Source organism: Heptranchias perlo, chromosome 10 (assembly GCF_035084215.1).
Source record: "Heptranchias perlo isolate sHepPer1 chromosome 10, sHepPer1.hap1, whole genome shotgun sequence".
In the NCBI taxonomy this organism is placed as follows: Eukaryota; Metazoa; Chordata; class Chondrichthyes; order Hexanchiformes; family Hexanchidae; genus Heptranchias; species Heptranchias perlo.
The window spans coordinates 1,911,854-2,200,211 of record NC_090334.1 but is presented as its reverse complement, the minus strand read 5'-3'; the positions used below and the strand labels follow the sequence as shown (position 1 = coordinate 2,200,211).

Below are 288,358 nucleotides of genomic sequence, written 5' to 3'. Positions count from 1 at the left end.
AGGTGAGGTGAGAGTGACAGCCCTTGACATCAAGGCAGCATTTGACCGGGTGTGGCACCAAGGAGCCCTAGTAAAATTGAAATCAATGGGAATCAGGGGGAAAACTCTCCAGTGGCTGGAGTCATACCGAAGCACAAAGGAAGATGGTAGTGGTTGTTGGAGGTCAATCATCTCAGCCCCAGGACATTGTTGCTGGAGTTCCTCAGGGCAGTGTCCTAGGCCCAACCATCTTCAGCAGCTTCATCAATGACTTTCCCTCCATCATAAGGTCAGAAATGGGGATGTTCGCTGATGATTGCACAGTGTTCAGTTCCATTCGCAACCCCTCAAATAATGAAGCAGTCCGAGCCTGCATGCAGCAAGACCTGGACAACATCCAGGCTTGGGCTGATAAGTGGCAAGTAACATTCGCGCCAGACAAGTGCCAGGCAATGACCATCTCCAACAAGAGAGAGTCTAACCACCTCCCCATGACATTCAAAGGCATTACCATCGCCGAATCCCCCACCATCAACTTCCTGGGGGTCACCATTGACCAGAAACTTAACTGGACCAGCCATATAAATACTGTGGCTACAAGAGCAGGTCAGAGGCTGGGTATTCTGTGGTGAGTGACTCACCTCCTGACTCCCCAAAGCCTTTCCACCATCTACAAGGTATAAGTCAGGAGTGTGATGGAATACTCTCCACTTGCCTGGGCAGCTCCAACAACACTCAAGAAACTCGACACCATCCAGGACAAAGCAGCCCACTTGATTGGCACCCCATCCACCACCCTAAACATTCACTCCCTTCACCACCGGCGCACTGTGGCTGCAGTGTGTACCATCCACAGGATGCACTGCAGCAACTCGCCAAGGCTTCTTCGACAGCACCTCCCAAACCCCCGACCTCTACCACCTAGAAGGACAAGCGCAGCAGGCACATGGGAACAACACCACCTGCACGTTCCCCTCCAAGTCACACACCATCCCGACTTGGAAATACATCACCGTTCCTTCATCATCCCTGGGTCAAAATCCTGGAACTCCCTGCCTAACAGCACTGTGGGAGAACCTTCAACACACGGACTGCAGCGGTTCAAGAAGGCGGCTCACCACCACCTTTTCAAGGGCAATTAGGGATGGGCAATAAATGCCGACCTTGTCCCATGAACGAATAAAAAAAAAATTATCCACTTCAGAAACCTCCCCCAAATTCCAATCCTTCCTACTTTGTAATGTAATTTCCTACGTGATGCTTTACTAAAGTCTAGGTATATTCAGTAATAGGTAAATTTAATAACAACTTAAAAAAGTGAATTGGATATATACTTGAAAAGGAAAAATTTGCAGGGCTACGAGGAAAGAGCAGGGGAGTGAGACTAATAGGATAGATCTGTCAAAGAGATAGCACGATGGGCTGAATGGCCTCCTCCTGTCTGTAAGATTCTATGATAACGGTCCATAATGAGGTCCAAAAAAAAAATTCACATTTCTTACATCCACTATAATCTTCCTAGTGAATTTCCAGCAAATTGAAATCTCCCTGTACTTCCCCCTGAAATTAGTATAAAGTGCCCTCTCTCTTTCCTCTGTCTGACTTTCTGGTCTATAACACGATTCTCTATCTGTATTCTTTTCCCTTTTTGTTAGTCAGTCTGACTCACAGGTATAAATTCGGCTTGGGGCCGGAGCACAGAACGGGCATTGGTTCCAGTTGGGTTTAGATGAAACCATTCACTGCCTGTACCACTTCTGCCTCCCTCAGAAATCGCCCCAATATTCCAGCAAATTCAAGAGAACATTGGCTAAGTATCTGGTGAAAGGTTTGATAGAAGGATTTGAGAGACGGGTGTTTTTGTGACTGGAAGTTTCCAGTGGGGTGCCGCAGGGCTCAGTACTTGATCCTTTGCTTTTCGTGGTATATATTAATGATTTGGACTTAAAAGTAGGGGGAATGATTAAGAAATTTGCGGATGACACAAAGATAGGCCGTGTGGTTGATAGGAGGAAAGCTGCAGACTGCAGGAAGATAACAATGGACTGGTCAGATGGGCAGAAAAGTGGCAAATGGAGTTCAATCCAGAGAAGTGTGAGCATTTGGGAGAGCAAACAAGGCAAGGGAATATATAGTAAATGGGAGGATACTGAGAGGTGTAGAGGAAGTGAGGGACCTTGGAGTGCATGTCCACAGATCCCTGAAGGTAGCAGGACAGGTAGATAAGGTGGTTTAGAAGGCATACGGAATGCTTTCCTTTATTAGCTGAGGCATAGAATATAAAAGCAGGGATGTTATGCTAGAACTGTATAAAACACGAGTTAGGCCACAGCTTGAGTACTGCGTACAGTTCTGGTCACCACATTACAAGAAGGGTGTAATTGCACTAGAGAGGGTGCAGAGGAGATTTACGAGCATGTTGCCAGGACTGGAGAATTTTAGCTATGATGACAGATTGGATAGGCTGGTGTTGTTTTCTTTGGAACAGAGGAGGCTGAGGGGTGATTTGATTGAGGTGTATAAAATTATGAGGGACCTAGATAGAGTGGATAGGAAGGACCTATTTCCCTTAGCAGAGGGGTCAGTGACCAGGGGGCAAAGATTTAAAGTGATTCGTAGAAGGATTAGAGCGGAAATGAGGAAAATCTTTTTCACCCAGAGGGTGGTGGGGGTCTGGAACTCACTGCCTGAGAGGGTGGTAGAGGCAGAAACCCTCAACTCATTTAAAAAATACCTGGATGTGCACCTGAAGAGCCGTGACCTTCAGGGCTACCGTCCAAATGCAGGAAAGTGGGATTAAGCTGGATGGCACGTTTCTCAGCCGGCGCGGACACGATGGGCCGAATGGCCTCCATCTGTGCCATAAATTTTCTATGATTCTATGATTGAAAGACATTGTGGGATATGACCTTTCCTAGACACTGGAGCCAGCAAGATAGACCGGCCATGTACATCGGCCAGTTTGTTGGAACTGCAGAGCAGTTACTGTGCTGTGACATCAACAACAACAACTTGCATTTATATCGTGCCTTTAATGTAGTAGCACTTCACAGGAGCGATTATCAAACAACATTTGACTCCGAGTCACATAAAGAGATATTAGGACAGGTAACCAAAAGCTTGGTCAAAGAGGTAGGTTTTAAGGAGCGTCTTAAAGGAAGAGAGAGTTAGAAAGGCGGAGAGGTTTAGGGAGGGAATTCCAGAGGGAATTCCAGAACGTAGGGCCTAGGCAGCTGAAGGCACGGCCAATGATGAAAATCGTGGATGTGCAAGAGGCCAGAATTGGAGGAGCGCAGAGATCTCGGAGGGTTGTAGGGCTGGAGGAGGTTACAGAGATAGGGAGGGGTGAGGCTATAGTGGGATTTGAAAATAAGGATGAGAATTTTAAAATCGAGGTGAACCCGGACTGGGAGCCAATGTAGGTCAGCGAGCACAGCGGTGATGGGTGAACAGGACTTGGTGTGAGTTAGGATATGGAGAGCAGAGTTTTGGATGAGCTCAAGTTTATGGAGCTTGCACATTTTAAAAAGAAACATTTCAAACAGTGAATTTCACTTCTGCACGGTTGTTTCTTGGTTGTTGGTAGGACTCTAGGTAGGATAAGATACCTAACCTGGAAATTCAATAATGACTTGTCCAGTTATGAGACTTTCAGCTAAAACTCAGATGATCTTCCCTTTCTGCTCCTGTAAGAATATCCCCATCCTTTGTCAGGATATATTGGCCTTGGAGGGGGTGCAGCACAGATTCACCGAGTTGGTTTTTGTTCAATTCACCATGCAAGGTATATCAACATTCTGTGAGGTCCATATTACAAACCTCACATCCAGTCAGATATTATATCTGTTGACACTGAAAAAAGAAATCAACATTCACTAATCTCCATATATAGATATAGATATAACTGAATTACCGTGTATCATTGGATTAGAGGCAGCAGCAAAATCTCAGGGTTCAGCTGATGAATAAAGCAATTAACCTTCACTTCCATTGTTTAAGATGCCAACTGAACCTCTTCATTGGGTTATTGTAGTGTGTAATGTACTGGCAGACATCCAAACACCTCTATTCAATTACTCTAAGTTAGCATCCACATAATCCCTCTGAGCGTCTCGATTGCACCATTGTAGTCTAACTAACATTGCGTCCCCTATAATGATCACACCTGCCATTATCAATTCAAGATACGACAAATTGGAGTGGGTTACAGACTCTGCATTCGGAGGATGTCCGCACATTATTCAAGCCTTACTTGTGTTCTATAACGGCAAAAGAAGCACTATTTTTATTAGTCGAGCTACACACTCCAAACTCTTCATTATAGACCTCAGGACGTCCCAAAACGTTTTACAGCCAATTAAGTACATTTTTTGAAGTGTAGTCACTGTTGTAATGTAGGAAACGCGGCAGCCAATTTGCACAGCAAGGTCCCACAAACAGAAATGTGATAAATGATCAGATAATTTGTTTTTAGTGGTGTTGGTTGAGGGATAAATATATGCCATGATATTGGGGAGAACAGCCCTGCTCGAAACAGTGCTATAGGATCTTTTAAGTCCACCTGGGCGGGCAGACGGGACCTCGTTTTAACGTCTCATCCAAAAGACGGATTTATCAATGAGAACAAATTAATCATGCACACTCAGAAAGAGTATAGCTTCGACATCCATTTCAGTACATGTGTATATGTTAACTGCAGGTATTAAGCAATGATCATGAGTCCTTATAATCTCATCCAACATCCCTTCTGTGTTATAGTCATCTTCAGACTGGTTTTCGAAGCAGTTGTTATAAAAGACTATCGTCACTGCTGTAAAAAGGTTGGGTAGCTTCCCTGTCTTTATATATAAAGATAGAACAGTAGGTTCAGATTTGTCAGGTCATCAGGACATGAGGGACTTCCGTTATGTGGATAGACTGGAGAAGCCGAGGTTGTTCTCCTTACAGCAGAGAAGGTTAAGAGGAGATTTGATAGAGGTGTTCAAAATCATGAACGGTTTTGATAGAGTAAATAAGGAGAAAATGTTTTCAGTGACAGGAGGGTCGGTAACCAGAGGACACAGATTGGCAATTGGCAATTGGCAAAAGAACCAAAGTTATTTACGCAGGGAGTTGTTATGATCTGGAATGCACTGCCTGAAAGGGTGATGGAGGCAGATTCAATAGTAACTTTCAAAAGGGAATTGGATAAATACTTGAAATCGAAAAATTTACAGGGCTCTGGGGAGTGGGACTAATTGGATAGCTCTTTCAAAGAGCCGGCACAGGCACGATGGGCCGATTGGCCTCCTTCTGTGATGTATGATTCTATGACACAGGTTCAATGTTGTGAAGGGCAAGCTTAGTACAGACACCAAAGAGGTACTTTTAAGTTGAGAATGAGCAACACTGGAATGGGCTGCCAGGACTGATGGTTGAGGCTAGAACACATTTAATAAATAGATAGATGCCATAATAGGAAGATGGTAAAATTGTTAATTTGGAACAGTAAAATCAAATTGGTCAAACGGTTTTCTTCATCTAAACTTATCGTGTGATCTGATGACATCAAACACATCACAAACACTTCACCTGACTCCTGAATCATTGTGTCATTTGCCCAACACACATCACAATAAAAATGGAGTTTTAGGTCTTCCAAAAACTGAACAAATTAAATTAAATTTCCCTCACTGTCATTTAGGCCATTTTCAGAGATGTTTTGGCCCAAAAATTGCAGTGGCAGGCCAACAAACAGCACCCACCGTTAGTTAGACTTGCCCTTTGCCTGTTATTTTGCCCATATTTTGCACCAGAAGTTGCTGGAAGTGGGAGCTGGAATCAGCACAGGGCATCTGGGATCTGGATGAACAGGGCAAGCAACTGGGTATCTCCTTAAACAGATTGAAGAATTGTGAAATTAACAGTGCAGTCAGAATCAGGAAGTGTAAGTTAGAATATTGAATTCAAATCATGTACAGAAAGAGAAATAGAGAGAAAGAAAGATTGGATTAAGAGAGAGAAAAAAGAGACAGAAAGAAGTAAAAAATTTTTTTTAACTTAAACATTTTTTAAAAATTTCCAATAATTAAAAGCTGAAGGAATGAGACTTGACACTTGTAATAGTTAATTTTCAGTGCCAGAGAGGTTGACTGGCAGTAATTAACACTTGTCACACCGTTAAAAGGGTACTTAGACTTGAAATGACAAACCCTAACTTTCAGTGGCGAGTTTGGTTCATATGTATCGCACAAATACAGGAACTTCACACCAATCAATGCATTTCACTGGTGAGGCAGACAGCGAGATGCCGTTTTCGTGAAGCTAATGGCGGAGCGGAGTAACTCGGACAGCAACTTTTCGATTTCCGTCTTTAATCGCCCATCTGCCTTTGTCTGAAGTTACTGTGCGATTTGCACAAAAATATCGACGAGCGCTATAAGCCTCACCATTATTTTGACAGCAAATTGTGGGCCACTGAATCACTCATGTCAGAGCTAAAAATTATGACAGTCTTGGAGATGAATTTTCAACTTGACAAAGCGAGCGCTCTCTGGTGAGAACATTTGTGACATCAACTTTAGCCCTATCTGGGGAACAAGAGGGTTGATTTACAAAATGTATGTACTGTACAAAGGTACAGAAAGCATTTCCAGTATACACAGTACTATTTAGCATTAAATATAATACTACTATGTGCGAACCATCAGTGTTACATTATTTAAGGCAGAAAAGAACTGGTAAATTTATTTGATGTCAAAGGTATTAAAACACTACGGTTGCATGAAAGAAAAACAATAACTAATTAAGTAAATCTAAAATCACTGCACATAGAATGTATCAAATAAAATGATTACAGAGGAGAAAGCTGCTGTTTGTTTGCAGAATAAAGATTGACAGGTCTGAGACATGTGCCAATGTATTTTAGATTTGGTAGAAGCCTCAAGCAACTCGACATGACAGTGCTCCCCGTCACCTACTAACTGCTTCCACCCTCTCACTGGGGAGCCCGTTCCATAGGGAACAACCATTTACAATTGTTTCCGCTGAGTGTGATCTATTGGATCTTGTAACATTTGTCCCATTGTTGAGTTGATCAGGAAATAGAATGATGTTACAGGAGCCGCTCGAGTGTTTTTATATATAAAAAGTTAATACAAGACCAAGGTTGGAATGCTTGTAACTGTACTGTAAAAAGTAAGGCAAGCTTTAGGAAGTGAACTCATTACAGTCAAGGTCCATCTTTTTTTATTCATTCATGGGATGTGGGCGTCACTGGCAAGGCTGGCATTTATTGCCCATCCCTAATTGCCCTCGAGAAGGTGGTGGTGAGCCGCCTTCTTGAACTGCTGCAGTCCGTGTGGTGAAGGTTCTCCCACAGTGCTGTTAGGAAGGGAATTCCAGGATTTTGACCCAGGGACGATGAAGGAACGGCGATATATTTCCAAGTCGGGATGGTGTGTGACTTGGAGGGGAACGTGCAGGTGGTGTTGTTCCCATGTACCTGCTCCTCTTGTCCTTATAGGTGGTAGAGGTCGCGGGTTTGGGAGGTGCTGTCGAAGAAGCCTTGGCAAGTTGCTGCAGTGCATCCTGTGGATGGTACACACTGCAGCCACTGTGCGCCGATGGTGAAGGGAGTGAATGTTTAGGGTGGTGGATGGGGTGCCAATCAAGGGGGCTGCTTTGTCCTGGATGGTGTTGAGCTTCTTGAGTGTTGTTGGAGCTGCACTCATCCAGACAAGTGGAGAGTATTCCATCACACTCCTGACTTGTGCCTTGTAGATGGTGGAAAGGCTTTGGGGAGTCAGGAGGTGAGTCACTCGCCGCAGAATACCCAGCCTCTGACCTGCTCTTGTAGCCACAGTAATTATGTGGCTGGTCCAGTTAAGTTTCTGGTCAATGGTGACCCCCATGATATTGATAGTGTGCCTGTCTGTGTGTGTGTGTGCCAGTCTCTCTCTTTGTGTGTGAGTGTGTGTGTGTGTGTGTGTGTGTGTGTCTGTCTGTGTGCCAGTCTGTGTGTATGTGTGTGTGTTTGTGTGTTTGTGGTTTTGTGTGTGTGTGTGTGTGCGTGTGTGTGTCTGTTTGTCTGTCTATGTGCCAGTCTCTGTGTGTGTGTGCGTGCGTGCACTTTTGGGTGTGTGTGCTTCTGTGTGCGTGTTTTTGTGTGTGTTTTTGTGTGCATGTTCCTGAGTGTGTGTTTTTATGTGCGTGTGCGTGTGTATGTGTGCATGTGTTTTTGTGCGTGTGCATGTGTTTTTGTGCATGTGCATGTGCTTTTGTGGGCATGTGTTTTTGTGTGCGTGTGCATGTATTGTGTGTGTGTGTGTGTGTATTTCTATGTGATTTTGAGTGCGTGTGTTATTGTGTTTGTGCCTGTTTCTCTGTGTGTGTGCTAGTCTTTCTCTTTGTGTATGTGTGTTTTTGCGAGTGTGTGTCTGTGTGCGTGTTTTTGTGTGCACATGTGTTTGTGTGCTTCTGTGTGCATGAGCTTTTGTGTGCTTGTGTTTTTGTGTGTGTGTTTTTGTGTGCGTATGTTTTTGTGTGTGTGATTTTGTGTACGTGTGTCTGTCTGTCTGCGTGTGCCAGTCTCTCTCTCTCTCTGTGTATTTGTTTTTGTGTGTGTGTATTTTTGTGTGTATGTGTGCGTTTTTGTGTTCCTGTGTGTGTGTTTTTGTGTTTTTGTATGCATGTGTGCTTTTGGGTGAGTGTGCTTTTGTTTACATATGTTTTGTGTGTGTGTTGCTTGTGTTTTTGAGTGTGTGCACTTCCGTGTGTGTGCGAGTTTTTGTGTGCGTGTGTTTTTGTGTGTATGTTTTTGTGTGCGTTTTGCCTGTGTTTTTGAATGCGTGTGTGTGTGCGTGTGTGCTTCTGTGTGTTTTTGTGTGCGAGTGTTTTTGTGTGTGTTGCTTGTGTTTTTGCATGCGTGTTCATGTGTTTTTGTGTGTGTGCGTGCTTCGGTGTGTTTTTGTATGTTTTTTTGTTGTGTTTTTGTGTGCATGTGGATGTATTTTGTGTGCATGTGTGTGTGCTTCTGTGTGTTTTTGTGTGCGTGTCTGTGTGTCTGTTTGTGTGTGTGCCAGTCTCTCTGTGTGTGGTATGTGCATTTTTGCATGTGTGTGTCTGTGCATGTGTTTGTGTGGATGTATGCGTGTGTGTTTTTGTGTGTGTGTTTATGTGTGTGTGTTTATGTGTGTGTGTTTATGTGTGTGTGTTTATGTGTGTGTGCTTTTGTGTGCATGTGTTTTATGTGCATGTGTTTTTGTGTCCATGTGTTTTTGTGTGTGTATGCATGTTTTTGTATATATGTATGTATTTGTGTTTTTATGTGTGCGTGTTTTTGTGTACGTGTGTATTTGTGTGTGTGTCTGTTTGTGCGCCAGTCTCTCTCCTTATGTGTGTGTGATTTTGCGTGTGTGTGTGTCTGTTTGCTTCTTTTTGTGCGCGTGTGTTTTTGTGTGTATGTTTTTGTGTGTATGTTTTTGTGTGTGTATTTGTGTGTGTTTTTGTGTGTGTGTGTTTTTGTGTGTATGTGCATGTGTGTGTGTTTTTGTGTGAGTGTATTTTTGTGTGTGTGTGTTTTTGTGTGTATGTGCATGTGTGTGTGCGCATGTGTGAGTGTGTTTTTGTGTGTGTGTGTTTTTGTGTGTGTGTTTTTGTGTGTGTGTGTTTTTGTGTGTATGTGCATGTGTGTGTGTTTTTGTGTGTATGTGCATGCGTGTGTTTTTGTGTGTATGTGCATGTGTGTGTGTTTTTGTGTGTATGTGCATGTGTGTGTGTTTTTGTGGGTGTGTGTGTGCATGTGTGTGTGTTTTTGTGTGAGTGTATTTGTGTGTGTGTGTTTTTGTGTGTGTGTGTTTTTGTGTGAGTGTATTTGTGTGTGTTTTTGTGTGAGTGTATTTGTGTGTGTGTTTTTGTGTGTGTGTGTTTTTGTGTGTATGTGCATGTGTGTGTGTTTTTGTGTGAGTGTATTTTTGTGTGCGTGTGCTTTTGCGTGTATGTGTTTTGTGTAAGTGTATTTGTGTGTGTGTTTTTGTGTGTATGTGCATGTGTGTGTTTTTTGTGTGTATGTGCATGTGTGTATGTTTTTGTGTGTATGTGCATGTGTGTGTGTTTTTGTGTGTATGTGCATGTGTGTGTGTTTTTGTGTGAGTGTATTTTTGTGTGTGTGTGTTTTTGTGTGTATGTGCATGTGTGTTTTTGTGTGTATGTGCATGTATGTGTGTGTTTTTGTGTGTTTGTGGTTTTGTGTGTGTGTCTGTCTGTGTGCCAGTGTGTGTGTGTGTGTGTGTGTGTGTGTGTGCTCATGCATGCGCGCGCGTGCTTTTGGGTGTGCGTGCTTCTGTGTGCGTGTTTATGTGTACGTGTGTGTGTTTTTGTGTGTATGTGTGCTTTTGTGTTCATATTTTTGTGTGCATGTTCCTTGTTTTTGTATGTGTGCATGTGCTTTTGTGTGCATGTATTTTGTGTGTGTGTGTGTGTGTACTTCTGTGTGATTTAGAATGCGTGTGTTTTTGTGTGTGTGCCAGTCTCTCTCTTTGTGTGTATATGTGTTTTTGCGTGGGTGTCTGTGTGCACGTTTTTGTGTACACGTGTGTTTGTGTGCGTGTGTTTATCTGTGGGTGTGTTTTTGTGTGCGTGTGCATGTATTGTGTGTGTGTACTTCTGTGTGTGTACCTGTCTGTGTGTGTGTGTGTGTGTGTGTGCTAGTCTCTCTCTTCGAGTGTGTGTTTGTGTGTGTGTGTTTTTGTGTGCATGTGTGCTTTTTTGTGCCTGTTTTTGTTTGCGTGTGCATGTGTTTTTGTGCGCATGTGTGCTTCTGTGTGCATGAGTTTTTGTGTACATGTGTCTGTCTGACTGTGTGTGCCAGTCTCTCTCTTTGGCCCCGATATTACCACGGAGGCAAGATGGCAGCGGGGAGGGGGTGGGGTCGGGGGGGGGGGGGCGGCGACAGGGCGCCCAGTAAAATCGGTCCGTTCCCCACGTGATCACGGATAAATTGAAGGTACTTACCGTGGCTTCCGGGTTTCCCGTCGTCAACCTGCGCAGCGGGCGGACTGCACACCCGCATCACAGGCTGTCAGCTGGAGGAGCCCGGTTTAAAGGGGCAGTCCTCCAATGCTGCTCCTGCATCAACCAACCAAAATTACACCCATGGAGCAGCCCAAGTTTACTGATGCCTCACTCCAGGTCTCACTGGATGGGGTGAGGAGGAGGAGGGATATTTTCTACCCAGCGGGCAGGAGGACGTTGCCTGCCTCTGCCACCAAGAAGGCCTGGCTCGAGGTGGCAGAGGAGGTCACCAGCAGCAGCAACGTCTCCCACACCTGGATCCAGTGCAGGCAGCGCTTCAGTGACCTAACTGGGTCAGCCAAAGTGAGTACACTTACTCATTCCCCTACACTCCATCTTCCACATCACCGCCCCCACCCCACAACTCCTTCTGCACTGACAACACTACTCTATCACATCACTCCTCACACCCACTCAAACCTCATCCTCAACTTACCTGCACTTCCTCACCTCCCCAGTACTCATCCCACCACTGCCACTCAACCCAATCCTCATACAATGTCATGACTCTGTCTCATACTCACCCTCTGATGCATCTCTTTCACGGTCACCCTCACCCAAACCAATGCATTCATCGGTTGGCCACGTCACCATCCCACACTCACGCCTCTCTACTTTCTCCCCTCATAGGAGAAGAGAGCCCAGAATTCACGGGAGAGGGCGACGACTGGAGGGGGGCCGCAACATCTGGTCGTCCTCACAGACACGGAGCAGGAGGCTCTTGAAGTGAGCCGCACCCTCGAGTGCCTGTCCATTGCGGATGCCGAGACTGCCACCCGACAAACGGCTGGTGACAGAACTTTAACATTCAGCACTCACAATAGCAAATGATGTTAACATGCCTTGTCATCTTCAGCACCTCAACATCTGTCATCATGCTTAATATTGCCTTCTGTTCTCTTACTGGGCCTTCAGCGACCGCCGTGGCGGCAGAGGGCGATTCCTCAGAAGACCTGCCGGCCTCTGAGGAGGCACCGTCACATCTGAGCGAGGCATCCACCAGCGCAGATACACACACCTCGGTGGGTCCCCGTCCTCACTTAGTTGGGGTCGCACACGGTGAGTCACCACACACGTGAGCACGAGCAGACACTGGTGGCAGGGGCAGCTGTGGAGAGTCCGCGTCGGTGGGAGCACTGCTCTCCAGGCTCTGCTCAGCTGGACACAGATGCTGAACCCTGGGGGCCATCCTTTAAAAGGAGAATGATCGAGGGGCAGCAGCACATTTGCGAGGTGCTGGAACAGGTGCCACGCGCACTCTCCACAATATGGAGGAGTCCAACTCCTGCATGAGTGGAATGGTGGCACAGGTACAGGAGGGAAACTCTGAGATAGTGTCACGGATAAGTGTGGGAATGTCTGCGATGGAGGGAAGGCTAGACTCCATCGAGCTTCAAGCACGGCTCACCAATGAGTCCATTGAGGCCCTGACAGCGGCCGTTCGGACTCAGGGTGAGCAACATTCTGCCGCCTTAAACAGGCAGGCAGATACACTACACTGGCCTTATAAGGCTTCACACGTGTCCTCCAAACTGTCGTCCTGCAGGATGGTAGGAGTGATGTGGGCCTGGCCCAGGAGAGGGATGATGGCGAAAGGGGACATGGAAGTGGGGACGCCACTCAAAGCGCCTCCAGATCTCACCCATTGCCCCCTCTCAACCAGTACCCGCAATGCTGCCTCCTCTCCAGGTGGCCGAGTCTGCCCCGGCACAGGTGCAGGTGGAGCAGTCTTTGGAGGGGCCCTCACGGGCACCAAAACCCAGAGGGCATAGGCCCAAAGCATCTAATCGGTCAGGGCATGAACAAGAGCAACCTGCCACTACCTCTGCTGTAGCCACAGGGGATGCACCACGTAGGAGTAGATGGAAGAGAAAGGGGAAGGTTTTGTGAGCACAAAGGGGATGCACAAGGGTGTTTATTTATATTTGATTTTTGTTAATGGCACATTAAATATTATTATTGTCACCACTACTGCCACGTCTTGGCCATTCTTGACTGGCTTCTGTAATAAGGCCCTTTCATGAGGTTCACCATGAACGGCAACACTTGATGCCACCCATTGGGTCACTCTACAGTGGGTGTATGTGTAGTTACAGGACTGTTTTGTGCAGGGAGGGGTGAGGTGGGGGTGGGGGGGCTGGTGTGGGTGCTGCTCTGTCCAGGTGGTGAGGACTGGACTCTTCACACTGTCTGATGTTAGGAGAACCGTTCACATATCAGTGACTCCCTGGCCTCACGAGCAGCCAGGTGAGCCGCTGCTCTGCCCATGGGTTTCTCCTCCTCCTGCTCCTCCTCCTGCTCCTCCTCCTCCTCCTCAGTGTGGGTGGCAGATGTGGATGGGGCCTCCTCCAGCGTCACCTCTCTGTTGTGCTGTGTTGTACAACACACGACTATAATGTGTCCCACTCTGTCTGGTGCGTATTGAAGCTCCCCCAGAACGATCAAGGCACCTGAATTGCATCTTGAGCAGCCCTATAACATGCTCAACTGTAGACCTGGTGGCGATGTGGCTGTCGTTATATCGACACTGTTGCTCGGTGATGGGGTTCCTCAGAGGTGTCATGAGCCACGTGTGCAGGGGGTATCCCTTGTCCCCGAGGAGCCAGCCCTTGTGGGTGTTCGGTGCGTGGAAGAGGGGCGGGATGTTGGATTCCCGGAGGATGAAGGAATCGTGGCAGCTGCCAGAGAATCTGGTGCACAAGTGAAGGAATCTCTTGCGGTGGTCACAGGTGAGCTGAGTGCTGATGGAGTGATAGCCCTTCCTGTTGATGAACAGTCCTGCCTCGTGTGGAGGTGCTCGAATTGCTATATGGGTGCAATCGATTACACCCTGCACCCGTGGGAAGCCAGACACAGAGTGGAATCCCACTGCCCTCTCCGTCTGGCTGAGGTCGTCCATGTGGAAATTGACGTAGTGCGAGGCCCTGCGAAACAAGCCATCAGTGACCTGCCTTATGCACTTGTGTGCAGACGACTGAGAGACCCTGGCGATGTCCCCGGTGGCACCCTGGAATGATCCAGAGGGGAAGAAGTTGAGGGCAGTGGTGACTTTCACAGCGACGGGTAATGAGATGCTGCTCAGCCCAGCCAGGAGCAGCTCGGCATGAAGGAGGCTGCAGATGTCCGCGACTACCTGGCGACTCGCTCTCAGTCTCCGTATGCACTGCTCCTCAGAGAGGTCCAGGAAGCTGAGCCTCGGTCTGTAGACCCGGTGGCGAGGGTAGTGCCTCCTGCAATGTCGCTCTCTCTGTTGTTGCCCTCCCTGCTCTTGTGCAGGTGCCTGTGGCGCAGCACTGTGTTGTGGAGCTCCACGTGGCGGAGGTGGACGTCGTGCCTGGCCAGGATGGTGATGTTGTTCGTCCTCGGATGTAGTGGTGAATGCAGCCATGGCGCCCCCCCCATACTGATGGTGAGAGTTTGAGGGGGTCCGAAAAGTAGGTAAATATATTTGCACAGCAGAGTTTAGTGTATAAAGTAAGAATTTTGAATGGAAATACAAAGGTGTTGCAGCCAAAACTTTGTCTGCAGTGACAGAGTGCCCTGCTGCAATAAATGAGGTTTTCCCCCATCTGTCAAATAATCCTGTGCATCTCCCACTGGCTGCTGGCTGAAACACGTCTGCTCCAACAGGGAGTGTTTCCCACAGCACGGGAAACACGCTGAGGATCCTTCAAAATTACACCCCTGCCAAAAGCTCCACTCAATGAGGTCTGTCAAGTACCTCAACTATCTAAATAACTATGTAAATTATCATCCCGCCGGCTTTAATTGCCGGTGGGAGTCCCACATGCGGGGGCTGTGCACACACCCGAACGTGTCACTGGGGAACCCGGAAGTCAGTGAGTTGGAGCCGGGCTCCCAACCTGCTCTGGGATTCTGCCATTTTAGGAGCCCCCCCGTCCCCAGTGCACCCGCTCGGCCATCCGAAAATCGGCCCCTTTGTGTGTGTGTGTTTTTGTGTTCGTGTGTTTTTGTGAGTATGTTCCTGTGTGTGCATTTTTGTGTTTGCATGTGTGCTTTTGGGTGCATGTGTTTTTGTCTACATGTGTTTTTGTGTGTGTGTTGCTTGTGTTTTTGAGTGTGTGTGTGTGTGTGTGTGTTTTTGTGTGCGCTTGTGTGTGTGTATTTTGGCATGTTTTTGTGTGTATATATGCGTGTGTGTTTTTGTGTGCGTGTGTTTGTGTGTGTGTATTTGTGTTCATGTTTTTGTTTGCGTGTGCATTTTTGTGTGTGTGTTTGTATGTGCATGTGTTCTTGTGTGTGTGTGTCTTTGTGTGCATGTTTTTGTGTGCGTGTTGCTTGCGTGTGTGTTTTTGTGCGTGCGTGTGTGTGTGTGTGTCTGTCTGTGTGCCAGTCTCTCTCCTTGTGTGTGTGTGATTTTGCGTGTGTGTGTCTGTTTGCTTATTTTTGTGTGCGTGCGTTTTTGTGTGTATGTGTGCATGCGTGTGTTTTTGTGTGTGTTTTTGTGTGCATGTGCTTTCGTGTGCGTGTTTTTGCGTGCGTGTTGCTTGTATTTTTCAATGCGTGTATTTTTGTGTGTGCTTCTGTGTGTTTTTGTGTTCATGTGTTTTTGTGTGCACGCTTCAGTGTGCTTTTGTGTGCATGTGTTTTGTGTGCGTGTGTGCGCTTCTGTGTGCGTTTGTCTGTGTGTCTGTTTGTGTGTGCCAGTCTCTCTCTTTGTGTGTAGTGTGTGAGTTTTTGCATGTGTATCTGTGTGTGTGTTTTTGTGTGTGTGTGTTTGTGTGCATGTGCTGTGTTTTTGTGTGTGTGTATTTTTGCGTGTGCTTGTGTGTCCGTACGTGCGTTTTTGTGTGTATGTATGTGTGTGTGTTTTTGTGTGCGTGTGTATTTGTGTGTGTGTGTCTGTCTGTGTACCAGTCTCTCTCCTTGTTTGTGTGTATGTTTGCTTGTTTTTGTGCGCGTGTGTTTTTGTGTGTATGTGCGCATGTGTGTGCTTTGTGTGTTGTGGTTTTGTGTGTGTCTGTCTGTGTGCCAGTCTCTCCCTATTTGTGCATGTTTATGTGTACGTGTGTTTTTGTGGGTGCATTTTTGTGTGTGTGTTTTCGTTAGCATGTTCCTGAGTGTGTGTTTTTATGTGCGTATGCGTGTGTATGTGTGCATGTATTTTTGTGTGCTTTTGTGTCTGTGTTTTTGTGTGTGTGTTCCTTGTTTTTGTGTGTGTGTATGTGCTTTTGTGTGCATGTAGTGTGTGTGTGTGTGTGTGTGTGTGTGTATATACTCCTGTGTGATTTAGAGTGTGTGTGTTTTTGTATATGTGATTGTTTCTCTGTGTGTTTGCCAGTCTCTCTATTTGTGCATGTGTGTTTTTGTGTGTGTGTGTCTGTGTGCGTGTTTTTGTGTGCACGTGTGTTTGTGTGCGTGTGTGTGCTTCTGTGTGTTTTTCTGTGGGTGTGTTTTTGTGTGCGTGTGCATGTATTGTGTGTGTGTACTTCTGTGTGATTTTGTGTGCGTGTGTTTTTGTGTGTGTGCCTGTCTGTGTGTGTTTATGTGTGTGTTTTTGTGCGCATGTGTGCTTCTGTGTGTGTTTTTGTGTGCGTGTGTCTTTTTTTATTCGTTCATGGGATGTGGGCGTTGCTGGCGAGGCCGGCATTTATTGCCCATCCCTAATTACCCTCGAGAAGGTAGTGGTGAGCCGCCTTCTTGAACCGCTGCAGTCCGTGTGGTGAAGGTTCTCCCACAGTGCTGTTAGGAAGGGAGTTCCAGGATTTTGACCCAGCAATGATGAAGGAACGGCGATATATTTCCAAGTCGGGATGGTGTGTGACTTGGAGGGGAACGTGCAGGTGGTGTTGTTCCCATGCGCCTGCTGCCCTTGTCCTTCTAGGTGGTAGAGGTCGCGGGTTTGGGAGGTGCTGTCGAAGAAGCCTTGGCAAGTTGCTGCAGTGCATCCTGTGGATGGTACACACTGCAGCCACTGTGTGCCGGTGGTGAAGGGAGTGAATGTTTAGGGTGGTGGATGGGGTGCCAATCAAGCGGGCTGCTTTGTCCTGGATGGTGTCGAGCTTCTTGAGTGTTGTTGGAGCTGCACTCATCCAGGCAAGTGGAGAGTATTCCATCACACTCCTGACTTGTGCCTTGTAGATGGTGGAAAGGCTTTGGGGAGTCAGGAGGTGAGTCACTCGCCGCAGAATACCCAGCCTCTGACCTGCTCTTGTAGCCACAGTATTTATATGGCTGGTCCAGTTAAGTTTCTGGTCAATGGTGACCCCCAGGATGTTGATGGTGGGGGATTCGGCGTTGGTAATGCTGTTGAATGTCAAGGGGAGGTGGTTAGACTCTCTCTTGTTGGAGATGGTCATTGCCTGGCACTTGTCTGGCGCGAATGTTACTTGCCACTTATCAGCCCAAGCCTGGATGTTGTCCAGGTCTTGCTGCATGCGGGCTCGGACTGCTTCATTATCTGAGGGGTTGCGAATGGAACTGAACACTGTGCAATCATCAGCAAACATCCCCATTTCTGACCTTATGATGGAGGGAAGGTCATTGATGAAGCAGCTGAAGATGGTTGGGCCTAGGACACTGCCCTGAGGAACTCCTGCAGCAATGTCCTGGGGCTGAGATGATTGGACTCCAACAACCACTACCATCTTCCTTTGTGCTAGGTATGACTCCAGCCACTGGAGAGTTTTCCCCCTGATTCCCATTGATTTCAATTTTACTAGGGCTCCTTGGTGCCACACTCGGTCAAATGCTGCCTTGATGTCAAGGGCAATCACTCTCACCTCACCTCTGGAATTCAGCTCTTTTGTCCATGTTTGGACCAAGGCTGTAATGAGGTCTGGAGCCGAGTGGTCCTGGCGGAACCCAAACTGAGCATCGGTGAGCAGGTTATTGGTGAGTAAGTGCCGCTTGATAGCACTGTCAACGACACCTTCCATCACTTTGCTGATGATTGAGATTAGACTGATGGGGCGGTAATTGGCCGGATTGGATTTGTCCTGCTTTTTGTGGACAGGACATACCTGGGCAATTTTCCATATTGTCGGGTAGATGCCAGTGTTGTAGCTGTACTGGAACAGCTTGGCTAGAGGTGCAGCTAGTTCTGGAGCACCAGTCTTCAGCATTACAGCCGGGATGTTGTCGGGGCCCATAGCCTTTGCTGTATCCAGTGCACTCAGCCATTTCATGATATCACTTGGAGTGAATCAAATTGGCTGAAGACTGGCTTCTGTGATGGTGGGGATATCGGGAGGAGGCTGAGATGGATCATCCACTCGGCACTTCTGGCTGAAGATGGTTGCAAACGCTTCAGCCTTGTCTTTTGCACTCACGTGCTGGACTCCGCCATCGTTGAGGATGGGGATGTTTACAGAGCCTCCTCTTCCCGTTAGTTGTTTAATTGTCCACCACCATTCACGACTGGATGTGGCAGGACTGCAGAGCTTTGATCTGATCCGTTGGTTGTGGAATCGCTTAGTTCTGTCTATAGCATGTTGCTTCCGCTGTTTAGCATGCATGTAGTCCTGAGTTGTAGCTTCACTAGGTTGGCACCACATTTTTAGGTATGCCTGGTTCTGCTCCTGGCATGCTCTTCTACACTCCTCATTGAACCTGGGTTGATCCCCTGGCTTGTTGGTAATGGTAGAGTGAGGAATATGCCGGGCCATGAGGTTACAGATTGTGCTGGAATACAATTCTGCTGCTGCTGATGGCCCACAGTGCCTCATGGATACCTAGTTTTGAGCTGCTAGATCTGTTCTGAATCTATCCCATTTAGCACGGTGGTAGTGCCACACAATACGTTGGATGGTGTCCTCAGTGCGAAGACGGGATTTCATCTCCACGAGGACTGTGTGGTGGTCACTCCTAGCAATACTGTCAGGGACAGATGCATTTGCGACAGGTACATTGGTGAGGACGAGGTCAAGTAAGTTTTTCCCTCGTGTTGGTTCGCTCACCACCTGCCGCAGGCCCAGTCTGGCAGTTATGTCTTTCAGGACTCGGCCAGCTCGGTCAGTAGTGGTGCTACCGAGCCACTCTTGGTGATGGACATTGAAGTCCCCCACCCAGAGTACATTCTGTGCCCTTGCTACCCTCAGTGCTTCCTCCAAGTGGTGTTCAACATAGAGGAGGACTGATTCATCAGCTGAGGGAGGACGGTAGGTGGTAATCAGCAGGAGGTTTCCTTGCTCATGTTTAACCAGATGCCATGAGATTTCATGGGGTCAGGAGTCAATGTTGAGGACTCCCAGGGCCACTCCCTCCTGACTGTATATCACTGTACCGCCACCTCTGGTGGGTCTGTCCTGCCGATGGGACAGGACATACCCAGGGATGGTGATGGAAGAATCTGGGACGTTGGCTGAAAGGTATGATTCTGAGAGTATGGCTATGTCAGGATGTTGCTTGACTAGTCTGTGGGACAACTCTCCCAATTTTGGCACAAGTCCCCAGATGTTAGTGAGGAGGACTTAGCAGGGTCGACTGGGCTTGGTTTGCCTGTGTGTCTGTGTGTCTGTCTGTGTGTGTGCCAGTCTTTCTCTTTGAGTGTGCGTGTTTTTGTGTGTGTCTGTGTGCGGGTTTTGCCCCCTCGAACCTGCTCTGTCATTCAATCAGATCATGGCTGATTTTCGACCTCAAGTCCACTTTCCCGCCCGATCCCCATATCCCTTGATTCCCCTGGAGTCCAAAAATCTATCGATCTCAGTCTTGAACATACTCAACGACTCAGCATCCACAGCCCTCTGGGGTAGAGAATTCCAAACATTCACAATGAGTGAAGAAATTCCTCCTCATCTCAGTCTTAAATGGCCGACCCCTTATCCTGAGACTATACCTCCTAATTCTAGACTCTCCAGCAAGGGGAAACAACCTCTCAGCATCTACCCTGTCAAACCCCCTCAGAATTTTATATGTTTCAATAAGATCATCTCTCATTCTTCTAAACTCCAGAGAGTATAGGTCCATGTGAGAGTAGCAAAAGTAAGCGTGGGTCCCATAGAGGCTGAGTCAGGAGAAATTTTAATGGGGAATCAGGAACTGCCAGATGCGTTAAACAAATATTTTGTATCTGTCTTCACAGTAGAAGACACAAAAAGCATACCAAAAATAGTGGGGAACCGAGGGGCTAATGAGAGCAAGAATCTTAAAACAATTAATATTAGTAGAGAAAAAGAACTGGACAAACTAATGGGACTAAAAGCCAAAAAATCCCTTAGACCTGATGGCCTAAATCCTAGGGTTCTAAAAGAGGTGGCTGCAGAGATAGTGGATGCATTGGTTGTGATCTTCCAAAATTCCCTAGATTCTAGAACGCTCCCAGCAGATTGGAAGGTAACAAATGTAACCCTGTTATTCAAGAAAGGAGGGAGAGAGAAAACAGGGAACTACAGGCCAGGTTAGCCTGACATCAGCCATTGGGAAAATGCTGGAATCCATTATTAAGGACGTAGTAACAGGGCACTTAGAACATCATAATATGATTAGGCAGTTTATGGTTTTATGAAAGGGAAATCGCGTTTGATAAATGTATTAGAGTTTTTTGAGGATGTAACTAGCAGGGTAGATAAAGGTGAACCAGTGGATGTAGTATATTTGGATTTTCAAAAGGCATTTGATAAGGTGCCACATAAAAGGTTGTTACACAAGGTAAGAGCTCATGGGATTGGGGGTAATATATTAGCATGGATAAAGGATTGGTTAAAGGGCAGAAAACAGAGATTAGGGATAAACGGGTCATTCTCAGGTTGTCAGGCTGTAACCAGTGGGGTGCTGCAGGGATCGGTGCTTGGGCCTCAGCTATTTACAATCTGTATTAATGACTTAGATGAAGGGACCGCGTGCAATGTATCCAAGTTTGTTGATGATACAAAGCTAGGTGGGAAAGTAAGCTGTGAGGAGGACACAAAGAGTCTGCAAAGGGATATGGAGAGGTTAAGTGAGTGGGCAAGAAGGTGGCAGATGGAGTATAATGTGGGGAAATGTGAGGTTATTCACTTTGGTAGGAAGAATAGAAAAACAAAATATTTATTGAATGGTGAGAAACTGTTAAATGTTGGTGTTCAGAGAGACTTGGGTGTCCTCAAAAAGTTAGCATGCAGGTACAGCAGGCAATTAGGAAAGCAAATGGCATGTTGGCATTTAACATAAGAACATAAGAAATAGGAGCAGGAGTAGGCCAATCGGCCCCTCGAGCCTGCTCCGCCATTCAATAAGATCATGGCTGATCTGATCCTAACCTCAAATCTAAATTCATGTCCAATTTCCTGCCCGCTCCCCGTAACCCCTAATTCCCTTTACTTCTAGGAAACTGTCTATTTCTGTTTTAAATTCATTTAATGATGTAGCTTCCACAGCTTCCTGGGGCAGCAAATTCCACAGACCTACTACCCTCTGAGTGAAGAAGTTTCTCCTCATCTCAGTTTTGAAAGAGCAGCCCCTTATTCTAAGATTATGCCCCCTAGTTCTAGTTTCACCCATCCTTGGGAACATCCTTACCGCATCCACCCGATCAAGCCCCTTCACAATCTTATATGTTTCAATAAGATCGCCTCTCATTTATTGCAAGGGGGTTGGAGTACAAGAGTAAGGAAGTCTTACTACAATTATACAGGACTTTGGTGAGACCTCACCTGGAGTACTGTGTAAAGTTTTGGTCTCCTTATCTAAGGAAGGATATACTTGCCTTAGAGGCGGTGAAACAAAGGTTCACAAGATTTTTTCCTGGGATGAGAGGGCTGTCCTATGAGGAGAGGTTGAGTAGAATGGGCCTGTACTCTCTGGAGTTTAGAAGAATGAGAGGTGATCCCATTGAAACATATAAGATTCTGAGAGGGCTTGACAGGGTAGACATTGAGAGATTGTTTTCCCTGGCTAGAGAGTCTAGAACTAGAGGGCATAGTCTCAGGATAAGGGGTCGGCCATTTAGGACTGAGATGAGGAGGAATTTCTTCACCCAGAGGGTTGTGAATCTTTGGAATTCTGTGCCCCAGAGGGCTGTGGATGCTGAGTCATTGAATATATTCAAGGCTGAGATGGATAGATTTTTGAACTCTAGGGGAATCAAGGGATATGGGGATCGGGCAGGAAAGTGGATTTGAGATTGAAGATCAGCCATGATCTGATTGAATGGCGAAGCAGGTTCCAGGGTCCATATGGCCTACTCCTGCTCCTATTTCTTATGTTCTTATTTGTGCGTGTTTGCGTTTCTGTGTGTGTGTGTGTGTGTGTGTGTGTGTTTTAGTGTGCATGTGTACTTTTGGGTTTGTGCTTTTGGGTGCATGTGCTTTTGTGTGCATGTTGCTTGTGTTTTTGTGTACATGTGTTTCTATGTACTTGTGTGTGCTTCTGTGTGTTTTTGTGTGCTTGTGTTTTTGTGTGTGTGCTTGTGTGCGTTTTTTGTGTGTGCTTGTGTGCGTTTTTTTGTGCGCGTGTGTTTTTGCGTGCGCTTGAATGCGTGTGTTTTTGTATGTGCTTTTGTGTGTGTGTTTTTGTGTGTGCTTGTGTGCGTGTGTTTTTGTGTGCGTGTATTTTTGTGTGCTTGTGTGCGTGTTTTTGTGTGTGCTTCTGTGCGTGTTTTTGTGTGCATGTGTTTTTGTGTGTGCTTGTGTGCTTTTGTGTGTGTGTGTTTTTGTGTGCGTGTGTTTTTGTGTGTGTGTTTGTGTGCGTGTTTGTGTGTGTGCTTGTGTGCGTGAGTTTTTGTGTGTGCTTGTGTGCGTGTTTTTGTGTGCGTGTGTTTTTGTGAGTGACAGAGATTGTTGTTAATCTCTTTTTAAAGCTCAAGTATTTCAGTTAAGTTGAATGCCATCTGCCGACACAATGAAGTCAGTTTACATGGATTCTATGGGAATTAATATTTGAAAGATTAGTGAAAAGCCTCTGATTTTCTTTCATCTAACAGATGAACATGTGCCACCTAAAATGTCCTCTTAAATACTCATATCTCACAATCATCACTTTTCCTTTTAACCACTGTCCCAATAGATGTTCAAAAAAAAAATTCTAAGGCATCAGGAAAGGTTTGGATCACATTTGGTTAAGTGTTTATTTCTGATGGATTACAAGCACGGCAGAAGGTATCCCAGCTAAATCCGTTAGTGATGATTAGCAGTGGGCAGAGCAGACTGCTGGCAGATTCTCCCCCCTCACACAGGGCACGATCTCAATCGTTACCATGGGTCAATTTCAGCACCGACAATTCAATTACACAGGTCCGGGAGCAACCTCAATTCACCAGAATTCCGACTGAATTGAAGAGGTTTGTTTATAATATTGTTACGTGGATGTTTTTGCACACTTTAAAAATAAATAAAATTTATAGTCAAAAGATGAAGGGTTTTGACAGAGTAAATAAGGAGAAACTGTTTCCAGTGGCGGGAGGGTCGGTAACCAGAGGACACAGATTTAAAGTAATTGGCAAAAGAACCAGAGGGGAGATGAGGAGGAATTTTTTTACGCAGCAAGTTATAATGATCTGGAATGCACTGCCTGAAAGGGTGATGGAAGGGGATTCAATAATAATTTTCAAAAAGGAATTGGATAGATACTTAAAAAGGAAAAATTTATAGGGCTATGGGGAAAGAGCAGGGGAATGGGACTAATTGGATAGCTCTTTCAAAGAGACGGCACAGGCACGGTGGGTCGAATGGCCTCTTTTCACGATTAGGGTTAACAGAAGCAATGTTGTTTCAAATGTATTTTGTAGCAATCGATCATATTCCTCAATTACTATTTTTTAAAGTTACAATATTAATTTTCCAAAGTTATAGTTTGGTCAGATTCAACCAAACCAGGAACTGGACAGCAGGTGTTGGTAATGGAGAACGGCTTCACCAGAGCCACTGGGGGTGGGAGAGGAGTGCGCTGGTGTTTGGGGGAGTGGGGGAGGTGTGGCCTGGTGTTTGGGGGGGGGGTGGGGGAGGTGCGGGCTGGTGTTTAGGGGGGTGGGGGAGGTGTGGGCTGGTGTTTGGGGGGTGGGGGAGGTGTGGGCTGGTGTTTGGGGGAGTGGGGAGGTGTGGGCTGGTGTTTGGGGGGTGGGGGAGGTGTGGGCTGGTGTTTGGGGGGTAGGGGAGGTGTGGGCTGGTGTTTGGAGGGGTAGGGGAGGTGTGGGCTGGTGTTTGGAGGGGTAGGGGAGATGTGGGCTGGTGTTTGGGGGGTGGGGGAGGTGTGGGCTGGTGTTTGGGGGGTGGGGGAGGTGTGGAGTGGTGTTTGGGGAGGTGGGGAAGGTGTGGGCTGGTGTTTGGGAGAGTGGGGAGATGTGGGCTGGTGTTTGGGGGGTAGGGGAGGTGTGGGCTGGTGTTTGGGGGGTAGGGGAGGTGTGGGCTGGTGTTTGGGAGAGTGGGGAGGTGTGGGCTGGTGTTTGGGGGGTAGGGGAGGTGTGGGCTGGTGTTTGGGGGTGGGGGAGGTGTAGGCTGGTGTTTGGGGGGGTGGGGAAGGAGTGGGCTGGTGTTTGGGGGGTGGGGGAGGTGTGGGCTGGTGTTTGGGGGGTGGGGGAGGTGTAGGCTGGTGTTTGGGGAGTGGGGGAGGTGTGGGCTGGTGTTTGGGGGGTGGGGGAGGTGTGGGCTGGTGTTTGGGGGGGTGGGGGAGGAGTGGGCTGGTGTTTGGGGGGTGGGGGAGGTGTGGGCTGGTGTTTGGGGGGGTGGGGGAGGTGTGGGCTGGTGTTTGGGGGGTGGGGGAGGTGTAGGCTGGTGTTTGGGGAGTGGGCGAGGTGTGGGCTGGTGTTTGGGGGGGTGGGGGGAGGTGTGGGCTGGTGTTTGGGGGAGTGGGGAGGTGTAGGCTGGTGTTTGGGGAGTGGGGGAGGTGTGGGCTGGTGTTTGGGGGAGTGGGGGAGGTGTGGGCTGGTGTTTGGGGGGTGGGGGAGGTGTAGGCTGGTGTTTGGGGAGTGGGGGAGGTGTGGGCTGGTGTTTGGGGGAGTGGGGGAGGTGTGGGCTGGTGTTTGGGGGGTAGGGGAGGTGTGGGCTGGTGTTTGGAGGGGTAGGGGAGGTGTGGGCTGGTGTTTGGGGGGTGGGGGAGGTGTGGGCTGGTGTTTGGGGGGTGGGGGAGGTGTGGAGTGGTGTTTGGGGAGGTGGGGGAGGTGTGGGCTGGTGTTTGGGGGGGTGGGGGAGGTGTGGGCTGGTGTTTGGGAGAGTGGGGAGGTGTGGGCTGGTGTTTGGGGGGTGGGGAGGTGTGGGCTGGTGTTTGGGGGGTGGGGGAGGTGTGGGCTGGTGTTTGGGGGGTGGGGGAGGTGTGGAGTGGTGTTTGTGGAGGTGGGGGAGGTGTGGGCTGGTGTTTGGGAGAGTGGGGAGGTGTGGGCTGGTGTTTGGGGGGGTGGGGGAGGTGTGGGCTGGTGTTTGGGGGGGTGGGGGAGATGTGGGCTGGTGTTTGGGGGGTGGGGGAGGTGTGGGCTGGTGTTTGGGGGGTGGGGGAGGTGTGGAGTGGTGTTTGTGGAGGTGGGGGAGGTGTGGGCTGGTGTTTGGGAGAGTGGGGAGGTGTAGGCTGGTGTTTGGGGGGGTGGGGGAGGTGTGCGCTGGTGTTTGGCGGTGGGGGAGGTGTAGGCTGGTGTTTGGGGGGGGTGGGGGAGGAGTGGGCTGGTGTTTGGGGAGTGGGGGAGGTGTGGGCTGGTGTTTGTGGGGGGTGGGGGAGGTGTGGGCTGGTGTTTGGAGGGGTGGGGGAGGTGTGGGCTGGTGTTTGGGGGGGTGGGGGAGGTGTGGGCTGGTGTTTGGGGGGGTGGGGGAGGTGTGGGCTGGTGTTTGGGGGGTGGGGGAGGTGTGGGCTGGTGTTTGGGGGGTGGGGGAGGTGTGGAGTGGTGTTTGTGGAGGTGGGGGAGGTGTGGGCTGGTGTTTGGGGGGGGTGGGGGAGGTGTGGGCTGGTGTTTGGGAGAGTGGGGAGGTGTGGGCTGGTGTTTGGGGGGGGTGGGGGAGGTGTAGGCTGGTGTTTGGGGAGTGGGGGAGGTGTGGGCTGGTGTTTGGGGGGGGTGGGGGAGGTGTGGGCTGGTGTTTGTGGGGGGTGGGGGAGGTGTGGGCTGGTGTTTGGAGGGGTGGGGGAGGTGTGGGCTGGTGTTTGGGGGGGGTGGGGGAGGTGTGGGCTGGTGTTTGGGGGGGTGGGGGAGGTGTGGGCTGGTGTTTGGGGGGGTGGGGGAGGTGTGGGCTGGTGTTTGGGGGAGTGGGGGGGTGTGGGCTGTTGTTTGGGGGGGTGGGGGCGGTGTGGGCTGGTGTTTGGGGGGTGGGGGAGGTGTGGGCTGGTGTTTGGAGGGGTGGGGGAGGTGTGGGCTGGTGTTTGGGGGGGTGGGGGAGGTGTGGGCTGGTGTTTGGGGGGGTGGGGGAGGTGTGGGCTGGTGTTTGGGGGTGGGGGAGGTGTAGGCTGGTGTTTGGGGGGGTGGGGGAGGAGTGGGCTGGTGTTTGGGGGTGTGGGGGAGGTGTGGGCTGGTGTTTGGGGAGTGGGGGAGGTGTGGGCTGGTGTTTGGGGGGGTTGGGGGAGGTGTGGGCTGGTGTTTGGGTTGGGGGGAGGTTGGGCTGGTGTTTGGGGGGTGGGGGAGGTGTGGGCTGGTGTTTGGCGGGGTGGGGGAGGTGTGGGCTGGTGTTTGGGGGGGTGGGGGAGGTGTGGGCTGGTGTTTGGGGGGGTGGGGGAGGTGTGGGCTGGTGTTTGGGGGGTGGGGGAGGTTGGGCTGGTGTTTGGGGGGTGGGGGAGGTGTGGGCTGGTGTTTGGGGAGTGGGGGAGGTGTGGGCTGGTGTTTGGGGGGTGGGGGAGGTTGGGCTGGTGTTTGGGGGGTGGGGGAGGTGTGGGCTGGTGTTTGGCGGGGTGGGGGAGGTGTGGGCTGGTGTTTGGCGGGGTGGGGGAGGTGTGGGCTGGTGTTTGGGGGGGTGGGGGAGGTTGGGCTGGTGTTTGGGTGGGTGGGAGAGGTGTGGGCTGGTGTTTGGGTTGGGGGGATAGTCTATCGGTACACGGGGGGGGGGTGGTCTAAACCCCTGGGTCTACCCAACTTTCTCCGCCACACTCCCGGCCACGGGAGACAGATTGTCCATACTTCCCTTCCCCTCTGCTATTCTGCTGTAACCATTGACAGCTCCTCTGGACCCACCTTTTGTTTCTTTACTTGTCCCATTCCCACCCTCCTTGCCTTGCACCATCGTCCCTTTTGTCATTTAATCACTTCTGCCCTTCACCCTATCACGGACCTTCCCTTTTGTTCTTTCCCCCCCACCCCATTTTTCCCTGGCTCTGTACTTGCTTAAAAACTGTTAAGTCACTAGCTTCTTAATGTTTTGATGAAAGGTCATCGACCTGAAGTGTTAACTCTGCCTCTCTCTCCCCACATTTTCTGATTTTATTTTACTATAAAGAATGTGTGTGCTTTTTTATCAAAAATTATTAATCTAAAATTTAAAGAGCATCTAAAAATGTTGAGAATACTAATTTATATATGTCTGTGCGCAGAAGCAAAAGAAAGTATTGAAAATATTCTGAGTAATGAATTTGTCTTTTACAGGGAAAGAATCTAGTCGCTCGTGATCTCATCTCTCTCTGACAGAGTCCCTGATCTCTTTACGCTTGGCTCGAGTCGATCAGTCCTCATGCTGATTCAGCCATGGCGGTTTTAAGAGTGAAATTCACCAAGGGCAAAAGAGACAAATTGGCCCAAGTGCTATGGATCTTAAACTGGGTTTCGGTGGTGATGGGGCTGATTTTGATCAGTTTGGGGGTTTTTCTGAAAATGGAGATTAGGAAAGGCAGTGAGGTGATGGCGAGTCGGGAGACTGATTCTGTCCCAAACATGCTGATAGCCGTGGGAACCATCGCCTGTGGCATCAACTTCCTCGGGGGCAAGATCTGCCACCATTGTTCCAACGCCAACAAGTTCTCCCGCTGGAAGCTGGTCATGCTTCCCTACATCATCTGCACTTTTTTCTTCACTTTCTGCATCCTCGTGGGGGCCTTGATGTGCTATACCATGCGGAGCACGCTGGAGGAATCTCTCTATCTGGGCCTCAAGCAAGCCATGCAGTTTTACAAGGACACCGACACTCCAGGCAGGTGCTTCTTGAAGGAGAACATGGATGAGTTGCAGATCGAGTTCCGCTGCTGTGGGAACAACGGATTCAGAGACTGGTTTGAGATCCAGTGGATCAGCACACGCTATTTGGACATGAACTCTAAAGAGGTTCAGGAGTAAGTAGAAAGGAATATGGGGGACAAACAGTGGGAGATTTAAACTACACATTTAAATTCAGAAAAACTTGAGATTCTAGTTCTCCAACTTCTTTCAACCGCTCTCTCTTTCCTAATATTTATTGTCTTTCTGCATTATATTTTATCTGTACTATTGACCCTCTCAATTTTCTTTTCTTCCTCCTGCTCTACACATTCTTCCCTGCAGCTTTGTTGGGTTAAAGTCAAGACTCCTATTTCCCATGCTGACTCATTCCCAAAATGGTGGAACTCCTGAACTAATATAGTCTTCCCTTTGTTCCCACCTCACCTCTCCTAACCATTACTTATTGGTTCCCCCGCTCCCACCTCTCAAAGCACAATTCCTATCTGTTGCCCTCTTCTCTTCCCCCTAGCTCTGCCTCCGCCCAAATCCTACTACTGCTGTAAGAGATTCTGGTCACTGTGGTTAGGAATTCCTGAGCTCCCGAGGATTTCCACTTACTGAATGCTGTATCTGGAATTACTTACAGCAGCATTCCAACAGGAGCAGAGTTGTGGGGGGGGGGAAAGAGGGTGGGGTGGGGGAGAGGGGCAAGAAGAGGACCAGGTCTGCACAAATTCTCATCCGTAAATGTGGACTCACTGACTGAGTCTCCCAAACGCTGACTGTCCACGGGAAATGCAGATAGTTGGTATGCTGACTCAATGGGACCATTGGTAAATCAATCAATGAAGTGAAACTACCGACTCTGTTTGTGATAGTTATGATCAATGCTATGCTTGGGCTTTATTCACTGGAGCAGAGAGAGTTAAGGGGGAAATCTAACAAGTGTTCAACATTTTGAAAGGGTTTGAGGGAGCAAATAATAGATAATTTCCACTAATTGGTGAATCAGTAACAGGAGGTATAAATTTAAGATTAATACTAGAAGCATAAGGGGAGCTCAGAAGAAATTTTTCATGCAACTGGAGATTAAAATATGAAATACATCACTACAAGTGACTATTGAAACCTAGTCCACCACAATATTTACGAGGCATTAAGATGAAGACTTGAAGCAAAATATTGAAGGATATAGAAAAATAACAGGGATTAGAGTGGATAGCTCCAATGTGGAGGTAGTGCTAGCACAGGCACAGTAGGCCAAATGGCCTCTTGTGCTAGATTTCTATAATTATATACTGCATACCACACCTGACCCAATGTGTACTTTAACATAGCTGTAGAAAGGATCAGTGAAGCAGAAAAATTGAATTAGACTCAGCTACAGTGAAATTCAAAATTTATATGATGAAAACAATTCCCTATTTAAAGTAGAACTAGAAATTAGAACAACTAGATTTTTTTAAAACTCATGGTTTAGCCCATAAGAAGTGCCTTGTAGATCTATTGAAACCAATGCCCCCAGTCATAAATTACCCAATCCTGTGTTGACAGATTTTCCTTATTCCACCTCTAGCAAGTATTCATTTTAACAAAGAATCATTTTCGGGATCAAACTCCCTTTTGCAAAATGTGCAGTCCCTTTCAGATCATGCTTAGAATCCGTAAGATTTCATTAGGATTAAAAAGTCCTTGAACGAAACATTAACCTTACATTCTGTTCCCTTTAGAAAGGAGAAATAAATGGGATTAAAAACGTTAATCAGTCATGAAGTTCTTGCAGTTGAGGTCAACCTCAGCAAGGTGAATAGAGCCCTTGTAGTACTGTTCTTGGAGAGATTACAGCCCCTCTTCCACTATTTAAAGGGGCTGCACCTCAACTTCTGGCTGCACTTCAGTGCCGCGCTCCTGATCTTTGGCCACCTGGTGCGGAGGGGGGCGGGCAAGTAAGAGGACCTCCTCATGGGTCTGCTCCTGGGCCTGGCCAAGGTGGCCGTCTACAGGTCCAGGTTGGACGCGGGCTGTAGGGGGGGTGGTCACTCTGGCTGCCTGCCTCTTCTGCGGCCTTGTCCGTGGCCAGGTGGCCCTGGAGAAGGAGCACACGGTGTCCGCTTGAGGCCTTCGGTGACCGGTGGGCAACTCAGGGTTTGGAGTGTGTAATGCACAGTCGACATTGGTAACAATATTATGATATGATTTAATAAGTTTCCTTTCTTTGGTATGATTTGGGCGTTCATTGTTTTGTCTCTCTAAAAGGAGGCACTTTTGTTAGATTATTTTGGTTGATGACACTGGGACAACCCAGTGTCTCCTTATTGTTCAATTAAAAAGAGAACTGATCTCTGCTCTTTGAAATTGGTCTCTGGGTCTCAAAGATGGAACCTGGAAGTTGGAGAGGGCAGAAGACAGAAAAACATCAGCAGAAAGCAAACAAAGTTCAACTTCCCGAAATTAATACCTGCACCAAAATCTGCTGTGATTCCAGGGGTTGTGGGTCAGAGAATCTGTTTCCATAGTAACTCAATGTTCACATGCCTGACTTGGGGGAATCAATAACAATTATCAATAGGAGAAATTATAATGGGGAATAAGGAAATGGCAGAGATGTTAAACAAATATTTTGTATCTGTCTTCATAGTAGAAGACACAAAAAACATACCAGAAATATTTGGGAACCAAGGGTCTAATGAGAGTGAGGAACTTAAAGTAATTAAGATTAGTAACGAAAAAGTACTGGGGAAATTAATGGGACTAAAAGCTGATAAATCCCCTGGACCTGATGACCTACATCCTAGGGTTTTAAAGAGGGGGCTGCGGAGATAGTGGATGCATTGGTTTTGATCTTCAGAATTCCTTAGATTCTAGAACAGTCCCAGCGGATTGGAAGGTAGCAAATGTAACCCTGCTGTTCAAGAAAGGAGGGAGAGAGAAAACAGGAAACTATAGGTCAGTTAGCCTGACATCAGTCGTCGGGAAAATGTCAGAATCTATTAATAAAGATGTAGTAACAGGGCACTTAGAAAATCATAATATGATTAGGCAGAGTCAGCATGGTTTTATGAAAGGGAAATTGTGTTTGACAAATTTATTAGAGTTTTTTGAGGATGTAACTAGCAGGGTAGATAAAGGTGAACCAGTGGATGTAGTACATTTGGATTTTCAAAAGGCATTCGATAAGGTGTCACATAAAAGGTTGTTACACAAGATAAGGGCTCATGGGATTGGGAGCAATATATTAGTGTGGATTGAGGATTGGTTAACGGTCAGAAAACAGAGAGTAGGAATAAACGGGTCATTCTCAGGTTGGCAGGCTGTAACTAGTGGAGTGCCATAAGGATCGATGCTTGGGCCTCAGCTATTTACAATCTATATTAATGACTTAGATGAAGGGACCAAGTGTAGTGTATTCAAGTTTGCTGATGATACAAAGCTAGGTAGGAAAGTAAGTAACAAAGAGGCTGCAAGGGGATATAGACAGGTTAAGTGAGTGGGCAAGAAGGTGGCAGATGGAGTATAATGTGGGGAAATGTGAGATTATTCACTTTGGTAGGAAGAATAGAAAAGCAGAATATTTTTTAAAAGGTGAGAGACTAAGAAAGGTTGGTATTCAGAGGGATTTGGATGCTGATGTACATGAATCACAGAAAGTTAACATGCAGATACAACAAAGAATTAGGAAGGTAAATGGTATGTTAGAATCAGCACAGAAAGAGGCCATTCGGCCCGTTGAGTCCGTGCCGGCTCTCTGCAAGTGCAATCCAGCTAGTCCCACTCCCCCATTCTTTCCCTGTAGCCCTGCAAATTTTTTCCCTTCATGTACTTATCCAATTATCTTTCAAAAGCCACGATTGAATCCGCCTCCACCACCCCCTCAGGCAGTGCATTCTAGATTAGAACCACTCGCTGTGTAAAAAAATCTTTTCTCATGTCACCTTTGGTTCTTTTGCCAATCACCTTAAATCTATGTCCTCTGGTTCTTGACCCTTCCACCAATGGGAACAGTTTCTCTCTATCCACTGTCTAGACCCTTCATGATTTTGAATACCTCTATCAAATCTCCTCGCAACCTTCTCTGTTCCAAGAAGAACAATCCCAGCTTCTCCAGTCTCTCCACGTAACTAAAGCCCCTCATCCCTGGAATCATTCTAGTAAATCTCTTCTGCACCCTCTCTAACGCCTGCACATCCTTCCTGAAGTGCGGTGCCCAGAACTGGACACAATACTCCAGTTGTGGCCAAACCAGTGTTTTATAAAGGTTCATCATAACCTCCTTGCTTTTGTACTCTATGTCTCTATTTATAAAGCCCAGGATCCTGTAAGCTTTCTTAACCGCTTTCTCAACCTGCCCTGCCACCTTCAACGATTTGTGCATATATACCCCCAGATCTCTCTGCTCCTGTACCCCTTTTAGAATTGTACCATTTAGTTTATATTGCCTCTCCTCGTTCTTTATACTGAAATGTATCACTTCACACTTTTTTGCATTAAATTTCATCTGTCACGTGTTCCCCCATTCCACCAGCCTGTCTATATCCTGTTGAAATCTATCACTATCCTCCTCACTGTTTACTATATTTCCAAGTTTTGTGTCATCTGCAAATTTTGAAATTGTGCCCTGTTCACCCAAGACCAAATCATTAATATATATCAAAAAAAGCAATGGCCCTAGTACCAACCCCTGGGGAACACCACTGTACACCTCCCTCCAGTCCAAAAAGCAACCGTTCACCACTACTCTCTGTTTCCTGTCACTTAGCCAATTTCGTATCCATGCTGCCTCTGCCCCTTTTATTCCACGGGCTTCAACTTTGATGACAAGCCTATTATTTGGCACTTTATCAAACGCCTTTTGAAAATCTATATGCACTACATCAACCGCATTGCCTCATCGACCCTCTCTGTTACCTTTATTGGAGTATAAGAGTAAGGAGGTCTTGTTGCAATTATATAAGGCTCTGGTGAGCCCACACCTGGTACTGTGTACAGTTTTGGTCTCCTCACCTAAGGAAGGATATATTTGCCTTAGAGGGGGTGCAACGAAGGTTCACTAGATTGATTCCTGGGATGAGAGGGTTGTCCTATGAGGAGAGGTTGAGTAGAACGGGCCTATACTCTCTGGAGTTTAGAAGAATGAGAGGTGATCTCATTGAAACGTATAACATTCTTAGAGGGCCTGACAAGTTAGATGCTGAGAGGTTGTTTCCCCTGGCTAGAGAGTCTAGAACCAGGGGTCACAGTCTCAAGATAAGAGGTTGGCCATTTAGGACTGAGATGAAGAAAAATTTCTTCACTTAGAGGATTGTGAATCTTTGGAATTCTCAACGCCAGAGGGCTGTGGATGCTCAGTCGTTGAGTATATTCAAGATTGAGATCGATAGATTTTTGGACTCCAGGGGAATCAAGGGATATGGGGATCAGGCAGGAAAGTGGAGTTGAGATCGAAGATCAGCCATGATCTTATTGAATGGCGGAGCAGGCTCGAGGGGCCGTATGGCCTACTCCTGCTCCTATTTCTTATGTTCTTATAATCAGTCACTGCCCATGAGCCTGGTTCACTAGCCCCCATCTAGCTTCAGTTGGAGTTGGAGTAGGACTGGAGAAGAACCTGAAATAGTAGGATCTGGAGATAGAATCAGGCAACAGTATTGTAGCTCGATCTCCATCCTGCACTTCCTGCCTTCTCCGCTGGGACCGCAGGATTGTGGAAATGCCCCTTAAGAATAAGCTTAACAATTAACAAGTTGGCTTCTAATTATACTATGGGAAAAATAATTTCATGGGAACAGAACACGATTGCTGCTGCAAATAAAGTCAACATAGACTAGCACAATATAACTAGGTTCGTTTGGAGCATAAACATCGGCATGACCCCTTTGGGCCAAATGGCCTGTTTCTGTGCTGTACATTCTATGCAATAGTTAAATGGAAGGTAAGGGTAAGTACCATCATTCACTAACACCTACCCTTAGAGTTCCTCACTGTACTTACCCAGAGTCGCTCTGAACTGCTTTAGTAGGCACTTGCACATAGTGTTTATTTGTTTGGTATGTTTTTGATATATATTTTACATGTCACAGAAAATTGTTAAAGAAACAACCAAATGTATTTTGGTGTGAATTTATCATTTAATCCTCCAACTATTAATCTTAATTTTTGGTGTCCAGAATTATGAGTGGTTTTGATAAGAATAGATGGGGAGAAACTGTTTCCAGTGGCAGGAGGGTTGGTAACCAGGGGACACAGATTTAAGATAATTGGCAAAAGAGCCAGTGGCGAGATGAGAGATTTGTTTATGCAGTGAGTTGTTATGATCTGGAATGCACTGCCTGAAAGGGTGGCGGAAGCAGATTCAATAATAACTTTCAAAAGGGAATTGGATAAATACTGAAGGAATAAATTTACAGGGCTATGGGGAAAGAGTAGGGGAGTGGGACTAATAGCTTTTTCAAAGTGACGGCACAGGCACGATGGGCCGAATGGCCTCCTTCTATGCTGTAAGATTCTATAACTTCTGTCCCTTAGGTGAATGGAATCTAATTCAATTGTGAATTAACGTGTAGGAGGCAGGTCACAATATTCACATGCCAGCTGTTTTCTGATCGCAGCCGTTTCAAGAGTAATGTGGATGGAAAGTACTTGTTGGATGGTGTTCCCTTCAGCTGCTGCAACCCCAACTCGCCCCGTCCTTGTATCCAGTATCAACTCACCAACAACTCGGCCCATTTCAACTACGACTACCTGACAGAAGAGCTCAACCATTGGACAATGGGCTGCAGACAGGCACTGTTGGATTATTACACCCAGATTGTGCAGTCCATCGGACTCTCGGTGCTCATCATCTGGCTCTTTGAGGTAAACTTCTGGAGTAAAATGTACAACAACCTCTTTACCCCCCCCCCCCCCACCACCACCATGATCTGCTGGCTGCATCAGTTGGAACTTATTAAATTCTATGGTTTTCTCATATTTCAAAGTAAGTGAGTTTCAGGTGTCAGCCCTGGCTCAGTTGGTATCACTCTCACCTGAGTCAGAAGGTTGTGGGTTCAAGCCCCACTCCAGAGACCTGAGCACATAATTCAGGCTGACACTCCCAGTGCCAGTACTGAGGGAGTGCTGTCTTTCGGATGAGACGTTTAACAGAGGCCCGGTCTGCCCTCTCAGGTGGATGTAAAAGATCCCATGGCACTAATCATACAAGGGCAGGGGAGTTCTCCCCAGTGTCCTGGCCAATATTTATCCCTCATCCAACATCACTAAAAAACAGATTATCTGATCATTATCACATTGCTGTTTGTGGGATCTTGCTGTGCGCAAATTGCCTGCTGCATTTCCTACATTAAAACAGTGACTCAAAAGTACTTAATTGGCTGTAAAGCGGTTTGGGGCATCCTGAGCTCGTGAAATGTGCTGTATAAATATGTCTTCCTATCTTTCTTTTCTGCTTGGCCGTAGATTTTAGTTCTCACCGGTGTCCGATACCTCCAGACCGCAATGGAAAATGTCCTCCTTCAAGGCGACCCGGAGTGTGAGTCAGAGGGCTGGCTACTGCAGAACGACTTTGTAGAAAAAGCCAAAACAAACTTTATCTTCAAAAGCCTGCACAAGGTCGATCAGATATCCACCCTCTCGGGGACAGAAGATCCCAATATGGACGTCAACACAGCTAAGTATGGACCAGACAATGTTCCACCCAAAGCCATCCCCACTGCCAGCTAAGGCCAACAGACTCTCAGCTTCCTCATTGGGTCTTCTTCAGTTTAGAATTTCATGAAAGTCTGTCTTGATGAGTTTGTCTTGAATGGGATCACTACACCATTGTGAAGGGGTAAATGTTCCAACAAAGCAGTGGTCACATGTTACATTTTGCGCTGTACGTTACTGAAGGATATCCACACATCTGTGTGATACACTTCAGCGGATATTGAATCCATCCCAGATGTTTTGGGAGTTTCTGTTATTTTTAATAGAAATTTACAGCACTTCCTGGTTGGGAAATAGTTAAACAAGCTCTCTATTTTCCCCACTCCAAAACTTCCAGTATACTTGGTACATGATTCAAAATTCTGCTCACTGCAATCCTTCCCAGGAGTTTCCATTATTTTACTTGGGAATCTATTGCTGTTTCGTTTTTTGTTTGTCCAATAACTGGAGCAACCAGGAAATGGTCAAACAAATGTTTTTAAACCTTCTTATTACATCCTTAAAGAGCCTGAGGAAGGAGAAACATTTGCCTGAGGAAGGAGAAAATCTCCGAAAGCTTGTGAATTTAAAATAAAATTGCTGGACTATAACTTGGTGTTGTAAAATTGTTTACAATTGTCAACCCCAGTCCATCACCGGCATCTCCACATCATCCTTAAAGAGAGAAGACTTACATTTATATAGCGTCTTTCATGGCTTCAGGACATCCCAAAGCGCTTTACAGACAATTAAATACTTTTGAGGTGTAGTCACTGTTGTAATCTAGGGAAACATGGCAGAAAACTTACACATAGCAAGGTCCCACAAACAGCAATGTGATAATGACCAGATAATCTGTTTTTAGTGATGTTGGTTGGGGGATAAATATTGGCCAGAACACCAGGAGAACTCCTCTGCTGTTCTTCAAATAATGCCATGGGATCTTTTATGTCCACCTGAGAGAGCAGACGGGGCCTCGGTTTAATGCCTCATTCAAAAGATGGCACCTCTGATAGTGCAGCACTCCCTCAGTACTGCAGTGGGGTGTCAGCCTGGATTTTGAGCTCAAGTCTCTGTAGTGGGACTTGAACCCACGACCGGCTGAGCCACGGCTGACACCCTTCGGTTCTATCTGAAGATCAGCTGGAACCCAGTCCCATGGGAATCAAATTGGTGCAATGTGAGTACAAACCAGTTAGATTATAATAGTGCTAACAAGGGTTGGCCAGTGGCTTCTGACTACTATCATGTAGCAACATTTAGTCAAAGTTTGCCCCTTGTATAAAAGTGAATATCCGCATAGGCCAGGAAGCTCTCAGGTTGTCCTTTAGCCTATGCTGAGTTAGATGATCTGAGCTAAGGCGGTGGGAAAGGGACCATATTTGGCCTCAGCGTCACTGAGCTAAGAATGGAGAAAAAGATGAGCCAGGTCCCTGCTCCTGTTCATTATCCCCGTCAATCCTGCTGGAAAGTCTGGATGTGGGATGTCAGGAGAAGATGGGATGAGGCGTGGCTGTGATGCTCTGGCCAGTGAATCAGTAGCTTACCAACAACACTACAAGGGAAGAGTGAGCACTTAGGTGAGTTATCAGGGAATACCTAGTGCCTGTGAGACTGTACCCCTTCACGAGTCTGCAGGTTTTAATAACTTGGTTTAACGTATTAGCTGAAAGACAGCACCTACGGTAGTGCAGCACTCCCCCAGTATTGCACTGAAGTGTCAGCCTAGATTCTCTGGTGTGAACCCTTTAGCTTCTGGCTTAGGCGAGAGTGCTACCCACTGAGCCACGGATAAGAGAGTGCAGGGAGAGAAGGTGGGGTGGGAGGGGGGAAATCAAACCTGCATCCCCTCCACTTCACAGTGTTTGCCCAAAACGCTGTGTCAGCAAATTTCCCCACTGTGTGGAATATTCAAAACCATGCAGAACAATTGAAGCATCTGAATATACTTAGAATCATACAGCACAGAAGGAGGCCATTCGGCCCATTGTGCATGGGCCGAATGGGCCGCAAGAGCAATCCAGGTAGTCCCACTCCCCCGCCCTTTCCCCGTAGCCCTGTAAATTATTTCCCTTCAAGTACTTATCCAATTCCCCTTTTAAAGCCACGATTGAATCTGTCTCCACCACCCCCTTGGGCAGTGCATTCCAGATCCTAACCACTTGCTGTGTAAAAAAGTTTTTCCTCATGTCACTTTTGGTTCTTTTGCCAATCACCTTATATCATTCACTGCATAAAATTATTTTTCCTTATCTCCCCCTGGCTTTTTTGCCAATTATCTTAAATCAGTGTCCTTTGGTTACTTACCCTCCTGCCAGTGGGAACAGTTTCTCACTATCTACTCTATCAAAACCCCTCATGATATTGCACACCTCTATTAAATCTCCCCCTAACCTTCTCTCTCTAAGGAGAACAACCCCAGCTTCTCCAGTCTCTCCACATAACTGAAGTCCCTCGTCCCTGGCACCATTCTAGTAAATCTCCTCTGCACCCTCTCTAAGGTCTTGACATCCTTCCTAGAATCATAGAAATTTTATGGCACAGAAGGAGGCCATTCAGCCCATCGTGTCCGTGCTGGCCGAAAATGAGCCACCCAGCCTAATCCCACTTTCCAGCACTTGGTCCGTAGCCCTGTAGGTTACGGCACTTCAGGTGCACATCCAGATACTTTTTAAATGAGTTGAGGGTTTCTGCCTCTACCACCCTTTCAGGCAGTGAGTTCCAGACCCTCACCACCCTTTGGGTGAAAAGAAATTTCCTCAGTTCCTCTCTAGTCCTTAAGTGAGGTGCCCAGAATTGAACACACTACTCCAACTGAGGCTTAACCAGTTATTTCTAAAGGTTTAGCATAACTTCCTTGCTTTTGTACTCTATGCCTCTGTTTATAAAGCCAAAGATCCTGTATGCTTTTTTAACAGCTTTATCAACTTATCCTGCTACCTTCAAAGTGTAAAATGTTACAAAACAATTGTGTGTTTAGAATCTTTACTTGCCTCGTCCGGTGGAAGAGTTCACCTTGGTACTAATAAGGGATAAAAAGATTACTGAGAATGAGAGATACTGTCAATTGGAATCTCATGGGTTCCAATTGAAAACTTTGAGACAGGAGCTCCTATTTTCCCCATCACGTGGCGTGTGGCATATAACGTAATGGATAGCAGTTACCAATGGTAATAAACACTTGGCACATTTAATGGTAGAATGGAGTCTCGATCCTATCAAAGCCCACTGTATGATATTTAGCTGCATGACCTACTTGAATTGGTCATCAATCTCCCATCCAGGTAAATGCAAGAATACGGCTCATTTCTATACTATTATAATGCAGCATCACCTTTCCAATTCTGAATATTTCTCATCTTAAATTTATTTTATGCACAATTTTTTTTGAAAACATTTAGGAGGATGGGGAGGAATTCCTGAAATGTGTACAAGAGAACTTTCTGGAACAGTGTGTTTCCAGCCCAACGAGGAAGGAAGCAGTGCTGGATCTAATTCTGGGGAATGAAGTGGGGGAAGTGGAGCGTGTTTCAGTGGGGGAGCATTTGGGGAACAGTGATCATAATATCATCAGGTTTAGAATAGTTATGGAAAAGAACAAGGAAAAATCAAATGTGAAAATACTTAACTGGAGGAGGGCTAATTCCAGTGAGTTAAAAAGGGATCTTGCCCTGGTGGATTGGAATCAAAAATTGGCAGGCAAAACATTAATTAAACAATGGAAGGCCTTCAAGGAGGAGTTGGTTTGGAGAGTAGACACATTCCTACGGGGAAAAGGAAGGGCATCCAAAGCTCGAGATCCCTGGATGACTAAAGATATAGAGATTAAAATGAAACAGATAAAGGAGACTTATGATAAATGTCAGGTTATTAATACAGTAGAGAACCAGGCTAAATAGAGAAAGTACAGAGGAGATCTAAAAAAAGGATAAGAGGGGCAAAAAGAGAGTATGAGGATCGATTAGCTGCTAACATAAAAGGGAACCCAAAAGTCTTTTATAAACATATAAATAGTAAAAGGGTAGTCAAAGGAAGGGTGGGACTGACTAGGGACAAAAAAGATCATCTTGTGGAGGCAGAGGGCATGGCTGAGGTACTAAATGAGTACTTAGCATCGGTCTTCACTAGAGAAGAGGATGCTGCCATTGTAGCAGTGAAGGAGGAGGTAGTAGCGATAGGGAATAAAAATAGATGAAAAGGAGGTACTGAAAAAATTGGCAGTACTCAAAGTACAAAAGTCACCTGGACCGGATTGGATGCATCCTCAGTTACTGAGGGAAGTAAGGGTGGAAATTGCGGAGGCTCTGGCCACAATCTTCCAATCCTCCTTAGATATGGAGATGGTGCCAGAGGACTGGAGGATTGCAAATGTCACACCCCTGTTCAAAAAAAGGGAGAGGGATAAACCCAGCAATTACAGGCCAGTCAGCCTAATCGGTGGTGGGGAAACTTTTAGAGACAATAATCCGGGACAAAATTAATTGGCACTTGGAAAAGTCTGGACTAATAAATGAAAGTCAGCACGGATTTGTTCAAGTTTGACTAACTTGATTGAGTTCTTTGATGAAGTAACAGAGAGGGTTCTGTTGAGACATGGATGAGGGGAAGTAGACAAGGACACAGTGTTCTGTGTAAGAAAAGGTAACAGCATTCCAAAGCCAGGTGTTTTTAAATAGTGTTTGAGTGGTGAACAGAGACACTCAGTCTCTGCATATTAAATAGGTTTCGGTAGGTGTGTCCAAGTATAGGAAAGATCATATAAAAAGACCACGCTTTGTTGTCAGTTTTTAGTAGAATACTGAAGGTAATGTCTCTACTGTACTCAGAGACAGACTGGAATTAATGTTTATATTTACGTTTGATTGTATTCTGTTTGTTCAACTGCTCTCCACGCCGAACTTGATAAAGGAGTGTAAACCAAAAGACGAACTCACTCTTTCCTTGACAAACGATTATTTTCAGCATTTAAGAAGACTCTGGTACACGTTTTCTTTAATATTGGATAGACTTTCCTTTTAATTGGAAGAAGACTACTGTATTCTTTAACATTGGCGAGTCAGCCCTGGTCTTTTCTTGTGTGCTTTTCAAAAACACCTCAGGCGGTTGACACCGGACGGATAGTGAAGACCTACATCACCATGGACTCGAGCTAGACGAGCTCTGGGGGTTAAATGGCCCACTATACCTACTGTTAACAAACGTGCAATGGCTTTGTGAAACCACAGGACTTAGGAAAAAGAAGAGATTTTATGTATGAGTAGTACTTAAATAAGAGCACAACAAACATAAAGTTGTATAGCGTTATAACATGATAGTGGCCAGGATACCACTATACTAGTTATACAGTCCTCAACCTCTATAGATATCACGGAAGGGGAAGTGGTTGTATGTAAAACTTTGAAAGGAGACTGATCACCTCCAAATAAGCCAAATCCAAGAAGGAACAGACTATTCTTCCAGGATGGCAGAAAAAGAAATAGGAAATAACGATGGCTGGTTGCCATGGCCGATGGAATGGGCTCAGAAGCATTGTGACATGATTGGCTTGTCTGGCCTTGGCTTTTTTTTCTGTTTTGTTTCTTTCTTGGCACTTTGCTGTAGATTCGTAATGAGGGTTGTTTGTTTTGTTGTTAATATTAAAACAGCCGATAAAGAGTTGTGGGGGCTCCACCCCGATAACAAGGACAGGAAAGTAATGTGCAATTTAAGGGAGGAAAGGAGAGCGAGGAAAAGTGAGCAGGAATCGAACAGACGCAGCAGGTCAACGCTTTGTCCCTCGAACACGGGGAAGGAGCAGATTCCAGTTCAGATTCCAGTGGGGAGAACCCCACCCCTCGAACACGGGGAAGGAGCAGAGTCCAGTTCAGATCCCAGTGGGGAGAACCCCACCCCTCGAACACGGGGAAGGAGCAGAGTCCAGTTCAGATTTCAGTGGGGAGAACCCCACCCCTCGAACACGGGGAAGGAGCAGAGTCCAGTTCAGATCCCAGTGGGGAGAACCTCATCCCTCAAACACGGGGAAGGAGCAGAGTCCAGTTCAGATCCCAGTGGGGAGAACCTCATCCCTCAAACACGGGGAAGGAGCAGAGTCCAGTTCAGATCCCAGTGGAGAGAACCCCATCTAGTGATGGGAGGAAGGGGATCAAAGGGAGAACGGGACAGGAATGGGAGGAGGAGAGTGGTAGCAGTCAAGGGGCAAGCTCTCCATCTAGTTGTAGCACTAGCGCAAGTAATGTAAACCATGAGTCTGGCTGCACCCGGTCTCAAGCAGCGGGGAATGTGGGGATGGCTCCTATTGTAACTAAGCGAGTCCGAGTTAGAGGGGACACGGATATGCCCACAGGACGAACGATATACCAGGAGGTCAATAAGGACTTGACCCTTACTGAGCGATGTGCACTTGGGGAGCAAGTACCCAAGTACGAGGGTATAGGAGATCCGACCCAGATACTTAATAAGGTACGGGCACTGCAACGGTCCCATGCTTTGACTAATAAGGGTGCATGCCAGTTGATTCAGGCAGCCTTACCTTCGAGTGTCTCCTTACCGGATTGATTAACAGTTGGTCTGCATTGGCCGGATCATGACGTATGACTGCGATCAATCTGTGAAGCAATGAGCTATCATGCGGTGGCCGACATGGGGAAGATCATAAGCCAAATGATGAGCACCCTACTCGTTACCTCAGGACCTTCTCGGAGGTATATAATCGTAATAGTGGAGACAACCCACAGGCTGCCCTTAATGAAAATGATTCCACGTTCTGGGGTCTGGTTATTAGTAAATATAAGCAGAAGGTTAGTGACGCCTGTGGCCATTCACGATTTGCAATATGACAATATGCAATAGACTTGACCACCATCCAACCTCGGCCCGACATACACCAGGACATTCAAGCCTCCCTTGTGGCCTGGTATGAGGCCAAGCAGGATTACCCACCACCAAAAGGAGGTGCCACAAAAAAGGCGGTCCCAATTGTTACCAACGAAGGAGCAAACCAAAGGAATTGCTACAATTGTGGTAAATCCGGGCATTTCTCCAAGAATTGCCAGCAGCAAAAGATGGGTGATAATTGTTGAAAACTGGCCACTCAAAAGTACAGTGTTGGGCTAAGGGAGGTGGGGCCTACGGGCAGGGACCCAGGAAACTTAAGTTCGCCACCTCCTCAGCCCCACTGTGGAGGACAGCGAGCCCAACCAGAAGATGTGGGAAGACGTGGGAAGTCTTCCAGGGGATGATGGCTCTGACAAAGGAGAGGAAGGACAATCCCCTTAACCCCTTACCCAGTGACGGAGTGTGGCCTTGGTAGCCACAGTGAGTGCGCTCAGTTTTGATGACGAGGGCAGACCCTGTGTCCCTGTCTTGGTCCGAGGCCGCCAGGACACTTTTTAGTAGATGTGGGTGCTGGTTGCTCTATCACACAACACAAAGATCATCCACCTTACAGGGGTCGGAGGAAGCAGCATCCTTGGCTGAGATGACTGTACCTCTCCAGTTAACAATCGGAGAGGCAGCATTTGAGTTACCATTATGTATGGTCTCTACTCATGAGGAGTCAATACTGGGAGCTGACGGAATTAAGGAGGGGAGATTGATTATAGATGTAGCCAACCATATGATTTGGCAGGGACCCGATCCACCCCATGATACCCATGTACCCACTTTAATCTCTGACGTATATTCCATATATACGGTTATGGGATGATGTGCACCAGTTATTACAAACATTCAATGATCACCTTGCAGACGTCTTCTGGAGGCAACAGACTGTCTGGGCGCAACATAAACATGACTGTGGCAGAGTTGCTAATATGGAGGTAGCAGTAAATGGGGATGATTCCCCACCTCAGAAACAATACTCCTATCCCAAGGACGCAGAGCAAAGGACAAGGGAAGTCATAGGATCATTGCTGAATCCGGGGATTTTACGGACCAGTGTGTCCCGGAACAATATTCCTATTTGGCCAGTACAAAAGCCGGATGGCTCATGGTGACTGACAATCGATTACCGTCAGCTGATTAAGTATACCCCGCCAGTGGCCCCGAATATGATGTCCAAACTAAGGGGAACTGCCACGGTATATTCCACATTAGATATCTCTAATGGTTTCTGGAGTATTCCAATATTTTGGAGGTATTCACTGAGGGTAGCAAAGGCACAGAATGTACTCTGGGTGGAGGACATCAATGTCCATCACCAAGAGTGGCTCGGTAGCACCACTACTGACCGAGCTGGCCGAGTCCTGAAGGACATAACTGCCAGACTGGGCCTGCGGCAGGTGGTGAGCGAACCAACATGAGGGAAAAACTTACTTGACCTCGTCCTCACCAATCTACCTGTCGCAAATGCATCTGTCCTTGACAGTATTGGTAGGAATGACCACCGCACAGTCCTGGTGGAGACGAAGTCCTGTCTTCGCACTGAGGACACCATCCAACGTGTTGTGTGGCACTATCACCGTGCTAAATGGGATAGATTCAGAACTGATCTAGCAGCTCAAAACTGGGCATCCATGAGGTGCTGTGGGCCTTCAGCAGCAGCAGAATTGTATTCCAGCACAATCTGTAACCTCATGGCCCAGCATATTCCTCACTCTACCATTACAACAACCCAGGGGATCAACCCTGGTTCAATGAGGAGTGTAGAAGAGCATACCAGGAGCAGTACCAGGCATACCAAAAAATGAGGTCCCAACCTGGTGAAGCTACAACTCAGGACTACATGCATGCTAAACAGCGGAAGCAACATGCTATAGACAGAGCTAAGCGATTCCACAACCAACGGATCAGATCAAAGCTCTGCAGTCCTGTGACATCCAGTCGTGAATGGTGGTGGACAATAAACAACTAACGGGAGGAGGAGGCTCTGTAAACATCCCCATCCTCAATGATGGTGGAGTCCAGCACATGAGTGCAAAAGACAAGGCTGAAGCGTTTGCAACCATCTTCAGCCAGAAGTGCCGAGTGGATGATCCATCTCAGCCTCCTCCCGATATCCCCACCATCGCAGAAGCCAGTCTTCAGCCAATTCAAGAAACAGCTGAGTGCACTGGATACAGCAAACGCTATGGGCCCCGACAACATCCCGGCTGTAGTGCTGAAGACTTGTGCTCCAGAACTAGCTGCACCTCTAGCCAAGCTGTTCCAGTACAGCTACAACACTGACATCTACCCGACAATGTGGAAAATTGCCCAAGTATGTCCTGTCCACAAAAAGCAGGACAAATCCAATCCAGCCAATTACCGCCCCATCAGTCTACTCTCAATCATCAGCAAAGTGATGGAAGGTGTCGTCGACAGTGCTATCAAGCGGCACTTACTCACCAATAACCTGCTCACCGATGTTCAGTTTGGGTTCCGCCACTACCACTCGGCTCCAGACCTCATTACAGCTTTGTTCCAAACATGGACAAAAGAGCTGAATTCCAGAGGTGAGGTGAGAGTGACTGCCCTTGACATCAAGGCAGCATTTGACCAAGTGTGGCACCAAGGAGCCCTAGTAAAATTGAAGTCAATGGAAATCAGGGGGAAAACTCTCCAGTGGCTGGAGTCATACCTGGCACAAAGGATGATGGTAATGGTTGTTGGAGGGCCAATCATCTCAACCCCAGGACATTGCTGCAGGAGTTCCTCAGGGCAGTGTCCTCGGCCCAACTATCTTCAGCTGCTTCATCAATGACCTTCCCTCCATCATAAGTTCAGAAATGGGGATGTTTGCTGATGTTTGCACAGTGTTCAGTTCCATTCGCAACCCCTCAGATAATGAAGCAGTCCGAGCCCGTATGTTGTCCAGACCTGGACAACATCCAGGCTTGGACAGATAAGTGGCAAGTAACATTCGCGCCAGACAAGTGCCTGGCAATGACCATCTCCAACAAGAGAGAGTCTAACCACCTCCCCTTGACATTCAACGGCATTAGCATCGCCAAATCCCCCACCATCAACATCCTGGGGGTCACCATTGACCAGAAACTTAACTGGACGAGCCACATAAATACTGTGGCTACAGGAGCAGGTCAGAGGCTGGGTATTCTGCGGCGAGTGACTCACCTCCTGACTCCCCAAAGCCTTTCCACCATCTACAAGGCACAAGTCAGGAGAGTGATGGAATACTCTCCACTTGCCTGGATGAGTGCAGCTCCAACAACACTCAAGAAGCTCGACACCATCCAGGACAAAGCAGCCCGCTTGATTGGCACCCCATCCACCACCCTAAACATTCACTCCCTTCACCACCAGAGCACCGTGGCTGCAGTGTGTACCATCCACAGGATGCACTGCAGCAACTCGCCAAGACTTCTTCGACAGCACCTCCCAAACCCGCGACCTCTACCACCTGGAAGGACAACAGCAGCAGGCACATGGGAACAACACCACCTGCACGTTCCCCTCCAAGTCACACACCATCCCGACTTGGAAATATATCGCCGTTCCTTCATCGTCGCTGGGTCAAAATCCTGGAACTCCCTTCCTAACAGCACTGTGGGAGAACCTTCACACACGGACTGCAGCGGTTCAAGAAGGTGGCTCACCACCACCTTCTCAAGGGCAATTAGAGATGGGCAATAAATGTTGGCCAGCGACACCCACATCCCATGAACGAATAAAAAAAAATTCCGGTGCACCCAGGTAGCCAGTATAAATTTGCAATCACTTTCGGAGAGCAGCAGTACACCTGGGTGAGATTGCCTCAGGGATTCCACAATTCACCTACACGGTTTCATCAGTGTATGGTGGATGCATTGCCATCCTCTTCACAACTGAATGATGTGATTCTGTATGTCAATGATCTATTACTTCAGTCGGAATCCATGGAGGAACATGATCTCCTCCTGGAAGAGGTTTTGAGTCTTCTACAAGGAGCTGGGTTTAAAATCAACCCTTGAAAGGCGGCATTAACACATAAGACTGTTACATTTCTCGGGGTAAAAATCGAGGAGGGCGGTAAGATGCCTGACCCCACTAAGGTTAAGCTGATAGCCGACCTGCCACGGTCCCACATGGTAATGGCATTGCGGTCCTTTTTGGGAATTGTCGGATTCTGCAAGGAATTTATAGAAGGGTTTAGCGAAATAGCAGCCCCACTGTATCCGGATAATCCCAGTAAGGACAGTGCATTGACGGAATGAGATTCCGAGTCACAACAGTCCTTTGAGAACCTTAAAAAGACCCTTACACAGGCCCCTGCTGTGGGTAGTCCAGACCCATCAAAGCCCTTTATCATGGAGGTAGTGGTGTCAGAACAATGTATCTCTGTAGGATGTGCACGCTTAATGTATTGCAGTGGGATACTTTTCCCACACCCTTACGCTGGTGGAACGATCTTTCGACCAGTGCACAAAACACATTTTGGGAGTGTGTTGGATCATTAATCACACTGACTATTTAGTTGGATCTAATCAGGTCATTCCCCATACACCGCATACCCCCATGGCATTACTAGCGAAGGGTCAGGTGATAGGTATCTCACCAACCCGATGGGGACGGTGCGTCTCTGAGTTAGGGAATAAGAACATTGAGGTCCGACACGCACAGAACTATCGGTCGGCCTATATGTTGTAATATGAAGGGGAACCACGTACGTGTGAGAAAAAAGAGATTACTTTAACCGGTCCCACAGGGACTGTACCTATACTGGGATCAACCAGTCCCTTAGGGACTGTATCTATACTGGGATCAACCAGTCCCACAGGAACTGTATCTATACTGGGGTCGACCAGTCCCACAGGGACTGTATCTATACTGGGATCAACCAGTCCCACAGGAACTGTATCTATACTGGAATTGACCAGTCCCACAGGAACTGTACCTATACTGGGATCAACCAGTCCCATAGGAACTGTATCTATACTGTGATCAACCAGTCCCATAGGAACTGTACCTATACTGTGATCAACCAGTCCCATAGGAACTGTATCTATGCTGGAATTGACCAGTCCCACAGGAACTGTACCTATACTGGGATCAACCAGTCCCACAGGAACTGTATCTATACTGGAATTGACCAGTCCCACAGGAACTGTACCTATACTGTGATCAACCAGTCCCACAGGAACTGTACCTATACTGGGATCAACCAGTCCCATAGGAACTGTACCTGTACTGGGGTTGACCAGTCACACAGGGACTGTATCAATACTGGGATCGACCAGTCCCAGAGGAACTGTATCTATACTGGGGTCGACCAGTCCCATAGGAACTGTACTTATACTGGGGTCGACCAGTCCCTTAGGGACTGTATCAATACTGGGATCGACCAGTCCCACAGGGACTGTACGTATTCTGGGGTTGACCAGTCCCACAGGGACTGTACCTATACTGGGATCGACCAGTCCCAGAGGAACTGTATCGATACTGGGATCGACCAGTCCCATAGGAACTGTACCTATACTGGGATCGACCAGTCCTATGGGAACTGTACCTATACTGGAATCGACCAGTCCCACAGGAACTGAACCTATACTGGGATCGACCAGTCCCACAGGAACTGTACCTACACTGGGATCGACCAGTCCCATAGGGACTGTCCCTATACTGGGGTTGACCAGTCCCACAGGAACTGTATCTATACTGGGATCGACCAGTCCCACAGGAACTGTATCTATACTGGGATCGACCAGTCCCATAGGAACTGTACCTATACGGGGGTCGACCAGTCCCATAGGGACTGTACCTATACTGGGATCGACCAGTCCCATAGTAACTGTATCTATACTGGAGTCGACCAGTCTCACTGTCACTGTATCTATATTGGGATCGACCAGTGCCATAGGAACTGTACCTATACTGGGGTCGACCAGTCCCATAAGAACTGTATCTAAACTGGGGTCGACCAGTCCCATAGGAACTGTTTCTATACTGGGATTGACCAGTCCCACAGGAACTGTATCTAAACTGGGGTCGACCAGTCCCATAGGAACTGTTTCTATACTGGGATCGACCAGTCCCACAGGGACTGTACCTATACTGGGATCGACCAGTCCCACAGGGACTGTATCTATACTGGGGTCGACCAGTCCCACAGTGACTGTATCTATACTGGGGTCGACCAGTCCCACAGGGACTGTACCTATACTGGGGTCGACCAGTCCCACAGGGACTGTATCTATACTGGGGTCGACCAGTCCCACAGTGACTGTATCTATACTGGGATTGACCAGTCCCACATGGACTGTATCTGTACTGGGATCGACCAGTCCCACAGGGACTGTACCTATACTGGGGTCGACCAGTCCCACAGGGACTGTATCTATACTGGGATCGACCAGTCCCACAGGGACTGTATCGATACTGGGGTCGACCAGTCCCACAGGGACTGTATCTATACTGGGGTCGACCAGTCCCACAGTGACTGTATCTATACTGGGATTGACCAGTCCCACCTGGACTGTATCTGTACTGGGATCGACCAGTCCCACAGGGACTGTACCTATACTGGGGTCGACCAGTCCCACAGTGACTGTATCTATACTGGGGTCGACCAGTCCCACAGGAACTGTATCTATACTGGGGTCGACCAGTCCCACAGTGACTGTACCTATACTGGGGTCGACCAGTCCCACAGTGACTGTATCTATACTGGGATTGACCAGTCCCACATGGACTGTATCTGTACTGGGGTCGACCAGTCCCACAGGGACTGTACCTATACTGGGGTCGACCAGTCCCACAGGGACTGTATCTATACTGGGGTCGACCAGTCCCACAGGGACTGTACCTATACTGGGGTCGACCAGTCCCACAGGGACTGTATCTATACTGGGGTCGACCAGTCCCACAGGAACTGTATCTATACTGGGATCAAGCAGTCTTTACGTTGATGGTCATAAAACCATGAACCTAGGCCAGTGTCACATTGGAGCAGCCTGCTGGATCCCTCAACAAGATCTGCAGTCACCCTCTGCCGATTATAGAATCATAGAAAGTTACAGAACAGGAGGAGGCCATTCGGCCCATCGTGTTCGTGCCAGCCGAAAAAGAGCTATCCAGCTTAATCCTACTTTCCTGCACTTGGTCCGTAGCCATGTAGGTTTTGGCACTACAAGTGCACATCCAGGTACTTTTTAAATGAGTTGAGGGTTTCTGCCTCTACCACCCTCTCAGGCAGTGAGTTCCAGACCTCCCACCACCCTCTGGATGAAAAAAGTTCTCCTCATCTCCCCTCTAATCCTTCTACAAATTACTTTAAATCTATGCCTCCTGGTCACTGACCCCTCTGCTAAGGAAAATAGGTCCTCCCTATCCACTTTATCTAGTCCCATCATAATTTTATATCAGGAGATACTAATTAAATGTCCCCCTCAGTATTCAGCCCAAAAGCCTGAGGTCATTGCAGTAGTTACTGCATTACAGACCCTCACTGGAAAGCGACTATTTATTCTGACAGTCCATTTGCATGCAATTCTCTAACTGAGTATCTGTCAATCTGACAGAAAAGGGTTTTTTGTACAGTTGAAGGCAAGTCACTCGTGCAGCAGGCAGAGTTGGATGCCATATGCAAATATGCTGAGGAGTGGCCTGGGCAAATAGCCATCTGCAAGGTCAAAGCACACCAAAAATATGACGCCCGTTTGCAAGGTGATCACAATAACCTGGCCGATCAGCCAGCCAGGAAAGCAGCCATATCTGGTACCCCTTGGGTGCCCCTGGTGGAGCTGCGGCCGCTGCTGTCAGGACCAAGCCTGACCTCATGGACCTCAAGGCCTGCCAGGCCTCCGATCCTGACATACAACTTACTAGAGACGCTCTCCACAATGGGACAGATCTGCCATTATTATTCCAGCCACATAGAGACTCACTAATTGTTAAGGATGATGTATTGTATTATCAGCATGACCAACACCTCACATGGGTTACACCGTTATCCATATGCAAGGAGCTAATAGTGTTTTTACACCAAGTCGGAGGTCATGCATCTACCCAGCGGGTTCTAGACATGATCCACAGCTGTTGCTGGTGGCCAAAAATGCAGGTCAACATACAGCATCACCTCAGTCTATGTTTGACCTGTGCCCAGATGAATTCAGCACCTGCAACCAAGAAAGTGCCCATGGGTAGTTCCCACCTTAACAATGGCCCTTGGGAGTCATTACAAATTGATTACACAGCCCTCTGCCCACTGCTGAGGGTGGATCTTGGTATATTTTAGTTGTAATCGATTTGTTTACCCGATGAATAGAAGCGTTCCCAGGACGAAAGAACGATGAGGTTACAACTGCCAGGATCTTATGGGAACAGATTTTCGCCCGATGGGGTTTCCCTACCTGCATAGAGAGTGACAATCGATCACATTTCATGGCGGACGTCGTTAAGCAATTGTATCGTCTGGTGCGATTGCAGCAGTATTTTCACATCCCCCATCACCCTGAATCTGGTGGGATGGTAGAACGATTTAACCGCTCCCTTAAAGTGGCACTCAAAAGAGCCGTGATTAAAGGGACGATGACATGATCCGACACCACACTGACTGCGTTGTTGCAAAACCCGGGGTTCTCATGGCTATCAGGGCATCGCCCATGAGTTCCACAGGGCACAGTCCGTTCCAACTCATGACGAGACACCAAATGCCGATCTCTCACCCCCCAGGTGTATCACTTCCTATCACCACCAGCCACCACCACCAGCAATTCCTCCAGGATTTGCAGCAATCCTTGGAGTTCTATCGGCTGCAAATAAAATGGGGGCAGCTCATTTGCATACAAACAGAATCATCAACCTGTTCGAAGGGTCTGCTACTCCGTTGGAGATCAGGTTATGCTGAAAAATTTTTTAAAAGGCCATGGCTGGAAAGCCAATTAGGAAGGTCCATATAAGGTTACGGATAAATTGAGAGAAACCAATTTGAAATTGGCCCGGCAAAAACGGGGAAGAAAAATACTGTACGGCTGGTATCACGGAGATCAGTGCAAGCCCTACAAAAAGGGCAGGGTTGCTGCTTAAGGACAGATATAACATTCGGTCTTTCTTTGTTACATGTACACCGGGGAGGCGGATCATCCTCACCTTGGCAATGCAACGTGGACCGTGATGAGGAAGGAATCGGCTGTCTGACAACAGGAGAAGTGCAGCATCGGTGCAACATCTCAGAACTCCGATTGAGGAAAAAGATGAGACTGAACAGTTTGTGACTGTGATATGGAGACGACCTGACCGGGAGTAGAGAATAATCTGAGTAAAAATGGACTGGAAGTCATTGAGTCAGGCACTGTACTGTATAATGATGTGTTGTATTCTTGATCTTTACATTTACCCAATGGTTTTGTTTTGCCAATGCTGTCCGTAATGGAAAGGAACAGCTGTTCTCAATGGCGTATGAAGGTTTTTTGTTCACTTAAATCTGATTCAAAAAGGGGTTAAATGGTATTAGTAAACAATTGGATCCCAAATTTTATTAAAATAAATCTGGAAATGAGATGGGAATATGGTTTGGTGTAAGGTGCGAGGAGGATATACATAAGGAGTTTTTGAACTATCTAAAGAATTGGTTAGTGGGAATGAGGGAGTCTGGGAAGCCACAGATACCTTTTGCTGTTCCAGGAATGGCTATTCGGCTGTGATGTGCTGTAGAGCTCATCGCTAGCAGGTGGCTTCACCCTGGATGAAGAATCCCCTAACTGCTCTCTACAGGTCGATTGATGGAACTTGGAGAACTGACATGGTATATTCGAAGAGAGGAAGATATTGCATTACATCATATATCCGGTTTGTCAATCAACATGACATTTTGCCTCACACCAACTGGGGATGACCAAAATTGGGGATAGATTATTGGTGCCTGTTGGGCTCCACGATGTTACCAAGCAGTTGTGGATTTTGCCCATCCAATTCCACACATTTTCTCGAGTTTTAAATAATTGAATTAATTGTTTCAATTATTTTGTTTGTTACCTTATGTTGTGTTAAGTATTTGAGAGAAGAGAGACAGCAATAAAATAAAAAAAAGTGAGGTATGTTGAGACATGGATGAAAGGAAGTAAACAAGGACACAGTGTTCTGTATAAGAAAAGGTAGCATCGTTCCAACGCCAGGTGTTTTTAAATAGTGTTTGAGTGGTGAACAGAGACACTCAGTCTCTGCATATTAAATAGGTTTCGGTAGGTGTGTCCAAGTATAAGGGAAGGTAACATAAAAAGACCACGCTTTGCTGTTAGTTTTTAGCACAATACTGAAGGTGATGTCTCTACTGTACCCAGAGACAGACTGAAATTAAAGATTACATATATACATTTGATTGTATTCTGTTTGTTCAATTGCTCTCCACGTCAAACTTAATAAAAGGAGTGTAAGCCAAAAGACGAACTCACTCTTTCCTTGGCATTTAAGAAGACTCTCGTACACATATTCTTTAACATTGGATAGACTTTCTTTTAATTGGAAGAAGACTATCGTATTCTTTAACAGGGTAGTGCGGTTGATGTTGTGTATATGGACTTTCAAAAGTTATTTGATAAAGTACCACATAATAGACTTGTTAGCAAAATTAAACCTATGGGATTAAAGGGACAATGGCAGCATGGATACAAAATTGGCTAAGGGACAGCTAGCAGAGAGTAGTGGTGAACGGTTGTTTTTCACACGGAGGGAAGTATACAGTGGTGTGCCCCAGGAGTCAATATTAGGACCACTGCTCTTTTTGATATATATTAATGACCTGGACTTGGGTATAGAGGGTATAATTTCAAGTTTGCAGATGATACGAAACTTGGAAATGTAGTAAACAACGTGGAGGATAGTAACAGACTTCAAGAGGACACAGACAGGCTGGTGAAATGGGCAGACACACAGCAGATGAAATTTAACGCAGGGAAGTGTGAAGTAATATATTTTGGTAGAAAGAATGAGGAGAGGCAATATAAACTAAATGGTACAATTTTAAAGGGGGTGCAGGAACAGAGAGACCTGGGGGTGCACAAACACAAATCTTTGAAGATGGCAGGACAAGTTGAGCATGCTGTTGAAAAAGCACATGAGATCCTGGGCTTTATTAATAGAGGCAGAGAGTACAAAAGCAAAGAAGTTATGTTAAACCTTTATAAAACATTAGTTAGGCCCCAGCTGGAGTATTGTGTTCAGTTCTGAGCACCACACTTTAGGAAGAATGTCAATGCCTTAGAGAGGGTGGAGAAGAGATTTACTAGAATGGTGCCAGGGATGAGGGACTTCCATTATGTGGAGAGACTGGAGATGCTGAGATTGTTCTCCCAGCTTCAAAATAGAGGTGTTCAAAATCATGAAGGGTTTTGATAGAGTAAATAAGGAGAAACTGTTTCCAGTGGCAGAAGGGTGGGTAACCAGAGGACACAGATTTAAGGTGATTGACAAAAGAGCCTGAAGTGACACGAGGAAATATTTTTTTACGCAGCGAGTTGTTCTGATCTGGAATGCACTGCCTGAAAGGGCGGTAGAAACAGATTCAAAAGTAACTTTCAAAAGGGAATTGGATAAATACTTGAAGGGAAAAAATTTACAGGGCTATGGGGCAAGAGCAGGGGAGTGGGGCTAATTGGATAGCTCTTTCAAAGAGCCGGCACAGGCACGATGGGCCGAATGGCCTCCTGTGCTATACCTACTATGATACAATGAAATAAATTTGCTGCTTTTTTCCTGACCTGTATTCTATTGAAAATGTGAGACATCTGTAATTACATGTATATTTATAACTGAATATCTGCATTTTTACATAAAACAGCTTATTCACTTTGTATAGTCATAATTTTTAGTCTCAACACAATAAAGTGACCTTTTATAAGAAAAAGGAGATCTAATTCTTGACTGAGAGAGGAGGTGTGCACTTGGCACTATTCTTTAGGTGACTGGGCTCTGTTGGAACTATAAGGAACTATCAACAGGGCCCCAGTCTCACTTTTCCAATATTTTAGCAAAGACATATTCTCCTTGCTCTGGATGCTCCAGATTCTTTTAATATATATTAACCTCAACCTCACCTTTGCTGCTGCAGTTCTGTCCCTGAAGTGAACAACTTGCTCCTGGGCACAAACTAGACTCCTTCTATCTCTAGATGTGGAGGGCATTCGTCAAGGCATGTTGCTCAGTAGTTTCCATGGAGATTCTAGGTCAAAAGTCATTTAATTAACATGTGCATCCTAAAAGGGGAATATGGAATGAGTAAGACTCAAACAAGATCATCAATTGCAGATTGCAAAGTCTTTACTAATGGAATGAAAAGGGGAGGAAAAATGAAAGGTTAACGAATGGCCGTCAAGTACAGTGTTGCCAACTCTTGTTTCGTCACATGACCTCCCCTCTCCAACCGCCTCACCCAGTCGATCAACCTTGTTCCTGGGAGTCGGCCACGGCTGACAATATAGGCCTATGTACCTGCCTGCCTCGAGTCCTAGACATTAAATTTGTTTGTAAAGTTTACTATTTTAAAATATTTCCTATGCTTAAAAGAATGTTCTCAGCAGTTTCAATGCAGGCTTACTCTGACAGTGTCAGTCGTGTCTCAGCGGTAGCACTCTCGCTTCAGAGTCAGAAGGTTGTGTGTTCAAGTCCCACTACAGAGTCTTGAGCAAAAAATCTAGGCTGACACTCTAGTGCAGTACCGTAGGAGCGCTGCACTGTTGGAGATGCTGTCTTTCAGATCAGATGTACGAGCTGCACTGAAAAGTTGCTTGAATTGGTGGGACCATAGGCTTCCAATCCGCATGTGATTGTGCCACAGTAGTAAGATGTCAATTGTCTCCATCGAGACTGAACATACCATTTAAGATAAATCTAATCAGATTACTTAATTGGACTATCAAGTTTCGGCCATTAAATAGATTGCATCTTGAGCAGGATAGAAGATTTTTCTTGTTTGGTCACCCTCTTTGTCCTTTTGTACCATTCTCACTGTCCAATCGTTATTAACTGAATTTCGGAATTCTTTGTTTCGTGCTCCGATTTGTTATTTTACTAGAAAACTAATGAGAAGTCGAAAAAAAGTTCAGTCAGTTGAAGAACAACCCAACACTCTTGCTGGTAGAAACAGCCTATAAGGATCCTCTTTATGTCAAAGAAAGAAATAACTTGCATTTCTAAAGCGCCTTTCATTACCTCAGGTCGTCCCAAAGTGCTTTACAGCCAATGAAGTACTTTTGAAGTGTTGTCACTGTTGTCATGTAGGAAATGTGGCAGTCAATTTGGACACAGCAAGGTTCCACACACAGTGATAATGGCCAGATATTGTTTTTTATTGATGTTGGTTGAGGGATAAATATTGGCCAGGACACCGTGGCAAACTCCCCTGCTCTTCTTCAAATAGTGGCCGTGGGATCTTTTACCGAGAGGGCAGCTGAGGCCTCGGTTTAACATCTCATCCGAAAGGTGGCACCTCTGACAGTGAGCACTCCCTCAGTATTGCACTGGTGTGTCCACCTTGTTTTTGAGCTCAAGTCTCTGGAGTGGGACTTGAATCCAAGACCTTCTGAATCAGAGGCAAGAGTGATACTCACTGAGTCACGCTGACACTGTCAGAGTGAACCTGCGTTCATACTGCTGAGGACATTCTTTTAAGCATGGGACATATTTTAAACAGTAAGCTTTATAAACAAATTTAATGTCTAGGACTCAAGGCAAGCAGGTAGATAGCCCTATATTGGTGCTCTTAAAAATGGTGTATTTTCCTCCGACTCCAAAAAATATTTCCATTTACCCAAAAAATTGCCCAACTCCTATTGGAAAAAGCAACTATTAAATGTTGTATCATGGCTCAACATTAGTCAGGATCCAGGCTGTTCTCCACCCGCAGAGGCCCTAATGAAAGACCAAGAGGTTTAAAAAAAAAGCCACCCCGCTTTCCACATCCTTCCCTCACCCCAACCCGCCCCAGAGTCCCTGCCACCCCGCCCAGCACCCACACCCGCCCACCCCGAGTTCCAGCTCCCGCCCCCCCCATCCCCCGAGTCCCGTCCCGGCCCCCAAGTCCCAGTCCCACCCCTCCAAGGCCCACTCCCCGACTCCCAGCCAAGTACCACCCCCCCCGTAGCCCAAGTCCCAGCCCCGCCACTCCATCCCACCCCTAGAGTCCTAGCCACATCCCTTCGAGTCCTGCTCCCCGACCCCCAGCCCTGTCTCGATTGCCAGCCCCGCCTCTCCAAGTTCTGCTCCCCGACTCCCAGCGGCCCCTCCTCCCGTCCCAGCCCCCCCTCCCCACCCCCCGAGTCCCACCCCTCCTAGTCCTGCTCCCTGCTCCCGAATTCCCGTCCCTCCTAAATTCCAAGCCCCCCCTACCAGAGTCCCAGCTCCGCCCCTCCCAGAGTCCCAGCTCCGCCCCTCCCAGAGCCCCAGCTCCCCTTCCCCCCCACTCCTATATTACAACAGTGACTACACTTCAAAAAGTATTTAATTGGCTGTAAAACACTTTGGGATGTCCTGAGGCCTTGAAGGGCGCTGTATAAATGCAAATTCTTTCTTAATTAGTATTCCATAGCAATCTTTTTAAGAAGCTATAAAGACACTGGCTCCATTATTACGCATGATGCAGAGAATTGCTGACAACAGCGTGTGGTATTTGAAATGTGATGTCTGGAGTAATGACACGCTTTTAAAAAATATATATAGCAACAAATTCTGTGGCACTGTTGATGGAAAAGTCAGAGGATGTGCTGTTTATAAGGAACATTACACCACGTGAAATGGAATGCAAGTGTATGACCCTTTAAGGACGGTCAGTATAGGTGGTTTGCATTCTGTAGATGAACAGTGGGCTGGCAGATGAGAACCCTGGGCTTGATTGATCGACAGTACAGGTTAAGGGCAGTATGGAACTTGGTTCTTGGGAGAGGAGCTAAGAACAGGAGGTAGCAAATGCAAGTTATCCTAATTGAAAGAATCATTGTTTGAGAAGTTTAAACTTTCCTACTTTCACACCCAGCTTGAAGTTGTCCAATTATTCTTGTTTGTTTTAACTTACTTGTTCATGGCCTTAAAGAGCAGTGTCAGACCTGACGCCCCTCCCCCTCTCCCTCTCCCACTGGTCTCAGCAAACATCCATCTGAAGAGATGTGAAGGGACCTTGCTTCGAGAAAGGGGAAACAAAGGGACAAGATCCTCACTTGCCTGGGTTGTACGTTACTTACCCTGTGGAACAATTTTCTCTGTTTATTGAGGAATGTTGACTACACATTAAGGATGCAATCCTCTTTTGATTTATAATTCCATGTACAAAAAAAAATGCAGGTTCATATTTGTCCACAAACCAATCTTCAGAAGCTATGGACAGAAAACCCACAACACTAATTGTTTTAAAATTACATTTATTAAAAAAAGACAATAGTAAAAGACAAGTTATTTCAGTATTGATGGGTAACTTGTGTTCTATCCTCTCTATGATTTCGGTACTAGTATAATGAAGGATGTGGTATCTCTTAAAATGAAGTTATATTTAAGTCTGCTGAAAGCAGGTTATGAAATACTTATTCACTAGCATTTTATAACATAAATTACAAGATCTCTAAAGGTTCTCTAAAGAGCAATGGCGTGAAGCGATAGCTACAGTGAATAGGGTGTTGGGGTGCATTTATAGGACAATTGACTAAGACTAAGCATACTCTGTCCTTGTACAAGGCCCTGATGAGGCCTCAGTTCAAATTCTGTGTCCAGTTTTAGTCTCCTCCTATGGTGAGTGATATTGAAGCTTGGGAAAGGGTGCAGGGGAGGGTCACGAGATTAATTCACAGCATAAAGCATCTTAGTTATCAAGACTGGCTAAAAGAGCTGGGACTCTATACTTTAGGGAAGCGTAGACTTCGGAGTGATCTGATCGAGGTTTATAAGATGATGAAGGTAATAGATTGTGTTCCAGTTGACTGTTTGTTCCAATTAAATAGGTTCGGGAGGACCAAGGGTCACAATTTTAAGTTGTATAAGGCCAGATCGGGGTTAGATATCAAGAGGGATTCGCTGAATTCCTTCAAGCGAGAGCTGGACCTGTTTCTTGCTGGGGCGGAGATCACCTCTTACAAAAGGTAGGTAATACATAGAAATATCAGGGTCCGAGTGATCTCTTGGACCAGTTTCGATTGCCTCAGGGGTCAGAGAGGAATTTCCCAGAATTTTTTGTAATCCAAATTGGCCTGGGTTTTTCTCTGTTTTTTCACCTCTCCCAGGAGATCACATGGCTTTGTGTAGGGTGGGGAGTGAATATATTGTGATACACAAAGGCATCACAATTGTGTGGGACAGGCTGGATGGACCAGAGGGTCTTTTCCTGTCCATCACTGTTCGTATGTTTCTAAGATCGCTATCATCACTGTTACAAAACCAAAGAAATACCTAACCTTAAAACCAAAGCAAGTGCCTTCCAGGAGCAAGTAAACTGGCTTCAAATTTGGATACTTCAGTGGGGTTAGAAAGGGCTCAACTCTGGCTTAAGGATTCAGAGCTGATGCAGTTGGATTCCTGCTTAATTTTTGCCTCAGAGCCTGGGAAAACCCTCTTTCTCTGCCCAAATCTTTCACTACATTGCTGAAGGTAGCCTCACTCAAATCAAATCAGAGATGCAGTTATGCGTAAAATATTTAACAAATAAAAGAGGGTCATATAATTTTCCCTGTGCACATCCAACAGATCCCAGGATGGCACAGATCCTGGTTTCATGAGAACATAAGAAATAGGAGCAGGAGTAGGCCATACGGCCCCTCGAGCCTGCTCTGCCGTTCAATAGGATCATAGCTGATCGTCAACCTCAACTCCAATTTCCCGCCCTATAACCATATCCCTTGATTCCCCTAGAGTCCAAAAATCAATCGATCTCAGCCTTGGATATACTCAGCGACTGAGTAACCACAGCCCTCTGGGGCAGAGAATTCCAAAGATTCACAACCCTCTGAGTGAAGAAATTTCTCCTCATCTCAGACCGAAATGGCCGACCCCTTATCCTGAGACTATGCCCTCTAGTTCTAGACTCTCCAACCAGGGGAAACAGCCTCTCAGGTTTCGTAACCACCAAAGTCAATTTTCTGGTTACAATGGGCCATTAACCATGATCAGTGGATGTGGTCCAAATGTTGTGACCCAAATGGTTGTGACATTTAATTTGAACAAAACAAAGTGCAAAAGATCCAAATATACTTTTGTTTTTTGGAAAGTGGTTAGGAAATACAAGTAAAAATCCACAATTTCTTCAGGGGAGGAAAAAAAAAGAGGCTGAACAAGCTACAGTTAGCAACCTCGAAGAACAGCCACAGAGAACATTCAGAAAGAAGTCATGAATTTCACCTTCCCTGCTGCAGTCGTTGACTCTGCACGCTGTCCTACTACAACAACAACTACTTGCATTTATATAGCACCTTTAACGTAGTAAAATGTCCCAAGGTGCTTCACAGGAGTGATTATCACACAAAATTTCACACCGAGCCACATAAGGAGGTATTAGGACAGGTAACTAAAAGCTTGGTCAAAGAAGTAGGTTTTAAAGAGCGTCTTAAAGGAGGAGAGAGAGAGAGAGGGGTAGAGAGGCGGAGGGGTTTAGGGAGGGAATTGCAGAGCTTAGGGCCTAGGCAGCTGAAGGCACGGCCACCAATGGTGGAGCAATTAAAATTGGGGATGCGCAAGTGGCAAGAATTGGAGGAGCGCAGAGATCTCGGAGGGTTGTAGGGCTGGAGAAGGTTACAGAGATAGAGAGGGGCGAGGCCATGGAGAGATTTGAAAACAAGGATGAGAATTTTAAAATCAAGGCATTCCCGGACTGGGATCCAATGTAGGTCAGTGAGCACAGGGGTGATGGGAGAATCGGTTTTGGTGTGAGTTAGGATACGGGCAGCAGAGTTTTGGATGAGCTCAAGTTTATGGAGAGTGGACGATCGGAGGCCAGGAGGCCATTGGAATAGTCCAGTCTGGAGGCAACAAAGGCATGGATGAGGGTTTCAGCAGCAGATGAGCTGAGGCAGGGGCGGAGACAGGCGGTGTTATGGGGGTGGAAGTAGGCGGTCTTGGTGATGGAGTGGGTGTGTGGTTGGAAGCGCATCTCAGGGTCAAACAGGTCGCCAAGATTGCGAACGGTCTGGTTCGGCCTCAGACAGTGGCCAGTCAGAGGGACGGAGTCGGTGGGTAGGGAACGGAGTTTGTGGTGGGGACCAAAGGCAATGGCTTCGGTCTTCCAAAATTTCCTCTAACTAAATATTGGGACGTCAGACAAGCAGTGTGATAAATCAGAGGCAGTGGAGGGATCGAGGGAGGTGGTGGTGAGGTGGAGCTGGGTGTCGTCAGTGTACATGTGGAACCTGACGTCGTGTTTTCGGGTGATGTCGCCGACGGGCAGTAGGTGAGAAATGGGAGGGGGCCAAGGATAGGTCCTTGGGGGACTCCAGCAGTAACGGTTTGGGAGCGGGAAGAGAAGCCATTGCAGGAGATTCTCTGACTACGATTGGAGAGATAAGAATAGAACCAGTCCCACCCAGCTAGATGACGGAGGAGAGGCATTGGAGGTGGGTGGCCTGGTCAACACTGTTCCCTCTAAGCTGTGTGCGTGCGCGGCCGCGCAGCAGTCCGTTGTGGGTCACGCACTTAAATATTACGTCCGCACACCAAACCAGTTCTCTCGGCCCCTCTCTCACGATGAACAGTCCCTAGGCCCCTATCCCACACTGACTAGTGCCCAGACTCCAGGCCCTTCTCCAGCCCCAGGCGGGCTGCTCTGCCTCTGGTGCTGGGGAGTGTCCGAGTGTCCGATCCCGCGGCTCCGGCCGGGGGGAGGCGGCGGATTCAAGGTCTCATTTTTTTCTTCCTGAGACCCTCAACTTCATCTGGCAGCGTAATGTTGGCAAGTGTTGAATGATTGCCCTGGGAACGAACAGGAAGAGAGCGCAGGCTGGAGGGCCAAGGGAGCAGGGGTGGAACGCGAGTCGGTGAGTTCATGTGAACCTCTGTTAAACAATTTATCTTTTAAAAGCTAAATCGAGATTTCTTTTGTCAAGAAAACAGTTTAACATTTGTTGGTATTTTGTTTTCCTGTAGTTCCTATTATGAGTTTCAGACCTTTAGTGCCAAGCGGACCAGGTGTTTAAAGGTCACTCATTTCCCTCTTTCCATGTGCTGTTAGTTAAAGGTTCAGAGATTGATTTCCCCCTCTTTATGCATCGATTTGTGATATTTAGAGGGACAATGTCTCACCTTTTCTGTGCCTTTAGTAGTTAAAGTAACATCCTTCCTGTTATTCTTCAGTCACATTCTGTACTGGCGGAAACGGCTGTCTATTTTGGTGGCTTCTGCCTTTAAAATTCTCACCCTCTCATCAAATCCCTCCAAACCCTGTCTACGGCTGTAACCTCCTCCAGTCCTACAAACTTCTTTTTATAAAGAGAAACTGTTTCCAGTGACAGAAGGGTCGGTAACCAGAGGACACAGAATTTAGATGATTGGCAAAAGAAACAGAGTTGTTATGATCTGGAATGCGCTTCCTGAAAGGGGGTGGAAGTAGATTCAATAATAACTTTCAAAAGGGAATTTGATAAATACTTGAATTGGAAACATTTACAGGGCTATGGGGAAAGAGCAGGGGAGTGGGACTAATTGGATAGCTCTTTCAAAGAGCCGGCATAGGCACGGTGGGCCAAATGGCCTCCTCCTGTGCTGTAAGATTCGATGACTATCCCGTGGCTCCGGCCCCAGCATTGTATACCACGGTGCTAGGAAATGCAGTCAGCGAGTAGCCGATTGGCTGCGTGGAAACCAGACCAGGAAGTAAAATCGAAATCGATGCATTTGTCAGTGGCCAAGCACAGACCGGACCTATCCGACCGGAGACCGGGCGCCTCCGTCCGACCGGAGACCGGGCGCCTCCGTCCGACCGGAGACCGGGGGCCTCCCCCCGACCGGAGACCGGGCGCCTCCGTCCGACCGGAGACCGGGCACCTCCCCGACCGGGCACCTCCGTCCGACCAGAGACCGGGCGCGCCTCCCCGACCGGAGACCGGGCGCCTCCCCCCGACCGGAGACCGGGCGCCTCCCCCCGACCGGAGACCGGGCGCCTCCCCCCGACCGGAGACCGGGCGCCTCCGTCCGACCGGAGACCGGGCGCCTCCGTCCGACCGGAGACCGGGCGCCTCCGTCCGACCGGAGACCGGGCGCCTCCGTCCGACCGGAGACCGGGCGCCTCCGTCCGACCGGAGACCGGGCGCCTCCGTCCGACCGGAGACCGGGCGCGCCTCCCCGACCGGAGACCGGGCGCCTCCCCCCGACCGGAGACCGGGCGCCTCCCCCCGACCGGAGACCGGGCGCCTCCGTCCGACCGGAGACCGGGCGCCTCCGTCCGACCGGAGACCGGGCGCCTCCGTCCGACCGGAGACCGGGCGCCTCCGCCCGACCGGAGACCGGGCGCCTCCGCCCGACCGGAGACCGGGCGCCTCCGCCCGACCGGAGACCGGGCGCCTCCCCCCGACCGGAGACCGGGCGCCTCCCCCCGACCGGAGACCGGGCGCCTCCCCCCGACCGGAGACCGGGCGCCTCCCCCCGACCGGAGACCGGGCGCCTCCCCCCGACCGGAGACCGGGCGCCTCCCCCCGACCGGAGACCGGGCGCCTCCCCCCGACCGGAGACCGGGCGCCTCCCCCCGACCGGAGACCGGGCGCCTCCCCCCGACCGGAGACCGGGCGCCTCCCCCCGACCGGAGACCGGGCGCCTCCCCCCGACCGGAGACCGGGCGCCTCCGTCCGACCGGAGACCGGGCGCCTCCGTCCGACCGGAGACCGGGCGCCTCCGTCCGACCGGAGACCGGGCGCCTCCGTCCGACCGGAGACCGGGCGCGCCTCCCCGACCGGAGACCGGGCGCCTCCCCCCGACCGGAGACCGGGCGCCTCCGTCCGACCGGAGACCGGGCGCCTCCGTCCGACCGGAGACCGGGCGCCTCCGTCCGACCTGAGACCGGGCGCCTCCGCCCGACCGGAGACCGGGCGCCTCCGCCCGACCGGAGACCGGGCGCCTCCGCCCGACCGGAGACCGGGCGCCTCCCCCCGACCGGAGACCGGGCGCCTCCCCCCGACCGGAGACCGGGCGCCTCCCCCCGACCGGAGACCGGGCACCTCCGTCCGACCGGAGACCGGGCGCCTCCCCCCGACCGGAGACCGGGCGCCTCCCCCCGACCGGAGACCGGGCACCTCCGTCCGACCGGAGACCGGGCACCTCCCCCCGACCGGAGACCGGGCACCTCCGTCCGACCGGAGACCGGGCACCTCCCCCCGACCGGAGACCGGGCACCTCCCCCCGACCGGAGACCGGGCACCTCCGTCCGACCGGAGACCGGGCACCTCCCCCCGACCGGAGACCGGGCGCCTCCCCCCGACCGGAGACCGGGCGCCTCCCCCCGACCGGAGACCGGGCACCTCCGTCCGACCGGAGACCGGGCACCTCCGTCCGACCGGAGACCGGGCACCTCCGTCCGACCGGAGACCGGGCACCTCCGTCCGACCGGAGACCGGGCACCTCCCCCCGACCGGAGACCGGGCACCTCCCCCCGACCGGAGACCGGGCACCTCCCCCCGACCGGAGACCGGGCACCTCCCCCCGACCGGAGACCGGGCACCTCCGTCCGACCGGAGACCGGGCACCTCCGTCCGACCGGAGACCGGGCACCTCCGTCCGACCGGAGATGAGGGGCCCATACGTAGAGACAGCCAAAACTAATGAGACCTGCAAGATGTACAATTGTAATGCAATAATTTGTTAAACCCTGCTGAGGATTCAATGGTGGGGGGGGTGGGGAAGAGAGCTTTAATTATACTGTCCCCTATCCCCAAATTCACTGACTGATTTGACAGCTGTTTTGTATTTGACTCAATTTAAATATTCTGATTCAAACAGAAATAAATCATGTGCAATCAGAGTCATTAAGCTGATTCAATGAAAAGCTGATTGGAATCGTTCCCATCAGATAATTTTTAATAAAATATAACAAAACTGGTCTGCTCAATCCTAGTGCAATTTAAGAAACCCATTTCATAAATTATATAAATTTATCAGCCAATATAACATTAAATTGTTACAATTATCCATTATTTTGTACATTTGTTCTCTTTGTTATTTACCCTGAATAATGTTTTATAAAAAGATCTTCTATTCAAAGTTGTGATTTTTTTACGGTGGTGCACACAGCCTTTATATCGGGGCACAAACCCAAATTCATTCCACTCATGGCCAAAAAAAATTAGAGGGAACCTTGGTGGTCAACCGTGTCAAAGGCTGCAGGCAGGTCGAGGAGGATGAGGAGGGATAGTTCACCACGGTCACAGTCACATAGGATGTCATTTGTGACTTTGATAAGGGCCGTTTCAGTACTGTGGCCGGGGCAGAAACCTGATTGGAAGGATTCAAACATGGAGTTGCGGGAAAGATGGACACAGATTTGGGAGGTGACAAAACGTTCGAGGACTTTGGAGAAGAAAGGGAGGTTGGAGATGGGGCGGTAGTTTACAAGGACAGAGGGGTCAAGGGTGGGTTTTTTGAGGAGGAGAGTGATGACGGCAGATTTAGAGGGGAGGGGAACAGTACCCGAGGAGAGGGAACCGTTAACAATATCAGCTAATATGGGGGCCAGGGAGGGAAGTTGGGTGGTTAGCAGTTAAGTTGCAATAGGGTCAAGGGAGCAGGAGGTGGGTCTCATGGTCAAGATGAGCTCGGAGAGGGCACGAGGGGAGACAGGAGAAAACTAGAGAAAGATGTGAGTTCAGGGCTAGGGCAGGGGGAACTGTTGGGGAAGTTGGGCTTGGTGGGCTAGGGGAAGGGAGGGAAGTGGCAGAGGCAGCTGAATGGATGGTCTCAATCTTAGTGACAAAAGTCCATGAGCTCCTCGCACTTTTCGTTGGAGGTGAGGGTGGAGGAGGCAGGGGAAGAGGGGTTTAAGAAGACGGTTTGTAGTGGAGAAAAGAAGCCGGGAGTTATATTTGCATTCCAGGATGATCCTGGAATAGTGAGCAGTTTTGGCAGAGGAGAGCAGCATTGGGGGGGCGGGGGGGGAGGGTGGGGGGTGCTCAGGGAAAATGTATGGGTTCATATTGGGATTCAGGCACCGTTGAAGATCAGTGGTAAATGGAAGATAAATATGGTGAGTAGGGGGTGGGTGAGGGAGATGAACAATTCCACCCTCTACCCCACTGAGATCCACCTTTTCTTTTGAGAAACATCCCACCTCACAAAAAGCTGGGATGAAAAATTACACTTAAAAATACAACACAGGAGCGGCTTCCACCCATTATCTAAATACAGCATTGGGAAATGCACAGTTCAACTCCGACTCGGTTTTTCTAAGCACAACTGAAAGAAGCCTTTTCTCTCGGTGCACACTGGCTGCAGCATGCACTGCAGCAACTCGCCAAGGCTTGTATGACCGCACCTCCCAAACCCGCGACCTCTACCACCTAGGACAAGGGCAGCAGATACATGGGAATAACACCACCTGCACGTTCCCCTCCAAGTCACACACCATCCCGACTTGGAAATATATCGCCGTTCCTTCATCGTTGCTGGGTCAAAATCCTGGAACTCCCTTCCTAACAGCACTGTGGGAGAACCTTCACCACACGGACTGCAGCGGTTCAAGGCGGCGGCTCACCACCACCTTCTCAAGGGCAATTAGGGATGGGCAATAAATGCCGGCCTCACCAGCGACGCCCACATCCCATGAACGAATGAAAAAAAGGTGCATGGTTATCATTGTTTTTCGGTTTATCTCTTGTTGTAAACTTTGAAGTTTTTAAACACACTGGTTTGAGGCAGTTTGTTAGTAGACATTGAGGTGGGGGGGGAAAGAAAATTCATAACGCCTTGGGCATGGGTTGCGTGATCTGCTATTAACCCGCACCCGATGGCCCCTACACAGGTAGCATGTGAATTTTGAGCTGCCTGCTACTTACCACAATAGCACTGTGCAGCCAGCGCTACCTGTGCTGCTGAGAGGCTGTACGGAGAATGAGGAAGCCCGAAAAGGGGCGTGCACAGTGCACATCATCGGCAGCCTGCACCTCTTAAAGGTGCAGGTGCACATTTTAAATGGAGGAGGGAAAGATGGCCGGAAGGATGGCAGGACTGGTGCGAGAGAGGAGGGCCAACATGTACCCGCAGGGTGGCAGGAGACCCTCCAGACTGCAGCTCTGCAGGCATTGGGAGGCTGTGACGCAGGAAGTAAACGCCAGGAGCATTGCACCACACATGTCGGTGCAGTGCCAAAAGAAATTCAATGATTTGACACGAGTGGTCAAGGTGAGTGAATGCAAGTGTCAAATGGCACATCCTATCAACTGCACCACTGCTCCTCGCATCACACTCCCCATCACCCACCCACCAACAAACACTGCCCATCCATATGCAACGCTGCACGCATGCTGCATCTCATCTGCACATAGTACCACACATGCAGGCCACACAACCACCACTAGCAGGTCACACACACTGGCAGCTATTCGACCATATCATCCACACACCTTGCAGGATACTCACTGACACACTTTCCTCTGACTTGCAGAAGGTGGCACATAGCAACCGGCAGGCCGAAAGACCAGAGGGAGGACAGGCACACCTACACATCCTCACCCCCTTGGAGGAGACTGTGCTTTGGATCATTGGGCGGGCCGTTGCTGCACCGTGATAACATGCCGCACTGGAGGTCCCGGAGAAGGAGTTCTCTGCATACCTAATCCTCCTTCTCGTTTCCCACATCTCCCTCCTCCCATAATCTTTTCTGACTCATGTACTGCAGATGGTGTCAACACGCACGTCTTACTCACTCCTATCCCCGCTCCACAACTCAAGCCGTCTCCCTTTGTCATTGCAGGTACCAAGAACACGTGGTGGCACCGTCCAAGGAGGAGGAGGAGGAGGATGGCACTGAATGTACACCATCACTTGATCTGACACTCGCATCCACCAGCTCAGAGACTGACACTGCATGTCCTTTAGAGGCTAGGTTAGAGGAGGGATCTTCACAGAATGAGACACCGGGCACAAATGCGCAGGAGCCGGGGCAGGGGAGCAGATACCACGGGTGCCAGCTTGCCAGAGAGAGGTCACACAATGGTTCTGCTGCAGAGGAGTCAGATGAGAATTTCGATGGGCCAGGCCACAGAAGGTGGCTGTTGGGCATACACCACCAAACGCTCGGGGCAAGAAAGCCTGCACACAATGTCTATAGTGGAGAAGTCCACCTCGAACTTGGCACAGGGCTTGGAGCCCATCCTTATCCACATGGAACGGGTGGTCACCTCCATCTGCATATCTGTGGAACCCACCACGATACAGCGCCTGATGGCCGACATCACGGCTTCCATTGCAGCACAAACTGATGTCATCAAAGGTCTGCAAGCTTCAGTTGCAGCTCACCGTTGCATTGCAAGCTCACATGGCTGCTATCGTGGCTCTGGGGACAACTATGGAACGGGGCTTCCAGGGCGTCACAGCACTCCATCAATCCGTTCTCCAGCTGATCACCAGTGTTGCTGAGGTGCCGCCCTGGGAGAGTGGCAGTGATGCCATGGCAGTCAGGCCTGCTGTCCTCACTCCGGACGACAGCATTCCTGCTCCCACCCCTGCCACTCCACCAGTGTCCTTGCTGTTGCCCGTCAGCCAGCCAGGCCAGACTGCTGCAGCCCTTGCTGAGATGGTGCAGTCTGAATCCGGGCCGTCCCGGCCCAGAGCTGCTCGAGGTCGTCCTCCAAGGCCATCCAGACGCTTCTCAATTGAAGGTCAGCAGCCTGCCACCACTTATACTCCAGCCACTGGGGATGCACCTTGTAGGAGCATTAGGGAAGGTAAAGGCACACAAACGACAAGCACTAAAGGTGAATAGTTCTGTTCCCATAATTTGATTTGTTAATTGAGCTGAGGGGAGAAATCAACACGTAATCAGATGGAAGGCAATTTGATGGTCATGTGGGAGCGGACAAGTGGGGAGTGTAGGACTGTTGGCGAGATGGGAGATGCAGTTGTCATTATTGATAGTGGGCACTGCTCAGGCGAGCACGCAGAGACCTTGCAGACATGGTCTGTGTTCCTTGTTGCACCCTTGTGTCTTCCTGCACTTCTTCCTCCTGCTCCTCCCCTCCTCCTCAGGGTCTTCTCCGATCATCGGTGGCAAGGGCTGCTCCCTCATGATGGCGAAGTTGTGCAGCATAGCAACACGAATCTTCCTGCCTGCTCAGCGGAGTACTGCAGGGCTCCTCCAGACCGCCAGTCTAGGCAGCGGAAGCGTTATTTCAGGAGGCCTACGGTGTGTCCCACCACATTGCGAGTGGCAGCATGGCTCTCATTATAGGCCTGCTGTGCATGTATGGGTGGGTTTCTGACCGGAGTCATGAGCTACGGCATGATGGAATAGCTCTTGTCGCCCAGTAGCCAGCCTTTGACTTCCCGAGCCGGGTGAAAGATAGCTGGTACGTTGGACTACCGCATAACTAAGGCGCGTGACTGCTCCCAGGGTAGCGGGCATCGACCTCCACGACTCGCAGGGCAATGTGCATGCAGTCAATGGCACTCTGCACCATGGGGAAGCCAGCAATGCAAGCAAACCCCCGTGCTCACTCATTCTGCTTCTCTTTGTCAAGAGGGAAGGTGATGAATCTGTTCGTCATCTTGTACAGTGAGCCTGCGACCTCCCTTATGCACCAGTGGACTGCATACTGCGAGATATTGCACATATCACCAGCAGAGGCCTGAAATGACCCTGAGTCATAGAAGTTCAGTGCCACGGTTACCTTCACAGGCACAGGCAAGGCCATCCTTGTCCTGCTCCGAGGATGTAGTTGCGGCCGCACCAGTTGACAGATCTCTGTTATGAACCTCAGCCGTTGGATGCAATGCTCCTCACTCCTGTTGAGGTAAGAGTATTGTTCCCTGAAGGCCCTCATTGAATACGGTCTCCCGCTCAGTGCCCTGCGCCTCCTCCTCCTCCCTCTCCTCGAAACTTGACCTGCTGTGCGTGGAAGAACATCCATGGTTACCAGGAATGTTGTTCAACCACGGATGTAACTTTGCGAATCATAAGGCAGTAACTGCTAACCCACTACCAAATGTACTCTAGCAACTCCATGTATAGGGAGCTTCAAAAAAACACTTTCCACTCCACCGGCAGCCAGAAGCAATAATCCACCAACTAACCTGCAACACCTGCATGGTCCCTTTAAATAGCGCTGGTGGGGAGCTCCTCCAGGCCGTCTAAGACATGTTGAGGTGTGCGTGGTTAACACAGTGCGTTGAGTTGAGAGATATGTCCCAAAATGTTGTCTATCACTTTAAATCAGCGTTGCACACTGTACGCATTTTTTCCTTATTTTATGTGTTACCTGCGTTCGCTCTCTGCACACGTGCTAATACCTATATCAAGATGACATCCGGCGCACGTCATGCGGGAAACCTGCGTCTGCAGCCAAGGTGACATTTTGGCACTCTGGGAGGCCACGTAGCACCGAAACAACGGGCGTGAGACGGCCCAATTTCTAGCCGAGTGTCGAGTGCCCTCCATTTAATCTCGCAATATAATCTGATTCTGCTCCACTGGAGCTGATATCATGAGAGGTGGAGTTCCCCACAAAACACCCATTTCCAGACTGCACCTATGAAGCAGTTTTAAAATGTTAAAACAAGGGATGGCTGAGACAATAGTGATCTGTTACCTCAGCTAAATGTTGCAAAAGGTAACTCAAGGGAAATCAACATTCACTTCAAACTTCCTCGACAGTACGCTCGTTTGGGCTAAAATAAACAGTGTGATGAGATAGGGGGGGCAGAAATTACTCACCTGAGAACAGCGTTCCTCAATAGCATCCTCTGTCTCCTCCGGCGAATCAAAGGAGCAAGTTCACACATTTGCACATGCGCACTAAAACCCGGAAGTCATGAACTTGCTCCTATTGGTTCGCCGGTGATTTAACAGCTGCGAATTAAAGGGGCATCGCTCGCTGCAATCATTGAAATCACAGAAAAAATGCAAACTTGCCCATCTGTCCAGGTGGAAAGTAACTACTTACACCACCAAAAAGTACGCTGAAAAATATCAGGTCTACACTACTTTTTAAAAGTGTGATGACTCTTAACGACTGACAAACAACTAAAATTTAAATTTTAAAAACGTGGACTCATATTACTCTTTATTGTAATATTTTTCGGTCATTAAAAAAATTAAAAAGTTAAAAACATTTTTTTCTTTTCACTTGTGTCTCTAATTTAATTAAACTACTTCTTTGGCTTTTTATATATAAAAAAATTGAAATATTTTCTTTACACTGACTTGCAGTACTTTAAATGACTGAACTTTGCTTGTCTGCTTGTGGGCGTGACTTCTCTTCCTGACAGATTCTGTGGGCGTCTCTTCCATTCCCATAGACGTTTCCCATGCGAATCAACTCACGCTGTTTCAGAGGCCGGGTTGATGTCACGCATTTTTTGAAAACTTCTAAATCACGCAAGTCTACACCACGGATCCGCAGTGAGTAAATTCATACATTTAGTTCGCATGAGCTGCGGTGAACATTGCCATGCCGCTCTGAGCGAGTTCCAGCTCATGGTCCCCATTTCCTCAAATTCAACAAAACCACCAACATGTTCAACATGGTGTTGTGATTGTATAATGGACCACCAGGCAATGCCAGGAAGCAGAGGGGCAGTGTTCCTGAGTTGAACTACACTACATAAAAACAGGAGTGGATTACCAGACCATTGTGTGTATACAACAGCAATCCAAGAGTAACAGTGGGTACAGCAGTGGAGTGCTTATGTTACTGCATTAGTAATCCAGAGGCTTGGACGAATAATCCAGAAAACACAAGTTCAAATCTCACTGTGGCAGTTTGAGAATTGGAAATCAGTTTAGAAAATCTGGAAATAAGAAGCTGGCATCAATAAAAATGATCAATACTAAGTGTCGGATTGTTGTAAAAACCCAACTGGTGCACTAATGTCCTTGAGGGAAGGAAACCTACCGTCTTTACCCAGTCTGGCCTATATGTGACTCCAGTCCCACAGCAATGTGCTTGACTCTTAACTGCCCTCTGAACTGTGTCCAAGTAAGCCTCTCAGTTGTATCAAACCTGCAATTCAAGAAAAAGACCCACCACCTTCTCCGTGCAAACAGGGATGGGCAATACATGCTGGCCTTGTTAGTGACGTCCACATCCCAAGAATGAATTAAAAAAATGTATGGGCCAGAGGAGAATCTGTGTTAGGAGTACCGGGGGAGGGTAGGTAAAGAAGTGGATATATACCCTTCACTGGAGGGTAGTTTATCAACATAGGAACAGGAGGAGGCCATTCAGCCCCTCGAGCCTGTTCCGCCATTCAATTAGATTGTGGCTGAACTGTATCTTAACGCCATCTACTCGCCTTGGTTCCGTTACCCTTAGATACCCTTGCCTAACAAAAATGTACCTAAAAAAGTATAAATACTTCATTAAGATGCAAATCACATCTTTTTCCTTGAGCAACTAGAATAACCACATCATTACATGAAAAACTGAAGACAAAAATAAGACACAACAGGTAAACTACATTTCTTTTTAATCCACAGAACAGATATTGCTGCTATTAATCTCACCAGCACAGTGCTTAAATTATTGCAATAATACATTCCCATTATCAACTAAAGTGGTATTGTATACATGGAGAAGTGGTCAATAAGTGACTTAATAATATAAACCACACTGAATCAGGTCACAAAAATGCCGTGCTATTTGCATGTGACATCAGAACAAAAGCCTTGCACACATTCCCTCCTTTTCTGAAGATACCTCCTTCAAATCTTAAAGCCTTTCTATTAAATGAACAGAAACTATATTGGCCGTAAACGGCCATTTAATAGGATGCAAATAAATAATATTTTTTGCACTTGTGCCTATGTGAAGCCCTCCCCATGAACACACAATACAAACTTGTGGTCATATCACAATATTGATTTTCTACACTGCCAGGAATCCTCTTGCTTTTCCTCAAATGAAAACAGCAGTAGAAGCAACTTGATTTTCTTGAATTAGCATGGACAAACACAAGCAAAATATTTTACCTACTGTTCACATTGTCCTGAGGATTACTCTTAACGGATAGAAAAAGTAATTGAATGCTCATTAACATGTACACACAGAGGACAAATTTAAATCATGCCAGGGTTTCAAAACGTATCATTCAAGTCTACACTTCCCATTATAAAACATCCATTTGCAGGGACTCTTCTGAAATGCTCTGTGTTTGGTGACCCAACAGCGCTCAAATAACACACAAAATAATACATTGTTCCTGCACAAGCACCTGCAAGTGCAGGTAAAAGAGCTTTTTGCGCAAAACACTGTAGGCTAAATTCGTTAGCATCAGTAATGACCTACAGTTTTAATGGGTGGACTGTCTTGACCTAGACTTTTAATGGGTGGATTGTCTTGATCTAGACTTTTAATGGGTGGACTGTCTTGATCTAGACTTTTAATGGGTGGATTGTCTTGACCTGGACTTTTAATGGGTGGACTGTCTTGATCTAGACTTTTAATGGGTGGACTGTCTTGACCTGGACTTTTAATGGGTGGACTGTCTTGACCTGGACTTTTAATGGGTGGACTGGCTTGATCTAGACTTTTAATGGGTGGACTGTCTTGACCTAGACTTTTAATGGGTGGACTGGCTTGAACGTCATCCATTTCATTTTTTTTTTTGCAATTGTTGTTCATTTTGATAAGCTACCTAGGAAATGGGCAATGACTGTGAATAAATTGAAAAATAGCCCAAAAATTCTGAAATCTAAGGCACCAGAGGTGCATTTTTCTTCTCTCTTTTTCTGAAGGCATTGACTCTTTACCAGAATACAGTTCCACAGATGTCCTCTGACACCTCGTCATATTCATACATGAGCCTAAATGAGTGGGTGCAGGCTATTTAACTGCACAGGGCATCATAGCCAAGGCCGATCTCATCTTCACTTGACACCCACTTGCAGCAGGGGTTCCTGGACTAGCAATCAGGATGGGAACCTCAGCCCATCTTCCCCTCCCTAGCCCCAGCTGAGACCTGCCAACTCAACACAGACTGGGAATTGAAACTGGGGCTTTCCTGGTTTTCACTGCTCAGCTCTCAGTTGATTGAAGCAATGGAGTCAACCAAGAGAGCAGATACATCTTGAATTTCTAATCTGTAGTATGGCAGATGATTCTGCACCTAACTTGACACAGTAGAGTTAACGGAAGCCAGAACCTGAGAGGGAGGAGAGGGGAATTCATATTCAAAATTCAGGTTGGACTACTTATTCCTTTGGTGTTGACAAGACAAATTTCAAGAATATCACTGAACTCAACACCTGAAGGATAAGTGAGCTCTGTGGTTTAAGCACTTATTACAAAACACACATATATAGACAGATTTACTTAGTATGGCTTTTGGGAGAAATTCTAAAAATAAAACATGGGAAAAGGGACCTATTTGACATCGGACCAAAGATAGTCTTCATTAACGATCAGCATTAATGTAGGAGAGGAATTTCTGTCTTGCATTGATATGGTGGTTTTTGTGAAGTGCATTGGCTGTATTCATTGATATTTCCTAACTGCAAACACAATGTTTATTCTATTTTCACTGTGGGTGAAGAGATTACTTTATCGAACACAGCATCACTGTGGCCCCAGCCCGAGCTGTTAGCAAGTGGAATCAGATTGGGCATCAACATATCCCTTCTCAACTCTTCTGCATTTGCACATCTTTCTTTTGTTTTAAACAGTTCCTTAAACAGTGTTTCGCTGCAGGATATTTCTTTGTTCCCAAGCCTCGTGAAACAATCAAATTGAGAACAAGATTTAAATTTCCTACCAGTGGGCAACGATCAGCGACTGAAAACCTGAACACTTGCAAACTACAGCTTGCTATATACTCTTACCACCGAAAACAATGTCCTCAGATATTTCCCAATTTTTGCCAGGGTTGCGATGGACAGGCAAGCAGGAAGGGGAGAGGAATACTCATCCCTTGAAGAGGATTTGACCTGGGTGTCTCCTGTGCAACTCCACGCGTCCATTTATTAAGCAGACGCCTGGGAATAGACCATCTGACTGACTGACCTTGCGACTGTAGCATAGTGCTTAGGGGAACTGCAGGACAGTAGAAACAGAAGAAAACATCGACGCTGAATAAAAGATGAAACATTTTTGCTAGAAGTTAACATGCTCTTATTGAGTCAGTCTATTGTTCATTAACTTGTTTATGGTATTCCGCAGCACCGTAAATTTTAAGTGCAACAGGTCAGTCTAACTCAGGGCAGCATTAGAACAGCTGGAAAACATCGAATGTTAGCGTCAGTGATGAATGATCAGCAATGACGCACATAATTTAAAAACAAATGCATACACAAAAGAGCAAGCGTAGAGCTACTATCTAGTAATGATGTTATTTAATATACAGTCCCACCCCCAAAAAAACAGAAAACACACAGCATTTGGTATATTCCTCATTTATATTTAACTTTATAAAATATCTGTTGAAACTTGATAGAACTATCACCAGAAGTGGTATCACGCAGCTCCCTCAAGACAGTAACGAAATAAATGCAGAATCAGTTGACTAAACCTCTCGAAATATGACGGAGTGGATAAGTGTTCCCGTTGATCCAACAATGCTGCTTTCACTATGCGAATGGGCACCATCACAATCAAATGCAATTCACAGTACAGCATTATATGAAACAGGGCAGGCATGTACGTTATAATACAATTTCTGTTGTAACGGGTCACCAAATACATTTTTACACTACAAAACTTTTGGCAAGTGCTTAAAATTCTGCCCAGTTGCCAAATCAATATGCCAGCGTCTTCTCGGAAGTGTTTTGGTTTTGCTGCATTTAACACTGGATAATAAGTTCCGTGTGTTTCATCAGCCCTCCCCTCAATTGTTCCATCATTGTCAGCACCAATTTTAACATTTAAATGACTAAAACAAGGTCGCATAGATAGAACTTGCACAACATTCTGCAGCAAGACAGAGAGAGGAAAATAATTTCTTCTGCATTATAAAAAAAATTCCAATTTGCAGAAAGAATTTCAACAAAACCAAATGTAGTAGTAACTGCTCAGTGCAGTTGATGCCTGACTGACATCAATTAAATTGACTAAAGTGGTACAATTGGAGCAGAATTTTATAGAATATAAATTTGAATGTCAATTCCCTGCCTGATCCAAAACACTTTACCCAGGTCCCAGGTACATCCTAAACACAGCTGTGCATTGTAATTTTTTTACTCTTTTTAAATTTAGACAAGATGGAGCGTTATACAGAAGAAAGGTACTCCCAGCTGCACTGAAAACTGGAGCTTCCTGCCTCTCACTACTTCAACCGTGCCTCACACTGGCACAACCACGACTGTTTAAAAAAAAAATCAGTGGCCTGGACTGATTTGCCTTCCCCAGTGGTGGTTTATGCAAGGCAGAAAATGTCTTGCACAAAGTGGTGGGGGGGGGGGTGGAAGGAAAGAAACACATCCATGAATTAAGTTAACATTTTAAAATTCTAACTTTCTCCCTCAAGTTAGCTCTCCCTTCCCCCCCCTCCAGGTCTTCACATAAGACCGCAATAGGGTAGTAGTTTTTTCAATTTTCAAATGGGGCGTACAAAAGGCCAGAAACTACAACAGATGTTGCGGGTATGCACTGGGCACACTGTAACTAGATTATAGTCACAGCAGATTAAAAACAGTTCACGTCAACTTAATCAGCTCTGAGAGATGAGCCCTTGACGTGATTCTAACAGCTGCTCTCAAACGCAGTGTGGGTCAGGGATTCAGAATTGCTGCCACTCAAAGCCAAAGACGATTTGATTCGCATCCTGGTTTCTCGTGATCTCCTCTAGGATACGGTGCTGCTGCCACAGTTGCTGGAGTTTCTTGTATCGCTCAGCGCACAGCTGCAATGGGTTACCTCTCCTTTAAGAAAAAAAATATCAATTCCAAATGCAATTGAAAATGTTGACCATTCAAAATGCACACGGTTTCAATTTCTCAACTCGCTCAAAATGTTTCAAGGTGAATGCTGCAATCGATGCTTAGCTGATGGAGATAGTGTGAGTGAATGCAAAGGTCTTGGGAGAGACCCAAAGATAAGTGATTATGGAGACAGAAAGAAAAAGGACTGAAAGAAATACAAATGACAAAAGTGTAGTAATCTAATAGGTTCATAAATTAATTCAAAACTATAGTCTTTCCTTTCCCCTACTCTACCACATATTGTTTATTTATGTTGGGCGCTTACCTTACACCCAATCTGCCACAGAGTATACAATTGTGCATTTTGTAGATCATTTTGAGCATTATATTCCATGGAAATCACACCTTCTCCTGGTCAACTCTATAGTACCTTTAATGCAGTAAAACGTCCTGTAGCGCTTCTCAGAGGTAAGCAGTAGCCCAAAGAGGTAGGTTTTCAAGAGGCTTTTGAAGGTGGGGAAAGAGTAAGCCAGGTGGAGCGATTTAGGGAAAGAATTCCAGAATTTTGGACTAACACAGCTGAAAGTTTTGCCTTTGAAAGTGGAGCAGAGGGATTGGGAGGATGTAAAGGAGGCCAGAGTTGGAACAGTGGAGGATATAGGTTGGCACATAGGCCTGAAGAAGGGAGGGCTGTGACTGGAGAGATTTGTCAATGCAGATAAGGATTTGATATACCATGAATGGACAATATTTATCCACTCCAAATGTTAGATGATCACTCTGAAAAACAAGGGGTCATGGCACGCTGTCAGCAAAAACAACTCAAATGACAATCGAGCCTTGCCTTTTCTGGTAGGGTGCTCTTCCCCCTTCTCAACCTGGTCAGAGATAGACTTCTCAAGTGCCAAGGTCAATGAATTGCTCCTGCTTTTCCTTGACACTCAGAACTAACGAAACCCACTTGACAGGCAGCTCCAGGATTTGAGTCTGCAAATACAATCCTCACCGCTTATGGCGGGCTCATTGGCGCTAACGTGATTTACCTGCTATACGCGTTGGTGTTAATTGCATCCATGTGATTTATATCAATTAGTGTTAATTGTATTCAGGTAATGCGTATCAATTCAGATCTCTCGTATCCATTTATAAGAGAGCTGATCTAGGGTGGGGGTGGGTGTAATGTGGAGCTCTGTGAATAAGGCTTGGAAGCAACTGAAGGCTCGGCTCTAGTATTATATCCTTCACCATGTGGCTATCCAATATATAACAGTTGGGACAGTTTAAAGGGGTAGCACTACTACTACTACTGAACAATACTGTAGCAAACCACTATTGAATAAGCTAAACAAGTGTAACTAGCTGAAAGAATTCTTCCTCTGACATCCCGTCTGGTGCTGTAAGTTTCCAGTTCTGCTACAATTTCATCAGCATTTGTCTCGCCACCACTTAGAGGGGCCGTACCTCAGTGGTAACACTCTTGCTGTTGAATCAGATGGTCAGGGTTCAAGTCCCGCTCCAGAGGCTTGAGCACATAATCTAGGCTGACTCTTCAGTAAAGTATTGAGGGAGTGCTGCACTGTCAGAGATGCCATCTTTCAGATGAGATGTTAAACCAAGTCTGCCCTCTCAGGTGGATGTAACAAAACCCACGGCACTATTTCAAAGAACAGCAGGGGAGTTCTCCCTGGTGTCCTGGCAAATATTTATCCCTCAAACAACATAATTAAAAACAGATTATCTGGTCATTATCTCATTGCTGTTTGAGAGAGGTTACTGTGTGCAAATTGGCTGCTGTGTTTCCTACAACAGTGAAGTGACTACATTTCAAAGTGCCTTAGAGAGGGTGCAGAAGAGATTTACTAGAATGGTACCAGGGATGAGGGGCTTCAGTTATGTGCAGAGACTGGAGAAGCTGGGGTTGTTCTCCTTGGAGCAGAGAAGGTAAAGAGGAGATTTGATAGAGATGTTCAAAATCACGGACGGTTTTGATAGAGTAAATAAGGAGAAACTGTTTCCAATGGCAGAAGGGTCGGTAACCAGAGGACACAGATTTAAGGTGATTGGCAAAAGAACAAGAACCGACATCAGGAAGAAATTTTTAGCCGCAGAGAATTGTAATGACCTGGAACGCACTGCCAGAAAGGGAGCAGGAAGCAGATTCAATAATAACTTTCAAGAGGAAATTGGATAAATACTGGAAGGGAAAAAATTTGCAGGGCTATGGGGAAAGAGCAGGGGAGTGGGACTAATTGGATAGCCCTTTCAAAGAGCTGGCACAGGCACAATGGGCCAAATGGCCTCCTTCTGTGCTGTAACATAATGATGAAAAGTACTTCATTAGCTGTAAAGTGCTTTGGGATGCCCTGAGGTCGTGAAAGGCGCTGTATAAATTAAAGTCCTTTCTTTATTTTTCAATACACTATAACATTCATTGATGAATTTTACAGAGTCTGACTATACAGATTTTGCAAGATCCATACAGCCTCTGTAAAACATACAGTCCTAATAAGATGCAGTTCAGGACTGCCAGAAAAGATATTACATAGCTGTACAAGTTATTCAATGTTAGCAAATAGGAATAAATTCCCTTGGAATAATCGTACTTGAGCAACTGATCTGTCTCTCCGTAATCATCCAGATATGGAGCTGGTATGAAACATCCTCTGTTCTTTCCCGCTAGCAGCAGCACCTGACACTCCCGGATCCTGATGGAAGAAATGATAAGAAATATTCAAATGACCAGCATTGTTTTGTTTTCTCCTTTTTTCTTGCCAACTCTCTCAAAGGCATTGAGTTCTTGCTGGGGTCTGATTTCCAGAGGTGCTGATTGACCACTGGTAACTCATTCCAGTGGCTGGTCAGCGTGTGTGGGCCTAAACAGCAAATGTGTGCCAGCTATTGAGTCTTGGGGAGCATCACTTCCAAGCTCAACCCAGTCCTCACTTAACATCCACAAACACACCCAGCTTGGGTCACTGGATTCCAATCAGGAGTGGGAATCCTAGCTGGCTTTTCGCTAACGCAGAAGCAGTAAGGCTAAGTTGTAACGCCCCTACCACTACTCCAGCTGAGATCAGCTAACTCAGCATAAATTTAAAACAGAAATAGACAGTTTCCTAGAAGTAAAGGGAATTAGGGGTTATGGGGAGCGGGCAGGAAATTGGACATGAATTTAGATTTGAGATTAGGATCAGATCAGCCATGATCTTATTGAATGGCGGAGCAGGCTCGAGGGGCCGACTGGCCTACTCCTGCTCCTATTTCTTATGTTCTTATGTTCACTGATCAGGCACTAAACTTTCAGCCTTCCTGGTCTGTCTGGCTCAATCATTATCATTTTATCCAGATGGATCAAAGAACTGACAACATTTTAAAAAGTGCCCCAGAACTCTCACATTGTGGAGTGCAGCACCATTAATACCCTGCAATTTTACAATGAATTTAACTATCAGAATTTTATAACACAGATTAGGCTAATCATATTAATAGAGGTGTGCAAAATTGTGAGTGGTTTTGATAGAGTAGATGGGAGTAACTGTTTCCAGTAGCAGGACACAGATTTAAGATTAATTGACTAAAAAGCCAGGGAGGAGATGAGGAGAAATCTCTTTTACGCAGCGAGTTGTTACAATCTGGAATGCACTGTCTGAAAGGGTGATGGAAGCAGATTCAATAATAACGTTCAAAAGGGAATTGGATACTTGTAAAGAAACATTTGCAGGGCTATGGGGAAAGAGCAGGCGAGTGGGACTAATTGGATAGCTCTTTCAAAGAGCCGGCACAGGCACATTGGGCCGAATGGCAATCTTCTTTGCGCTATGATATCTCTATGGTGTTAAAGTAATCATTAAATGTCAACTACTCAGTGCACGGTGAGATACCTGAGGAACATCCCCAATCCAGATCCACAGTTTACAGCATGAGCTGCACATGCTCCAAACTCTTCTCCATTCACTTCTTGCCGGCAGCACTGACTCTGCGAACACAGCATGGCTCCGCAGAACATGCAAAGGGCTAGGTTCTTTGTCTCATCATCAGATGATCTGGAGCACCTGTTAGAGAAAGTGCAGAAATTAGCTCAAACAGTTCTGGCACTGTAAATTTCACACAAGCACTAGGCCCCCTGGTATTTAGTATCATATTTCCACTGAAAGGAGGGTCGGTAACCAGAGGACACAGATTTAAGATAATTGGCAAAAGACCCAGGGGGAGACTAGGAGATTTTTGAAAGCAAGTAACGGTGTTCAAATGTCAGCTCAAAAGAGTTTGCCACCCTGCCAGAATGTCAATTTTTAAATATATATTCATTCTCAGGATGCGGGCATTTCTGCTGCATTTTTGTTTACAATCCCAGAACTATCAAAAAGTAAAGTACAAAAATAGTGCAATTGAAAGGAAATGTTGTTGAATGGACTCACCTGTACTGACAACCCTGATTCAGAATACAGCTGTAGTCTTCTGGAAGTTCCATTAATTGGTTCCTTTCCCTTGGATACCTTTAAGAAAGAACTTGTTATCAAGCAGCATCACCATCACTGGGAGGATATCATTTTAAACACACATTGGCACAGCTTCATTAAGAACCCTACACTGCTGCCATCTTTCATCCTTCAGAGAGGGATAGACACCAAACAAGGTCACACTCTACTTTCTCCACTGGCTCCTGTGAACTCCACAACATAAACGGATGAAAGGGGAGCACCAATCTTGCTAGTTTTTCATTTCCATAATGAGGGTAGCTGATTCTGAATAATTACAGCAGAAGCTTAATTCCTCTCCCTCCAAGAGTCCACATTGCCAGCATCATAGTCTCTCTTCACAATCTCGATTTCCCCCTCAAATAATTTAAAAGACATTGAATCTGATATTATTCAGGAGACTAATAGAAACAGGTTCTCTTTGCGCCCACAGAGTATGAGAATTGAATAATTTTTATGCACTCAAATGACATGCAAATCATAATGTCAAGTCAACTCTTAACAAATGCATATAGACTGCATCAAATGCACTACCCTCAACGACCCTCTTTGTTACCTCCTCAAAAAATTCAATCAAGTTAGTCAGACACGACCTTCCCTTAACAAATCCATACTGACTGTCCTTGATTAATCCTTGCCTTTCTAAGTGACAGTTTATCCTGTCCTTCAGAATTGATTCCAATAATTTGCCCACTCTTAACATTAAACATGTGTTACACATCTATAAGAATGCTTTAACCAGTTAAGATATATTTTTAGCATTCACAAGTACAAAACTGTTCTCTGCAATTCACTTTCCTTTTCCTCCCTCTCCCATCCTAATTTAGCTCCCATTGGCTTCCCTTTGTTTGAGTGAAGTCCTCCCTGGATACAAGCGTGGTGCCGGAGGATTGGAGGATTGCTAACGTTGTACCACTGTCCAAAAAGGGAGAAAGAGATAGACCGAGTAATTACAGGCCAGTCAGTCTAACCTCAGTGGTGGGCAAATTATTGGAATCAATTCTGAAGGACAGGATAAACTGTCACTTAGAAAGGCAAGGATTAATCAAGGACAGTCAGTATGGATTTGTTAAGGGAAGGTCGTGTCTGACTAACTTGATTGAATTTTTTGAGGAGGTAACAAAGAGGGTCGTTGAGGGTAGTGCATTTGATGCAGTCTATATGCATTTTAGCAAGGCTTTTGACAAGGTCCCACATGACAGACTGGACAAAAAAGTACAAGCCCATGGGATCCAAGGTGAAGTTGCAGGTTGGATCCAAAATTGGCTGTTTGGCAGGAAGCAAAGGGTAATGGTCGACGGGTGTTTTTGTGACTGGAACGCTGTTTCCAGAGGGGTTCCGCAGGGCTCGGTACCAGGTCCCTTGCCTTTTGTGGTATATATTAATAATTTGGACTTGAATGTAAGGAGCATGATTAAGAAGTGTGCAGATAATACAAAAGTTGAGCGTGTGGTTGATAGTGAGGAGGAAAGCTGCAGACTGCAGGAAGATATCAATGGACATCAGGTGGGCAGAAAAGTGGCAAATGGAGTTCAATCCAGAGAAGTGTGAGGTAATGTATTTGGGGAGGGCAAACAAGGCAAGGGAATACACAATAAATGGGAGGATATTGAGAGGTGTAGAGGAAGTGAGGGACCTTGGAGTGCATGTCCACAGATCCCTGAAGGTAGCAGGACAGGTAGATAAGGTGGTTAAGAAGGCATACGGGATACTTTCCTTTATTAGCCGAGGCACAGAATATAAGAGCAGGGAGGTTATGCTGGAACTGTATAAAACACCGGTTAAGCCACAACTTGAGTACTGCGTACAGTTCTGGTCACCACATTACAGGAAAGATGTAATTAAACTAGAGAGGGTACAGAGGAGATTTACGAGAATGTTGCCAGGACTGGAGAATTTTAGCTATAAGGAAAGATTGGATAGGCTGGGGTTGTTTTCTTTGGAACAGAGGAGGCTGAGGGGTGATTTAATTGACGCGTAAGAATTATGAGGGGCCGAGATGGAGTGGACAGGAAGGATCTATTTCCCTTAGCAGAGGGATCAGTAACCAGGGGGCATTGATTTAAAGTAACTGGTAGGAGGATTAGAGAGGAGCTGAGGAAAAATTTTCTCACCCAGAGGGTGGTGGGGGTCTGGAACTCACTGCCTGAAAGGGTGGTAGAGGCAGAAACCCTCAACTCATTTAAAAAGTACTTGGACATACAAGTGTTGAAGTGCTGTAACCTACAAGGCTCCGGACTAAGTGCTTGAAAGTGGGATTAGGCTGGGTGGCTCATTTTCGGCCAGCGTGGACACGATGGGCCGAATAGCCTCCTTCTGTGCCGTAAATTTTCTATGATTCTAAGTATAAGACTGCTCCCCAGTGACCTAGCCATTACTGTGCTTGCACAAAATCTCCCAAGAGGAAAAACTGCTCGTCTTAAAACAAGCAGGCTCAGTGTCTCATTAGTTTGTGCAAGAACCACTTTGGCTTGGTGTCCTTGATATCAGTTTGAAAAGAAGTGTGTTGCTAAGTTTTACAAAGATCTAACCTTTCATGGCACAGACTCAACGGGCCAAATGGCCTCCTTCCTTGCTGTAACCATTCTATGATTCTATGATCACCAAAGAAACAAAGGTGAAACTGTAAACTGGGTGAGGAGCGATATATCCTGCTGGTCTTTAAAATTCTCATCCTAGTGTTCAAATCCCTCCATGGCCTCGCTTCTCCCTATCTTTGTAACCTCCTCCAACCCTCCAACATCTCTGCGCTCCTTCAATTCTGGCCTCTTGTGCATCCCCGATTTCCTTCGCTCCACCACTGGCAGCCGTGCCTTCAGCTGCCTCGGCCATAAGCTCTGAAATTCCCTCCCTAAACTCTCCACCCTCCTAAAAACCTACCTCTTTAACCAAGCTTTTGGTCACTTGTCCTAATATCTCTATGTGGCTTGGTGTCAATTTTTGTCTGGTAACACTCCTGTGAAGCCTTGGGACGTAAAGGTGCTATGTAAATGCAAGTTTTTGTTGTTGTCTTCTAAACTGCCTGAATTTCTTTGTCAACAATGAGTAGAGATATAAGAAAAAAGCAGAAGAGCTGGAATTTTCCAAATTCTGGCAATGTACTGCAAGTCGATTGACATCTGAATAAGGCGGGTCAAGGGTTTTGTGAGTGACCCTTTATCAGTGCTGCACATTTACAGCATTTTCTGCTCTTGTTTTAGGCAATGACTCTGATTCAGTGAGCAGTCAGTAAAGAAAAAGCTTGAGAGAAGTTAGAAAAGAGGAAGATGAATGTGGCCTGATCAGAGGGGAAGCATAAAGAACTCAGGTGTAAGGCTCACTAACCGGACTGCCATTCTCTCTCCCTTGAGAAAGTTTTGCACTGAAGGATCAGAGCACCACCTGCAATAAAACACAAGAACTTTAAACAAGAGAACCTTCAGGGAGGCAGTTTTCACTTTTAAAACCTTTTGACAGATGCAAGCTGTCATGAAAAATTGTTTCTTTAGTGATAAAGCTGTAATAAAGCTATAATAAGTACCGGCAGGTGCTTATGTATGTGATCAGTGAAATGTGAAGTCTCTGGTACTTGTAACAAATAGGTCAATTAATTTTAGCTCTGAAGATCCAGGATAGCATGCCTGCATGAACCAGACCACAATATTTAGGTTTATTCACAGAATACTGTAAATTAATCATAGGTCCATACTGAATTTACTGTATAATAATCAGCACTAAAGATTTAATGTAATTTTGATATAGAATTAAACAAATTTTCTGGTGCACAGGTACAAGTGCCACCTTACATGAAAGTCCCACCACCCCCAGCTTTGCAGATCATAAAAGCCCCCATAAAGGTTCAACTACGAAGTGCAAGTTTAAAACTACATTCATCTTCAAGACTGCGACCATCCCTGCAGCTGCCAGCCACCACTTGCTCTCCGCTCCTTCTGCTCCAAGTGCCCACCCCAAGCTCATCCCTCAGTGTCACTCTGTAATTTCTCTCCCACCTCCCTCTTCAAGTTCATCTCTTACACGTGATCAACTGCTTGCTCCTTCGATCCCTCCTCACCCAAGCTCCTGACTACTCAATAATCCTTCCTGGCCCCATAAGTTGTTTTCTCAGCACTTACCTGCTCCGTTGCTTCCCCCATCAATATAAATTTACACACGACATAAACTGAAGTGGCATGTTGGAGCTGTCTACCATTACCTGCCACATCAGTGCTGGGACAGGAGGCTGGTTTCTCCCATGCTACTGAGCTCCCAATCTTGGCTATGCTGCTATAGGGAAGCAAATAGAAACCAAGGCACCTCCCCGGGGCACTACACAGTGCCAACTTAGAGCAATATTGGCAGAAACCTACAAGGAGGTTGCTTGCCCTCTCAGCTGCAGAAGGTATATGTCCCGGGATCCTGGGCAAGCTGGCTGAACGATTATGGGGTCTCCATTCTTTTGATGAGCGAGTCCGCACAATTTTTATAATGGCAGGAAGCTGCAGGAAGACTGGCCTTACTTTTAAAAAAAAAATACATCAAAAAGACGTGTTTATTTTTGGCAATGCGGCTCTGGTGTAAACTCGTGAACTAGCTTTTAGCCTGCATTTCCCATCATTATGAGGGCTGACCAGATGATTCTGCTCTAATCCTGTATATTCTTATCTAACCCCTTAACTGAACGTTCCCTGGACGTACCCAAAAAATCCAAACATTTTTAAAAATGCAGCTATCCATCCTTTTGTTTGGATTTTTTTTTAAATACATGCTATAATTATTGAGCATTTGACCATAGAAGCATTACATACCTTTGTAGTAAAGGGTACACTGTGTCCTTGTGTTCATGGAAAAGCTTGAAAAGGTTGGTAGGCAAAGCCAGGTAATAACACAAGGCTTCAAACTGCCCTTCTGACGAATCTGGGAAGAAAGGAAAGTTTTTAATGAGGTGTGAACCAAGGGAACTTTAAAAAAAGATAGAGCTTTGTGCAGGATAAGCTTTGGTAGAGATTTTAACCAGCTTTATTTAACAAATGTTTGGCACAGCCTTGTAAAAACAAGCCTAAAGCTACTTTTATGTTAACACCATTTGAATTCTGACTCCAGGCATTTACCCTGCTAAATTTAGCTCCCTTACCCCAGCAGATTTAGGAATACTGGGTCTAAGAGTCTGGCAGTGGGATAACAGAACCAGATATAGCAGCATAAATGTCTGGAGCTAGTTTGCCGACCCTGGTGTCCTGGAATCCAAATTAAAACTGTGTCAATACAAAAAGCAACTAAAATAATGTACAATTTTACAGTAATGCATCCCTAAGAACAGCTACCATGAACTGGCCAACATCATTCATTACAATAACCCTTCATGATGGTGGGTCATTATCATTTATTCTGATGATTCAATCTCCTCAGCATCACACTTACAATGGTCCTTCCTGCCTTACCGTCGCTGAACACACTCTCTCCTCCCCTAACACAGCTTCTCCTTGTCCTTACTCCACATAAGCGGTCATTTGTTCAGCCACTTAGCTGCTGTCCTCTGCAACATCCTGCTCAGTTCCCTCCACATGCCACTGTAACACAATCTTTTCCCCTTCGACCATGCCTTTTGGCCCCATCCTAATCCTCTTCCTTTTACATAGAAATTCCGACATTGAAACAGGCCATTCAGCCCGTCCAACAATTATTCATTCCTGTCTGACGCAAAAATAAAACAGGAAAGGTGGCTCAACCGTGGCTTACAAAAGAAATTAGGGATAGTATTAGATCCAAAGAGGAGACATATAAAATTGCCAGAAAAAGCGGCAAGCCTGAGGATTGGGAGCAGTTCAGAATTCAGCAAAGGAGGACAAAGAGATTGATTAAGAGGGGGAAAAGAGAGAGTAAACTAGCAGGGAACATAAAAACTGACTGTAAAAGCTTCTATAAATATGTCAAGAGAAAAAGATTAGTGAAGACAAATGTAGGTCCCCTACAGTCAGAAATAAGGGAAATTATAATGGGGAACAAAGAAATGGCAGAACAATTAAACACATACTTTGGTTCTGTCTTCACAAAGGAGGACACAAATAACCTCCCAGAAATGTTAGGGAACCAAGGGTTTAGTGAGAGGGAGGAACTGAAGGAAACCAGTATTAGTAAACAAAAATAGTGCTAGGGAAATTAATGGGGCTAAAGGCTGACAAATCCCCAGGGCCTGATAATCTACATTCCAGAGTACTAAAGGAAGTGGCCCTGGAAATAATGGATGTATTGGTGATCATCTTCCAAAATTCTATAGACTCTGGAACAGTTCCTGCAGATTGGAGGATGGCAAATGTAACCCCACTATTTAAAAAAGGGAGAAAAAACAGGGAATTACAGACCAGTTAGCCTCACATCAGTAGTGGGGAAAATGCTAGAGTCTATTATAAAGATGTGATAACACAACACTTGGAGGGCATTAATGGAATTGGACAAAGTCAGCATGGGTTTATGAAAGGGAAATCATGCTGAACAAACCTACTGGAGTTTTTTGAGGATGTAACTGGTAGAATAGATAGGGGAGAACCAGTGGATGTGGTGTATTTGGATTTTCAGAAGGCTTTTGATAAGGTCCCACACAAGAGGTTAGTGTGCAAAATTAAAGCACATGGGATTGGGGGGAATATACTGGCATGGATTGAGAATTGGTTGACAGACAGGAAACAGAGAGCAGGAATAAACGGGTCTTTTTCCGGGTGGCAGGCAGTGATCAGTGGGGTACCGCAGGGATCAGTGCTTGGGCCCCAGCTATTCACAATATTTATCAATGATTTGGATGAGGGAACTAAATGTAACATTTCCAAGTTTGCAAACGACACAAAGCTGGGGTGGAATGTGAGCTGTGAGGAGGATGCAAAGAGGCTCCAACGTGATTTAGACAAGTTGGGTGAGTGGGCAAGAACATGGCAGATGCAGTAGAACGTGGATAAATGTGAGGTAATCCACTTTGGTTGTAAAAACAGAAAGGCAGATTATTATCTGAATGGAGATAGATTGGGAAAAGGGGAGGTGCAACGAGACCTGGGTGTCCTTGTACACCAGTCGCTGAAAGCGAGCACAGGTGCAGCAAGCAGTTAGGAAGGCGAATGGTATGTTGGCCTTAATTGCAAGAGGATCTGAGTACAGGAGCAGGGATGTCTTACTGCAGTTATACAGGGCCTTGGTGAGACCACATCTGGAGTATTGTGTGCAGTTTTGGTCTCCTTATCTGAGGAAGGATGTCCTTGCCACGGAGGGAGTGCAACAAAGGTTTACCAGACTGATTCCTGGGATGGCAGGACTGACGTATGAGGAGAGATTGGGTCGACTAGGCCTATATTCACTAGAGTTCAGAAGAATGAGAGGTGATCTCATTGAAACATATAAAATTCTAACAGGACTAGACAGACTAGATGCAGGGAGGATGTTCCCGATGGCTGGGGAGTCCAGAATCAGGGGGTCACAATCTCAGGATACGGGGTATACAATTGAGAACCGAGATGAGGAAAGTTTTTTCACTCAGAGGGTGGTGAACCTGTGGAATTATCTACCACAGGAGGCAATGGAGGCCAAGTCATTAGATGTATTCAAGAAGGAGATAGATATATTTCTTAATGCTAAAGGGATCAAGGGATATGGGGAAAAAGCAGGAATAGGGTCCTGAGTTAGACAATCAGCCATGATCATTTTGAATGGCGGAGCAGGCCCGAAGGGCTGAATGGCCTACTCTTGCTCCTATTTTCTATGTTTCTATGTGTGACGTCTATGTTGGTGCTTATCCTCCATACGAGCATTCTTAATCCCATGTGCGTGACTTTCCCATATCCCTTTATTCCCCTTTTCTTCAAGCACTTATCCTTAAAAGTTGACATAGTCTTTGCTTCAATCACTAACTCTGGTAGTGCATTCCACAGCCTCACAACCCTCCATAGAGTCATAGAGAGTTATACAGCACGGATAGAGGCCCTTTGGCCCATCGTGTCCGCGCCGGCCATCAAGCCCTGTCTACTCTAATCCCATATTCCAGCATTTGGTCTGTAGCCTTGTATGCTATGGCATTTCAAGTGCTCATCCAAATGCTTCTTGAATGTTGAGTGTTCCTGCCTCCACAACCCTTTCAGGCAGTGAGTTCCAGACTCCAACCACCCTCTGGGTGAAAAAGTTCTTTCTCAAATCCCCTCTAAACCTCCCGCCTTTTACCTTGAATCTATGTCCCCTTGTTATAGAACCCTCAACGAAGGGAAAAAGCTCCTTAGTATCCATCCTATCTGTGCCCCTCATAATTTTGTACACCTCAATCATGTCCCCCCTCAGCCTCCTCTGCTCCAAGGAAAACAAACCCAATCTTCCCAGTCTCTCTTCATAGCTGAAGCGCTCCAGCCCTGGTAACATCCTGGTGAATGTCCTCTGCACCCTCTCCAAAGCGATCACATCCTTCCTGTAGTGTGGCGACCAGAACTGCACACAGTACTCCAGCTGTGGCCTAACCAGTGTTTTATACAGCTCCATCATAACCTCCTTGCTCTTATATTCTATGCCTCGGCTAATAAAGGCAAGTATCCCATATGCCTTCTTTACCACCTTATCTACCTGTTCCGCCGCCTTCAAGGATCTGTGAACTTGCACACCAAGATCCCTCTGACCCTCTGTCTTGCCTAGGGTCCTCCCATTCATTGTGTATTCCCTTGCCTTGTTAGTCCCTCCAAAGTGCATCACCTCACACTTTTCCGGGTTAAATTCCATTTGCCACTGTTCCACCCATCTGACCAACCCATCTATATCGTCCTGCAGACTGAGGCTATCCTCCTCGCTATTTACCACCCTACCAATTTTTGTATCATCAGCGAACTTACTGATCATACCTTTTACATTCATATCCAAGTCGTTAATGTAGACCACAAACAGCAAGGGACCCAGCACCGATCCCTGTGGTACCCCACTGGCCACAGGCTTCCAGTCACAAAAACAACCTTCGACCATCACCCTCTGCCTTCTGCCACTAAGCCAGTTTTGTATCCAAAGTGCCAAGGCACCCTGGATTCCATGGGCTCGTACCTTCTCGACCAGTCTCCTGTGGGGGACTTTATCGAAGGCCTTACTGAAATCCATGTATACCACATCCACTGCGTTACCCTCATCCACACGCCTAGTCACCCCCTCAAAAAATTCAATCAAATTAGTCAGACATGATCTTCCCTTGACAAAGCCATGTTGACTATCCCTGATTAATCCTTGCTTCTCCAAGTGGAGACTAATTTTGTCCTTCAGAATTTTTTCCAATAATTTTCCTACCACTGATGTTAGGCTCACTGGCCTGTAGTTCCCCGGTTTTTCCCTACTCCCCTTCTTGAATAATGGTACTACATTAGCGGTTCTCCAGTCCTCTGGCACATCCCGTGGCCAGAGAGGTTCTGAATATATTTGTTAGAGCCCCCGCAATCTCCTCCTTTGCCTCACACAGTAGCCTGGGATACATTTATCCATTTTTAGGCCTGCTAAAACCGCCAATACCTCCTCCCGCTCGATGTTAATATGTTCGAGTATATCACAGTCCCCCTGCCGTATTTCTATGTCTACATCGTCCTTCTCCATAGTGAAAACAGATGCAAAAAATTCATTTAGAACCCCTCCTACATCTGCCGGCTCCACACACAGATTGCCATTTTTGTCCCTAATGGGCCCTATTTTTTCCCTAGTCATCCTCTTACCCTCTATGTAAAACAGTTTCTCCTGCTTCCTATCCTAAATCTCTTACATTTAATCTTCCCTCAGTTCTTGATCCCTCAACCATTGGAAACAGTCTTACTTCTATCTGTTATGTCTCATCATTTCAACATTTTAAACACCTTTATCAAATCACCCCGTAATCTCCACTGTTCTAACAAAACAGCCCCAATTTTTCAAGTCTTTCTTTGTATTTTTATTTCCTCATACCAGGCAGCATCCTAGTGAATCTGTGCTGTACCCTCTCTGAAGCCTTAACATCCGTCCAATGGTGTGGAGTCCAAAGCTGCACACAGTTCTCTATGGTCTTAACGTTTTATGTAGATTCACCATTACATCTCGACTTCTATATCCTATACTGCTTGACATTAAACCCAGCATACCATGAGATTTTTGTATGTCTTTATTCGCTTAAGGTGCTGCTTTTAATGTCTTGTAAAACTGAATCGCTAAATACCTGTGCTCTTCCACATCACTGAACCTTCCCCCAATGTATAATTACTACCTCTAAAAAAGAAATCTACAACCTCACAGTTACTGACATTGAATTCCATCTACCACTTTTTTGCCCATTTCACCATCTTATCAATAGTCCCCGTGCAGTTTCCTCTGGCTCTCAGTTATTTCCTATGCTTACTATTCTCAGCATCCATTGATTAGTCCTTAACGTGAAGCACCACGTGTCATTTTACTGCCGGGGGGGGCACTATAGAAATACAAGTATTTTTGATACTAATTCAGTTTTGCAGTTCAACTGTAGAAAATAGATGCCGTGGAGTGAACTGAAAGTTGCAATTCCACCTCTGAAATATAATACTCAAAAATGCTCAATCGGGGCCCTCCAGAAACCCAATAATCAACAGTAAAATTCTGGAAATGCACAGGTCAGTCAGCATCGAACAGAAAGACGGGTTTTGATGGAGGGGCCCACTTGAACATTGCCACGCTCTAGTGAGAATAGAAATAGGAGGATACAGCAGATGAATGCGTGGCTGCAAAGGTGGTGCAAGGAGGAGGGCTTTAGATTCCTGGGGCATTGGGAACCGGTCTGGGGGAGGTGGGGCCTGTACAAGCCGGATGGGTTGCACCTCAACAGGGTCGGGACCAATATCCTTGCAGGGAGGTTTACTAGTGCTGTTGAGGAGGGTTTAAACGAGCTTGGCAGGGGGATGGGAACCTGAGTGTGGATTCAGATGAGATAAAGTCGGAACTGGAAATGGAAGGCAGAAAATTGGTGAGTGAGTCTGGAAGGCAGAGGGAACAAAGGTTAGAAAATAAACAACAGAGGAGTTTGGCAGTCCTTAGATGTATTTACCTCAATGCAAGAAGTGTAGGAAATAAGGCAGATGAGCTGAGGGCACAGATAGACATGTGGCAGTACGATATCTTAACTATTACAGAAACACTGCTTAAAGAGGGACAGGAATGGCAGCTCAACGTCCTTGGTTACAGGGTTTTCAGATGAGATAGAGAGGGGGATAAAAAAAGGAGGGGGTGGCAATATTGGTTAAAGAAACAATTACAGTTGTGAGGAGGGATGATATTTTAGAAGGAGCATCAAATGAGGCCTTATGGGTTGAGCTAAAGAACAAAAAAGGGGCAGTCACATTACTGGGAGTGTACTATAGACCCCCAAACAGTCAAAGGGAGATAGAGGAGCAAATATGTAGGCAAATTTCTGAGAAGTGCAAAAACAATAGGGCAGTAATAGTAGGTGATTTCAACTACCCTAATATTAACTGGGATACAAACAGTGCGAATGGTATAGAGGGCGCAGAATTCTTAAATTGCATACAGGAGAATTTTTTTAGCCAGTATATAGTGTTGGCCAGGGACTGCCGAGACTACTGAGTTTATTTCGAACTGCTGACACACAGGCAAAAGCAACTTTTGAATTGAAGTAACCTGAGTTCAGTCGCTGGCCTGAGCTGGCTGGAACCGGTTTGAATTAGCTAAGTTTCGTGAAAGACAAAGGAGATGTGATAAGACACAAGTTCTTATTTAGAAAAGGAGTAATGAGGTAATGCTACCTAAGTCCTTGGGACAGAGCCAATGAGGAGAAGGGGACAATGCATTTTGTTGCTATCGGATTGACCATCATCAGAACTGCGGTTGAACCTGCCTCGGAGCCGTCACGACGAATGAACGTGCCTGAAGCAGTGTCGACGGCGGAAGGATACCCCGAGACCAGGAACAACTTTGCTCTGCAATAGCAAGCCCAACGAGAGGGGGGACAGTTCTGGATTTAGATCTAGGAAATGAAGAGGGGCAGGTGGAAGAAGTAGCAGTGGGAGAGCATGTTGGTGGTAGTGATCATAATACAGTTAGTTTTAGCATAGTTATGGAAAAGGACAAAGAGAGAGCAGGAGTTAAAGTTTTCAATTGGGGAAAGGCCAATTTTACTAAACTGAGAAATGATTTAGCAGAAGTAAACTGGAAACAGCTTCTTGAAGGTAAATCAGTGTCAGAGCAGTGGGAGACATTCAAAGGGGTGATTCAAGGGGTTCAGGGTAAACATGTTCCCACAAAGAAAAAGGGAGGGGCTGCCAAATCTAGAGCCCCCTGGATGTCATGAAGCATTCAGGGTAAGATAAGGCAGAAAAAGAAAGCCTATGATAGACACCGGGAACTCAATACTACGGAAAGCTTAGAGGAGTATACAAAGTGCAGGGGTGAAGTTAAAAAGGAAATTAGGAAAGCAAAGAGAGGGCATGAAAAAATAGTAGCAGATAAAATCAAAGAAAACCCAAAGATGTTTTATAAATACATTAAGAGCAAGAGGATAACTAAGGAAAGAGTAGGGCCTATTAGAGACCAAAAAGGTAAACTATGTGTGGAGGCAGAAGATGTGGGTATGGTTCTTAATGAATACTTTGCATCTGTCTTCACAAAGGAGAGGGATGATGCAGGGATTGAAGTTAAGGAGGAGGAGTATGAAATATTGGATGGGATAAACATAGTGAGAGAGGAAGTGTTAAGGGGATTAGCATCTCTGAAAGTGGATAAATCACCAGGGCCAGATGAAATGTATCCCAGGCTGTTAAAAGAAGCCAGGGAGGAAATAGCAGAGGCTTTAACAATCATTTTCCAAACTTCACTGGATACAGGCGTAGTGCCGGAGGATTGGAGGACTGCTAACGTTGTACCATTGTTTAAAAAGGGAGCGAAGGATAGACCGAGTAATTACAGGGCAGTCAGCCTAACCTCGGTGGCGGGAAAATTATTGGAATCAATTCTGAGGGACAGGATAAATTATCACTTCGAAAGGCACGGAGTAATCAAGGACAGTGAGCTCAGATTTGTTAAGGGACGGTCGTGTCTGACTAACTTAATTGAATTTTTCGAGAAGGTGACAAGGAGGATCGATGAGGGTAGTGCAATTGATGCAGTCTACATGGATTTTAACAAGGCTTTTGACAAGGTCCCGCATGGTAGATTGGTCAAAAAATTAAAGGTCCAAGGGAATGTGGCAAATTGGATCCGAAATTGGCTCAGTGGCAGGAAGCAAAGGGTAATGGTTGATGGGTGTTATTGCGACATTTTTGTTTATTCGTTCATGGGACGTGGGCGTCGCTGGCAAGGCCATCATTTATTGCCCATCTCTAATTGCCCTCGAGAAGGTGGTGGTGAGCAGCCTTCTTGATCCGCTGCAGTCCGTGTGGTGAAGGTTCTCCCACAGTGCCGTTAGGTAGGGAGTTCCAGGATTTTGACCCAGCGATGATGAAGGAACGACGATATATTTCCAAGATGGGATGGTGTGTGACATGGAGGGGAACGTGCAGGTGGTGATATTCCCATGTGCCTGCTGCCCTTGTCCTTCTAGGTGGTAGAGGTCGTGGGTTTGGGAGTTGCTGCAGTGCATACTGCAAATGGTACACACTGCAGCCACGGTGCACCGATGGTGAAGGGAGTGAATGTTTAGGGGTACCAATCAAGCGGGCTGCTTTGTCCTGGATGGTGTCAAGCTTCTTGAGTGTTGTTGGAGCTGCACTCATCCAGGCAAGTGGAGAGTATTCAATCACACTCCTGACTTGTGCCTTGTAGATGTTGGAAAGGCTTTGGGGGAGTCAGAGGTGAGTCACTCACCGCAGAATACCCAGCCTCTGACCTGCTCTTGTAGCCACAGTATTTATGTGGCTGGTCCAGTTAAGTTTCTGGTCAATGGTGACTCCCAGGATGTTGATGGTGGGGGACTCGGCGATGGTAATGCCACTGAATGTCGAGGGGAGGTGGTTAGACTCTCTCTTGTTGAAGATGGTCATTGCCTGGCACTTGTCTGGCGCAAATGTTACTTGCTACTTATCAGCCCAAGCCTGGATGTTGTCCAGGTCTTGCTGTATGTGGGCACGGGCTGCTTCATTATCTGAGGGGTTGTGAATGGAATTGAACACTGTGAAATCATAAGAGAACATCCCCATTTCTGACCTTATGATGGAGGGAAGGTCATTGATGAAGCAGCTGAAGATGGTTGGGCCCAGGTCACCGCCCTGAGGAACTCCTGCAGCCATGTCCTGGGGCTGAGATGATTGGCCTCCAACAACCACTACCATCTTCCTTTGTGCTAGGTATGACTCCAGCCACTGGAGAGTTTTCGCCTGGATTCCCATCGACTTCAATTTTACTACCGAGTGCCACACTCGGTCAAATGCTGCCTTGATGTCAAGGGCAGTCACACTCACCTCACCTCTGGAATTCAGCTCTTTTGTCCATGCTTGGACCAAGGCTGTAATGAGGTCTGGAGCTGAGTGGTTCTGGCGGAACCCAAACTGAGCATCGTGAGCAGGTTATTGGTGAGTAAGTGCCGCTTGATAGCACTGTCGACGACACCTTCCATCACTTTGCTGATGATTGAGAGTAGACTGATTGGGCGGTAATTGGCCGGATTGGATTTGTCCTGCTTTTTGTGGACAGGACATACCTGGGCAATTTTCCACATTGTCGGGTAGATGCCAGTGTTGTAGCTGTACTGGAACAGCTTGGCTAGAGGCACTGCTAGTTCTGGAGCACAAGTCTTCAGCACTACAGCCGGGATGTTGTCGGGGCCTATAGCCTTTGTTGTATCCAGTGCACTCAACAGTTTCTTGATATCATAAGGAGTGAATCGAATTGGCTGAAGGCTGGCTTCTGTAATGGTGGGGATATCGGGAGGAGGCTGAGATGGATTATCCACTCGGCACTTCTGGCTGAAGATGGTTATGAACGCTGTTTCCAGTGGGGTGCCACAGGACTCGGTACTAGGTCCTTTGCTTTTTGTGGTATGCATTAACAATTTGGACTTAAACGTAGGAGGCACGATTAAGAAATCTGCGGATGACACAAAGATAGGCCGTGTGGTTGCAAGTGAGGAGGAAAGCTGTAGACTGCAGGAAGATATCAATGGACTGGTCAAATGGGCAGAAAAGTGGCAAATGGAGTTCAAGCCAGATAAGTGTGAGTTAATGCATTTGGGGAGAGCAAATTAGGCAAGGGAATACACAATAAATGGGAGGATACGGAGAGGTGTAGAGGAAGTGAGGGCCATGAAGGTAGCAGGACATGTAGGTAAGGTGGTTAAGAAGGCAGAAGGAATGCTTTCCTTTATTAGTCGAGGCATAGACTATAAAAGCAGGGATGTTATGCAGGAAAAGTATAAAACACTAGTTAGGCCACAGCTAGAGTACTGCGCACAGTTCTGGTCACTACACTACAGGAAGGATGTAATTGCACTAGAGTGGGTGCAGAGGAGATTTACGAGGATGGACTGGAGAATTTTAGCTATGATGACAGATTGGATCAGCTGGGGTTGTTTTCCTTGGAACAGAGGAGGCTGAGGGGTGATTTGATGAGATGTACAAAATTATAAGGGGCCTAGAAAGAGTGGATAGGTAGGACCTATTTTCCTTGGCGGAGGGATCAATAACCAGGGGGCATAGATTTAAAGTGATTGGTAGAAGGATTAGAGCGGAAATTAGGAATTTTTTTTTTATCCAGAGGGTGGTGGGTGTCTGGAACTCACTACCTGAGAGGGTGATAGAGGCAGAAACCCTCAACTCATTTAAAAAATACCTGAATGTGCACCTGAAGAGCCATGACCTGCAGGGCTACGGACCAAATGTGGGAAAGTGGGATTAACCTGGGTGGCTCATTTCTCAGCTAGCGCGGATACGATGGGCCAAATGGCCTCCTTCTGTGCTGTGAATTTTCTATGATTCTAAGTCAACCTTCCTCTCTCGGGTGCTGACTGACCTGTGGTGCATCTCCAGCACCTCCAATTCTGGCCTCTTGCGCATCCCCGATTTTTATCGTTCCACCATTGGCGGCCGTGCCTTCAGCTGCCTAGGCCCTAAGCTCTAGAATTCCCTCCCTAAACCTCTCCGCCTCTCTACCTCTCTCTCTCCTTCTTTAAGGTCAAGCTTTTGGTCATCTGTCCTAACATCTCCTTATGTGGCTCGGTGTCAAATTTTATTCACTAACACTCGTGAAGCACCTTGGGACGTTTTACCATGTTAAAGGCGCTACATAAATGCAAGTTGTTATTTACTGCTTCGATTTCAGATTCCCAGCGTTCCCAGTTTTGCTTTGCTATCTCTGACTGAAACACAGCCCAGTCATTCCATCCACCAAAAGCCATTTGCCCAAGCTAGGCATGTAATAGTTCTTCTTCACTTACCTTTCGAGAGCTCCTCGGGAGGTGGCACTCCTAGCAAGTAGTTGAAGAACAAAGCAGAACAGCGAAGGAATGGAGTGATGCCACACTTCACACAATTCCACAGGTACCAGCCACGGGGTGTACTTTCTAAAGATCTGTTAACAATTGAAGCTCATTTTAACAATGTATTTAGCATGAGAAAGAAAAAACCCTTGCCTTGCAGAATTAAGACCCACACCACAAACCACAATTAAGAACAAGCAAGATTACAGCAATTCGCATTAATACGATACAAGGCACAAGTCAGGAGTGTGATGGAATACTCTCCACTTGCATGGATGAGTGCAGCTCCAACAACACAAGAAGCTTCACACCATCCAGGACAAAGCAGCCTGCTTGATTAGCAACCCATCCACCACCCTAAACATTCACTCCCTCCACTATCGGCACACAATGGCTGCCGTGTGTACCATCCACAGGATGCACTGCAGCAACTCGCCAAGGCTTCTTCGACAGCACTTCCCAAACCCACGACCTCTACCACCTAGAAGGACAAGGGCAGCAGGTACATGGGAACAACACAACCTGCACGTTCCCCTCCAAGTCACACACCATCCCGACTTGGAAATATATCGCCGTTCCTTCATCGTTGCTGGGTCAAAATCCTGGAACTCCCTTCCTAACAGCATCGTGGGAGAACCTTCACCACACGGACTGCAGCGGTTCAAGGCGGCAGCTCACCACCACCTTCTCAAGGGCAATTAGGGAAGGGCAATAAATGCTGGCCTCGCCAGCGACGCCCACATCCCATGAATGAATAAAAAAAAATTAATTGCTTGAATGCTCAAACACTACAGTAGGAGTCTCTTCTCAAGTAAAATAAACGTAAGTAGAGAAAATTTCTTTATTGCTAGTAGAATCAAAGTTTAACGTGCAATCATGGAAACACTACTGCAATCCCCGAAGGGTCAAGTAACGATGTGAGCAGATTACGACTGAAATAGAGTCCTTTGAACAGAGGCTAAGAATTTGCCTACAGGAGAAAAATTGTGTACATACTCTTGAATGAATTAAAAGGGAGGAGAAGGACGGTGTGAGGACAACATAGTGTGCTGAGAGTTCGGTACGTGTGGGAGTTGAAGGGTTAATCTCTTTAAGGGTTAATCTCTTTAAATCTAGTGCATATTGCTTCAACTGTTTAAGGTCAATTTAAAAGTTTAAATTTCTAAGTTTCTGTCTGGCTTCAGCAGAGAGCTGCTGTAGCAAGTTAATTGGTTAGCTAGATTCAATTGGTACCTGAAGGTGGGGCAGGCCTGACTCATCTGAGTCTCAACTGTAGAAATACAGGGGCCTGTCAGTGCGGACAGCACGGTGTGAGGACAACACAGTGTGCTGAGAGTTCGGTACGTGTGGGAGTTGAAGGGTTAATCTCTTTAAGGGTTAATCTCTTTAAATCTAGTGCATATTGCTTCAACTGTTTAAGGTCAATTTAAAAGTTTAAATTTCTAAGTTTCTGTCTGGCTTCAGCAGAGAGCTGCTGTAGCAAGTTAATTGGTTAGCAAGATTCAATTGGTACCTGAAGGTGGGGCAGGCCTGACTCATCTGAGTCTCAACTGTAGAAATACAGGGGCCTGTCAGTGCGGACAGCACGGTGTGAGGACAACATAGTGTGCTGAGAGTTCGGTACGTGTGGGAGTTTGGTAAAGTGGGGGAAGGAGGTGCTGCTTTGCCTTGCTTTTCCTGCAGAGCGGTAGTGGACCTGAGAGCGGTGAGCGGCGGGAGAGAGCGAGACCAGAGCGGGGATAAAAACAGCGCGGAGAGAGCGAGAGTCCAGTCGGTGAGCGGCGGGAGAGAGCGAGACCAGAGCGGAGATATAAACAGCGCGGAGAGAGCGAGAGTCCAGTCGGTGAGCGGCGGGAGAGAGCGAGACCAGAGCGGGGATATAAACAGCGCGGAGAGAGCGAGACCAGAGCTTACTCTGAGAGCGAGACTCTGAGACCAGCGGCAGAGTTCGGGGTGACGTCACCAGTCAGAAAGTGACGCGGCACAGGGGAGGCAGCTGATTGGTGAGTAGGTTCAGGTGAGTATTTCTACCATTTTACTGTAAGTAAAGTAATAAGAAAGGGAAGATCTGCAGGTTTTATAGCAGATAGTGTTTTTTTTAGTGAACCTAGGTCCCTAGTATAGTTAACATTTTCTAATTTCAACGTAATTTAAAAGGGGTAACTAAGCTAAGGCAAGTCATGGCAGCAGACCTCGCACCCGTGATATGCTCCTCCTGCAAGATGTGGGAAGTCATGGACACTACCAGTGTCCCTGCCGACCATGTGTGCGGGAAGTGTGTCCACCTGCAGCTACTGACCGATCGTATCTCGGAGCTGGAGCTGCGGGTGGACTCACTGTGGAGCATCCGCGATGCAGAGAAACTCGTGGATAGCACGTTTAGCGAGTTGGTCACACCGCAGGTAAAGGGTATACAGGCAGGAAGTGAATGGGTGACCACCAGGAAGAGTAAGAGATGCAGGCAGGTAGTGCAGGGGTCCCCTGTGGCCATCCCCCTCTCAAACAGATATGCCACTTTGGATGCTGTTGGGGGGGATGACTTATCAGGGGAAGGCAGCAGCAGCCAACTTCCTGGCACCACGGGTAGCTCTGCTGCACAGGCTGGGAGGAAAAAGAGTGGCAGAGCTATAGTGATAGGGGACTCAATTGTAAGGGGAATAGACAGGCGTTTCTGCGGCCGCAACCGAGACTCCAGGATGGTGTGTTGCCTCCCTGGTGCAAGGATCAAGGATGTCTCGGAGCGGCTACAGAACATTTTGGAGGGGGAGGGCGAACAGCCAGCTGTCGTGGTGCACATAGGCACCAACGATATAGGTAAAAAAGGGGATGAGGTCCTAAAAGCAGAATATAGGGAGTTAGGAGGTAAATTAAAAAATAGGACCTCAAAGGTAGTAATCTCAGGATTGCTGCCAGTGCCACGTGCTAGTCAGAGTAGAAATAGGAGGATATTTCAAATGAATACGTGGCTAGAGGAATGGTGCAAGGGGGAGGGATTCAAATTCCTGGGACACTGGAAACGGTTCTGGGGGAGGTGGGACCAGTACAAACCGGATGGTCTGCACCTGGGCAGGGCCGGGACCGCTGTCCTAGGAGGAGTGTTTGCTAGTGCTGTTGGGGAGGGTTTAAACTAAAGTGGCAGGGGGTTGGGAACCTGAGCAGGGAGAGAGAGGAAAGCGTAACAGGAAGGGACAGAAGGTATGGAGTAATAGGTAAAGTGTTAAAAAAGGAAAAAGCAGGAACTAAGCGTCACAAAACAGATTTGAAAGTTCTTTATCTGAATGCACGTAGCATTCGTAATAAAATGGACGAGTTAACGGCACAAATAACTACGTATGGGTATGATCTTGTGGCCATTACAGAAACATGGCTGCAGGGTGACAACGACTGGGAATTAAATATGCCAGGGTATTTAACAATCAGGAAGGACAGGCAGGAAGGAAGGGGAGGTGGGGTGGCTATGTTAATAAAGGAAGGAATCACTGTAATACAGAGAAATGATATTGGGACAAAGCATCAAGATAATGAAACAGTTTGGGTGGAGATAAGGAATAATAAGGGGAAAAAAACATTAGTGGGCGTAGTATATAGGCCTCCTAATAGTTGCAACTCTGCTGGAAGAAGTATTAATCAGGAGATAGTCGGGGCATGTAATAAGGGAACAGCCATAATTATGGGGGATTTTAATTATCATATTAACTGGACAAATCAAATTGGGCAGAGCAGCCTTGAGGACGAGTTCATTGAGTGCATCAGGGATGGATTTCTTGAGCAGTATGTAACTGATCCTACAAGGGGGCAGGCAACCTTGGACCTGGTCCTGTGTAATGAGTCAGGATTAATTAATAATGTCCTAGTTAAGGATCCCCTTGGAACGAGCGACCACAACATGGTTGAATTCCATATCCAATTAGAGGGTGAGAAGGTTGATTCTCAAACAAGCGTACTGAGCTTGAATAAAGGAGACTATGATGGTATGAGAGCGGAATTGATTAAAGTGGACTGGGAAAATAGATTAAAGGGTAAGACGGTACATGAGCAGTGGTGTTCATTTAGGGAGTTATTTTACAACTTTCAAAATAAATATATTCCACTGAGGAAAAAAGGGTGTAAAAGAAATGACAGCCATCCGTGGCTAAGTAAAGAAATCAAGGATAGTATCCGACTAAAAACAAGGACATATAAGGTAGCCAAACTTAGTGGGAGGATAGAAGATTGGGAATTCTTCAAAAGACAGCAAAAAGTAACTAAAGGATTGATTAAGAAAGGGAAGTTAGATTATGAAAAGAAATTAGCAAAAAATATAAAAACAGATAGCAAGAGTTTCTATAGTTATATAAAAAGAAAAAGGGTGGCTAAGGCAAACATAGGTCCCTTAGAGGATGAGACCGGGAAATTAATGGTGGGAAACATGGAGATGGCAAAAATGCTGAACAAATATTTTGTTTCAGTCTTTACAGTAGAGGACACTAAGAATATCCCAACACTGGACAAACAGGGGACTCTCGGGGGGGAGGAGCTAAATACGATTAAAATCACTCAGGAGATGGTACTCAGTAAAATAATGGGACTCAAGGCGGATAAATCCCCTGGACCTGATGGCTTCCATCCTCGGGTCTTGAGGGAAGTGGCAGTAGGGATTGTGGATGCTTTGGTGATAGTTTTCCAAAATTCCCTGGACTCAGGAGAGGTCCCGGCAGATTGGAAAACTGCTAATGTAACACCGTTATTTAAAAAGGGTAGTATGCAGAAGGCTGGAAATTATAGGCCAGTTAGCTTAACATCTGTGGTGGGTAAAATTTTGGAGTCTATTATTAAGGAGACAGTAACGGAACATTTAGATAAGCATAATTTAATAGGACAAAGTCAGCATGGCTTTATGAAGGGGAAGTCATGTCTGACAAATTTGCTTGAGTTCTTCGAGGATATAACATATAGGGTGGATAAAGGGGAACCAGTGGACATAGTGTATTTAGACTTCCAGAAGGCATTCGACAAGGTGCCACATAAAAGATTATTACTTAAGATAAAAAATCACGGGATTGGGGGTCATATTCTGGCATGGGTGGAGGATTGGTTATCGAACAGGAAGCAGAGAGTTGGGATAAATGGTTCATTTTCGGACTGGCAACCAGTAACCAGTGGTGTTCCACAGGGGTCGGTGCTGGGTCCCCAACTCTTTACAATCTATATTAACGATTTGGAGGAGGGGACCGAGTGCAACATATCAAAATTTGCAGATGATACAAAGATGGGAGGGAAAGTAGAGAGTGAGGAGGACATAAAAAACCTGCAAGGGGATATAGTCAGGCTGGGTGAGTGGGCGGAGATTTGGCAGATGCAATATAATATTGGAAAATGTGAGGTTATGCACTTTGGCAGGAAAAATCAGAGAGCAAGTTATTTTCTTAATGGCGAGAGACTGGAAAGTACTGCAGTACAAAGGGATCTGGGGGTCCTAGTGCAAGAAAATCAAAAAGTTGGTATGCAGGTGCAGCAGGTGATCAAGAAAGCCAACGGAATGTTGGCTTTTATTGCTCGGGGGATAGAATATAAAAACAAGGAGGTATTGCTGCAGTTATATAAGGTATTGGTGAGACCGCACCTGGAATACTGCATACAGTTTTGGTCTCCATACTTAAGAAAAGACATACTTGCTCTCGAGGCAGTACAAAGAAGGTTCACTCGGTTAATCCCAGGGATGAGGGGGCGGACATATGAGGAGAGGTTGAGTAGATTGGGACTCTACTCATTGGAGTTCAGAAGAATGAGAGGCGATCTTATTGAAACATATAAGATCGTGAAGGGTCTTGATCGGGTGGATGCAGTAAGGATGTTCCCAAAGATGGGTGAAACTAGAACTAGGGGGCATAATCTTAGAATAAGGGGCTACTCTTTCAAAACGGAGATGAGGAGAAACTTCTTCACTCAGAGGGTGGTAGGTCTGTGGAATTTGCTGCCCCAGGAAGCTGTGGAAGCTACATCATTAGATAAATTTAAAACAGAAATAGACAGTTTCCTAGAAGTAAAGGGAATTAGGGGTTATGGGGAGCAGGCAGGAAATTGGACATGAAGCTGAGTTCGGATCGGTCAATGCCCTGTGGGTGGCGGAGAGGGACCAGGGGCTATGTGGCCGGGTCCTGCTCCGACTTCTTGTGTTCTTTAGATTTGTGGTTGGGATCAGATCAGCCATGATCTTATTGAATGGCGGAGCAGGCTCGAGGGGCCGATTGGCCTACTCCTGCTCCAATTTCTTATGTTCTTATGTTCTAATAATTATTACCAGAACACTGGGTGATGCCCTACTTGACAGTAAAATAATTTTATCTTTCCCACATATCCAACCTTCTTTTGCTCAATTTTGCACAGGAGTTTTATTCCCCACAATATTTGCTGGTCTAAACCTCAGGATGCCAAACTGTTCCCAGGCCTCTGCAGAAAAATGTGTGCGGCAACAAGCTATTGTGCTTGCCCCAAATTTTCCATCTCTCCTTATTGGGAAACACACAACATCCATTCAGCATCTCTACTGATGGAATGATAAAAGTTGGGAGCTGGATATGTGGTAATATGATGGAACAAAGGAGATTGGGAGCGGATTTAAAAAAAATTCGGTCATGGGATGTGGACGTTGCTGGCGAGGCCAGCATTTATTGCCCATCCCTAATTGCCCTTGAGAAGGTGGTGGTGAGCCGCCTTCTTGAACAGCTGCAGTCGAGTGGTGAAGGTTCTCCCACACGACCCCATTAGAACAAAATATTTTTCAAACATTTATCCACTCTTTTTAAAAATCGTTATGGGTTCTGCTTCCACCACTGGTTTTTGGTAGGGGAGTCCATGTGCTAATAGATGATCTTAAATTTATGCACCCTGATTATTGACTCACTGACCGGTGGAAATTCTTTTTTCAACTACTCGAGCGGAAAACCGATGGAATGACCAAGATTGGGATTTAGGTGTGTGGCAAACATTCTCCTACTTTGTAACAACCTCCACAGCTATTGGGAAAAAAATACTGATTGGCAAGATCACAATTCCGCTGGCGATGTATATTAAGGACTAAAACTCCTGGGTCATTGCAGAAGCATAGGCAGTGTATATGATTTCGTACCTAGGTTGGCTGCTAAATGTGCCCAGCTTGGAATAACATGCCTGTTAAGAGTCATCAGGAACTAGAAATCACATCACCGTAAACATTTTTATCCGCTGCTGCATACCTGCTTGTGTATTCTCGAAGAGTTTCATACAGCTCTGTTGCTGAATGGGCCTCCTCACTCTCCTCTCCATCTTGTTCCATAGGACAGTCTGTTAATGAGTAATGCAGCATTACATTTTACAATGTCACCTTGAATTGTGACTTGTTGTGCATTATTTGGCATTGCATCCCTCAGAAAGGGAAATGAATAAAATATAAAATAAACAAAAGAGCAAATCAAAGGAAGGGTTATGTGGACTTTTATATTGCATACGGGGTGTTCTCAAATGCTGTGGCATTTAAAGGTCAATTTATGCAGCATGGCCAAACAAATCAGTCTCTACGGAAGACTGCCAGTGGTACAGAGATGGGACCTAGCTGCACATGCTCCAAAAAGCAGCAAAGAAAATCAGAGAAATTATGGTGTTGGCTGTTATATTCATAACATTTAAAAATCTCACATTCACTCATGTCAAACACTCTATTGGGTACAGCATACTCATCTGCAGAGCCATGCTCCCTTTACTCTACTCCAATATTGTGCATTAGATCCAGCCTCAGAGGAGCAACCTTACTTCACAGTGTAACATTTCCATTTCCCACGCCAGCCATTCTTGCGGTCTGAGTGAGGTTGCCAATATTTACCAAATTACAAGCAGTTTTTTTTGTTGCTGTGAGCCCTCACTCACACTAAGAACTGGTTTGAGACTGCCTTAAGCTATTTCACACAGGCAGAGAGAAGAAGTAGTTATTACATCCATATGGAGTGGATTCAAACTTGGGTCCCAGAGCTGAAAAGTCAGCGTGCTGACCCCACTGCACCACCCAGCCCAGACTCAACTATTCTAATGCTCTCATGCCGGCCTCCCATCTTCTACCCTCCGTAAATTTATGGTCATCCAAAATTCTGCTGGCTGTATCCCAACTCGCACCACGTCCCATTCACCCATCACCTCTGTGCTCGCTGACCTACATTGGCTCCCAGTCCAGCAACGTCTCGATTTTAAAATTCAAATCCGTCCTTGTTTGGCCCCTCCCCATCTCTGTAACCTCCTCCAGTCCTACAACTCTGAGATCTCTGCGTCCTCCAACTCTGGCCTCCTGTGCATCCCCCCCTCCTTTCGTCCCACCAATGTTAGCCATGCCTTCAGCTGTCTAGGACCCAAGCTCTGGAATTCCCTTCCTAAACCTCTCCACCTCTCTCTCCTCCTTTAAGGAGCTCCTTAAAACCTACCTCTGTGACCAACCTGTTCTAATATCTTTGACTCGGTGTCAATTCTTGTCTGATTATGCTCCTTGGGACATTTTACTACATTAAAGGCGTTATATAAATGCAAGTTGTTGTTTTGTAATCACCTTTGTTAAACCCTTTCCTGGTGTGTTTTTTTTGGGGTTACAATCTGCTATGATACAACTCCTCAAAGAGGATTCTGAAGTATAGTGAACTATTTTGAAATGTCTATTTCTACTTACTTATGTGTGAGTTTTAAATGTATGTCAAGTATTGAAATCATTGAAATTAGAAAGTGGGTTAGTGTTTAGAGTATGCTATTTTAGTATCACTGACTAGGAGGAATACACCAGGGAATACTCTCAGAAATAGGCTTGCACTATTTGCCAGTTTGTTACGATATATAAAAATATAAATGTATTTTGGGTCGTAAATGGCTACCCCGTGTGTTGGATCAACTAAGACCACAGGACTTGTTTTAGAGATTTTCAAAATGCTACACACTCAAAGATTAATTTGTTTTGTCCAGTCCCTAGGCTTACCACCAAGCAATGAGATAAATGATGAGTTAAGCTGTTTTTGGTGGCGATGGTTGAGGAAGGAACGTTGGCCAGGGCGCCGGGTGAACTCCCTCCTCTTCAAACAGCGTCATGGGATCTTGACTAAGTAGGTGAGTAAAGAAGAATCCAATACTCTCCCCAACTTCAGCACGGACTGTTAATCAAATCTCTTCCCCTGAATCCAATGGTATCATTAACACTAAACTTTTCATAGGACTCCAAACCCACGCCACTTACGAGAGCTGCAGTGCTTCAAAATATAAATATTAATGGCTACTACTGTACTCAGATCAGCCCTGTGAGGCCTGGAAAATATCAGACATTGCCAACCTTCGCCTTTCGTTCTTAGGCAGCCAATTGGGACACTACTGTGATAAGGTTCACAAGAAATGGGATTTGAGCTGTTCCTCAAATGCTCCTTTAACTTGGCTCACTATTTCTTGAAAGTCAGAGAAATGCATTCATAGAATCAAACAGCACAAGAGGCTGCCATTCGGCCCATCTTGCCTTTGAAAGAGCTATGCAATTAGTCCCACTCGCCAGCACTTTCACCATAGCCCTGCAATGTTTTCCTCATTGTGTGGGTAACGGAGGTAGATGTGGAGGTAATTATTTAATTATAATACTTCCATTTTTGTGAATACCAAAATTTAAGATTATATTGACTTGCTGCTAGTCTTTTGAGTGCTCACCTGTTGTTGAGGTAAAAAGTATCTGTACAATGTGTGCCATGGTAACCAGATGGAAGAGGTAGAGGTTGTTGAAGGCACAACTGATGTCTGAGGGCTGCAGCTCCACAGTCTCCTCCCAGTACAATGAAGGAAATGCTAAGACAAGACTTACCTGAAAAAACAATCAGATGCAACAATACTGAAGAATGAAACTGCATACAATGTACACGTCAAACTCATCAATCACACAAATCAAGATATTTACAGTGTGACAAGAAGGCAATTTTAAAATGGGCTTCAGCCAACTGCATCTTTGTGTCTCTAACCAGGATTTGGGAGGGGGGCGGTGAAGAAGAGATTGGCTAATAGATGCAACTGACCATATCTATTCACGTCTTTAATGTTCTAGGTTTGTGGGCTGATTCTATCTTCTGACTGTTCAAAGTACTGTACGTTTAGCTTCTTGCCTCGTCTTAATGTTTCTGTATCATCCTACTAAAATCTGAATACTAGATTCATTGATCTGACCAGGTGGCATTTACTGCCTTTCTGACAACATGCTGGGCAACCCATGTGATCTCTGGTGGCTGATATCACAAGGGTCATTGTTAATCCTGGCCATGCGACATCAGACATGGCAGACACAAGGACGTAGGCTTCAGTACCTAGGAGATGTTGTTTACCTAAAGAAACTGTCATTATGCTCAAATCTCCAACTGCTGATAGCTGATCTGTATCTTAACTCCATCTACCCACCTTGGCACCATATCCCTTGATATCCTTACCTAACAAAAATCTATCAATCTCAGTCTTGAAATTTTCAGTTGACCTAGCTTTTTGGGAGAGACTTCTACTACATTTTGTGTGAAGAAGTGCATCCTGACATGATGCGAACTCAGGAAATGTACAGTACAACCGTGACAGTAAAACAGAACTATTGATTAGTTTAAATAATCTTCTCAAACACTGTAAAGAAAAAAGGCCCAAACATACCAAGAGGTGGAAGAAGTCAATATCCAGGATTGACCAAGTGTCTTCAACATCCAAGTGGGGCACAAAAACTAGAATACAAAACATAAATCATATGATGTAAAAACGCTTTTGTTGGCCAATGTGAGTGGTTGATTATCAGAATGATGTTGAACTAGCTTAACTAAATTATTTGGAGTTACTTTCAAAATGATAACTCAAATGATCATGAAAATTCAGCAAAACTGAAAACACTTTACATCAAAATAACACGTTTGAGTATTGGCTGTGTGCGCACGGGCACACAAGCACAAAGCCACGTTTATGTTAGTGAACAGTCAAATTTTAATACAAATTTCAATCTCCATTTGCCAATTCTGCTACTTAATTATGAATCAGCGTCGGAATAAGCCATCATGGAAGTTAGCGGACATGGATGCATCCAGGTTGAGGCATAGCTGACATCATGCGTGATCTTACAGTGCCAGATTTCAACAAAGGTGAGGTAGTGTGTATCTAATCTGCATATATTTTGTCACAGAAAAAGGGAGTGAAATCTGTTTCCTACTAAACTAAGGGAGGAGAGCCAGGAAGCACATTTCTCTGACCATAGATATAAAGAACTTGCATTTATATAGAACCTTACCACATCCTCAGAACATCCCAAACAATTTCACATCCAGTGAATTACTTTCGAAGTGCAGTTGCTGTTGTTATATAGACAAACACAACAGCCAGGTCTCTCAAACAGCAATGAGATAAATGACAAGTTAAGCTGTTTTTGGTGGCGCTAGTTGAGGAAGGAATGTTGGACAGGACATCGGGAGAACTTCCTCCTCTTCAAACAGCGTCATGGGATCTTTTATAATCACTTGAATAAGCAGATGAAGCAGATGTCTTATCCAGCACCTCTGACAATGCAGCACTCTCTCTCAGTATGACACTGAAGTTTCAACCTAGATTTTATGCTCAAATCCTAAATTGGGACTTGAACTGTTAACCTCTGACCCAAAAGGCACCAACTGAAGCCTCACTGACATGAGAAGAACTGAGTTATCAGCAAAGAAGGAAATCTTGGGCTTTTCAGCCTGGAAAGACAATGATTACGAGTTTTTTTTTATTCGTTCACGGGATGTGGGCGTCGCTGGCGAGGCCGGCATTTATTGCCCATCCCTAATTGCCCTCGAGAAGGTGGTGATGAGCCGCCTTCTTGAACCACTGCAGTCCGTGTGGTGACGGTTCTCCCACAGTGCTGTTAGGAAGGGAGTTCCAGGATTTTGACCCAGTGACAATGAAGGAACGGTGATATATTTCCAAGTCGGGATGGTGTGTGACTTGGAGGGGAACGTGTAGGTGGTGTTGTTCCCATGTGCCTGCTGCTCTTGTCCTTCAAGGTGGTAGAGGTCGCGGGTTTGGGAGGTGCTGTCGAAGAAGCCTTGGCGAGTTGCTGCAGTGCATCCTGTGGATGGTACACACTGCAGCCACAGTGCGCCGGTGGTGAAGGGAGTGAATGTTTAGGGTGGTGGATGGGGTGCCAATCAAGCGGGCTGCTTTATCTTGGATGGTGTCGAGCTTCTTGAGTGTTGTTGGAGCTGCACTCATCCAGGCAAGTGGAGAGTATTCCATCACACTCCTGACTTGTGCCTTGTAGATGATGGAAAGGCTTTGGGGAGTCAGGAGGTGCGTCACTCGCCGCAGAATACCCAGCCTCTGACCTGCTCTCGTAGCCACAGTATTTATATGGCTGGTCCAGTTAAGTTTCTGGTCAATGGTGACCCCCAGGATGTTGATGGTGGGGGATTCGGCGATGGTAATGCCGTTGAATGTCAAGGGGAGGTGGTTAGACTCTTTCTTGTTGGAGATGGTCATTGCCTGGCACTTATCTGGCGCGAATGTTACTTGCCACTTATGAGCCCAAGCCTGGATGTTGTCCATGTCTTGCTGCATGCGGGCTCGGACTGCTTCATTATTTGAGGGGTTGCAAATGGAACTGAACACTGTGCAGTCATCAGCAAACATCCCCATTTCTGACCTTATGATGGAGGGAAGGTCATTGATGAAGCAGCTGAAGATGGTTGGGCCTAGGACACTGCCCTGAGGAACTCCTGCAGCAATGTCCTGGGGCTGAGATGACTGGCCTCCAACAACCACTACCATCTTCCTTTGTGCTAGGTATGACTCCAGCCACTGGAGAGTTTTCCCCCTGATTCCCATTGACTTCAATTTTACTAGGGCTCCTTGGTGCCACACTCAGTCAAATGCTGCCTTGATGTCAAGGGCAGTCACTCTCACCTCACCTCTGGAATTCAGCTCTTTTGTCCATGTTTGGACCAAGGCTGTAATGAGGTCTGGAGCCGAGTGGTCGTGGCGGAACCCAAACTGAGCATCGGTGAGCAGGTTATTGGTGAGTAAGTGCCGCTTGATAGCACTGTCGACGACACCTTCCATCACTTTGCTGATGATTGGGAGGAGACTGATGGGGCGGTAATTGGCCGGATTGGATTTGTCCTGCTTTTTGTGTTCAGGACATACCTGGGCAATTTTCCACATTGTCGGGTAGATGCCAGTGTTGTAGCTGTACTGGAACAGCTTGGCTAGAGGCACTGCTAGTTCTGGAGCACAAGTCTTCAGCACTACAGCTGGGATGTTGTGGGGGCCCATAGCCTTTGCTGTATCCAGTGCACTCAGCCGCTTCTTGATATCACGTGGAGTGAATCGAATTGGCCGAAGACTGGCTTCCGTGATGGTGGGGATATCGGGAGGAGGCTGAGATGGATCATCCACTCGGCACTTCTGGCTGAAGATGGTTGCAAACGCTTCAGCCTTGTCTTTTGCACTCACGTGCTGGACTCCGCCATCATTGAGGATGGGGATGTTTGCAGAGCCTCCTCCTCCCGTTAGTTGTTTAATACCAGGGAACTCTGTAGTTCACTACTTCACTTAAACATAACAGTAGGGCAAGGGGGCACAGGCAAAAGGCAAATTTTTGACCGCTATATAAAGGCTCTTCTTGACACAATCAACAGTTAGAAAGCCCTTCCAGGCACAGAGTGGAAGCGACAATCCTGGTATTACTTAAGAACAGTTTTGGATTCTGTTTTGAGGGGTTCTTTCTGAATAGACAAACTATAATGAGCCAAGTAGACTACCTCATCCATATCTATCTGGTATTTCCTCTACAACTTCAGTAGCATGCCTTGTTCTTAAGTTATTTTCTGCCTCTTCCCAGTATGTGTGCGTGCCTGCACAGTGTTTGACCCATGTCTGAGAGAAGGAAAACTGTTCACGGGCTTCCACCAATGTTGCTCTGGATGCAACCCAGGCTCACGAACTGAAAAACTGAAAAGCTCCAGGTGCTTAATTAGCATACTACAGGTTATTACAGACACTAAGCCTTTAATCCAATATTTCTCCATGTTACAAGATGGGGTCAGCTTCAGGCTCTGCACCAGTGGTTGGACGAGCTTTATAAACTTTCAGAGATTTTATTTTTCTGCTCAGAAAAGTGAGGGATATTAGCACTCAATATTAGCATCAAGAACCTGCGCTACAGCCACCTGCACAGCAAAGTTCCCTCAAGTACAATCGGCCTATACTCTCTGGAGTTTAGAAGAATGAGAGGTGACCTCATTGAAACATATAAGATTCTGAGAGGGCTTGACAGGATAGATGCTGAGAGGCTGTTCCCCCTGGCTGGAGAGTCTAGAACTGGGGAGCATAGACTCAAGATAAGGGGTCGGCCATTTAAGACTGAGATGAGGAGAAATGTCTTCACTCAGAGGGTTGTGAATCTTTAGAATTCTCTACCCCAGAGGGCTGTGGATGCTGAGTCGTTGAGGATATTCAGGACAGAAATTGATAGATTTTTGGACAATAAGGGAATCAAGGGGTGTATGGATAGGGCAGGAAAGTGGAGTTGACGTTGAAGATCAGCCATAATCTTATTAAATGGCAGAGCAGGCTCGAGGGGCTGTATGGCTTACTCCTGCTCCTATTTCTTATGTTCTTATCTTAACTCTGCCCGATAATATACTAAACCACAACCTCGAACCAGCATTCTTTGCTGTACTGGTGTGACTTTTCACTCAGAAGCCACATGGCACGGCTGGTGCAGGCTGCCGACACCAATCATTCCCTACGACTTCTTGGAGCGAGACTGCTGACCGAGTGTCTCATCCTTCTCTCAGATGCGACATTAAACTGTTTGCCCTCTCAGGTGGATGTAAAAGATCCCATGGCACCATTCAAAGAGCAGGGGAGTTCCCCCGGTGTCCTGGCCAACATTTATCCATCAACCACTAAAATCAGATTATCTGGTCATCAACTCATTGCTGTTTTTGGGACCTTGCTGTGCACAAATTGGCTGTCGCATTTCCTACATTACAACAGTGGCTACACTTCAAAAATACTGCAATGGCTGTAAAGCGCTTTGGGACATCCTGAAGTCATGAAAGGCGCTGCATCAATGCAAGTTTTTCTTTTATTTTCTAAGGACGGTTTGTGCCTATGAGGAACTGGGAGGAATGCTCATTTCATATGGGACTCTCAGAGACAGAGAGGGGGCACCTTTATCCCATCTGTCCAGCCTGGAATCAAACCCACTGCTTCATCCAAACCCCTCCCACCATTTTATAATGAGAAGTTTATTTCCACAAAATGAATTTATTCAACATAGGAAGAGGTTACTGTGGTGGTTTGCATCAGAATCAGCTTTCCGCACTGAAAATGATGAGAATGTAAATCAATCTGCCTGCAAAACAGATCCTGCCCTTTCACAATGAGAGGATATGTGAAGAAGTCATTTTAAAATCATAAGCAGAGTGCAAATTTTTTTCAGATTTCCCTTTCAGTTGGTTTGCTTCAACTCTACTTACTATCAAGATAGTTATCAACGAGTGCTTCAAAATTTTATTCAGCTCATGTTTCAAATAAAGATTCCGCATGGTTAGCCGCCCAGTAAATGCCCGTACTTACCCGACAGTAAGCGGATCAGGTGCTTCTGGATTACTTTGGGTGATGCCACCACTCTCTGAGAAGCAGCAAACTGCAGAACTGCTTTCAGGCTAATACCCTACAATTAGAAATAACCGGTCACTGTTCAGAATCTGCTCTTCATCAGCAACACATCATTTTCTGAAGATATAGACCTAGGGAATAAAAAGCCCAGCTTACTCTAAGAGTAGATTAAAGATGAAAAGCCAATTCATCATATGAAGGCTGAAGGAATGGAAGAGATACTAAGCGAGTACATTGCCTCGATTTTCCAAGAAGGATGTGATAATGAGAATGAAAGGGTACAGGGGGATGAAGTGGAGCAATTAGATAACTATAGATAAGGAAGCTGTACTGAAAAAAAATGGTGGAACTCAAAGTACAAAAGGCACTGGGTCCCGATGACAAGCATCCCAGAATGCTGAGGGAAGCGAGTGTGCACAGGCTCTGACCACAATCTTCTAAGCATTCTGGCACAATCTTTCAAACATCCTTGGATGTGGAAGTTGTACCAGAGGATTGGAGGGTCATAAAAAAGGAGAGAGGGGGAGATGGAGAGGGAGAGAGAGAGAGAGAGAAAGATATAAAGCAGGTTGACAATAGGCCAGTCAGCCCATCAGCAGCAGGTGAATGTTTATAGGTCATAATGTAAGAAATGGGTTAATATTGATTTCTCTTATATTAATTTCTGGCTTTTGCTTGAGTTTCTGTTAGAAGGCTGGAGATATCAGTTTCATTTCCAGTGAAATGTTCAGTGGGAATTAAAAGTTACCAGAGACTTTAGCTAATAAGCATTTGGCTACAAGCTTTCTTTGTCTCAGCCGTCCCCCTGGGAATTAACTCCTCTAAGGACTCATCTGAGCAAGGCAAGTGATAACTCATCTGTAGGAGTGTCTTGGACCCCTGGAACGGTCTCTAGCTCAATGACTTGATTGACAGTTCAATCAAAATAAAGGCTTGGGAAGCTATTTTTGTTAAAACTGAAGTCCAGCTAATTGGATAAGGTAATATTTTAAAACATGCAGATTCTCACGTAGCCAGAGTGAAAGAAAGGTATAAAAAGAGGGTTATTAGAGTACTTCAGAATTCGACCAGGCTCGATCCCCTCGAGCTTGAAATCTGTGACATAGTGAATTCTCCGGTCTTGTATCGTAAGTGTAACCCTAAGTATATGTGTAATTATTAATAATAGTTATCATTGTATGCTTAATTCCATGAAAGCCAATAAAAACCTTTGAACCCTATTATCTTATGGAATTACGTATAAATTTATAAGAACATCTCGTTCCTAACAATAATATGGGATAACATTAAAACTCACCAGAAAAACATGGGTTGATTAAGGACAGCCGACATAAATTTGTAAAAGGTAAGGCACATCTGGCAATATTTAGTAGAATTCTTTGAGGAAATAGTAGACTGTATTGATAAAGGATGTTCTATTGGACACGGTGCATGGAAAGCAAGTTGATTAAGGAATAAAGAACAGAGATTAATGGTTAATGGATGTTTTTTGGACTGGTGAAATGCGACCACTCCTCTACTTTTTACAAAGAGTGATTAACTGTGAAGAGGTCCGAGAGTGACAGATTGATTAGATGATGAAATGCAATGGAGACAAATATGAGGTGTTACATTTTGGGAAAGAGAATAAGGACATATGCTAAATGGGTGAACAGAGAGACGCAGAGGTTTAGATAGGCAGATCTTTAAAAGTGGGAGGCCAAGTCAATGTATCAGATTTAAAAAACATATGGGATGCTGGATTTCACAAAGTGGAGCACAGAGTACAAAAGCAAAGAGGTGATGCTAAACCTACACAAATCATTGGTTAGGCCACAGTTAATTGTGCAACAGAATATTGTGTCCAGTTTTGGTGAAAGGATGCCAAACAGACTCACTAAGGTGATACCAGGAATGAAGGACAGGCTGGAGAAACTGGAGCTCTTTTCATTAGAACGGGTAAGAGGAGATTCGATACAGGCATTTGAAATTATAAGGCATAAATTTAAGATCAAAAGAATGAAGTGAAAGGATGGGAAAATCCACTCGAGAAATGGATAGATATGGGAAAAATAAAAATTTAAAACAGTATGGGGAAACAGCAGAGGAATGGGACTAAATGGATTGCTCTTTTAGAGACCTCCTCAGACTAGATGGGCTGAATGGACTCCTTCCGTGCTGTAAAATTCAAGATTCTAAGACTAAGTCCATGTTCACCATTGTGCAAATGCCCACAAAAGTTTTACTCAACATCATAATTCTTAAAAGAGAACTTCAATAATTATATCAGAGTAGCCATTTTACCTGTCTGTCTGGCAGTGATCCGAACAAAACTTTGCCCCCATCGTTAAGATTATTCTCTGCAGGAGGGTAAAAGTAGTGTTAAAAGTGGGAATAATTGATTCATTTACAACCGTATATTGATAAATATATATTGATAAACTTGTCAACCATTTTCCAATATTGTCTACCAATAAGAATTTGATAGGGTGGATAGAGAGAAGCTATTTCCTCTGGTGGGGAAGTCCAGAACATAGGAACAGGAGTAGGCCATTCAGCCCCTCGTGCCTGCTCTGCCATTTGATAAGATCATGGCTGATCTGTGATCTAGCTCCATATACCTGCCTTTGGCCCATATCCCTTAATACCTTTGGTTGCCAAAAAGCTATCTATCTCACATTTAAATTTAGCAAATTGAGCTAGTATCAATTGCCGTTTGCGGAAGAGAGTTCCAAACTTATACCACCCTTTGTGTGTAGAAATGTTTTCTAATCTCACTCCTGAAAGGTCTGGCTTTAATTTTTAGACTGTGCCCCCTACTCCTAGAATCCCCAACCAGTGGAAATAGTTTCTCTCTATCCACCCTATCCGTTCCCCTTAATATCTAATAAACTTTGATCAGATCACCCCTTAACCTTCTAAACTCTAGAGAATATAACCCCAATTTGTGTAATCTCTCCTCGTAACTTAACCCTTGAAGTCCGGGTATCATTCTAGTAAACCTACGATGCACTCCCTCCAAGGCCAATATGTCCTTCCGAAGGTGCAGTGCCCAGAACTGCTCACAGTACTCCAGGTGCGGTCTAACCAGGGTTTTGTATAGCTGCAGCATAACTTCTGTCCCCTTGTACTCCAGTCCTCTAGATATAAAGGCCAGCATTCCATTAGCCTTATTTTCTGCACCTGTTCATGACACTTCAATGATCTATGTACCTGAACCCCTAAAGTCCCTTTGGACATCCACTGTTTTTAACTTTTTACCATTTAGGAAGTACCCTGTTCTATCCTTTTTTGATCCAAAGTGGATGACCTCACATTTGTCTACATTGAATTCCATTTGCCACAGTTTTGCCCATTCACCTAATCTATCAATATCGCTTTGTAATTTTATGTTTTCATCTACACTGCTTACAATGCCACCAATCTTTGTGTCATCGGCAAACTTTCGATGCCTTCATCTAAGTCGTTAATAAATATTGTGAATAATTGAGGCCCCAAGACAGATCCCTGCGGGACTCCACTAGTCACATCCTGCCAATGTGAGTACCTACCCATTATCCCTACTCTCTGTCGCCTTTCGTTCAGCCAATTTCCTAACCAAGTCCGTACTTTTCCCTCGATTCCATGGGCTTCTAACTTAGCTAACAGTCTCTTATGTGGGACCTTATCAAATGCCTTCTGGAAGTCCATATAAATAACATCCATTGGCATTCCCCTGTCCACAACTTTAGTCACCTCTTCAAAAAATTCAATCAGGTTTGTCAGGCACGACCTACTTTTCACAAATCCATGCTGGCTCTCTCTGATTAACTGATTCTCGAGGTGTTCAGTCACCCTATCCTTAATTATAGACTCCAGCTATTTCCCCACAACAGATGTTAGGCTAACTGGTCTATAATTCCCCAGTTTCCCTCTCTCTCCTTTCTTAAAAAGCGGAGTGACATGTGCAATTTTCCAATCTAGAGGGACAGTTCCTGAATCAAGCGGGCATAACCTTAAAAATTAGAGCCAGGCCGTTCAGGGGTGATGTCAGGAAGCACTTCTTCACACAAGACAGCGTGGAAATCTGGAACTCTCCCCCAAAAAGCTGTTGAGGCTGGGGGACAACTGAAAATTTCAAATATTAATACTTGTAAGTATTTGTATATTTGTTATATTGAATATAGATGGATAGTTTTTTGTTAGGTAAGGATATTAAGGAATATGGAACCAAGGTGGGTGAATGGAGTTAAGTTACAGATAGAATGGCGAAACAGGCTGGAAGGGCTGAATGACCTTCTCCTGTTCCTATGTTCTACTTATGGATTTCCTTTCAGTATGTTTATTTACATCACTTTATGATAGAGTTTGATTTGTTTGAAAATTTCCATCCATTTATACAGTCTAAGTCCTATGGCCTGAAGAGGTTGTGGGTCACCCTATTTGGGGGCGGGGGTTGGAGAAAGAGACAAACAATTGCATGAATTCAACTAGTGTTCCATTGTGGGTGAACTGTAGGGAGTGTTACAGTCTGGAGCATATCAAAACCTAGTGAGCTCGGGATCCAAACATATCTCCACACTATGTTAGACTGGGCCAATGGTTTGTTCTACCAGGCCATTGCAGGACTTGAAATATGTACTTCATATATGTTCCTGCTTCTTGTGCTGTCTGGGGAGCACTTCGTATTAGCTGCAGAGGGGAGATGAGCAGGGGAGTGGGACTAATTGGATAGTTCATTCAAACAGCCGGCAGACACGATGGGCAGATCAGCCTCCTTCTATGCTGTCTGATTCTATGAACTCATGCTCACTGCTACAGAACCGAGAGAGAGATACAGGTCCCCAGTCTTACTCTGCCCGGATCCCAATCTAAGTTGCAATAAGCATAGAGGTAAGTGAGCAAAGGTGGCAGCATCTTAATGGCTCAAGAAGGTAGAAACAGGATGTTGGGCAAGAGAAAAAAAAATTGAAGGTGGGAATCTTGCCTGGATGGTCTCTGGCAGCCAGCTACAGGAGGCATTGGGAGTACACCGCACACCTGCTCCTTCTAACTACAGCACTCAGGGCATAGGAACAGGAGGAGGCCATTCAGCCCCTGAGCCTGCTTTGCCATTCAATTAGATCATGACTGATCTGTACCTTAACTCCATTTACCTGCCTTAGTTCCGTATCCTTCATACTCTGATTTTTGTTAGGCTATCACTCTCAGCGCAGGTGGATAAGGAAATAATTTTTTAAAAATACATATGGCGATAGCTTACCCAAATATCCCACAAAAATAAAGTAAAATTCCCAGCAATTTTAAGACAGTATTAACCCAGAAAGTGAAAAGTGTAACTAGCTATAGCATACCTGTGGACTGAATGGTAAATGCACAAGCACTCCAGGCTATCAATGGAACTCTAGCATCAGCCTCATTGGGGGCAACCTTCAACCCCACTCGGTACACAGCTGTAGCGAACAGCAGCAGCATTTCCACAATGGTTTTGGAATATTTGATCCTGTACATGTACAAAAAAGGATTTAAAAATCAACTTTATTTTACTTATTTTAGTGTTATTCTAATTCTACTTCAACGGCCCTTTTATTCCCAATTTTCTCTCCTTTTCTCCTATGGGCAGTGATGTACACTGGGGTTCAGTTCCACAGATGCTCGAAGCCCTCCAAGAACCCCATCCTTTTGTGCTATTTCTCATTGCAGCTGGGTCAGATCCTATCTTCACCCAATCTCCACAAATGCAGGTTTAAAATTTTTTAATATTCATTCTCGGGATCTGGGCGTCGCTGGCGAGGCCGGCATTTATTGCCCATCCCTAGTTGCCCTGAGAAGGTGGTGGTGAGCCGCCTTCTTGAACCGCTGCAGTCCGTGTGGTGAAGGTTCTCCCACAGTGCTGTTAGGTAGGGAGTTCCAGGATTTTGACCCAGTAATGATGAATCTTACAGCAGGACACTACACAGCAATCGGAAGTAATTTCTACTCTTCCCTAGCCCAGGAACATTGGCGTCAACCGCAGAGGGCCTTGTGGCATCTTGCCAGAGATGAACCAACTCAACAGACACCAGGGTCCGAAGCTCTGATAAGCAACAGCCAAGGGCAATGGAAGCATGTCCCAGATATTTATCTCAATCTGATTCCACCCTTCCATGTAAAGAGGTGACAGACATCCATTAGATATCTTCCCCAGAAGAACTGAGATTAGGAACTCAAAGTGGGGAACCTAGACATGTGCCGTACCACTCCAGGGCAACTGCTCATTGACATTCCAGCATGGTGTTTCAAGTAGCATGGCCATTGCTTCAATACTCAACAGAATATAAGTTTTTTATATACATCACCAAATGAAAGAATGCTAAAAATAAGTTATGTTACATACGGTGACTGCACTCCAAAACTGAGGATGGATCTAAATTCTACAGGATTCTTCCATGCGACTGGGCTCTCTTGAATTTGGTTGCTTTCCTCTTCTAGGAAAAAAAAACAGGCAATGACTACTGACTCCCCCCACATCATTACAAGTGCTTTGTGCATTATACCAACGCCTTGATTTCTAAAAAAAAAATAATGAAGCAGAGCAGCATGTTGGTGCTTCAACTGAATCAGTAGCTTAGCTCACAGCCAAACTCCACTAACCGTTTGCAGAACATACTTTAATGCCATTTTTTTCCCTCTTGTGGCCATTAGTGTGGAATACCCTTAGTGGGTAAGGTGCGGGGAAGCACTGACAGTGGAAAGAGATTAGATTTAAAAATTATGTAAATTTAGCTTGTGGATTCTAAGCTCTTAGCCATGTCCTCTGGTCCTCCTAGCCCTGTTTGTAGCAAACATCCACCTTATCCAGTGTCACTTGGGTCACTTAGCACAGGTGTTCAAAATTATGAAGGCTTTTGATAGAGTAGACAGGGAGAAACTATTTCCATTAGCACGAGGAGCGATGAGGAGAATTCTTTTTAGTCAGAGAGTTGTTATGATCTGGAATGCACTGCCTGAAAGGGTGGTGAAGGCAGATTTAATACCTATAATTGAAAAAGAAAAATTTGCAGGGCTATGGGAAAAAAGCGGGGGAGTGGGCCTAATTGGACAGCTCTTTCAAAGATTCGGCACAGGCACAATGGGCCAAATAATTCTATGATTATCTGCGATACACCCCTCCTAACAGCCAGTTACACAGTGGTATTTGAGCTCATCCTCACTTCCTCCATGTTCGGCATGTGAGAAAATAAAGAGCGGGGGCAAAAGAAGGAATTTCCAAACATTGCGGAACTCAGTAGGGTAGTCAATCACTTGCAACGTAAACCAGAATCGATAGATCGCATAACTCTTGCACGTCATTATTTCTTGTAAACCTCACTCGCAGCAAATAGCACTAAATCCCAATAATTAAATCAACAGGCCTTTCCTGGTTTTGACTGATGCCATTTCATGCGACCCACCTAGTCATAGAATCATCCAGCACAAAAGGAGGCCATTCAGCCCATTGTGCCTGTACCGACTCCCCTGCCCTTTCCCCATATTCTGCAGTTACTTTCAGCACCTGACAATGGCCAGAAGAGGACTCACAGCTTCCCCTGGGTAAGGCCAAGTGGCAGAATGTTGTGTTCTCACATCACATCGGGCAGTTTTGATTAAGAAGAAACTGGTCAGATTTCAGACTAGCTGGATTCCATTTCAAACAACAATGCCTTTTACACGAAAATGTAACATTCCGCTTATGAACCCACCTTTTGAGCCCGTAATATTTAGCCCAGTTATCCGTGCCGACACGTTTTCCAGCCATCGAGATAAAGTCAGTATCTGTGCTATAGTTTCTGCATTTTTGCTGCAATACAACAGATAGGATGAGTTATAAAAAGGACTCACATAACTGGACTATTTTAATATGCCATTTTGAACAACAGCTCTCATATGCCAATATTTTAAAACAGTGAAGCTGTTCATTTGGTAGTCTGTCATTCACATACCAGTTCTTACAATTTACTTACTTTGGTTTAATTTATTATATAATTAAGAATGGCAGGTGGGTTACAACAACCCATTTCAAAATGCATTGAAAACTATCAACCTGGTGCTAAGGATAATCCCATTATAAAAGTGTCCACATTTATCTGCATACCAGTTATGCCTGTAGGTGGCGCATAGATAGCCTTTCCTCACATCAGTAAAGGAAAGGACTTGCATTTCTATAGCGCCTTTCACAACCTCAATGTCCCAAAGCACTTTACAGCCAATGAAGTTCTTTTGAAGTGTAGTCACTGTTGTAATGTAAGAAAATGTGGCAGCCAATTTGCACACAGCAAGCTCCCATGAATAGATATGCGATACAAGACCTTAATCTGTTTTTTAGTGGTGGTGGTGGTTGAGGGATAAATATTGGGCAGGACACTGGGGAGAACTCCCTTGCTCTTCTTCGAGAAGTGCCTGAGAGGGCAGACGTTCGTTTAATGTCCCATCTGAAAGACGACACCTCCCTGAGTACTACACTGGAATGCCAGACTAGAGTATGTGCTCAAGTCTCTGGGGTGGGGCGTCAAACAGGAGAAGATCACAAGACAAGCAAGGGAGAGAAAGAGGAAGGCAGAGTTGAAGATTAACAGAAAAACAGAGAGGGAGACCAAAAGATTTATTAAGTGGGAAAGCAGAGAGACAGTTTGAGAGAATTAACAAATTTCATCAACACCAAGGTGAGTGGCATCAAATTATCGATCTTTCCATGACCTTTTGGTTAGGAAACTTATCAGTTTGAGGAATGTATGAACGGTGAAGTATGTAAAATATTTATAACATCTTTTTCTACACAATGAGCAGTTAAATTGCAGGACATGCATACCTGTCCAGACTGTGTGCTTGCAGTGGAATGACTGGGATGACAGTGTTACACAGAGCTTTGCACAGTGGGCAGAGGAACTCCCCATTCTCCAGGTCAAACGACAGTTCAGCATGAATCCTGTTGCGGGTTGAGCTCTGTACAGCTTCAAAGTATCTACAGAAATGGAAAAGAAAAGGAAAATGAAGATGGCGTTTGAAAATAGTTTTAATCAGAATTCCTAACTGAAGAGAACTAGCGGGTTTAAATGCATCACTGGGAAGGAGAAAGGATCCAAGATTGGACCCTATTACTCCTGAACTCAATCAGCACAATACCACTTCCAAATTCAGTAACTGGCTGAGTTAGTGTTTGGGAGCTGGTGGCAAATGCCATCTGGAATGAGGCTATTTTGCTATAGATGATTAAAAGCACATCATCGCAACCTTCAGAAAATGCTGCAGGCCTCTTGGCTTTTGAAGCATTCCATCTTAACCCAGTCCTAGATCATAGAATGATGCAGCACAGGAGACCGTTCAGCCCATCGTGCCTGTGCCGGCTCTTTGAAAGAGCTATCCAATTAGTCCCACTCACCTACTCTTTCCTCATAACCCTGCAAATTTTTCCCCTTCAAGTATTTATCCAATTCCCTTTTGAAAGTTACTATTGAATCTGCTTCTACCGCCCTTTCAGGCAGTGCGTTCCAGATCAGAACAACTCACTGCATAAAAAAATTTCTCATCTCCCCTTTGGTTCTTTTGCCGATTACCTTAAATCGGTGTCCTCTGGTTATCGACCCTCCTGCCAGTGGAAACAGTGAAGTCTTATTTACTCTATCAAAATCCCTCATAATTTTGAAGGGTGTGAAAATAATACAGTAGCTGTCTTTTTGTCAAATCCAACTCCGGAATTGGCCTGAATCCTTGGGCTGTTTAGTTGCATTCTTCAGAGACTGTTGGAGATGGTGCAAAGTGTGGCTCTTTCAAGTCCAAAGCAGCCAAAGACCACTCCGCAACAAGCTGACCGGGGGGCGTTATTTTTTAAACTCACTGCCAAGCTGGTGCCTGGATTCCATGAGAAAGTAATTTACTTTGAAAACCAAACTTTTGCCATCCAGTTTACACATTAACAAATTCCTACGTAGCTCATTCAAATATGGAACGGGTGACAACCTCAGAAGAGCACCCTAGCACGTGGTACAAGTTCAGAGATTAAGATTGAGAAATAGTAAAGGAATCCATCTTGTGCAAAAAGAGTTTATTTATATTAAGCTCTATAGTTAAAAGAATGAAAAAGAGTGCAAGTATAGCTGACAATGGTTAACAGTACAATGTCTGTACAAAGATTAATTACAGCCTGCTCTGGGCCAGGTTACACATTGTTTACATTTAGAGCTTACGTCATCTGTAGCCAACCATATAATACATTCTATGCCTTGTTAACCCTAAGCACCAGTCTGTTAGTTTTGGGACCTTGGACGTCAGATAGAGATAAATGTTTGGAGCCAGGAATTGCTTGAGAAAAATGGAGAGAATTGATGCAAAACACATGCCGAGATTATGTGAAATAATGTACTTTGAAAGATATAAAAATGGCAAAATTGTAGATGTGAGCTGAGAGCGAGAGAGGGGGGAGGGCACAGAGAGAGAGAGAAAAAAAAAAAGAGATTCCATGTCCAAGAATTCATCCACGGTATATAGGCACAGGACTGCAGCCGTTGTCTATATTATCACAAAAATACACATCCTAACACTAGGTCCAGTTCTGCTTCAAGGGATCGTGCCATTTTTAAACTGCACCTTCAACATGTTTGGCCTCAATTCCTTTGTTTGCGCGAAGTGGAAATGGTTTCAATACTCTGGTACCGAGGAGGATGTTCTTTATGAGCAAATCAAAATACATGTCCAGCACCACTTAAGAATAAATTTTGAACGAGCACGGTACACTCACGTATTAACTTACTTCTGCCAGCAGGTGGCGTGCATCACATGACCACAGCTTCCTACATGAGTGCCGCAGCCTAGGTCAGGGTGCATGATTATAGGGTCATAGTTGTCTAAAGCAAACAAGGAAATAAGAGAAATGATCAAAATCTTAAAGCAACTTTTGGATAAAATTACTCGTCAAAGGGTATTATGAAAATACCCCCCCCCCAACCAAAACACATTCTAGGGACGTTGGAACAGGAGGCCATTCAGCCCCTCGAGGTTGTTCCACCATTCAATTAGATCCTGGCCGATCTGTACCTCAACTCCATTTTCCCATTTTTGCTCCATATCCTTTGATATCCTTACCCAATAAAGATCTATCTATCTCAGTCTTCAGAATTTCAATTGACCCCCAGCATCCACATGTTGGGGGGGGGGGGGGGGTGGTGGGGAGTAAAAGAGAATTGCAGATTTCCACTACTCCTTTGTGAAAAAGTGGATCCATGTCCCTTGACACCCTGACCCAATTAAGATCCATCTATCTCAGTCTTGAAAGCTCCAATTGTCCTACCCAAATATGCCAAGCAGTGTAGCTGGGTTTGAGCAAATACATACACAGAAGAAAAGGGATAAAGGCAAAAGTAATGAATAATGAGAATGGAAGCAACGCTCAAAAAGAAACTTGTTACCGTACTCAGAAACCAACAAAAGGGTATCATTTTTGTCAAAAATCAGATAAATTTGGCAGATTAAATTAAACGCTCATCCATGTTTTTCTTAACTTTACAAATCTGCTCAAACAAGTATCTTCCTTTGAGATGCATGGTATGCATGGTACTTGCATATTGTTAACTGAAAACCCGACAGCCCCCTGATGGGAGTAAGCACATTGTAGCAATTACACTCTCGTGTTGGTTTTGTTAGTCTTTGTCAGAATATACTAGAGGGTCTGGAAACGAAAGCAGCTAGCTATGGCCACACCGATTTGAGTGTGTGTTCGGACGTAACAAAGCACATCAGGAAGAATGCTATGTCAACAGGTCCCAAATGACATGGTTGTTTTTACATCTGGAAAATTCATACTTTGACACATTTGCAAATCCAATGCACTGCCACATTCTTTGAGAGCTCACAGCTGTGAAAGTGTGAATATGAACAAAGGGCAACATTTACAGCATGTGGTACTTGGCCTGTGAAACAGGTATTGACCTAGGGTTTCTTCGTGTTCCACAGGGAATAACTACTCTATGCAGAATTATTATCCATGATATTTTGAAGTTTATGGTGCTATTTCTATTGTGTTTTCGGTCTGTCAAGGAGTGCCCATGGATGTCAATAACATGACAGGGTCCTCAAATACAAGATCACAATATAACCCTCACTAAATATTACATATATATTTTGTATCCACACATAACCATGTACATTCCTTTTCAATGTTTTGGCTCAAGTTGAAGGATGTTAATACTGTGCGGCAGAACACTTTTCCATTTTGCACACAGCATTAACATCAAGTGCGCAAGGTGGCCATATGAATGGAAGTGAGAAGCCTGGAGCACTCTCCACCAACTGCTTTCTCCCAACTTGAGGGCGATACATGGGGACTTGCCATGGTCCTTCCCTGACCATATAACTGAAATCAGAAAGTCCTGGTAGACCTGATGGCCCACATCCTAGGGTTCTATGGGGTGGCTGCAGAGATAGTGGATACATTGGTTGTGATCTTCTAAAATTCCCTAGATTCTAGACCGATCCCAGTGGATTGGAAGGGAGCAAATGTAACACTGCTATTCAAGAAAGGAGGGAGAGAGAAAACAGGGAACTACAGGCCAGTTAGTTTGACATCAGTCGTTGGGAAAATGGTGGAATCCATTATTAAGGACGTGGCAACAGGGCACTTAGAAAATCATAATGTGATTAGGCAGAGTCAACAGGTTTTATGAAAGGGAAATCGTGTTTGACAAATTTATTACTTTTTTGAGGATGTAACTAGCAGGATAGATAAAGGGGAACCAGTGGATTTGGTATATTTGGATTTTCAAAAGGCATTCAATAAGGTGCCACATAAAAGGTTGTTACACAAGGTAAGTGCTCGTGGAGTTCGGGGTAATATATTAGCGTGGATAGAGGATTGGTTAATGGGCAGAAAACAGACAGCAGGGATAAATGGGTCATTTTCAGTTTGTCAGGCTGTAACTAGTGGGGTGCTGCAAGGATCAGTGCTTGGGCCTCAGCTATTTACAATCTATATTAATGACTTAGATGAAGGGATCGAGTGTAATGTATCCAAGTTTGCTGACGATACAAAGCTAGGTGGGAAAGTAAGCTGTGAGGAGTTCACAAAGAGTCTGCAAAAGGATTGAGACAGGTTAAGTGAGTGGGCAAGAAGGTGGCAGAGAGAGTATAATGTGGGAAAATGTGAGCTTATTCACTTTGGTAGGAAGAATAGCAAAACAATTTTTTTTTAAATGGTGAGAAACTATTAAATGTTGGTGCTTGGAGGGATTTGGGTGTCCTTGCACACAAAACACAAAATAAACATGCAGGTTCAGCAAGCAATAAGGAAGGCAAATGGTATGTTGGCCTTTATTGCAAGGGGGTTGGAGTACAAGAGTAAGGAAGTCTTACTGCAATTACATAGGGCTCTGGTGAGACCACACCTGGAGTTGTGTGCGCAGTTTTGGTTTCCTTACCTAAGGAAGGATATACTTGCCTTAGAAACAGTACAACAAAGGTTCACTAGATTGATTTCTGGGATGACAGGTTTGTCCTATGAGGAGAGATTGAGTAGAATGGGCCCATACTATCTGGAGTTTAGAAGAATGAGAGGTGATCTCATTGAAACATGCAAGATTCTGAGGGGGTTTGACAGGGTAGATGCTGAGAGGTTGTTTCCCCTGGCTGGGGAGTCTAGAACTAAGGGGCATCGTCTCAGGATAAGGTGTCAGCCATTTAGGACTGCAATGAGGTGAAATTTCTTCACTCAGAGGGCTGTGAATCTTTGGAATTCTCTACCCCAGAGGACTGTGGATGCTCAGTCATTGAGTATATTCAAGACCGAGATCGATAGATTTTTGGACTCTAAGGGAATCAAGGGATACGGGGATCGGGGAGGAAAGTGGAGTTGAGGTTGAAGGTCAGCCATGATCCGACTGAATGGCGCAGCAGGCGCGAGGGGCCGTATGGCCTACTCCTGCTCCTATTTTGCAATGTTCTTATGTTAGTGAAACAGCCGTTGTTTAACCCATATTTCATCACTTTAGAGCATAGAATGTTGGAATCAACTGTGTAAGATTATTTATTATACTGGGGGAAGAGAAAGAGGGACCTCAGAACAGGGCAAGCTAGAAGGATCAATGTCCTTTCCTTGTTCCTGTTTTCTGTTTCAATCGATTTACGAGTTAAAACAAGAGTCATCACACGGCACTGCTTGCTTGGTGCTAAATATGGAGAAAAACCTCTCTCTGGTTCTTCCCATTTACTAACTGATGCAGACAGATGATTTTGCCCAGAGGATGCTGGAAGACAGATAGTTGCCGTATCAGAAACTGCCTTTGAGTTTCAGATTAAAAGCTGGTTCCGAGAGTAGTTAACTACAAGGTACAAAGGCAAATCTACTTGTACACAGGACCTCATTTTACCTCCTAGATTCGTTATGATTCGAGATCTATTTTTTGTCAGGGCTGTGGACCTCTGAACACAAGCTGCTAGTACCATGGCCATTTCATCTGTTTTCACTTCCTGTTCTTCCTGACACAAAATGCAGGTCAGTATTATTTTCTCAGCTGCAGTTCCACCTTGCTTTGGTCCCAAAACTACACCAGAGTCCTCGGCCGTCGGAATACTGTAAGGAAAAACAAACCACACACGCTGATTTTAAAAGGCAGATTTTGCATTTAGACACATGTAATCCTCGTTTCCCATATTCTTTTCTTCCTGCATTTTTCATTTCACCAGATCAAGTACCGTGGCTTCATTTCCAAGTCAATAACTCAACAGGGGAACAAACCCATGTTCTCTGCCTCTTGACCAGAAAAACAACTTCATAGAGAGAGAGTTACAAGTACAATTACTGTCATCTCAAACTTCACTTATTTGTTATGTTTGATATACAACATTAATTCAATGACAGCTTGCATAACTGGGGACTTCAACTATCCGAATATAGACTGGGATAACAATAATAATAAATAATAAATAATAATAATAATAATAATAAGGGACACAGAGGGGGAAGAATTTTTGAAATATGTCCAGGATAACATTCTTAACCAACGGCTCATGCTGGACTTGGTTCTGGGGAATGAGGCGGTCCAAGTGAAGCAAGTGTCAGTGGGAGAGCATTTAGGGAGCAGCGATCATAGTATCATAAGGTTTAGAATAGCTGTGGAAAAGGACAGGGACCACTCTGAAGTAAAAATACTCAATTGAAGGAGGGCCAATTTCAATGGGATGAGAACAGATCTGGCCCGGGTAAAATGGAATCAAAGATTGGCAGGCAAAACTGTAATTGAACAGCGAGCGGCCTTTAAGGAGGAGATGGTTTGAGTACAGTCTAGGCACATTCCCACGAGGCAGAAAGGTAGGGCAACTAAAGCCAGGGCTCCCTGGATGACAAAACAGATAGTGAGTAAGATGAAACCGAAAAACAGGGATGTGACAGATGTCAGATTGATAACACAAGTGAGAACCAGGCAGAATATAGAAAGTTCAGAGGAGAAGTGAAAAAGGAAATAAGAGGGCCAAAGAGAGAGTAGAAGAATAGACTGGCGGCCAACATAAAAGGGAATCCAAAAGTCTTCTACGGGCATGTAAACAGTAAATGGGTAGTAAGAGGAGGGGTGGGGTCGATCAGGGACCATAAAGGAACATAGGAACAGGAGTAGGCCATTCAGCCCCTCGTGCCTGCTCCGCCATTTGATGAGATCATGGCTGATCTGTGATCTAACTCCATATACCTGCCTTTGGCCCGTATCCCTTAATACCTTTGGTTGCCAAAAAGCGATCTATCTCACATTTAAATTTAGCAATTGAGCTAGTATCAATTGCCGTTTGTGGAAGAGAGTTCCAAACTTCTACCACCCTTTGTGTGTAGAAATATTTTCTAATCTCACTCCTGAAAGGTCTGGCTCTAATTTTTAGACTCTGCTCCCTACTCCTAGAATCCCCAACCAGCGGAAATAGTTTCTCTCTATCCACCCTATCCGTTCCCCTTAATATCTTATAAACTTCGATCAGATCACCCCTTAACCATGGAGGCAGAGAGGATGGCCGAGGTACTAAATAAGTACTTTGCATTTGTCTTTACCAAGGAAGAAGATGCTACCACAGACTCAGTAAAGGAACTTTTAGAAACAATAATCCGGGTCAGAATTAACAGTCACTTGGACGAGGGTGGATTGATTAGGGAAAGCCAGCATGGATTTGTTAAAGACAAATCGTGTTTAACTAACCTGATATAGTTTTTTGATGAGATAGATGGGGGCAATGCAGTTGATGTGATGTATATGGATTTTCAAAAGGCATTTGATAAACTGCTGCACGGTAGGCTTATCATCCAGATTGCAGCCCATGGAATAAAGTATAGCAACGTGGATAGAGAATTGGCTAAGCGACAGGAAACAGAGAGTAGTGGTGAACGGTTGTTTTTCAGGCTGGAGGGAGATGTACAGTGGTGTTCCCCAGGGGTCGGTGCTGGGACCACTGCTTTTCTTGTTATATATTAATGACTTGGACTTGGGTGTACAGGGCACAATTTCAAAATTTGCAGATGACACAAAACCTGGAAGGGTAGTAAACAGTGAGGAGGATACTGATAGACTTCAAGAGGATATAGACAGGCTGGTGGAATGGGCGGACACGTGGCAGATGAAATTTAACGCAGAAAAATGTGAAGTAATACATTTCGGTAGGAAGAACGAGGAGAGGCAATATAAACTAGAGGGCACAACTCTAAAAGGGGTACAGGAACAGAGAGATCTGGGGGTATATGTGCACAAAATATTGAAGGTGGCAGGGCAGGTTGAGAAAGTGGTTAAAAAAGCACATGGGATCCTGGGTTTTTTAAATACAGGCATAGAGTACAAAAGCGTGGAAGTCATGATGAACCTTTATAAAACACTAGTTCGGCCACAACTGGAGTATTGTGTCCAGTTCTGGGCACCACACTTTAGGAAGGATGTGAAGGCCTTAGAGAGGGTCCAGAAGAGATTTACTAGAATGATTCCAGGGATGAGGCACTTCAGTTACATGGATAGACTGGAGAAGCTGGGGTTGTTCTCCTTGGAACAGAGACGGTTGCAAGGAGATTTGATAGAGGTATTCAAAATCATGAAGGATCTAGGCAGAGTAGATAGACAGAAACTGTTCCCATTGACGGAAGGGTCAAGAACCAGGGGATATAGCTTTAAGGTGGATTGGCTAAAGAACCAAAGGTGACATGAGGAAAAACTTTTTACCCAGCGAGAGGTTAGGATCAGGAATGCACTGCCCATGAGGGTGGTGGAGGCAGATTCAATCATGGCCTTCATAAGGGAACTGGATAAATACTTGAAAGAAAAAGAATTGCGAAGCTAAGGGGATAGGGCGGGGGAGTGGGACTAGCTGGATTGCTTTGCATAGAGCCGGCACGGACTCGATGGGCCGAACGGCCCCATTCTGTGCTGTAACATTTCTATGATTCTATGATTTATATAGCACCTTTAACGTTGTAAAACGTCCCAAGGCGCTTCACACAGCGTCATCAGACAAAACTTGATACCGAGCTACATAAGGAGATATTTGGACAGGTGGCCAAAAGCTTGATCAAAGAGGTAGGTTTTAAGGAGCATCTTAAAAGGAGGAGAGAGTGCAGAAGTTTAATGAGGGAATTCCAAAGCTTAGGGCCTAGATGGCCCTTTGATTTTATAAACAGAATACAACAGCTGTCCACGATGAGGGTCACAGACCAAAATATGGCCCACAAGCACATTGATTCTGTCCCTGCCTCTTGCTTTCTCCTCTGCAGACAAAGCCAATTTTGATTTTAGCTCTTGAAACCTCCTCTCCGTTCTCTCAACTCCCTTCACATAGGACTCTTACAGCTGAGAAAGATGCCTTTCATCCTCAGAGGGTGAGATGGACTCAATCCCAGATTGCTGAGGTGAGAAGTGGAAGGACACCACGTCAGAATTATATATATGTTTACAAAACATTGCAATAGTAAAATTGCTGGAATGTTGTTGTGCACTCGAACAAGCTGTTGCAGAAAAACAAAGCTGAGTGTTTGGGGCAGTTAGCTAAGCTAGTTAATATGCATTTCATAGCATGCTCTCATGACATTTGAAGGAGTGGACTGATGGGCTGAATGTCTTGCTCCATTTTTGTTAAGTAATTGTGCAACAAGAGCAATTATAGGGCACAACAATATAAAGTTCGACGAACAAGTACAAGAGGCCCAGGCAGCAGTATGGATTGAAAGATGGCTGTAAAACAGAAAACAGAGGGTAGGAGTTTCTTGGACTGGCGGAAGGTGGGAAGTGGTGTCCCACAGGGATTCGTGCTGGGACAGCTGATGTTTGCCATATACAGAAATGGTTTGGATTCATGAATCGGAGGAATGGTGTTGAAATTAGCAGATGATACCAAATTGGGGAGTAGATCAAATAATGTGGAGGACTGCACCCAAAATATAGGAAGACATAAACAGGCTTGCAAAGTGGGCGGATAAATGGAAAATGAAATTCAATATAGTGAAGTGTGAGGTGGTTCAATTTGGTAGGAGGAATAAGGAGGCCACTTATTCCTAGGAAGATAAATGGAATAGAGGAGCAAAGAGATCTAGGAATACAGCTACATACATCGCTAAAAAAAGCAACACAAATTGATAAGGCCATAAAGAGTGCAAACAAAGAACTGGGGTTCATTTCTAGAGAAACAGAACACAAAAGCAGGGAGGTAATGTTAAATTTATATAGAACCTTGGTTAGACCACAGCTGGAGTACTGTGCGCCGTTTTGGTCTCCTCATTACAAAAAGGATATTGAATTACTGGAGAAAGTGCAGAAAAGATTTCTAAGTATGTTACCAGAATTGAGAGGATGCAACTATCAGGAAAGACTGAGCAGGCTCTTTCCTCTGGAAAAGAGAAGACTAAGAGGAGACTATTAAATGTTGGTGTTCAGAAAGACTTGGGTGTTCTCGTACAAGAAACATAAAAAGTTAGTACGCAGGTATAGCAAGCAATTATGAAAGCATGTTGGCCTTTATTGCAAGGGGGTTGGAGTACAAGAGTAAGGAAGTCTTACTACTGTTCTACAGGGCTTTAGTGAGACCTCACCTTGAGTAATGCATACAGTTTTGGTCTCCTTATCTAAGGAAGGATATACTTGCCTTAGAGGCGGTACAACGAAGGTTCACTATATTGATTTCTGGGACAAGAGGGTTGTCCTATGAAGAGAGGTTGAGTAGAATGGGCCTACACTCTCTGGAGTTTAGAATAATGAAAGGTGATCTCATTGAAACATATAAGATTCTGAGAGGGCTTGACAGGGTAGATGGTGAGAGATTGTTCCCCCTGGCTGGAGAGTATAGAACTACAGGGCATAGTCGCTGAATAAGGGGTCGGTCATTTAAGACTGAGATGAAGAGGTATTTCTTCATGCAGAGGGTTGTGAATCTTTGGAATTCTCTACCCCAGAGGGCTGAGGATGCTGAGTCATTGAATATATTCAAGGCTGAGATGGATAGATTTTTGAACACTAGGGGAATCAAGGGATATGGGAATCGGGCAGGAAAGGGGAGTTGAGGTTGAAGATCGGCCATGATCGGATTGAATGGCGGAGCAGGCTCGAGGGGTCGTATGGCCTACTCCTGCTCCTATTTCTTATGAGACCTGATAGAGGTCTTTAAAATTAGGATGGGGTTTGATCGGGCAGACGTGGAGAAACTGGGAGGAACTTTGAACTTCGGCAGAGCATAAAACGAATGACATCAGATTGGCTGCCTTCGGGCAATAGTATGCACCATCACTAAGCAGGCTGCAGAATTAGAATTCTTCCTCATCGCCTCACTGTGTCTACCTGCTATCCTTCTCAGTTATGATCGTCCCTTGTCTCATCGCTTCTGTCGCTTTCTCGTATAGGTGCTTGTTTGATTCAATGAAATTTTTCTGCATTGCAGACATCTGTGCCATGATCTTCTGCCGATATAGTTTGGCTGCCTCTGCTTTCCGTTTACGCTCAGCCTTATCTTTGTCTTGTATGGTCTGTAATACATGAAAGACTTGCATATATATAAAACGTCTTTCATGACCGTAGGACTTCCCACATCGCTTTAGAACCAATGAAGTATATTTGAGGTGTAGTCACTGTTGTAATGTAGAAGACACGGCAGCAAATTTGCACACAGCAAGGTCCCACAAACAGCAGAGAGATAATGACCAGATAATCTGTTTTTAGTGATGCTGGTTGAGAGATAAATATTGGCCAGGACATCGGGAAGAACTCCCCTGCCCTTCTTTGAATAGTGCCATGGGATATTTTACGTCCACCTGAGAGGGCAGACATCTCATCCAAAAGACGGCACCTTTGACAGTGCAGCACTCCCTCAGTACTATACTGGGAGCGTCAGCCTGGATTATGGGCTCACATCTCTGGAGTGGGACTTGAATCGACAACCTTCTGACTCAGAGGTGAGAGTGCCACCCACTGAGGGAGGGCTGACATCTCAATGACTCCTTAATCCTACTATTAGGCGCCTTAACCCATCATTCACTAGTCGTGAGCTCAGGCAGGTACTCAGGTCTCTTCCAATTACTTCATTCAGCTGCCGTGTGGAAGGGGGTCTGGGTGACCCTTTCATCTGGGAAACCACCTCGCTTCAGCTGGCAGGGTCGCTGATGTCATAGCCGAGTTAGGGATCTCGCAGGTTGCTACATTCCTGGAACAATAGTTCAGTTTTTTTTAAATGTACAACAAAATAAAAATTAAAAAAGCCATTACCTCACTTGCCCTTTGGGTGTCAGTTTCTGTTGCTGAACAAGAACTAGATTTCTCCCTCAGCTTTTTCACAGCTTCAAACATCTGTAAATATATAGATACACATTTGTGCCAGTCACAGATATCTTAGTCCATTTCAAGAGTCTCTTCTTGAAACTCTCTCCTCCACTATCAAAACAATACAATGTCAGCCGACAGACTCTTACAAGTAGCAAAGGTGGCATTTGGTACAGCTTTTCCCCTCTCCCCGATCTCCATCTCCTCCCTTCATTGCCTTTCAACATACTACAGTTGCCAGCTTTTAGATGCCAAGGCTACCAATGTTTATCTATAGTCTGACATTTTCTCGCATAGGTTAAAGTTATTCCCAAATGGGCTGGAGCAATTTTTTTTTAAGAAAAGCACTGTATACAGTTTTCAAGAAATCATAATTCACATAACCGATCGTGGGGTTAGTACTTATTCCAGATTAAACCCGAGCAAAAGTCTTAGTCTATTTCATAATAGCATACTAATAGTATATATAAAATAAATCAGGGATTTAAAGTGTACTTGAAAGTACTTTTATTTAATTTGATGGGATTTGCATTACGTAACATACTACATCAGCAGTATTAATGCTTGTGACAATTCTTATAACTCAAAGCCAGACAAGAGTGACAGTCGGATTCTCAGTGTTATCATACTGCAGCAAGATTACAAATCTAAAATAACTCCAGAGTTCATGGGTAACATAAATAGGAGCAGGAGTAGGCCATACAGCCCCTTGAGCCTGCTCCGCCATTCAATAAGATCATGGCTGATCGTCAACATCAACTCCACTTTCCTGCCCGATCCCCATATCCCTTGATTTACCTGTCTATCTCAGCCTTGAATATACTCAATGAATCAGCATCCACAGCCCTCTGGGGTAGAGAATTCCAAAGATTCACAACCTTCTGAATGAAGAAATTCCTCCTCATCTCAGTCTTAAATGGCCGACCTCTTATCCTGCGACTACGCCCCCTAGTCCTAGACTCTCCAGCCAGGGGGAACAACCTCTCAGCATCTACCCTGTCACGCCCCCTCATAATCTTATATGTTTCAATGAGATCATCTCTCATTCTTCTAAACTCGAGAGTATAGGCCCATTCTACTCAACCTCTCCTCATTGGACAACCCTCTCATCCCAGGAATCAATCTAGTGAATCTTCGCTGCAGGTATATTCTTCCTTAGATAAGGAGACCAAAACTGTACACACTACTCCAGGTGAGGTCTCACCAAAGCCCTGTACAACTGTAGTAAGACTTCCTTACTCTTGTACTCCACCCCCCTTGCAATAAGTGCCAACATGCCATATGCCTTCCTAATTGCTTGCTGTATCTGCATGCTAACATTGTGTTTCTTGTACGAGGACACCCAAATATCTCTGAACACCAACATTTAAGTTTATCACCATTTAAAAAATATTCTGTTTTTCTATTCTTCCTACCAAAGTGAATAAACTCACATTTCCCCACATTATACTCCATCTGCTACCTTCGTGCCCACTCACTTAACCTGCCTATATCCCTTTGCAGTCTCTGTGTCCTCCTCACAGCCTTCTTTCCCACCTAGCTTTGTATCGTCAGCAAACTCGGATACATTACATGCGATTCCTTCATCCATGTCATTAATGTAGATTGTAAATAGCTGAGGCCCAAACACCGATCCTTGCAGCACCCCACTAGTTACCAGCCTGCCAACCTTAAAATGACCCATTTATCCCTACTCTCTGTTTTCTGTCCATTAACCAAGTCTCTATCCATGCTAATATATTACCCCCAACCCAATGAGCCCTTACCTTGTGTAACAACCTTTTATGTGGCACCTTATCGAATGCCTTTTGAAAATCCAAATATACTACATCCATTGGTTCCCCTTTATCTACCCTGCTAGTTACATCTTGCTCTTGCATGCAGCTGGTGCGGACTCGATGGGCCGAATGGACTCCTTCTGTACTGGATCCATTCTATGATTCTATTATCTCTTATCATATCCCCTCTGGATCACATGGTGACATTAATCATTATGGATCAGCATCTTTCCTAACATAATGCCACTGATTTTATAATCAAGAATAATAAACTATCAGTAACACTGATATTAGTAGTTGTGGGCTTGTAACAAAAGCTACATAGAAAGAAATTGAAGTGAGCACAGCAAACCAACTTAAGGACATGCAGTCTTCACTCTTCAGACCAACTAACCTATCCTCCATTCCCCAGTGGAACACAGGCACCACTCAATGTTCTCCAGATCTACCCCACATTTTAGCTTCCAATCAATACCGCACCCACTAACTAGGAGGCAAGGATATAACTCATTATTTTGTGTCACCATGTGACCTCGTAATATATACCGTAACTTTTCTGAGGAGGTATCTTTAGTTTGGGACAATGTATAATGCAAATAAATTTTATTTTAAAACCTCATCTTTCTTTTCCCCCTTCTCCCTCCCAAGCTTTATTCACACCAACATTCTTGGTCAGAAGGATTCAACAGTCAAACCTTCAACAACACTGGTCAAGCCAAGGAACACAGGAACATGAGGAGGCCATTCAGCTCTTCGAGCCTGTTCCGCCATTCAATTAGAACATGACTAATCTGCACTTCAACGCCATTTATCTGCCTTTGCTCCATATCCTTTGATACCCCTACATAACAAAAATCTATCGATCTCAGTCTTGAAAGCTCCAATTGTCCCCCAGCAGCCATAGCCTTTTGGGGGCGAGTGCACTAGATTTCCACTCCCCTTTGTATGAAAATGTGTTTCCTGATTTCACTCCTAAATGGCCTAGCTCTAATTTTAAGATTGTGCCCCCTTGTTCTGAATTCCCCCACCAGAAGGGGCAGCTTCTCTGTATCAACTCTATTGAACCCTTTTATCAAGAAGTGGTGTTAAATGATGAAAAGAGATACCTGTTCAGATAGCCCATCCCTCCCACAAACAGTTAGACTGAGACTGGCAAACCTACTTCCATGGAGAAGCCTGGAGTACAAGGGGCGTTCAAGAACTTATGGGTTAGATTTTCCACCCACTGACAAAGGAAGGGCACTAAAATCAAGCCCACAGCCTCCCATCCAAGAGTCTAACACTAACAGTTTAACTACTGAATCATACAACCTTCTTCTATAAAAGGGACATAGGAACAGGAGGAGGCCATTCAGCCCCTCGAGTCTGTTTCACCATTCAATTAGATCATGGCTGATCTGTACCTTAACTCCATCTACCCACCTTGGTTCTATGGCCCTTATTTCTCTTGCCTAACAAAAATCTATCAATCTCAGTTTTGAAATTTTCAAAAAAGATAAAATACATTTTCAGAAATCCAGCACATTATTTGTCGTTTCCATTTTCAATGCATACCTGTAAGGTCCAGATAATCATGTCCTTCTGGGCATCTAACTGATGTACACTTTTTAGTTTTTCTAGAAGTGACAGGATGCTCTCGGCATTCACTGCAGAACTTCCTATCCCTTCAAAATAACCACAAAAGATGATTTTAAGAAAAATAGGTGCATAACTGGAAAAATACCAGTAAACTGGCCTCGGTCCTCTTGTACCATCGCTGGCAATGATATTTTCACTTGGAATGACCCGCGAAAGCAAATCAATAGTTTCTCATTCTTTTTTATTCTTTTATATAATTGCAAGGCTCAACTAAGCGGTATTACTGGCCTGCCGAATAGTCTTCCCTTGTAAGGTACTGCAGCCAGATCAGACAAAAGCTGGGACAGAAATTCAGGTCTACACAGCATTGAGAACAAAGGCACATACCTTTTTTTTAAAAAAAACAAAGTGGTATTATTACAAAAATCTCAATGCTTTGCTCAGTAGAAATGTCTATAGCATGGATCATATAGTAAGTGGACACGGAAGTTTAATTCTCTTCTGTCACTGGCGAGAAATGTAACTTTTGGATGAGGCATGTTTAACTCTGGCAAAATCCACAACAGGATCTCCAAGGGAAAATCACGCACACTGTACCAACAGAGGCAAACTAACAGGCTAGTTATAGCACATATTTTGCTTCAAACTGCGTGTAGTATAACTCAGGAATGAAGTCTCTGGGATAGAATTCGGACAAATGGTGAGAGGAGGCAGCTCAACACCGCTTATGGTCTGCAGAACAATTGAAACCGGTTTGGAAGAAACCTTTTAAACTTCTTTTTCCTGTCAAGTCCTCATCAACACTGAACTAATATTTGGATGATGAGCTTTGCTTTGTCTGGCCAGAGAGTAGTGTGGAGCTGGCAGTATAACTTAATATTGCTAGCTCCACGTTGCTTCAAGGTGGTACCAATCTCAAGGTGGGAGTTTCAGTATAACCACCATAAATTTATCTATGAACTATGATTTTGAATGAACACTATCAACTGCAAGATCAATGGAACAGTTTGAGCTATTATTGCAGCAGTAACAGTTAACAACTGCAGATGTATCCCAATGTCCAAAGCAGCCCCAGTACTTACTTGTTGCTTTGAGATAAACATCAAATGCCACATCTTCCTCTGCAACTACTCCTTCTAGCTGTCTCTGTTCCTCTTGTAAAGCCATGCAGATAAGATGAAGAGTCTACGGTTTGAAGAGAAGCACAACTGTGTGACGTTAATAATAGACTATGCAATTACGGCACCGACAAAGAAACCATTAAAAGCAAACCAATTAAAAAGGTCTGCTGAATGTACCGTTTTGGTATATTATTATTGCTTCTTCCCCCAAGAGTTTTGAAAAGTGAGTAGTGTTATTATTGGAGTGTGGAGGAACTGGATTTATTTAGGTGCCATGATTCCCCACATAGAATGTTTTCGCACCTTCAAACAAAGGCTCTAACTTTTCCACAGGAAGGACAGCATTTCTGTAAACTTCTGGGAAGCCTGATCAAGAACAGCATTTGTAAGTCTGACAGTATATCATCTGGTCACGTTCTCACCAAGGAATGGTATGGGACATTAAACGGGGGAAAAATATTTAAGGGCAATTAGCAACATAGAAATTGCTAGATGAAAAAGTACCAAGGTCTATCTAGTTCGCCTTCTACCCTTCTGGTAGTCACACGATACAACGATAATGGATTGTTGACTAATTGTAGCAATTGATCTCTATCAATTAGTCTACATCATCAATTTTTGCACAGCTAGAAATTAATAATTGAAGGGTTCAATTGAAAAGCAGAAGGAACACGGATAAAAAGATACTCACTTAAATGAAATACATAAAGTCCCCAGTAGTGTTTCATTTGTTTCTCAAAATGTTCCATGTTAGATGTCGCATTTTACCATTTTTTAAAAAAAATGACAAATTGCAGTAAATCCATTTTAATTCTTCATGTCCAATTGAACAAGGGGATCAATATCTTACAAGTTCATACCTTCTGAATCATTGCTTCACTCCACAACTGCCCTGCGGAATCCACAGCTCGTTGGAGAACTGTTCTGAGGATTAGCATAAAAATGTCACAGTTCAGAATGTTCACGATCTTTGCAAACGTTGAAAAGAACTGAGGAGGGGCAGGAGGTGGAAGAGCTGAAAGACACATTGTAAACAGCCAGTTAACAGCTTGAGCTACTCAATCATACAGGCTGATAAAACTACCAGGACACAACATCAGACAGTCAAGCTTCAGATGAAATAGGCACATCAAGATGCAGCACAGAACTTCAGATCTCAGAGAATCTCATCAAATAATCCCATACTCCATAGGTCACCACACTACAAAAAGGATATTGAAGCACTGGAGAAAGTGCAGAAAAAAATTTACAAGGATGTTACCAGAATTGAGAAGATGCAACTATCAGGAAAGATTGAGCAGGGTGGGGCTTATTATCTCTGGAAAAAAGATTAAGAGGGCACCTAATAGAAGTCTTCAAAATTATGAAGGGGTTCACTCGGATGGACGTGAAGGCACTTTCTACTTGTGGGGGAGTCCAGAACAAGGGGTCATAAATATAAGAGAGCCACTAACAAATCAAATACAGAATTTAGGAAGAATTTAGTTACACACGAGAGTGATGAGAGCGTGGAACTTATTACCACATAGAGTGGTTGAAGCAGATAGCATTGACACATTTAAGGGGAGGTTTGATGCATACATGAAGGAGAGGGGAATAGAGGGATACGGAAGCAGGATGGGAAGAAATAATTAGAGTGGGAGGAGGCTCATGTGGAGTATAAACACTGGCATCGACCAGTTGGGCCAAATGGCCTGCTTTTGTGCTTAGAGTCTACGTAATATATCAATCTGCTTTTTAAATATTTCAGTTGATTCTGCATCTAAAACTTGATGGGGCAATACATTTTTTAAGTGTGTGTGAAGAAATTATTACTGGATCAGATTTGCTCCTGAAGGTTATGTCCCCTTGCTCTACATTTTTAAACAGGGGGAAGAGTCATTCCCTATCTATCCTGTCAATAAACACCTCAATCAGATCACCCCATAATCTCATCGCTAATCCAAGTTCTCCCAACATAGCTAAATCTCTTCGTTCGATGTTATCATCTGATGCAAACACTCAAGCTGTACGAGTTCCATGGATCAAATTTAGATCCACTCAACTTCTTTTGAAATTACTGCTGCAGATCTCGAATCTTCTATGTGCCTTCTTTTTGTCAGGATCCTGACACATAGACATGTAATGAATGGCATAAGACTGCCTGCCCCAAATGGATTTAAAGTGGACTCATACCTATGAAAAACCCTGTACTCCACATTGCATCAAGTTATCTCCCACAATAGCACTCATGAAAAGAACAGGTTGCCTTGTAGCTTGCAGTTCTTTTTGTTCCGCAGCTTAAGACAGTTATCCCCCCCCCCCACCTCCCCTCCCCAAAACCACATTTAGTGAACCGCCTTACATAACCATTACCTTGTAGTTGCTACAGCAGGAAGGATTATATCTTGCATTTGAACTTGTATGTTTAAACAATTCACTGTGCAGTTGAAAGTTTAATTGAAAGCAAATAGCAGATGGTGAGAATCAATTACCAAATTCGATTCAGATATTCATAAATTATTTAATTATAGTCCCGTGCAATATTACATTCAGTTGAACTGCAGAGTGCGGGGCAGCTGCACACTTACCTGATCATACAGCTACCCTGAAACTTTTGCCCATCCCTCCCTCCTGTTAGATAGGCTGTGGCCAAAGCATTGGGTTTGAAAGAAATATTTCCAAAAGCCTTCTTGATACTGAAGATTACGGTGTGGAATGCAAAATCAGAAGTCTTTCTACAAGGAGAAGTCACAAGCCACACCTCTCACTTCTGAATACACTCGTAAAATACAAAATTCCCAAATTAAAACCTGAATTACCTTCGTCGCTGTTGGATTGTTTTTTCCTTTTCTTCTGCTCCTCCTCAGCCTTTAATAAAGGGGAAAAAATGTCGAAACTTAATGCTTAAACAGTGAGCCCCCTCCAACCCTCCTGATTTAAAAATAATGGAGGTCAAGTAGGCCTAATCTCTTCAATTTGTTGCACTCTCTGATTGATGGGTTTGATTCACTGGAACAGTACTTTGGATTTTTATGTTAGTCAATCTATGATATTGCTCAGTTTGTTGGAGGAAAAGTTTGTCTTTTAGTTGCATCTGTTTAACAGGCTAAGAGAGAGGTTACAGCACCACCTCTGGACATGGCAAGAACATGCATCCTTGTAATTATTTGTTAAAAAGACACAAGAGTACCACCTCAAGAGGGAGAAAGAACATGAGGTGTAACTAACTAACGATTTTAATAGACTGGGGCATTATGGCTTCACTCGTTAATTTCAATGTACTAAATATCACAATCTTAAACAAACAAAAACTCAAGGAATTTTAATAAAGACAGAAATGCCTTTTAAAATTTACAGCATTTTATTCATAGAATCATACAGTACAGGTGGCCATTCGGCCCACCATGCCTGTGCTGGCTCTTTGAAAGAGCTATCCAATTAGTCTCACTCCCCTGCTCTTTCCCCCAAAGCTCTGCAAATGTTTCTTTTGAAGTATATATCCAATTCGCTTCTACTTCCACAACCCCTTCAGGCAGTGTATTCCAGATCGTAACATCTCGCTACAGAAAAAAAAAATTCTCCTCGCCCCCACCCCCCTGCTTTTAAAAAAAATAATAATCTTAATTTTATTGTGCTTGTTTGAGATGTACTTTGGTGATTTACTAAATTTATTTTATCCTTTGATCAAGGGTAGACTTCCCACTCTGTGAAAGCGCACCTCACTTGACTAGGATACTTGCTTCTATATATTACAAAATAGGCCTAGCTGACTCCCTGAATCCTGCTTCTAGATCAACAGCCAGCTAGCTAGTAGCCCCTCCCCCTGCCAAAACCCCATACAGCTACTTGTGGTTTACTCCACATAATTCAATAGAAATAGTACTTATCTGTAATAGTAATTAGGACATTAGTAACAATTAGCAAAGTTTAAGCAAAAGCATAATGAGAGAATGAAGGAGTATTTACCTTTGTCTGCTGTGACTTGTAGTAATGGTAAAAGAACAGATTGAAGTGCTTCAGACATTCTGGCTTCAGCTCATATACACCATGCCCAGACAACCCTGGCTTTCTAGAGAGGACATTGCAGTCATTAGCCTATTCCTGTTCAGTGTACAGAACAGTCCCCAAGTACAATAAATAGTGACATGCGTTTCCAGATGAAAATTTGGAGTCCCACCAAATAAGAATATAAGAAATAGGAGCAGGAGTAGGCCATACGTAGTAAGTAGAATGGGTTTATATTCTCTGAAGTTTAGAAGAATGAGAGGTGATCTCATTGAAACAAAAAAGATTCTGAGAGGGCTTAACAGGGTAGATGCTGAGGCTGTTTCCCCTGGCTGGAGAGTCTAGAACTAGAGGGCATAGTCGCAGGATACGGGGTTGACCATTTAAGGTTGAGATGAGGGGGAATTTCTTCACTCAGTGGGTTGTGAATCTTTGGAATTCTCTACCCCAGAGGGCTGTGGATGCTCAGTCGTTGAGTATATTCAAGGCTGAGATGGATAGATTTTTGGACTCAAGGGGAAAATCAAGGGATATGGGGATTGGCGGGAAAGTGGAGTTGAGGTTGACGATCAGCCATGATCTGACCGAATAGCAGAGCAGGTTTGAAGGTCCGTATGGCCTACTCCTGCTCCTATTTCTTTTGTTGTTATGTTCATACGGCCTTGTGAACCTTCGTTGCACCACCTTTATGGCAAGTATATACTTCCTTAGATAAGGAGACCAAAACTATGTACGGTACTCCAGGTTAGATCTCACCAAAGCCCTGTACAATTGTAGTAAAACTTCCTTACTCTTGTACTCCAATCCCCTTGCAATAGGGGCCAACATGCCAATAGGGGCCAACATGCCAATTGCTTGCTGTACCTGCATGCTAACTTTTTTGTTTCTTGTACGAGTACACTCAAATCTCTCTGAACACCAACATTTAATAGTTTCTCACCATTTAAAAAATACTGTTTTTCTATTCTTCATACCAAAGTGAATAATCTCTCATTTCCCCACATTATACTCCATCTGCCACCTTTTTGCCCACTCACTTAACCAGTCAATATCCCTTTGCAGACTCTGTGTCCTCCTCACAACTTACTTTCAAACCTAGCTTTGTACAGTCAGCAAACTTGGATACATTACACTCGGTCCCTTCATCCAAGTCATTAATATGATGTAAATAGCTGAGGCCCAAATACTGATCCTTGCGGCAATCAACTAGTTACAGCCCGCCAACCTGAAAATGTCCTGTTTATCCCTACTCTCTATTTTCTGTCCATTAACCAATCCTCTATCCATGTTAATATATTACCCTTGAGCCCTTATTTTGTGTAACAACCTTTTATGTGACACTTTATCGAATGCCTTTTGGAAATCCAAATATACTACATCCACTGGTTCCCCTTTATCTACCCTGCTAGTTACATCCTCAAAAAACTCTAATACATTTGTCAAACACTATTTCCCTTTCATAAAACCATGCCTAATCATATTCTGATTTTCTAAATGCCCTGTTACCACTCTCTTAATAAGGATTTTCAGCATTTTCCCGATGACTGACGTCAGGCTAACTGGCCTGTAGTTCCCTGTTTTCTCTCTCCATTCCACTGGGACCATTCTAGAATCTAGGGAATTTTGGAAGATCGTAACCAATGCATCCACTATCTCTGCAGCCACCTCAGCCTCACTAGGATGTAGGCCGTCAGGTCCAGGGGATTTATTGGCTTTTAGTCCCATTAGTTTCTCCAGTACTTTTTCTCTACTTATATTAATTACTTTACATACTTGCCTTGGAGGCAGAACAACAAGGTTCACTAGATTAATTCCTGGGATGAGAGGTTTGTCCTATGAGGAGAGGTTGAGTAGAATAGGCTTATTCTCTCTGAAGTTTAGAAGAACGAGAGGTGATCACATTGAAACATATAAGGTTATTAGGGGGCTTGACAGAGTAGATGCTGAGAGATTGTTTCCCCAGGCTAGAGTGTCTAGAACTAGGGGGTCGGCCATTCAAGACTGAGATGAAGAGGAATTTCTTCACTCAGAGGGTTGTGAGTCTTTGGAATTCTCTACCCCAGAGGGCTGTGGATACTGAGTCATTGAATATATTCAAGGCTGAGATGGATAGATTTTTGGACTCTAGGGAATCAAGGGATATGGGGATCGTGCGGGAAAGTGGAGTTGAGGTAGAAAATCAGCTATGATCTGATTGAATGGCCTTCTGGCCTACTCCTGCTCCTATTTCTTATGTTGTTATGTTTAAGTTCCTCACTCTCCTTAGCACCTTGGTTCTCCACTATTTCTGGTATGCTTTTTGTGTCTTCCACTGTGAAGACAGATACAGATATTTGTTTCACATGTCTGTCATTTCCTGATTCCCCATTATAACTTCTCCTGTCTCAGCCTCTAAGGGACCAACATTTACTTTTGCTACTCTCTTCCTTTTTACATACTTGTAGAAGCTCTTACAATCCGTTTTTATATTTCTTGTTAGTTTACTTTCATATTCTATTTTCTTAATTAAAATAAACTATGCGGAGTTAGTTGCTCATATACTAAACTTGAAATTTAAAAGAAAAAAAAACACCTTTTGATACTCAAGTTGACCCGGGCTGTTATATGGAAGAGTGCAATAAGTAACTCCAAACATCAATCTCCTGTCATTTTTAGGGGGAGGAGGAGAGCACTCTACATCAACCAGGTAATTTAAGTACTTACCAGCATGTGAGTGACCTGAAACAGAGAAGAGACTGCACTGTCTAGAACTGAAATTAAGGGAATGTTCCAGAATGTGGGTCTGGAAAGTCCACATGCCAGCACGTTAAGGTTAACCGTACCCATCAAAAACACTAATTTACTCGGGAGATTTTTTTCAATAGCCAGTCTCCTGATGGGAGCTATTTTCAATTCGTTCTCAACTTGTATAGAGATCAGCGGCATAAGATATTGAGGAGTGATGTCTCCCCACCCGACTTAGGGGAATTAACAGCTCTCCCTCCACTCCATTGTGTTGTCCAAACAAATGGGTCATCTCTCAGGCTTACTGATATGTAGTTAAAAATTTTCCAAGCTGTTTTCACATTAAAATTCATACTTCAATGTCCAACCTGACAACATATTCTTTAACCCGAGCCATCCACACAGGATATGGCCATTATTCAGCAGCACAAGTATTTGTTCCTCTCTCTCTATCAGTGTAATTTGCAATCCCGTTCTTGTATAAATATTTATGTGCCTCTTTATAAACAAGATAAATATAGTAATAATTGCTTTTACTGGAAGCTTCCATCCCATCCTTCCTTGGATTCCTCAGCCTTTAAGAATTTGGATTTAGCTACATCAGATTCATAGGATCCTTTAACCTGTACAGGTTACGGGGAGTATAGGACCAGCTGGTGCAGTGACTGGAACCCACACCAGTGCAAGTGCCTTTGCTCTGGTTTAAGGCTGCACAAGTTCCACCACGAGAGGCTAAGACACTCACAGCTGAACAGATGGAGTCAAAGTAAGAGGTAACTCCTTGGTCGAGGCTTTCAATCGATATAAACTCATATGGCTCAAGCAAAGGAGTAATTTTCACCTTTGGTTCAGAGTTGATTGGCACCAGTAAAAACATTTAATGATGGTACAGTCTGTTAAACTCTGTGGAGGACTGGAATGGGTTCATACCAGCAGATGCTGCATTAATTTTAATACCTCACCTATCAGAATGAATACAGGATTCTAAGATTAGATGGCTGCACATCCTTATGGTGGTGAGGGTTGACAGCACCTCTAACACCTCCTTCCAAGGCTTCTAAATCATCATGGAATTTTGCCTCACTGGCTCGGGCATCTTGGATCATTCCTTAGCGTGGTCCCTACACTGCTCTCTTCTTCACCTGCCTGAAGCTGCGTTGACTAATTGGAATTAGATGTCTCTTTGCATCAAGCACTGAGGGACTACAAAGATTTGGAGAACTTCTTTCTTGCACATTCAAGCCATACTCCTGAACTTAAGAAAAGCTGTGAAATTCTGGAAACGACGGAGAAGAAAACCATGCAAGTACTCCTAGTGTCCAGACATGTTGATTCTGATGGATGGCTTCAACTAATTCTGAAGCAGAGCAGATTCCAATGAGTCACTGAAGAAGTGCCACAGTGCTCCCTTGAATGTCTTGCTTTCAAAGCAAAAATAAAACGTCTTCTCATCACAAAGGCAACATAGCTAACTTTGCAAAGTTGAAAACTTCTTAAGAATAAGACCTGACTCCAGAAGTTTCAAAAAAACAAAACACCTCGGGAAAAAAAAGTGGACTACAAGGAGTGTCCTATTTAATATGAAAGAGCTGATCAAGATGATTGTTCACAAACCTGTGTGCTCATAGCAACAGAACTGCTCCTCATAAATAACCAAGTAATGCTTCCAGAATGATGCATAATATGAAGCCTAATAGTGGTGGTGGTGGTTAGAGAGGGAGAGGAAGATATGCAACTACAGGACTGTCACAACTCTGTATGGCATCAAACTCTTAAAAGGATAATGCCACGGTGACTTTTTCTCCATTGGACCATGGCCCACTCAGCTGTATGTCAAAGTTGAGTATTTGAATTTGAGTATTTCGGGTGGTAAAAGTTCCTAGGCATGAGGAAGCATCAAATTAGTGAAAGAAACACAATCTCCAATTTTTAAAAAAGCACAGTAAGGAGGGATGAATGAAAAGGGTGCTTCTAATTTAAAAACCTAGTGAATTAGCACATTCGCACTTAAAGAACACAACAAATCTGCAGCAAAAGTAGACTTTGTGATATGTTTGACAAAATAAATTACACTTCAATAATTCATAAGAAAAACTAGACTTACTTGAAAGTGGCCACTTGATGTATAACATTTTCCAAACCAGTTTCATTGTTCTCCTGTTAAAATAATTTAACACAATAAATATAACGCTCTTGGAATTTTTTTTCAAAAAGTGGCTGATTACTACTGCATGCTTTTATCACATTAATCATGAATGTTGCTCATGGTAAATAAATATATATTTTTTTATGATGCATGATGTTCTACCAAACCAGTCCTACCACACACTTGAACAGGACATTTAGTATTTCATATATATATATAAAGCAATTCTTATAAGGAAACTAGCCATAGCTGATATTTAGTAAAATGAAAACCCAGTATTTTAATAAAGGGTAAAGTTAAAACTGGGAAAACGGTAGGACAAAGGCACCATAAAACCTTATTCTGCAGCATTCTTTTATGTTCAACACCAACTTGCATTTATATAGCGCTTCTAACGTAGTAAAAAGACTCAAGGCGCTTCACAGGAGTGTTACCAGACAAAGTTTGACACTGACCCACATAAGGAGAAATCTGAACATGTGACCAAAAGCTTGATCAAACAGGTAGGTTTTAAGGAACGTCTTAAAGGAGAGAGAGGTAGAGAGGCGGAGAGGTTTAGGGAGGGAATTCCAGAACTTGGGGCCTAGGCTCAGATTTTCAGATTTAAGTCTTTTAGGGTTTACATTTATGGTTACCTAGATACACATCACATGCCAGTAACTATATCTTGAGTTCATACAGTGTCTGTAAATGTAGCAAAGATCTCAAACTGATTCACACTACTGACACTAGAGAGCGCTGGATGGAAAGGTTAGGAGGGGTGACTGAAAGCTTGTTTTAAGCAAAGGGCTTTTCTGAAGTGGTGTGAGAAGTGCAGAGGCGGATGGGTTTAGGGCCTGAAAGTTCTGTCACCAATAGTGGGGCAAAGGGAGGAGAGAAATACATAAAAGGCCAGAGTTAGAGGGCAGCAGGGCACAGGAGGGGACATAAGGCTGGAGGAAGCTGCAGAGGCAGAATGATATGAGACCAGAGAGGGATTAAAATGAGGATGAGGATTTTAAATTTGATGCACTGGGGGAACATGGTGCCAGTGTAAATCAGCGAGGATGGGGAGTTGGGCAAGGACAACAGGATACGGACAGCTGAATTTTGGACATGATGGAGTTTACAGAAGGTAGAAGGCCAGCGTGGAGAACATTTCAGAACTATATGGAGACCACAGGTGAGAAAAGCATGAATTAGGGATTTGGCGATTGAAGTGCTGAAGGAGGAAAAGTGGGGAGGGCAATATGTGAAAAGAAGAAGTTTTAGTAACGGATAGAATGGGGGGTTTTTGAAGGTCAACTCTGTGTTGAACAGGGTGTCAAGGTTTTTCTCAAAATCTGGTTCAACCTGAGCAAGTGGCTGGGAAGTAGAGGGTCGAGAGCAGGTGGAGAGGTAGAGATGGATGTTGTCATTATACATGTGGAAGCTGACCCCATGCCTGTGTCATAATGTTACCAAGGAGGAGGCCAAGATGGGAAAAATAGCCATTGCTGGAAGTTGTGTCAAGATTTTTTTATATAGGTACAGATGGTGATTGAGACTTCAGGAGCAGAGATGTCACATCAGATGGTAAGGTAAAGTGTGTAGCTGTGGGATTTATATCGTAGATGTGATTGAGTAGAATCATACAGTACAGAACATAAGAACATAAGAAACAGGAGCAGGAGTAGGCCAATCGGCCCCTCGAGCCTGCTCCGCCATTCAATAAGATCACAGCTGATCTGATCCTAACCTCAAATCCAAAGAACACAAGAAATAGGAGCAGGACCCGGCCACTCAGCCCCTGGGCCCGCTCCGCCACCCACAGGGCCTTGACCGATCCGAACTCAGCTTCATGTCCAATTTCCTGCCCGCTCCCCATAACCCCTAATTCCCTTTACTTCTAGGAAACTGTCTATTTCTGTTTTAAATTTATTTAATGATGTAGCTTCCACAGCTTCCTGGGGCAGCAAATTCCACAGACCTACCACCCTCTGAGTGAAGAAGTTTCTCCTCATCTCAGTTTTGAAAGAGCAGCCCCTTATTCTAAGATTATGCCCCCTAGTTCTAGTTTCACCCATCCTTGGGAACATCCTTACTGCATCCACCCGATCAAGCCCCTTCACAATCTTATATGTTTCAATAAGATCGCCTCTCATTCTTCTGAACTCCAATGAGTAGAGTCCCAATCTACTCAACCTCTCCTCATATGTCCGCCCCCTCATCCCCGGGATTAGCCGAGTGAACCTTCTTTGTACTGCCTCGAGAGCAAGTATGTCTTTTCTCAAGTATGGACACCAAAACTGTATGCAGTATTCCAGGTGCGGTCTCACCAATACCTTATATAACTGCAGCAATACCTCCCTGTTTTTATATTCTATCCCCCGAGCAATAAAAGCCAACATTCCGTTGGCCTTCTTGATCACCTGCTGCACTTGCATACTAACTTTTTGATTTTCTTGCACTAGGACCCCCAGATCCCTTTGTACTGCAGTACTTTCCAGTTTCTCGCCATTAAGATAATAACTTGCTCTCTGATTTTTCCTGCCAAAGTGCATAACCTCACATTTTCCAATATTGTATTGCATCTGCCAAATCTCCGCCCACTCACCCAGCCTGTCTATATCCCCTTGTAGGCTTTTTATGTCCTCCTCACTCTCCACCTTCCCTCCCCATCTTTGTATCATCAGCAAACTTTGATATGTTACACTCGGTCCCCTCCTCCAAATCGTTAATATAGATTGTAAAGAGTTGGGGACCCAGCACCGACCCCTGCGGAACACCACTGGCTACTGGTTGCCAGTCCGAGAATGAACCATTTATCCCAACTCTCTGCTTCCTGTTGGATAACCAATCCTCCACCCATGCCAGAATATTACCCCCAATCCAGTGATTCTTTATCTTGAGCAATAATCTTTTATGTGGCACCTTGTCGAATGCCTTCTGGAAGTCTAAATACACTACGTCCACTGGTTTCCCTTTATCCACCCTGTACGTTATGTCCTCAAAGAACTCAAGCAAATTTGTCAGGCATGACTTCCCCTTCATAAAGCCATGCTGACTTTGTCCTATTAAATTATGTTTATCTAAATGTTCCGTTACTGTCTCCTTAATAATAGACTCCAAAATTTTACCCACCACAGATGTTAGGCTAACTTGTCTATAATTTCCAGCCTTCTGCCTACTGCCCTTTTTAAATAAGGGTGTTACTAGAAGGAGGCCATTCGGCCCATCGTGCCCGCTCTTTGAAATTGCTATCCAATTGTTCTCACTCCCCTGTTCTTTCCCCATAGCCCTGTATTTTTTTCTTTTCAAGTATTTATCCAATTCCCTTTTCGAAAGTTATTATTGAATCTGCTTCCACCGCCCTTGCAGGCAGTGCATTCCAGATCAGAACAACTCGCTGCATAAAATTTCTTTTCTCATGTCGCCTCTTTTTTTTGCCGATCACCTTAAATCTGTGTCCTCTGGTTACCGATTCTTCCACTACTGGAAACAGTTTCTCCTTATTTACTCTATCAAAACCGTTCATGAAGGAGATTCTCCAGTCTCTCCACATAACTGAAGCCACTCATCACTGGTACCATTCTAGTGAATCTCTTCTGCACTCTCTCTAAGGCCAAGACATCTTTCCTAAAGTGTGACGTCCAGAATTGAACACAATACTCCAGCTGGGGCCTAACCAATGTTTTATAAAGATTTAGCATAGCTTCCTTGCTTTTGCACTGTATGCCTCTATTAATGAATCACCTCCCTTAAAGTGACATCATCCTTCTAATAATAAAGCCAAGAATCCCAAATGTTTTTTTTTAAAAACAGCCTTCCCAACTTGTCCTGCCATCTTCAAAGATTTGTGTAAATATCCCCAGGTCTCTGTTCCTGCACCCCCTTTAAAACTGAACCAATAAAGTGCTGAGGGAGTGCTGCACTGTTGGAGGTGCCGTCTTTCGGATAAGACGTTAAATCGAGGCCCCATCTGCCCTCTCAGGTGGATGTAAAAGATTCCACAGCACTATTTCGAAGAGCAAGGGAGTTCTCAACATTACTAAAATCGGATTATCTGGTCATTATCACATTACTATTTGCGGGACCTTGCTGTGCACAAATTGACTGCCGCGTTTCCTACATTACAACAGTACTTCATTGGCTCTAAAATGCTTTGGGATGTCCTGAGGTCGTGAAAGGCACTATATAAATACAAGTTCTCTCTTTCTCCTGCCTCAGGGTCTAATACATTGAGGAAATGTCTGAATACTCACATTCTCAGGTAATGATTTTGCCAGTTCACTGTGAGGCATTGGCTCAATGCAGAGTAAATGAATCACCTCCCTCAAAGTGACATCATCTTTCATCACATGGCCCACTCCAGGAACATACCTCTCCCCTTGAGAGAAACAAATGCAAATTCCTCAGATTCAGTGATAGCCACATTAAAAGATAAAAGGCTGGAATTAATAAAAAGATAATTTGCCTACACAGGACTATCATTCACGTCTGATTTTAGATCTATATGCTGTCTGCATAACTTAAGTGATGGACACATTCTTTCAACAGCAGGAAACCCATGTTGTGAATGTTAATGTACAAATTTTGTGTGTGTTAATATTGCCCCCCCCCACCACAAATATTTTTGGAAGTTTCTGTTATTCAAGCTAAGTTAGCACAGATTGTATCTAAATAAATTGTGACTGTTCAAAGGAAGGCAAAATATAGCAGCAATTCATAACGCAAATTTGAAGATCTATAGTTAAAAAATTACACAAATTTCCATGTGTTACAAATTTTGGGTCTGCACTAGATATTCCTCCAGGTTCAGTATCATCTGTCTCTGTTGTAAGCAGATCCTATGTCTCTTTGATCAGCTGTAGGAACATAGGAACAGGAGGAGGCCATTCAACCCCTTGAGCCTGTTCCACCATTCAATTAGATCCTGGCTGATCTGTTCCTCAATTCCATTTACCCGCCATTGCTCCATAATCCCTCGATACCCTCACCCAACAAAAATCTATCGATCTCAGTCTTAAAAATTTCAATTGTCCGCCAGCATCCACAGCCTTTTGGGGGAAAGAGTGCTCCAGATTTCCACTACCCTTGGTGTGAAAAAGTGCTTCCTGATTTCACTCCCGAATGGCGTAGCTCTAATTTTAAGATTGTACCCACTTATTCTGCATTCCCCCACCAGAGGAAACAGTTCCTCTGTATCTACCCTATTGAATCCCTTTATCATTTTAAACACTTGATTAGATCACCTCTCACTCTTCTAAACTCAAGGAAATACGAGTCAAGTTTATGCACTGTCCTTATAATTTAACCCTTTAAGCCCTGGTGTCATTCTGGTGAATCTGCGCTGCACCCATTCCAAGGGAGATGCAGTGCCTAAAACTGAACGCAGTGCTCCAGATGCGGTCTGACCAAGGCTCTGTACAACTGAAGCATAACTTCCTCCCCTTTGAATTCCAATCCTAGAGAGAAAGGCCAACATTCCATTAGCCTTTTTCATTACTTTTTGTACCTGTGTACTAGATTTTAGTGATTTATGTACATGAACACCTAAATCCCTTTGCTCCTCCACAGGTCCCTGTCTCTCACCATTAAGAAAATATTCCGATTTGTCTTTCTCGAATCCAGTGGATGACCTCACACTTCCCCACATTGAGCTCCATCTGCCACCGTTTTGCTCACTCACTTAATCTGTCTATGTCTCTTTGTAATTTCCTGCTCCCATCTGCACAATTTACCATGCCTTCTAACTTAGTGTCATCTGCAAACTTAAACATACAACTCCCTATTCCTTCATCCAAGTCATTGATATCTATGGTGAAAAGCTGAGGCACCAGCACAAATCCCTGGGGAACACCACTTGTCATATCCTGCCAATCACAGAATATTCTCTTTATTCCTACTCTGTCCCCTTTTCCCCAACCAGTTACCAAACCGCATCACAAGGTTAACTTCAACTCTGTGCGCTTTTATGTTTGGCAATGATCTCGAGTATGGAGCCTTATCAAATGCCTTCTAGACATATAGACATTCTCCTATCCACCATGGTAGTGACTGCCTCAAAAAATTCAACCAGATTCGTCAGATGAAGAAGATTTGGGGGTTGGGGAGACTTCACCTCCATTGCGGCTTGTGTGCCGGCTTTGGGGGAGGCAGGACCATAGCAAGAGGTTTGCGAGTCCCCTAAAAGAGCTGGTCTGTGGTTACCCCATTGTTGCTCACTCCTTTTCTCTCTCTGTTACTCTTGGCCTTGAGGCGTTAAAGGCGCTACATAAATTGAAGTTGCTGTTGGCCCTTCTCCATTACCCTAAAATCTGAGTTACTCTCCCCTTTCTTCCTTTTAACCTGTTGTGTGTTACGCCATTTTTCATTGCTCTGCTCTTGTGTTTGTTACTCTCTCCCATTCCCTTTCCTTCATGTGTTACTTTCCTTTGTTACCCCAAGTCTGTTACTTTCCCCTATTTTTTTTTCTAAAAAAGGTCAAACAACATAGTTTTAGGGTTTTTCTTTTGTTCCATTTTCATTGGATGCATTTAATCAAGTTGTTATATTGTAAGTATCAACAGGACATTAATTTCGATTGGACACACAACATGCATTTTAAACTATATTTGTCCTGATTGCAAGTTATGTACAGTAGTTAAAAAAAACTTTTGTGCATCGTTTTACTCCTCACAGTATTGCATTCAGTTAAATTAAGATTTTTGTTGCACTTGTACAGTCCTGTTCATTACATCCATCTTCCAATGAATAAAATGAAACCTTACCAACCACTATAATAATGAGGTGCAGCAATTCTTCTATTAGGACATTAGTCTGCTGAATTACATCCTGCAATACAAAAAGTACATCATATGTATATAACTCTCATTCAACAGACCAGGTAATAAAAAATTAAAGCTGCTTTGCTTCAATTATTTTAGATACAGTTATTTACCCAAGTTACTCTAGTGGGAAAATTGTGATTTTAACTCCTTTCTTAAGGGTATTATGGTATAAATAAGAAGAGATTTTAAAAAATACATGTGTAGTGTCTTGTTTGGGGCATTGCAGCATTGTAGATTAGATTGGAACCAACTTTTTTTCTTCTTTAAACGGAGCACAGATCACCCACTCTTAGACTGTCCAGCTGGAAGGCACCCTCACCTCCACCTTTGTTGCCCTTGCCCCCTTGAAAACTATTACTCTCTCACACCCCGGTCATTCCCCCTAGTATGGCCCTCATCTCCGCTCCCTTAAGTCCAAGGGACATAAACTTGAACGTTTATGGCGGATAACTAGTTTAGCCATTCATCGCCAGATCTGGCTGGACCACATAAAGCACCATCGGGTCCTGATCCCCTCTACTAAAACTGCTCACTATTCCAGGATCATCCTGGAATGCAAAGTTAACCCCCAGCTTCTCTTCACTACAAACTGTTGTCGTATACCCCTCTCCCCTGCATCCTCCACCCTCACCTCCAACAAGTGCAAGGAGCTCATGGACTACTTTGTCATTAAGATTGAGACCTTTGCCACTTCTCTCCATTCCCCCACCACTCCAAGCCCCTACAGTTCCTCCTGCTCTAGCCCTGAACTCTCATCTTTCTCTAGTTTCTCTCCTATCTCCCCTCATGCACTCTCCTAGCTCATCTTGACCACGAGACCCACCTCCTGCTCCCTTGACCCTATTCCCACTAAACTGCTGACCACCCAACTTCCCTTCCTGGTCCCCATGTTAGCTGATATTGTTAACGGTTCCCTCTCCTCAGGTACTGTCCCCCTCCCCTTCAAATCTGCCATCATCACCCCCTCCTCAAAAAACCCACCCTTGACCCCTCTATCCTTGCAAACTACCGCCCCATCTCCAACCTCCTTTTCCTCTTCAAAGTCCTTGAACGTTTTGTCGCCTCCCAAATCCGTGCCCATCTTTCCCGCAACTCCATGTTTGAATCCCTCCAATCAGATTTCTGCCCCTGCCACAATACTGAAACAGCCCTGATCAAAGTCACAAATGACATCCTATGTGACTGTGACCATAGTGAACTATCCCTCCTCATCCTTCTCGACCTGTCTGCAGCCTTTGACACGATTGACCACACCATCCTCCTCCAACGCCTCTTCTCCGTCGTCCAGCTGGGTGGGACTGCCCTTGCCTGGTTCCATTCTTATCTATCCAGTCGTAGCCAGAGAATCACCTGCAATGGCTTCTCTTCCCGTTACCTCTGGTGTCCCCCAAGGTTCTATCCTTAGCTCTCTCCTATTTCTCATCTACATGCTGCCCCTCGGCGACATCATCTGAAAACACATCAGATTCCACATGCACGTTGACAACACCCAGCTCTACCTCACCACCACCTCCCTCGACCCCTCCATTGCCTCTGAGTTCCATCAAAAAAATTTTTTCCAACAACTAAATATTGGGAAGACTGAAACCAGTGTCTTTGGTCCCTGCCACAAACTCCGTTCCCTAGCCACAAATTCCATCCCTCTCCCAGGCCACTTTCTGAAGCTGAACCAGACTGAAATAGGACGCCACATTTGTGAACACTCAGATGAGCTTCCGACCACATAGCTGCTCCATCACCAAGACCGCCTATATCTACCTCCTTAACATCGCCCATCTCCACCCCAGCCTCAGCTCATCTGCTGCTGAATCCCTCATCCATGCCTTGGTTACCTCCAGACTCGACTATTCCAATATTCTCCCTGCCGGCCTCCCATCTATCACCCTCCATAAATTTGAGCTCATCCAAAACTCTGCTGCCCCCTTACTAACTCGCAACAAGTCCCGTTCACCCATCACCCCTGTGCTCGCTGGCCTTCATTGGCTCCCGATCCAGCAACACCTCGATTTTAAAATTCTCATCCTTGTTTTCAAATCTCTCCACGGCCTCGTCCCTCCCTAGCTCTCTAACCTCCTCCAGCCCTACAACCCTCCGAGATCTCTGCGCTCCTCCAATTCTTGCCTCTTGTATCCCCGATTTTAATTGCTCCACTGTTGGCGGCCGTGCCTTCATCTGCCTAGGCCCTAAGCTCTGGAATTCCCTCCCTGAACCTCGCTGCCTCTCTCTCCTCCAAGACACTCCTTAAAACCTACCTCTTTGGCCAAGCTTTTGGTCTCCTGTCCTAATCTCTCTTTATGTGGCTCGGTGTCAAAATTCTGTTTGATAATCGCTCCTGTGAAGTACCTTGGGACGTTTTACTAATTTAAAGACGTTATATAAATGCAAGTTGTTGTTGTTGGATGTTGACATAACTACGAGTTAGTCTTTGCTTTCTTTCTTTTTCCTCTCCTGCAGAAGGCAGCAATAGAACTTTTAGGTGGTTAGGGTCATCGCTTGTTTCATACAGCAAGTGAAAGGGCCCTATAGACAAAGGTTTTTAATGGAATTAATGATCCTATAATTTGGTTTCTTCTTCTTGGCCGCCAATGTTTACTCTTTTTGGGAAATGCCTGGCCTCCACTTGGCGGTAATGACTGAAATTACTCCACAAACACAGACCCACATTCTATGATGCAGTGTGTTGCAGCTTTCCTGAACTTATTGGTTGGGATTGTGGCCCTCGACACAAAAGGAAAGTGATTAACAGATATACATGGACAAAGAACAAGGAATTCCTATTGAGAAACAAGCAAACTTTGTAAAATCCTTGACCACAAAGACCAACAGCCTAAAGTTGGTCTAACCTAACACCTTTGTGAAGACCTGATCTGAAGCTAGACCTGATCGACAGCCATAACATAGGTCATATGGATCTTACCTTATTTCTTGGAACTGGAGGCTTGGAAAAGACTTCAAACAGTTCAAATCTGTTCAGTACAAACATTAGGAAACGATTTGGATCCATCATAGAGGCAGCGATCTGTAACACAAAGGTAGTTTTAACTCCTGGAACATGATCAGTAATTATGTAGGCTGCAGAGTAGGATCAGATTGCAATTGCAGGCTGACAATTCTGTTACATTGACTGGCTGCGAATTTGAGTGCGGGCAGGAATATGTTTTCTCAAAAACATTAACAAAAAATCTCTGGTTCAGTTTATAAAGTGGTAGGAAGTCCAACAGTCCACATGAACACTTTACAACTTGGCACACAGGAATTCCATTTCCAAATAGCACCAAGTCCAAGTGGTGTGAGAACCCTGTCCTGGAGTCAGACTGGAGACAGTTCTGAAGTTGTGCTGCACTCTCTCAATGATGCAAAAGGAGCACCTCAACAGTACCCTTAGTCTACGTCGCTGAAGCAAACAGACGCTTTAAATTAATACAATTCAACCCCAAATCATTCCTAATCTAATTCTATATAAGCCAGTTCTGATGAAAGGTCATCGACCTGAAATGTTAACTCTTTCTCTCTTCACAGATGCTGCCTGACCTGCTGAGTATTGCCAGCATTTTCTGTTATCTATAACTGCCAACTTGATTACATGTACAAACTTTTTTTAAATGTAGTTTTGCAAAACAATGCAGAGGAATGATATACACTCAATTGTACTTACATCCTTTAAAAAATTATGCAAATTACTAAGATCCAGGGACTTGACTGGAGTCAACACCCTAAGGCAATTAATGAGGGGTTTCTAGAACATTGTGTCCCCTCTCCATGACACGAAAAAGGATAAGCTTGCTTTGTTAACTGTTTTACAGTCTGCTCTCAGGCCATTTTTTTCACCCATTTTTCACCATAGATTATGTGCAATTAAGAAATCTTACACTATGCAATCTGATTTAATTTTTAAAAAGTGCTTTCAATACCTGTGTGTAAACATGGGACAAGAAATCCTCTTAACTCTCAGCACCTTACCCACATTCCCCATTAAAATGAATATAAACCAGGTTCCCTTCTGAAATCTTGTAACTCCAATTCAAAATATATTAGAGGAAAACAGTACACCTTACTTATTGAACTTAGACCTAGACGAAAGATCTCCTTGCAACACAACAGTTTCCGCTGAGGATCCCTTATATGGAAAGTGGTTGCAAAACGAACAGAGATTACCCATAAAAGTAAACAGCTTGATTCCACGTTTCACCATAAAAAAACGTACCAAAGCGGAGTGGTTCTTCAAAGAAAGTGGTCACATGTGATTAAGCAGGATCTTAAAACAAGAAAGCTTTTAAATATGTTAAAATAACTTTTCTGAAATTAACTTGACATCCCTGCCTAAGTATCCTGCTTTAGCAGCCAAGACAAGGCAAGACAGGCAAGTAGTAATCATCTAGAATACGCTGCCTGAAAGGGTGGTGGAAGCAGATTCAATAGTAACTTTCAAAAGGGAACTGGATATATATTTGAAAAGGAAAAATTTGCAGGGCTGTGGGGAAAGAGCAGGGGAATGACCAATTGGATAGCTCTTTCAAAGTCCCAGCACAGACACAATGGCCTCCTTCTATGCTGTATCATTCAATGATGCTATGTTATGTTCTGCATCAACCATCAACAACAGAAGGTAGTGATCTCAGGATTACTACCGGTGCCACTACTAGTGAGTATAGGAACAGGAGAATAGACAGGATGAATGCGTGGCTGCAGGGATGGTGTCGGAGGGAGGGATTTAGATTCCTGGGACATTGGGACCGGTTCTGGGGAAGGTGGGACCTGTACAAGCGTGACGGGTTACACCCGAGCAGGACCGGGACAAATGTCCTCGCGGGGGTGTTTGCTAGTGCTGTTGGGGAAGGTTTAAACTAGAGTGGCAGGGGGATGGGAACCTGAGCGGGGACTCAGAAGGGAATAAAGTTGAGAGCAGCAAGAGAGGGGAAGACCCAGGGGAAATCTACAATACAAATAGTAGAAACAGTTGTTCAAGAACAAGTGAAAGGGAAAAGCATAGAGCAGCGGAAAGAAAGTGTACTTTAGGCACGACAGATAAAATGAAAACTAGAAGGCGTAAGGCGATTAACCCAGCATCAAAGCTGTGGCAGGGGGTTGGGAACCTGAGCAGGGAGACAGAGGAAAGCGTATCAGGAAGGGACAGAAGGTATGGAGTAAAAGGTAAAGTGTTAAAAAAGGAAAAAGCAGGAACTAAGTGTCACGAAACATATTTGAAAGTTCTTTATCTGAATGCACGTAGCATTCGTAACAAAATGGATGAGTTAACGGCACAAATAACGACGTATGGGTATGATCTTGTGGCCATTACAGAAACATGGCTGCAGGGTGACAACGACTGGGAATTAAATATGCCAGGGTATTTAACAATCAGGAAGGACAGGCAGGAAGGAAGGGGAGGTGGGGTGGCTATGTTAATAAGGGAAGGAATCACTGTAATACAGAGAAAAGATATTGGGACAAAGGATCAGGATAATGAAACAGTTTGGGTAGAGATAAGGAATAATAAGGGGCAAAAAACACTCGTGGGCGTAGTATATAGGCCTCCTAATAGTTGCAACTCTGCTGGAAGAGGTATTAATCAGGAAATAGTCGGGGCATGTAATAAGGGAACAGCTATAATTATGGGGGATTTTAACTATCATATTAACTGGACAAATCAAATTGGGCAGGGTAGCCTTGAGGAAGAGTTTATTGAGTGTATTAGGGATGGATTTCTTGAGCAGTATGTAACTGAACCGACAAGGGGGCAAGCAACTTGGAATGAGTGACCATAACATGGTTACATTCCATATCCAATTAGAGGGTGAGAAGGTTGGTTCTCAAACAAGCGTACTGAGCTTGAATAAAGGAGACTATGATGGTATGAGAGCGGAATTGATTAAAGTGGACTGGGAAAATAGATTAAAGGGTAAGACGGTACATGAGCAGTGGTGTACATTTAAGGAGTTATTTTACAACTTTCAAAAAATATATCTACCACGGAGGAAAAAAGGGTGTAAAAGGAATGACAGCCATCCGTGGCTAAGTAAAGAAATTAAGGATGGCATCCGACTAAAAACAAGGACATATAAGGTAGCCACACTTAGTGGGAGGATAGAAGATTGGGAAGTCTTCAAAAGACAGCAAAAAGTAACTAAAGCATTGATTAAGAAAGGGAAGATAGATTATGAAAATAAATTCGCAAAAAATATAAAAACAGATAGCAAGAGTTTCTACAGTTATATAAAAAGAAAAAGGGTGGCTAAGGCAAACGTAGGTCCTTTAGAGGATGAGACCGGGAAATTAATGGTGGGAAACATGGAGATGGCAAAAATGCTGAACAAATATTTTGTTTCAGTCTTTACGGTAGACGACACTAAGAATATCCCAACACTGGACAAACAGGCGGCTCTAGTGGGGGAGGAGCTAAATACGATTAAAATCACTGAGGAATTGGTACTCAGTAAATTAATGGGACTCAAGGCGGATAAATCCCCTGGACCTGATGGCTTACATCCTAGGGTCTTGAGGGAAGTGGCAGTAGGGATTGTGGATGCTTTGGTAATAATTTTCCAAAATTCTCTGGACTCGGCAAAGGTCCCGGCAGATTGGAAAACTGCTAATGTAACACCCTTATTTAAAAAGGGTAGTAGGCAGAAGGCTGGAAATTATAGACCAGTTAGCTTAACATCTGTGGTGGGTAAAATTTTGGAGTCTATTATTAAGGAGACAGTAGCAGAACATTTGGATAAACATAATTTAATAGGACAAAGTCAGCATGGCTTTACGAAGGGGAAGTCATGTCTGACAAATTTGCTTGAGTTCTTTGAGGATATAACGTACAGGGTGGATAAAGGGGAACCAGTGGACGTAGTGTATTTGGACTTCCAGAAGGCATTCGACAAGGTGCCACATAAAAGATTATTGCTCAAGATAAAGAATCACTGGATTGGGGGTAATATTCTGGCATGGGTGGAGGATTGGTTATCTAACAGGAAGCAGAAAGTTGGGATAAATGGTACATTCTCGGACTGGCAACCAGTCGCCAGTGGTGTTCCACAGGGGTCGGTGCTGGGTCCCCAACTCTTTACAATCTATATTAACGATTTGGAGGAGGGGACCGAGTGTAACATATCAAAGTTTGCAGATGATACAAAGATGGGAGGGAAAGTAGAGAGTGAGGAGGGCATAAAAAACCTACAAGGGGATATAGACAGGCTGGGTGAGTGGGCGGAGATTTGGCAGATGCAATACAATATTGGAAAATGTGAGGTTATGCACTATGGCAGGATAAATCAGAGAGCAAGTTATTATCTTAATGGCGAGAAACTGGAAAGTACTTGAGTACAAAGGGATCTGGGGGTCCTAGTGCAAGAAAATCAAAAAGCTAGTTTGCAGGTGCAGCAGGTGATCAAGAAGGCCAACGGAATGTTGGCGTTTATTGCTAGGGGGATAGAATATAAAAACAGGGAGGTATTGATGCAGTTATATAAGGTATTGGTGAGACCGCACCTGGAATACTGCATACAGTTTTGGTCTCCATACTTAAGAAAAGACATACTTGCTCTCGAGGCAGTACAAAGAAGGTTCACTCGGTTAATCCCGGGGATGAGGGGGTGGACATATGAGGAGAGGTTGAGTAGATTGGGACTCTACTCATTGGAGTTCAGAAGAATGAGAGGCGATCTTATTGAAACATATAAGATTGTGAAGGGGCTTGATCGGGTGGATGCGGTAAGGATGTTCCCAAGGATGGGTGAAACTGGAACTAGGGGGCATAATCTTAGAATAAGGGGCTGCTCTTTCAAAACTGAGCTGAGGAGAAACTTCTTCACTCAGAGGGTAGTAGGTCTGTGGAATTTGCTGCCCCAGGAAGCTGTGGAAGCTACATCATTAAATAAATTTAAAACAGAAATAGACAGTTTCCTAGAAGTAAAGGGAATTAGGGGTTACGGGGAGTGGGCAGGAAATTGGACATGAATTTAGATTTGAGGTTAGGATCAGATCAGCCATGATCTTATTGAATGGCGGAGCAGGCTCGAGGGGCCGATTGGCCGACTCCTGCTCCTATTTCTTATAGAAGACACATTGATCCCTTTTCCCTTTTCTGTGGTCAAATGCTCCAGTGCCTGATCATTCCATCTAGTGGTTTAGTCAATAAATGAACAGATAAATCGAGTCTGTTGATGGTGCCGGACTCCCATGGCACCGAGGCCCATTGATTTATTTCTGAATTGGTGCGTTTGCTCAACTTGACAACTACTATTGAATAAATGTGAATTTTCACAATTAGGTTTTAAATGTGACAAAGCATACCTGTAACATGATTATGTCTTTGTCAAACATCTCTTCCCTCCATTTTACATTTCGGTAACAGAACACCTTAAAGAAAAATAAAGAAAAATTATGGTTACCATCTTTGCATCTGTTAATTCTTGTGCACATTTTAACAGCAACAAAAAGCAATCAAGTAAATACATTATACTTATGAATTTTAATCAGCTGCAGAAATTGATGGAATTACAGGTAAAAGATCAAATAACAAGACATCTTTATGAATGACTTGTGGATCACTCAGATGCAACTTTATTACTGTATTAACCGTACACTATAAAATAGGTTTAATAATTCTATATTCTATTTTAAATTTTATTCCATTATATATCTTTTAGGTTTAAATAAGTTTATTCGCCCATTTTGTTCTGGACCCAAAAAGCTCCCATTTGTGACAGCTCTCTAATTCAAATTTGCCTATAACAGTCGCCGAATCGCTGACTGCCTAAGTATTGGCACTGAAGGCTGTTTTTTTTTCAGGCCAATCAAGCAGGAGATTGAGGATTGTAGATTATTATGGTCGGTTGACTGGAACCAGATCAAACAATCACATCAAAAGCGCATAGAAAAAGCCCATGAGCAGCACCCCGAGGGTAAATAAATACAGGCATAAGCCTCATTCTAAAGCTGCCACGATTTAGCATCTGTAATCCATTGATAGCAACAGGAGGAAACTGGTGATAAAAAAAAGCTAGGTAATGCCGGATATCTGAAATATAAATAGAAAATGCTAGAAACCCTCAGCAGGTCAGGCAGCGTCTGTGAGGAGGGGAAGGTAGGGTTAAGGTTTCAAGTCCGATAACAATTTATCAGAACCCAAAGATCTCATGACCTTTCGTCAGAACCAATCCATAATCTGGTTACATCCATTTTGTAATCAAATATTTTCAGGATTGAAATAGACTTCACTCAAAAAAAAACTGCTACACAAGGATATATTTTCTGGTTAAACTTTGTAAAATTCCCCATTCCTCTAAATGATAATCAAAAAGAATCATTGCAAGTTAAATAATGAAGTTGTTTTTTTTTTAAAGGAGGGGCCCTTTTTGGGCTCCACGTTCTCAGGTTTCTATGATTGCGCATCTCAAACCAACCTCAAGGCTGAACTGTGGTGACTCTCCCCTCTTTTGTTCCCTCCATTCCCTGATTGCAAAGTGATCGGGTTTGATTTGGAACCTCCTCACAAACACTGCAGAGATCAGAAACAGAGCGGGGCAAGGGCTAGTGAACATGAACCCATCCTCGGTTACTTCATAGTGCCCTTACCGCCTTGTATTTTCTTGCATAAATAGGATTCACCACCAGAAATGATCAATAAGGATTTTCTCACATGCAAACGTCAAATCAACATTTCCACAATACCTGATTTACTAAGGAAAATCCATTTCTTCTCCACATATCAGCTGAGACCTGAGACATCAGCACTAAGCAGCGCAATGGGTAGTCCATCAATCTTTCTACTTGAAGCTCTGACTGTAAAAATTGGCATATTAGTGTGTGGTTAGTATAGCCCAAGAGCATGCTTCAAGATACAATTGCTGCTAGATGTGACACCATTTTGATATTCTAGTTACCCAACTAACCCCAACACCGGTAACATCAAGATGCGTAAATTTAAATTCCTCCAAATTCAAGCAGGTTGTATTTTTTCCACTTTTAATACATACTGTAACTTCTATACTCAAAACTGAGAGATTTGGACAATGTAAATATAAACTCAAAACATACCCTATGTAATCGTTTACGCAAATCTAGAAACTTTGAGATCATGGCGCATAGATTTGTTTGTGCAAGTTTAGTTTTTATAGAGAGTGAAGATACAAAGAGGGAACAATAACTGTGGGCCTTTATACTTTTAGGCAAGTACTTTCAAAGATTAACACTCAAAATCCAAAGCTTTAATGGTTAAATGTAGAACTTCTGCAGACATGTAATAAAGTTTAATCACACATGTATCATAGAATCATAGCCGGCCCATCATGCCTGTGCTGGCTCTTTCAAAGAGCTATCCAATTAGTTCCACTCTCCTGCTCTTTCCCCGTGGCCCTGCAAATTTTACTTTTCAAGTATACACCCAATTCCCTTTTGAAAATTACTATTGAATCTGATTCCACCACCCTTTCAGGCAGTGCATGCCAGATCACAACAACTCTCTGCATCAAAAACATTTTCATCTCCCCTCTGGTTCTTTTGCCAATTACCTTAAATCTGTGTCCTCTGTTTTCTGACCTTCTTGCCAGTAGAAACAGTTTCTCCCTATTTACTCTATCAAAACCATTCTGTACGTCTCCGTCCCTTTGTTTTACTATGCTGTACTTCAAAGTGTTGCTCTTAGCAAATCTTGCACAAACTTTGCAACCAGTTTTCAAATGACACTGCAGTATTTGGCACAACCACCGCACGTTGAATTGTACGACGTGTGCCTGGCTCTGATTAGGAGTATAACAGAGGTTACCGGGGCTAAAGGGGTTAAATTATGAGGACAGACTGTATTGACTAGGTTTGTATTCCCTTGAGTATAGAAGATTAAGGGGCGATCTAATCCAGGTGTTTAAGATGATTAAAGGATTTGATAGGGTAGATAGAGAGAGAAACTATTTCCTCTGGTGGAGAGTCCAGAACAAGGGGGCATAACCTTAAAATTAGAGCTAGGCCGCTCAGGAGTGATGTCAGGAAGCATTTCTTCACACAAAGGCTAGTGGAAATCTGAAACACTCTCCCCAAAAAGTTGTTGAGGCTGGGGGTCAATTGAAAATTTCAAAACTGAGATCGATAGATTTTTGTTACATAGAATGTATAGCACAGAAACAGGCCATTTGTCCCAACTGGTCCATGCCAGTGTTTGTGCTCCACACGAGCCTCCTCCCACTCCTCTTCATCTAACCCTATCAGCGTATCCTTCTATTCCTTTCTCCCTCATGTGTTTATCTAGCTTCCCCTTAAATACATCAATGCTAGCCACCTCAACTACTCCTTGTGATAGCGAGTTCCACGTTCTAACATCTCTCTGGGAAAAAAAGTTTCTCCTGAATTCCCTATTGGATTTATTAGTGACTATCTTATATTTATGGACCCTGGTTCCGGTCTCCCCCGCAAGTGGAAACATCTTTGCTACATCTACCTATCAAACCCTTTCATAATCTTAAAGACCTCTATCAGGTCATCCCTCAGTCTTCTCTTTTCTAGAGAAAAAAGCCCTAGCCTGTTCAATCTTTCCTGATAGGTATATCCTCTCAGCTCTGGTATCATCCTAGTAAATCTTTTTTCTCCAGTGCCTCTAACGCGAGGGTATCAAGGGTTATGAAACTAAGGCTGGTAGATGGAGTTAAGATACCAATCAGCCATGACCTAATCGAACAGCGGAACGGGCTCGAGGGGCTAAATGGCCTACTCCTGTTCCTATATTCCTAGGTTCTCCAAACTGTTGGTTCAAAACTATCAACCTCCTGGGGCGTTGCTTTATTTTGTAATCTCCGTTAAAACACCTTTCTTTGTTGACTCGCAGGATGCGAAAACTAAATGTTGGGTTATATAGCTTATATTACAGCTGCATTGGTAGGCCTGCGAGAACACCCATCTGCATTATGCAGAGGTATTTTTTCCCCTCTTATGTACTGGGATAACACAGCTTAAACAATCAGTCAGCTTGCCTTTAACTACTTGCAATAATAAAATCCCCAAGCAGCCACATTACCATTATACAGAACTAAGCTAATCAGTTTAAAAACAGCCCTCGCTATCATGGCAACACAAGAATCATGGCCTTCTGCTTTCAGAAGGTATCACTTCCTGTGGAAGCTACATCATTAGATAAATTTAAAACAGAAATAGACAGTTTCCTAGAAGTAAAGGGAATTAGGGGTTATGGGGAGCGGGCAGGAAATTGGACATGAAGCTGAGTTCGGATCGGTCAATGCCCTGTGGGTGGCGGAGAGGGCCCAGGGGCTATGTGGCCGGGTCCTGCTCCGACTTCTTGTGTTCTTTAAATTTGTGGTTGGGATCAGATCAGCCATGATCTTATTGAATGGCGGAGCAGGCTCGAGGGGCCGATTGGCCTACTCCTGCTCCAATTTCTTATGTTCTTATGTTCTTTAGATGCTATATCAATTTAGTATACAATAAGATTGCCTCAGCTTTTTTAAATTAACTTCCTCTACTCCATTTGAACAAGCATACTTGTATAAGGACACGCATGTATTGTGTGGTTAGATGGGCATTTTGGATAAATAGTGTATGCACCAGATGCTTAATACGTATCCTTTATTCATTCAACATCATTAGCCAAGTCCAACATCTTACACTAGCTTTCCGTCTTTCGGATGAGATGTTAAACTGAGGCCCCATCTGGTTTCTCAGGTGGATGTAAAAGATCCCATGGCACTATTGGAGGAAAAGCAAGGGAGTTCTCCTGGTGTCCTGGCCTGCAGTATGGTGGAATGACCGACCACAGGAAGCTTGCTACATGGCAGCATTTTGATGTTCCAAATGCACAATCCAGTGTTACTACCAGACTCACCAACTGCTTATTCCAGGTCCCCCTGTGGGGGAGGGTTGGTAAAGTGAGGTGCCCACTATGAAGCAGACTTCCCTTCCAGAGTCCTTGGTAACAGGGCAATGGGAGGTAGGGGCTTCCCTTCTTGCACCTCTCCTCCCTTTTTGCAACAAATGTACCTCACAGCTTGACCGTGGACCTTATAAATGAGCCAGAGGAAACACTTCTGTTGCATGCTTAGGAGTTCTGAACCATGAAAGAGAATTGTTTAGACAGATGTGTTATATGCCTCAGGCTTATATCTGTATGAGGCCTTTGCCATCATTGGAGACAAAGAAAGATTAAAGTGCACTCATCCCTTTTCATTGTGGTCCCACAGGACTGTGTCCAGGCAGAAGTTAGCATTCACCGTGATCGGTGATCGTCACCGGTCCCGATATGAATCAATGGTTGGGACAGATGCCTGTTGCATGTTCCTATCAATGCCCTCACACTCCCCTCTTGAGCAGTTAAAAGAACTTGGGAGCACCCATTGCTATATCCTATTGGTTAGCTCATTGTTCAAAATAATGAGTAGAGTGCACCAGATACGCCAGGTGACTCTGCCAACGGCATATCACCTGTGAAAAGAAGCAATTCTTTCATCAATGCACAGAACAGACAATATAAAAAAACTCCCCTTGCAATACCATCCAACACATTATTGATAAAGACATCAAGCAATACGGCTGACAGCGGACAAGCTTGTCTCACTCTTCAGGGAGTTGAGTTGGATGGTGTCTGAAGCCTTTTTTTTTGGAACTCTATTTACAGATAAAATAAAGACAGAAATTCCCATTCTGTCATGCCTAAGTTATAGTATGACTATGAATTAACACATGCATGAATGCGATGGATACAAAAGTAAAATGTCATTTTTAGACTACGACTTTTAGACTTATATTCCCCTTCTCTTTGATTAATGCAGCTGCTTATGCCTGAATATGTTCAGTACAACACATAGCGCAGCCAACATATTAGTTTACAGACTAGCCTGTCTGATTCATGGTCTGACTTTTCTCTTGTGCAGTAAAAGACTAAAGCAAGTCGTTACATCAGGGTTACCTGCAATGAATGCAACTGCTAATTTAATATCCAGTGTATGCATAAACCTCCCACTATAGTATAGCATGACAACAAATTCCAAAGTAAACACTCATTTTAGAATCATACCATGATTACAGCATGGAAGGAGCTCTTGCCGGCTCTTTGTAAGAGCAATCCAGTTAGTCCCATTCGCCCGTAGCCCTGAAAATTTTTCCCTTCAAGTATTTATCCAATTCCCTTTTGAAAGCTAAGATCGAATCTGCTTTTACCACCCTTTGAGGCAGCGCATTCCAGATCATAACTACTCACTGCTTAAGAATTTTTTTTCTCATGTCGCCTTTGGTTCTTTTGCCAATCACTTTAAATCTGTGCTCTACATAATAAAAACATAAGAAATAGGAGGAGTAAGCCATACGGCCCCTCAAGCCTGCTCCGCCACTCAATCAGATCATGGCTGATCTTCGACCTAAACTCCACTTTCCTGCCCGAACCCAATATCCCTAGATTCCCCTCGAGTCCAAAAATCTATCTATCTCAGCCTTGAATATATTCATGCCTCAGCATCCACAGCCCTCTGAGGTAGAGAATTCCAAAGATTCACAACCCTCCGCGTGAAGAAATTCCTCCTCATCTCAGTCTTGAATGGCCGACCCCTTATCCTGCGACTGTGCCCCCTAGTTCTAGACTCTCCAGCCAGGGGAAACAATCTCTCAGCATCTACCCTGTCAAGCCCCCTCATTGTCTTATACATTTCAATGAGATCACCTCTCATTCTTCTAAACTCCAGAGAGTATAGGCCCATTCTACTCAACCTCTCCTCATAGGACAACCCTCTCATCCCAGAATTAATCTAGTGAACCTTCGTTGCACCGCCTCTAAGGTAAGTATCCTTCCTTAGATAAGGAGACCAAAAAATGTTTCCAGTACTCCAGGTGAGGTCTCACCAAAGCACTGTACAATTGTAGTAAGACTTCCTTACTCTTGTACTCCAACCCCCTTGCAATAAATGTAAGGAATCTTACAACACCAGGTTATAGTCCAACAAATTTATTTTAAAATCAATTTGTTGGACTATAACCTGGTGTTGTAAGATTCCTTACATTTGTCCACCCCAGTCCATCACCGGCATCTCCACATCATGGCTACTTGCAATAAAGCCCAACATGCCATTTGCTTTCCTAATTGCTTGCTGTACCTGCATACTAACATTTTGTGTTTCTTGTGAGGACACCCAAGTCTCTCTGCACACCAACATTTAACAATTTCTCACCATTTAAAAAATATTCTGTCTTTCTATTCTTCCTACCAAAGTGAATAACCTCACATTTCCCCACGTTGTACTCCAACTGCCACCTTCTTACCCACTCATTTAATCTGTTTATATCCCTTTGCAGACTCTTTGGGTCCTCCCCACAGCTTACTTTCCCAATTAGCTTTGTATAGTCAGCAAACTTGGATACATTACACTTGGTCCCTTCATCTAAGCCATTAATATAGATTGTAAATAGCTGTGGCCCAAGCACTGATCCTTGTGGCACCCCACTATAGCCTGCCAACCTGAGAATGACCCATTTATCCCTACTCTCAGTTTTCTGCCCTTTAACCAATCCTCTCTCCATGCTAATATATTACCCCCAATCCCATGAGCTCTTACCTTGTATAACAACCGTTTATGTGGCACCTTATCGAATGCCTTTTGAAAATCCAAATATACTACATCCACTGGTTCCCCTTTATCTACCCTGCTAGTTACATCCGCAAAAAACTCTAATACATTTATCAAACGCGATTTCCCTTTCATAAAACCATAAACTGCCTAATCATATTATGATTTTCTAAGTGCCCTGTTACCACTCCCCTCTGGTTCTCGACCCTTCCGCCAATGGGAACAGTTCCTCTTTATTTACTTTATCTAAACCCTTCATGATTTTGAACTTCTATCAAATCTCCTCTCAACCTTCTCTGCTCCAAGGAGAACCACCCCAGCTTCTCCATTCTATCCAGCTAATTGAAATCCCTCATCCCTGGAACCATTCCAGTAAATCTTTTCTGCACCCTCTCTAAGGCCTTCACATCCTTCCGAAAGTGCGGTGCCCTGAATTGGACACAGTACTCTAGCTGTGGCCGAACCAGTGTTTTATAAAGGTTCAACATAACGTCCTTGCTTTTGTGCTCTACGTCTCTTTTCTGCACCCTCTCTAAGGCCTTCACATCCTTCCTAAAGTGCCACATATAGGCATACAAGGATCCTGTATGCTTTTTTATCCACTTTCTCAACCTGTCCTGCCACCTTCAAAGATTTGAACACATTTACCCCCAGGTCTCTCTGTTCCCGCATCCCCTTTAGAATTGTACCATGTAGTTTAGATTGCCTCTCCTCATTCTTTCTGCCAAAATGTATCACTTCGCACTTCTGTGTTAAATTTCATCGGCCATGTGTCCTCCCATTCCACCAGCCTGTCTATGTCCTCTTGAAGTCTGTTACTATCCTCCTCACTGTTTACTACACTTCCAAGTTTTGTGACATCTGCAAATTTGGAAATTGTGCCCTGTACACCCAAGTTCAAGACATTAATATATATAAAAAAAAGCAGCGGTCCCAGCACCGACCCCTGGGGAACACCACTGTATACCTTCCTCCAGTCCTAAAGACAACCGTTCACCACTACTCTCTGTTTCTTGACACTTAGCCAATTTCGTATCGATGCTGCCACTGACCCTTTTATTCTATGGGCTTCAATTTTGGTAACAAGCCTATATGTGGCACTTTATCAAACGCCTTTTGAAAGTCCATATACAGATCAATCGGATTGCCCTCATCAACTCACTCTGTAACCTCATCAAAAAACTCAATCAAGTTAGTCAAACACGACTTGCCTTTAACAAATCCATGCTGGCTTTCCTTTATTAATCCACACTTGTCCAAGTGACTATTAATTTTGTCCTGGATTATCATTTCTAAAAGCTTCCCCACCACTGGGGTTAAACTGACTGGCCTGTAGCCCGGGTTTATCCTTACACCCTTTTTTGAACAAGGGTGTGTAGTCCTCTGGCACCACCCCCCGTATCTAAGGATAATTGGAAGATTATGGCCAGCACCTCTGCAATTTCCACCTTTACTTCCCTCAGCAACCTAGGATGCATCCTATCCGGACCGGGTAACTTATCTACTTTAAGTACAGCCAGCCTTTCCAGTGCCTCCTCATTATCAATTTTTAGCCCATCCAGTATCTTAACTACCTCCCCTTTTACTGTAATTTTGGCAGCATCTTCTTCCTTGGTAAAGACAGATGCAAAGTACTCATTTATTACCTTAGCCATGCCCTCTGCCTCCATGCGTAGATCTCTTTTTGTCCCTAATCAGCCCCACCTCTCCTCTTACTACCCGTTTGCTATTTGTATGCCTAAAGACGACTTTTGGATTCCCTTTTATGTTAGCTGCCAGTCTATTCTCATTCTTCTCTTTGCCCCTCTTATTTCCATTTTGATTTCCCCTCTGAACTTTCTATATTCAGCCTGGTTCTCACTTGTGTTATCAACTTGACATCTGTCATATGCCCCCCTTTTCTGCTTCATCTTACTCTCCATATCTCTTTTGTCATCCAAGGAGCTCTGGCTTTGATTGCCCTACCTTTCCTCTCGTGGGAATGTACCTAGACTGTACTTAAACCATCTCCTCTTTAAAGGCCACCCATTGATCGATTACAGTTCTGCCTGCCAATCTTTGATTCCAATTGACCCAGGTCAGAACTGTTCTCAACCCACTGAAATTGGCCCTCCTTCAATTGAGTATTTTTACTCCAGATTGTTCCTTGTCCTTTTCCATAACTAATCTAAACCTTATGATATTATGATCACTGTTCCCCAAATGTTCCCCCACTGACACTTGCTCCACTTGACCCTCCTCATTCCCCAGAACCAGATCCAGCAATGCCTCCTTCCGAGTTGGGTGGAAACATATCGATCAAGAAAGTTCTCACGAACATGCTTCAGAAATTCGTTCCCTCTTTGCCCTTTACACTATTACTATCCCAGTCTATCGTTGAAGACCCCCATTATCACTACTCTATAGTTCTTGCACCTCTCTATAATTTCCCTGCAAATTTGCTCCTCTAGATCCTTCCCACTAGTTGGTGGCCTATAGAATACACCCAGTTGTGTAATGGCACCTCTATTATTTCTTAACTCTAACCAAATAGATTCTGTCCTTTACCCCTCCAGGACATCCTCTCTCTCCAACACTGCAATATTCTTCTTAATCAATACTGCCATCCCTCCTTTTCTTCCTTCACATTTCGTGCATTTACACACACATGCACTCTAAACCTATCTTAGACCTTCTCGTATTCTCTCAGTCTGATCCAACCTAATACTGTACTATTTCTTACTCTAGTACTATCGGTGTCTCCCAATCCTTTGTGCACCTTGTTTCTCCTTTTTATTGCTACATCCTGGCGGGCATTCTCCTGCCAAATTTGTTAAGCCCTTCCCCATAGCACTAGTGAACCTTCCCGTGAGGGCATTGGTCCCAGCTCTGTTGAGGATCAACCCGTCCGTCTTGAACTGGTCCCACCTGCCCGAAGATTCTGAAGCCTTCCCTCTTGCTCCATGTATCTAGCCACGCATTAGCCTGCCTTATCTTCCTTTTGAAGCATTTTGCAGATTAACAAATATGAATGAGGCTTACTTGCGAGAAAGCTGGAGATTTCACTGCTATATTAAATCACTTGAAATGTTTCCTATTATAGGCTAAGTCTTCGAAATGCAAAAATGTATTTAAAATGATGCAATTAAAAACAAAAACTGTCAATGCACCAACAATGAGAAAAATTAAAACGTCAGGCTGCATTTTCAATAACCTAGTAGCAAATCTGTGTCCAGCATAAATAACATTGCAAAATAAAGTATGGAGGATGCGCAGACTTTGAAGAGGAGGATTTTAAATATAAAGAGGAAATTTTTTTTGATTACTCTTTACTTACTGAAGGCACAAACTGTTCTAACTTGTCAATTGCTCCACTTCTGTTTAGGTGTACATGTAAACCTAAAACAAAAAGTAACGTGTAAGAATCTAAACAGTAATTGTTACAAACAACACAAGTCAGCAAAACTATAAGAGTTCATCTTGGTACCTTAGAAAAACCTGCCAGGTCAACTCAAATGTAGATTTTAGTTTGGCCAAACAACTGTGTGAATAATACGCAATATGTTGTTAATTGCTACCACCACTACCACTTTCAGCAGCAACAAGCCTGTAAAAACTAGGAGCTTTAAACACTGAAAATGCTCTCTCCAGTCAACACAAGTTTGGAAGGGCAAAGTCTAGAATCTGGTGTGTGTTTTCCCCACAGTTTAAGGGGCTGAATACATGTCACACGCCCACCATTTCACTTTACTAAAATCCCAGTAACAAAGTTCCAGTCTGGGCACCACACTTCAGGAAAAATGTGAAGGCCTTAGAGAGGGTGCAGAAGAGATTTACTAGAATGATTCCAGGGATGAGGGACTTTAGTTAGGTGGATAGACTGGAGAAGCTGGGGTTGTTCTCCTTGGAACAGAGACGGTTGCGAGGAGATTTGATAGAGGTATTCAAAATCATGAAAGGTCGAGACAGAGTAGATGGAGAGAAACTGTTCCCATTGGCGGAAGGGTCAAGAACCAGAGGATATAGATTTAAGGTGATTGGCAAAAGAACCAAAGGTGACATGAGGAAAAACTTCTTTACACAGCGAGAGGTTAGGATCTGAAATGCACTGCCTGAGGGGGTGGTGGAAGCAGATTTAATCATGGCAAAAGGGAACTGGATAAGTACTTGAACGGAAAAAAATTGCAGGGCCACTGGGAAAGGGCGGGGGAGTGGGATTTGCTGGATTGTTCTTGCATAGAGCCGGCGTGGACTCGACAGGCCGAATGGCCTCCTTCCATGCTGTAACCTTTCTATGATTCTAAAACTGCCCATGTTGTAGACTTCCAGGTATTAACAAGTACTGAACATAAAAGAATGTGAATGTCTCCATGATTTAATATAAAACATATCGACAACTGCTGAGAACACAAAATAAAAACTGTTCTAAAACTATTTAGCCGCTCCTTTAAACTAAAAGTACACATTACAAAAATAGTAGCTATCTTAGAGCGTTTACAAGGCAGTAATCTAATCTTGGTTTGGATGGAGCCCATAAATGTTCGGCATCATCTGAATCCCTGGGTTAGGTTACTGCATTGTAATTATTCCCATGTACTCCATGTTATTGAGATTTCTTCTACATGCATTATTTACATATTTGCTTACTATATATATATCAAGAACACCTTAGGATCAATGAATTTTATTACTAAAAACATACAAAGAAAGGCACACACTGGCCCAAGGTCTTACATTTAAAAAGCAGTCTTTCCATTCTGATCTGTAGTTTTATACCCAAGATGCAAGAATTGCTATAGAATGCCACTCAGTTCATTCTTAGTTACATTTTCAAATCGAGTGAAGTCTCCCTTCACTCTCCCCCCAGCCCCCTCATCCCCACCACCCCTCCCCTGCTCAAGTGCTCATTGATAGCATACTTAAAATTAAAGAAAGAACCAGGTAGGTAAGATATTGCTGAGAACCACCTTTCGCTGCCAATTTTCAAAAGTCAGGGTATCGGGTGGCAGGTCAGTATGTCGTTAATTATAATGCAGGAGTTTCTCCCTACCCCACAGGTGATGTGTAGCTGCCCATCAGGGGAAAACACTCCCAATGTCAGAAAAGGGCATCATATGGGATTAAAGGGGCAGTGGCAGCATAGATACAAAATTGGCTAAGGGACAGAAAGCAGAGAGTAGTGGTGAACGGTTGTTTTTCACACGGAGGGAAGTGTACAGAGGTGTTCCCCAGGGGTCAGTATTAGGACCACTGCTCTTCTTGATATATATTAATGACCTGGACTTGGGTATAGAGGGTATAATTTCAAAGTTTGCAGATGACACTAATCTCGGAATGTAGTAAACAATGTGGAGGATAGTAACAGTCTGCAGGAGGACATGGACAGACTGGTGAAATGGGCAGACACATGGCAGATGAAATTCACGCAGAGAAGTGTGAAGTGATACATTTTGGTAGGGAGAATGAGGAGAGGCAATATAAACTAAATGGTACAATTCTAAAGGGGATGCAGGAACAGAGAGACCTGGGGGTATATGTGCTCAAATCTTTGAAGGTGGCAGGACAGGCTTTATTAATAGAGGCAGAGTATAAACGCAAGAAAGTTATGCTAAACTTTTATAAAACAATGGTTAGGCCTCAGCTGGAGAATTGTATTCAATTCTGGGCACTGCACTTTAGGAAGGATGTGGAGGCCTTAGAGAGGGTGCAGAAGAGACTTAGTAGAAAGGTCCCAGTGATGAGGGACTTCAGTTATGCGGAGAGACTGGAGGAGTTGGGGTTGTTCTCCTTAGAGCGGAGAAGGTTAAAGGGAGATTTAATAGAAGTGTTCAAAATCATGAATGGTTTTGATAGAGTAAATAAGAAACTGTTTCCAGTGGCAGTAGCATCGCTAACCAAAGGACACAGATTTAAGGTAGTTGGCAAAAGAGCCAAACGAGACATGAGGAAACATTTTTTTTTAACACAGCGAGTTGTAATGCGCTGCCTGAAAGGGTGGTGGAAGCAGATTGAATAGTAACTTTCAAACGGGAATTAGATAAATACTTGAAGAGAAAACATTTACAGGGCTATGGGGAAAGAGCAGAGGAGTGGGACTAATTGGCTAGCTCTTTCAAAGAGCCGGCACAGGCACGATGGGCTGAATGGCCTCCTTCTGCACTGTACCTACTATGGTAAGGTATACACTTGCATTTTGTCACTCGATAGACTACTGTATTAGTGTTAGAACTGTAATCCTAAACTGTTCTACAGCAGTTTGCTTTAAGTTGCGTCTGCTGGAAAACCACTGAAGAGAAACAGGGATAAACAAAATGAAATCATGTCCATATACTGGTTAAAGGGGCGACAGTGTCACTGAGGGTGGGTGATGTTGTGGAGTTGGGAGTATATAGAGAATTGCCTTAAGTGGAAGGTCAGAACAGGAGCAAAGGATCAGAGAGCTTCAACCCATGGGCACCTGTTTGCCAAAGGATTGGGGTAATATCCATCTTTTGTACTTACTGACTTAATACTGAGTGTAACTAGATGTACTGTAATCAACAAAATTAATGATGTCACCATATTAGTTATCTTGTTGAACTGATCTACATAACCAATTGAAACAGCAATAACTCATTTTACTTGAGAGTATTAACTAACAGAGCAGAGAATTTCATGCCAGCTCCAATGACTGATCAGAGCCCTGATTAAAGGTTTATGTAAAGAACATAAGATATAGGAGCTGGAGCAGGCCATACGGCCCCTCGAGCCTGCTCAGCCATTCAATAAAATTGTGGCTGATCTTTGACCTCAACTCCGCTTTCCTGCCTGATCCCCATATTCCTTGATTCCCTTAAGAGTCCAAAAATCTATCCATCTCAGCTTTGTATATACTCAACGACTGAGCATCCACAGCCCTCTGGGGAGAGAATTCCAAAGATTCACAACCCTCTGAATGAAGAAATTCCTCATCTCAGTCCTAAATGGCCAACCTCTTATCTTGTGACTGTGACCCCTGGTTCTAGACTCTCTAGCCAGGGGAAACAACCTCTCAGCATCTAACTTGTCAGGCCCTCTAAGAATGTTATACTTTTCAATGAGATCACCTCTCATTCTTCTAAACTCCAGAGAGCATAGGCCCGTTCTAATCAATCTCTCCTCCTAGGACAAACCTCTCATCCCAGGAATCAATCTAGTATTTCTAAAGACGTACATCGTGCCTTAGTCCGTGCCACTCTGGGAACTAGATGGTTTCCCTCACTACCTGCTACCACATCATTGTATTGTGCAGCATACTTCAAACTTGCTGCGCTCAAGTCATTACTTTTATGATGCCAGTGAGGCAATTTGCTGAAACCAACCTGCAAGGAGCCTGGATAGCGGAAGGTGGATACTGACAGACTCTCGAGATACCAAATAGCGTTTCAAGCTGATGGAGTGACCGCACATGGTCAGCGTGTTGGGTTGCTTCCTTGCATTGCGTTGACTGCACTCATTGGAACACTGGGACAAAACACGATGGCACTCCTTGTAGGCTCGAAGAAGAACTTGCTCCTGTATGTATACATAAAACACTTCCTTTAAAAAAGTCAAATAAATGCAATTTCCTTTCACATAAAGCAAAAAGAACAATTATTGAAGGACTGATTCTTTAAAGTTGTAGAGAGTCACTTGACTGCAGCTGTGTCTCTCCTAGAGCCCAGCTGTAAATACATTCAGCATATCGAGAGGGACCTCATTACTAAAAGAAAGACTTATATAGCACCTTTCACAACCTCAGGACGTCCCAAAGCGCTTTTCAGCCAATGGAGTGCTTTTTAAATGTAGTCACGATTGTAATGTAGGAAACGCAGCAGCCAATTTGCACACAGAAAGGTCCCACAAAGAGCAATGAGACAATGAGCAGATAATCTGTTTTGGTGACGTTGGTTGAGGGATAAATGTTGACCAGGACACCGTGGAGAACTCCCCTGCTCTTCTTCGAGTAGTGCCGTGGGATCTTTTACATCCACCTGAGAGGGCAGAAGGGGCCTTGGTTTAACGTCACATCTGAAAGACTGCACCTCCAACAGTGCAGCACTGTCAGTCTCGATTATGTGCTCAAGTCTCTGGATTGGGACTTGTACGCGCAACCTTCTGACTCAGAGACGAGAGTGTTACCAACTGAGTCACGGCTAACACTTTGAGACATACTAAAACAGCAGTATCATCTTTTCCAGCCATACAAAGACCTGATATTAAAATAAATCATCAATATTTTCTCTATTGAGTTTTGTTTGGCCCAGTTCCAGAGCTGTGTTTTTTACACAACTGTCAAGTGATGATCTTTTTCCATTGAATAGAACTATCATATTTTTATAGCACCCCTGAGGTAGGTGAATGTCTCAAATTCCTTACAGGGTTAGGGAGGAAGAGTTGGAAAGGAGGCGGGTTCGAAAAAGGCTTTTGAACAAAAGATAAGTAGCAAAGCGGGCATAGGCTGGGACATCCACCTGGAGATAAGGCAGATCCCTCCCTAGACTTCGGAGGGATTTAACAACAAAGATTTGAGGACCTTAAAGTCAATGTTTTTGTTAATTGTATCCATGTGATTTATATCAATTAGTGTTAATTGTATTCGGGTGGTGCATATCAATTGGGGACTCTCTTGTATCCATTTATACGAGAGCTTATCTAGGGTGTGGAGTGGGTAATGTGGATCTCTGTGAATAAAAGCTTGGAAGCAACTGAAGATTAGGCTCTAGTATTCTATCCTTCACCACCTGGCTATCCAATTTATTACACTTTGGGGAGAGAAAAAGGGCCAGGGGAGCTTTGTGATGGAGAGATGAGAGCTTGAGAAAATTCAAGGTTTCAGGTAAAATCTGAGCACTGTGAATTCCTGGGAAAAGTGAAGGTTATATCTTTATCAAAAGCACCTGAAGTAGTCCAGCAATATACTGAAGCTTGTTTTTCTTTTATACCAAAATAAGGGCCAAGAGATTAGCAGTTTTGAATTTAAAAAATTCTAGTATTCAATCTCATGGTCCAAATGGTTCAAACATAAAACTCTGATCCAGAATTAAATTCCAACTGGGAATTATTGAGGAATGAGGTCTCGTTTTCCAATTGCCTTTTACAAATCTGAATACCATAAATTGCTCCCTAACTGCTATTTATACCAAGTACAGGTAATGAACAGAAACAAAATGAACTTCGTGAGCTTGTAGCATCCTTGATCTAGCAGCATTTGTAGGTACACCCGAATTACTGGGATGCAGCAGCCTAAATAGGTCGGACTGATTATCTCAGCACAAGGGATGAGGGACTTTAGTTACATGGATACACTGGAGAAGCTGGGTTTGTTCTCCTTGGAACAGAGAAGGTTGAGAGGAGATTTGATAGAGGTATTCAAAATCATGCAGGGTCTAGACAGAGTAGATAGAGAGAAACTGTTTTCATTGGCGGAAGGGTCAAGAACCAGAGGACATAGATTTAAGGTGATTAGCAAAAGAACCAAAGGTGACATGAGGAAAAACTTTTTTACACAGCAAATGGATAGGATCTGGAATGCACTGTCCGAGTGGGTGGTGGAGGCAGATTCAATCATGGCCTGTAAAAGGGAACTGGATAAGTACTTGAAAGGAAACATTTTGCAGGGCTATGGGGAAAGGGAGGGGGAGTGGGACTAGCTGGATTGCTCTTGCATAGAGACGGCACGGACTCGATGGGCCAAATGGCCTCCTTCTGTACTGTAACCCTGCTATGATTCTAAGTAGACAAACCTCTTTCATTCAACAGTGTAAGCCTCTATGGGTCAAGTATATTGTCACGATGCGCTCTGTTAGATTGGCCCTCTCGAGATCCATGCTGTCAGTTGGAAAGTTCTGCGCGTCATTGCCAGATCTGACTGTCTATTTGAATCTGGAAATCCTGTCTGGAATGATCTCAACGGACCAAGTGACTGAGTATAAGCATAACGTTTCCTACATTACAACAGTGACTGCACTTAAAAAGTACTTCATTGGCTGTAAAGTGCTTTGGGACATCCTGAAGTTCTGAAAGGCGCTATATAAATGCAAGTCTTTCTTTCAAGGGGACCCAAAACCTAAACTGCTTTCAACAGTGGTTTTGGGGGGGGGGGGGGGGGGGGGGGGGAAGTGGGTAAGAAAGAAGATTTACGATAATGTCCACTTATGAATCTTAAAAGGTGCTAGAACAGTGGCCCTTCAGGGAAGGAAACCTGCTGTCCTTACCCGGTCTGGCCTATATGTGACTCCAGACCCACAGCAATGTGGTTGATTCTTAACTGTCCTCTGGAATGGCCCAGCAAGCCACTCAGTTGTATAATAAAGCTACAAAAAGTCATAAGAATAAAACCGGATGGACTACCCGGCAACGAACACAGCAAAGACAAACCAAGCCCAGTCGACCCTGCAAAGTCCTCCTCATTAACATCTGGGGACTTGTGCCAAAATTGGGAGAGCTGTCCCACAGACTAGTCAAGCAACAGCCTGACAGCCATACTCTCAGAATCATATCTTTCAGCCAACGTCCCAGGCTTCTCAATCACCATCCCTGGGTATGTCCTGTCCCACCGGCAGGACAGACCCGCCACAGGTGGCGGCACAGTGGTATACAGGAGGGAGTGGCCCTGGGAATCCTCAACATTGACTCCGGACCCCATGAAGTCTCATGGCATCAGGTCAAGCATGGGCAAGGAAACCTCCTGCTGATTACCACCTACCGTCCTCCCTCAGCTGATGAATCAGTCCTCCTCCATGTTGAGCACCACTTGAAGGAAGCACTGAGGGCAGCAAGGGCACAGAATGTACTCTGGGTGGGGCACTTCAATGTCCATCACCAAGAGTGGCTCAGTAGCACCACTACTGACCGAGCTGGCCGAGTCCTGAAGGACATAGCTGCCAGACTGGGCCTGCGGCAGGTGGTGAGCGAACCAACATGAGGGAAAAACCTACTTCACCTCGTCCTCACCAATCTACCTGTCGCAGATGCATCTGTCCATGACAGTACTGGTAGGAGTGACCACCGCACAGTCCTTGTGGCGATGAAGTCCCGTCTTCGCACTGATGACACCGTCCAATGTGTTATGTGGCACTACCACCGTGCTAAATGGGATAGATTCAGAACAGATCTAGTAGCTCAAAACTGGGCCTCCATGAGGTGCTGTGGGCCATCAGCAGCAGCAGAATTGTATTCCAGCACAACCTGTAACCTCATGGCCCGGCATATTCCTCACTCTACCATTACCTACAAGCCAGGGGATCAATCCTGGTTCAATGAGGAGTGCAGCAGAGCATGCCAGAAGCAGCACCAGGCGTACCTAAAAATGAGATGCCAACCTGGTGAAGCGACAATACAGGACATCAATACAGGAAATTGCTGTGCAAAAATCCTACTACAATACTAGCATGTTCTAAGAAGGTTGGGAAGATGGGGCTTGTAGTGTCAACACCCATACTGTTGCATAATCTGGATGATGCCAGTGTTATAGCTGTACTGGAACAGCTTGGCTAGAGGCGTGGCTGGTTCTGGAGCACAAGTTTTCAGCACTACAGCCGGGATGTTGTCGGGGCCCATAGCCTTTGCTGTATCCAGTGCACTCAGCCGTTTTTTGATATCATGTGGAGTGAATCGAACTGGCAACATGCTATAGACAGAGCTAAGCGATTCCACAACTAACAGATCAGATCAAAACTCTGCGGTCTTGCCACATCCAGTCGTGAATGGTGGAGGAGGCTCAGTGAACATCCCCATCCTCAATGATGGCAGAGTCCAGCACATGAGTGCAAAAGATAAGACTGAAGTGTTTGCAACCTACTTCAGCCAGAAGTGCCGAGTGGATGATCCATCTCGGCCTCCTCCCGAGATCCCCACCATCACAGAAGCCAGTCTTCAGCCAATTCAATGGGAATCAGGGGGGAAACTCTCCAGTGGCTGGAGTCATACCTAGCACAAAGGAAGATGGTAGTGGTTGTTGGAGGCCAATCATTTCAGCCCCAGGACATCACTGCAGGAGTTCCTCAGGGCAGTGTCCTAGGCCCAACCATCTTCAGCTGCTTCATCAGTGACGTTCCCTCCATCGTAAGGTCAGAAATGGGGATGTTCGCTGATTTCAGTGTACAGTTCCATTCGTAACCCCTCAGATAATGAAGTAGTCTGTGCCCGAATGCAGCAAGACCTGGACAACATCCAGGCTTGGGCTGATAAGTGGCAAGTAACGTTCGCGCCAGACAAGTGCCAGGCAATGACCATCTCCAACAAGAGAGAGTCTAACCACCTCCCCTTGACATTCAACGGCATTACCATCGCCAAATCCCCCACCATCAACATCCTGGTGGTCCACCATTGATCATAAATTTAACTGGACCAGCCACATAAATACTGTGCCTACAAGAGCAGGTCAGATGCTTGGTATTCTGCAGTGAGTGACTCACCTCCTGACTCCCCAAAGCCTTTCCACCATCTACAAGGCACAAGTCAGGAGTGTGATGGAATACTCTCCACTTGCCTGGATGAGTGCAGCTCCAACAACACTCAAGAAGCACGACACCATCCAGGACAAAGCAGCCCGCTTGATTGGCACCCCATCCACCACCTTAAAGATTCACTCCCTTCACCACCGGCGCATTGTGTACCATCCACAGGATGCACTGCAGCAACTCACCAAGGCTTCTTCGACAGCACCTCTACCACCTAGAAGGAGAAGGGCAGCAGGTACATGGGAGCACCACCCGCTGCACATTTGCCTCCAAGTCACACATCATCCCGACTTGGAAATATATCGCCGTTCCTTCATTGTCGCTGGGTCAAAATCCTGGAACTCCCTACCTAATAGCACTGTGGGAGAACCTTCACCACACAGACTGCAGTGGTTCAAGAAGACGGCTCACCACCACCTTCTCAAGGGCAATTAGGGATGGGCAATAAATGCTGGCCTTGTCAGCGACGCCCACATCCCATGAATGAATAAATAAATAAAAGCACAATGGATAGCATAAAGAAATTTCTCCGTGTGATGTCAAATTTTCCTTCTGATCCAGTGACCTACTTCTTGCGGCATAATCTCAGTCACCAGGAGGTCAATTTCTGGAGAGCTCCCAGCTCAAAAGAAGTTGTTGATTGCATCTAGATACAGACATTAGCCACCTCCAAAATGTTAAGCAGAAAAATCTGCAACAGTGTGTGAATGAACACCAATGTCAACTTTGCACAGTGCGTGGGCAATGAACAGGACAAGGCAGAACAGAGTACCAACCTACTTATAAAGCTGAGCGCTGTGGTCCTGTCCATTCATACCCTCTCATTCCAGGTCTACACATGGCCTTCTTGAACAGCACAGCTAATCAGACCAGTTTAAAGAGCAAAACAGCAAGAAAAATTCCAGTCAGATCCCCATTTTAAGGGATCATACAACAATGACTTGAGCAGTGTTTTACAGTTTATTTTCTCTGAATCTCCTTGATTAGATTATTGCCTTGTAATCACTGCCAGCTGTCTATTAACCTCTGTTTAATCTAATCTCAAGGTTCAGAGCACTGCTATTAATTGATCAAGCTTTACTGCAAGAGATGGAGTTTTGAGCCTGCAATTTATGTCCTCTGAGCAACCTTGCCCATTTATATTTGTTCAGCAACCTACACAGAGTTAGTGCAGAAGCACTGAGACTGGTTCAGTGTTAAGATGAACAGGATATTTCTTTTCTTTCAGTTGCTGTGCCGTGGGATATAAGGTAAGCTGCAGAGCTGATTTACTAAAAGTATAAATTTTCAGTACTTACATCAGATGCACACCATTCCTGAATCATGGACAGAATACATTTCAGAAGCATCTGGATAGTGAATGCTGGCTCCCATTCGGGCTCTATCTCAAGGTGTTGCCCAATCTGTCGGCTCACTGGCTCCATGTTCTGCAAGCAACGCACAAAATGAACTGCTTAACGCTTCTTCCAACAGAAAAAAGCAATCCCTTCAACAAAATGCAACCTTCTAGTTACTGCATTAAATCAACAGAATCACTGAACAGAGCACATTGACGTGTTTAACTGACAAGCAAAAATGGTAATCTGTCTGTTCCTAATCTTGAAATCAGGTTGGTCACAATAAACATTCAAAGGTTACGACTAGGATTTTGGTGTTCTTGTAAATGAGCGGTTAAAAATATAAGCACAGTCAGCCAGAGTTAAAACCGCACTTCATAGGTTTTGTGTATTTATAAACACTTCAATCATCATCTCCATTTTTTGTTTTGATCATTGACAAAATATCACAAGTTATCATTGTTGCGGAAAATACAGGAGTGCTGAAAGATGTACCTGATCTCACCTGTGACAACAGTGGGGGCACTGAGTATCTGGACTCAGCTGGGGGGGTGGGAGGAGGAAATCACTTCAGTGGCCCCTGCTAAGAAGTGTATCAGGAGATCTAGGTTCGAATTCCAGAGGTGCCTACTCACTTGGGAGTATTTTGTTGGCGGATCGCACGGATGCTAAAAATAACCCCAATTTCAGTTATTGTGCGAACACCTCTTTCGTACCATCGTGCAAAAAGGAAGAGGTGTTCTACCACCATTAAGAACCTTAATGACGCTGTCTTCATGAGAGTTATTTCCAAAAACTATATCTGTGGGCACCAGGTGAACACAGTATGACCCCAACCCTCCCCTTCCTGTTAATAATAGCTTGCCAAGACATGCTATGTAGACTCACAAGAACACCCACTTGAGTGATGGACTGGAGGGCTCCCAACATTCAAGGAAGGGCAACCCAGCATACGTCAGTACCTTCAAGAGAGATGGGTAAGAAGATGGAACAGTGAGGAGGAAAACTGAGCTCATTGACAGCACATAACACTGGAGGAATTCACTGACAATGCTCCAACAAAAGTATTTTGTTCTGTTACATCAGTTTCAGTTACAGAAATATCCTTTGCACTAAAACAAAATGTGGAAAAAATTAATATGTGCGTATATATCAGTAATTGTTTCCGGGACTAGGCCAGTTATGAATTGTTACAGGAGGCTTCAAGATTGTATCCACAACTAGGAAGAACACCTGTCCTCAGCACTGCTACAAACACCCCATATCTCCCCCCAACCCCCACCTCGAACAACAACAACTTGCATTAATATAACACCTTTAACATAGTAAAACGTTCCAAAGCACTTCACAGGAGCGATTATCGAACAAAAATTTGATTCCGAGCCACATAAGGAATATTAGAACAGGTGACCAAAAGCTTGGTCAAAGAGGTAGGAGTTTAAGGAGTGTCTTAAAGGAGGAGAGAGAGATAGATAGGCAGAGGGGTTTAGGGAGGGAATTCCAGAGCTTTTGGGCCAAGGAAGCTGAAGGCACGGCCGCCAGTGGTGGAGTAATGAAAATCGGGGATGCACAAGAGGCCAAGAATTGGAGGAACGCAGAGATCACGGATGGTTGTAGGGCTGGAGGAGGTTACAGAGATAGGATGGGGCGAGGCCATGGAGGGATTTGAAAACAAGGCTGAAAATTTTAAATCCCACCAACCCACCCCAAAATAATCAGCCGCATTTTCCAGCTAACCAAGTTCTTGCAGCTTTGAACAAACTGTTGGCGCAGGAAGGAAATTCCTTGTAACAGGAATGAGAAATATTTAACATCTACCCCTCTGACCTCGCAAAACTATTAAGAGGGAATGGTTTACATTGAAAGCACTTCCTCTCACAGTGCTATTAGCAACTTAAAATCTGCAACACTAGAACAGTGCATTCGATTTTTACTGTAATTTACCTGCATAGATTTTAAGAGCCTCAAAAAAGTTTTAAAACCTTCAAGGAAATGTTCTCTCTGCCTGTCTGTCCACAGAGGTGGTTTGCTGATCAAAACGTACCTGCATAGGAGAGGGGAGGAAAAAAAGAAAAATCACATGTTGTGGAAGAAAAATTATGCTAACTGAGGGGAAAATGTAGTACTTTTTTTTTACATAGAATTACATAGAATGTAGAGCACAAAAACGGCCATTCGGCCAAACTGGTCCATGCCAGTGTTTATGCTCAAGTTTGCAGATGACACAAAATTCGGAAATGTAGTAAACAATGTGGAGGAAAGTAACAGACTTCAGGAGGACATAGACAGACTGATGAAATGGGCAGACACATGGCAGATGAAATTTAAAACAGAGAAGTGTGAACTGATACATTTTGGTAGAAAGAATGAGGATTGACAATATAAACCAAATGGTACAATTTTAAAGGGAGTGCAGGAAGAGGGAGATCTGGGGGTGTATGTACACAAATCTTTAAAGGTGGCAGGACAAGTTGAGAGGACTGTTAAAAAAGCACATGTGATCCTTGGCTTTATTAATGGAGGCAGGGAGTACAAAAGCAAGGCAATTATGCCAAACTTGTATAAAACACTGGTTAGGCCTCAGCTGGGGTAGTGTGTTCAATTTTGGGCACCACACTTTGTGCTTTACTAGAATGGTGCCAGGGATGATGGATGTCAGTTATGTGGAGAGACTGGAGAAGCTGGGGTTGTTGTTCTTAGGTTATAATTAGAAGGTTAAGAGGAGGTTTAATAGAGGTGTTCAAAATCATGAACCGTTTTGATAGTGAATAAGGAGAAACTGTTTCCAATGGCAGAAGGGTCAGCAACCAGAGGTCACAGATTCAATGTGATTGGCAAAAGAACTAGAGGAGACATGAGGAAATATTTTTTTTAAAATTCGTTCATGGGATGTGGGCGTCGCTGGCGAGGCCGGCATTTATTGCCCATCCCTAATTGCCCTGGAGAAGGTGGTGGTGAGCCGCCTTCTTGAACTGCTGCAGTCCGTGTGGTGAAGGTTCTCCCACAGTGCTGTTAGGAAGGGAGTTCCAGGATTTTGACCCAGCCACGATGAAGGAACAGCGATATATTTCCAAGTCAGGATGGTGTGTGACTTGGGGGGGGAACATGCAGGTGGTGTTGTTCCCATGTACCTTTTGCACAGTGAATTATGATCTGGAACGCACTGCCTGAAAGGGCGGTGGGAGCAGATTCAATAGCAACTTTCAAAAGGGAATTGGATAAATACTTGAAGGGAAAAGCTTTACAGGGCTATGGGACTAATTGGATAGCTCTTTCAAAGAGCTGGCACAGACACGATGGGCCAAATGACCTCCCTCTGTGCTGTACCTACTATGATATGAATTTTTCAGTTCTTAAAATGTGTGGGGTAGTCAGACTAAGCTTGATGTCAACAAGCTGGTCTGCTTGCACTGGGCCGTTCACCAATATAAATCTGTGTCTAGGTTCGAAGTGAACTCCAGACAGCATTAAAATAAAAACAGAAAATGCTGGAAACACTCACTGTGGAAAGAGAAACAGAGTTAACATTTCAGGTCGATGACCATTCATCAGAACCACAGGTTATCGACCTGAAATGTTAACTCTGTTTCTCCCTCCACAGATGCAGCCCGAGTGCCATTTTCTGTTTATTTCAGATTTCCAGTATCCGCAGTATTTTGCTTTTGTTCAAGATAGCATTAATTTGTTTAAATAGATATTTCATGTTTTGTCTAATTTCTCAACTTCATTAAATCCAGATCCTTCACAAAATGCAGCAAATAAAACGGAGAAGCACAATTCACCAATTACTTCACCGTACCAGAACTTCTGAGAGCATCAGCATGATCGGAAATAGCTGGAGAATGCAGCAAAAATGCACTTCCAGAACGTTGTGCTGAGTGTCCAGTCAGACGAGGTCACAGTTAAAATACAGCACTTAAGTGAATGAAAAGGTTATATTTGCACACGTGGAGAGAATGCTCTATAACGAAGTTTCCTGCACAGCAAGGAGTTAACAAAAAAAAACTTGTTCTGTACAAAGCACAGATTGGAAATGAGAAGCTGTCACTTTCTTATGCCGCTGAAATGTTGTTAAGTAAATACAATGGTCCTAAATATTATCTACCAGTAAACCTTGTAATAACAATCTGCATTTCAACATTTTATGAAATAAATCAAATGGTTTTATACTGGCATCCTATCCCATTACGAAAGAAAGGTGACCATTCTGGGGTCTGAAGATACACTTACTTAAGGTCATACAAGACCATTTGTTTCCTGAACAATTTATCGTGGGAGTAACTTTGAAAATGAAGCTTGCCGTTATCCATGTGCTCAGACAACAGCTCAATTATGGTCTCGATAATGATTTTTAGTGCATCATGTTCTTCAATCAGGTGACGAGCCTAACAAAAAATGAGAATTTACTGTAATATTCATTTTTACTTTATGCTACATAATTTTCCCTGATGCTAATTTCTTAACTTAATACAGGAAGGACCAACAAAAAAAAGTTTGCCGTGTTTTAAATCCCTCAAATTTCAATAGATTTTATACTGCTAGAAGTAATTCTGACTCTCTGTGTGCCTTCAAGAGGGAGCTGGACTGGTTCAGAGATTGTATCATATAGAAGGTAAATGTCTTTATAGATAACACATGATCTATCAGATCTCCTGGACCGGGGGAGGGGGTGGGGTAGGAGGGAGGAAGTCTTTAGTCATGATGCTCCAGGCATCATGAGTGTGGGGCAGGCTTGATGGATCAGCTGGTCTTTTCCTGCCCGTCAATTCCGAATGTTCGTATGTAAGTAACTATCTAAGTATCAGAATGCAATTCATTCTTCAAGGATACTTCTGACATGAATCAGTGCATCAAAGGGAGAAGGGGAAAGTTCTAACTGGGAAGAGAAGAAAAGAAACTATGAGAGCGAGTCGACTTGTGACACTCCTGTGTTTATCAATAGCAGAAGATTGGGAACAAGTTGTCACCAAATCTCAACTAGGCGATGAAGTATTCGTTTTGGCAGGGGTGGGAGACAGCCTTTAGAAGTGGAGACGAAAGAGGGAAATAAAATCAGAACCTTCACATTGCTACATTTTTCATTTAGGCTGATTAGTATACGATTAATGAGAAACCAAAGGAATTCCACCCAGGTCTAGGTGATCACTAATCTGGTCGAAGGAACTTTAGCCTTCAGGAGCAACGGAATTGAGAACTGAGGCACCTGGAAAAAATATCTGATCCTGAAGAGGCGGTGACGTGATATCACTAATTAACAGACTGCTCAATCAGCAACTCAGAGTCACACTGCTCTTTATTGCAAACACAATTTATGGAATTTTGAGAGGCCTGGGATTATTCTGGTGAGTAGTCTTTGGGTAATGCAGTCTTAAAGAAAGAACGCACTATCGTTTATAGAACATCTTTCACGACCTCAAGACGTCCCAAAGCGCTTTACAGCCAATGAAGTACTTTTGAAGTGCAGTCACCGTTGTAATGTAGGAAACGCGGCAGCCAATTTGTACACAGCAAGATCCCACAAACAGCAATAAGATAAATGACCAGATAATTTATTTTTAGTGATGTTGGTTAAGGGATTGGCTAGGACACTGGTAAGAACTCCCCTGCTCATCTTCGAATAGTGCCATGGGATCTTTTACGTCCATCTAAGAGGGCAGATGGGGCCTCAGTTTAACATCTCATCCAAAAGACTGCACCTCCGACAGTGCAGCACTCCCTCAGTACTGAATTATGTGCTCAAGTCTCTGGAGTGGGGCTTGTACCAACGACCTTCTGACTCAGAGGCTAGAGTGCTACCACTGAGCCACGGCTAATACCTTGCATTTCTAAAGGATTGGCAAAGTGTAGCACTTTCCATCTGTTCTTCAGAAGGTCTCAGCAGTACTTGTTCTACTTACCAGTGTTGGAACAGTGAATATTTGAACGGACTGTGCAGTCACAGATACATTTCGATCATGATCATCCTCCACAAACTCAAGCTGCAGCTGCTTGTAGTGCTATTGGGAACAAACAGATGATTATTCCCTTTCAACCACAAACTGCACAGTAGAAAACTTTAGTGGTTGATATAATAAGTTTAACAATCTGTAATTACATTTCATAGAAATTACAGCACAGAAACAGGCCCAACTGGTCCATGGCAGTGTTTATGCTCCACACGAGCCTCCTCCCTCCCTACTTCATCTTACCCTATCAGCATATCCTTCTATTCCTTTCTCCCTCGTGTTTATCTAGCTTCCCCTTAAATGCATCTTTGCTATTCGCCTCAACTACTTCTTGTGGTAGCGAGTTCCATATTCTAACCATTCTCCGGGTAAAGACGTTTCACCTGAATTCCCTATTGGATTTATTAGTGACTGTCTTATATTTATGGCCCCTTGTTTTGGACTCCCCCTGTAAGTGGAAACATTTTCTCTACGTCTACCCTATCAAACTCCTTCATAATTTTAAAGACAATAATTTCATAATTGGCACCTTGCACCAAGGATTCCCCCCATTTAATTTATGTAAAGCAATGTGTGTCTTTTTTTTGCTGCTAATTGTTCTCAGCAACCAAATTTTATATTTTGCTCCTCCCCATTTAACATTTTTTTTGGTCTCGACAATCACGTTCCAACTGAGGGCAGACGGGAGGGGAGGCCTGCTTCCAAACCTCCGACACTGCTGGGCTGTAACCGGGACAATGAGAGCACTTACAGTGACAAATTCGATAGCAAAGAGCCGCTTGTATTCGGTTTCCATCAGCAAACTGCACACTATTAGTTCATGGAAGATTTTTCGTGCTCCTGCATTAAAACAAGATTGCATAATTACTCCGACTGTTCATTGGTTAAATCTGTAGCATTGAGAAACTTCATATTTTTATTCTTTTGCGCAACCTGTGGTAATAATGTGGAAGTTATCACTGACATTTTGCAGCTACTGAATATGAATCCACAACTGTAGTCATGAGCAGAATGGCCACTATATGATTCACAACTGCATTTTACACTTTGATGTGGCAAACCACCTCCCGAGTGAGAGGTGTGTATCAGAACGGTAAGACACGGTTGTGCCGAGTTCCCACACAGGATTCTGACCTCAGCAGTGTTTTTCAGAGCAGGCTGTACCCTGCAACAAGTCATGAAGAAAATGGAAAGCACGTATGACACTTAGTGACATTTATTGAGCAGCATTCACGGAGGCCCAGCAAATCTGAAAGCCTTTCATGCAAATCGAGATTTTGCACAGGTTAGCTGAAAAGCAAAACAAATACATTAAAAAAGCGATTAAATTTGTAATCAATTACGGCAACATTTAGAATTCTAATTTCTCTCAAAGAATCTGTATAGCATATATTTTTGACAGCACACCTATACATGATTGAACTATACATAACCTTTGAATAAACAGATTTGTATGAACAAAATGACAGACACTATAAACCTATATAGTAGCAGGGTTCCAAGACCAGATAACTACGGACCAGCTCTATTCCAACTTTTCTAGCAATGCATGCTTTGATCTGATTGAATTCTGTATCTGAAAAAACTCCTGGCTTATCTTCAATACCAACTGTCTCCTTAAACCCCACTGCCCTGCTCCCACCTACCTTGCCTCCAACAAATATTAGGAGCTCATGTTCTTCTTTGTCACTAAGATTAAGACCATCCAGTTAGCTGCCTCTGCTGCTTCTCCTTCTCCACCAAGTCAAATCTCAATCCCGGCTCCCCCTTGCTCTAACCATGATCCCGTGGCGCACTCCAGTTTCTCTCCTATCGCCCCTCATGCCCTCTCCAAGTTCATCTTTTCCATGAGACCCACCTCCTGCTACCTCGACCCTATTCCCACTAAACTGCTGACCATCCAACTGCCCTTCCTGGCCCCCATGCTAGCTGACATTGTAAATGATTACATATTCTCAGAGGCTGACCTCCTCCCTTTCAAAACTGCCGTCATCACTACTCTCAACTCCTCTGTCCTTGCAAACTACTTCCACATCTCCAACCCCCCTTTCTTCTCCAAGGTCCTTGAATATGTTTTGCCTCCCAAATCCATGCCCATCTTTCCTGCAAATCCCAGTTTGAATCCCTCCAATCAGGTATCCACCCCTCCCACAGCACTGAAACGGCCCTTATCAAAGTCACAAATGACATCTCTTCCAGTCCTCCAGGACCTCTTCAGAGCCTCTGAGACAATCGTCCACATCATCCTCCTCCAATGCCTCTGTTCCACTGTCCAACCAGGGAAGCCAATCAGGGAACAGGCTATCCTAGACTGGGTATTGTGCAATGAGAAGGGATTAATTAATAATCTTGCTGTGCGGTGTCCTTTAGGGAAGAGTGACCATAACATGATAGAATTCTTCATTAAGATGGAAAGTGAAGTAGTCCAATCCGAAACTAGGGTCCTAAATCTAAACAAAGGAAACTACGAAGGTATGAGGAGTGAGTTGGCTATGATAGATTGGGGAGCTTCATTAAAAGGCATGATGGTTGATAGGCAATGCCTAACATTTAAGGAACGAATACATGAATTGCAACAATCATACATTCCTTTCTGGCGCAAAAACACAAAAGGAAAAGCGGCCCAACCATGGCTAACAAAAGAAATTAAGGATAGTATTAGATCCAAAGAGGAGTCATATAAAGTTGCCAGAAAAAGTAGCAAGCCTGAGAATTGGGAGCAGTTTAGAATTCAGCAAAAAAGGACCAAGAGATTGATTAAGAAGGGAAAAAATAGAGTATGAGAGCAAACTTGCAAGGAACATAAAAGCAGACTGTAAAAGCTTCTACAAGTATGTAGAGAGAAAAAGATTAGTGAAGACAAATGTAGGTCCCTTACAGTCAGAAACAGGAGAATTTATAATGGGGAACAGGGAAATGGCAGAGCAATTAAACAAATACTTTGGTTCTGTCTTCACGGAAGAGGACACAAATAACTTCACAGAAATGCTAGGGAACCAAGGGACTAGTGAGAAGGAGGAATTAAAGGAAATTAGTATTCGTAAAGAAATAGTGCTGGAGAAATTAATGGGACTGAAAGCCGATAAATCACCAGGGCCTGATAATCTGCATCCCAGAGTACTAAAAGAGGTAGTCATGGAAATAGTGGATGCATTAGTTGTCATCTTCCAAAATTCTATAGATTATGGAACGGTTCCTGCAGATTGGAGGGTGGCAAATGTAACCCCATTATTTAAAAAAGGAGAGAGAGAGAAAACAGGGAACTACAGACCGGTTAGCCTAACATCAGTAGTAGGGAAAATGCTACAGTCTATTATAAAGGCTGTGATACCAGGACACTTAGAAAATATCAACGGGATTAGACAAAGTCAACATGGATTTATGAAAGGGAAATCATGTTTAACAAACCTACTGGAGTTTTCTGAGGATGTAACTGGTAGAATAGATAAGGGAGAACCAGTGGATGTGGTTTATTTGGATTTTCAGAAGGCCTTTGATAAAGTCCCACATAAGAGGTTAGTGTGCAAAATTAAAGCACATGGGATTGGTGGTAATATACTGGCATGGATTGAAAATTGGTTAACAGACAGGAAACAGAGAGTCGGAATAAATGGGTCTTTTTCGGGGTGGCAGGCGGTGACTAGTGGGGTACTGCAGGGATCAGTGCTTGGGCCCCAGCTATTCACAATATATAAGAATGATTTGGATGAGGGAACCAAATGTAATATTTCCAGGTTTGCTGACGACACAAAACTAGGTGGGATCGTGAGTTGTGAGGAGGATGCAAAGAGGCTTCAAGGCGATTTAGACAAGTTGAGTGAGTGGGCAAATACATGGCAGATGCAGTATAATGTGGATAAATGTGAAGTTATCCAGTTCGGAAGGAAAAACAGAAAGGCAGAGTATTATTTAAATGATGATAGATTGGGGAATGTTGATGGAAAAAGGGACCTGGGTGTCCTTGTACACCAGTCACTGAAAGCAAATATGCAGGTGCAGCAAGTAGTTAGGAAGGCAAATGGTATGTTGGCCTTCATTGCAAGAAGATTTGAGTATAGGAGCAAGGATGTCTTACTGCAGTTATACAGGGCCTTGGTGAGACCACACCTGGAGTATTGTGTGCAGTTTTGGTCTCCTTACCTAAGAAAGGATATACTTGCCATAGAGGGAGTGCAGCAAAGGTTCACCAGACTGATTCCTAGGATGGCAGGACTGTCGTATGAGGAGAGATTGGGTCGACTCGGCCTGTATTCACTCGAGTTTAGAAGAATGAGAGGGGATCTTATCGAAACATATAAAATTCTGACAGGGCTCGACAGACTGGATGCAGGGAGGATGTTGCCCCTGGCTGGGGAGGGGTCCAGAACGAGGGGTCACAGTCTCAGGATACGGGGTAGGACATTTAGGACTGAGATGAGGAGAAATTTCTTCACTCAGAGGGTGGTGAACCTGTGGAATTCTCTACCACAGAAGGCTGTGGAAGCCAAGTCATTGAATATATTTAAGAAGGAGCTAGATGGATTTCTAGACACAAAAGGCATCAAGGGGTATGGGGAGAGAGAGGGAATATGGTAGTGAAATAGAGGATCAGCCATGATCATTTTGAATGATGGAGCAGGCTCGAAGGGCCGAATGGCCTACTCCTGCTCCTATTTTCTATGTTTTTATGTCCAGCTCAGTGGGACTGCCCTCACTTAGTTTTACTCTTACCTATCCGATCATCGCCAGAACAACTCCATCTAGCTCACCCCTTAACCTCCTACTCTCCAGGGAGAGGTTAGACAGACTGGGACTTTATTCCCTGGAGAGTAGGAGGTTAAGGGGTGATCTTATAGAAGTCTATAAAATAATGAGGGGCATAGATAAGGTCGATAGTCAAAATCTTTTCCCAAAGGTAGGGGAGTCTATAACGAGGGGGCACAGATTTAAGGTGAGAGGGGAGAGATACAAAAGGATCCAGAGGGGCAATTTTTTCACTCAAAGGGTGGTGAGTGTCTGGAACGAGCTGCCAGAGGCAGTAGTAGAGGCGGGTACAATTTTGTCTTTTAAAAAGCATTTGGACAGTTACATGGGGAAGATGGGTATCGAGGGATATGGGCCAAGTGCAGGCAATTGGGACTAGCTTAGTGGTATAAACTGGGCGACATGGACATGTTGGGCCGAAGGGCCTGTTTCCATGTTGTAACTTCTATGATTCTATGATTCTAATAGCTCTCTTCCATCCCCACACCATTATGTCTTGAATCCCCCAAGGATCTATCCTCAGCCCCCTCCTCTTCCTCCTACATTGACGACATCATCCAAAGACATAAGGTAAGCTTCCACTTGTATGCTGACATCACTCAACTCTACCTCTCCAGCACCCGTCTTGACCCCTCCACTGCCTTTGTGTTGTCAAACTGCTTGTCTGACATCCAATCTTGGATGAGCCGCAATTTCCTCCAGTTAAACATCAGGAAAATCAAAGCCATCATCTTCAGTCCTCCCCATAAACTCCATCCCTTTACCACAAACTCCATCCCACTCCCCGTCCACTGTCTCAGGTTTAACCAGTCTGATCGTAACCTCGTCTTCATATTTGACCCTGAGCTGAGCTTCCAATCCCATATCTTCTTCATCACAAAGACTGCCAACTTCCACCTCCGTAACATCGCCCGTCTCTGCCCCTGCCTCAGCCTAACTGCTACTGAAACCCTCATCTATACCTTTGTCACCTCCAAGCAATTCCAACATGGCCAGCCTTCTATCCTCTACCTTCCATGAACTGCAGCTCACCCAAAACTCTTCTGCCTGTATCCAATCCCACACCCAGTTCTAACCCTAACACATCACCCTTGACATTGCTGACCCTTCATGTTTAAATCCTTCATGGCCATACCCCTTCCTATCTCTGTGACCTCCTTTATCCCAACCCTCCAGCACTCTGCGTTTCTCTTCTGCATCCTCCCTCCCTCCGCCCCCACTATTGGCGGCCGTGCCTTCAGCTGTCTAGGTGGTACATTCTGGAATTTCCTCCCTATACCTCTCTGCCTTCTCACCTCCCTCTTCTCTTTCAAGGTCCTCCTTAAAACCCACCTCTTTGACCAAGCTTTTAGTCACCCCTTGTAATATCTACTTTGGGAGTGGAGCTCGCGAGCTATGAAGAGAATGCTGCTCCTAAAATGTCTATGAGGAAAGGCTACATTGGAAGGGGGGGGGGGGTGTGTGTGTGTGTGTGTGTGTGTGTATTTTTAATATAAAAGGTAAGTACATAGCTGTGGCTACAAATTCCACATGTTTTTGTTCATGCAAACCTGAGCTTCACACACTCATAACTGTTGTAGCATCGTCAATAACGAGGTAGAATTTAACAAACTGTCAATTGTAAGTGGATTTACGAACAATGCTGTTAAAAACCCGAAGAAAAGGTTGAACGTTTCCACAAAAAGCTGTCAAAATTTGAAGATAAAAGCAATCTTGAAATGGATCCATTTCAACACGTGCTGCTCCGACTCCTCACTTCAACAATTAGCAGCTGCCAACCAAATGGCAACCAAATGACACTCAAATTCCTGTATCTCAAACTGAACGGTTAGAATCATAGAATCTCTCAGCATAGAAGGAAGCCATTCGGCCCATCGTGCCTGTGCTGGCTCTTTGAAAGAGCTATCCATTTAGTCCCACTCCCCGGCTCTTTCCCAACAGCCCTGCAAATTTTTCCTTTTCAATTATATATCCGATTCCTTTTTGAAAGTTACTATTGGTTCTTTAGTTATTTTATGAGTTTTTATATTTAAAATACAAATTTCAGTGGGATTATGGGGTTACCAAGGCAGCAATAACTGTGATGTGCATATAGGACCTCAATGATTCCTCTCTCCAAAGGAGGTGCCCAATGCCAACATACCGGAAATTGAATATGAAAAGACTATTTTCAAAAAGCATGCCAGGGATGACAAATTAACATTGATGGATTAATAGACAATGGTGCAGCAGCAGCCATCTCCCACTCAATAGTAGAGTGGGGCCTTTAAAAGCCAAGACTCAATCACAGGGATGTCCCAGGGTTACTCGGTTAAATGGAAAGAGGTCGGGACTGGGATCCATTATTGGATGCAATCCTGCGTTAAAAAGACACGAATCATTTTTTGATTATAGTTCCTCAGAAGGACAAAAAAGTTCATATCATCCAAGAGAAACAAAAACTTAAGAATGTAGGAAAACTTCAGAAATAAAAATAAATATAGTTGTGGGTCTCCTATACCTAGCTAACTGGAATTAGACTAGTTGCTGACTCAATTGGCATAGGCAACAGTATCAATTTACTAACCTTTCCACAGTTTGGCATCGGATAACATTAATTTGCTGATCAGGCAAGGTTGATCAGAGCCTGGTTCCTGGTTAAGTACCACCTCACAGAAAATCTGACGTAAGCCAGCTGCACAAAAGAAAAAACAGTTTGCATCCATTCAAACTCAAATTTACCTTTATCAATACAAATGTGTCATAACTGAGGATTAAGACACTTAAGGGTGGTCAGGCTTTTGAACTTGAAGCCATTTACCCCAGAGTGCTGAAGGAAATTGGAGATGCATTGAGAGCCACTGACTCATATTTAACGACTCTGAGGTTTCAATGGATTGGAGAGATACTTGTACGGTCCCGTATTTAAGAAGCTCAAGGTATAGGGACTTAGGCTGTATCACTAGGACAGTACAATATTAAAGGATACTGTACTTGGGCTTTTTAAAGCCTTGGTGCAGCTGCACTTGGAATACTCTGCCCAGTCTTGGTCCCTACACATGGGGGGGGGGGGAGGCTCCAAAATGATACCCAGTCTTCAGACCCTTAGTCATCATGAGCAGCTTTGACACAGGCATGTGATCAAAGAACATGGTTGAGGTTTGCTTGTGTGATTGAGAAAACAATGGCAACAGCTCAGTTATGCCAATGCCTTGCAAATTCCTTCTACTTAATCCATTTTGCAGTGTGCACAATTGAAATATCTAGTTCATCAAAATATTAAAACTAAGCTTTGCACTTGCCTGAGTAACTGATAACTTGGTTAAGCCACGATAGAAGACGTAAAGCAAACGTCTGATGGGATACAACAGTTGAGTGAAGGATCTCAACGCGAAGGGGTGATTGGAATACACTGTTTGTAATGTTCTAAAAGAAAAATTAACAATGCACATTACAGCACTCCCTTTGATTTGACTAAATACCTATTTAAACAATCCATTACTCATATCTGTAATAATGTTTGTTAGAAGAACTGTGGTTATTCACTAAGGCACCCTCAACATGCCATGTATTGTTTATGGTTCTGTTAATAGACAAATACACAACATCTCTTTGCAAAGTGCTTAACAGACAATTCCTAAAGACAGAGCCGCATGGAGTTTTAGAAATAAAGTATCAGAAATTAGAAGGCCAAAAGCACACAGAAAGCAGGAGCAAAATCTGAGTTAGAGACAAAATGCACATTCAGCACTTTTTTCATTGAATAGCGCACAGAAGGAGGCCATCCGACACATTGTGCCTGTGGCGGCTCTTTGAAAGAGCTATCCAATTAGTCTCACTCCCCTGCTCTTTCCCATGGCCCTGAATTTGTTTTTCTTTTCAAGTATTTATCCAATTCCCTTTTGAAAGTTACTATTGAATCTGCTTCCACCACCCTTTCAGGCAGTGCATTCCAGATCACAACAACTCCTGCGTAAAAAAATCTCATTGCCCCCTGTTTTTTTTTGCCAATAATCTTAAATCTGTGTCCTCTGGTTACCGACCCTCCTGCCAGTGGAAACAGTTTCTCCTTATTTACTTTATCAAAACCATTCATGAACACCTTAAAATTTTAAGACAAAAAGATGAACAGTCCTCAATGAATAGGTCAAAGATTAGCTGAATTTACATAAAGAAAACCCAGATCATCCAATCAAAAATGAGAGAAAACAAAGCTTTAACCAGGAAGGTTCCAGCAGCAATTCATCATTTGTGCTGAATGAGACATTCTCAACCAAGTCAGCAGTGTAGATACTGCAGCTGACCTTAGTGTCCTGAGGCTGAGAAACAGGAAGGAAAATCAGCCATGGTTTTAAAATCCTGACTGCGATCCAGGAGACCCTGCTGGAAGTCAGCGTATGCAGACATTCAGTGAGGACAGGTTGAACTTAGCTGCGATGCAGCCCTCAAATCAAATAGTCTGCAGACAACTAACTGGCGAGATTCACACAAACAGCGGCCACTTTGGTGACAGGTGCTGAAGCCTTTCGAAGGAGTGGATGGGGGAAACAGTAACAACTTGCATTTATATAGCGCCTTTAATGTAGTAAAAGGTCCCAAGACGCTTCACAGGAGCGATTATCAAACAAAAATCGAGCCACATAAGGAGCTATTAGGACAGGTGACCAAAAGTTTGGTCAAAGAGGTAAGTTTTAAGGAGTATCTTAAAAGGAGAGGTAGAGGAGTGGAAAGGTTTATGGATGGACTTCCAGAGCTTAGGGCCTAGGCAGCTGAAGGCACGGCTGCCAATGGTGGAGCAATTAAAATCGGGGATGTGCAAGAGGCCAGAATTGGAGGAGCACAGAGATCTCGGAGGGCTGTCGGAGGTTACAGAAATAGGGAGGGGGGAGGCCATGGAGGGATTTGAAAACATGAATGAGAATTTTAAAATTGAGTAGTCATAAAAGTAAAACCGTAACCTGAAGAAGCAGAGACTGACAACCAGCATTAATTAAAGATATACTGACAGTAAGCTTAGATTAGAATACTTCAATGTGCACAGGAGGATGCAAAATGTATGGAAAGAACCAAGGGCGACATGAGAAAAAACTTTTTTTATAAACACAGTGAGTATTTGTGATCTGGAATGCACTGCCTGAGGGGGTGGTGGAGGCGGATTCAATCGTGGCTTTCAAAAGGGGATTGGATAAGTACTTGAAGGGAAAAAATTTGCAGGGCTACGGGGATAGGGCGGGGGAGTGGGAACTATCTGGATTGCTCTTGCAGAGAGCTGGCATGGACTCAATGGGCCGAATGGCCTTCTTCCGTGTTGTAACCTTTTTATGATTCTATAAGAGTTTGGTTTCTACGAATTTCATTGATCTCACTGTATTGAACACCGGGAGTCAAGACCAAATGCAGTCGTCAACTGAAGCGGGTTAGTGTGTTGACGATAATTGGTGCATGTACGTAATTTAGTCCCTACTTTAAAGTAATACATTCTTTTCTTTTTAGAATTTTCATTATTAATTCCTGTGTCCACATTTATAATGAAGTGGTGCTGCAACGCCTCCAGTGGAGAGGATGCAACTACAGCCTGGGGTTTTTCATAGGCAGTTGCCATTATAAATGTGGACGCAGGAATTTATAAATGAAGTTGACATGAAGTGCATTCAGACTCAAGATTATTAATGGCCCAGAATTAGCTGGAGTGGGGCATCTCACTGCCTGCCTGTTAGATTTATTCCTGCAGCCTTCAGCTCAAATTTTTGACCACAAATTTTCTGGAAGTGCGAGCTGATAACGGGGCGGTCAGGGCAACGGGGCTTCTGGGACCTCAGTGAATGATGGGGCAAACAGTATATCTCCTTAATCAATGAGATTAAAGGATTGAGAAATAAGCAGAGGAAGGACTGAGAAGGAGGGTGAATTAGAATGGGTGAATTCAGGCAGGTACAGAGATAAAAATAAAGATGGAAAGAAAGATTGGATTGAGAGAGAGAAAAAAAAAGGAAAAGTAAGAAAAAACGTTTTTTTAAATGTGACATTTTAAAAATCTCCAACAATTCACTACCTGAAGGAATGAGACTCCACCACTTGTAATAGTTAACTTTCTGGGCCAGAGGATGATTGACAGTCAGTAACAATTATCATATAATTAAAAGGCTACTTACACCATTAATTACTAGACTTAACTTTGTGGCCAGTTTAATGGGTAATTAATGCGCAAATCCAGCAACTTCATGGAGCTCATGGGGAGGTTAAGTGTGAGGTGCTGATTTTGCGAAGCTAATAGCAGAGCGGAACAAATCATCCAGCTACTTGTGGCGATTCGCATTTCATGGGGTATCTCTCCCTCACAAGTTGCTGGCCAATTTGCACATTAATAACGTCATTATTTTTTCAGCAAATTCTGGACCAATATTTTATGTTCAGACAGGAATCTTCTATGCAGAAAAACAAGGGGAGAAAAAAAAACTGAAGTACAAGGGAAATGAAGTGCAATGTACAGCAATGAAAGCCTGATAACAGACACTGCACTAAGATAAACTATCATACATATAGTCTTCATTCTTTCAGTGTAGTTCAACTTCAATAAACAACTGAATACTCCATCTTCCAAAAAGAGAGAAACACAGACAGCATCCCTTTAAGAGCTTCACACAAAGATTGGTGGATAGAGGAGAAAATGATTATAATAAACTTTGCATCTTGCTTCTGCCCCCGCTGTCTCTGAGAACAGTCTCCAGCTAGCCTCTATTCTCCATCTACATGGAGGCAGAGTAGTGTCCTTTTTACAGCCTTTCGCACTATAGGGTTAGCTCCAACGGGAAGAGCACCAGCAGCTGAAAACCTGCACTTTCAAACAACTCAACATTCTTGCCACTTCGAGGCAGCAGAGCTCCAGGATTTTCATTCCTTGCCTCCAACTAAAACTGCGGAGGTATCAACAATATAGAGTGCTTGCCTCTGGCAGGTGGATAGGATCCGCCATTTTGAGGCCTGTCTCGAGAGGCCGACAATGCATTTTCAGATTGCTGAGCTGTATGGACCTTCCTGCTATACTGGGAAAGCACAGAGGCCACCCTGGCCTTTCCAAATATCATTTGTGACTTAAGAGAAGCTAAGCATGCTGAAAAACCTTATTTCACAGTTCACCATTATTGCTGAATCCACCTTGACAGGTTCCGTACAACGCAAACAGCATAATTTCTTACTCGGTGATGTAGAAAAAGGACTTTGAGGAATCAGAACTTAGCATCTCTCTGTGAAAGAATGAAGACCATTTTTCTTGGTGGTGGTGGGGGGAGAAAGGAGTTGCTCTTTGCTAAGCCTGGAGTACTCTTCACACTTCTGGACATCATGAAACAGCAGTAAGCAACAGCGGCATCACAGGTGCTGGTCATACAGGGCTCCATAAAATTCAATCCAAATCTTCAAATGGGCCCCATCAACTGGAGCTGAAGACATGAGATCTGCTCCCAGGCAGCCAGCCAACAGTTACCAAAAATAAAAGGCACCTTAATCTGAACTGTGGCATCATGACTATAAAGCATTGGAACTTTGTTGAAATAAGTAAAACGTTTGAGAGATTTCCTGCAACTGAGAAAGCAACCATAATTACACTATTTAGAAGTATATATAATTACAGTGACTTAACAACTAAAAGAATTCTTTTGCTGTGTGCAACCATCAAGATTGCAACAAATGGAAGGCCCTGTACAGGATTGGTGTGGGGGGAAAAAGCACCAAAGGTAATCCACAGTGTGGAACTCTTTCAGGGGACAGGTGATGAAATAAATATATCACTAGACAACAGCCATATATCGAGCTTTCACTCAAATCTCCAGAGAAACTGTGATAAAATTAGCAATAAATATTGGAGATCAGAACAAAATTATTTCCTTACGCATAGTCTTCAAATAATAAAAGCTGGCCACCTAGAAATGGTGCAAATGCTTTAATAAATTAAATGTTTTAATAATTCTAAAAGGACTCTCTACATCCTGCTATATTTAATGGCACAACTGTAAACTTCAACTACAGCTGTTAAATGCACATGGCAAGCATTTGGTCTTACTTACAAAGACCTCTTGCTTTGTTTCTTGACATGAGTTCAATGTTCCATGCTTTACAGCTCTACGACCCTAGAAAGACCAAAACACAAAAAAGCAAGCAAATGAAATAGATCAGTACTGCAATGAAACGCACTTAAATCAAAATAAGCAAGTTGACATGAACTAATTGAGAGATCAGACAGTTTATTTACATTGAATGTGTTTGATTATGGTTTTGCTGACTGTTTAAAAAGGACAAAAACCATATAAAGAAAAACAACTGATTCCAGATCAAGTAACATGGGTCTGTTTGATCAGCAAGTGTAACTCAGGATAATACAATTTAAGCTACTGGTTAACCAATAGGTTTGTGCCTATATACGGAATTGTTTATTCATGTGTGCAGAACTCTGCTCCGAACCAGTAAATTTTAAACATTGAGAATGAGGGTTAGAATGCCACTTCTGCAAAACATTATAAACTTCTACCTTAGTTAATGAAGTGCGTGAGATGCACAAGGGTCCCATTGAGCGCTCTTCAATGTCTGGCTCAAAATCACAAGAGTTCCATTCTACGCTGTGTCAAGCCCAAATGGAATGAAGGTGGCTCCTCACAACAACAACTTGCATTTATATAGCACCTTCACAGGAGCGTTATCAAACAAAATTTGACACTGGTGAGCCACATAAGGAGATATTGGGACAGGTGACAAAAGGTAGATTTTAAGGAGTGTCTTAAAGGAGGAGAGAGAGGTAGAGAGGCGGAGAGGTTTAAGGAGGGAATTCCAGAGTTTACGGCCCAGACAGCTGAAGGCTGCATAAGAGGCCAGAATTGGAGGAGCCCAGATCTCGGAGGGTTGTAGGAGGTTACAGAGATAGGGAGAGGCGAGGCCATGAAGGGATTTGAAAACAAGGATGAGAATTTTAAAACTGAGGTGTTCCCGGACTGGGAGCCAGTGAGCACAGGGGTGATGGGTGAACGGGACTTGGTGCGAGTTAGGAAACAGGCAGCAAAGTTTTGGATGAGCTCAAGTTTATAGAGGGTGGAAGATGGGAGGCCGGCCAGGTGTGGAGTCTAGAGGTAACAAAGGAATGGGTGAAGGTTTCAGGAGCAGATGCGCTGATTCAGGGGCAGAGACGCGCAATGTTACGGAGGTGTAATTAGGCGGTGATGGAGCGGATATGTGGTCGGAAGTTCAGCTTAGGGTCAAACAGGACGCCAAGGCTGTGAACGGTCGGTCTGGTTCAGCCTCAGACAGTGGCCAGGGAGAGGGATGGAATCAATGGCTAGGGAACGGAGTTTTCGGCACAGACCAAAGACAATGGCTTCGGTCTTCCCAAAGTTTAGATGGAGGAAATTTTTGCTCATCCAGTACTGGATGTCGGACAAGCGGTGTGATAAATCAGAGGCAGTGGGGGGGGTCGAGGGAGGTGGTGGTGGCGAGGTAGAGCTGGGTGTTGTCAGTGTACATGTGGAATCTGATGTTGTGTTTTTGGATGATGTTGCCGACAGGTAGCATGTAGATGAGAAATAGGAGGGGGCCAAGGATAGGTTCTTGGGGGATTCCAGAGGTAACATTGCGGGAGTGGGAAGAGAAGTCATTGCAGGTGATTCTCTGGCAACGACTGGATAGATAAGAGTGGAACTAGGCATGCGCAGTCCTACCCAGCTGGACGACGGAGGAGAGGCATTGGAGGATGGTGTGGTCAACCGTGTCAGATGCTACAGATAGATCAAGAAGGATGAGAAGGGATAGTTTACCACGGTCACAGTCACATAGGATGTCATTTGTGACTTTGATAAGGGCCGTTTCGGTACTATGGCAGAGGCGGAAACCTGATTTGAGGTGCAGGAAAGATGGGCACAGATTTGGGAGGCGGCAACACGTTCAGTATTGTGGGAATAGGGTTCAAGGGAGCGGGAGGTGGGTCTCATGGTAAAATGAGCTCGGAGAGGGCATGAGGGGAGCTTGGAGAGAAACACGATAAAGATGTGAGTTCAGGACTAGGGCAAGTGGGAATCTTAGGGGAAGTTTGGCTTGGTGGGCTAGGGGAAGGGAGGGAAGCAGCAGAGGCAGCTGAAAGGATGGTCTCAATCTTACTGTCTAAGAAATCTGTGAGCTCCTTGCACTTGTTGGAGGTGAGGGTGGAGGAGGCAGGGGAGAGGGGGTTTAAGAAGAAGGTGTGTAGTGAAGAGAAGCCGGGGGTTATCTTTGCATTCCAGGATGATTCTGGAATAGTGAGCAGTTTTAGCAGAGGAGAGCAGGACCCGATAGTGCTTTATGTGGTCCAGCCAGGTCTGGAAATGAATGGCTAAACTAGTTATCCACCATAAAACTTCAAGTCTGCGTCCCTTGGACTTAAGGGTGCGGAGATGAGGGTCATACCAGGGGCAACGACCAGGGTGAGAGACAGTAATGGTTTTAATGGGGACGAAGGCATCAAAGGTGGAGGTGAGGGTGTGATTGAACAGATCGGTAACTGCAGAAATGTTGTGGTGAATGGAGGCCCATAGGCTAGACAGTTGGGAATTTGAAAGTGCCCTTGTAAGTGACTTGGGGGGAGAGTTTTTTCCAGGGATAGACTCGGAAGGAAGTGGGGTTGGGAGGGGGAAGGGGGCTGCGGGTGGAGAGAGGTACAAGGAAGTGATCAGAGATGGCCTTATCTGTGATTGACATGATGGGAGTAGAGGCCACGTGAGATGGCAAGGTCGAGGGGGAGGCTGTGAATACGGGTAGGGGAGTTTATATAGAGGGAAAGATTAAGGGGGGCAGCGAACTCAGAAGAGAGAGAGCATGATGAGTTTAGATGGAGGTTGAAATCACCGAGGATGAGAAGTCGCTCGGTGCAGAGGGTGAGGGAGGAAAGTAGTGAAGATTATCTCGATGAGAAATTTGGCGTGGTACTTGGGTGGGTGGTAGAGAACGAGGATTTTAGAGGAGAGATGAGAGGCGTGGAACAAAGTGAGGTGCTCATGGGAAGAGAAGGTGCCAGAGGAGTAGGGGGACAGACTATGGCGTGATTTGGTGATAAGGGCCATTCCACCACGGCAGCAGTCCAGGCGTGCAAGTGGTGGAAGTTCTAGCCAGGCGGGGAGGCTTCATTAAGATGGAAGCTGTCATCATCCATCAGCCAGGTTTCCGTCAAGTGGTGGCATAAATTTGTAGATAGGGTCGAGTCAGTTTGGAGCATCGACGAACTGATGTCCAGTTTCAGAGACAGGTATGGAGGATGAATGAATCCAGAAGCTATTTGAAGGGTACTTTATCGGAGGACGCATTGCTGGAGGTATTTCCATGGAAACGAAGAGCCAGGAGTTGTGCAGAATCGTTTGCGGGGCAGAAAAATGGTGGAGAAGTTGGTGGTCAGAAGTGGTGGAGAAATGGACTACGGCCTAGCACCTCACAAGGGGTCTCAGATCAGAACTCGAATCCAGAGCTATGGTCACTTTTGGATGTAGAATTGGCAATATAACTGCAGCCGTACCGAATTATTAACACGTCGATTTTAAATCCCTCCATGGCCTTGCCCCGCCCCATCTATGTAACCTCCTCCAGTCCTACAACCCTCCAAGATCTCTGCGCTCTTCCAACTCTGGCCTCTTTTGCATCCCCCACTTCCTTAGCCCCACCATTTGCGGCCGTGCCTTTAGTTGTCTAGGCCCTAAGCTCTGGAATTCCCTCCCTAAACATCTCCATCCTCCTTAAAACTCACCTCTTTGACCAACCCCGTCCTCATGTCTCCTTCTTTGGCTTGGTGTTAATTTTTTTGTTTGATGGTGCTATATAAATGCAACAGAAACAACTTGCATTTGTAAGAGTCCAAACAGCCAATGGCACTTACCTCTTTATCTATCAAGGTGGTGTAATTCTGTGCTTCTCTCTGTGAGCAGCCTAATGACCTCTGGAGTGAATAAATGACATGGTCAAAGGAATGCTGCTCATCATTGAACAGCACACAGAAATAAGAGTCCATCTTCTCCCTTGTGAAAAAAAAAGTTTACGGTAAGATTCAGGGTCGGTACTTTTTCTTCTGCACTTCACTGTGAATTTTCCCCACCAGACAGAGCAATTAGCAGGCACATTGTGGTACCATTCGGTGGTGTTTCAAGCCAAAATCATGGAACCCACTCTCACCGAGTGCTCAATTTCACCTGTGCTGCTGTGGACAAAGGGCAAGCACTTCCCAACTAGGAGGGAGGAACGTCTTTCCTGGACCAGTGTTGTCCAATACCTTAGCCAGATGTGGCTAATTGTATTTCTGATGAGTAAATAGTCTCTTTGGTCATGTGATCGCATGGTGTGTGCCTGTGAACTTTAACCTTTGTGTGCTTGTTGATATGATGGTAAGATGAAAAGCGGAGTGTGCAAGTGTTTTCTGATTGTTGTGGCTGCTTTACTTCCTTGGTCACTGAATGGTGGGAGATGTTTGTTAAGTAAATGTACACGTAATACATTTATCTGGATTGTGTTCAAGGCCTTTCCGACTAAAATTAGTGCATGTGGATAAAATGGTGTTGCTGCAACACCTGTGGCTAGTCAGCAATTTCTACTGGACAACAACCACCTAGCGGCTGTAACCTGCCCCCTCCACAAACATGTCGGCAAGGGGTCTTGTCTATTACGGTGACACCAAAATAAAGAGTAATGGGGAGGGGAACAAAAGCTAACAAGGTTCTAAAAATAAAATTTCTCATTTTGGCAATTTTGTTTTGATGTTTAGTTTTGACTAAAATTTCTTATGAAGCACATCTTCTGGAAGGATGCATTCAAATCCTGTACATCTGATTCCGTGAAATTAGTCAAAGAGCAAGAATATTTCCTTGCACAGGTTCTAAACAGGTAATTCTATCCCTGTGTATAAAAGGTGGGGTTTTCTATTGCAGCACCTTCATCTGTATTTAGTACTCACTGACCAGAAGATCATAGCAACAATCACAGAAGCAGGATAATTGTTCACCTTCCAGCTCAAGAAACTTCAATTTGTTTATCACATTGCTGCACTTCACAAAAGAAAATTTTGGACTGTAAGAATATACTCTGTGACATCAATAGGCAATAGTCTATTGTCCACAGATACTATTCAGTGTGTAGCACATTTCAGTTCACAGTGTAACAATTTACACCTCCTCTGGACCCGAATTTTGTTTCTCATAGTACGAACATATTATCATAGTAGGTACAGCACAGGAAATGGCCATTTGGCCCATCGTGCCAGCTCTTTGAAAGAGCTATCCAATTAATCCCACTTCATTGCTCTTTCTATACGTCTCTCATTATCACCCCCTTTTGCCTTGCACCATCATCCCGTTTGTCATTTACTTCCATGGCAGCATGGATACAAAATTGGCAGACGCTGGAAGTAGTGGTCAACGGTTGTTTTACAGACTGAAGGGAAGTATACAGAGGTGTCCCCCAGGAGTCGGTATTAGGACCACTGCTCTTTTTGATGTATATTGGTGTACCTGGACTTGGGTATAGAGGGTATAATTTCAAAGTTTGCAAATGACAGGAAACTCAGACATGTAGTAAACAGTGAGGAGGGTAGTAACAGACCAGAAGGACATAGACAGGCCAGTGAAACAGGCAGACTCATGGCAGATGAAATTTAACGCAGAGAAGTGTGAAGCTATGCATTTTGGTGGGAAGAATGAGGAGAGGCAATATAAACTAAATGGTACAATTTTAAAGGGGGTGCAGGAACAGAGAGACCTGGGAGTGGATATAAAAAAATCATTGAATGTGAACAAATTGAGACGGCTGTTAAAAAGGCATACAGGATCCTTAGCTTTATAAATAGAGGCACAGAGTACAAAACAAGGAGCTAATTTGGCAGGGGGACGGACACCAGGATGAAACATTAGAGGGGAGAAACAAGGTGCACAGAGGACTGGGAGGGACAAATAGCATTAGAGAATAGAATAGTTCGGAAATAAGAGGGATCAGACAGAGGGGGGGAAATGCGAGGCAGTCTAAAATGAGTTTGGAGTGCATGTACAATGCACGTAGCGTGGTAAATAAGATTGGTGAGCTGCAGGCTCAAGTCGCCACATGGGACCATGATATAGTGGCAATAAGAGAGACCTGACTCAAAGAAGGGGAGGATTGGATACTTAATATTTAATTAAGGTATTCAGGAAAGATAGAGAAGGAAAGAAAGGAGGGAGGTGGCAGTGTTGACCAAAGAAATTATTATAGCACTGGAAAGGGATGATGTAAGACAGTAAGAGTTTCTACAGGTATTTAAAAAGGAAAAGAGTAAGTAAAGTGAGGTCCTCTAGAGAGAGTCCGGGGAATTAATAATGGAGAATAAGGAAATGGCGGATGAATTGAACAGATATTGTGTGTCCGTCTTCACCGCAGAGGATACAAATAACATGCCAGAAATAATTGTGAATCAAGAGGTGAAAGGGAGGGAGGAACTTAAAACATTTACAATCACCAGGGAAAGGGTTCTGAAAAAATGATTAGAACTAAAAGCTGACAAGTCCCCAGGTCCTGACGGACTTCATCCTAGGGTCTTAAAAGAAGTGGCTGCAGAGATAGTAGATGCATTGGTATTAATTTTCCAAAATTCCCTAGATTCTGGAAGGGTCCCATCAGATTGGAAAATAGCAAATGTAACTCCTCTATTCAAGAAAGGAGGGAGACAGAAAGCAGAAAACTACAGACCAGTTAGCTTAACATCTGTCATAGGGAAAATGCTAGAATCTATTATTAAGGAGGTTATAGCAGGGCACTTAGAAAATCTCAATGCAATCAGGCAGAATCAACACAGCTTTGTGAAGGGGAAATCGTGTTTGACTAATTTATTAAGAGTTCTTTGAGGAAGTAACAAGTAACGTGGATAAAGGGGATCCAGTGGATGTGGTGTACTTGGATTTCCAGAAGGCTTTTGACAAGGTGTCACATCAAAGGCTACTACACAAAATAAGAGCTCATGGTGTAGGGGGCAACATATTAGCATGGATAAAGGATTGGTTAGCTAACAGGAAACAGAGAGTAGGCATAAATGGGTCATTTTCAGGTTGGCAAGATGTAACAAGTGGAGTGCCACAGGGATCAGTGCTTGGGCCTCAACTATTTACAATCTATATCAATGACTTGGATGAAGGGACTGAATGTACGGTTGCTAAATTTGCTGATGACACAAATGTAGATAGGAAAGTAAGTTGTGAAGAGGATATAGATAAGTGAGTGGGCAAAAATTTGGCAGATGGAGTATAATGTGGGAAAATGTGAACTTGTCCACTTTGACAGGAGGAATAGAAAAGCAGTATATTATTTAAATGGAGAGAGATTACAGAACTCTGAGGTACAGAGGGATCTGGGTGTCCTAGTACATGAATCACAAAAAGTTAGTATGCAGGTACAGCAAGTGATTAGGAAGGCAAATAGAATGTTGTCATTTATTGCAAGGAGAATGGAATATAAAAGTAGAGATGTTTTGCTACAGTTGTACAGGGCACTGGTGAGACCACATCGAGAATACTGTGTGCAGTTTTGGTCTCCTTATTTAAGAAAGGACATAATTGCTTTGGAGGCGGTTCAGAGAAAGTTCACTCGACTGATTCCTGGGACGAGGGGGTTATCTTATGAGGAAAGGATGGACAAGTTGGGCCTGTATAGACTGGAGTTTAGGAGAATGAGAGGTGATCTTATTGACACATAAAAGATCCTGAGGGGACTAGAAGGGGTAGATGCTGAGGGGATGTTTCCCCTTGTGGGAGAGACTAAAACTAGGGGCCACAGTTTAAAAATAAGGGGTCTCCCATTTAAGACAGTGATGAGGAGAAATTTTTTCTCTCAGAGGGTCGTGAGTCTGTGGAACTCCCTTCCCCAGAGAGTGGTGGATGCAGGGTCATTGAATATTTTTAAGGCTGAGTTAGATAGATTCCTGATTAACAAGGGAGTCAAAAGTTATTGTAGATAGACGGGAAAGTAGGGTTGAGGTCACAATCAGATCAGCCATGATCTTATCAAATGGCAGAGCGGGCTCGAGGGGCTGAATGGACTACTCCTGCTCTTAATTCGTATGTAATTGAGGGGTCAAAGACAGAATCTATTTGGTTAGAACTAAGGAACAATAGAGGAGTTATTACACTGCTGGAGGTATACTGTAGGCCACCTAATAGTGGGAAGGACATGGAGGAGCAAATTTGCAGGCAAATTCCAGAAAGATGCAATTAAAGTAGCGATAATGGGGGACTTCAATTATCCCATTTAGACTGGGACAGTAACAGTGTAAAGGGCAAAGGGGGCAGGAATTCCTGAAATATGTTCAAGAGAACTTTCTGCCACAGTGTATTTCCAGCCCAACAAGGAAGGAAACAGTACTGGATCTAGTTCTGGGGAATGAAGTGGGGCAAGGGAAGCATGTTTCAGTGGGGGAGCATTTGGAGAACAGTGATCACAATATCATTAGGTTTAGAATAGTTATGGAAAAGAACAAGGTACAATCAAATGTGAAAATACTAAACTGGAGGAGAGCTAATTTCAGTTTAAAAGGGATCTTGCCCTGGTGGATTGGAATCAAAAATTGGCAGGCAAAACAGTAATTGAACAATGGGAGGCCTTCAAGGAGGAGCTGATTCGGGTACAGAGCAGACACATTCCCACTGGGGGAAAGGAAGAGCATCCAAAGCTAGAGCTTCCTGGATGACTAAAGATATGGAGATTAAAATGAAACAGAAAAAGGGGGCTTATGATGAGTGCAAGGTTCATAAAACAGTTGAGAACCATGCTCAATACAGAAAGTACAGAGATCATCAAAGAGAGAGTATGAGAATAGATTAGCAGCTAACAGAAAAGGGAACCCAAAAGTCTTCTATAAACATACAAAGAGTAAAAGGGTAGTCAAAGGAAGGATGGGACCAATTGGGGATAAAAAAGATCTTGTTGTGGAGGCTGAGGTACTAAATGAATACTTTGCATCGATCTTCACTAGAGAAGAGGATGCTTCGGGAGTCCCAAAGGCTGTGTTGCCTGCCAGTGTCAGGGTTAAGGATATCTCCTTGCGCCTGGAAAAGAACATGGAGCATGAGGGGGAGGATCCAGTTGTCGTGGTCCATATAGGAATCAGCAACATAGGTAGAACTAGGAATGAGGTTCTGCTGAGGGAGTTTGAGGAGCTAGGGTCCAAATTAATAAGCAGAACCTCGAAGGTAATAATCTCTGGATTACTATGTGAGCCACGTGCAAATTGGCATAGGGTCAAACAGATCAGAGAGTTAAAAGCATGGCTCAAAGAGTGGTGTGGGAGACAGGGGTTTCAAGTCATGGGGCACTGGCACCAGTACTGGGAAAAGAGGCAGCTGTTCCTTTGGGATGGGCTGAGGTCCAGGTGAGGGTAAATTTATAAATCTAAAGAGAGAAAAGTCAAGGCCATAGAGCAGTGAAGCGATTTGGGTAAAGATAAGCAGAGTGTGACAGGAAGGGACGAGAGTTTAACGGTAATAGTGCATCAGTGAATAAAGTCAAATCAGGAAAAAAATAGTAAAAAGTTAAAATTAAAGGCGCTTTATCTGAAGGCACGAAGCAAGATAGATGAATCTACACATGGAGTCAGAGGGCATGGCCGAGGTACTAAATGAGTATTTTGCATCTATCTTTACCAAGGAAGAAGATACTGCCAGAGTCTCAGTAAAGAAAGATATAGTTGAGATACTGAATGGGCTAAAAATTGATGAAGAAGAGGTACTTGAAAGGCTAGCTGTACTTAATGTGGATAAGTCACCCGGTCTGGATGGGATGCATCTTCGGTTGCTGAGGGAAGTAAAGGTGGGAAGGTGGAAATTGCAGAGGTACTGGCCATAATCTTCCAAACTTCCGTAGATACGGGGGATGGTGCCAGAGGACTGGAGAATTGCAAATGTTCACCCTTGTTCAAAAAAGGGTGTAAGGATAAACCCAGCAACTATAGGCCAGTCAATTTAACCTCAGTGGTGGGGAAACTTTTAGAAACGATAATCTGGGACAGAATTAACAGTCACTTGGACGAATGTGGATTGATTAGGGAAAGCCAGCACGGATTTGTTAAAGGCAAATCGTGTTTATCTAACCGGATATAGTTTTTGCCTGTCTTTTCGAAAAGTCAAGTACCTGGAACATTTAGTTCCCAACCTTGGTCACCTTGCAACCATATCTCAGAAATGGCTACTAGATCAAACCCATTTATCTCCATTTGCGCCATTAATTCATAGAATCATAGAAAGGATACAGTATGAAGGATGCCATTCGGCCCATCGAGTCCGCACTAGCTCTATGCAAGAGCAATCCAGCTAGTCCCACTCCCCCGCCCTATCCCCGTAGCCCTGCAAATTTTTTCCTTTCAAGTACTTATCCAGTTCCCCTTTGAAGGCCATGATTGAATCTGCCTCCACCACCCCCTCGGGCAGTGCATTCCAGATCATAACCACTTGCTGGGTAAAAAAGTTTTTCCTCATGTCACCTTTGGTTCTGTTGCCAATCACCTTAAATCTATGTCCCCTGGTCCTTGACCCTTTCGCCAATGGGAACAGTTTCTCTCTATCTACTCTGCCAAGACCCTTCATGATTTTGAATACCTCTATCAAATCTCCTCGCAACCGTCTCTGTTCCAAGGAGAACAACCCCAGCTTCTCCAGTCAATCCACATAATTAAAGTCCCTCATCCCTGGAATCATTCTAGTAAATCTCTTCTGCACCCTTTCTAAGGCCTTCACATCTTTCCTAAAGTGTGGTGCCCAGAACTGGACACAATACTCCAGTTGTGGCCGAACCAGTGTTTTCTGAAGGATCATGACTTCCTTGCTTTTTTACTCTATGCCTCTATTCATAAAGCCCAGGATCCTGTATGCTTTTTTAACCACTTTCTCAACCTGCCCTGCCACCTTCGACGATTTATGCACATATACCCCCAGAATCTCTCTGTTCCTGTACCCCTTTTAGAGTTGTGCCCTCTAGTTTACATTGCCTCTCCTCGTTCTTCCTACCGAAATGTATCACTTCGTATTTTTCTGCTTTAAATTTCATCTGCCATGTGTCCGCCCATGCCATCAGCCTGTCTATATCCTCTTGAAGTCTATCACTATCCTCCTCACTGTTTAATACCCTTCCAAGTTTTGTGTCATCTGCAAATTTGGAAATTGTGCCATGTACACCCAAGTCCAAGTCATTAATGTATATCAAGAAAAGCAGTGGTCCCAGCACCGACCCCTGGGGAACACCACTGTACACCTCCCCCGCGTCTGAAAAACAACCGTTCACCACTACTCTGTTTCCTGTCACTTAGCCAATTCTGTATCCATGTTGCTACTGCCCCCTTTATTCCATGGGCCACAATCCTGATAATCCTACCGTGCAGCACTTTATCAAACGCCTTTTGAAAGTCCATATACACCACATCAACTGCATTGCCCTCATCTACGCTCTCTGTTACTTCATCAAAAAACTATATCAGGTTAGTTAAACACGATTTGGCTTTAACAAATTCGTGCTGGCTTTCCCTAATCAATCCACATTCGTCCAAGTGGTTGTTAATTCTGTCCCAGATTATCGTTTCTAAAAGTTTCCCCACCACTGAAGTTAATCTGACTGGCCTATAGTTGCTGGGTTTATCCTTACACCCTTTTAGAACAAGGGTGTAACATTTACAATTCTCCAGTCCTCTGGCACTACCCCCGTATCTACAGATGTTTGGAAGATTATGGCCAGTATCGCTGCAATTTCCACCCTTACTTCCCTCAGTAGCCTAGGATATATCCCATCCGGACCAGGTGACTTATCTACTTTAAGTACAGCTAGCCTTTCAGGTACCTCTTCTTTATCAATTTTTAGCCCATCCAGTATCTCAACTATATCTTCCTTTACTGAGGGAGTGGCTTCTTCCTTGGTAAAGACAGATGCAAAGTACTCATTTAGTAGCTCGGTCATCCCCTCTGCCTGCATGAGTAGATCTCCTTTATGGTCCCTAATTGGCCCCACCCCTCCTCTTACTATCCCTTTACATGCCTGTGGAAGACTTCTGGATTTCCTTTTATGTTGGCCGCCAGTCTATTCTCATACTCTTTCTTTGCCTCTCATTTCTTTTTTCACTTCCCTTCTGAACTTTCTATATTCTGCCTGGTTCCTACTTGTGTTGTCAACCTGACAGACGCTTTTTTCGGTTTCATCTTACTCATTATCTCTTGTGTCATCCAGGCAGCTCTGGCTTTAGTTGCCCTACCTTTCTGCCTTGTGGAAATGTGCCTAGACTGTACCCAAACCATCTCCTCTTTAAAGGCCACCCACTGTTCAATTACAGTTTTGCCTGCCAATCTTTGAATCCAATTTACCCTGGCCAGATCTGTTCTCATCCCATTGAAATTGGCCCTCCTCCAATTGAATATTTTTACTTTAGAGTGGTCTGTGTCCTTTTCCACAGCTATTCTAAACCTTATGATACTATGATCACTGCTCCCTAAATGCTCCCCCACTGACACTTGCTCCACTTGGCCGACCTCATTCCCCAGAACCAAGTCCAGCACTGCCTCCTTCCTCATAGGGCCGGAAATATACTGGTTAAGAAAGTTATCCTGAACACATTTCAAAAATTCCTCCCCCTCTTTGCCCCTTATATTATTGTTATCCCAGTCTATATTAAGATAGTTGAAGTCCCCAGTTATCACTACTCTTATTGCTTTTGCACCTCTCTGTAAATCCCCTGCAAATTTGCTCCTCCAGATCCTTCCCACTAGTTGGTGGCCTATAGAATACACCCAGTAGTGTAATGGCACCTCTTATTTCTTAACTCTAACCAAATAGATTCTGTCCTTGACCCCTCCAGGACATCCTCTCTCTCCAGTTCTGCAATATTCTCCTTAATCAATACTGCCACACCCCCCCTTTCTTTCCTTCCCTATCTTTCTTAAACCCCTTGTATCCAGGAATATTTCGTACCCAATCCTGCCCGTTTTTGAGCCAGGGCTCCATTATCGCTATGACATCATATTCCCATGTGGTCATTTGCGCCTGCAGCTGACTAACCTTGTTTACCACGCTTCGTGCGTTTACACACATGCAATGCAAACCAGTCTTAGACTTTCTTGAATTCTATCTTAGTCTGATCCCACCTAATACTGTACTATTACTTGCTCTGGTGCCATCTTTCTCCTGGCGTTTAGAAGAATGAGAGGTGATCTCACTGAAATATATAAAATTCTGAGAGGGCTTGACAGAGTAGATGCTGTGAGGCTGTTTCCCCTGGCTGGAGAGTCTAGAACTAGGGGGTATCGTCTCAGGATAAGGGGCCGGCCATTTAGGACTGAGATGAGGAGAAATTTCTTCACTCAGAGGGCTGTGAATCTTTGGAATTCTCTACCCCAGAGGGCTGTGGATGCTCAGTCATTGAGTCTATTCAAGACCGATAGATTCTTGGACTCTAGGGGAATCAAGGGATATGGGGATCGGGCAGGAAAGTGGAGTTGAGGTCAAAGATCAGCCATGATCTTATTGACTGGCAGAGCAGGCTCGAGGGGATGTATGGCCTACTCCTGCTCCTATTTCTTATGTTCTTATGAAATGTAGTAAACAATGTGGAGGATAGTAACACACTTCAGGAGGATATAAACAGACTGATGAAATGGGCAGACACATGGCAAGTGAAATTTAACACAGTGAAGTGTGAAGTGATACATTTTGGTAAGATGAATGAGAGGCAATATAAACTAAATGGTACAATATTAAAGGGACAGACCTGGGGGCACATATACACAAATCTTTGAAGGTGGCAGGACAAATTGAGATGGCTGTTAAAAAAAAAAATGGGGGATCCTGGGCTTTATTAATAGAGGCATAGAGTACAAAAGCAAGGAAGTTATGTTAAACTTTTAGAAAACTTTTTTTTTTATTCGCTCATGGGATGTGGGCGTCATTGGCGAGGCCGGCATTTATTGCCCATTCCTAATTGCCCTCAAGAAGGTGGTGGTGAGCCGCCTTGAACCACTGCAGTTCGTGTGGTGAAGGTTCTCCCACAGTGCTGTTAGGAAGGGAGTTCCAGGATTTTGACCCAGCAACGATGAAGGAACGACGATATATTTCCAAGTCGGGATGGTATGTGACTTGGAGGGGAACGTGCAGGTGGTGTTGTTCCCATGTGCCTGCTGCTCTTATCCTTCTAGGTGGTAGAGGTCGCGGGTTTGGGAGGTGCTGTCGAAGAAGCCTTGGCGAGTTGCTGCAGTGCATCCGGTGGATGGTACACACTGCAGCCACTGTGCGCCGATGGTGAAGGGAGTGAATGTTTAGGGTGGTGGATGAGGTGCCAATCAAGCGGGCTGCTTTGACCTGGATGATGTCGAGCTTCTTGAGTGTTGTTGGAGCTGCACTCATCCAGGCAAGTGGAGAGTATTCCATCACACTCCTGACTTGTGCCTTGTAGATGGTGGAAAGGCTTTGGGGAGTCAGGAGGTGAGTCACTCGCCACAGAATACCCAGCCTCTGACCTGCTCTTGTAGCCACAGTATTTATATGGCTGGTCCAATTAAGTTTCTGGCCAATGGTGACCACAGGCCTCAGTTGGAGTACTGTGTTCAATTCTGAGCACCTCACTTTACGAAGGATGTCAAGGCCTTAGAGAGGGTACAGAAGAGATTTACTAGAATGGTGCCAGGGATGGGGGACTTCAGTTATGTGGAGAGATCGGAGAAGCTGGGGTTGTTCTCCATAGAACAGAGAAGGTTATGGGGAGATTTGATAGAGGTGTTCATTTTATAAACGGTTTTGATAAGAGTAAATAAGGAGAAACTGTTTCCAGTGGCAGAAGGGTCGGTAACCAGAGGTGATCGGCAAAAGAGCCAGAGGCGACATGAGGAAACATTTTTTTTTATGCAGCAAGTTGTAATGATCTGGAATGCACTGCCTGCAAGGATGGTGGAAACAGATTCAATAATAACTTTCAAAAGGAAATTGGATAAATACTTGAGGGGGGAAAATTTACAGGGCTATGAGGAAAGAGCAGGCGAGTGGGACTAATTGGATAGCTCTTTCAAAGAGCCGGCACACACACGACGGGCCAAATGGCCTCCTCCTGTGCTGTAACCATTCTATGATGAATCACTCCTGCCCTCCACCCTATCACAGACCTCTTTTTTTTGTTCTTTCCCTACCCCCTTTTATCTGGCTCTGTACTTGCTTAAATGCTGTTCTCCTCGAACATCTTCCAATTCTGATGAAAAGTCATCAACCTGAAATATTAACTGTTTCTCTCTTCACGGATACTGCCTGAGCCACTGAGTGTTTCCAGCATTTTCTGTTTTTATCACAGTCTAAGAGTATTCAATTATGGACACTTGGTTAAAGGGCAGCCTAAAGTAGCTGACTCATGAAGGGAGGACATAATTATACCTAAATGGCAATTCTGCACACACCCTCAAATATCTTGGTGGTAATGGCTCAGCAGATAAATACACCACATTGTGTCGCAATGAACCATATGGACCATCAAAGTATCAATTTTGATCCCTGTCCTGCATCTTTGGCAGGCTGGCAGTGGGAACACTAGGCCTGGAAGAAAGAATTGGCCTGGGTTCCTGCTTTAGACAACAATCACCTGCTGGAAACACACAAAGTTTGGTGAGAATTACAATGGCCTCAGTTTAACAACTTCCTGACACTCACTGTACAGGCTGCGACATAAACGATGGCTATTTGGACAAGGTACCAGAGTGCCCTGTACCCCTACCTATGTCATTGCTTCCAAGCAGAGCAAAAATAAAAATTGGCAGCTTTCTCCCAATCACCAACAAACTAATTCTCAGCTGGGTTAGTCAATTCATTCCGTATTTAAAACTAAATATGAAAAATTATAATAATTCCTCTAATATCAAATCTACTTCAAAATACCTTTTTTTTTAGTAAAAAAACATTTTTCAACAGATATTCTTGTAAACCTTTTGATTAAATTTAATCATTAATACTTTTCAGCTTTTAAATTATACAGATTTTATCAATACTGATAGTGTACTTTGTTAATTCAGTTTCACTGTATTTATTGCGTTATATTTATGTTCTTATTTTCTCTCTATAGCTCAGGATATTATAAACTCGAAGCAGTGGAATATAGGCCAGTAAATAAACATCATCCGCACTTTGAACATATTGAATACCTTGTTTCAGCCAAATGAACAGCTTTTGCATTGAGGGTTTTATTTGGGAATGTTATAAATGGTAAATAACTGGAAGCTCAATTCCCTGCAGCAAAGGCTTGACAATCTATTTTCCATCAATTACCGCAGCGCAGCATATTGGTGACATAATGGAAACTTCCCTTTGTATACCTTGGTTGTAGTCCCAAGGGCAGCTCTTTGTCCTCTGTCCAGATCAACATATCCACGATATACTTGAAGATAACAGTGAACAGCTGCTGGGCTCGTTCAGTCACACCCACAGGTAATTGATTAGCAGGATTCTGTGGAAAAGCAAATACAGTACTTAGAACGTACTTATTAGCAGGTGAGAATTCCTGGTCGCTCTCTTTCTCTCTCTCCTTCTTACATCCCGTTCTTAAAAAAAAAATCAGCACAGGAGTTGCAAACTTCTCTTTCTATAACTTTGTACAAGGCTACCAATGACAAATAAGTTTCTACGGTCAAGGTGCCAAACATTTTCTCTTTGTGGATCACTCAGCTGATAAGAGTCCACAAGCTGCATGTAAAAAGCTGTACATTATCACTACCACCACACCCTGGTACTGTGCTCTCTCTCCCCAATTCAAGCTGGAACTCTGCTCCCTGCCTCCAAAGTCATGTTGGTGCACTTCTCTTACACTTGCCCTCTCCCATTTCATGCTAGCATCCTTTCCCCACTTCAATTTCACACTGGCACTGTTTCCTTCTCCCCCCTCCCCCCCCCCCCCTTTCAATTTCAATTTCACACTGGCAGTGTTTCCTCCCATCACCCCCCCACTTCTAATTCCCACTGACTGTTTCCTCCTCTTCTCCAATTTCACACTGGCACTGTTGCCCACCCACCAACTTCACACTGGCACTCTCCTGTCCTCAACATAACTCCCAGCTCTTCCACCACTGCTGGTTCCTAACCCCGGCTGCTGCTGTGAGCAACCGAATGGCACTGCTCTCTCTGGGCAGGAATTCCTGATACAGTACAGCGCAAATTGCCACCCACATGGCACAGCTGCATTCAATTATTTGGTGCTGGAGCTGCAAGAGGCAATTGGCAACTGTGTTCAATACCTGCAACGGGGGCGGGGGGAATGTAAACATCAGAGTCGTGTAAGGAGCTCTTCTCAACAAATCTGGGGTTCACGTACATGGAGAGGTGCTGTGCATTATTCCCAGCCTGTGCTCTCATCAAGTGCATTAAAATAATTCTCTCACTTCGAAGACCTCTCTGTACAGATGTAAACTGGGACTTGATTTAGTTTTGCTACACGATTGGGATTGTTCTCCTTACAGCAGAGAAGGTTAAGGGAAGATTTAATAGATGTTTAAAATTATGAGGGGTTTTGATAAGAGGAGATAGGGAGAAACTGTTTCCACTGGCAGGAGGGTCAGTAAACAAAGGAAACAGATTAAGGTAATTGGCCAAAGAACCAGTGAGGAGATGAGAATTCTTTTTGGGGCGTTTTGCTACTTTAAAGGTGCTATATAAATGCAAGTTGTTGTTGGTGGTGTCAACAGCCAATGTAAAGAACCGCTACTGCTGCCGCTTAGGTTCTGCCTATCATTACTCAGCCGTCTGTATGGGCTGGGGTGCGTTTCCCCCCCAAGCCTATTACTAGCAAGCATGGACCTTCCTCAAACACATACATAATTATATGTTGCTGCTCTGTGGTATAAACGAGGCTGCAGTCAGCAGCAAAGGAAGAGAGTTAGGTTCTGTGATACAATGAGGTAAAACTTACCAATGGTATCGAGCACTTGCGAAATGTCTGAATCAGCTGAGTGAAGTACAATTAGCGCTTCTGACACAAGCCGCTTTTACATTGCTCTTCCCCAGCCACATCAGTGTAAACCGGCCAGTCTGCCCCTTATTAGGTACAAGAAAACAATGGGTGCCACCAACTCCATGACCACAACTCCCCTGCGCATGCCAGCAGGATGTGGGTTCAAGTCCTACTCCAAAGACTTCAGCACATAATGCAAGCTGGCACTCCAGTGCAGTGCTGGGGGAGTGCCACACTGTGGGACGTACCATCTTTTAGATGAGATGTTAAATCAAGAAATTCTTTTAAATGTTTGGAACAATCTGTCAGGCGGTCTAACAGAGGAAAATATATCAGAATGAGGCTGGGTGCTCTAACAGAAGAGCTAGGGTACCAGTGGGCTGAATAACCTTTTATCATCCTTGACTTTTCTCAAATTCTGATGAAACAAGTAGCAACAGGACAATATTTTGTAGTCAGTCAAATTGGGTTGCATCATTTTTCCAAAGAATTAATTTTCCTGGGGAAGTCTTTGTATGAATCTGGCACAGCTTGATGAAATTGGAAAGAATGTGAATATATTCAGTGCAACATGGTGACTTATTTCATTGATTGGTCATCCATAGGTAAATACAAACCTGATTCAAAGTGCATCAAAAGCCTGATATCTGTAAAAACATTGCGACTGAAAAGCACGCGCGTTGTAACATGTAATCTACAAGGGCTGGGAAATGTTTACGTGACATTTCTATTCTGGGAAATGTTCCAGGAAAATCTGATTCAATTGTATATAGCAGATGTCTCGTTTATTAGAGCTGTACTTTAACTGCTTTTACTCTGGAACACTGACAATTTCTCACAAAAGGGAGAGGGAGGATTCAGTGCTCTGTACACACACACACCAACACTGAAATCAAACTTAAAAAATCAACTTAAAACTGCTAGCAATTATTCACTCCTATCATTTTGTCCCTACTCACTGGTAGCACTTATCAATGGAGAACAAGCTTCGATCCAAATCACAAGGCCAGACTACTGGTTATTAGTCAAAATAAATGAAACATACCAGGTACCACTCTACCCAGCATGATCCCTTCCTACTATCTCCTTCTTTGTCTCTGCATCTATTTTTGTCTGATTACACCATGGGACATTTTCCTATGTTAAAGGCAATATACAGATGCAAGTTGTTGTTGGATGTCGGACAAACAGTCTGATAACACAAAGGTGATGAAAGGGTCAAGCAAGGTGGTGGTGAAGTAGAGTTGGGTGTCAGCTGATCCCATGTCTGCAGATGATGTTGCCAAGAGGCAGCATGTAGATGAGGAAGAGGAGGGGATCAAGCGAAAATCCTTGGGGGACTCCTGAGGTGAAGAGAAGCAGTTAGTAGAGAAGCTCTGGCTACTGTCTAATAGATAACAGTGGAACCATGCATTGGCAGGCTGCCTGAGTTGGATAACAAAGAGCTGGTGGTAAAGGATGGTGTTATCAACTGCGACAAAAGGTTGAAGAGAAGTTGAGGAGGACAAGGAGAGATAATGCACCACAATCACAGTCACAAGAACATCATCCGTCACCGCACACATTTGAGTGATGTGGGAGGTGCCAAATTGATTAGAGAGATTTAAACAGGAGAGATGGGCACAGATCTGGGAGGCTACCCCATGGAGCACTGAGAGTTCAGGCACTGCACGCATTAGATGCAGAGTAATTTTCCCTTAACTTCATCCAAACAGTGTTGGACTTCAGAAGTGCTCCCTTCACTGCACCAATTGCCAACATAATCTTATCTGTGTCACATACCAGCTAGATAGAGGGCATTTCCTCTACTACAGGACGAGATAGCTATCAGAATACATAATATGACAGATTGTGATATTACTAAAACACTTGTAATGTCTAAGAAATAGCTTAAAAACAAAGACAGACGTCATTTAACTGTATATTTAAAGCTTCAAAAATAAGAGTAAAATGTGAATAGAAACATGAATAACGTTACTGGAAACTGTTTTTACGGAATGAATTTAATATATATAGAAAAAAAGAACTTGCATTTATATACAGTCTTTCACAACCTCAGGATGTCGCAAAACCGCTTTACAATCAATGAAGTATTTTTGAAGTGCAGTCACTGTTGTAATGTAGGAAACACTGCAAGCTCCCACAAACAGCAGTGTGATAATGATCAGATAATGTGCTTTAGTGATGTTAGTTGAGGGATAAATATTAGCTATTTAAGATGAATCAATTACAGTTCCTATTCTGGATCTCAACTAAATCGTTCTTCTAACAAACACCATTAGTTCTTTATAATACAAAGAATTGCGCAAACATAATCCTTCAATACTTGTGCAGAAAATGGTCAGGAACAGGCTTACAAATTTCAGAGCCTGCAGCCTCTAACATGGTTAAGATGAAAAATAAAGATAAGTAAAAGTACATGCACCATTTAAAGTCAAATTACTGCTCTCTATTACTCAACCATGAAAAACAGCAATTATCTTAAACTACTGCAAAAGTTCTGCGTCATTTGAATTAAATTTAGAAGGGTTTTTTTCAGCAAATATATCTTAAAAGTTTCTTTTCCAAGAAATGTTCAAATAGACACAATTTTCTGGTAGCAGAGGTTGTGGCAGTTCTGTCCTCCTTAGGAGCCAGGAGTAGGCAAATTGTTGTTTTTTTTTTAAAAGTTGCTTCTAGGATTGCTAACAGACCATTTTAAGCAACTTAGTGGCTGAACCCTTATTTCTATAAAATTATTTTCAAATTTGCTAGCATGACTGCCTCTATTTTTCTCCTCACTCTTTGGTGTTACTTCAGTGCAGTACTGAGGGAGGGCTGCACTGTTGGAACTGCCGTCTTTCAGATGAGACTGAGGACCTGTCTTCCTCTCAGATGAACGTAAAGGATCCCATGGCACTATTTTGAAGAGCAGGGGAGTTCTCCCCGGTGTCATGGCCAATATTCATCACTCAACCAACATCACAAACAGATTATCTGGTCATTAATCTCATTGCTGTTCATGGGACATTGCTGTGTGCAAATTGGCTGCCACGTTTCCTACATCACAACAGTGACTACACTCAAAAGTACTTAATTGGCTGTAAAGCGCTTTGGGACATCCTGATGTCATGAAAGGCACTATATAAATGCAAGTTCTTTCTTTGGCGTCACCAGCCTACATGCCAACTGAAAGGGCAGACGGGTGACTCGCTTTCAGCCCTCAATCAACGTCGCTCTGAGCAAGCTACATGGTGGTAAGCACACCCTGGATGACTTGGACTTCCCCTCTGTCCCTGTAGAGAAGCACCTGGCCTCTAATCAGTGCCACTCACAGAAACATACCTGAACTGAGCAACCGTGCAGGAATCAAAAGTGTGCTTCTGTACAAACAAGAAGAAAAACTGCCAATGCTGGAAATCAGAATAAATCAGAGTCTGATAAAGGGTATACACCATAAACATTAACTTGCCTTTTCTCTTTATGGATGCTGACTGACCTGCTGTACTTTTGCAGAATTTTCTGTTTTCATCCCACCACTGCATGGTATCAATCATGCCATCATAAAGCTTTATCTTTCAACATGCACAATCACGTGCTTTATCATACACAAGGAAAGAATATTAATATTCAGAAAAGGAATGATTTTCAGGTTGAAATTTAATAAATAATAATCTACAGTTGCATGTTATGAAAAGGCTGTCATTTTTTTTAAAAAGAGAAAACTATGCAATAGTTGAGTGGAATTGAGATTTTTCTTTTACATGTATGACAGTGTAGTGACATTGCTGGGGGATGGAAACAATGATGTACTGTTCCAGATCCCACAATTAGATCATGGCCCTTATGATCCAGGACTTTTTAAGTAACTGGACTGGAGAAGCTGGGGTTGTTCTTCTTGGAACAGAGAAGGTTGAGAGGAGATTTGATGGAGGTATTCAAAATCATGAAGGGTATAGACAGAATAGATAGAGAGAAACTGCTCCCATTGGAAGAAGGGTTAAAAACCAGAGGCTATAGATTTAAGGTGATTGGCAAAAGAACCAAAGGTAACATGAGGAAAAACTTTTTTTTTAAAAAAACAGCGAGTGGTTAGGATCGGGAATGCACTGCCCGAGGGGGTGGTGGAAGCAGATTCAATCACGGCCTTCAAAAGGGAACGGGATAAGTACCTGAAAGGAAAAAAATTGCAGGGGTAAGGGGATAGGGCAGGGAAGGGGGACTAGCTAGATTGCTCTTGCATAAAGCCTGCACAGACTCGATGGGCCGAATGGCCTCCTTCTGTGCTGTAACCTATGATTCTATAGCCTGCCCAAAGTTGTATTAATTTCTCCGTGCCAGAATTAACAACTGAACACGTAATATAGCATAAAACTAACAACTTGCATTTATGTAGCACCTTCAATAAAGAAAAGCCTCCCAAAGTGCTTCTCAAAGGCATATCAGACAAAAAATGGACACTATCAAAAGTAGATATTAGGAGAGGTGACCAAAAGCTTAGTCAAAGGAGTGGGTTTTAAGAACAGTCTTAAAGGAAAAGAGGGAAGTGGAGAAGTAGAGGGCTTTAGGGACGGAATTCCAGAGTGTGGGGCCTTGGTGGCTGCCTATGGTACCAATGGAGGAGGGGGGGGGAAAGAGAAGGAGCAATGTACAAGAGCCCAGAGTCAGAGGAGTGATGAGTTCAGGGGCTGGTGGGTTGTAGGGCTGGAAGAGCTTCCAGAAATAGGGAGGGACGAGGCCATGAAGTGATTTGAACACATAGATGAGAATTATAAATTAGAGGTACTGAAAATTAGAAACCATTGTAGGTTAGCAAGAACAGGATACTGGAAAAGTTAAATTGCAAGGCTACACAGAAGGAGATATGCATTCACACCTCCAATCTCAGCCATGTCACTGTAGGATAGCATCAAGAGGTAAGGCACTTCTCTACATTGGAACTGGCAAGGGAAAAAAAGGATAAGGAGTCAATCTTGATTTACAAGTCCCACTTTTCAGGATCTTTTGACCCTTTTCCACAGAAAGGATTTGGAAAAAGAGTTATTTTAAATGTTACGTTTTAAAGCATAGTGGAATTATGCAAGTTTTCAAAAAGGGATGTGGAATCCCCTCCCTAAGCCTCTCCACGGCTCTTCCCACCTTTTAAAATGCTCCTTAAAACCTACCTCTTTGACCAAGTGTTTGGTCACCTATCCTAATATCTCCTTCTTTGGCTCGGTGTCAATTGTTTGATTACACTCTTGTGAAGTGCCTTGGGACAATTTACTACATTGAAGGGGCTATATAGATGCAAGTTATTGTTAATAAGTAGTTAAGGTGCTAATGAGGTAGCTTTGATGCTATTTCCTCAGACTGTAAATATTAAGAAATTTAAGCTTGTCTCAGTAATTGATAGCACCTCACACCCATTGTGATAGGGAGTTGCCAGTGCCGGGCGCTCAGTAGTTTTTTTTGGACCTTACATTTCTGTTTGTGAACAGCAAGATAAGACATACAGACATATCCAGTCAAGCTGAGCTTTCTGAAATAGAATGTTGCAAGGTAGGTAGGTAGCAAAAGTCTGCAAGAAGGTTGCAGTTTCAGAGAGAATAGTCAGAAATTATCCTGTTTAAATCAAGGCGACTCACTAATTTGGGGAAACATGGCGCGTTCTTTGTTTTATATTATTACGCAGAGATAAGTTTGAGTTAAGTGAGTCATATAGTAACTGCAGATCTGGCTGTTCACCTTTCTATAAAATAAAGCAGTTAATCAATTCACGTTAGGCCTGCTTTCACAAAGTGTTTGCTCAGTCCGCGTTTGGAGAGATTCAAGTACAGTCCCTGCCGCTTACAATGGGCGCGTTATTATTAACGCAATTTATCGTTAATTTCGATTTATAAGCGGTGGACGGTAAAGCCAATTCCTGCAGGCTGTGCTGGTCACTGAACTATGGATTGGTGTGGGATGCAGCTTCCATTCCTGTACAGACCTAGAGAAGCGCCAATAGAAAATGGGAGTCTACCAAAAAAGTGAACCGTGGGAAAGACACATGGCAGCACCAAGGCTTCCTGGAGACTTCGTTGGGGATAAAAACTGAACATCGCACATCGGTAAATACTCTACAGGGGTTAACGAGGTGCGAAGAACTGCCCGTAATAGTCGTCACGATTAATACGTTATTAGCGGTGCCTTTGTAATTGACTCCGATGTTAATGGCAAATGGTTAGCGCCATTTGTCCAATATAGGCGGCTGCCCGTGGTAAGTGGCAGGGACTGTAAAACATGTGTAAAAGATATGAATATCCAGTTCAGGTCATAGTTATAGTTCCAGGTTACGCTCAGATCATTTACAGGAGCAACTGATGCTAGTGAACCCAAGAAGGTATCTACAGCAGGCCTGAATTTGTAACCCTAAGCAATGTGCCAGACTTCTGGAAACAACTGACCCATCCACTCATCTGTCACGTGGAGAGAAAATAACTTAGCAGAAAACATTCCACAATAAGGCTAATAATTAAATGGCTTTATTGTAGAATATTAGTCACAAAAACACTTTTCATTTGTTTAAAAGTTTTTTTAAAAATGTACTCCATTGACTTCCTGACTGACACCATTCGTTTTTATTTCCTTATGCTGGAGGGTTGAGCCTTAATAGTGCCAAAAAAAAAAGCCACGTCTGTGGGTTTGAATAACATTTTTAAAAAGCCCATTTCTGTAAAATTGGAGGCCATGGGTAAATACTAGTGGGGTCTATAGTGCAATCTGCAGCAGCACATTAGTACTGCAATACGGCACCCTACCACCAAGCCTGCTTCACACCTCAGTTACTGTCCAAGTAGCTTTTCAGTACTCAAGTTGCAGCTTTGATGTTCTTGTGGTCCCAAAGTAGTGAAGACCAATGTTCCCACCTACAGGTCTCTAAAGCTGCATGTTGTATGTAAACATTCAGTTAGCAGCACACTTGCAAGTAGGGTGGCCAACCCTCCAGGATTGCCCTGGAATCTCCAGGAATTGAAGATTAATCTTTTGGATACTGCTGCGGGCAAATTCGGGAGGAAAATCATAGTGGCATTAAAAAAAAAATTGTGGGTTTTTTTTCCCCATTTTCTTTGAACACTTTTATTAGTTATAGAAATATTAGAAATGGCTATTTGAGCATGCAGGGCTTTTGGAGGTCATGTGATGAAACCTCCAGGAATACGTCCAACTAGAGTTGGCAAACCTACGTGCAAGAGGAGCTCGGATGGTGCTTTAATGTTGCTGGACACACTGTGCTGTTGCAACCGGGTTCCTGCAAATCCAAACTGCCAGCACTCGCTAAAATCAGCTGCCGTGAACAACCATTTTTTAGTGGGTCTTCCGGGATACCAGTTTAAGGTTTACATTTGACTAACAACTCGCTGTGCAAGATCTGTGTTTCAAGAACGCAGTGGCACTCGTTTAATATAAAAGCATCTTAAGATTTAAAATATGGTTTCTTTGATCAATGTTGCAAGAGTTTAAGTCAAGTCCCGGGGCAGCCAGATGCCTTCTCCCTGGTCACGAGTCAGCGCAGAACGTGAATGTAGTGCATCTTTGGAACATCGTTCTTGTAAGTATTCCCTTCCTCCAATTGGCCCCCTCTGACTGACGTGCAACTGGAAAATGGAGACCCGGCATTTAATTTCTGCTTACACTTAGGAAACTAAGCTTGTACATTCTTATAGCCAGACAGCCTTTCAGTGAATGGCAGAGTCATGTCTATCCTTCTTACTGAGCCCCAGAATAAGCTTCACATTACTGGAAGTTGTGTAACATTAGAAGACAGCACAAGCAGATGTCATAAGCATCAGTCACTGGAAAGGATCCACGACATTAAGCATAAATCTTAAGAAAGGCAGCTGCCGAGGACCAGATGAAGCAAAGTATCACACAGTGGATCAAAAACTGGAAAGGACATTAGCCAAATTAAAATGCTGTTTAAACACCAACCACAAAATATGCCAACAATAGGGGGCAAAGAATGTCTTAACTTTCCTAATAGCATTAATCTATCAAACTGATAGAGAAGAATCTTTAATTAATGGAGGTCCAGCTTTTCAATGTGCTGATATACAATTAAGACCAACTAAGAAAGGAAAGAAGATTGAAGATGTGTCCAGGAAAAGGACCAGATACAGCTCAAGCCGCTTTTATATTGATCTTCAGCTGCCATCTCCCACAGCACATCTCACACAGCCAGCCACCAGTTAAAGGTAAAGCTGCCAGATTTTGTTAAGAACGGTGGGCAAGACATGATATTCCCTTGATCTTGGCACCTTGATCTTGGTCTAACTTGGCCATTAATAACCCTGCGCTATGAGCAGTGCAATCTCTCTGGATTTGAAGTGTCTCCACCCTGCTGATGTCACAAAATCACATAATGATGTCACAATGTACACGACTGTCATGATGACATCATGATGCCATCACGTAGCACGTATTCAATGGCTGATTTGTCAGTCACTGTGAGCATCCTTTGGAGCACACTGCCATCAGGTCAAAGGGAGATTGGCCATGTCACCTGCAGTGTAAATTTGCAAGCGCAGTGTAAATTCTCAGGCCACTCTCCCAGTATCGAGACTGCAGTAATAAAAGGCTCCTCATTGCAGAAAAGTCAGCAGATTTACATGGCACAAAATTCTTAAAAGGGACACTTCCTTTCAGTGGCCATCCCTGTGAAGATAGAAGCATATTATGTCCTGTTTGTATGTAGATATTGATGAATGAAAAATAAGTTTTAAAAATTAATGCCAAATGCAAGTTCAAATTACAGCAATATTATATACAGTGCAACCTAAAACTGAATGAAAACCAGAGTTGAAAAGCCATACCAACAAACTAACCATTCACTCTGCACTTCAAGGGATTACGTTGACGCATGGCTAGATATAATTTCCATGATAATAAATGTGATTTTCACGGACAAACCATTAAAGGGGAGGGGGAATAAAGACAGCATAACCTAAATTTAATTGATCTGTCTGCTCACCATCAGCAGTAAAGCTACAATCAACAAAGACCAAATGCTGCTGCAAAAACATCTTACCGCAGAGTCCTCTGATGCACCATGTTCATGCTTTTTACAGGCAGGCCCAGTCTTCCAGGCTTCAATATCTCCGCAGTCACAAAATCCTCCTCCATAGGAAGAATTCATCTTCAATGCACAAAGCAAACAATGTGTTAAATGCTGCGGCAACATCGATTTAAAAAAAAATTCTAATTAGAAAAATGGCATGGTCCTTACTGATACTCCAACATGATGCAACACTAAATGATAGGATACCCAACACCCTTCATATTTCTCAATCTCAGCGGTGCAATCAGGGGAGAAAGAGTGAATGGGGACATCTCCAGCCAGAGTCATGTTTACTTCGCTGCTGCCCAAGTGCTCCACAGGCAGTGGCCTGAAAACCAGTTACAGGATGTGAATGGCCCAAGTGCAGAAAGCAAGGTTAAGATTCCCTCATACACACAAAACAAAACACACCCATACCATAGCAACTGTTCATGAAAGGAACACTCTTTATGGAATTACCTTCATGCAGCAACACCTCATGTACAATTTGGTATGCAGCATTGGGGCCAATTTTAGCACTCATCACTTCTGCTCTGGCTGCGATCAGCTAAGTCAGCACAAACTGGGCACAGAACCAGGGACCCAACTGGTGTGTGGGGCTCACCTACACGCTGGAATCAAAATCATTTTGGAAAAAAAATGCCTTTTGGAAATCCATGGTTATTTCCTTTGGAGTTTTTGGAATATATTTTTAATACAAAAAAACAAAAAAAATTCAGAGCTTTTGTCCAGTCAGATAAAACACATTATGTTGCTGCCACAAAAACACTTTGGGGTTGATGTTAGGCTCCGTTACCAAAGAAATGGATACAGATGAGGTGTAGTCGAGTTAAAAACTGGGTGATCAGTTCCAACACCATTGTCCACTTTGTGCACTGCTCGAGTTTCTGGTGGGCTTGCAGCAGGTGAAGGAAGCTCCCCTCAAAGTAAGTGGGGACGTAAATATTCAAATGATGCCGGAGCGATGACAGAGCATCTCCCATTTCATTTTATCGAACTTCTAAATTGGTAAAGTGGCAGATCATCACATTACCTATATGTAATGCGCGCCCAGGATTTCTAGAAGCTGAGTTGTGAGCTTAAAGGGCCTAGTGAGAAGATTCATTCAGCACTTTTAATGCTGATTCAGCACCAATTCCCAATTTTTTTCCCTCTTCCACTTAAGACTTTGAGGTGATTGCTCTGCTGCCTGACTGCCCCCATTGGATGCCCAATGGGAAACCCTCAGCTCAGCTTTTTTTTTGGAGGAAAAAGAGAACTAGTGGAGGGATGCCAAGCAGACCAAGCTACAATGTGTTCTGCGCTCACACGCTTATGAAGTCAGAAATGCACAAACCCACTTTGGCAGACAACTGGCACCCACAGAGGGAGGGTCCGACAGCAGACTTGACAGCACAGGTGTCAGCTTTGGTTCAGTTGGTTCAAGCCCCACTCAAGAGACTTGAGCACATAATCCAGGCTGACAGTTCAGCGCAGTACTGAGGGAGTGTTGCAATGTCGAAGGTGCCGTTAAGCAGAGGCCCCATCTGCCCCCTCAAGTGGATGTAAAAGATTCCATGGCTCTATTTTGAAGAGCAGGGGTGGTCTCCTGGTGTCCTGGCCAATATTTATCCCTCAACCATCAAACATCTCAAACAGATTTTCCGGTCATTATCTCATTGCTGTTTGTGGGACCTTGCTGTGCGCATATTGGCTGCCACGTTAAAACAGTGTCTACACTTCAATAGTACTTCATTGGCTGTAATTGCTTTCGGACATCCTGAAATTGTGAAAAGCGCTGTATACATGCAAGTTCTTTCTTCCTATAATGAGGAAATGTCTGACTAGCGCTTATGTTGGATGTTTCCTTGCAAACACCTCAAACACAGTATGTCATGCTTTCAGCAGCACTGCATGAAAGGCAAGCCACAGTGATCAACAGCCAATGAAGCCAGATTGGCCACACCTGCCAAAATACTACCAAGCATATTTGCAGACATTGTTGCACCTACCTGACAACAACCACGGTTTTGATCTTCACAAGATCCAAGTCAACAGAGAGCCAGGTGCAGAGCTGTGGCATCTGCTGCTAATGTGAACCATTGGATTGACACAGCCAGTGACAGCTGCAGCCTCAAGCCTGCAGGCATGCTGCAATGCTAGCTTATCGGCAAGGTGCTATACAGTGAGGAACAGGGCCACCATCCTTGCACCCACTGCATGGGGCATCATCTTCAGTTCAGCAGCCAAATAGGGGGTTATTTGCCCCCACACTGGGCTTACTTTCCCTTCACTTTTGCCGTCTGTCCCTTCAGCCTTGGCAAGAGCCGTCAATGGGCTGAATTACCGTTCACACTTTCTGCAAAGGCTGTAAGAATTTTCGTTCCCCTATTCTGCCACTTCCCTTTAATTGTCTGCATCCTTTTAAATGTCACCTAAATTTTCTGGTCTCGTGACTAATGCGTTTCCTGTATCCATTCAAATCTGCATCGGAAGCTGTGAATAATTATTGCAAAAGGCCTAGCACCAGAGAATTGAGTGCTATTGGCACATTACCATTCTGATAAGGTTGCACCAATTCTTAACCATTTAGAACTGACTTACACCAGTGCACAATATTCAACTCATTCCCTTAAAACAGCACAAAGAAAACCCAATGTTTTTTGACACCTGCTCAAAGCAAAGGACTGCTCGGCTATATAATAGTATCACAGCCAATCCCTAAAACTGTGCAACGGTAGCATACTTTAGTGCAGTTTTTACTATTTCCCACAAAAAATATTAATGAGTAGTGGAGGAGTCAGAGCTCCAGACAGGCTTCTTCAACACTCTGTCCAGTATGTGGAGGTTCAATCAGGCTGACAGCGACTATGTTCCCTGGCTAATTCTCTCAGCAGGTGACAGAACAGCTGACATACGAATAGAAGAAACCAAATGCATACATATTCACTCAGGCAGATTTTATTTTTAAAAAAATCTTACAAGTTTTACAATTTTGCACCTCCCAAACCCATGACCACCACCTAACTGCACTGTGGGAGCACAGTCACCACACAGACTGCAGCAGTTGAAGAAGGCCCACCACCACCTTCTCAAGGCCAACCAGGGATGTTCAGGAAATGCCGGCCTTGCCAGTGATGCCCATATCTCGAGAATAAATTTTAAAAAAATATTTCCACTGACAAGTAAAAATTCCACAAAACATTTTCACAAACTCTTTCTTTGATCAAATTTAAATGCAGCAATAAAACAGAGCAGGCAGAACATACAATACCTTATACCGATGATTTCGGTGAACACTGTTTTGGAAACAGTCCACGCATAGAACACAAGTGGGATCTATTGCACAGTCTCTGTAACAAAATGGTACAAACCTAGTGTTAAACTCTGACTGCATTTGTGATACATCCTAATCATAGAATCACAGAATGATACAGTCCATCGTGTCTATGTCTGCTCTTTGAAAGTGGAGGTAAGAAATAGCAAGGGAAAGAAATCACTGGTGGGAGTAGTATAATCAGGAAATAAGGGGGGGCATGTAAAAAAGGTAATGCAATAATCATGGGCGATTTTAACTTTCACATAGATTGGACAAATCAAATTGGCAAAAATAGCCCTGAGGAGGAGTTCATAGAGTGTATTAAGAACTGTTTCTTAGACCAATATGTCGGGGAACCAACCAAGGAACAGGCCATTTTGGATCCGGTAATGGGTAACAAAACAGGATGAATTAATTATCTCAAAGTAAAGGATCCCTTGGGAAGCAGTGATCGTAACATGATAGAATTTCACATCCAGTTTGAGAGCAAGGATCTTGGGTCTGAAACTACTGTATTAAACTTAAATAAGGGCAATTACAAAGGAATGAGGGCGGAATTGGCTAAAGTGGACTGGGTAAACAGATTAGATGGTATGATGGTGGATAAGCAATGGCAAACATTTAAAAAGATATTTTATGACTCGCAATAAAAATATATCCCTGTGAGGAGGAAAGACTCCACAAAAAGGGTGAACCAACCATGGCTAACTAAGGAAGTCAAGGATGGTATCAGGTTAAAAGAAAAAGCATACAACATGGCAAAGATTACTGGTAAGCCCGAAGATTGAGAAAACTTTAAAAACCAGCAACGGATGACTAAAAGAATAATTGAGGGAGAAAATAAATTATGAGAGGAAATTAGCAAGAAATATAAAAACTGACAGTAAAAGCTTCTACAAGTGCATAAAAAGGAAGAGGGTAGCTAAAGTAAACAATGGCCCCTTAGAGGATGAGACTGGGGAAATAATAATGGAAAACAAGGAAATGGCAGAGGAATTGAACAGATATTTTGTATCTGTCTTCACAGTAGAAGACACTAATAACATACCAATAATATTAGAAAATCAAGGGGTAAAGGGGAGGGAGGAACTAAAAACAATCACTAGAGAAAAAGTACTAGGTAAGCTAATGGGTCTAAAGGCTGACAAGTCCCCTGGACCTGATTGCTTGCATCTGAGGGTCTTAAGGAAGTGGCTACAGAGATAGTGGATGCATTGGTTGTGATCTTCCAGAATTCACTAGATTCTAGAAAGGTCCCAACAGATTCGAAAACCGCAAACGTAACACCCCTATTCAAGAAGGGAGTGAGACAGAAAGCAGGTAACTATAGACCAGTTAGCCTAACATCTCTCATTGGGAAAATGCTAGAATCCATTATTAAGGAAGTAGTAGCAGGACATTTGGCGAACTCATAATATAATCAAGGACAGTCAACATGGTTTTACAAAAAGGAAATCATGTCTGACAAATTTATTAGAGTTCTTTGAGGAAGTAACGGGCAGGGTGGATAAAGGGGAACCAATGGATGCAGAATATTTGGATTTCCAAAAGGCATTCGATAAGGTGCCACATAAAAGATTACTGCACAAGATAAGAGCTCATGGTGTTGGGGGTAATATACTGGCATGGATAGAGGATTGACTAACTAACAGAAAACAGAGTTGGGATAAAAGGGTCATTTTCAAAATGGCGATCTGCAACTAGTGGGGTGCCGCAGGCCTCAACTATTTACAATATATATATATAAATGACTTGGATGAAGGAACAGAGTGTCTTGTGGCCAAATTTGCAACTTGCTTTTCCACCTTTTGGCAGATGCAATACAATACTGGAAAAGGTGAGGTTATGCACTTTGGCAGGAACAATCAGAGAGCAAGTTATTATCTTAAAGGCGAGAAGATCAAAAAGTTAGTATGCAGGTGCAGCAGGTGATCAAGAAGGCCAACGGAATGTTGGCTTTTATTGCTCGGGGGATAGAATATAAAAACAGGGAGGTATTGATGCAGTTATATAAGGTATTGGTGAGACCACACCTGGAATACTGCATACAGTTTTGGTCTCCATACTTAAGAAAAGACATACTTGCTCTCGAGGCAGTACAAAGAAGGTTCACTCGGTTAATCCCGGGGATGAGGGGGCGGACAAATGAGGAGAGTTTGAGAAGATTGGGACTCTACTCATTGGAGTTCAGAAGAATGAAAGGCGATCTTATTGAAACATATAAGATTGTGAAGGGGCTTGATCGGGTGGATGCGGTAAGGATGTTCCCAAGGATGGGCGAAACTAGAACTAGGGGGCATAATCTTAGAATAAGGGGCTGCTCTTTCAAAACTGAGATGAGGAGAAACTTCTTCACTCAGAGGGTAGGTCTGTGGAATTTGCTGCCCCAGGAAGCTGTGGAAGCTACATCATTAAACAAATTTAAAACAGAAATCGACAGTTTCCTAGAAGTAAAGGGAATTAGGGGTTACGGGGAGCGGGCAGGAAATTGGACATGAATTTAGATTTGAGGTTAGGATCAGATCAGCCATGATCTTATTGAATGGCGGAGCAGGCTCGAGGGGCCGATTGGCCTACTCCTGCTCCTATTTCTTATGTTCTTAAAGTGTCTGCAAAGGGATATTGACAGGTTAAGCGAATGGGCAAAAATTTGGCAGATGAAATATAATGTGGGAAAACGTGAAGTCATCCACTTTGGGAGGAAAAATAAAAAAGCAAAATATTATTTGAATGGAGAAATACTACAAAATGCTGCGGTACAGAGGGATCTGGGTGTCCTCGTACATGAAACACAAAAAGCCAACATAAGATGCAGCAGGTAATCCGGAAGGCAAACGGAATATTGGCCTTTATTTCTAGGGGGATGGAGTATAAAAGCAAGGAAGTTATGCTACAACTGTACAGGGTGCTGGTGAGACCACACCTGGAGTACTGCGTACAGTTCTGGTGCCTTTATTTAAAGAAGGCATTGGAGGCAGTTCAGAGAAGGTTCACTAGGTTGATTCCAGGTATGAAAGGGTTGTCTCATGATGATTGAACAGATTGGGTCTATACTCATTGGAGTTTAAAAGAATGAGAGGAGATCTTATTGAAACATACAAGATTCTGAGGGGACTCGATAGGGTAGATGCTGAGAGGATGCTACCCCTCATAGGGGAATCTAAAACTAGGGTGCATAGTCTCAGAATAAGGGGTCGCCCGTTTGAGACAGAAATGAGGAGGAATTCCTTCTCCCAGAGGGTCGTGAATCTTTGGAATTCTTTACCCCAAAAAGCTGTGGAGGCTGAGTCATTGAACACATTCAAGGCTGAGTTAGATAAATTTATCATCAGCAAGGGAGTCAAAGGATATGGGGAAAGGGCGGGAAAGTGGAGTTGAGGTTAAAAAATCAGATCAGCCATGATCTCATTGAATGGCACAGCAGGCTCTAGAGGTCGAATGGCCTACTCCTGCTCCTATCTCTTATGGTCTTATGGTCTAAAGAGCTATGCAATTAGTCCCACTCCCCTGCTCTTTCCCCATCGCCCTGGAAATTTTTCCTTTTAAAGTATATATCCAATTGCCTTTTGAAAGTCACTACTGAATCTGCTTCCTCCACCCTTTCAGGCAGCGCATTCCAGATCAAAACAACTCGCTGTATAAAAAAGTATCTCATCTCCACCAGTTTTTTTTTGTCAATTATCTTAAATCTGTGTCCTCTGGTTACTGACCCTCCTGCCAGTGGAAACTGTTTCTCCTTATTTACTCTATCAAAACCCCTCATAATTTTGAGTGCCTCTATTAAATCTCCCCTTAACTGTCTCTGCTCTAAGAATAATCCCAGTTTTTCCAGTCTCTCCACATAACTGAGGTCCCTCATCCCTGGTCCCATTCCAGTAAATCTCCTCTGTACTCTCAAAGGTCAACAACTTTAATATTTCTCTCCCTTCTTGCCCCGCACCCTCCAGCCAACTATATCATCTGAAATGTGCAATATGACCATCTTTACTCTTCAGTTCATTTGGAATAATTTTAGCACTGGTGTAGGCTTCCGTTTTTCATACCAAACATGCATTATGAAATGCCTTACATTCTGGTGCCTGCTCAGGCTAGTTAGTGGCTTGCAGCTTGACTATTTTAACTGGACATCAAGCTGCAGAGTCTGTAATCAGGAAAATCAGAATGGCACAGTTCTTGGCTCAGACATAAAAAAAATTGCTCCGCTTGAATTAATTTTCCACAGATTCAGAAACAAGAAAGTGTGATGCCCATTTTTGGAACGTGACAGGAAAACTAAGCTATTGAAAAGGTTACGTCAATGCCTCTTTCCTCCCAATCTTTACAAGGTGTAAGTTACAACAGAAAGATAGTGTAAATCTAAACAAAGGAAACTACGAAGGTATGAGGAGTGAGTTGGCTATGATAAATTGGGGAGCTTCATTAAAAAGCATGACAGTGGATAGGCAATGGCTAACATTTAAGGAACAAATGCATGAATTGCAACAGTTATACATTCCTTTCGGGTGCAAAAACACAAAAGGAAAAGCAGCCCAACCATGGCTAAATAAAGAAATTAAGGATAGTATTAGATCCAAAGAGGAGTCATATAAAGTTGCCAGAAAAAGTAGCAAGCCTGAGGATTGGGACCAGTTTAGAATTCAGCAAAAAAGGACCAAGAGATTGATTGAGGGGAAAAAATAGAGTATGAGAGTAAACTTGCAAGGAACATAAAAGTAGACTGTAAAAGCTTCTACAAGTATGTAAAAAGAAAAAGATTAGTGAAGACAAATGTAGGTCCCTTACAGTCAGAAACAGGAGAATTTATAATGGGGAACAAGGAAACAGCACAGCAATTAAACAAATACTTTGGTTCTGTCTTCACGGAAGAGGACACAAATAACTTCCCAGAAATGCTAGGGAACCAAGGGACTAGTGAGAAGGAGGAATCAAAGGATAATTAGTATTAGTAAAAAAAAAAGTACTGGAGAAATTAATGGGACTGAAAGCCAATAAATCACCACGGCCTGATAATCTGCATCCCAGAGTACTAAAAGAGGTAGCCATGGAAATAGTGGATGTATTAGTTGTCATCTTCCAAAATTCTACAGATTATGGAACAGTTCCTGCAGATTAGAGGGTGGCAAATGTAACCCCACTATTTGAGAAAGGAGGGAAGAGAGAAAACAGGGAACTACAGACCGGTTAGCCTAACATCAATAGTGGGGAAAATGCTAGAGTCTATTATAAAGGATGTGATAACAGAATACTTAGAAAATATCAACGGGATTAGACAAAGTCAACATGGATTTATGAAAGGAAAATTGTGTTTGACAAACCTACTGGAGTTTTTTGAGGATGTAACTGGTAGGATAAGGGAGAACCAGTGGATGTGGTGTAAAGTCCCACACGAGAGGTTAGTGTGCTAAATTAAAGCACATGGGATTGGGGGTAATATACTGGCATGGATTGAAAATTGGTTAACAGACAGGAAACAGAGAGTAGGAATAAATAGGTCTTTTTCGCGGTGACTAGTGGGGTACCGCAGGGATCAGTGCTTGGGCCCCAGCTATTCACAATACATATCAATGGTTTGGATGAGGGAACCAAATGTAATATTTCCAAGTTTGCTGACGACACAAAATTAGGAGGGTCTGTGAGTTGTGAGGAGGATGCAAAGAGGATTCAAGGCTATTTCGACAAGTTGAGTGAATGGGCAAATACATGGCAGATGCAGTATAACAAGGATAAATGAGAAGTTATCCACTTCAGAAGGAAAAACAGAAAGGCAGAGTATTATTTAAATGGTGATAGATTGAGAAATGTTGACGTACAAAGGGACCTGGGTGTCCTTTTATCAAGGACTGGAACTCACTGAAGTTAACGCAAGTAACAGTATTAGAAAAAATGCCACTAAAGACTGACAAATCCCAAGACCTGATGGTTTCCACCCCAAGGTTTCAAAGGAAGGAGGTGAGGAAATTGCCAATGCTTTAGCCATAATCTTCCAAAGCTCTCCCAATTCAGGAAAATTGCAAATATAACTCCATTATTTAAGAAAAGTGAGAGAGAGAGACACCAGGAAATTATACCTGTTAGTCTGTTATTGGAATCTATAATTAAGGAAAGAGAGACTGAGCACTTAGAGAAATTTGAGCTGATCCATGTCTGGAGAGAGCCAACATGGATTTTCAAGGGTCGGTCATGTTTAATGAACCTAACTGAATTTTTTGAGGAAGTAGCTAAAGTAGTAGACGGGAATGTATATGGATATAGTTTATATGGACTTCCAGAACGCATTCGATAAGGTTCCACATATGAGACTGTTAGTTGAAATTAAACCTCATAGAATTGAAGGCAAATTATTGACCTAGTTAGGAGATTGGCTAGGCGGTAGAAGGCAGAGAGTAGGCATAATGGGTATATACTCAAATTGGAAGGAAGTGACTAGTGGTGTCCCACAAGGATCTGTGCTGGGCCCTCAACTATTCACTGTATTTATTAATGAATTAGATAACACAATAGAGAGCCATATATCCAAGTTTGCCGATAACACAAAGATTGGTGCAAAGTAAGTAGTATAGACGGGAGCATAAAATTACAAAGACACATTGATAGATTAAGTGAGTGGGCAAAACTGTGGCAGATGGATTTCAACGCAGGTAAGTGTGAGGTCATCCATTTTTGACCAAAAGAGGTTAGATCCGGGTATTTTTTAAATGATGAAAAGCTAGGAACATCAGAGGTCGAAAGAGATTTAGGGATCCATGTACACAGATCACTAAAATCTAGTGGTCAGGTACAAAAAAAATCAAAAAGGCTAATTGAATGTTTGCCTTTATAACTAGAGGGCTAGAATATAAAGGGGAAGTTTTGCTACAGCTGTACAAAGCCCTGGATAGATCTTATCTAAGCAGTTCTGGGCACCGCACCTTAGAAATGATATATTGGTCTTGGAAAGATTGCAGCGCAGATTCACCAGAATGTTACCAGGGTTCCGAGGGTTAAATTACGAGGCGAGATTACATAAACCAAGCGTGCATTCCCTGGAATATAGAAGGTTAAGGGGTGATTTGATTGAGGTTTTTAGGATTTTGAAAGGAATTAATTGGGTAGATAGAGAGAAACTTTTTCCACTGGTGGGGGAGTCTAGGACAAGAGGACATAACCATAAAAATCAGAGCCAGGCCATTCAGAAGAGAAGTTAGGAAACACTTCTTTATGTAAAGGGTGGTAGAAATGTGGAACTCTCTCCCACAAAAAGCAGTAGATGCAACACAATTAATAATTTTAAATCTGAGATTGATAGATTTTTGTTAGCCAAGGGTATCAAGGATATGGAGCCACGGCAGGTAAATGGAGTTAAGATACAGATCAACCACGTTCTCGTGGAATGGCGGAACAGGCTCGAGGGGCTGAATGGCCTACTCCTGTTTCTATCCCAATCCTGGCTGTATTGCTTTGGAGAAGCACTGAGTGGAGGCTAGGTGTTAGAAAGAAAGAACTTGCATTTATATAGCATCTTTCATGACCTCAGCACGTGCCAAAGCGCTTCACAGCCAAAGAAGTACTTCTGAAGTGCGGTCACTTCCAACAGTGCAGCACTCCCTCAATACTAGGAGTCTGTAAATGAATATAAGGAAGGTGAGTCCCGTTCCTTGTTCTGTGTACATGTTATAAGAAAGGCGATCACCACAGCTGACTGTTCCCAGCCTCCCACTGGAATGGGAAAGGAAGGGAGAGAACAAAAGATGTATGGGTTTTAGACAGGAGAAAGGAAGAAGCTGTTACTTCAATTTATGTTTATCATTTAGTTGGTGCCTCTTGCTGTGTGGTTCTTCCCAACCACCACCACCACACCCCACACAGTTAAACCGAGCTCTCTCAGGTGGACATAAACAATCCCATGGTGCTATTCAAAGCAGAGCAGGCGAGTTCTCCTGGTATCATGGCAAATATTTATCCCTCAATCAACATCACTAAAACAGATAATCCGGTCATTATCTCATTGCTGTTTGTGGGATCTTGCTGTGTGCAAATTGGCTGCTGCGTTGCCTACATTGTAACAGTTAATACACTTCAAAAATATTTAATTGCTTGCAAAGCACTTTGGGGTGCTCTGCGTTCATGAAAAGCGTTACATAAATGCAAATTTGTTCACTCATATGCACTGAAGCGTCATGTCTCCAGAGCGGGACTTCAATCCACAACCTTCTGACTCGAAAGTGAGTGCTGCCACTTCAACAAAGATTATTACCAAGATTTGATAAGGTGGCAAATCAGCCATGTGGCTGCTGTCTTCGTATGATGCGATGGGATTGATTGGCATCAACATGTTTATATTGAGAAATTGCAATTTTTCTTGAATTATGACCCTGATCGCAATCACTCAGAACAGACATGTTGTTCCTGAAATGTACGACAGTACACTATAATATACAGCAGGGCTTCAGTTAATGAGAAAGTACTCCTAAATCAGATATTAATTTTTAAAGTCAATAGGTTGACTTGCAAAAACTCGTAACTATCTGTAGAACTGAGGGAGTGCTGCACTGTCAGAGGTGCCACCTTTCGGACGAGACGTAAACCGAGGCCCTGTCCTCCCTCTCAGGTGAGCGTAAAAGATCCCATGGCACTATTCGAAGAAGAGCAGGGGAGTTCTCCCTGGTGTCCTGGTTGGCCTATTTATCCCTCAACCAACATCACTAAAAACAGATTATCTGGTCATTGTCACATTGCTGTTTGTGGGATCTTGCTCTGCACAAATTGGCTGCCCCATTTCCTACATTACAATAGCGACTATACTTCAAAAGTACTCCATTTGATGTAAAGTGCTTTGAGATAGTGAAAGGCGCTATAGTAATGCAAGTTCTTTCCTTTTCTTTATTTCTTTTGCAGAAAGTAACAGGATGTTTAGCTGTCTGCAAATTCAGTACGAACAAGCAAAAAAAATTAGCAATATGGTCAGTCGCAAGAGGGTTAAAGCCATTTACAAAGCAGTAAGAAAAGTGACCAGGAGCAGAATGTTGTGCTCAATTTACACGACTTCTCACCGGCAGGAATACGTAGTCTCTCCCCCTTTGAAAACTCGGCCACAGAGCTGTGAAGAGCTATTGTTTTGTTCCAGCTTTGCAAAGCCAACTGCTGGGGCTTCTCCAAACAGAAACCACTCCAAGGTTCGGAGTAATATTTGATAGGCCTGCTCCTCCTCAGGAGACTTGGCTTCTGATCCTGAGCAGTGAACTGGAGGGACATACTCCGTTAGGTGCCGATATATCCCCGAACACAAATCAACTCCTTCCTGCCAGTTCTGTGTGAAGAAAAATAAATGTCAGTTGCAACCAAAACTTCCCACTCTTACCTGTTGTACCAAATAACTCAATTGCTCTGTTTTGCATTCCCAGATTGAACTTATTGCTCCAGACCACCTACAAATCTCTGTTTGCTGAAAATGCTTTTGAATATATGAAACTAAGGTTAATCCATAGAGCCTGCTCTGAACAGCAGCCTTAAGAGTATAAAATTCAAGCACACCACTAACCATATATTCACAAACCCATTTAACAGTGTCCTCATTTCTCCCTACCTCTCCTCTCCTGATGACACCGACTTGTACTTGGACACTACCATGTTACAGCTGAGCCCAATCTTCGACAGCACCTCCCAAACCCGCGACCCTCTACCACCTAGATGGACAAGGGCAGCAGGTGCATGTGAACACCATCACCTTCAAGTTCCCCTCCAAATCACATACCATCCCGACCTGGACTTATATCGGCCATTCCTTCATCGTCGCTGGGTCAAAATCCTGGAACTCCCAACCTAACAGCACTGCGGGAGCACCTTCACTACACGGACTGCAGTGGTTCAAGAAGGCGGCTCACCACCACTGTCTCAAGAGCAACCAGGGATGGGCAATAAATGCCACCCTTGCCAGCAACACCAATATCCCAAGAATGAATTTTTTTTTGAAATCCAGTACTCAAATGGCATCCACACACATGCACTTTCCAGTAAGGTCATAACCAGGAATGGGAACTCTGGCAGATTTTCACCATTCCTAGCCCTGGAGCACTATGGCCAACTGCAGTGTCCCATTGCTTCCACAGCTGAGTTTAACTAACTCAGCACAGACATTGAACCTTTTGATCTGTATAAACCAAGAACCACAACAAACAATGCATTTATTCAATAAGATACCCCATGAACAGAGTCATTTACAAGCCTTTCAAAGAGCATTACAAACAACCAACCAATGTATTACACCATATTTAGGCTTCAGAATAATGATTGAAGATGGAGGTGTTCCCAGAAAATGTTTCAGGGTTAAGAACTTGAGCTCATCCAAACTCGCACCAAGTCCAGTTCACCCCTGTGCTCGCTGACCTACACTGGCTCCCCATCCGGCAAAGCCTCAATTTTAAAATTCTCATCCTTGTTTGAAATCCAGTACTCAAATGGCCTCACCCCTCCCTATCCCTGTAACCTCCTCCAGCCCTACAACCCTCAGAGATCTCTGCGCTCCTCCAATACTGCCTCCTGCGCATCACTGATTTTCATCGCTCCATCAGCTACCTAAACCCTAAGCTCTGGAATTCCCTCCCTAGACCTCTCCGCCTCTCTACTTCTCTCTCCTCCTTTAAGATGCTCCTTAAAACCTACCTCTTTGACCAAGCATTTGGTCACCTGTCCTAATATCTCATGTGGTTTGTGTTGAATTTTGTTTGATAACGCTCCTGTGAAACGCCTTGGGGTGTTTTACTACATTAAAGGCGCCATATAAATGAAAGTAGTTGTTGTAATTCTAAGACGAGGTATACCTGCAGCATCAGAAATAGATATTCAACACTTTGAATCAACAAAAACAAAGTATAAAACAAAAAACAAAATATCACAGATACTAGAAATCCAAAAGAAAAACAGAAAATGCTGGAAACACTAAGCGGGTCAGGCAGTCTCTGGAGAGATAAAGGTAGGGTTGACGTTTCTGGTTGATGATCATCAACCAGAATTGTTAAAACTTAAGTGCCTGGAAGGTGTGTGGTACATTCCACGCTTGGAATGCAGAACAGTTCACTACTACTGTAGGAATGGGCGCTCTACTTGATAAATTTTGCACTAGTGATACCTAGCGGCTAAATACTTAAATATCTTCTTTGAGATAAGGAGAAAACTGAAGTAGTGCTGAAACTGAGATGACATTGGTCTCGAGGGCAATCTGTGGAGCCCAGCATGAGTGTGCATACTTTTAACTGTAAGCAAGTATTATTCCTTCCTAGCAGTAATGTAATGTATTGAGGACTCAGAATTAACTAGAGATCACTAACTTTGGTTCCATGCTGAATTGTTGACCATTTCTTAGCAGAAGTTTTGGAATAAACTAAAATGACTGTTAAAACTATAGCTCATTTGAGCACTTACAGTCCATAAACGTTTTAACACCCTCCACTATAAAGCTTCATGTTACAGCTACTAGAACTCATTTTCTTTTATGCTGTGATGGGAGATTCACTATGGCAGGTACCTCACTAAAATACACAAGCTCAGCAATTCACTTTGTAACAAAAACAGAATGGCTCTGAACACCACAAAGCAGTTATGGGCACTACCTGACACCAAATTTCCCTTTTTGTAATATCAGCAGTGGGACTTTCCTTCCCCCAGTTCTAAAGCATATTAATGCCCTGCTTTGATGCATGACATGCACTGTACCTGCGAGCACCAGTTGCTATGAACGGTACATTCATTACTACTCTTTTCTTTATTCACTCTCAGGATGTGGGCATCGCTGGCAAGGCCTGCATTTATGGCCCATCCCTAGCTGCCCTAAGGAGGTGGTGGTGGGCCTTCTTCTTGAACCGCTGTAAAGGTTTGATACAACTGAGGCCACTTCAGAGGGCAGTTAAGAGTCAACCATGTTGGTGTGGGACTGGAGTCCCACATAAGCCAGACCAGGTAAGGATGGGAGGTTTCCTAAAGGACAGTGAACCAGTTGGATTTTTAACAACAATCCTTCATGGTCACTTTTACTGATACCAGCTTTTTATTTGTAGATTTTTTGAAACTGAATTCAAATTCTCAAACAGCCATGATGGGATACGAACTTGTGTCCTCTGGATTATTAGTCCAGGCCCTGGATTACTATTCCGGTAACATAACCACTACACTACTCTTACTTTAGGTTGTTCAGTTACCAAAGACTCTAGACTTTGTACTCTCTCTCTCGTCTGGGAATCTTTCAAAATTTCCACTGAGCAATTACCACGACAGTTCACTTCCTTTTATGTAAATATGAAACTTTAGGAAAACAAACCAGGATCAGACAGCTAACTTAAACAGTCAGGAATCCCTTTCTTCTGACCTGGAGACTAAATCTCCAACAAATGCCCATTTTTGAGGCAATTTGCACACATCTTCCCACCCTTTCCTTGGTTTATTTCCACGCTACCTCCGATTGATCCTTCCAGCAATTAGAAAGAAGAGCTTTTTCATCCCATCAGTCTGGCCTGGACCTGAGCCCAAGTTCCAGAGATGAACACTCCATTTAAAGGAAATCTCAAGCTTACACCCAAGATTACACCCAAGATATCAGAACCCCTCATATTTCTTATATTCATGTAAAAATCACACTACAGTACGAAACAGCTGAAAACAAATTCTGGAGGGGTGGGGTGGGGAGTTACAGATTTAATTTGTTTGTAACCATTTCTGTTATTCCTAAACAGGCAGCTTCCAAAGTAGCAATAAAGAACGTTTCAGTTACTAGATTACTGCACCATATGGTGATTTGGATCTGAGGACAGAATGTGAGTTTGCAACTAAGCATATCGAGTTCCTTCTGAAATCTCTCCAAAATGTCACATTGGACAGTACAGTAGTGATATTTTTAAGACATCCTGTTTGTTTTGTACAGAGTACAAGCTCTTGGTAGGAAAAAACTGCTGCGCACAGCACACCATGCAGAAGATAAACTGTATGGTGAACCAGCCAGGGACAGGGCTTGCTCCCACACTCACTTCTCTCACTAAAGAATGCAATGTGAGAGAGTAAAATAAGGGGAAAATGAATGCAAAATTGATTCTGTACCAGATTATGGGCATTTTAATTGTCCAGTCATGTGCTTTTGTTAATGAGGACATGCAATTGTGCTGTATCCTGACTCATTCCCAAGGAAGAAATTCCTGATAGTAACTGGGTGGGTATGCAGCTTCCTGCATCAGCTGGGTCAAAATACAAAATCATAATGGTGACCTTTCACCCTAAATACAACCATTATTTAGCAATTAACATAGGAATAAGTAAGATGTACAAAGATAACAAGTGACTCTAACCACTGAATAAGTAAGGCTTCTATTGCACTACATGATTGAAATAAGAAAAGTTTTTAATATGCAGATAAAATCTGTGATTACTGTATCAGGTGGATTCTAAATGCAAGTATCAGCCATGACTCAGTGGTAGCACTCTCGCCTCGGAATCAGAAAGTCGTGGGTTCAAGCCCCACTCCAGAAACGTGAGCACATAATCCAGGCTGACACTTTAGTGCAGTAGCGAGGGAGTGCTGCACTGTCGGAGGTGCCGTCTTTCAGATGAGACATTAAACGGAGGTCCCGTCTGCCACCTCAGGTGGATGTAAAAGATCCCAGGGCACTATTCGAAGAGGAGCAGGGGAGTTCTCCCCAGTGTCCTGACCAATATTTATCCCTCAACCAGCATTACTAAAACTCATCTCATTGCTGTTTGAGGGATCTTGCCGTGCTCAAATTGTCTACCACGCTTCCCTACATTGCAACACTGACTACACATCAGAAGTACTGTTGGCTGTGAAGCGCTTTGGAACGTCCTGTGGTTGTGAATGGCACTATATAAATGCAAGTCTTTCTTTCAGAACACCATTAGCTTTTATTTGTGTTTTTTTTAAAAAACAGAAACTTTAATCACTAGTGATTTGAGATCTACATCCTTCATAGAATTAATGTATTACACTGAACCTCAATACTGATCCTCCACTTATCTACTTGCATGCCCTCAAAAACCTTGGAACTATCAGCAGATATTTTAAATGTACCACACAATTGCTTATTAATTAGCATTAAAATAAAAAGTAACATACTTTAAGCTCCCACCTAATTGAGTCAATTCCCTGGACAAAATAAAAACATTCTGCACTAGTATGGGATTACTAAACACAACATTAAGCAGCAAATCCCTATTTATTCACAAATTTTGAGGAAGCATTTTGAGACCTTTGTGGGGCTGGGACTGAAGCCAATTTATCATATCGGCCCCAAAAGTTCTTTTAAAGGGCCGGCAAGGACACAATGGGGCGAATAGCCTCCATCTGTACAGTATGATTCTATATTTTTTTTTTACACAGCGAGTTGTTGCGATCTGGAATGCGCTGCCTGAAAGGGTGGTGGAAGCAGATTCAATAATGACTTTCAAAAGGGAATTGGATAAATACCTGAAAAGAAAAAATTTGCAGGGCTATGGGACGAATTGAATAGCTCTTTGAAAGAGCTGGCACAGGCCTCCTTCTGTGCTCTATGATTTTTAGTTCAGTTTAAGGTTGACAGCCCAGTTCATCTGTGGGTTTTTATTTACACTCGCTGTAATGCATTGCAGCTGGTAGGTTCCTCTTTTGAAACAAACCAATAGAACCAAAATATTTGAAAGTTCTTTATCTGAATGCACGTAGCATTCGTAACAAAATGGACGCGTTAACGGCACAAATAACTACGTATGGGTATGATCTTGTGGCCATTACAGAAACATGGCTGCAGGGTGACAACGACTGGGAATTAAATATGCCAGGGTATTTAACAATCAGGAAGGACAGGCAGGAAGGAAGGGGAGGTGGGGTGGCTATGTTAATAAAGGAAGGAATCACTGAAATACAGAGAAAAGATATTGGGACAAAGGATCAGGATAATGAAACAGTTTGGGTAGAGATAAGGAATAATAAGGGGAAAAAAACACTCGTGGGCGTAGTATATGGGCCTCCTAATAGTTGCAACTCTGCTGGAAGAAGTATTAATCAGGAAATAGTTGGGGCATGTAATAAGGGAACAGCTATAATTATGGGGGATTTTAACTATCATATTAACTGGACAAATCAAATTGGGCAGGGCAGCCTTGAGGAAGAGTTTATTGAGTGTATTAGGGATGGATTTCTTGAGCAGTATGTAACTGATCCTACAAGGGGGCAGGCAACCTTGGACCTGGTCCTGTGTAATGAGCCAGGATTAATTAATAATGTCCTAGTTAAGGATCCCCTTGGAATGAGTGACCATAACATGGTTACATTCCATATCCAATTAGAGGGTGAGAAGGTTGGTTCTCAAACAAGCGTACTGAGCTTGAATAAAGGAGACTATGATGGTATGAGAGCGGAATTGATTAAAGTGGACTGGGAAAATAGATTAAAGGGTAAGACGGTATATGAGCAGTGGTGTTCATTCAAGGAGTTATTTTACAACTTTCAAAAAAAATATATTCCACTGAGGAAAAAAGGGTGTAAAGGAAATGACAGCCATCCGTGGCTAAGTAAAGAAATTAAGGACAGTATCCGACTAAAAACAAGGACATATAAGGAAGCCAAACTTAGTGAGAGGATAGAAGATTGGGAAGTCTTCAAAAGACAGCAAAAAGTAACTAAAGGATTGATTAAGAAAGGGAAGATAGATTATGAAAATAAATTAGCAAAAAATATAAGAACAGATAGCAAGAGTTTCTATAGTGATATAAAAAGAAAAAGGGTGGCTAAGGCATTTTTGCCATTTCCATGTTTCCCACCATTAATTTCCCGGTCTCATCCCTTAGAGGATGAGACCGGGAAATTAATGGTGGGAAACATGGAAATGGCAAAAATGCTGAACAAATATTTTGTTTCAGTCTTTACGGTAGAGGACACTAAGAATATCCCAACACTGGACAAACAGGGGGCTCTGGGGGGGAGGAGCTAAATACGATTAAAATCACTAAGGAATTGGTATTCAGTAAAATAATGGGACTCAAGGCGGATAAATCCCCTGGACCTGATGGCTTACATCCGAGGGTCTTGAGGGAAGTGGCAGCAGGGATTGTGGATGCTTTGGTAATAATTTTCCAAAATTCTCTGGACTCGGCAAACGTCCCGGCAGATTGGAAAACTGCTAATGTAACACCCTTATTTAAAAAGGGTAGTAGGCAGAAGGCTGGAAATTATAGACCAGTTAGCCTAACATCTGTGGTGGGTAAAATTTTGGAATCTATTATTAAGGAGACAGTAGCGGAACATTTGAATAAACATAATTTAATAGGACAAAGTCAGCATGGCTTTATGAAGGGGAAGTCATGTCTGACAAATTTGCTTGAGTTCTTTGAGGACATAACGTACTGGGTGGATAAAGGGGAACCAGTGGACGTAGTGTATTTAGACTTCCAGAAGGCATTCGACAAGGTGCCACATAAAAGATTATTGCTCAAGATAAAGAATCACTGGATTGGGGGTAATATTCTGGCATGGGTGGAGGATTGGTTATCTAACAGGAAGCAGAGAGTTGGGATAAATGGTTCATTCTCGGACTGGCAACCAGTAGCCAGTGGTGTTCCGCAGGGGTCGGTGCTGGGTCCCCAACTCTTTACAATCTATATTAACGATTTGGAGGAGGGGACCGCGTGTAATGTATCAAAGTTTGCAGATGATACAAAGATGGGAGGGAAAGTAGAGAGTGAGGAGGACATAAAAAACCTACAAGGGGATATAGACAGGCTGGGTGAGTGGGCGGAGATTTGGCAGATGCAATACAATATTGGAAAATGTGAGGTTATGCACTTTGGCAGGAAAAATCAGAGAGCAAGTTATTATCTTAATGGCGAGAAACTGGAAAGTACTGCAGTACAAAGGGATCTGGGGGTCCTAGTGCAAGAAAATCAAAAAGTTAGTATGCAGGTGCAGCAGGTGATCAAGAAGGCCAACGGAATGTTGGCTTTTATTGCTCGGGGGATAGAATATAAAAACAGGGAGGTATTGCTGCAGTTATATAAGGTATTGGTGAGACCGCACCTGGAATACTGCATACAATTTTGGTCTCCATACTTAAGAAAAGACATACTTGCTCTCGAGGCAGTACAAAGAAGGTTCACTCGGTTAATCCCGGGGATGAGAGGGTGGACATATGAGGAGAGGTTGAGTAGATTGGGACTCTACTCATTGGAGTTCAGAAGAATGAGAGGCGATCTTATTGAAACATATAAGATTGTGAAGGGGCTTGATCGGGTGGATGCGGTAAGGATGTTCCCAAGGATGGGTGGAACTAGAACTAGGGGGCATAATCTTAGAATAAGGGGCTGCTCTTTCAAAACTGAGTTGAGGAGAAACTTCTTCACTCAGAGGGTAGTAGGTCTGTGGAATTTGCTGCCCCAGGAAGCTGTGGAAGCTACATCATTAAATAAATTTAAAACAGAAATCGACAGTTTCCTAGAAGTAAAGGGAATTAGGGGTTACGGGGAGCGGGCAGGAAATTGGACATGAATTTAGATTTGAGATTAGGATCAGATCAGCCATGATCTTATTGAATGGCGGAGCAGGCTCGAGGGGCCGATTGGCCTACTCCTGCTCCTATTTCTTATGTTCTTAATTACACTGGGTATATCCAAAGTCATCCAGTCAAAAACTCCACAGGTTGCCTCTCATACCTATTAATATGTTAAAAATCATACATATTACAAGGCAAAACCATTTGAAAATGCTGAGTGCTTCTGACCTGCAGCCTGAAACTGACTGGCACATTCCAATCGGCAAAGTTCCCTGACTGGGCAACACTTAAACTCTGACTGACCTCAGCCTGAGACTTTATGGCCTTACAGATCTGCCATAGCAGAGTACATTGGGCATTTCATTGTTTAAAACTCCTGTCTTTATAAATCAATGATCCAACTTACCATGAGCATGGTAAATCTACCAGTACTTTTTCTTTTATAATTCTGAATGATAATGGTAAATCTACCAGTACTTTTTCTTTTATAATTCTGATTGATATTTGAGGCTGCCTCTTTCCCAGTCACTGTAGTTTGAATGAAAAATGCTGATTTCTGTGATTTTGTCACAACTACATAATTATGACTTCATGACTATGGTGTGGGGTATGACAAAGGAGAACAGATGAATTAGTAGTCCAGGCCTCTGGATTACTACTCCAATAACATAACCACTACCCTACCGTACCTGGTTCAAAGTTGGGGAAAAAATTCAAATAATTCCAACTTCTTGTTGTCTATAGGTGCTTCTTTTGGAAGATTAAATGGGTGGGCAGAGTCCATGGTAGGTCATAAAGTATGTGGATTTTGGAAAGAAAGCACCCAATAGGCCAACTAACCTGTTTCATTCTATATTTTCTGATGAGATAAACAATGGCTCATCACTCTCTGACATAAGTCACGATCAGCTTCCTTTTCATAGAATCATAGAAAATAGGAGCAAGAGTAGGCCATTCAGCCCTGCTCCGCCATTCAAAATGATCGTGGCTGATCGTCTAACTCAGTACCCTGTTGCTGCTTTTTCCTCATATCCCTTGATCCCTTTAGCATTAAGAAATAGATCTTGAATATATTTAATGACTTGGCCTCCACTGCCTTCTGTAGTAGAGAATTCCACAGGTTCACCACCCTCTGAGTGAAACAATTTCTCCTCATCTCGTTTCTAAATGGCATATCCCGTATCCTGAGACTGTGATCCCTGGTTATGGATTCCCCATCCATTGGGAACATCCTCCCTGCATCTAGTCTGTCTAGTCCTGTTAGAATTTTGTGTTTCGATGAGATCACCTCTCATTCTTCTAAACTCTAGTCAATATAGGCCTAGTCGACCCAATCTCTCCTCATACGTCAGTCCTACCATCCCAGGAATCAGTCTGGTAAACCTTTGTTGCACTCCCTCCATGGCAAGGACATCCTTCCTCAGATAAGGAGACCAAAACTGCACACAATACTCCAGATGTGGTCTCACCAAGGCCCTGTATAACTGCAGTAAGACATCCCTGTTCTTGTACTTAAATCCTCTTGTAATGAATACCAACATACCATTTGCCTTCCTAACTGCTTGCTGCACCTGAATGCTCGCTTTCAGCGACTGGTGTACAAGGACACCCAGGTCTCGTTGCACCTCCCCTTTTCACAATCTATCACCATTCAGATAATAATCTGCCTTTCTGTTTTTACAACCAAAGTGGATAGCCTCACATTTATCCACATTATACTGCATCTGCCATGTTCTTGCCCACTCACCCAACTTGTCTAAATCACATTGGAACCTCTTTGCATCCTCCTCACAGCTCACATTCCACCTCAGCTTTGTGTCGTCTGCAAACTTGGAAATGTTACATTCAGTTCCCTCATCCAAACCATTGATAAATATTGTGAATAGCTGGGGCCCAAGCACTGATCCCTGCGGTACCCCACTAGTCACTGCCTGCCACCCGGAAAAAGGCCCGTTTATTCCTACTCTGTTTCCTGTCTGTCAACCAATTCTCAATCCATGCCAGTATATTCCCCCATCCCATCTGCTTTAATTTTGCACACTAACCTCTTGTGTGGGACCTTATCAGAAGCCATCTGAAAATCCAAGTGCACCACATCCACTGGTTCTCCCTTATCTATTCTACTAGTTACCTCCTCAAAAAACTCCAGTAGGTTTGTTAAGCATGGGGTTTCCCTTTCAAAAACCCATGCTGACTTTGTCCAATCCCGTTAACGCCTTCCAAGTGTTCTGTTATCACAACCTTTATAATAGGCTCTAGCATGCAAGCGATTAATCTGCTTACTTTGGAAATGCACCATCATTTGAAGAAAACAATGTTTGTACATTGTTGTGGAAAATAATTTGCTAACTCGTTCTGTATTCAAACCCAATACGCATTCAGTGTTGTCATGAGTTCTATTTAGTATACTGATCACAATATAATCTACTCTTGATAATTCAATGCCCTCTTTTACAAGACAGCAATAGCTTGAGCAGCTCATCAAATGTCACCCAAGCCCTGAGACAAGCAATGTCCTTAAAAGCAAACTCCACTGTGTTACTCTTGGGTCAAGTCCATGGAAGCAGGAGGGAGTTTTTGAGACAAACAGAAGACTCTTCATGAAACCATACAGTGTGAACTGAGGTACTATTATACCAAATGACTTTAACTGTGGTGGTGGCTGGTTTCAGTTAACTACATATTACAAAAGATTAGCATACTATGAAAATATAGGACAGTGCTGCTTACTATCCTCGTCCCAAAGATCTCATTCATAGCGATTTCACAAAACCATTGCCCTGTACTGCTGCTAAATCAGATAAGAATTCTTAGGAGCTTTCACTGGCTAACAATGATTTTGTTCTGAATTGTTCTTTGAAGGATTTGCATCTAAATATGTATATTCCTGACATTTTTAGGCTTTTCTAGTCCAGTGGACATAACTTTAACAAAAAAATTTTTAATTGTAGGTTACTGCAAGCATTTTATAATGTCACAAATTTGAATAGTTTTACATGGGATCATTTTTAAGAGTACAGAAAAGGCTGTTTTTATTTTTAAAAATGACATACACATAAACACACCTTCCGGAGTGGGACTGAGCCATGGTCCCAGGATCAATTCCCGGTCTGGGCTGAATTAGCTGACCTCAACCAACATGGCAATCGGGGCATAACAGGTATCAATCAACAGCTGTGAACTAGGGTGAAGGAGAAGAAAAATCACCCAGGATTCCTGCTCCTAATCACCATCTAGTGAACTGTACTGGGATGTGTTCGTTGTGACTATGAAGCAGGCCATGATCACACTCAGCGGTGATGCAGATCCCAACCCCCACCGAACAGTCTGATGACACTCATGTCTAGTCTCACTTGGGTTCAAGTCCCACTCTAGAGACTTGAGCACAAAATCTAGGCTGACACTCCTGTGCAGTACTGAGGGAGTGCTGCACTGTCGGGGGTGCCGTTGTTTGGATGAGATGTTAAACCAAGGCCCCGTCTGCCCTCTCAGATGGATGTAAAAGATCCCATGGCACTATTCGAAGAAGAGCAGGGGAGTTCTCCCCAGTGTCCTGGTCAATATTTATCCCTCAACCATCACTGAAACAGAGTATCTGGTCATAACATTGCTGTTTGTGGAACCTTGCAGTGTGCAAAATGGCTGCCGCATTTCCTAAATAACAGTGACCACATTTCAAAAGTACTTAATTGGCTGTGAAGCGCTTTGGGACATCCTGAGGTCATGAAAGGCGCTATACAAGTATACTTAATTGGAGGAAGGCCACGTTCAGTGGGTTGAGAGTGGATCTGGCACAGGTAAACTGGAGTCAAAGATTGGCAGGCAAAACTGTAATCGAACATGAGCAGCCTTTAAAAGAGATGGTTTGGGTACAGTCTAGGTACATTCCCACGAGGGGGAAAGGTAGGAAAACCAAGCCAGAGCTCCCTGGATGATGAAAGAGATAGAGGGTAAGGTGAAGCAGAAAAAGGGGGTATATGACAGATGTAACACAAGTGAGAACCAGGCTGAATATAGAAAGTACAGAGAAGTGAAAAAGGAAATAAGAGGGGCAAAGAGGGAGTATGAAAATAGACTGGCATTTAACATAAAAGGGAATCCAAAAGTCTTCTACAGGCATATAAATAGCAAATGGGTAGTAATAGGAGGGATGGGGCCGATTCGGGACCAAAAAGGAGATCTACGCATGGAGGCAGAGGGCATGGCTGAGGTACTAAATGAGTACTTTGCATCTGTCTTTACCAAGGAAGAAGATACTGTCAAAGTCATAGTAAAAGAGGAAGTAGTTAAGATACTGGATGGGCTAAAAATTGATAAGGAGGTGGTACTAGAAAGGCTGGCTGTACTTAAAATAGATAAGTCACCCGGTCCAGATGGATGCAGCCTAGGTTACAGAGGAAAGTAAGGGTGGAAATTGCAGAGGTGCTGGCCATAATCTTCCCATCATGCTTGGATGTGAGGATGGTACCAGAGGACTGGAGAATTGCAAATGTCACAGCCTTGATCAAGAAAGGATGTGAGGATAAACTCAGCAACTACAGCCCAGTCAGTTCAACCTCGGTGGTGGGGAAGCTTTTAGAAACAATAATCGGGGACAAAATTAACAGTCACTTGGACGAGTATGGATTAATATAGGAAAGCCAGCACGGATTTGTTAAAGTCAAATCGTGTTTAACTAACTTGATTGAATTTTTTGATGAGGTAACAGAGAGGGTTGATAAGGGCAATGCAGTTGATGCTGAATGTGTGGATTTTCAAAAGGCGTTGGGGGTATATGTGCCACAGCTTGTCAGCAAAATTGAAGCCCATGGAATTGAAGGGGTAGTGGCAGCGTGGATACGGCTAAGTGGCAGGAAACAGTGAGTAGTGGTGAACGGTTGTTTTTCGGACTGGAGGAAGATATACAGTGGTGTTCCCCAGGGGTCGGTACCAGGACCACTGCTTTTTTTATATTTATTAATGACTTGGACTTGGGTATACAGGGCACAATTTCAAAATTTGCAGATGACACAAAACTTGGAAGTATAGTAAACAGTGAGGAGGACATAGATAGACTGGTGGAATGGGCAGATGAAATTTAACGCAGAGAAGAGCGAAGTGATTCATTTTGGTAGGAAGAATGAGGAGAAGCAATATAAACTAAATGGTACAATTCTAAAGGGGGTGCAGGAACAGAGGGACCTGGGGGTATATGTGCACAGGTCGTTGAAGGTGGCAGGACGGTTGAGAAAGCGGTTTAAAAAAGCATCCTGGGCTTTATAAATAGAGGCATAGAGTACAAAAGCAAGGAGGTTAAGTTGAACCTTCATAAAACACTGGGTCGGCCACAGCTAGAGTATTGTGTCCAATTCTGGGCACCGCACTTTAGGAAAGATGTGAAGGCCTTAGGGAGGGTGCAGAAAGGAATAACTAGAATAGTTCCAGGGATGAGGGACTTCAGTTACATGGATAGACTGGAGATGCTGGGGTTGTTCTCCTTAGAGCAGAGAAGGTTGAGAGGAGATTTGATAGAAACGTTCAAAATCACCATAGGTTTAGATAAAGTAAATAAAGAGTAACTGTTCCCATTGGCGGAAAGGTCGAGAACCAGAGGTCACAGATTTAAGGTGATTGGCAAAAGAACCAAAGGCAACAGGAGGAAAAACTTTTTTATGCAGTGAGTGGTTATGATCTGGAATGCGTTACCTCAAAGGGTGGTGATAACAGATTTAATCGTGGCTTTCAAAAAGGAATTGGATAAATACTTGAAGGGAAAAAATTTGCAGGGCTACGGGGAAAGAGCGGGGGAATGGGACTAACTGGATTGCTCTTACAAAGAGCCGGCATGGGCATGATGGGCCGAATGGCCTCCTTCTGTGCCGAAACCAATCTATGATTCTATGAAGTCTTTCTTTCTTTTCACATGACAAATGAGCATTTGAGCGAGGAACCAGATGATTATTGAAACATGTAGAACTATAGCCCTGAATGAAACACAATCTCCAGGAAAGTAGGAAAACAAAAATGGGGAAAAAACAATGTATTAAAAGGAAGGATAGCAAGAAGCATAAATGAACCAGCAACTGAGACAATAACAAAAAGAGGCTTAGGGCCTAGACAGCTGAAAGTACAGCCACCAATGCTGGAGCAAAGAAAATCAGGGGCACGCAAGAGGCAAGAATTGGAGGAGCGCAGAGATCTCCGAGGGTTGTGGGGCTGGAGAAGGTTATAGAATTAGGGAGGGGCGAGGCCATGGAGAGATTTGAAAACAAGGATGAGAATTTTAAAATTGAGGCGTTGCCGGACCGGGAGCCAACGTAGGTCAATGAGCACAGGGGTGACGAGTGAACTGGACTTGGTGCGAGTTAGGATACGGGCAGCAGAGTTTTGAATGAACTCCACCAGCATTTGGGATGAGATGCCAATTTCACAGAATAAAGCATTGCCAGTTAAGTTTACTCAAATATGAAACATCTCAATTAAAAAAAAATAATAGAACTTAAATTTCAGCAGTAATTTTAAAAGGTTTCCTCGTAATTTGAAAAGAAAATAAGAATCTGTTGGGACCACTCCCTTTCAAAACATCTGGTAATTCTCAACACAAGCAAACAAAATTACAGTATTCAGTCACATTAACTTCAATGGTTTGTGTAATGGTTCAAATTTCAAAAATATTTGTTTTTTTTTACTGTTATTCAATGTTTCAGCCACCACTTGGCAGCTTAAAAAAAAATCACAGACAGGCGCGCGCGCGCGCACACAGACAGGCGCGCGCGCGCGCACACAGACAGGCGCGCGCGCGCGCACACAGACAGGCGCGCGCGCGCGCACACAGACAGGCGCGCGCGCGCGCACACAGACAGGCGCGCGCGCGCGCACACAGACAGGCGCGCGCGCGCGCACACAGACAGGCGCGCGCGCGCGCACACAGACAGGCGCGCGCGCGCGCACAGACAGGCGCGCGCGCGCACAGACAGGCGCGCGCGCGCACACACAGACAGGCGCGCGCGCGCACACACAGACAGGCGCGCGCGCGCACACACAGACAGGCGCGCGCGCGCACACACAGACAGGCGCGCGCGCGCACACACAGACAGGCGCGCGCGCGCACACACAGACAGGCGCGCGCGCACACACAGACAGGCGCGCGCGCACACACAGACAGGCGCGCGCGCACACACAGACAGGCGCGCGCGCACACACAGACAGGCGCGCGCGCACACACAGACAGGCGCGCGCGCACACACAGACAGGCGCGCGCGCGCACACACAGACAGGCGCGCGCGCACACACAGACAGGCGCGCGCGCACACAGACAGGCGCGCGCGCGCACACAGACAGGCGCGCGCGCGCACACAGACAGGCGCGCGCGCGCACACAGACAGGCGCGCGCGCGCACACAGACAGGCGCGCGCGCGCACACAGACAGGCGCGCGCGCACACAGACAGGCGCGCGCGCACACAGACAGGCGCGCGCGCGCACACAGACAGGCGCGCGCGCGCACACAGACAGGCGCGCGCGCGCACACAGACAGGCGCGCGCGCGCACACAGACAGGCGCGCGCGCGCACACAGACAGGCGCGCGCGCGCACACAGACAGGCGCGCGCGCGCACAGACAGGCGCGCGCGCACACAGACAGGCGCGCGCGCGCACACAGACAGGCGCGCGCGCGCACACAGACAGGCGCGCGCGCGCACACAGACAGGCGCGCGCGCGCACACAGACAGGCGCGCGCGCGCACACACAGACAGGCGCGCGCGCGCACACACAGACAGGCGCGCGCGCACACACAGACAGGCGCGCGCGCACACACAGACAGGCGCGCGCGCACACAGACAGGCGCGCGCGCACACAGACAGGCGCGCGCGCACACAGACAGGCGCGCGCGCACACAGACAGGCGCGTGCGCACAGACACAGTCGCGCGCAGACACAGTCGCGCACAGACACAGTCGCGCACAGACACAGTCGCGCACAGACACAGTCGCGCACAGACACAGTCGCGCACAGACACAGTCGCGCACAGACACAGTCGCGCACAGACACAGTCGCGCACAGACACAGTCGCGCACGCGCACACAGACAGTCTCACACGCGCACACAGACAGTCTCACACGCGCACACAGACAGTCTCACACGCGCACACAGACAGTCTCACACGCGCACACAGACAGTCTCACACGCGCACACAGACAGTCTCACACGCGCACACAGACACAGTCTCACACGCGCACACAGACACAGTCTCACACGCGCACACAGACACAGTCTCACACGCGCACACAGACACAGTCTCACACGCGCACACAGACACAGTCTCACACGCGCACACAGACACAGTCTCACACGCGCACACAGACACAGTCTCACACGCGCACACAGACAGTCTCACACGCGCACACAGACACAGTCTCACACGCGCACACAGACACAGTCTCACACGCGCACACAGACACAGTCTCACACGCGCACACAGACACAGTCTCACACGCGCACACAGACACAGTCTCACACGCGCACACAGACACAGTCTCACACGCGCACACAGACACAGTCTCACACGCGCACACAGACAGTCTCACACGCGCACACAGACAGTCTCACACGCGCACACAGACAGTCTCACACGCGCACACAGACAGTCTCACACGCGCACACAGACAGTCTCACACGCGCACACAGACAGTCTCACACGCGCACACAGACAGTCTCACACGCGCACAGACACAGTCTCACACGCGCACAGACACAGTCTCACACGCGCACAGACACAGTCTCACACGCGCACAGACACAGTCTCACACGCGCACAGACACAGTCTCACACGCGCACAGACACAGTCTCACACGCGCACAGACACAGTCTCACACGCGCACAGACACAGTCTCACACGCGCACAGACACAGTCTCACACGCGCACAGACACAGTCTCACACGCGCACAGACACAGTCTCACACGCGCACAGACACAGTCTCACACGCGCACAGACACAGTCTCACACGCGCACAGACACAGTCTCACACGCGCACAGACACAGTCTCACACGCGCACAGACACAGTCTCACACGCGCACAGACACAGTCTCACACGCGCACAGACACAGTCTCACACGCGCACAGACACAGTCTCACACGCGCACACAGACACAGTCTCACACGCGCACACAGACACAGTCTCACACGCGCACACAGACACAGTCTCACACGCGCACACAGACACAGTCTCACACGCGCACACAGACACAGTCTCACACGCGCACACAGACACAGTCTCACACGCGCACACAGACACAGTCTCACACGCGCACACAGACACAGTCTCACACGCGCACACAGACACAGTCTCACACGCGCACACAGACACAGTCTCACACGCGCACACAGACACAGTCTCACACGCGCACACAGACACAGTCTCACACGCGCACACAGACACAGTCTCACACGCGCACACAGACACAGTCTCACACGCGCACACAGACACAGTCTCACACGCGCACACAGACACAGTCTCACACGCGCACACAGACACAGTCTCACACGCGCACACAGACACAGTCTCACACGCGCACACAGACACAGTCTCACACGCGCACACAGACACAGTCTCACACGCGCACACAGACACAGTCTCACACGCGCACACAAACACAGTCTCACACGCGCACACAAACACAGTCTCACACGCGCACACAAACACAGTCTCACACGCGCACACAAACACAGTCTCACACGCGCACACACAAACACAGGCACAGACAGTCGCGCACAAACACAGACAGTCGCACACGCGCACAAACACAGACAGTCGCACACGCGCACAAACACAGACAGTCGCACACGCGCACACACACAGACAGTCGCACACGCGCACACACACAGACAGTCGCACACGCGCACACACACAGACAGTCGCACTCGCGCACACACACAGACAGTCGCACACGCGCACAAACACAGACAGTCGCACACGCGCACAAACACAGACAGTCGCACACGCGCACAAACACAGACAGTCGCACACGCGCACAAACACACAGTCTCACGCGCACAAACACACAGTCTCACGCGCACAAACACAGTCTCACACGCACAAACACAGTCTCACACGCACAAACACACAGTCTCACACACACAAACACAGACAGTCACACACACACACAAACACAGACAGTCTCACACACACACAAACACAGACAGTCTCACACACACACACAAACACAGACAGTCTCACACACACACACAAACACAGACAGTCTCACACACACACACAAACACAGACAGTCTCACACACACACACAAACACAGACAGTCTCACACACACACACAAACACAGACAGTCTCACACACACACACAAACACAGACAGTCTCACACACACACACAAACACAGACAGTCTCACACACACACACAAACACAGACAGTCTCACACACACACACAAACACAGACAGTCTCACACACACACACAAACACAGACAGTCTCACACACACACACAAACACAGACAGTCTCACACACACACACAAACACAGACAGTCTCACACACACACACAAACACAGACAGTCTCACACACACACACAAACACAGACAGTCTCACACACACACACAAACACAGACAGTCTCACACACACACACAAACACAGACAGTCTCACACACACACAAACACAGACAGTCTCACACACACACAAACACAGACAGTCTCACACACACACACAAACACAGACAGTCTCACACACACACACAAACACAGACAGTCTCACACACACACACAAACACAGACAGTCTCACACACACACACAAACACAGACAGTCTCACACACACACAAACACAGACAGTCTCACACACACACAAACACAGACAGTCTCACACACACACAAACACAGACAGTCTCACACACACACAAACACAGACAGTCTCACACACACACAAACACAGACAGTCTCACACACACACAAACACAGACAGTCTCACACACACACACAAACACAGACAGTCTCACACACACACAAACACAGACAGTCTCACACACACACAAACACAGACAGTCTCACAGTCCCGAAGAACGCCCCTAAAACCTTCTCCGGTTCAGTCTATAAACAGGCTCGGGCGAACAATGTGAGACTCTGACCTAAAAATAAAAACCTCAAGTTTGTTTTTCAAATAAACAAAAGTAAAGGAAAAAATGTTTGCTCGTTTCCTCCCGATTATTCAAAACTTCTGCCCCATCTTCAACACTGATCGAAGTTAATGATCTGTGAGCGGCCTTGATGGCAGTAGAGGGCGGGGTGGTACCAGACCCGGACCCGGGCCCGGGCCCCTGACTCGCGGGCTCCACTTGTTCGCCGGTAACGGTGAAGAGCAGCGGGCAGCCTCCAGCCGCCACTGAGAGAGTGACAGAACAAACATACTTTCCGCGCAGGAGACGAAACATTGACACTTTCCAGCTGCTTCTCTCCCCTCACTCACCCTGACAACCTGCTCAGGTTCCGGGATGCCCCTGGTTACCAGCTCTCGGCCAGCACTCGGCTCCACGGCCCCCTCGTCCGCCATCTTCACCGCTGTCGCAAAATTAACCCGCTGTGCGCCAGCGCCCGACGACGCGATCGTCGCTCTTCGACACTTTACAACAGTTTTCCGCCTGAGGCTGCCGACGTTTTACGGCACCTTGCCCAAACAAGACGGGCGGGGAGGAAGAAACAGGGCGAATTAAAAGAGTAGCAAAAAAACATGATTACAGATTTGCAAATTGTTAGCAAGAATGGCAGAGTTTGTAAACTGGTGCTCACTTTATTTTTCAAGAAGGGTGTGTTGAAAATCTTGACATAATCTTCATAAGAACAATTTACATGTGTGTGTCTGGGGTTGGCGAGCTCTGGTTGAAGTCGATCACGTGACGTCTGCCAGTGACATATGCAAATCTAATTTTATTTACTTTATAAAGTTTGGGTCGCCCCTGTAGTTGAGTATCTTTGCTCGTGGTTTCATGCCAGTAGCTGGCGTGCGAGAAGTTCTGGGAGGCCTCCCGCGGGAGGAAAGTACACGGGCACGAACTGCGAATGCGGAGTGCAAACTCCACTCTTCTCCCGGTGCTGCGAGTCGTGTTCCCAACTCTCCAGGATTGTCCCGGAGTCTCCAGGAGTTGAAGATTATTCTCCAGGACACTGCTGCGAGCAACACCCAGGAGCAAAATCATAGGAGCATTGAAAAGATTGTGTGTTTTTTTTTTCATTTTCTTTGAACACTTTTTCATTAGTTATAAAAATATAGGAAATATGGGGAAAAAAAGGCTGTTTGAGTCAAGAATTATCCAATTGAGTCGTGAAGAGTCTGTTCGCATTCCAATTGGCGTGGAAAGACGGTGTGCCATGAAGAGGGACGTGTTGGGCGACCGATGGCGGGAGCGTGGGGGCAGGGCAGTGTGAGGTGGGAGGTTATGCAATGAAACCTCTAGGAATACATCCAACCAGAGTCAGCAGCCCTAGTTGCTAGCAGCAGTGCCTGGGAGATTCATGCTCCATTCCAGGAGACTCCGAGACAATACGGGAGGGTTGGTAATCCTGACTGAAGCAGACCTCCATGTCCTCATGGACTCTTGCACGAAAATATCCAGCTCCCTGTGGCTTGATCTGATGAGTAGCTTTGAAGCTGGAGTGATTGAGCCACTCAAGGGAATAAAAGCCAAGTTAATGCAACCTGCATAAACTTGGCTTTCATTCCCTTGAGTATAGGAGATTGAGGGGTGATCTGACTGAGGTATTTTAAAATATTAAAAGAATTCAATAGGGTACTTAAAGAGAAACTGTTTCCTCCAGTTGGGGAAAGAAGAACAAAGGGACACAAACTTAAAATTAGAGCTGGGCCATTCAGGAGTAAAATCAGGTAGCAATTTTTCACACAAAGGGTAGTGGAAATCTGGAACTCTCTCCCCCAAAAAGCTGTGGCTGCTGGGGGTCAGTTGGAGCTTTCAAGACTGAGATCGATAGATTTATGTTGGGTAAGCGTATCAAGGCATAAGGAGTAAAGGCGGGTAAATGGAGTTGTGGTGCAGATCAGCTATGGCCTAATTGAGTGGCGGAAAGGCTTGAGGGGCTGAATGACCTCTTCCTGTTCCTATGTTCACACCCAGTTCACAGAGACACTCTCTCTTCCAACCGTCCAAGTTTATACAGCACAGGAGGAGGCCATTTGGCCCATCATGCCTGTGCCAGCTCTTTGTAAGAGCTTTCCAATTAGTCCCACTCCCCTGCTCTTTCCCTATAGCCTTGTTAATTTTTCCCTTCGAGTATTTATCTAATTCCCATTTGAAAGTTACTATTGAATCTTCCACCACCCTTTCAGGCAGCGCATACCAGATCATAACAACTCGTCGTATGAAAAAATGTTTCCCGATGTCACCTCTTCCTCTTAACCTTCTCTGCTCCAATGAGAACAATCCCAGCTTCTCCAGTCTCTCCACATAACTAAAGTCCCTCATCCCTGGTACCATTCTAGTAAATCTCTTCTGCACCCTCTCTAAGACCTTGACTAACTTCCTAAAGTGTGGTGCCCAGAATTGAAAATAGCATTCCAGTTGAGGCCTAACCAGTGTTTTATAAGGGTTTAGCACAACCTTCTTGCTTTTGTACTCTATGCCTCTATTAATAAAGTCCAGGATTCCATATGCTTCTTTAACAGCCTTCTCAACTTGTCCTGCCACCTTCAAAGATTTGTGTATGTACACCCCCAGGTCTCTCTAATCCTGCACTCCCTTTAAAATTGTACCATTTAGTTTATATTGCCTCTCCTCGTCCTTCCTACGAAAAGGAATCACTTCACACTTCTCTATGTTGAATTTCATCTGGCGTGTGTCTGCCCATTTCACCAGTCTGTCCTCCTGAAGTTTGTTACTATCCTTCACATTGTTTACTACATTTTTGAGTTTCGTGTCATCTGCAAAGTTTGAAATTATACCCTCTATATCCAAGTCCAGGTCATTAATATATATCAAAAAGAGCAGTGATCCTAATACTGACCCCTGGGGGACACCACTGTATCAAAGATGATTTGCCTTTAACAAATCTGTGCTGGCTTTCAATTATTAGCCCATAATTTTCCAAGTGCCAATTAATTTGATCCCGGATTATTATCTCTAAAAGTTTCCCCACCACAGACCTTAGGCTGACTGGCCTGTAATTGCCGGGTTTATCCATCTCCCCATCTTTTGAATAGGGGTGTGCCATTTGCACTCTTCTTCCCTCCCCCCAATTCAAACTGGAATGCTTCTTCCTCTCATCCCTCAGTTCAACATGACACACCTCCCCGGCTGCCCATTCAAATTGGAACTCTCTAGATTTTCAAACTGATTTTCTTTCTCCCCCATTTCTCTGCCTCGCCATAAAGATGATAACCCATTCTATAAATACCGATTAATAAAAAGGATTTAGAGAACACCAGAAAATTCAGGAATAAGCAAAGCCTGTTTAGTCTATTCATCCTCATCAACACCCCTTCTGAAAGAGGTGGGGGCTGTATTCTACAAGCATTTTTAATTGCTTTGTCACATTGGTCAATAGAAAGTGACCTATCAACTGTTACTTCCAGGTTCCTTTCCAAGCCTTCCTCTGCGAATTCTGTTCTGTTAGAATCATAGAACCATAGAAAAGATACAGCACAGAAGGGGGCCATTCGGCCCATTGTGTCCACGCCAGCTCAAAGAACAACCAGGTGCCCATTCTAATCCCATCTTCCAGCACCCGGTCTGTAGCCCTGCAGCTTACAGCACTTTAGGTGCAGGTCCAGGTACCTTTTTAAAAGAGTTGAGGGTCCCTGCCTCTACCACCAACTCGGGCAGCGAATTCCATAAACCCAACACCCTCTGGGTAAAAAAGCTTTTCCTCATTTCCCCTCTAATCCTTCCGCCAATCAGCTTAAATCTATACCCTCCAGTTCTTGAACTTTCTGCTAGGGGAAACAAGTACTTCCTGTCTACTCTATCTGGGCCCCTCATAATTTTGTACACCTCAATCAAGTCACCCCTCAGCCTCCTCTGCTCCAAGGAAAACAACCCGAGCCTATCCAATCTCTCCTCGTAGCTGCAATTTTCAAGCCCTGGCAACATTCTTGTAAATCTTCTCTGCACTCTCTCCAGAGCAATTACGTCCTTTCTGTAATGTGATGACCAGAACTGCACACAATGCTCCAGATGTGGCCTTACCAGCGTTTTATACAGTTCCATCATTACATCCCTGCTTTTGTATTCTATACCTCGGCTAATAACAGAGAGCATTCCGTATGCCTTCTTCACAACCTTATCTACCAGTACTGCCACCTTCAGGGACCTGTGCACATGCACTCCAAGGTCTCTCACTTCCTCTACCCCTCTCAATATATTCCCGTTTACTGCATATTCCCTTTTACTGTTTGCCCTCCCTAAGTGCATTACCTCACACTTCTCCGGGTTGAACTCCATTTGCCGCTTTTCTGCCCACTCCACCAACCCATTGATATCTTCTTGGAGTCTACAGCTATCCTCTTCACTATCAACGACACGGCCAATTTTTGTGTAATCTGCAAATTTGCCAATCATGCCCCCTACATTCAAGTCCAAATCATTAATATATACCACAAACAGCAAGGGACCCAACATTGAGCCCTGTGGCACACCACTGGAAACGGATTTCCATTCACAAAGACATCTATCGACTTTTACCCTTTGTTTCCTGTTACTGAGCCAATTTTGGATTCAATTCGCTATATTTCCCTATATCCCATGGGCTTTTACCTTTCTGACCAGTCTGCCATGTAGGACCTTGTCAAATGCCTTACCAAAATCCATGTAGACAACATCAACTACCCTCATCAATCCTCCTTGTCACTTCCTCAAAGAATTTAATCAGATTTGTAAGGCATAACCTTCCCTGAACAAATCCATGCTGACTATCCCTGATTAAACCGTGCCTTTCCAAGTGACAGTTTATCCTATCTCTCAGTATTGATTCTAATAGTTTGCCCACCACCGAGGTATGACTGACCGGCCCATAATTGTTCGGCCTTTCCCTCTTACCCTTTTTAAACAATGGTACTATGTTTGCAGTCTTCCAGTCCTCTGGTACCTCCCTTGTATCTAGTGAGGATTGGAAAATGATCCTCAGAGCATCCGCTATTTCCTCCCTGGCTTCCTTCAATAGACTAGGAAACAATCCATCCGGCCCTGGTGACTTATCAACTTTCAAGGATTCCAGTCCCTCTAGTTATGTTTGCCTTATCCAATATTTCACACCTCTCCTCTTTAACTACTGCGTCCAGATCATCCCTTTCCTTAGTGAAGATGAAACAGATAGTAAGAGATGAAATCACCTCAATGATAAAGGAGGATATAACGAGAGGTAAGCAGCCAACAGAGACCTTATGGGTTGAATTGAGAAATAGGAAAGGATCTAAGACTATAGTGGGAGTTGTGTATAGGACCCCTGGCAGCAGCTCTGAAGTGTTAGATTGTATAAATGCAGAGATTAGACAAGTGTGTAAGAAAGGCATAGTGGTCTTAATGGGGGACTTTAACCTTCACATAGATTGGGAAAAGCAGACTAGCAACTATCAGAATGATAGTGAATTTCTTGAGTGTGTCCGGGATAGTTTTCTACAGCAGTATGTCCGAGAGGCAACAAGGGGGCAAGCCATACTAGATTTAGTAGTGAGTAATGAACCAGATTTAGTTAACGGCTTAACTGTACGCGAACATCTATCCAATAGCGATCATAACATGATCGAGTTCAATGTAGTGTTTGAAAGGGAAAAAAGTGAGTCAGCTGCTAAGATTCTAGACTTGGGTAAGGCCGACTTCAATGGGATGAGACAGAGACTGTCCACAGTAAACTGGGCAAATCTGTTAATGGGTAAAACGACTGATGATCAGTGGGAAATGTTTAAAGAAACATTTAACGTGATCCAGAATTGGTTTATACCCCTGAGGGGCAAGAACTCTACTTGCCAAAAAAAACAGCCATGGACAACTAAAGAGGTAAGGGACAGTATAAGACATAAGGAAAGGGCATACAAAAAGGCAAAAAAATGGCACAGATCCTGGCGAATGGGAAAGATACAAAGATCAGCAAAGGCTCACAAAACAGATAGTAAGAGCTACAAAAAGAGAGTATGAAAAGAAACTTGCAAGGGATATCAAAACCAATACGAAGAACTTTTATAGTTACATTAGGAAAAAGAGGGTGGTCAGGAGCAGTGTTGGCCCCTTAAAAACTGAAAATGGGGATATTGTCATTGACAATGGGAAAATGGCGGACATGTTGAACGATTACTTTGCATCAGTATTTACAGTAGAAAAAGAGGATAGCATGCCGGAAATCCCAAGAAAACGTATATTGAATCGGGGACAGGGACTCGATAAAATTAACATAAGTAAAGCAACAGTAATGAAGAAAATAATAGCACTAAAGAGTGACAAATCCCCAGGACCAGATGGTTTCCATCCCAGGGTTTTAAAGGAAGTAGGTGAGCACATTGCAGATGCCCTAACTGTAATCTTTCAAAGTTCTCTAGATTCAGGAACTGTCCCTCTAGATTGGAAAATTGCACATGTCACTCCGCTTTTTAAGAAAGGAGAGAGAGGGAAACCAGGGAATTATAGACCAGTTAGCCAAACATCTGTTGTGGGGAAAATGCTGGTGTCTATAATTAAGGATAGGGTGACTGAACACCTCGAGAATTTTCAGTTAATCAGAGAGAGCCAGCATGGATTTGTGAAAGGTAGGTCGTGCCTGACAAACCTGATGGAATTTTTTGAAGAGGTGACTAAAGTAGTGGACAGGGGAATGTCAATGGATGTTATTTATATGGACTTCCAGAAGGCATTTGATAAGGTCCCACATAAGAGACTGTTAGCTAAGATAGAAGCCCATGGAATCGAGGGAAAAGTACGGACTTTGTTAGGAAGTTGGCTGAGCGAAAGGCGACAGAGAGTAGGGATAATGGGTAGGTACTCACATTGGCAGGATGTGACTAGTGGAGTCCCGCAGGGATCTGTCTTGGGGCCTCAATTATTCACAATATTTATTAACGACTTAGATGAAGGCATAGAAAGTCTCATATCTAAGTTTGCCGATGACACAAAGATTGGTGGCATTGTCAGCAGTGTAGATGAAAACATAAAATTACAAAGCGATATTGATAGATTAGGTGAATGGGCAAAACCGTGTCAAATGGAATTCAATGTAGACAAATGTGAGGTCATCCACTTTCGACCTAAAAAGGATAGAACAGGGTACTTTCTAAATGGTAAAAAGTTAAAAACAGTGGATATCCAAAGGGACCAAGGGGTTCAGGTACATAGATCATTGAAGTGTCATGAACAGGTGCAGAAAATAATCAATAAGGCTAATGGAATGCTGGCCTTCATATCTAGAGGACTGGAGTACAAGGGGGCAGAAGTTATGCTGCAGCTATACAAAACCCTGGTTAGACCGCACCTGGAGTACTGTGAGCAGTTCTGGGCACCGCACCTTCGGAAGGACATATTGGCCTTGGAGGGAGTGCAGTGTAGGTTTACTAGAATGATACCCGGACTTCAAGGGTTAAGTTATGAGGAGAGATTACACAAATTGGGGTTGTATTCTCTGGAGTTTCGAAGGTTAATGGGTGATCTGATCGAAGTTTATAAGATATTAAGGGGAACGGATAGGGTGGATAGAGAGAAACTATTTCCGCTGGTTGGGGTTTCTCGGAGTAGGGGGCACAGTCTAAAAATTAGAGCCAGACCTTTCAGGAGTGAGATTAGAAAACATTTCTACACACAAAGTTGTGGTAGAAGTTTGAAACTCTCTTCCGCAAACAGTAGTTGATACTAGCTCAATTGCTAAATTTAAATCTGAGATAGATAGCTTTTTGGCAAAGGTATTAAGGGATATGGGCCAAAGGCGGGTATATGGAGCTAGATCACAGATCAGCCATGATCTTATCAAATGGCGGAGCAGGCACGAGGGGCTGAATGGCCTACTCCTGTTTCTATGTTCAAATGAATATGGAGCTAAAATATTCATTTAAAACCCTACCCATATCCTCTGCTTCTACACACAAGTTACCCTTATCATCCCTGATAGGTCCCACCTTTTCCTTAGCTATGCTCTTGTTCTTAATGTACTGATAAAACATCTTTGGGTTTTCTTTAATCTTACTAGCTAATATTTTTTCATGCCCTCTCTTTGCTTTCCTTATTTCCTTTTTTACGGTCATCCCTGTACTTTCTATACTCCTCTCGTCTTTCTGCAGTATTTGGTTCACTGAATATTTATATGTTCCCTTTTTTCTGACTTGTTGACTGCCAACAAACTATGCCTGTTGCAGTGTGGGTATCACCAATATCAACCGAAATCATGTTTACAGCAAGATATCAAACAAATTACCAAAGCTGCATTACAGAAACCAAGGATTTGGGTGATGTGGCTGCCTTGCCAAAACAAATAATTAAAAATCTTCTCAAACGTTTTTGTGAGGGATTTGTATTATTTAAACTTCGTTACCCTCAAGGATGGCAGAATCTATTTTTTAAATCTATGAGGTGTACTAAGTGTGTGTCTATATACATATATATATAGATAGATAGGCTGCAATTAGTGACACTACACAATATAATTAACAAGATTTTGTATTGGCACCGCCAGGAAGTGGAGGACAATAATCACCCAACACCTGGAATGTGTAATTTGATCCAGTCAAGTTGTGGACTCACAGCACTTCATTGAAGTTCTCGACGTGGCTGGGCTCAATATGTAATTTGATCCATTGTAAACAATTTTACAACACCAAGTTATAGTCCAACAATTTTTATTTGAAATCTACAAGCTTTCGGAGGCTTCCTCCTTCCTCAGGTAAATGTCAAGAGCTCCTTGAAGCCTACGCATTTATACATATAGAACAATACATGGTGTTTACAGACTGACCCTGCAACTGCCCGTTGCCAAGGCAATCACCGTGTTCAGACAGAGAGGTGTCACCTACAGAACCCCCGAACGCAGCCTTCAACATGTCATCAATGACGACGAACACCTCGCTATGGCCTTCCCCACACCTCCACTACTCGCCTTTAAACAGCCACCCAACCTCAAACAGACCATCGTTCGCAGCAAATTACCCACTTTCAGGAGAACAGCGTCCACGACACCACACAACCCTGCCACGGCAACCTCTGCAAGACATGCCAGATCATCGACACAGACACCACCATCACACGAGAGGACACCACCCACCAGGTGCATGGTTCATACTCCTGTGACTCGGCCAACGTTGTCTACCTCATACGTTGCAGGAAAGGATGCCCCGGAGCATGGTACATTGGCGAGACCATGCAGACACTGCGACAACGGATGAACGGACACCGCGCAACAATCGCCAGACAGGAGGGTTCCCTCCCAGTCGGGGAACACTTCAGCAGTCAGGGACATTCAGCCACCGATCTTCGGGTAAGCGTTCTCCAAGGCGGCCTTCGAGACACACGACAACGCAAAATCGTCGAGCAGAAATTGATAGCCAAGTTCCGCACCCATGAGGACGGCCTCAACCGGGATCTTGGGTTCATGTCACGCTACACGTTACCCCACCAGCGAACAAAAGCTATCTGTTTTTAATATAATGGGTCATTTGCTGGCTTTCTCTGCCTTCCGGATGTTTCTGCCTCTCTCTGTTTTTTTTCCTGTTTGTTTTTTTGTTGAATGTGTATTCGGGGGTTCTGTTGGTGACACCTCTCTGTCTGAACACGGTGATTGCCTTGGCAACGGGCAGTTGCAGGGGCAATCTGTAAACACCATGTATTGTTCTATATGTATAAATGCGTAGGCTTCAAGGAGCTCTTGACATTTACCTGAGGAAGGAGGAAGCCACCGAAAGCTTGTAGATTTCAAATAAAAATTGTTGGACTATAACTTGGTGTTGTAAAATTGTTTACAATTGTCAACCCCAGTCCATCACCGGCATCTCCACATCATAATTTGATCCAGTCATTGTCAGGCAGGCTGCAAAGTTCAAACAAGGCACGGTGCTCACACTCCCATAACACACAGCACACATACTACCTGGAAACATGATGTGGAGATGCCAGTGATGGACTGGGGTGGACAGATGTAAGGAGTCTTACAACACCAGGTTATAGTCCAACAGCTTTATTTGAAATCACAAGCTTTCGGAGCTTTCCTCCTTCGTCAGGTGAGTGAAGGGTTCCATAAAGGCACAGCATATATAGTCAGAGAACAATGCCTGATGATTACAGATAATCTTTCCAACTGCCCGTTATCACACCTCGGCAGAGAGATAATCACAGCAATCAAAGGAGTGGATGGTGTTCAGACAGGTTAGTCAGGGGAACATTACACCCAAGAATACTGAATACACAAGCGGTCAGATTACAAAGACAGAGAGAGAGAGAGAGAGAGAGACCTGAAAGGCAGAGAGAGAGAGAATGACCAGTTGTATTAAAAACAGATAACATTTTTCGCTGGTGGGGTTACATGTAGCGTGACATGAACCCAAGATCCCGGTTGAGGCTGTCCTCATGGGTGCGGAACTTGGCTATCAATTTCTGCTCAATGATTTTGCGTTGTCGTGTGTCTCGAAGGCCGCCTTGGAGAACGCTTACTCGAAGATCGGAGGCTGAATGTCCTTGACTGCTGAAGTGTTCCCCGACTGGGAGGGAACCCTCCTGTCTGGCGATTGTTGCGCGGTGTCCGTTCATCCGTTTTCGCAGCGTCTGCATGGTCTCGCCAATGTACCATGCTCCGGGGCATCCTTTCCTGCAACGTATGAGGTAGACAACGTTGGCCGAGTCACAGGAGTATGAACCATGTACCTGGTGGGTGGTGTCCTCTCGTGTGATGTTGGTATCCGTGTCGATGATCTGGCATGTCTTGCAGAGGTTGCCGTGGCAGGGTTGTGTGGTGTCGTGGACGCTGTTCTCCTGAAAGCTGGGTAATTTGCTGCGAACAATGGTCTGTTTGAGGTTATGTGGCTGTTTGAAAGCGAGTAGTGGAGGTGTGGGGATGGCCTTAGTGAGGTGTTCGTCGTCATCGATGACTTGTTGAAGGCTGTGAAGAACATGGCGTAGTTTCTCCGCTCCGGGGAAGTACTGGACGACGAAGGGTACTCTTTTGGTTGTGTTCCGTGTTTGTCTTCTGAGGAGGTCTGTGCGATTTTTCGCTGTGGCCCGTCGGAACTGTCGATCAACGAGTCGAGCATCATATCCCGTTCTTACGAGGGCGTCTTTCAGCATCTGTAGGTGTCCATTGCGTTCCTCCTCGTCTGAGCAGATCCTGTGTATTCGCAGGGCCTGTCCATTGGGGATGGCCTCTTTGACATGGTTAGGGTGGAAGCTGGAAAAGTGGAGCATCGTGAGGTTGTCCGTGGGCTTGCGGTAGAGTGAGGTGCTGAGGTGCCCATCTTTGATGGAGATTCGTGTGTCCAAGAATGAAACCGATTCTGAGGAGTAGTCCATGGTGAGTTTATGGTGGGATGGAACTTGTTGATGTTATCGTGTAGTCTCTTCAGTGATTCTTCGCCGTGGGTCCATAGGAAGAAAATGTCGTCGATGTATCTGGTGTATAGCGTTGGTTGGAGGTCCTGTGCAGTGAAGAATTTGTGCTCGAACTTGTGCATGAAAATGTTGGCGTATTGGGGTGTGAATTTGGTCCCCATGGCTGTTCCGTGTGTTTGGGTAAAGAACTGGTTGTCGAAGGTGAAAACATTGTGATCCGGGATGAAGCGGATGAGTTGTAGGATGGCGTCTGGAGATTGGCTGTTGTTGGTGTTGAGTACTGAGGCTGTTGCAGCGATGCCGTCATCGTGGGGGATACTGGTGTAGAGTGCCGAGACGTCCATCGTGGTGAGAAGTGCTCAGTACCTGAGATACCACATTTGCCAATATTGTAACTTTGGTTTTCTGTTCCTTTATATGTATATATATCTTAATAAAATTACACAAGGTAAGTGGTCAATATCAAGCAAAAATTAATAGTTTGTGCAACAGACAATTTATGTATCATTTTTTCTGTGCTGGATGCCAACTATTCTCAACTGCGGCTCATTCGATATTTGTGTGTGAGATAACTGCACAAGATGGGTGACAACTTCTGAATGAAAGTGAGTTAGCAGCTATAGTATTTGTATGAACTTCATTAATTCAAAATTAAAAGGAAATTGTTTGAATCAAAGAGATATTGTTACTGCTTTGGGGACTTTGAATTCATTTAATAGCCAGAAATAGTCTTTCCTCGATATTGATCTGAAATGGAGCTGAGTTGTCTGCCAAGATTAATTTGTCCTGGTTAAATATCATGATTGAATTTGACTAAAAATAAAAAGGGAATCCAGGGTATGTCAATGAGCTTCACTGGAACAGTGTAAGAGGCCGAGGACAGAGAGGTCATAGTAGGAATGGGAAGGGGAATTAAAATGGCAAGCGGCCAACTGTTCCAATGAAGCTCAACGGAAGCTCAAGGAACAGCACCTCATCTTTCGATTCGGCACTTTACAACCTTCCAGATTCAACACTGATTTCAATAACTTCAGACCATAATCACTGCTCCCATTTTTTCGGTCAGCAGGTGCTGGTAATGGTTCTGCTGCTGCCATTTACAGCTACTCCTGATCAATCTTTTGTTTCATAATCTATCCCATTACCGCCTTCATTGCCCTGCACCATCATCCCTTTTGTCATTTAATCACTCATGCCCTCTACCCTATCGCAGACCTTCCCTTTTGTTCTTTTCTCCCTTTCCCTTCCTCCACCCCCCCCCCCCACTTTCCCTGGCTCTGTACTTGCTCAAAAACTTTAACTCTTTTAACATCATCCAGTTCTGATGAAAGGTCTTTGACCTGAACCTTTAACTCTGTTTCTTTCTCCACAGATGCTACCTGACTTGCTGAGCTCTCCAGCATTTTCTGTTTTTATTTCAGATTTCCATCATCTGCAGTATTTTGCTTTTGAGATGTTATTACACCACTGGATGCAGTGCCAGATGTTGGGTGTGTGTGGAAGCCCATCACTACGCATGAGTAGGGTTGCCATTCCTCCAGGATTGCCCTGGAGTCTCCAGGAATTAAAGATTAATCTCCAGGACACTGCTGGGGGAAACCCAGACAGAAAAATCATAGCATCATTAAAAAAATTGTGTTTTCTTTATTTTCTTTGAACATTTTCATTCTTGGTTATAAAGATATTGGAGATGGGGGAAAATGCTGTTTGACTGGGTGAGGCGGTTGGAGGTAGGAGTTCATGTAATGAAACTTCCAAGAATATTGTAACAGATTCGGAGGTGACACCAATTGGTAATCAGTGCTTCATTTATTAATAGTCAAATCAAACATGGAGAGGTATCAAATATTTAGACAACAAAGATCAAAACAATATTACCCTTATAATCTCTGGGCAGAGGTCGTCATTAAGTTAGCGACAATGTTGTTTTGAGTTTTCCCACAGTGAGGCAATCTTCTGACAGTCGGGCATCCTTCTGACTGCGGTGTCATCTTTGGACAGCTAAGCGTTGTTTCAACAGCTGGTGGTCTTCACTGATTCCTCCGTCCTGAGCTCAAAAGACATTGGGTTTTTATCCTCCCCCCCAGGCAGGAACCTCACACCATATATGGAAAAAGACCCTTATAGATTAACAGAGTTGTTTTTCAAAGAATTCCAGATGTTCAGCTTGTTTTACCATTAATCATTCAACCACGATATCTCTTTGCAAGGTTGTTTTTCAAAGAATTCAAGATGGTCCCTTTGCTCTAACTTTACTCATTTAACCACATGATTCTTTGCAAGGTAGCACTGTCCAGCTATCTCATCAAGGTCCTGGTCTTGCTGCTATCTTTGGGTTATTGTTTTGCTTTTTTGGTCATTGTTCCTCTTTTATCACATAGCTGCTCTGTCTAGCAAGGAAGGTGACAGGGATCGATTACTAGTCAAAGGTTAACAGTTCGTAATTCAGCAAAGTAAGCAGCACAGCCTGCAGAGCATGATGGTTAGTAGCTTTAAGAAAAAGATGTCAATTTCTCCCTATTTCCAATATTCTTACAGATTCCCCACCTTGAGGGGGTGAAGATTAAGTCTTCGCCTCCTCACTTATTTAATCAATCTAGTCCAACAGGGGAATGGTTTGGAATGACGATCATTCTGTTTTAACTTGGAGACCCACCTGCGGACCCAGCAGGTAAACACCATTAGGGATATAGTAACCAGGACTTGTCTGATCAGGAAAAAATACAACGCTAAATGTGCCCATGGGGATTCACCAGCATTATAGACATTCTCCCACCATGATTTAGCCCCAAGGGTTTGTGCACCTTTCTTTATTTCCTTGTTATCCTGCTGCATCTTGATCAGATGTTTCTAAGGAGTAACACTCCTATTCAAGACACTTTTAAGACTGAATGATAAAGGGGGAATGGGGTGCCCGAAATGAATTACAGCCTGTAATGTTTCCTCCATCAAGTCCCCACGGATCTCAGTCTGGTGATGTCATGATCAACTATAGTTACCGAGGCGACCACAATGGGAACTCATTTGGGAACTAGTTTGAACTCATGGGAGGGGGTTACACATCCCATTGACCGTGCTAGTGGACAATCCCTACCTCCATCTAATGTTCCTGACAGCACTTTTAAGTACACTTAATGCTTTTGCGGCCAAAATTTACAACCACTCGTAAGCTTTCTGTCTGGAGGGTAATGCTTACTTGCATTTTTGTATCACTGTGGCCATAACAGGCACCAATACCTTAGCCCCAATTTAGTAATTCTGGTTGGTGTAAAGCAAGATGTTAAATGCCAAACCGGACATATGGTGTTGCCTTATGTGCAGTGCTTCTTTGTTGGTTGTAACGCAATACCCCTTCTCTCCGAATAAACGATGTTGGTCCTTTTCAAATTCAATTGTACAATTAAGGGATTCTTCATCTAGGGTGAAACTGCAAGCTGGCAGTGCACTTTGTAAATCGTCACATCTGCCCAACCAGTATCCACTTTTCCTGGAACAGCAGGAAGTGTTTGGTGCAATCCAGAACCCTTCTTTTCTCCTTTACTGATATCTTTGATCCTCAGATGATTTACAATTCCTTATGTATATCCTCCTCCAACAAGCCCATCGATTCCACTTTCAAAATCGGTTTTATATCAGCAGATAGTAGTGGTATTGCCACTACCACAGGAATCAGTCGTGAAGCAATGGTACTCTGCTTGCAAGGCTTCCTAGCATAATAAACCAATCCAAGTCTTCGCACCTTACACCAATCCATATTCCCATCTGATTTCCAGATTTTCATTTGCTTGTCCAATATAAAATTTGTGATCCAATTATTTTCTATAGCATTTGTAAGACTACAAATATGGAAAATACTGTCAAATCAATGTAAAACTGCAAGACATAAAACAGGCTGCGAGATATGAAACAGTTAACCCCAGGTGCCAGTCAAAGAGACTCCATTACATCAAACAATGATCCCCTGGCGAAGACACTTTAATATCGAGACAATGTATAATCAAACTGAGCCTCTGAGCCATGGCCAGTCTCGGACAAGAGCGGAAGGCCTTTCACACCTAAACAATGCTGTGAGCCGAGGGCCCATCACAGTGAGGAATACCGCAATGTCCTGATGCTGTGCAGGTAGCGGGGAGGAGATAAGGAGTTGTCTCTCGACCTCACAGCTCTGCACATCTAAGGAGTTTTGAATCACCAAGATGCCTGGTTGAAGAGGTGTTGAAGTCAAGCAATCCAACAGATTAATAACTGAAAGTGAATGAGGTCCAGGTGGGGGTTTGCATGATTGGAACAATATAAGAAGGTACAACAGCAGCACGTGGAGGCTACTGTCAGGTGAAGACAGACGGAGACCAGTCACCTCCAGATCCAGGCCTACAATCAATATCGGTAACGATCAGCCATGTGGGTGATTGTAAGATCCAGCCAAACCACTAAGGGGTTTGCATTGCGGAGGCTGCAGTCAAGGGAAGAAGGAAGGAAACCAGTCATTTCCAGGTCGAGGTCTACGATCAGCATCGGTAACGACTAGCCGCATGGATGATCGTAAGTTTCAGTCAAATCATAGAAGGGTTTGTACTGGGGCTTTGTTGGTCTAATAAACTAACAAGTTTGGGTTGAGCCAAAGCCTGTTTGTCACGTGCAATTTTGTTCTTGTAATTCCGAGGTCCAAGAACCGCTGTAAGGCGGAAGGGAATGGAAAACCTTACACATTTAACCCCTTTTGAATCTGAACATTGTAAAAACCCTCCATACATAATTGCCTTTAAGATCAGTTGTTCCTTAGTCTTTGTTATTCTGAATGATTGCCAATATCCCTAACCTGTCTCTCTGCCAGTTGTTCTATTAAAACCAGGGCCACCCCTTTTTCTGATATAACGTCCCCCGTCTGCCTATTCATTCCTTTAAGTAATCTCTCTATTTGCTTGTGCATTGTTTTATCATGTTCCCATTGTCTCTGTATGAGTTCACCTAAATCCCTTCCCGATTGTGCTTAGTGTGTACCATTTCTCTTAGCGTGATAAAAATCTAGATACATTCAATGACAGAAATCAGAAGACAAAAGATACAGAAAATAAAATCTAACAGAGCAGGAATAATCTCTAACTGCAATTTATAACAAGCTTCTTGTGTTTGCATCACCACAAGTTCGTTCACACGTCTTTTCCTGCACCTCCCATTTAAAAATTTTAGTCTCAATTTTAGATCTCATCTACACTGTCTGCACTCGGGCATACAGCAGGGAAACATCCACACGGCCTAGGCATCGGTTCCTTTGCTTGACACAACAATCCAAATTGGGCACCTTCTATGATGCAGTTTTCCTGTCATACACCGTTAACTTAGGCGAGTTTACCCTTTGCTTATACACTTCTCCCTCTAAATATCCCACAGAATGTGGTTCTGCCAATTCGATAAATACTTGGGTCGTAACATCCACCATAGGTAAGGATAGCGTAAAAATCGAGGTTTATTCTTATCTTTTACTCGGCCCATTGGGTGAATAGTAGCGTACCCCAGATTGCAGATTGTTGATACAGGTGGAACTTCAACCCTCACATTTGTTTCCCCATTTCCCTTAGAATACCAACAGACAAGGTCTTAGCACATACGAGACTTCACCTCGCATCAAAAATCCCAATTATTGATCAATAAACAAAAGCACATATGCTCCGTATGCCGTACAAATGGTTGCCCGTTATGCTCATAATTCCAAATTGACATTCCTGTTCTAAATATCACTGTTATCGCACCTAAACATCCCACAGTGTCTGACTGTAATTGTCCTGTCCTGTCCTGAAGATACCCTCCTCTGGTCTAGTTTCTACCCCCGTTATGTTATCTATCATTCTCTACCTCTCTTTCCCATTTTACCTGCGCGTCTCTTGTGGGATTTATGACAGTACCATAAATTGGACATTGTTCACTTATGGCACATTTTACAGTTTCTAAGTCCCTGTCATATTATACTCCCCAATAATTAATGTAATTAATATCACATTGTCCATTTCGCTTCATCTGTGGAGAAAGCACAAAGAATTATTTCTTCCGCCTCCAGTTTCTTTGGAGACTTGGAGTAGAACGCCCTACACAATCTTGACCCGATGTCTCAATAGTCTGTGGTCTTGGACGCTCTGTACTTTGCGACTGACTAACTCCCCCCTTTGGACAGCTGTAGGCCCACAGGGTCAAAGTCCCAAATGTGGAACTAACTCTGTGTACAGCAGCATGATTTTAAAACTTCTTTGCAGTACTGACTGAAAGAAGACGGAGCCAGCTTCATCACAGCAGCTCCATACTCAGGCAGATTTCAAGTCAATTTAAAGAAACTTTGCCGAATTGAAAAGAAAACAATTGATTTAGATTTCAAATCTCACAGATATAAATAGGACATAGTCCTGTAACTGTACAATAATTCTCCAAACTCTTTTGACTTCTTCTTGTACATTTAACAGTGGTATTATGCTTACAAAACACAACGATTTGAAATGCTTATATTAAACGACTGGGAATGCAAAGGGTTAACGCAGTTTTGGTTTTGTGAAAAAAGAGGAAATGGAGCCAGCTGCAGCCTCTGTGCTGCAGAGTGCAACACACTTAAAGAGGTAGGACACTAAACACTAAAGAAAAATCTAGTAGCTTGCAACAGTGGGAGAGACGGAATCTTCCCTTTTCACCTTTTCCCCCGATTTAAATCATCTATCCTTTATCTCTCATCTTCATTTTCAGTCTCTGATGTTTCCTACTTAACTCAATTTTGTGCCGATTTAAAATCTTGTGGGAATGACCATTCATCAGGCTTCTATTGGCTCTCCTGTTTAAAAGTTTTCTCCTTCCCCTCCGTTGCTGGAAGGCTGGGGTATAGTGAATGGAAAGGGGGAACTGGGGAACCAGCCGGGAGTTCTAGTCTCTTCCTCAATTCACTTTCTAGAACCTCGACGACTGCCTCTCTCACTTCTGGTCTTTTACTCTGCAACACACTTTGGGTTTGCTTAAATGATTCTTTGACTTCTGCGACTTCCATTTCGCAGTCCTCATCTAAACCTTCACAATCTACTTTATTCTCATCATTGGCTCCCTGTGTCATTGTGTTGTCTGGGGAGCAATAGTTTGCAGCCTTCTCTGCCAACTCTTCCCTGTCTCCATCATTCCCACAAGATTTAAAATCGACACAAAATTGAGTTAAGTAGGAAACATCAGAGACTGAAAATGAAGATGAGAGATAAAGGATAGACGATATGGGTCATTGTACATATACTATCTCTCTTAACTCTCAACTGTTCTTGGTACCGTTGTATCTGTTTCTGTTGTTGGGTAGTCCAGGAGGCTTATCAATTTATCTAATTTTTGTTCGATCCCTCCTGGTTTTTGGGGAGTCATGGTCCGATTTCCCTTATTGTTTCTCCGCCAGGGGGGTGCTCGCTACATTACTCCGGCAATCTATGGCATGATGACCCACATTCTGACATTGGAAACACCTGTCATTATGACCTTCTGTTCCTCCCATGACTCCTCGATTTACAGCAGCCACTAAAGCCCCTTGTCGGCTCAATTTGCCCCGCACCTCCTGAATCATTAACTTATATCGTTGTGGTCTACCGAATTTCTGGGTCGACATATAATCTCCCTTAAAGCCCCTCTACAGTTGGCGAGTTCCAACTCTAAGGCTATCTCTCTCTTGTAATATTTTCTGACTCTGTAGTCCCTATGCTGTTGCAGTTTTAGCCACCAACTGCGAACTCTCCAGCATTGGCAAGACATCAGTCAGATGTTCCTTCAACCTCTCGTTTTCATCTGTCTTTTTTTCCCTCTAACTGATTACTATTTTCCTCTTTAAATTGTTTAATACGTTCCTCACTCTTAAATGCCCACAAGTTGGCCGCCCACATAAGGGTCCTTTTACCAACTCTCTCTTTCATCTTTTTATTTCGAACTTGATTCTCGACCCATTTTACGGCTGTCTCATAAGCCTCATCCTTCTCCACTATTTTGGAGATTATTTCCAAAGGTTCCTCAGACCCTTTAGTTTCTTTTTCAGTTTCTTTTCTACTATTTCGTGGACACTTGCCATGATCACTCACACTAAACAAAACCTCACTTCTGGAACTCAAACAATTCGGGTCCTTTATGGTCAAATTAAGTCTGTCGATATTTAAATTTATTTTCCTCTAGATGTTTGACTCTATGTCAGCATGAAACATTGATTAGTCACCTCCTGGCTGGCTCGCCAATTGTAACAAATTCGGAGGTGACACCAATTGGTAATCAATGCTTCATTTATTAATAGTCAAATCAAACATGTAGAGGTATCAAATATTTAGACAACAAAGATCAAAACAATATTACCCCGTTTGATCTCTGGGCAGAGGTCGTCATTAAGTTGGCAACAATGTTGTTTTGAGTTTTCCCACAGTGAGGCAATCTTCTGACAGTCGGGCATCCTTCTGACTGCGGCGTCATCTTTGGACAGCTAAGCGTTGTTTCAACAGCTGGTGGTCTTCGCTGATTCCTCCGTCCTGAGCTCAAAAGACATTGGGTTTTTATCCCCCCCAGGCAGGAACCTCACACCATATATGGGACAAGACTCTTATAGATTAACAGAGTTGTTTTTCAAAGAATTCTAGATGGTCAGCTTGTTTTACTGTTAATCATTCACCCTTTGCAAGGTAGTTTTTCAAGGTAGTTTAACTTTACTCATTTAACCACATGATTCTTTGCAAGGTAGCACTGTCCAGCTATCTCATCAAGGTCCTGGTCTTGCTGCTATCTTTGGGTTATTGTTTTGCTTTTTTGGTCATTGTTCCTCTTTTATCACATAGCTGCTCTGTCTAGCAAGGAAGGTGACAGGGATCGATTACTAGTCAAAGGTTAACAGTTCGCAATTCAGCAAAATAAGTCACAGACTCAGCAAAGTAAGCAGCACAGCCTGCAGAGCATGATGGTTAGTAGCTTTAAGAAAAATATGTCAATTTCTCTCTATTTCCAATATTCTTACAATATGTCCACCCAGAGTTGGCAACCTTATGCACGAGTCTCCAAAGCAAGCTGCGGAAACACCACTTAGGTACAGTTTCTGTTAGCCCAATATGGAGTACACATACTTACCCCATAGGGACGCATCAAACATACACAAGTCCTGAGAGCTTGGGCCCACATTCGCAACAGTCAAAGTTTAAGGGCCATTCAAGTGTGGAGTGGTACTGCCGGAGGTTAACTAGGTGTCAGCCGTAACTCAGTGGTAGCACTCTCACCTCTGAGTCAGATAGCCGTGGGTTCAAGTCTCACTCCAGAGACTTCGACACAAAATCTAAGCCGTCACTTCAGTGCAGTACTGAGGGAAGTGCTGCGCTATTGGAGGTGCCGCCTTTCAGATAAGGTGTTAAAATGAAGGCCCATCTACCCTCTCAGATAGATGTAAAGATCCCCTGGCACTATTCAATTAAGAGCAGGAGAGTTCAGCTTGGTGTCCTGGCCAATGTTTATCTCTCAACCAACATCACCAAAACAGATTTTATCTGGTTATTATCACATTCCAATTTGTGGGACCTTGCTGTGCACAAATTGGCTACTGTGTCTCCTACATTACAACAATGACTACACTTCAAAAAGTATTTCATTGGCTGTAAAGCGTTTGGGATGTCCTGAGATCATGAATGGCACTGTATAAGTGCAAGTCTTTCTTCCTTTTAAAACCTGCCCGTTTAACAGCATAGAGGACGACTAAGCTTCCCATAGCTTGTCGAGCTAAGACCAACCTACGGGGGAAATGCCGTGCGGATATCTGCAGCCAAGTGGGAAGAACACTGTCCTCTACTGACAGGGCTACCCCTCCAGGTTCCATTACTGAGACAGTGGGTCAATCATCAACCTTGACCATGGATCCGCTTGGTCCACATGTTGGATTATGGAGTCTGCTGTAGAGGGTTGCCTTAGTGCCAGTCTTCCAATTCAGAAACCTGGTGCCAATGTGCCCTCAGCTGGAATATTGTGTACAATTCTGGGCACCACACTTTAGGAAGGATGTCAAGGCCTTGGAGAGGGTGCAGAGGAGGTTTACCAGGATGATACCAGGGATGAGAGACATCAGTTATGTGGAGAGATTGGAGAAGCATCTACCCTGTCAAGTCCTCTCAGAATCTTATATGTTGCAATGAGATCACCTCTCATTCTTCTAAACTCCAGACAGTTAAGGCCATTCTACTCAACCTCTCCTCCTAGGATAACTCTCTCATCCCAGGAATCAATCTAGTGAACCTTCGTGGCATCGTCTCTATGGAAAGTATATCCTTCCTTAGATAAGGAGACCAAAACTGTACACAGTACTCCAGGTGAGGTCTCACCAAAGTCCTGTACAATTGCAGCAAGACTTCCTTATTATTGTACTTCAACCCCCTTTGCAATAAAGGCCAACATACTATTTGCCTACCTAATTGCTTGCTGTACCTGCATGTTAATTTTCTGTGTTTCGTGTACAAGAACACCCGAATTTCTCTGAACACCAACATTTAATAGTTCCTCACTATTTAAAAAATATTCTGTTTTTCTATTCTTCCTACCAAAGTGAATAACCTCACATTTCCCCACATTATATTCCATCTGCCACCTTCTTGCCCACTCACTTAGCACTTAGACAGTCTATATTCCTTTGCAGACTCTTTGGACTCGATTTTCCAGTGAAGTAGCGGGTGGTTGGGGGCGGGGGCGGGGGGGGGCTCCGAAAATCTGGGAAATCCCAAGCGGGTTCGGAACCCGGCTCCAACCCGCAGACTTCCGGGTTCCCCATTGATGCGACTGGGTGCGCGCACGCCTCCCGAATGCGGAAGTCGCACCGGCAATTAAAGCTGGCCGGATGATAGTTAAGACACTTATTTAGATGCTTAAAATACTTGAAGTACTTAATTTTGTCCACATTGAGCAGGAGTCTGATTTTGAAACATCCTGAGCGTGTTTCCTGTGCTGTGGGAAACAGTTCATGTTCTACCAGATGTGTTTCAGCCAGCAGGACATTCAAATGCTTGTGACAGATGGGGAGAAAAGGTGAGTTCTTGCTGCAGAGCACTCAGTTCTTTCATACAAACTTTTGGCTGCGAGATCTTTGTGTTTTCACTGAAAATTCTTACTTTCCACTCACAATTCTTCTGTTCACACATATTTAACAACTTTTCGGACCCCCTCAAACTCACACCATCAGGATGGGTGGGCTCGATGGCTGCATTCACCACTACATCTGAGGGCGAGCAACATCACCAGCCTCGCCAGGCACGGTGTCCACCTAGGGAGTCACTGATATGTGAAAGGTTCGCCTAACATCAGAAAGTGTGAAGAGCCCAGTCATCACACCAGCTGCAAAGAGCAGTGTCCACACCAGGTCACCCACCTCTACCCACCCCCTGCACAAAACAGTCCTGCAACTACACATACACCACTGTAAAGTGACCCAATGACTGGCATCAAGTGTCGCCGTTCATGGTGAACCTCATGAAAGGGCCCATCACAAAAGCCAGTCAAGAATGGGCAAGACGTGGCAGCAGTGGTGACAATCATAACATTTAATGTCACTTTAACAAAAACTAAATATAAATGAAAAACATGACAGTCTGTCAAACACCCTTGTGCATACCACCATTCCACTCATGCAAGAGTTGGACTCCTCCATCCTCTGCGCTATTGTGGAGAGTGCGCATGGCACCTATTCCAGCACCTCACAAATTCGCCGCTGTCCCTCAATCATTCTCCTTTTAAAGGATGGCCCCCAGGGTCCGCATCTGCGTCCAGCTGAGCAGAGCCTGGAGAAGAGTGCTCCCACCCAAGCGGACTCTCCGCAGCTGCCCCTGCCACCAGTGTCTGCTCATGTTCACATGCGTGGTAACTCACCAGGTGCCAACCCAACTAACTGAGGACTAGGACCCACCGAGGTGTGAGTATCTGCGCTGGTGGATGGCTCGCTAAGATGCGACGGTGCACCCTCAGAGGCCGGGAGCTCCTCTGAGGAATTGCCCTCTGGCGTCACAGCGGTCGCTGAAGGCCCTGAAAGAGAACAGAAGGCAATATTAAGCATCATCACAGATGTGTCATGTTGCGATGAGCATACTGAAGTGCTGAAGATGGCAAGGCATGTTAACATCAATTCATATTGTGTGTGATGAATGTTAAAGTTGTGTCACCAGACGTTTGTGGGGTGCCAGTCTCGCCATTCCCTGATGGACAGGCACTCGAGGGTGCAGCTGAGCTCCAGAGCCTCCTGCTCCGCCACAGTGAGGACGACGGTTTGTTGCAGCCCCTCCCTCCGGTCCTCGCCCTCTCCCGTGCATTTTGCGCTGTCTTCTCTTAGAAGAGGAGAAAGTACAGTCGTGTGAGTGAGTGATGGTGACGTGGCCAACTGATGAATGCATTGGTTTGGGTGAGGCTGACCGTGAAAGAGATGCAACAGAGGGTGAGTATGAGACAGAGCCATGACATTGGATGAGGATTGGGTTGAGTGGTATTGGGGGGTGACTAATGGGGAGGTGAGGAAGTGCAAGTAAGTTGAGGATGAGCCTTAAGTGGGAGTGAGGAGTGATGTGATAGAGTAGTGTTGGCAGTACAGAATGAGTTGGGGGATGGAAGACAGAATTTAGGAGAATCAATAAGTGCACTCACTTTGGCTGACAGTGAAGCGCTTCCTGCACTGGATCCATGAGCACAAGGTGTTGCTGCTGCTGATTCGCCGGATAAAATACATCCCTCCTCCTCCTCACTCCATCCAGTAGCAGCTGGAGTGAGGCATCACTGAACCTTGGAGCAGCCTTGCCCCTGTGCTGCTCCATAGTGGTCTGTGGGTGTTTGCTCCAGGAAAAGCCATTGGAGCAATGGCCCTTTAAATAGAGCTCCTCCAGCTGACAGCCCGTGATGTGGGTGCCCAGTCCACCCGCTGCGCAGCTTTCCAACGGCAAACCCCGGAAGCCACGTTAAGTGGCACCAATTGAATTGCGATCGCGTGGGAAATGGACATATTTTATTGGTCGGGTTACCCAAGCACCCATTCACTCCCTCGCTGCCATCCCGCCTCCACTCTGATATCAGGGCCTTTGTGTCCTCCTCACAGCTTCCTTTCCCACCTAGCTTTATATCATCAGCAAACTCGGATACGTTATGCTTGGTCCCTTCACCCAAGTCATTAATATAGATTGTAAATAGCTGAGGCCCAAGCACTGATCCTTGCGGCACCCCACTAGTTACAGCCTTCCAACCTGAAAATGATCCGTTTCTTCCAACTCTCTGTTTTCTGTCCGTTAACCAATCCTCTAACCATGTTAATATATTACCCCCAATCCCATCAGCCCTTAACTTGTCTAACTACCTTTTATGTGGCACCTTATGGAATGCCTTTTGAAAATCCAAATATATTACATCCACTGGTTCCCCTTTATCTACCCTGCTAATTACATCCTCAAAAAACTCTAAAAGATTTGTCAAACATGATTTCCCTTTCATAAAACCATGTTGACTCTGCCTAACCATGTTATGATTTTCTAAGTGACCTGTTACCAAGTCCTTAATAATGGATTCCAGCATTTTCGAGACTACTGATGTCAGGCTAACTGGCTTGTAGTTCTCTGCTTTCTCTCTCTCTCCTTTCATGAGGTGTTACATTTGATACCTTCCAATCCACTGGGACTGTTCTAGAATCTAGAAAATTTTGGAAGATCACAACCAATGCATTTACTATCTCTGCAGCCACCTCTTTTAGAACCCTAGGTCCAGGGGATTTGTCAGCTTTTAGTCCCATTAATTTCTCCAGTTCTTTTTCTTTACTAAGATTAATTACTTTAAGTTCCTCACTCTCGATAGACCCTTGGGCCCCCACTATTTCTGGTATGTAATTTGCATCCTCCACTGTGAAGACAGATACAAAATATTTGTTTAATGTCTCTGCCATTTCCTTATTTCCTATTATAATTTCTCCTGTCTCAGCCTCCAAGGGACCCACATTTACTTTTGCTACTCTCTTCCTTTTTACATACTTGTAGAAGCTCTTACGATCTGTTTTTATATTTCTTGCTAGTTTACTCTTATTCTATTTTCTCCCTTTTTATCAATTTTTTGGTCATCCTTTACTGGTTTCTAAAACTCTCCCAATCCTCAGGCTTACTACTCTTCTTTGCAACAATATAGGCCTCTTCTTTTAATCTAATACTATCCTTAACTTCTTTAGTTAACCACAGATGGATCGCTTTTCCAGTGGAGTTTTTATTTCTCAATGGAATGTATATTCGTTGAGAATTTTGAAATATTTATTTAAATATTTGCCATTGCTTATCTACCATCATACCCTTTAATCTAATTTCCCAGTCTACCTTAGCCAACTCACCCCTCATACCTATGTAATTGGCTTTATTTAAGTTTAAGACTCTAGTTTCTGACTTAAGTACGTCACTCTCAAAGTCATTGTGAAATTCTATCATCTTATGATCACTCTTCCCCAGAGGATTCTTTACTATGAGATTACTAATTAACCCTGTCTCATTACACAATACAAGATCTAAAATAGCCTGTTCCCTGGTTAGTTCCATGACGTATTGTTCTAGGAAACTGTCTCCAATGCATTCCATGAACTCGTCCTCCAAACTACTTTTGCCAATTTGATTTGTCCAGTCTATATGAAGAATAAAGTACCCCATGATTATTGCATTACCTTTGTTACAAGCACCTCATATTTCTTTGATTAGTATTATGTCCAACACTATAACTACAGACTGCAGCCTATAAACTACTCCCACCAGTATTTTCTGGCCCTTGGTATTTCTGAGCTGCACCCATACTGATTGTACTTCCTGATCTTCTGAACCAAGATCCTCCCTCACTACTGTCTTTATCTCATCATTTATTATCAGGGCTACCCAACCCACTTTTCCATTGTGTCTTTTCTAAAAGTCAAGTACCCTGGAATATTTAGTTCCCAACCTTGGTCACCTTGCAACCATGTCTCAGTAATGGCTACAAGATCAAACCCATTTATCTCTATTTGTGCCATTAATTTGTCTATCTTGTTACGAATGCTTCGTGTATTCAGATAAAGCGCCTTTAATTTTAACTTTTCACTATTTTTCACTGATTTGACCTTATTCACTGATGCACTATTACCGTTAAACTCTCTGTCTCTCCTGACACACTCTGCTTATCTTTACCCAAATCGCTACACAGCTCTATGGCCTTGACTTTTCACTTTAGATTTATAAATTTACCCTCACCTGAACCCTCCCCCCCACTTTTTAGTTTAAAGTCCTATTTATAGCCCAAGTTATTCAACTTGGCAAAACGCTGGTCCCAGCCCGATTTAAATGGAGCCCGTCCCAACGGAACAGCTCCCTCTTTTCCCAGTACTGGTACCAGTGCCCCATGAATTGAAACCCCTGTCTCCCACACCACTCTTTCAGCCACGCATTTAACTCTCTGATCTGTTTGACCCTGTGTCAATTTGAGCGTGGCTCATGTGGTAATCCAGAGATTATTACCTTTGAGGTTCTGCTTATTAATTTGGACCCTAGCTCCTCAAATTCCCTCAGTAGAACCTCATTCCGAGTTCTACCTATGTCGTTGGTTCCTACATGGACCACGACAACTGGATCCTCCCACTCATGCTCCAAGTTCTTTTCCAGCCGCGAGGAGACATCCTTAATCCAGGCATCGGGCAGGCAACACAGCCTTCGGGACTCCCGGTCATGGCTGCAGAGAACAGTATCTATCCCCGTGACTATACTATCCCCTACCACTACCACATTCCTTTTTATTCCTCCCACTTGAATGGCCCCCTGTACCACAGTGCTGTGGACAAGCTGCCCATCCTCCCTGCAATCTTTGTCCTCATCCACACATCCTCATACCTATTCTCCTTAGAGCAGAGAAGGTTAAGGGGAGACCTAATAGAGGTATTCAAAATTATGTGGGGTTTTGATAGAGCAAGTAGGGAGAAACTGTTTCCTCTGGCTAGTGGGTCGGTAACCAGAGGTCACAGATTTGGCAAAAGGACTAGAGGGGGAATGAAGAGAATGTTTTTCACACAGAGGGTTGTTAAGATCTGGAATGCACTACCTGAAAGAGTGGTGGAATGAAATTCCATAGGAACTTTTAAAAAGCAATTGGACATGTACTTGAAGAGGACTGAATTGCAGGGTTATGGGGAAAAAGCTGTGGTG

General features: G+C 44.4%; 2 protein-coding genes across 3 annotated transcripts; one reads left to right on the top strand and one right to left on the bottom strand.

Annotated features, from left to right (window-relative positions):
* The first annotated feature begins 27,545 nt into the window (after positions 1-27,545).
* On the top strand, positions 27,546-37,252 carry LOC137326083 (photoreceptor outer segment membrane glycoprotein 2-like). 2 transcript variants are annotated; one of them, XM_067990959.1, is made up of 4 exons: positions 27,546-28,134; positions 34,606-34,852; positions 35,453-35,547; positions 37,243-37,252. In XM_067990959.1, exons 1-4 carry the CDS (start codon positions 27,554-27,556, stop codon positions 37,250-37,252), a joined length of 933 nt encoding a protein of 310 aa, XP_067847060.1. In that variant the 5' UTR covers positions 27,546-27,553. The 2 variants fall into 2 exon arrangements, with proteins under 2 accessions (XP_067847060.1, XP_067847059.1); XM_067990958.1 differs by lacking the exon at positions 37,243-37,252 and having other exon boundaries at positions 35,453-35,716.
* A 34,888-nt stretch (positions 37,253-72,140) lies between these two features.
* Positions 72,141-261,228, bottom strand: ubr1 (ubiquitin protein ligase E3 component n-recognin 1). Its single transcript, XM_067991119.1, has 47 exons — positions 261,143-261,228; positions 241,228-241,484; positions 232,154-232,232; positions 228,871-228,978; positions 218,215-218,345; positions 205,767-205,905; positions 201,952-202,014; positions 197,191-197,314; positions 196,476-196,583; positions 189,918-190,006; positions 189,119-189,217; positions 187,452-187,606; positions 185,166-185,265; positions 183,183-183,311; positions 176,764-176,956; positions 172,761-172,822; positions 163,563-163,673; positions 162,183-162,248; positions 156,814-156,915; positions 153,837-153,900; positions 151,329-151,453; positions 147,064-147,116; positions 142,197-142,299; positions 141,050-141,098; positions 139,109-139,263; positions 138,210-138,312; positions 137,104-137,213; positions 133,718-133,798; positions 132,797-132,981; positions 127,379-127,581; positions 123,772-123,865; positions 121,834-121,986; positions 120,728-120,825; positions 119,383-119,473; positions 118,361-118,509; positions 115,332-115,387; positions 113,007-113,103; positions 108,057-108,124; positions 107,085-107,235; positions 104,624-104,711; positions 97,368-97,501; positions 85,804-85,912; positions 84,344-84,400; positions 80,960-81,037; positions 80,423-80,593; positions 79,145-79,246; positions 72,141-76,541 (listed from the first exon to the last, which is right to left on the bottom strand). The coding sequence occupies exons 1-47, from the start codon at positions 261,224-261,226 to the stop codon at positions 76,400-76,402; spliced, it is 5,268 nt and encodes a 1,755-aa protein (XP_067847220.1). The 5' UTR covers positions 261,227-261,228; the 3' UTR covers positions 72,141-76,399.
* Positions 261,229-288,358: the final 27,130 nt, after the last annotated feature.

Bases quoted from the DNA above. Each gene is read 5' to 3' on its own strand.
- ubr1 (XM_067991119.1), bottom strand. From the start codon at position 261,226: ATGGCGGACGAGGGGGCCGTGGAGCCGAGTGCTGGCCGAGAGCTGGTA. The intron at 228,979-232,153 runs GTATTGTATGTT...TGTGCATTGAAG, and splicing joins ACCGAAATCATCGGTATAAG to ATGAATTCTTCCTATGGAGG. The intron at 121,987-123,771 runs GTAAGTTAATAC...CCATTTCTGTAG, and splicing joins CACGCCACCTGCTGGCAGAA to ATACTTTGAAGCTGTACAGA.
- LOC137326083 (XM_067990958.1), top strand. From the start codon at position 27,554: ATGGCGGTTTTAAGAGTGAAATTCACCAAGGGCAAAAGAGACAAATTG. The intron at 28,135-34,605 runs GTAAGTAGAAAG...TTCTGATCGCAG, and splicing joins AACTCTAAAGAGGTTCAGGA to CCGTTTCAAGAGTAATGTGG. The intron at 34,853-35,452 runs GTAAACTTCTGG...GCTTGGCCGTAG, and splicing joins TCATCATCTGGCTCTTTGAG to ATTTTAGTTCTCACCGGTGT.